This window comes from Clupea harengus, chromosome 26, assembly GCF_900700415.2.
Source record: "Clupea harengus chromosome 26, Ch_v2.0.2, whole genome shotgun sequence".
NCBI lineage: Eukaryota > Metazoa > Chordata > Actinopteri > Clupeiformes > Clupeidae > Clupea > Clupea harengus.
Genome location: NC_045177.1, coordinates 1,992,906 through 2,279,583, shown reverse-complemented (window position 1 = coordinate 2,279,583; position 286,678 = coordinate 1,992,906). Strand labels below are relative to the sequence as shown.

Here is a 286,678-nt window from a genome sequence, read left to right as displayed (position 1 = left end):
ACAGACAGACAGACAGACAGACAGACAGACACTGTAGGTCAACCAGAGGCGGGACACAAAGGCCAGGGAAAACCTCTCCACCTCATCTAGACACAGACAGAGACAGACTGACGGACAGACAGAGACAGACAACGACAGACAGAGTACACTTACCAAGAGAATTAAACATTAATTACTCTCACACACAAACCCAAGTTCCAAATGTTTACCCAAACTCAATGATTAAACACACAGATTCTGGTGACGCATACATTCACACACTCTCTCACACACACATTAAGAGAAGTTGAGACACAGACATAGACACACTCACAGTCTCTCACTCTCTCTCTCTCACACACACACACACACACACACACACACACACACACACACACACACACACACACACACACACACACACACACACACACACACACTGTACCTTCATGGTTGAACAGATAGGAATGCCCCAGCAGATATAGGGGAGAGGTCCTGTTGAAGGAGGTTTTGGACTTCACTGACCAGCCTGAGGAGAGGGGGGGGGGGGAGAGAGAGGGAGAGAGAGAGAGAGAGAGGGGGGAGAGAGAGAGAGGGGGAGAGAGGGAGAGACAGAGAGGAGCGGGAACAGAGAGAGAGGGGGGGGGAATTAAATTCTGAGAAAGTGAAAAATCCAAGGCATCAAATTACCACATACGCCCCTTATTTAGGTTCAGGACACGCTTCCAAACACACACACACACACACACGCACGCGCACGCACACGCACACGCACACGCACACGCACACACACCGTATTTCACGCTGTTCCAGGCCGACATCAGTTTTGTCTTCAGTCGGTCCACCTCGTCTGGTTCCCCCTCGTTCCGGTTGCCATCGGTAACGTGCCCAAAGTGGCCCCCCTTCATCTCCGAGCTCTCGCCTCCCCCGACATACTGGGCCGAGCTGGGGGACACAGAGTTCATGGCCCCTGACCCCTCCACTTTCACCCTTGACCCCCTAAAGACTACTGCAGACAGTCATCCCTTTCAGCACCTATGTGATTAGAGATTGAGAGAGAAGGGGGGGGGGGAATAAATGGAGAGAGAGAGAGGGAGAGAGATGCTTAAAACTACTTTATTACAGACCTTTTTTTACCTATAAACTTACAACATTAAAACACATAGAACAACAATAGAGTTTTAAAACTCAAGGGTTTTCTCCTCACATTAAATATGCCTCATACTTTAAAAAACATCACCTCCGGTGTCACGCAACAGTGAAATATTCTCTCATATCATTAACCAACTGCAGAGAGAGACAGAGAGGGAGAGAGAGACAGAGAGGGAGAGAGAGACAGAGAGATAGAGAGAGAGAGAGATAGAGACAGAGAGGGAGAGACAGAGAGAGAGAGACAGAGAGAGAGAGACAGAGAGAGAGAGACAGAGACAGAGAGAGACAGAGAGAGAGAGACAGAGAGACAGAGACAGAGAGACAGAGAGAGAGAGAGACAGAGAGAGACAGAGAGATAGAGAGTAGGGCTGAACGATTAATTGCATTTGCGATATGATAGAACGCGATTTTGTAACCGCAACGTTCGCGATTAAAAAACGTGGTATAAAAAACAAATTTTTTTTTTTTTTTTTTTTAAGATGGTACATTTTGCACACAGTGTTTAAAAAGTGCATGCCTAGTGTTTATACTTAAAATTACTTTTTTTTTAATTACTTAAATGCACAGTGGCAAAGTCACCGATTTGTTGTTCTTGTTTCTGTAATGAGCAGTTAAATAAAAATGTAAAATGTGGGAAAGAATATTTGACACTAAATGTATCTAATATTGTGTTGGTCATATTTAAATCATTCATTACGTTTTGTTGGGGAAAAAAAGAGGATACAAAAAAAAAATCACATATTAAATCGCAATCGCAATATTTTGATAAAAAATCGCAATTAGATTATTTTCCCAAATCGTTCAGCCCTAATAGAGAGACAGAGAGAGAGAGACAGAGAGAGAGAGTAGGTGCCGGTGTCAGTGGTAGATGTGGTGTCAGTGGTGTCAGTGGTAGATGTGGTGCCCGTGTCAGTTGTAGCTGTTGTGTTGTATTGATCCACTGTACTGTTACTGGAAATGTACTGCCTGCATAAGCAACATGTCACAAGACACAGTAGTACAGTCACTTCCTACCCACAGCAGAGATTTCTCAACTATTTCTCATTCAGGCTGACTTCACCACACACACACACACACCTATACACAAACACACACACACACACCTATACACAAACACACATACGAACACACACACACACACACACACCTATACACAAACACACACACGAACACACACACACACACACCTATACACAAACACACACACGAACACACACACACCTATACACAAACACACACACGAACACACACACACACACACACACACGCACACGCACACACACACAGTAACTTCACCAGGGCACACTCACCAAACAGCCCAAACCAGGTGCAGGACTGTCACGAGGAAACCGAAACGAGGTAAGCGACAGAAACACTATTCTTAGCGGGGGAAAACACACACACACACACACACACACAGCTTCCTCCTTATGGAGACACATTTACAGAACAAGGGACGTTCCCCGTCACTTCAGGGGAAGAAAAAAAAATCATGCTTTCTGAAATAACGAAAAGACAGACTTTTCTGTGTTACGCCAATGATGGCAGGCAAAAAGTGAAGTGGTACACACACACACACACACACACACACACACACACACACACACACACACACACACACACACACACACACACACACAAGTGGTCTACCAAACAGACGCAGCAAACCCATTCATTCCTGCACAAGCCTTAAGGTAGATTTACACCTCTGTAACTACGGGTGCGGCTGACCGCGCAGTTGCATCGGCGGACTCGTTTTGCTTTATGGTTCCTTAAGGGTTCCTTAAGGGTTGTGCTTGTTGCAAAGCGATTCAACGCCAGAACAGTAGGTGGAGCAACGACCGTTTCGAAGACGACCTTAGAGAAGTCGACTATCCATCTGTGGGCGTGGATGTCGTTGGTTTGTTTATATACCTGGTCTTGCTGTCAACACACTCACTGAACGATGGCAACCTGGAGTGAAAGTGATTTGGTGGAGCTGGAGCTGATTAACATTGAAGAGCAATTGATCATTTTGCGAAGGAGAAAGAGGAGACGAGAAGAACAAGCACAAAGAAGGAGACGGAGGTGGAATGTGCGTCCACTGAATCAATCGAGATTGAGGACGGGCGAGTATGCATCTCTTGTTCTACCCCTGAGGGATATGGACGAAGAAATGCACTTCCAGTATTTTCGAATGTCGGCATACAGATTTGATGACCTTCTTTGTCGTGTGCGACCACACATACTGCATCATCGCACCCACAGCATGCCGATTGATGTCGACCAGAGACTGGCTGTGACGTTACGAGTTTTAGCCTCTGGTGGCAGCCAACAGGCTGTGGCAGCAAGCTACAAACTGGCTTCCTGCACTGTGTCGAACATTGTGTCCGAGGTATGCAAGGCGTTGTGGAAAGCTCTCCAGCCAGAATACCTGCCCTGTCCTTCAACCAGCAAGTGGGCAGCGATTGCAGAGGATTTTTGGCAAATATGGAACTTTCCAAACTGTGTTGGAAGCGTCGACGGTAAGCACGTTACCATCAAGGCACCACCTCATGCCGGGAGTGACTACTTCAATTATAAAGGTAGTCATTCTATCGTCCTGATGGCAACGTGCGATGCCAGATATCGGTTCACTATGGTGGACGTCGGGGGTTATGGACGGGAGAGCGACGGCGGCATTTTTAAGGAGAGCTCATTTGGGTCGCAGCTGCTCGACAACACGATGAACCTGCCGCCATCCGCACTTCTGCCCGGGACCAGGATCGAAGTCCCCCACGTAATTGTTGCTGATGCTGCCTTTCCACTGCACAACAACATTATGCGTCCATTTCCAGGTATGTCAAACCATAAGATTGAATTGCATAGCAAACCGTTTTGGCACTCTGAGATTCTTTTGAATGAAGAGTGCGTTACAAATCAAATGCATTATTATTATTATAGATATTTGACAGAACGTAGTATCTTATCTATGATTGTGGTGCAACCAGTAAAACTCTGCATGTTTTTTTTTTGGTTGTATTATCAGGGGCAAATCTGAGCAGGCCGAAGCAAATTTTCAATTACAGACTCTCCAGAGCCAGGAGGGTAATTGAAAATGCCTTTGGCATCATGGCGGCACGGTGGAGGATTCTTGGCAGGGCAATTGAGTTCCTGCCAGACAAAGCTGTGGATGTCGTCAAGGCCTGTGTAGTTCTACACAATTACCTGGCCTGTACGGATGCGGTGAACACACCTGGGGGCCGCTACATACCAGACGGTTACGGTGATGCAGAGTCAGGAGGATCGGTACAGCCTGGTGAGTGGCGCAGAGTGGTGGCTGGTGACCCCAATCTATCCCAGACACCACAGATCTCAAGGAGCCGTGCCACCAGAGCTGCTATGGGTGTCAGGAATGACTTGATGGAGTTCTTTCTGACGCCTGAGGGAGCGGTTCCTTGGCAGAATGAAATAGTGTCCCGTGGCACACTTGGCCCCTGATAAGCTTACCTTGTACGCTGACTTGTAAATAAAAAACAACTGTTTCTATACCTATTTGTTGTGTTATTTTGTCTTTACTGTGCATACAAACAAGGTGCCAAACACATCAAATAACACTAGAAAACTATTTACAAACTATTTACATTTATTAGTGCCAATAAGCAGCATAGTGTCTTTTGATAGGCATATGATCAGTCCTGCTGTTTATAAAGCAGGCTGTATGAACACCTTTAGACCTGCTATAGGCGTGAGAAATGAATTGATGCAATTCTTTTGTGCCAGAGGGAGCAGTCCTGTGGCACTTGACCACAGATGACATGATAACGACCTGATGATCTTACCTGTTACATTTAGGTGAATTGCATACATCAGAACATAATCTCACATATCAGCTTGGTTCCTGGCCTTTTGTCTATGTAGAGAGTCATCAGACATGGTTTGTGGCTTCTGTGTATTTGGAGCTAGAGCTATTAGAACCTGATAGTCGTCTTGTCTTTTGTCTTGACCCTGGATGACCTGATGATCTTACCGGTTACATTTAGGTGAATTGCATACATCAGAACATAATCTCACATATCAGCTTGGTTCCTGGCCTTTTGTCTATGTAGAGAGTCATCAGACATGGTTTGTGGCTTCCGTGTATTTGGAGCTAGAGCTATTAGAACCTGATAGTCGTCTTGTCTTTTGTCTTGACCCTGGATGACCTGATGATCTTACCTGTTGTGCTGACTTTTAGCGATGTAAATAGAATTTGAAAGAAAGAAATCCCAACTTTTCACAACCAACCAATTTTTTATTATAGCAAACAAGAATAAAAGGTGCAAAATATAAAAGTGTAAACAGTGCAAAAAGTACAATAAAAGGTGCAAAATATAAAAGTGGAAACCGTGCAAAAAGTACAATAAAAGGTGCAAAATATAAAAGTAAAAACTGTGCAAACAATACAAAGTGCTAGATCTGCCAGCAGTTAACTATTTACAAGTGCATTCAAAGAATGTTCATTCCTGTGCTATGTCGACCGCCATGTTAAACAGCCTGCGCCTGGCTTCAAGACTTTTCTCTTCCCCCATGCCCCTCAACACGTCCTCCAAAGCAGCGGCAAATCGAGTGTTCAAATCCTCTTTCTTCCTTTCACCCAAAGCAGTCTTTCTTTGTTGAAGAACCTCTATCTGCTCCAGCTCCTGCTGCTCCTGCTGCTGCTCCCTCTGCCTTTTATTCCGGCCCGTGCGGGACAGAGGAGACGGCGGCATCATGGAGGCTGGAGGGGTGGACAGAGCCGCTAGACTGGGGCGCGGAGAATATGAAGGGGGTGGCTGGACGGAGGCCTCAGGTATTGAGGTTGATGGCTGGACGGAGGCCTCAGGTATTGAGGTTGAGGTCGGACGGAGGCCTCAGGTATTGAGGTTGATGGCTGGACGGAGGCCTCAGGTGTTGAGGTTGATGGCCGGACGGAGGCCTCAGGTAGTGAGGTTGATGGCTGAACGGAGGCCTCAGGTGTTGTGGAGGATGGCGAAGGTCCTTTGCTGGCAGTTGAGAGCTGTTCATGATAACAAAAGAACATATAGTTGGTCTGTTATCAATATGGAAATCGCATATGGCTACAATGGTGAAAGTAACAAAACTGCATTCCTTACATCAACAGTGTGGGCACTTGAAGAACAGACAGTTGCTCTTTGTCCATGCATTTAGAGTCTTTTATGGAATGGATTACTAACGACAATGACGAGCTAGAAAACGTGTGTAGGCAATACTCGCTATTTACAGTGTGCAAACTGGTCTGTTATCAATATGGAAATCGCATATGGCTACAATCGTGAAAGTAACAAAACTGCATTCCTTACATCAACAGTGTGGGCACTTGAAGAACAGACAGTTGCTCTTTGTCCATGCATTTAGAGTATTTTATGGAATGGATTACTAACGACAACGACAATGACGAGCTAGAAAACGTGTGTAGGCAATACTCGCTATTTACAGTGTGCCAACTGGTTTGTTATCAATATGGAAATTGCATATGGCTACAATCGTGAAAGTAACAAAACTGCATTCCTTACATCAACAGTGTGGGCACTTGAAGAACAGACAGTTGCTCTTTGTACATGCAGGAGTATTTTATGGAATGGATTACTAACGACAATGACGAGCTAGAAAACGTGTGTAGGCAATACTCGCCCACAGTTCTTTAGCGATATGAAAACAGCCTGTAGCTACAATGGCAAAGGTTACAGGCAATTGCATTACATCTACAATAAGGCTCTTTACCACCATTTATCCCATTTGCAATATGTTGAAGCATACTCCAACCAACTATGTGAACTCTGCCACTCTGATTACACTGCTAGCGTACTAGCTCGAAAAACCAAGAACTTCATATTTACCTTGTCGTAGTTCGACGATGTCACCCTGTGCTTTATATGTGGTCCCAACCACGATAGAAAAAGATAAATGGCAGGGACTTTCTTTCCGCCTCCATCGCCACTGCTGCTCCTCAAATACTTTCTAGCTCGGACATATTTGTCCCGGAGCTTCCTCCACATTTTCGTGCATTCGTCGACCCCCAGACCGACGTTCACAGAGATCTCCCTCCATGAATTTACCGCCATCTGGGTATCTTTGTAGTCATTTAGAGAAGGATTGTACAAGTGTTGATACTTGCGCACCTCCTCGGCCAAAAGCTCTTCAATCCTTTCCATTTTCAACTATATTTCTTCTTGTTCTTCTTTCGATAAAATCTTTCTTCTCTTCTGCCATGGACTTTTAAAAATGGCGGTGTTATGCTATGAAACCGGAAATGTGAGACTCCTGAACGGATGTGGTTAGCAGCCAATCACAGTCTTGCGGGGTACGTGAGCCCTAGGAGGATTTTGTTGGATAGTTACAAATTTTGGCGGACGCACTTACGTCTTATGTAACTGCGCAAGGGGCTTAAAACAGCGCTTATGTAGCTTACGTGCGTACGTTTCTACGTTAAAACCGAGTATAAAAGCCCCTTTAGAGATATGACTATCCTCGTGTGAGGGACCGGAGCATGTGACCTTTCTGTGTGTGTGTGTGTGTGTGTGTGTGTGTGTGTGTGTGTGTGTGTGTGTGTGTGTCTCTGAAAGGGGTGGAAGGGCGAAGCAGGAACAGAGGCTCATTGAATCAAGGAGAATATAGACCAATATAAATGTACCCGGGCTTGCGTTGCTTGTCTTAACAAAGAAAGTGCTTCCGAAATCAATTTGCGTGATCATCATTACATTTGTCATAGGCTACAACAATAGCTGGCTGTGGTTGGTAGGTTGTTCGAAGTAGCACATATCATCTTCTACAGACCACGACTTAACAGTCGTACCTTCTCAATCCAGACAGTAATTCGCTGACCAGTCGGTTAGTCAGTAAACTGATAGCAACATCAGTGTATTTATATCGTGATTCGGTTTGGCATGCCACCATCTGAAGTTGCAAGTTGACAGTTTAGACGCTCGTTTAAAAATCGACATGATGGTCAAACACTGCATTAAAAGACAAATAGACACTAGTATGTGTTTATTAAGGTCTATGCATGATGTGGGTCATTGCACTGTACGTAAAATATGCCAAGTTACATATCTGTATATAACAATCTAGCGACCTAAGTTAGCTACCCACCAAAACACATATTACTTGCTAGCTGCCAAGCTAACTTTACAATCGTATTGTACAAGCAATGTCATTTTCAGTCATGTCGTTTATGCTTTGCAGCGAATCCGTCAAAGTGTTTTTGACTGGGAGATTACGATGGTAAGAAGGTAAGAAGCTGCACAGCCTGTAAATAGGTTTCGTTGCAAGCTAGTGCCCTACGATAGCCATTTAGACTGACTCTATCGACCGCTAACCAGCTAGCTAATGGATGGTTCTTCCACAGAAAGCCTGGCAATCATTCCAATTTGTCAAACCAATGAATCACCTTACCTTGACATCTGTAATGCCGGTTCCGTGCTGCCCCACGAATAATTTCCACTTAATTAAAAACGGCTAGCGTTGGAAGATCAAACTCAAGCCAGTTAGTCTGGTCCCTGTGCTGGGTGCTTGGCAGACTGAGGTAACTCAATCACTTACTAACTCCCTGTGCTTGTGCCTTCGTTTAACTACCTGGATCCATTAGCTACGCGCTAGTTCTCAGTTAATCACCAGACTCCGTGACAATGCTGTCAGTTTATGAAGCTATGATAGAAAGCGCACATTTTAGTCAGTCACATATAGGTTTACTCCGCGATCGTTTGTACTCACTGTACACTACCGCCACTTCCTGAGTGAGTTTATTCCTGTCACGTCTGACCAGCCCATGCCGAACAGTGATTGGAGGATGTCTTCTTTCAGCGTCATCCAATTGGGCGATCTGTCAATCAGTTACAAAAACTTCATAATTTATTGGTGCACAAGCTTTCTAGGCAAAGCCACTGTTATGTAAAGTGTGACGTGAGGCGTGACACGCCTGTAAATAAATAAACAAACAAATTGACTCACTCTTGCGGGTCTCTCTTAGCACAGTGCAAACCGGCTTTTCTCTCTTTTAGAAAACCCTTCACTTCATCCACTGCAATACCAAAACGGGGCTTTCTGGCGAATACATTAGGTAGACCTATAATACATGATGGCAGCAGCCAACTTAAGATAGAACCAAACGGAGCATTGGACTAATTAGACCTCCATAAAATACAGGCCTACAGCATCAGAGGGGTGTTCTACCAAGCGAGATTAGTGAGTTAGCGAGATGTCCAGTCAGGCACCCCCACCTTCCCTTCTCCTCTCTCTCTCCTCTTTCTGTCTCCCCCTCTCCCTCCTCTCTCCCTCCTGTCTCACTCCTGTCTCTCACTCCACTCTCTCTTCCTCCTCTCTCTCTCTCTCCCTTTCTATCCTCTTTCTCCCCTCTCTCTTCTTTTTCTCTCTCTCTCCTCCTTCTCCTCCCTCTCTCTCTCGTCTTTCTCTCAAATTCAAATTCAAAAGAAGCTTTATTGGCATGACCATAACGTTGTAGAGTATTGCCAAAACATTTGGGTTTGATATATAAAAGTGATTACATAAAAAATACATATATAATTGATTACATAAACAATACATATATCTTTACACAGGGTACATCAGAAGGGGAAAGTGGGAACAATAATACAAATACATAATAATTATCAGGGCATTAACAACAACAACAACAGACATGAACATACGTACATACATTTAATTAATTTATGGGCTCTCCCTCCGTTTATGGCAGGAAGTTACATATTGTGCAGCGAGGACAATGCATTCCTCATTTTCTCCGGTGAGGTATAAAAGCCTCTCCTCACTGCTCGCAACTTTCTCCCCCTCTCTCTCCTCTTTCTCACTCTATCCTCTCTCCCTCTCTATCCTCTCTGCCCCTCTCTCTTTCTCTCTCTCTCCTCTTTCTCTCTCCTCTTTCTGTCTCTATCCTCTCTCCCTCTCTATCCTCTCTGTCCCTCTCCTCTCCTCCCCTCTCTCCCTCTCTCTCTCCCCCCCCTCTCTCGTCTCCCCCCTCTCTCTCTCTCTCCCCTCTCTCCCTCTCTCCTCTCTCTCTCTCTCTCTCTCCCCCCCTCTCTCTCTCCCCCTCTCTCTCCTCTCCTCTCTCTCCCTCCCCCCCCCCCCCCCCCCCCACCCCACCCCCCCTCTCTTCTCTTCTTCTCCCCCTCTCTCTCTCTCTCCTCTCCCCCCCCCCTCTCTCTTCTCTCTCTCTCTCTCCACGCTCTCTCCTCTCTCTCTCTCTCTCTCCCCCCCCTCTCTCTCTCCCCCCCCTCTCTCTCTCTCTCCCCCTTCTCCTCCCCCCCCCTCTCTCTCTCTCTCTCTCTCCCCAGTCGGGTCCCTCTCTCTCTCTCTTCCCTCTCCCCCACCTCTCTTCTTCTCTTCTCTCCCCTCTCTTCTCCCTTCTCTCTCTCTTCTTCTCGCCCCCTTCTCTCTCTTCTCCCCCCTCTCCCTCTTCTTCTCTCTCTCTCTCTCTCTCTCTCTCCCTCCCTCTGCCTCTCCTCTCCTGTTTCTGTCTTCAGCCTCTCATTTTCTCTCCCCATGTCTCTCTCTCTCTCTCTTTCCAATTCAATACAGTTTTACTGGTATGGCTGTGAACATAATAATGATAGCAACAGCAATACAATAGATTGATATATGATTGGGGCGACAGTGGCACAGGAGGTAGAGAAGTCGGTTAGTAATCAGAAGGTTGCTAGTTCGATTCCCTGTCGAAGCGTCCTTGAGCAAGACACTGAACCCCTAATTGCTCCTGATGTGCAGTGTGCCATCAGTGTAAATGTAAAATGTGTATACATCCTTGTAAGTCGCTTTGGATAAAAGCGTCTGCTAAATGACTAAATGTAAATGATATAACAAAGAATAATATCAAGGAAAAACTATACAATTATATTCAGTAAAAACAAGGATCACAGGAAAAAATAGAAAATCATAATAATAAAATACAAAAAATGACAAACCCTTCAGTAAACAAAACGTATGTAATGAACAGAATAAGAAAAAAACAAATGTTAGTTTTATTAATCATTGACAGTCATGTGGTATTCACCCTCAATATGTGGCAGGAGTGTAAATACTGGGAGGTTAGATGTATGCATCGTTTCACTCAGGAGCAGACATTTGTCTTCTTTATTTACTTTTGTAAACCCAGGACAAATTTGTTCCTGAGAAGTAGGTTTCTCTGATGTCGTTGTATTTATTATATTCTGTCAGGAAAAGAAACTCATCCTCGTCAACTACCCCATTAGTGAGTGCAGAGTCTGTTTTCTCGAGTAGCCATGACTACCCTTTTCAATGACAATGCTATGAGCTGGAGAAAAAAAGATGACACCACGTTCTCTCTTTAGAATGTGACAGACTGCAGATAGTATCCCATGACTAAGATATACCCACAGTGTCTCTGTTCTCTGAATAGTTCACAAATTGTGTAGCACAAGTTAATAGACTATATAATTATAGTATTTATTGTTACACTAGGTCTGTATTGCTCATAGCCTGACTGTTCTCTCCCTTGTACGTTGCTTTAAGCAAAAGCGTTTGCTAAATGACTAAATGTAAATATACATATCACATTCAAATAAACAAGCAACTTACTTGTAGAAGAACAGGGGTAGTGACCATATTCACTTAAATAAAATTATTCTTCATCTTTAATTTCCATTAGTGAATATTTTCTTCTTTCAGGGTCATGGTGGGTGACGTGTACAACTACACAGTATACTTAAAGATGTGAGCTCATTAATCAACTACACATACAGTATACTTAAAGATGTGAGCTCATTAATCACCTACACACACAGTATACTTCCAGAGCATCCCAGTGCCAGCCTTAAAGATGTGAGCTCATTAATCAACTACACATACAGTATACTTAAAGATGTGAGCTCATTAATCACCTACACACACAGTATTCTTCCAGAACATCCCAGTGCCAACCTTAAAGATGTGAGCTCATTAATCACCTACACACACAGTATACTTAAAGATCTGAGCTCATGAATCACCTACACATACAGCATACTTCCAGAGCATCCCAGTGCCAGCTTTAAAGATGTGAGCTCATGAATCACCTACACACACAGTATACTTCCAGAGCATCCCATGTGAGCTCATTAAACACCTACACACACAGTATACTTCCAGAGCATCCCAGTGCCAGCCTTAAAGATGTGAGCTCATTAATCAACTACACATACAGTATACTTAAAGATGTGAGCTCATTAATCACCTACACACACAGTATTCTTCCAGAACATCCCAGTGCCAACCTTAAAGATGTGAGCTCATTAATCACCTACACACACAGTATACTTAAAGATCTGAGCTCATGAATCACCTACACATACAGCATACTTCCAGAGCATCCCAGTGCCAGCTTTAAAGATGTGAGCTCATGAATCACCTACACACACAGTATACTTCCAGAGCATCCCATGTGAGCTCATTAAACACCTACACACACAGTATACTTCCAGAGCATCCCAGTGCCAACCTTAAAGATGTGAGCTCATTAATCACCCACACACACAGTATTCTTCCAGAGCATCCTTAAAGATGTGAGCTCATTAATCACCTACACACACAGTATACTTCCAGAGCATCCCAGTGCCAGCCTTAAAGATGTGAGCTCATGAATCACCTACACACACAGTATACTTCCAGAGCATCCCAGTGCCAACCTTAAAGATGTGAGCTCAGTAATCTGACTTTGTGGTGTTAATATAATACTTCTTCTGTCTGACCTAGTATCTTCCTGGATTCAAACCTAGCCAATAGGAGCTTTTGGAATGCAAACTAGCATGACAAATGATCATGGGCAGGAACTACATGTCTATGAGCACCGTTTACATGTATGATGGTCCTCAGAGGGCCATGGCCATAGTTCAACCTACAGAAACTCCACAGAGGAGTGTAGTAGGGGGTGGGGGTGTGAACTGAGAAGTGATGGTTGATGATGAGGGAAGATGAAGTGGGTGGGGGCTGGTGAACTGAGAAGTGATGGGGAATGGTGTTGTGGTATTGGTTGGCTGGTAAACTGAAGAAAGCATCTATTCTGCCTCAAAGCTTGTTTATACTGTATGCCTATGTGAGTATTTATGTAAGTGTGTGTGTGTCTATCATACTGATATAAGGACAGAGAGCAAGTACAATATCAGACCTACATACCAGTGTGAAGCTCCACTTAAAAAAAACAATGGAATTAAATAGAAATCACGGGACCTATCAAACTTTTTTTGGAAGTACACAGAGGTCATTATCATTTGCACCATTTGTCTGTGTCCATTGATCCCCGCAGTACATTTTCAGCCACAGAGTTTCACCAGCATACAGTATAATATAAACATATAGGTAAAACAGTTATATGAATGATGCCTGCACTTCAAATGCCCGTGGCAGTAACCTGATCAACAGTGTCTGTGTCCAGTGATCCCCTGCAGTGCATTTTCAGCCACAATGGCATCAAACTGCATCCTTATTGCACACAGTGTCTGATGGAGCTAATTTCCAAACACTGTTAATGACTTAAGAATATAATAATCAAGTGCCTTGTATTATTACTTACCTTATATGAATCATGTACTTATGTAAGTGGGAACATGGCTTTTCTGTGTTTCTGCGTGTGTGTAACATAGAATATTAGGTGCCACTTAGTCTGCATATGTACAAGAGCATGTTTAGACCAGAAGTGATAAGAAGGGACGAACTGTGCTTCTTCCGACCTTGCAAAACTTCCATCCTGGCCTCGGACGTCAGAAATCCACCACGTGGTTATCCCTGCTGAACGCTCAACTTCTATCTATATAAACCTTGTGCGATGTGTTTAATGTTGCTTCACTTTCAGCCTTGTGCTGGGAGTGAGCCCGATTGCAATTGTTATTCGTCTAATAAATATACTTATATGCAGCTCCGGAGTCCTGAGGTAACTAGGGTGAATTTTCACCTAACAGTGTCTGTGTCCAGTGATCCCCGCAGAGCATTTTCAGCCATGATGGCATCAAACTTCATCCTTATTGCACACAAATGTCTCACACACTTTCGTCAAATCAGATTTGTTTGTAAATGTAGTGCTTCCTGAGCCAGCGGTATGTGACACATGAGCACCCAGATCATTTGTTTATTTGGTTGTATTTTATATTTCATTTGTGTAATTCATCAATCAATGGTTCTTGAGCAGGATGCCATTTATTTCCCCTGTAAAAATGTGTTTGTCATATTTACAATTTGTGTATCCGCTATAAGGTTCAGCCTCATATTGAGAGAGACCAAAATTGAGTTTGGAGAGGATAGAGTTTGTTTACCTGTTTCAGAGGATGTTTCAGGGTGGTTGTTCTTTTTTAGACTTAATGTGACGTGGCTGTGATCTGAGAATGGAATTTGAGGCCTTACCGTAGAGTAGTTGATATGACTTGGATCTGTGACTGCATGAGCTACTACACTACTGCTGAGAGGGGAGCAGTAGGTGAATCTACGCAGTCACCTGTCCTTCCACCATAAGGAATGAACAGACCCAGGATTTTACAGGGCTGCAATAACTGTTTGATATTTCTGTTTATAATACTGTCATTGCTCTGGATCTGCCCAATGAGTCACCTTTCCTTCAACCATAAGGAATGAACAGACCCAGGCTTTTACACAGCTGCAGTAAGTGTTTGGCATTTCTGTTTACAATACTGTCATTGCCCTCGAATGGTCTTTCAAGATGTTTGCTTTGATTTATCTGTGTGTCATTAATGTATGTATTCCAGTTTGAATTAATATAATCTGATTCTCTGTCAGTTCCCTGCCATTCATGCCTCCCATCACCAAGACTGAGCCTTCAGATTAGAACTGTGTGATTTCAGACTCAAAAGTGTATAGTTATTATTTTTATTATGGATCATTATTTCTGATTGTAGTATTTGAAAGGGGAGTCATATAGAGGTCACACCGGTAAATGTGAAGATCTGAGGAAGTGAGTTCCTTTTTTAACTGAATCCATACATGTGAAGTCCCTTTCTGTTCAGGATAAATATAACTGGCATGTTTTTCTGTCAACAATACAACAGTTCCCTCGGAATCTCTTCCACATTTTACATGAGAATATTTAACAGAAGAAATACAGAGTTTCCTATAATGAGGAACGGAGAGACATTTTAGTCTCCCCCTCCCCCATCTCAGACGCTTACACATCTTTGAGCTGTTGATAAGCCTACAGCCTTCATACGAGGTGCTGTTTAGGCCATATATCTAGAAAGCTACATGTGGTAATACACTACATGTGGTAATAGCCTGCTTGTAGATTATCTATTATACAACCACACACACACCAAACGTAGGTTTCAATCTTTATCCCAACACACATTTCAAAACAGGAAGAAAATTACATTTAATCATAAACATTAACTGTTGTTAAAAACTCAACAATTAAAAAAATAGTTCAGTAAGTAAAACTCTATCATGTTAGGGTAGCACATCATTTGAATGGATCCTTTGGTGTTTCTTGAGATGAGATATTTGGCTAAAGGCCTTTCCACACTGAGAGCACTGATGGGGTTTTTCCCCACTGTGGATGAGCCGATGAGTGGTGAGGTCAGAGCTGTACCTGAAGTACTTTTCACATATAGTACACTGATACGGCTTTTCCCCAGTATGGATCCTGTTGTGTCTCTTGAGATGAGACATTTGGGTAAAGGCCTTTCCACACTGGGTGCACTGATGTGGCTTTTCCCCTGTATGCGTGACCTGATGGACGACGAGGTCACAGCTGTACCTGAAGTACTTTTCACATATAGTACACTGATACGGCTTTTCCCCGGTATGGATCCTCTGGTGCCTCTTGAGATTACTTATTAGACTAAAGGCCTTGCTGCACTGCGAACACTGGTGTGGCTTTTCCCCAACATGGACCTTCAGGTGTTTCTTGAGACTGGCCGTGTGACTGAAAGTCTTTCCGCACTGAGAACACTGGTGCGGCTTTTCCCCGCTGTGGAGCTTCTGGTGTGTCCTGAGATTGGACATTTGAGAAAAGGCATTTCCGCAATGAGAACACTTGTAAGGCTTTTCCGCGGCGTGTGTGGCCCGATGGATGGTGAGATTTGAGCTAGAGATGAATCTCTTCCCGCATGTCGTGCACTGATACGGCTTTTCCCCAGTGTGGATCCTCTGATGTATCCTGAGGGTGGACGAGTGCCTAAAGGCCTTTCCACACTCCGAACAGGGATGTGGCCTTTCTCCAGGATGTGTGAGCTGATGGTTGATGAGACGTGATCTAGTCCTAAAAGCCTTCCCACAAGTAGTGCACTGATGTGGCTTCTCCACATTATGGGTCATCTGGTGTCTCTGGAGATGACCCACTTGTTTAAAAGCCTTGTCGCATGTGGTGCATTGATGTGGCTTTTCCACATTATGGATCAGCTGGTGTGTCTTGAGAGTAGACTTTTGTTTAAAGGCCTTCCCACATGTACTGCACGGATACGGCCTTTCTTCCGTGTGTGTTCGTTGATGACTTACAAGATTAAAACGTTTAGTAAATGTTTTGAAACACTGGGAGCATTCGTGTTGTTTCTTCCTGGTGTCCAGTCGCTTATGTACTTCCTGGTGTGAAGCCTTTCTGCGCGGGGGGCGTTTGTGACCTCTCTCTCTCTCTTTGATTCTTTTTTCCTCAGCAGTCCCGGTCTTGTTGGATTGGATCCTTTGATTGTCTGCTATAATATTATAAGAAAACAAAAAAATCAACTCTCTTCTCCTCTGTCTGGTAAAATACTGGTACATATATCTATTTGCTAGAATTGAATGTCACTTGTAAGTGACTTAGGATAAAAGTGTCTAATTAGAGACTAAATGTGAACAGAGGCTGATTAAAACAGCAGGCAGGATCATCGGAGCAGCGCTGCCCGACATCTATTCCATCTCCTCCTCCCGATGCCTGCAGCGTTCAAATCGCATCCTCACGGACCCTTCCCACCCTGCCCATTATTTGTTCCCGCTACTCCCGTTAGGGAAAAGGTTCAGATCAACAAAAGCGCGCACCTCCAGAATGGCAAAGAGCTTTTACCCTCGTGCAATAAGGCTTCTCAACAGCTCACCCAAAACCACCCCACCTCCCCCCCGGCCCGGCCCGGCCCGCCCTGATAGACTGCACTCTTAACACTCCACCCTGCAACTATTGATGCACCTCAATGTATATATTTCTTTTTTAATTTACTCAGGGATATTTATTTATCTATTCATTGATTGTTATTTATTATTATTTAGCTGTGGCAGTTAATGTCCACAGCAACCTACATTTTTAGCTGTCTGTTGCTGCCTCTACTGTCTCGTTGTTTTTGTGACAATGACAAATAAAGTACTTTGAACTTTTGAACTTTGAACTTTGAGTCACATACACATGAATTGCAGAGTTTCAGGAAAAATGATGGCAGACCCTTTCTCTCTATTGAGAGTAACAATATGCTGCTGTACAGGTATCTGCATGTGTATAACTATATGTATATGTATATGTATATCTATATGTCTTGTCTTATCTGTTGTTGTGCGTGTGCACTTATATGTTTCACCGTGGGAGAGTGGGAAACGTTTTTTTCGATTCCTTTGTATGTCTTAACATGCAAAGTAATTGACAATAAAGCTACTTTGACTTTTGACTTTGACTTTGAACAGACTGCAGATATTATCCCATGACTAAGATATACTCACAGCATCTCTCTTTGTTTCTTTTTGGCTCCGTTATGCTTCTTTTGTTAGACTGGATCCTTTGAACATCTCCTATAATATGAGCAAATAATCTGTCAGCAATATACGCTCTCTTCTCCTCTACCTGTGATGTAATTTCTACAATTAAGGCAAACACATCTCTTTTATATATATATATATATATATATATATATATATATATTGGTTATTTTCTAAAATTGCTAGAAAGTCACTTGTATGTGACTTAGGATAAGTGTCTACCTAGAGATTAAATGTAAATGTAAACTGAGATAAACGCACATGAATTACAGAGCTGGAGTAGAAAATCTCTTTTGAATGTACCAGACTGCAGATATTATCCCATGACTAAAATAAACCCACAGTATTTCTGTTCATTCAGTTTCTGCTCAATGAATAGGTCTCACATTGAGAAGCAGGAGTTAACCATTCTCTAAAATTCAAGTGTTTTAAATATATATAACGCATTGCGATGAACAAGCAACTTACGTGTAGGAGAGGACACGTAGTGACCATATTCACTTAAATCGAATTCTTCTTCATCTTTAATTTCCTTTGGTGAATACTTTTCTTCTTTCAAGATCATGGTTGATGATGTGTTAATTTCAGCCTTGCATTCATATTCCAGTCCAGGCTTTTCTTCCACTGCCTTAACTGTAGACAGATACTCTTGTAGGAAATCATCAAATTCCTCTTCTTCTTGTATCTCCTTCTTCACTGAAGTGGGCCGTTCTGAAGGTTCAGTAAATCCAGACATTTCCGACTTCAGTTCTGTTTTGGAAAAAGAAAATCAGTGAAACTATCCTTCGATTAGAGTACATAGTGAAAATCTTTAAAGAAAGAACTACAATATTGTTTTACAGTTGGTGAATTACACATACAGTATACCTGCAGAGCATCCCAGTGCCAGCCATAAAAAAAGGTGCGTTTAGTAATCTGACTCCACGCTGTGGTGTTAATATAGTGCTTCTTCTGTCTGACCAAATAACTTCCCGGATTCAAACCTAGCCAATCAGCTGCAGAGGCCTTTGGAATGCAAACTAGCATGACAAATGATTATGGGCAGGAACTACTTGTGTATTGAGCACCATTTACACGTCTGATGGTCCTCAGGTGGGCATGGTCATAGCTCAGCCTTCAGTTACTCCACAGAGGAGTGTAGTAGGGGGCTGGGGGTGTGAAGTGAGAAGTGAGTCGAAGGTGAGGGAAGGTGGGGGTTGGACTGGTAAACTGAATGAAGCTTCCATTCTGCCTCAAAGCTTGTTTATACTACTGTATGCATATATGAGTATTTATGTAAGTGTGTGTGTGTCTATCATACTGATATAAGGACAGAGAGTAAGTATAATATCAGACCTACATACCAGTGTGAAGCTCCACTTAAAAAAAACCCCCAATGGAATTAAATAGAAATCACGGGACCTAACAACCTTTTTTTTTTTTTGTAAGTACACATTAGGACATTATCATTTGCACCAGAATCCCAGACATTTACCCCAGTTCATTCTGAATACTTTACTTTTCATCTGTTTTTGCCTTGCTATGGATGGCAGTGGAGCGTCCAGCTCAACTACAAGTCAAGGGTTTTGAACACATATGATTATGTCCATTACTTTAAGAATACCAACATAACACATGCGACTCGTATCAATGGTAGCTGTAGTGCTTCTGAACCCAATTTGCGTGTTCATTACATTTGTCGTAGGATTCAACAATAGCTGGTTGTGGTTGGTAGGTTGGTCGAAGTTGCACACATCCTGTTTTACACAACAGACCAGATAGTAATTCGCTGACAAGTTAGTTAAAGAATAACACCCTCATCTGAAGTTGCAAAGACACTTTGACGCTCGCTTAAAAAGCGACATGATGGGCAAACACTGCATTAAAAGACAAATGGACACTAGTATGTGTTTATTAAGGTCTCTGCACGATGTGGGTCATTGTAAAAGTACGTAAAATATGCCAAGTTACATATCTGTATTTCAAACTAGCTACCTAAGTTAGCTACCCACCAAACCACATAGTACTTGCTAGCTGCCAAGCTAACTTTATAATCGTATTGTACAAGCAATGCCATTTACAGTTATGTCGTTTATCCTTTGCAGCGAATCCGTAAAAGTGTTTTTGACTGGGAGATTACGATGGTAAGAAACCACACAGCCTGTAAATAGTTTTTTTTGCAAACTAGTGCTCTACGATAGCCATTTAGAAGTGACTCTATCGACCGCTAACCCCTATTTACCAGCTAGCTGAAGGGTCGTTTGTCCCCAGAAAGACTGGCAACCATTCCACTTTGTCAAACAAATGAATCACCTTACCTCGACATCTGTTGTACCAGTTTCGTGCTGCCCCAGGAATAATTTCTACTGAACTAAAAACGGCTAGCGTTGGAAGATCAAACTCAAGCCAGTTAGCCTGCTCTCCGTGTCTGGCGCTTGGCAGACTGAGGTAACTCAATCACTTACTAACTTCCGTTGCTTGTCGCTTCGTTAAACTAACTGGATCCATTAGCTACGCGCTAGCTCTCAGTTAATCCCCAGACTCCGTGACAACGCTGTCAATGTATTCAGCGATGATGGAAAGCGCCGATTTTAGTCAGTGTCAGGGTTTACTCAGAGTCTGCAGTCGTTTGTACTGTATTCACTGAACACTACCGCCACATCGTGTTGAGTTTAATGCCGGCACGTCTGACCAGCCCATGCCAAACAGTGATTGGAGGATGTCTTCTCTCAGCGTCATCCAATTGGGCGATCTGTCAATCAGTTACAAAAACTTCATATTTGATTGGCGCACAAGCTTGCTAGGCAAAGCCACTGTTGTGTAACGTGTGACGCCGGTAAATAAGTAAACAGACAAATTGACTCACTCTCGCGGGTCTCTCTTTGCACAGTGCAAACCAGCTTTTCACTACGATACAAAACGCACTTCATCCACTGCCATACCAAAACGGGGCTTTCTGGCTAATACATTAGGTAGGCCTATACTACAGGCTTAATCAAATGTATTGTAGCGATCTCAGGCACTACTCAGAGAGGGGTTTCCGTAAATTATTACTTTATTGTTTAATCCATGGGAACTTAAATCACTGTGAATGCTTATCACTAAACCGCGAGCACGAAGAGGCTCAACAACAAGAAACACGTTATCTTATCCAGGTGTCCCCGCCCCCCGGCTACTCTGCCAGCCCCCCGCAGCGCATAGCAACCCACACATGAGCTGCCGCGGCTGACAGAGAGCAAGGACACAGGCACACAGGCACACAGACATCACACATCAACACATACAGGTCGCTACAGTATGATGGCAGCAGCCAATTTATGGCTTCTTTACCTGCAGGTTTATAATTTAATGTATGCTGGTGTATGGGTATGTTGATAAGCGTCTTTTACTGGCTGTTTAGTGGAAGTTCTGCAAAAAAAAAAAAAGATGAAACCAAACGGATCATTGGACTAATTAGACCTCCATAAAATACAGGCCTACAGCATCAGAGGGGTGTTCTACCAAGAGAGATTAGTGAGTTAGCGAGATGTCCAGTCAGGCACCCCCCACCTTCCCTTCTCCACTCTCTCTCTCGTCTTTCTGTCTCCCCCTCTCCCTCCTCTCTCCCTCCTGTCCCCCTCTCTCTCTCTTTCCCTTTCTATCCTCTTTCTCCCCTCTCTCTTCTTTTTCTCTCTCTCTCCTCCTTCTCCTCCCTCTCTCTCTTCCTCCTCTCTCAAATTCAAATTGAAATTAAAATGCCTTCATTGCATGACTGCATACAATAAAACATTGCCAAAGCATATTTACAAAAAAAAACATTCAATTGAAATTAACATAAATAAATAAAACAAACGATTTTTAACAAAGCATTAACAGTACAAAGGGCATGCGGAACAAGAGGAACTATAGATGGTATCATAGTATATAAACATATAACATGTTAATTATTAATTATTAAACATTAAATATTAGCCATGTGGGACAGGGGGTTCACAGAACTGTGGAGCTCATGGCAGGCTGCTACGTATCTTGCTGCCAGTCTAAAGAAGTCCTCCCTCTCTCCTAGTAGAGTGTGTGTGTGTGTGTGTGTGTGAGTGTGTGTGTGTGTGTCTCTCCAGTCTACAGAAGTCCTCCCTCTCTCCTAGTGGAGAGTGTGTGTGTGTGTGTGTCTCCAGAAGTCCTCCCTCTCTCCTAGTAGAGTGTGTGTGTGTGTGTGTGTGTGTGTGTGTGTGTGTGTGTGTGTGTCTCTCCAGTCTACAGAAGTCCTCCCTCTCTCCTAGTGGAGAGTGTGTGTGTGTGTGTGTCTCCAGAAGTCCTCCCTCTCTCCTAGTAGAGTGTGTGTGTGTGTGTGTGTGTGTGTGTGTGTGTGTGTGTGTCTCTCCAGTCTACAGAAGTCCTCCCTCTCTCCTAGTGGAGAGTGTGTGTGTGTGTGTGTCTCCAGAAGTCCTCCCTCTCTCCTAGTAGAGCCGGGAGTCTCTTATAAAAATAGAAGAAGGAAATAATTGAACAATATATTCTCTCTTCTCCTTTATCTGGGATGAAATTTCTACAATACCAGTACATATATTTGATATGTTTTCTTATATATTGGTTATTTGCTATCACTTGGAAGTGACTTAGGATAAAAGTGTCGACCCAGAGACTACATGTACATGCAAACAGAGAGAAACACACTTGTCACAACCTCTGCTACACACTCCTCTGTTCCTGTTCCTGCTCTTGCTCCATATGCTACTCCAGTCCGTTCATCCTCTCCTGTGTTTTGGCATTTCCCTCACACCTTAGTTTTCCCTCCATGTTTGGTTCTCACCTGTAGCCAATGTGTTAATTGAGTTTAGTTCTCACCTGTAGCCATTGTGTTAATTAAGTTTAGTTATCACCTGTAGCCAATGTATTCATTGAGCTCCTATGTAAGCCTTGGGCTTTTTCTTTGTCTTTGTGTGTAATTGTTTGTGATCAGCAAGACGTACTGTTCTCCAGTCCTGTGAACTTTGCCTTGTTTGCCCATCGTGGCACTTTGATTTATCTCAGTAAAACACGCCTTGAGTGTTTGCATCCAAGTCTCCAGTTTGTGGGAACACTCATGAATTACAGAGAAACAATAATGGAACTGACTACAGACCGTGTCCCATATGCACGGCATTCCCTCGCGCAGTATCTCTTTTCTAAAATCAGAATGAGAATCAGAATCACGTTTATTGGCCAAGTAAGTTTACACCCATAAGGAATTTGACTCCGGATAAAGTGGCTCTCAGTGTACTTACACAAAATATACATCACAACACAATACAACTGTCAGGGAAAAGACCCTAAACTGTTAGTTAGTAGATTAAAGACACCACGACCATAGAAGTGAACTGGACTTGTTTACGCCAGGCCCTCGGCGGAGGGAGCCGCTTAACCAAGCCCCCCCCCTATCGTCTTTGCCGACACACGAGCCTTTTATTGAACACAATGTTTACACAGTATGACAGTCAGGATTCTGGGATACACTTAGGATAAGTGCAGTTTAGCTGAATTTTACTTCTGCCCAGCAACAAGACATTTCACAACCCCCAATTCCTTCTTATCTTATGCAAACATATACGTGAGGTATCTGGGTTAACATTCTTGGTCTTGCTAAGTGTCTTCCAAAGTCCAACCTACACACACAGCATTTTGGAACAAGCCTTATAACAAAAGACATTCATGATAAAATATACTAATACTTTCTTTAACAACAACACAACAGTCTAAGAAATATGTTCCATAAGGTGGAATGGCTATATACAGGAGCTGTGAACTGTAAGCACAAACAATAGTGCAAAGAAGTGCAGAGATAAATATAAAATGGTAAGAGAATGACGTAAGAAGTACAGTATACAGCCTGTATAGTTATACAATAAGGGTGGTATGTATTGCACTTTGTATTTGAGAATCAAATAAATAAAGAGATAAGATTGTGGGAGTAATTGTACAGTGGTAATTATAGTGATCCAGGATTATTGCACAGTGCCACAGTGGGTTAGCTGTTTTGGCGAACAGTGATCTGTAGTGTCTACCAGAGGGGAGGAGTTTGAATAGGTTATGTCCAGGGTCACCATCATGCCAGAAGTCCTCCTCCCCAAACTCACCCAGCTCACTGTGCCCACCTCCACCTGTCAGTGGATTACAAACTTCCTGACAGACAGGAAGCAGCAGGTGAGGCTGGGAGAAATTACATCCAGCACCCGGACAGTCAGCACTGGTGCACCCCAGGGATGATCCTCAGGTGGGCGTGGTCGGGGTTCAACCTGCAGAGACAACACAAAGGAGGGTAGATGGGCCATTCCTGGATGTGTGAACTGAAAGGTGATTGGGTAGGGAATGTGGGGGTGGGTTGAAGGTGTGCACTTAAAGGTCATGGGGTAGGTGGGGTGGGCTGGTAAACTGAAGAAACCCTCCATTGTTCCTCAAAGCTTTTCAACGGTATGTTTGTGTGTGTACTTTGGAAGACATATGTGTATGTGTGTGTGAATACGTGTATGTTTTATATTAGTTTATATATTGATATGAGGACAGAGGATAAATATAATATAAGACCTTTATATAAGCCTTCAATCTTCCTTAAAGCTTTGTGTGTTTGTGTGTGTGTCAATTCAGAAGAATTTTCATTAGTTTTTTGTTATGACTGTGAATGGCAGTGGAATATCTTGCTCAACTACAATGTCTGCACTCCTATGATTACGTACTCTACATTAAGAATACAACAGAAATAAATACGATTCATTATTATTATTTTTTTTTTTTTTGCAGAACTTCCACTTAACAGCCAGTAAGAGACGCTTATCAACATACCCATACACCAGCATACATTAAATTATAAACCTGCAGGTAAAGAAGCCATATAGACACCATAGACCCAATTAATGGGTGCCTATGTCTCATACAGACCCCTCAGTAGCCTGATCACCAGTGATTCAGTACTGGTGAAGAAAACATCACAATTAAACAGACCTAAAACAGACACGCAGGGTCATATCGTGGCACCAGTACCCCAGACATTTAGCCCTGTTAACACTGGACAATTTTAATTTGTTAGTTTTCTTTGAATGTTGGAGGCAGTGGAATATCTTGGCCTGCTAAACTGTTTGCACTCCTATACTTAAGCACCCTACAATAGGGAGTCACGTGGGACCGCAGAGGGTGATGGCTGCCTAAAACTCTCCTCCAGCAAAATCCCCTAATTTTCATGCCAATTCGAAAGTTAAAGCCCAGAATTGATGTTGAAATGTTTTGTAAAGTATAGAAAGTACCAAATACGAGTGATTAGGCGTGACTACATTTTACATTTACATTTAGTCATTTAGCAGATGCTTTTATCCAAAGCGACTTACATATGTGCGATAATGTATACACATTTTACATTTTTTTTTTTATTTACACTGATGGCACACTGCACATCAGGAGCAATTAGGGGTTCAGTGACGCTTCGACAGGGAATCGAACTAGCAACCTTCTGATTACTAAACGACTTCTCTACCACTGTACCACTGTCGCCCCATACTATTCAGAGTTGTTCCTCCCCTCATGGCATTTACGTCGAAGAGTAGAACAGCTAAGCAAGGAGTACACTACGCTAGCATGGCTAGTGGAACTACACCCAAGGCAGGATCCAACTCAGCCGGTGTTCCCAGCCCTACAATAGATGCCCTAGCCGGACTTCAGGCAACACTGGAGAAAACAATGCATGCGATGGCTCAGGTTAGTGGGATACTTAAAGAGTTACAAGAGGATGTTTCCCAAGTTAAGAGAACGCAAGCTAAAACTAGCGTGGACGTTACAACCATATTTGAAAGACTGGAGAAGGCAGACGGTCGAATTATGGACTTGGAAACTGAAAATACCAGGCTGGCCACTGAATTGCAGAAAAGAGCAAAGCATTGTGAAGAGTTGGACAGAGCCATGCAAAATGCAGAAAACAGGGAAAGACAACTGAATTTGCGGCTGGTTGGATTAAAGGAAAGTGAGGGTGAAAATTTGAGGGAGCTAGCTTGTCAGCTGATAGGTGACGTTCTTGGAGTGAAGCTAGCTGACAATGAGCTACAGCGGGTTTATCGACCAGGGCCAGCTTCCAGAGATGTTTAGCCCTTCCGTCCACATTAAAAGTTGTGATCACTTGAGCTGATTTGGGGAAATTAAACTTTTCAGCAAACATTGAGTTTCTGGGTTGCTATGGTTACCCCTCAGGGTGCCTGTAAAGCTTCATATTAACGAGTTTATGTTCACAAGTTCATATTCACACATATTAACATGAGTTAATCACACACAGGCAACTGCAAACTGTTAAGATGGTTCCCTAAGCTAGAGATAGCTAGGATAGTTAATAGCCAGGTTAGCTGCTCCATATCATCCTGTTAAATAGTCTGGTAGGAATACATGACACTCCTTACTTTAAAACGACGTATTCCTGAACACTGAAAACCATGCTTTTAAAAACCGCTGCCCTAGGCAGATACATTGGAAAACTGGAGTTGTAGGTTGCCATGGCACTGGACAGGGCAGGGGCAGCTGAAATTTTCAGACGTTCGGTTTGCTTGAACAATGGGTGAAAATACGATTTAAAGTAACCCAAACAATGAGCGTCGATTCTGGGTAAAGCGTGGCCGAACAGCTAGCAGGTGGGACAATTTTGTATATGGCTATATTAAATTATAATTTATAAATTATATTTAATTATATATATATTAAATGATATATCAAATATAAACATAAAAAAAAAATAACATTTCCGATGTTCATATTTTTCAAATTTCTCGCAGGCACATAGTTTTCATTTAGCAGCTGATATGTCATGCTGAAACACCTCGTTTCGTTACTAATACATAATTAGGCGCACTTTACGCATCTCCTCCCATCTATTTGCGACGAACACCCACTTTCCCTTATACCCTCCCAGCAGCGGTAATCTAAAGTGCGCCACCTTTGTAAATACGGTTTTAGGTTTTTACCCGCTATTTTACGCCTGAAACGGGCGCAATCCTGTTAGTAAATGAGGCCCTGAGTCTCATCTTCTCATTAATATAGCAGCATAAATGTTAGCATATTCGCTAATTATGCTGAAAGCTGTAACAGTTGACAGAGTTGATGTTTTTGATATGTTCTCTGATGTAGGTTGGATTAATAACCTGGTGCAGACTGAAGAGGGTTTCTTTAGCTGGGTAACGTCAGTAGTCACTGGGCAGGAACACATGTCTGAATATAGATGCATCCATGAACCACTGATGATCAAGCTACTGATGGGGACGTATGAAATGTAAACACCCATTGATGCATGTGATGTCTGTGTTAAGCTTCGTTTCCATTTGGGCGTTAATCATCCCGCTCTCATTGGGAATGAATGGAGACGATAGCCCGTCTCGAGCAACGAAACGCCTCCGCCTCCCTTTCAAAGTTGACGATTCTTTAACTTTATGCAAATGCAGACCACGCGGTAACCAATCAGTTTGGCGTGTGTGAGAATTGGCGGCTGACGTTGTGCAGAAGGGCGGGAGGAATCAAAAAAATCAAAGCAAGATGGCGGAGCCTCTGGATTCTGTTACTGGGAAATATTTTAAGTGAATAAAGGTGAATACAGGTGTTTATGTCGCCACCGCGACCTTAATGTTTTCCCTTGGTTCAGACCCCTCTGAGACACACAACACCAGACATGAACGAAGTTTAACAGTTTTATTGTAGAGGGCCGGCAGCCACACACACACTTAGAAGCACACAGTCCCTGGGCAAAATATAGTACATAGTTTAGGCCCAGCCTATCCTATGTAACCCACCCCAATCACACAGGATAAAGAGGCTAACTAATAGCCACAGTCAGGCACCACAAAGGGGGGAGGAGGAGTACAACTTAATTGCAGAGAGGCCACTTAGAAATAAGACATGCAATACATTAGAAACAAACTCCCCACAGCAAAGCCCCCAATATCATTCCCAGCTAGGCAAACACTGGTGTTACAATTCACACGTGAAATACACACCTAAGCAATGTCCGTGCACAGATGGCTCACACACACCCACAGCAAGCTACACCACTGTTACAGTTCGCTCCCACGCTACACTAAACAGCCCCTCGTCACGTTAGGCTGCACTTACCTCCCCAGCAAGTGGAAACCAATAAGAGGGGCTCACCCAGTTCATGCCTGCCCCGCTAAGCGGGTGCGCTGCCGGTGATGAAGGAAAACACTTTTGGTCGGCGGCATCCCCCACGCCGACCAAAACACAGCAAAACACCCAAACCCCACGAGCTCAATTAGTCCAGGAGCAAGCGAAACAGCGGTTCATCGTTGCAGGATGAAGGAGGGAAGATCACGCCACCGTCGCACTTCCACACACCCTGGCTGGTGACAGTCTGCGCCTCTCTCACACTCTTCCTCCCGATGCCGCTTCTGCTTCTCCTCTGACGGTAGCTCTGGACAGAAAGCACACTTACAAACCGGCAGGCTAGAAGCTGACCCATTCACACAGAGTATCCACTCGAATCAGTACAAGCACTTCCCTTTAGCTGGCATGCTAACATGCTTCTCTCCCCACACGCCGGCTGGCTGGCGATTGTTGTTGTCTGGCGTGTCGCTGCTGGATCGCGTCATCACTCCAGCGTCACCTGGGAAATCGCTCTCGTTCCTTTCAGTTACCCTGTATAAAAGGGATTCCTCCGTCCAGTGTCCAATCATATAATCAACACTTCGTGGCCATTAGTCCATCAGTTCATTAGTCCACAATTATTGCCACAACGTTCTCCCCCTGCACACTGGTTACAGCACAACACACAATTATACAACCACATGATTACACACATCAATAACAATGATAATTTCCCAGACTGAAATGTGACATTTACACGACTTTTATATGTCTACATCGACTCAGTTTGTTGTTTATATACTACACGAACGCTGTTAGGGCAAACAGAATATTGTAGGTCTTAACTGAAGCTCTCGACCATTATTGTTAGCTTGCTGCTAACACTTTAATTGAAGATCAATGTAGAAGCTAGCTGGTTTGTAACCTGTAGCCTCATCGGTGCGTTTTGCCTCTGATATGTGTGATATCGTGATTTAACTGGCTGATATAAATGAATCAGAGAAAACAAATGAATAAAGGAATACATTTAATGGATAAGTAAATTACTACTTTTTTTACTAATTAATCTCACATTTTGAAATAGTACAGTTTGCACTAGAGTAATCGTGATAAAAATGTGTTAGTCTTTTTTTTTTTTTTTACTTCCAATGAAAAATATCTCAATTTCCATACATTGTCAATAAAATGAGCTGTGACACTCAGGTAATTGTCATTGCTGACTGACGTCCATGGTCGTGGACTCGTGGTCACCAGTAAGGGCGACGGTGGCAGCTTGCTCGAGGAGCTGAATTTTTCGTGCTCTCTCGCCGTCATACAAGGAATGTATGCGAGACACAATGGTGCCCCTCGACGGTAAATCGTAAGCAATTCGAATCACCTCAGTCAGCCCAACGTCCTTAACTATGTTGATGGTCCGACAGTCACCGGCAACCCAAACTGCTAAAGCGTTGGTAACCTTTTCACGGACTGGTCTAGTTATTTTCCTAGGGAAATCGTTGAGTGTGGGTTGGCGACCATCTAACCTGGGACTGCTTTCTGTCGGGTGCTTTGCATTAAGGTGATAATAACTTAAAGACGAGCTGCTTCTGTGATAGCTAAATTCACATTGACAAATGCTACATACAACTTTAGTTTTCTCGATTGTTCCGTCATTTTGCCTATTAAACAGAAACTTTCCACCCAACAATCTCTCAGCTCTCTCCTTCTTCAACTACCGTCTCGGTCTCTCCTATTTAACTGACGCAGCGGTTTTGTCTCGGGGTCAACGCACACCGGAAGTAAACAAAGTTGCGTTAACTGCGTTAAAATATTTTATCGCCTTAATCTCGGCCACAATAATCTCATATATTAACGCGTTAACTTTGACAGCCCTAGTTTATATGTTTGTGTTCGTTGACATACAAAGTCAGTCTTCTCTTATTAGCCTAGTTAGTACATCTGATTAGAGCTAGCAAAAATGAATTGCAGATTAAGGGGTCCCCTATCCTCCTCCTATTTACCAAACTCCTTTCTTGTCTTAAATTGAGCAGTTTCTAGCTCTGCTTCACAATATTTGCTGCCTAGTGTTATAAGTAAATGTAATACATAAATGTTAATAAAGTATCAGACATATACACGATACAACACACCAGTAACCAATTCATATTATGTGTTAATATACCGAAAATGTTAGTAAATCGAGATGGTGCTGCTGTCTGTCCCGTCGAAAATCATTCAAACAGGTTACCAGCAGTAGGTTTTTGCGAGCTACTTGAACCAATTGATCACGTGTCGGCGAGATCAGAGAGTGGCATAACTCTCTTTTTATATGGCTCTGGCTCATCGTCGCTCTCATTTGCATAAAGTTAATCGTGTCATCATGCTATGTTCATGTAGCGCCCCTGTACTCAACTGGGAGCGGAACAATCTATGCCTATGACCTCTATCGCTAGGATAGAGGTGCTTCGGGTTCTCGTAGTTATTAGTGTGTTTAGGCTAGTTCTAGGCTCGGCATTGGAGGGGGAAAAAAACTGACAATAATAAAAGCATATACAATTCATGGTAAATACAATAGTTTTAATAAATATAATGATATAATAATAACAATAATGATAATAACAATACGACAATAATACAAAAGAAAAGAGAGCTCTATTAATTATCAAATAAAATACAATTAGACAGTCCAAACAAAACAAATAGTCTGTGTAATGAGTGAAATCAGTGTATGTGTTTCTTAGCTGGTTCCAGTCCGGATCCTCAGTTCAATCTGGTCAATCTGGGTTAGCTCGCCATCCAACATTCCAAGTGTTCAAAAAACCAATCTGCGTATAGCAGTTCAACAGAACAATCAACAATCAACAATCAATAATCTAAAATTCAAATGGTTCCGATCTCTCACACACGCACAGACTACTGTGCACGAGCCTCGGAACATTCCACTCCAACGTCTCCTCCCCAACGTCTCCCGTTTCCGAGAGTCCGTTATATATTCATTAGCCTACTATCAAGTAAGTTAATTCCCAATTCAATAATAACACCTTTATACATTCCCCAATTCCCCTATACAAAGACATATAACTCCCGATTTGATATTAACACTTATATTTTCTTTAACATACACATATCATTCTTGATTCAACTATAACAACTATAATTTCCCCGATTCAGCTATCCCAAACTATTTAACTCCCAATTCGATAATAACACTTATATTTTCTTTAACATACACAAATATCATTCTACATATAACAATAGTACATACACAAACATTAAAAGAAATTCTCCGATTGGTTTTAATTATTTAAATTGGCTAAATCAAACGGTCAGTTTAATTACTCACCGGAGATCCGAATGAAAGATCAAAACGGTTTACGCTAGTCAAGGAAAACGATTACTTTACTAAGTTAATAAGTAAAGTAAAGTACCTTAAAAGAAGAAATATTAATTAAAGGGAAAATCGATTTAAAAGTAAAAAGAGGGTTTCATTGAGGAGCATAAATCAAACGGGGTGCATCAAAGGTGTCAAGAAAAGTAGTAATAAAAGAAAAACAAAAGATCTCCTTGGAGACGGTCTTATTGACCCACTTATTTAGGTGGGTTACATTCACATCGTGCAGTCGCCACCCCGTCACTTGCTTTCCATTTGAAATCAATGCTTCACTTCATCGCGCTGTTGTTCCGTGTATTGATAACAGCCCGTCACTCGCGCACTGTGCTCGTAAATAATTTTTCAAGTTCGCACATACCTATTTTTATGCGCAAATGTGAGTGAAATACTCGCACTGTAGAGCCCTGGCTGTGGGATGTATTTTCTGATTTACCTTGAGACTAAATATTCTATTAAAGGCCTTTCCAAACTGAGGACACTGATAAGGCTTTCCCCTTCATCCGTGATCTGATGGGTGGTTAGATGTGAGCTACTGTAGTATGCATTTTCTGATGTTTCATGAGATAGCCTTTGGTATTAAAGCACTTCTCACACTGAGAACACTGATGTAGCTTTTCCCCAGTGTGGATCTGCTGGTGTCTCTTTAGATCACCCATTTGACTAAAGGCCTTTCCACACTGAGAAGAACTCTGGTGTTTCTTGAGATGACCCATTTTAATAAATCTCTTTCTACACTGAGAACACTGATGTTGCTCTTCCCCACTATGGATTGACTGGTGATTCTTGAGAGTAGACATGTGATTGAAAGTCTTTCCACACTGAGAACAATGATATGGCTTTTCCCCAGTGTGGATCCTCTGGTGTGTCTTGAGATCACACTTTTGACTAAAGGCCTTTTCACACTGAGAACATTGATGGGGCTTTTCTCCAGTATGGATCCTCTGGTGTGTCCTGAGAGAAGACATCTCACTAAAAGTCTTTCCACACTGAGAACAATGATATGGCTTTTCCCCTGTATGGCTCTTCTGGTGTCTCTTGAGAGAAAACATCTTACTAAAAGTCTTTCCACACTGAGAACAATGATATGGCTTTTCCCCAGTGTGGATCCTCTGGTGTGTCTTGAGATCACACTTTTGACTAAAGGCCTTTTCACACTGAGTACATTGATGGGGCTTTTCTCCAGTATGGATCCTCTGGTGTATCTTGAGATGAGGCATGCGACTAAAAGTCTTTCCACACTGAGAACACTGATGGGGCTTTTCTCCAGTATGGATCCTCTGGTGTGTCCTGAGAGAAGACATCTCACTAAAAGTCTTTCCACACTGAGAACAATGATATGGCTTTTCCCCAGTGTGAATCCTCAGGTGTATCTTGAGAGAAGACATATTACTAAAAGTGTTTCCACACTGAGAACAATGATATGGCTTTTCCCCAGTGTGGATCCTCTGGTGTGTCTTGAGATCACACTTTTGATTAAAGGCCTTTCCACACTGAGAACACTGATGGGGCTTTTCCCCAGTATGGATCCTCTGGTGTATCTTGAGAAGAGACATGCGACTAAAAGTCTTTCCACACTGAGAACACTGATGGGGCTTTTCCCCTGTGTGTGTTCGTTGATGAGTTGCAAGAGCGGAAGGATAAGCAAAGGTTTTCAAACACTGGGAGCATTCATGTTTTTTCTTTTTCTGACGTCTGATGACTTTCTTTCTTTTTTCCTCTGTAATCCTTTTGCCTGGATGGATCCTTTGAACGTCTCCTACAATATTAGAGAATATTTTTTAAATAATATCCTCTCTCTCCTCTTTTTGTTACATTAGCACTACAACACTGAAAACAATGTATGTTTGATTGCCTGGCTATTTGCTAGAATAGTATATCACTTGGAAGTCCCTTAGGCTAAAAGTGAACACCTAGAGACTCCACTGTAAATGCAAATGTTTTTAAATCAACTTTTATAACCTTAAACAGCATAATGTCTGAGTTCCACTGGCATGATTTATTTTTAAATCTATTATTAATATTTTAAATATCACATCAGTTATCTAGCTGATGTTGCAGTCTCCTCAATTTAACTCTTAAAATTATCAAAGAAAAAAGGTAGAAGCCCTCAGCATATATTATATATAATATGCAGCACCTTATTGCACAAGTTAGCATTCACAGATAGTAACATGAGTTAATATTAACACACACTAGCAGGTGCCAACTGTGAAGATGGTTCCCTAAGCTAGAGAGAGATAGGAGTTAAAAAGCTACAGTAGGCAGAAACCCCTATGGGTGCCCTTGCAGCTCCATATTAATATGATTTCATATTCATTTCATGATGTCATATTCACTTTTTACTAAGGTTCTATGATACAAAATAATCTGCACTTACTTGTAGGAGAAGAGTTATCATGGCCATATTCTCTGAAATCAGATTCATTTTCCTCTTTAATTCCCATCAGTGTAGACTCATCTTCTTTGCAGGCCAAGGTTGGGGAATTTTCTGATTCAGTCTTACAGTCATACTCCAGTTCAGGCTTTTCTTCCACTTTCTGACTTGCAGACAGATACTCTTGCAGGAAATCATCAAATTCTTCTTCTTTGAACTCCTCCTTCACTGACATGAGCAGTTGTGATGGTTCAGTAGATCCTGACATTTTAGACTTCAGTTCTGTTTTTCAAAGAAAATCTAGTCAAACCTTCATTCAATGCAAGACTAATACAGTGAAAATGTGCAAACAAAGAACTACAGTGTAGTTGAACTGTTGGCGATTTACACTTCTACAGTATGCTTCCAAAGAATGACACACATAATCATTCAGAGTCATCCCAGTGCCAGTCAGTTCAGTTCTGTTTTGTAAAGGAAATCCACTCTAACATTCCTTCAATGCAAGGAAAATATAGTTAAATTAAGAACTACAGTATAATTGTATTTTTGTTTAATTACACCCATAGAGTATCTATCCAAGCATCCCAGTGTTAAACCTAACAAAACTGAATTACAAACATACAGTATCTATCAAGATTATCCCAGTGTCTACCTTACGAAGGTGTGTTCAGTATCCATCCAGAGCATCCCAGTGTCTACCTTACAATGGTGAGTTCAGACTCCCCTATGTGGTGTTAATATAGTGCATCCTCTGTCTGATCCATCCAGCTTCTTGTATTCAAGCCTAACCAATCAGCTGCTGGAGCTTTTGGAATGCAAATTAGAATGACAAAGGAGTTTGGGAAGGAATTTGCAGTGTTCACGTGTGATGGTCCTCAGGTGGGCGTGGTCAGGGTTCAACCTGCAGAGACAACACAAAGGAGGGTAGATCAATCAATCAATCAATCAATTTGTTTATTTGATCAAGAGGGACAGTGTACATTCATGAACATTAAAATGTAAATGCACCCCATTATAGCCAAAAGGCTCATTTCCATTGGCAGTCCGCCTGCCAGAGTGAAAAAGGCTATACAACCTAAAAAAAGGCATTCATGTATATCAAACATAACAGTGACAATAAATCAAAAAAATAGTGATCACATTTTTGGTTATTTATCAACCATGTTTTGAGATTACTTTTAAAACAGTTGAATGAGGTTGATTCTCTAATGTTCTGAGGGAGATGGTTCCATTCCCGGGCTGACCTAACTGAGAAAACCGACTGTCCAAATACACTTTTTTTTAAAGGAATATCACAGTCTCCTCTTGCTGCCCCTCGAGTAGCACTGGTTGCTGCTGTTCTAAACTTGACTAGGCTGCATAGTGGTGGGGGGGCCAGGTTAAACCGGATTTTGAACATTAAACAGCAGTTCTTAAATGTGATCAGGTTTTCCCAACTTAAAAGTCTGTACTTATGGAGGACTGAACAGTGATGGTGTGATTTAGGTTTTTTGTCAAGTATTTTGAGAGCCTGTTTGTAAAGAGACATGACTGGTTTAGGGTAGTGGAGTTGGCCGTAGACCAGGTGGGTAAGCAGTAGTTAATGTGAGATAAAATCAGCGAGAACATGTACATTTTAGCAGCCTCGGTGGACATGTGATTTCTAAGATGCCTAAAGTTGGCCAAGGTGAATTTTACATTTTTGCATATTTTTTTAACATGTTTGTTAAAAGTAAGTTGATTATCAATGCAGATACCAAGATATTTGTATTCCTTCACAATCTTGATTCTTTGATCAGAAATAAACACATCGGGTTCAGTGTGAGACTTGCTGGTTTTAGAAAAAAAACATAGCAACGGTTTTGGAATTGTTGAGCTGAAGACAACATTTGTTTAACCAGTCAGACACATCAACCATGACCTTTGTAAGCCTAGCAGCGACCTCTACATTATTCTTACCCCACCCAAAGATCACAGTGTCGTCTGCGTACATCAGAACCTCACAGTCTTGGCATACGGATGGTAAATCGTTAACATAAAGACTGAAAAGAAGTGGACCCAGGATTGAACCTTGGGGAACACCTGTAGACAGATTTTCGAAGTTGGATAATACATTGTTTATTTTAACACACTGAGTTTGAGTTGATAAGTATGATTTGAACCAGCTGGATGCAGAAGAAGAGAAGTTAAACTGATCAAACTTAGACTGAAGTATGTTGTGGTTGACCGTGTCATACGCTTTCCGAAGATCTAGAAATACTGCCCCCACAACTCCTCCTCTAACCATAAGGGACTTGACCCTTTCGAATAAAATAGACCGTTGCAGTCTCGGTGGAGTGATTTGATCTAAAACCATGCTGCATGGGGTGTAAAAGCTGATTAGAGTTAAGATGATAAATTAGTTGCTCCACTGCTAATTTTTCCAAAACTTTGGACATTATGGGAAGTATACTAATATGTCTGTAATTGGCTGCTGAGTCAGGATCACCATTTTTAAAGATAGGAACTACAACTGCAGGTTTCCAGTGATCCGGAAAACACCCATGTTCTTGAGAGAATGACAGGTTAGCAATATGGGTAGTAGGCTTTTTTAACAACAAGCAAAGGTCTTTAACCATGGCAGAGTCCATTTCAAAGATGTGCTTTGACTCTTTGGGTTTAAATGATTTGATGATGTTCTCTACTTGTTCTTCAGATACCCTTTCAAGGTTAAATATGGGCACAGTTGGATTATGAGAAATGCCACCATGCTGCTGGTGTGAAGGGAAACTGTTGGCAACAGCAGCCACAGAATCCACAAAATACTCATTTAGCATTTCAGCCACCATGGGCGGATCATGTGAAAGACTGTTATTGATCCTGAGTTCTATCTGTTTTCTAACATTGTTTTGTCCAATTAATTTCTTTATTTGTTGCCATATTTGTTTAGAGTCTCCTTTAGAATTTACGATTATTTCAAGGAAATAATTTGCCTTGGCTTTTCTAAGTTCTCTTGTCACCTTGTTTCTTAATGCTGTAAAAATGTGCCTATCAGTTATCCGTTTGGACTTCAGGGATTCAGATGGGCCATTGCTGGATGTTTGAACTGAAAGGTGATTGGGTAGGGAAGGCTATGTGGGGGTGGGTTCGAGGTGTGAACTAAAAGGTCAAGGGGTAGGTGGGGCGGGCTGGTAAACTGAAGACGTGCGTCATTGTGAAGCACAAGGTTAGAATAAGGTCACCACACACACACACACACACACACACACACACACACACACACACACAAGTTACTGGCGTCATTGTGAAGCACATGGTTAGAATAAGGTCATCACACACACACACACACACACACACACACACAAGCAAGTTACTGGCATCATTGTGAAGCAAATGGTCAGCTCTTTCATTTGATACCTGTGTGATGTCACACAATAACGAGTCATTTGTGTGTGTATGTGAGTGTGTATGTGAGCGAGCGAGCAAGAGTGTGTGTGCTTTGTGAGTAATTCAAACAAGAGTAATGAGTGTGTGTGAGTGTATGAGAGAGAGAGAGGGTGAGTGTATGAGAGAGAGGGTGTGAGTGTATGAGAGAGAGAGTGTTAGTGTGTGAGGGAGTGAGTGAGAGTGTGAGTGAGTGACTGATTGTGTGAGTGTGTGTGTGTGTGCGCGTGCTTTGTGAGTAATTCAAACAAGAGTAATGAGTGTCTGTGAGAGTGTGTGTGTGTGTGTGTGTGCGCTTTGTGAGTAATTCAAACAAGAGTAATGAGTGTCTGTGTCTGTGTGTGTGTGTGTGTGTGTGTGCGCTTGCTTTGTGAGTAATTCAAACAAGAGTGATGAGTGTCTGTGTGTGTGTGTGTGTGTGCGCTTTGTGAGTAATTCAAACAAGAGTAATGAGTGTCTGTGTGTGTGTGTGTGTGTGTGTGCGCTTGCTTTGTGAGTAATTCAAACAAGAGTAATGAGTGTCTGTGAGTGTGTTTTTTGTCTGAGTGTAAGTGTGTGTGTGTGTGTGTGTGTGTGTGAGAGAGTGTGTGTGAGTGTGAGTGCGCTTTGTGAGTAATTCAAACAAGAGTAATGAGTGTTTGTGTGTGTGTGTGTGTGTGTGTGTGTGTGTGTGTGTGTGTGAGTGCGCTTGCTTTGTGAGTAATTCAAACAAGAGTAATGGGTGTCTGTGAGTGTGTGTGTGGGTCTGAGTGTAAGTGTGTGTGTGTGTGTGTGTGTGTGTGTGTGTGTGTGTGTGTGTGTGTGTGTGTGTGTGTGTGTGTGAGTGTGTGTGTGTGTGTGCGCTTGCTTTGTGAGTAATTCAAACAAGAGTAATGAGTGTCTGTGAGTGTGTGTGTGGGTCTGAGTGTAAGTGTGTGTGTGTGTGCGTGTGCGCGCGCGCGCGTGTGTGTGTGAGTGAGTGCTTTGTGAGTAATTCAAACAAGAGTAATGAGTGTTTGTGAGTGAGTGAGTAAGTGTGTGTGTGTGTGTGTGTGTGTGTGTGTGTGTGTGTGTGTGTGTGTGTGTGTGTGTGTGTGTGTGTGTGTGTGTGAGTGTGAGTGTGTGTGTGTGTGTGCGCTTGCTTTGTGAGTAATTCAAACAAGAGTAATGAGTGTCTGTGAGTGTGTGTGTGGGTCTGAGTGTAAGTGTGTGTGTGTGTGTGTGTGTGTGTGTGTGTGTGTGTGTGTGTGTGTGTGTGTGTGTGTGTGTGTGTGTGTGTGTGTGTGTGTGTGTGTGTGTGTGTGTGTGTGTGTGTGTGTGTGTGTGTGTGTGTGTGTGTGTGTGTGCGCGCGTGTGAGTGCTTTGTGAGTAATTCAAACAAGAGTAATGAGTGTTTGTGAGTGAGTGAGTAAGTGTGTGTGTGTGTGTGTGTGTGTGTGTGTGTGTGTGTGTGTGTGTGTGTGTGTGTGCGCGCGCGCGCGCGTGTGTGTGTGTGAGTGCTTTGTGAGTAATTCAAACAAGAGTAATGAGTGTTTGTGAGTGAGTGAGTAAGTGTGTGTGAAGTGTGAAGTGTGAGAGTGTGTGCGCTTTGTGAGTATCTCAAACAAGAGTTGTGAGTGTGTGTGTGTGTGTGTGTGCGTGTGTGAGTGCTTTGTGAGTAATTCAAACAAAAGTAATGAGTGTGTGTGAGTGTGAGTGAGTGTGTGTGAGTGTGTGTGAGTCTGCGTGTGTGTTTTGTGAGTGATTCAAACAAGAGTAATGAGTGTGTGTGAGTGTGTGTGTGTGTTTTGTGAGTGATTCAAACCAGAGTAATGAGTGTGTGTGAGTGTGTGTGTGTGTTTTGTGAGTGATTCAAACAAGAGTAATGAGCACGTGGAGATGGATGCAGAGATGGAAGCAGTTTATGACAGCTGAAATTTCATGTCATTTCAAAACCAGATTACTAGCAAGTAGCATCATTGGAAGGGGCTTGTCCTCTAGTTTATTCTGCAAATCACCACAAGGCCATGAGTACTTCAAGAGAGAACCAATAGTAAGGGTGTGAATGTCAGGGATAAGACCCTCAACAGTTAGTTAGCAGGTTAAAAACACTACCCAGCATGTAAGTGAACTGGACGGTTTTCGAACGGGCCCCGACGGAGACAGACACCTTAAGTCTGTCTGACGTGCCATGCTGAAAACAAGTCCTTTTATTCAAACAATGTGTACACAGTATGACAGTCAAGACGCTGGGATGCACTTAGGATACCTTCAGCTCAGCTGAATTCTACTTCTGCTTAGCAACGAGACATTTCACAACCCGCTCTCTCCTTCTTATCTTATGTAAACATATACGTGAGGTTTCTGGGTTAACATTCTTGACTCTGCTAATTGTCTTCCAAAGTCCAATCTACATGGAGAAGCAGGGCACACAGCATTTTGGAACAAACCTTAAAACAAAAAGACATTCATGATAAAATATACTAATACTTTCTTTAACAGTGAATTTCCATTGAATTTGGATGCACATTGCGTCCGACATGTTGTTAAAGTTTAGCATCGAAAAACATTTCCTAATTTTACCCTCGGATCCATGATGATGAACTCTTAACCACACATGCCATTTCTTAACATTTAGCATTTCAGCTAACAACAAACATTTCTACTTTAAGCTACTTAGAAGAGTCCAAAAAGATTACACATGTTATTAACCCCTAGAAGAAAGAGGTCTGGTTGTGACTGGGGACTATACTCAGTATTGGTCCGATACTAGCAGGATAGGATATCAGAAAAGAAAATTTACTTTTTAGGAAGTTAAGGAATACTAAGAAACTTGTCGGATTGGGATATACCCATGCCAGATTCCATATACACAGAACAGAAAAATTCATGACATGTGCAATAGGCTGTTATGAAACATGTAAATCTTATGATGGGGGTTTCAGGTAAGGTGTTACTGGATCCATCATGAAATACAAGATACTCCACTGCCACCCACAGTCAAGATACTCCACTGCCACCACAGTCAAGATACTCCACAGTCAAGATACTCCACTGACACCCACAGTCAAGATACTCCACTGCCACCACAGTCAAGATACTCCACAGTCAAGATACTCCACTGCCACCCACAGTCAAGATACTCCACAGTCAAGATAGGAGCAGTTGTTTGTAGAAGAGAAGAGAGCACAAAATAGGGGATATCTATCTATCATCTATCTATCTTTAACTCCTTATCACCCTGCCAGTCTCACACTCTATACTGTATCTTTCTATCTCTCTATCTTCCAATCTATCAGTCATTACCCAACTCTCACTCCGTTCAGACAAACACACACACACACACACACACACACACACACACACACACACACACACACACACACACACACACACACACACACACACACCTCCCCTTATCCTTCTCCTTTGTCTGCATGCATTGAATTGCACTAAATGTGTTCATCTTTTACTACTTATTTTGAATTCTGAAATGTGTTTGCCTTGCATGCACTGGTATACCCTATTCTACATTAGTCCATCCATCTTAAAATGTGTAGATGCAATATATCTTATACGCTGTATTAAGCTAGACTAGTTAGCAGCACAACAGGCATGTGTCGTGGAAAACTTTTCCAAGACCGAACTTTTCAACGGAACTTTTACCCACGGAGCTGTTAGGCTAAGGTGACCAGATTTCCCGGACCTAAAACCGGGACACTTTGCGCGTGACCGTAATGCTCGTGCACGCACACACTTTTTATCCTGAACATATGCCAGCCCAGGTCAGACATAGACATAGATTTTGCCAACAGCACACGTAGGCCTACTGTTCACAACACAATGGGGTATCTCAGTCATTATTCATGCATTTTTACTATGTAGCCTACATATCTAAGAAAAAATATTAAAAGACATTGAGTGAGTTTTGTGTAGGAGCAACTTTATTTTTCAGAATTTAAGCATTCTTTTGGAAAATGCACCCACTGAACTTGTGAACTTTTTTGTGAAAAGGTATTTTTCATTGCATGGCAATAAACGAACTATTTTGAACTGCTGCCACAGGCTTGAACTAAAGTTATGGTGACACTTTACAGTAAGGGTACATGAATTATGAATTATTATTGTGCTTTAACTCATTCCTTTATATCTTATGAATCATCAGGAATTGACATGAGTTCATAGCCATTCATGACCTCATGCATGAACAACACATCAACTAAAGCATTAGGTGGGTACATTATTAGGCACAAGTTGTGTTTAAATCAGAATTTGCGCAGTGATGACCACATTGTTTTGCATAAAAATAAATAATTATGATCATACTTATTAAATCACAATTCATAATGATGTGCCGTACCTAAGGCTTTAGTTGTGTTGTTCATTTATGAGATCACGAATGACATATGAACACGTCAATTCCTGATGATTCATGGGATATTAAGGAATGCAGTAATATATAAATCATTAATGACATAATGCATAATAATACATATACTACATCAATGAATTCATGCGTGAATTCATGATAATTGTATCCTGTACCCTTAGCGTAAAGTGTTACCAGTGTTATTCCAACAACACACACACACCCTATTGGAAACATTCATTCCGTATATTTGTTTGAGAAGTGAATTTGCTGAAGTATCATTGTATTGGCTAACGTCCCTTCCACAGAAGCCCGCTTGAGCTTACCACTTCCAGCGCTAACATTGCTATAATAGGTGGCTACGCTGCTAGCCCCTGCCTCTACCCAACTTTTATGTTTGGCTATTTTCACATGATCTTTCACATCTGCGCTACCACCATGGCTTACAGAAAATTAGGTTTTGCAGTGTGTTCAGAATGCTGCATAATCATCGCCCTGGACTAGCTATTGATATAGCCTGACCGTTAAAACGAGACAGATAAGAAGAGGCTTTTGCAACAATGTTTACAAATATACATTGTAACGCTGACTGCACAGATAATGCAGACGCAGACCGCTACGATTGACTGACACACACACAAATTGTTCAAATCATACGCTGGACGCTTTATTAGTCTTTCTACATGGGTTTAGTTAATGATCGGACTGTAATAAGACCACATCGGTTATGTAATCGCTGACAACCAGGACAATTTCATAGTGGTTGGTGTAAACCGGGACATTTTAGCGTCCCGACAGGTTTTTGTCGGGACTCGGGACACGCAACTCAAAATCGGGACTGTCCCGGACAAACCGGGACGTCTGGTCACCCTATGTTAGGCAGCTAGGAGCTTATGAGCTCCCCTCGTAAACTTTACACACACCAGATATTTATATTGCATAGCCCAAGTTATCATGGCATATAAGTAGCCTATTCTTGACTTACCTAATAAAAAGTGAGCTCCACACAAAGTTGTTAGGCGTTGGTCAGTCGCGGTAAGTCCCATACGCTCGCTTTTAAACTTCTCCTACAGTCGTCTTCGGTTCCTTTTAAACGTCTCGGGATTTTAAAGTATTACAAAAAAACGTTCGCCTGCAGGGAATGCAGGCTATTACACAATAATACCAACAATTTCTACTGATCAAACCAAGGCGCTATCCGTAAGATTCGTTTTACCCTTGTCACTACCAGATGGTAACTAACAAGATGGTAGTCTCGCACATCGCGCATGCGCCACTTTGCGACACTATGGACAGCGGAATACAATCGCTTGCTAAAGCTGATGGAAGTGAGCTTAATTTTACACTCGAGTTCTTCTTCTTTTCAGTTTATTAGCAGGTTGCATTTTAAGCACATTACCGCCATCTATTGGACTGGGGTGTGAATACCATTGGGAACTTTGGAAAACAGAAAACTAAAGCCCAGGTGCTAACCTCAGTGGGCTGTTTAATGCCAACCCACCTTTTGCCACTTCAGCTTTTCTGCATATGCCCTGCATTATAAAAGTACGTGTTTAATATTTAAAAATGTCCCCATGGTAAAAACATGGCCCAGACTGATGTTTACCTAAAACCACTATTTTTAACAAGGTTTCCTCTTGCCGACTCCAACTGCATATCCTATTTTGAATTGACCTACTTTTTAATGATGCATAAATGTCTACCTTTATCTTCCTTTTGCCATACTTCCTGCCCTATCTTGTTCAGGCGACACAGGACACACACACACGCAGGTAGGCCTAAGGTCGCGGTGAAAAGCAACTGAGCCACCGTGCCCCCTATATACTATATACAGCCCAACCCACTCTGACCACTGTACAGCTATTACAATAGCCAGCATGTATATACAGATATATGCACAGTGGATGCTATAACTCACTTTAGTATCTGTGCCATCCAACAAGTTTCTGAGAACAGTGTAACTCTTAGCTACTGATCCTCTGTATTTGAATTAGCGGTTTGCTCCTTGTTTGTCTGGCATGTGACAATGTAGGTTCATTTTTGTGTTATTACACCATGACATTTTGGTGGAGATACGTTTTCTTTTTCCTGTGTGTAAGAGTGAATGATAGGCTCTTCCTCTCTGCTCCTGAGGTCTTATGACTGCAATATGCACTTAGGTGCAATGAGGAACAGGAGAAACATATTAGCAGGACCCTGGGGATCTCCTTTAGGTAGTCATGAGCCACAAAGTAACACACATGGCTGAAACAGTAGTAGGAAAGGATGCTGAGATGGCAATAATCTGAAGACAGAATGATGTATATTGTGTATTGTGAAACCCCCCTCGAGTCATAACTTGTCATTCTTCATAGAAACCAGCCAAAACTAGTTTGGTCATGTCTGTTACCCACATGTCTTATGCTGAAATAATGGGACTGTGTGTGTGACATGAGTTGAGTTTGTGATAAGAAGGGGTTTTGCCCCTGTTGCCTGGATATTTTTACAACAATGTCTTTGATCTTGGATAAATGCATGAACTAAACAGAGACAAAGAGAACTTCTGATGTCAGCCGAATTAAATAAATAAATGACTAAATGTAAACAGAGCACACACATGAGTTACAGAGCTTGAGAAAATATGTTGGCAGACACTTTCTCTCTTTCAAATGTAACAATAATAGTATCCCATGATTAAGGTAGTGTGCATACTATGTCTACTCTCTGTACAGATGTCATTGTATCGAGTAAAGCACAAGTTAAAAAGTTAAAGCCATTCACTAAAATCCAGGTGTTGTTAATATATAAAACACATTGCAATTACTGTATGATCACCATAACTAGGAATCGTTGTGTTTCTGTTGCCTTAGAATAAGCCCTTTGTATCTACATAGGGAGAGTTGTGTTTCCGTTGCCTTAGAATAAGCCCTTTGTATCTACATAGGGAGAGTTGTGTTTCCGTTGCCTTAGAATAAGCCCTTTGTATCTACATAGGAAGAGGTGCCTCTACCACGGAGTCCGCCATGTTTCTACAGTAGCCCAGAAGGGACAAACCAAAACCGTGGCTCTAGATAGTTTTTTTTACCTAGAGCTTTTTTATGGCATTCGACTGCAACCGTACTCACACTTGCAAAATATTTGAGTATTCAGCTGGTTGCAATTCAGTAACCTCAGCACAGATGCTAGTAAAAATACACTGTACCTTTAAATTGATAAGGTCAACCCTCCTGTGGTCTTCACATTCTGTATACACACGTGTCCTCCAGGGTCAAAATGACACGCCTTCACTGAACCCCCAAAATCAAATCAAATCAAATCAAATGCATTTTTAACACTTAATCTATTTTGTCATTCAACTTGTCATTCACCACAAATTGTGTGAATACCTGAGTTATCCCTCTTCACCATCTTTGTGGTGTGGACCTGAATCTGATTATGATTATTTTATCATGATTTTGACTGACAATATTAGCACCTTTTTTGTACAACTGACATGGAAATACGAATAAAGGCAACATTTCACTTTTTGTAATGTTGGGGTCAATCTAGGAAAAGTCATACAATTTCAAGTTGAAAAAATATAATTTAGGGGATTTTTTCTGATGTTAACCACAGTGGCCAGTCATTTTGACCCAAAAATAACAGGAGGGTTAAGAATGGCATGTCTCAATATTGGACTGCTGTGTTTCAGCATTTCATTAGGTTTCCTTTTTCATTGTTTTTGAGTGATTGGATTGGAGATACAGGACGGTTCAGATTATTCAGTTTGTACTTTATATTAGATTCTAGTTTGTGTAATTCATCAGTCAATGGTTCTTACGCAGGATCTAATTTTATTTTCCCTGTAGAGGTTTTTAAAAACAAGATCATATTTTCAATTTGTATACTTGCTATGAGGTTCACCCTCATATTGAGAGAGATTTTTCCACAGAAATTTGAGAGTTCGGAGAGAATGAGGAGAGGTGTTTGTTTACCCGTTTCAGATGATGTTTCAGGATTGTTGTTCTGTTTTAGACTTGATATGACTTGGATCTTGGATCTGCCCAGAGAGTCACCTTTCCTTCAACCATAAGGAATGAACAGACCCAGGCTGAAATCCCACCCCCCTCCCTAAAAAAAAATCACTCAGGACTGCAACAAAACTGTCTCTTGCACTTTTATCACTTACGTTTACCATAACCACTTACTGTTATACTTGCACTGCTAATGTAACAAATGCATCTCACAGGATGTCTTTTTTGCTGCCTTTTTTTTGCACTACCATAACCTCACTTTAAGAAAACTTATGCTGCTGTACGTGTATCTGTATGTTTATATCTATATGTATATCTATATGTAGGACATGTCTTGTCTTATCTGTGTGCACTTTATATGTTTCACCGTGGGAGAGTGGGAAACGTTTTTTCGATTCCTTTGTATGTCTTAACATGCAAAGTAATTGACAATAAAGCTACTTTGACCTTGACTTTGGTCGCGGCGAAATTCCAGCTGTCACTCGCAAATCGTCTTTTAGGCTACATTGAGTCTATGGCATCGAAAACAATAAATAAATTGGGTAATCGTGTTTTTTCAAACCAATTGCATATTCAGTTGTAACTATATTAAACTAGGACATTCGGTGAATTTCGCTAGTTTTGACATGATACTTGCAAGATACATGCTCTCTTTCTCTCTCTCTCTCCTAACTTAAACAAAACGCTCCACTGTCTGTTTTGTTGAATGATTTGCTGGTATCAACTGTGTGTTTTGCATTTAGGTGATGTTTTAGACTGGAGAGTTTATATTTCTTTTCAGTATTTCAAAGTGAATGAGCTGTGGGCGCACCAGAAAAGTGAGCGTCTATCATCATTATCACATGTATGTATATATGTCTATGGCGATTTTAGCCTAACTATCGAGTATCTAAGTAACATGGAGACAAAACTTTGCTTGGTACTCCACGTAGATCATAAACCCTTGAATATAAAAACGACTCAATACACAGCTGCAGTAACTGTTTGACATTTCTGTTAACAATACTGTCATTGCTCTCAAGTGGTTTTTCAGGATGTTTGCTTTGATTTATCTTTAATTCTTACTTTAAGATTACAACAGGAGTAAACCCTATTAATGTGAACAAAAATGATGAAGGAATGATCATTCTTCTCTTTTTATTTTTGTAAACCCAGAGCAAATGTCCTGTTCTTGAGAAGAAATCTCCCTGATGTTGTTGTAGTTATTACATTCGGTCAGGAAAAGAAACTCATCATCCACTACCCGATTACTACAGTGAGTGCAGAGCCTGTTTTCTCGAGGTAGCCATGTTTGTTTGTGTCTACCCCTTTCAATGACAATACTATCTTCCCTCCTCTCTCCCCATGTCCTCTTTCTTTCTTCCCCATCTCTGACACTCAACACATCTATGAGCTGTAGACACTCTCCATATGAGGTGCTGTTTAGGCCATAAATCTAGGGTGCTCGCAAAAACACTACTTCTTTTTTTTTTTTTTTTTTTTTTACAAGCGCTAACTGCTGCTTGTCGATTATGTTACTAGCCTCAAGCCTAGGGGAACTTGGGCTAGTACAAACAGGTTCTTTACACTTAAGAAGTGAAGAACAAAAGCAGGTGTCAAAAGCATGGAGTTCACTTTATTAAATATCCATTAAAACAGGCTACAATAAAAGACAGGCTATCATCATCAGTTGCCCAAAACCTTTGCAAATCACACTCTACAAACATCACTAAACACACACACACACACACACACACACACACACACACACACACACACACACACACACAAACACCCTTCAACAAAGTAACTCTTCAATAACCAGTCTGCTTGTTGTTAGAACATATACACTTATTTGCAGCAGTTCAACCGAAAAGGAAAGGTTGGATTACCTTAAGAAGTGAAGAACAAAAGCAGGTTTCAAACACAAGCTCCCACATTCCTTCTCTTATCCCTGCCTTGCCGAGTGCCTTCAATGACCCCTCGCTGCTCCCTAGTGGACTGGAATTAACCAGACATGATTGAGTGCATGCGTGTCTGTGTGTGTATGGGCGTGCGGCACTACTGATAGCCTGTTACAATTACATATAGTAAACAGACACACACACACACACAAACACCCTCACCCCGCATATACACACTTGAAAAAACACTCAAATCATATATATTTTACTCAATTTTTATATCAATCTCTACCACATCACACTTTTCAAATATGAAGAAATAATACTTCATCAGGTACTTCACATTTGGTTTAAAACTCAAAATATTTATTTTCTCCAGTGTGAATCAACTGGTGTGTCTTGAGATGTGACATTAGACTTAAAGTCTTTCCACACTAAGAACAATGATATGGCTTTTCTCCAGTGTGGATCCTCTGGTGTGTCTTGAGATGAGCCATTAGACGAAACGTCTTTTCACACTGGGAACACTGATGTGGCTTTTCTACAGTATGTGTAATCTGGTGTTTTTTAAGTTCACTGCTACTTTTGAAACCCTTCCCACATGTAGTACACGGATATGGCTTTTCCCCAGTGTGGATCCTCTGGTGTGTCTTGAGATGAGACATTACACTATAGGCCTTTCCACACTCCGAACAAGTATATGGCTTTTCACCAGTGTGGATTCGTTGGTGTGTCTTGAGATCACCCATTTGACTAAAGGCCTTTCCACACTGAGAACACTGATGTGGCTTTTCACCAGTATGGATCCTCTGGTGTCTTTTGAGTTTATCCAATTCACTAAAGGCCTTTCCACACTGAGAACACTGATGGGGCTTTTCCCCAGTATGGATCTTCTGATGTTTCTTGAGACTACCCAATTCACTAAAGGCCTTTCCACACTGAGAACAGTGATAGTGCTTTTCCCCAGTGTGGATTCTCTGGTGTGTCTTGAGATTAGACATGCGACTAAAAGTCTTTCCACACTGAGAACACTGATGGGGCTTTTCCCCAGTGTGTGTCAGCTGGTGGATTGGAAGTTCACCGCTACTCCTGAAACCCTTCCCACATGTAGTACACTGATATGGCTTTTCCCCTGTGTGGATCATCTGGTGTTTCTTGAGTACACCTATTCGACTAAAGGCCTTTCCACACTGAGAACAATGATATGGCTTTTCGCCAGTGTGGATCATCTGGTGTGTCTTAAGATGAAACATATGAATAAAAGTCTTTCCACACTGAGAACACTGATGTGGCTTTTCTCCAGTATGTGTCAGCTGGTGGTTTCTAAGTTCTTTGCTAATTTTGAAACCATTTCCACATGTACTACACTGATATGGCTTTTCTCCAGTATGGATCATCTGGTGTTTCTTGAGACTACTCAAATCACTAAAGGCCTTTCCACACTGAGAACAATGATGGGGCTTTTCTCCTGTGTGGATCCTCTGGTGTGTTTTGAGATTACTTATTTGAATAAAGGTCTTTCCACACTGAGAACACTGATGGGGCTTTTCCCCAGTATGGATCTTCTGATGTTTCTTGAGACTACCCAAATCACTAAAGGCCTTTCCACACTGAGAACACTGATGGGGCTTTTCTCCTATGTGGATCGTCTGGTGTCTTTTGAGATGACCTATTTGAATAAAGGTCTTTCCACACTGAGAACACTGATGGGGCTTTTCCCCAGTATGGATCTTCTGATGTTTCTTGAGATTACCCAAATCACTAAAGGCCTTTCCACACTGAGAACACTGATGGGGCTTTTCTCCTGTGTGGATCCTCTGGTGTCTTTTGAGATTACTTATTTGAATAAAGGTCTTTCCACACTGAGAACACTGATGGGGCTTTTCCCCAGTATGGATCTTCTGATGTTTCTTGAGACTACCCAAATCACTAAAGGCCTTTCCACACTGAGAACACTGATGGGGCTTTTCTCCTGTGTGGATCCTCTGGTGTCTTTTGAGATTACTTATTTGAATAAAGGTCTTTCCACACTGAGAACACTGATGGGGCTTTTCTCCTGTGTGTGTTCGTTGATGAATCGCAAGAGCGGAACGTGCAGCAAAGGTTTTGAAACACTGAGAGCATTCATGTATTTTCTTCATTGTGTTCGTTTGGTGATGTCTGATGACTTTCTTTCTTTGTTCCTCTGTCATCCTTTTGCTAGTATGGATCCTTTGAACTTCTCCTGTAACATTAGAAAATATTTGTTAAATAATATCCCTCTCCTCTATTTGTTACATTAGCACCACAACACTGGAAACAATGTGGTTTTGATTGACTGGCTATTTGCTAGAATAGTTTATCACTTCGAAGTCCCTTAGGCTAAAAGTGAACCCCTAGAGACTGTACAGAGAAAGCTAGAGGGCTTTAAGGACTGTGTGTGTGTAGTTATGTACTGCTTTGCTAGTTAAATTGTACTTAGATTACTTGGATTACTCTGAATTTGCAATCTTGGCAATTACCCTGTTTGCCAAGTTAGTTTCACTCACTGGCTGGTTTGTCAAGCCACACCTCCAACAATCAGCCACTTTTGTGTAATCAAGATCTGGGAGGGCCTTCAGCCAGGTGCAATCAGTGAGCATGCTACTTCCATAGGGCTGCTGCTGAAGCGTCAGCGGAAGTGTCAGCCCTTTTCGTGTGAAGACCTTTTTGGGTAAAGACGTACAAGTCTACCTGTACAAGTCCACCGAAACAAGGTTCACAAACAAGGTAAACTTTTTTCATTTTGACTCTGCCATAGCCATGTGTCACAGTAGCATCTCTGTTGTCACTGGTTGTCAAAAAAGATCACAGCGCAGCAGACGGCAGCGCAACCTGGGTAACCTCCGCTCACTTCAACAAACCTCATCTACTGTAACCTCTTTCCCTGTTGGCCTGTGGAACTGTCAGTCTGCAGTCAAGAAAGCTGATTTCATCTCAGGTTATGCCAACCACCTCTCCCTAGGGCTCTTAGCTCTCACGGAGACATGGATCACACCTGAAGACAATGCTACCCCGGCAGCACTCTCCACCAACTATGCCTTCTCCCATACTCCCCAGCCATCTGGTCGTGGAGGTGGGACGGGGCTGCTGATTTCAGACAACTGGAAATTCACTCCACTGCTGCCTTCAAACAGGTATGCCTCCTTTGAATATCATGCAATTATGGTAACTGCTCCTGTTAAAACTTATGTGATTGTTATCTACCGTCCACCAGGACAACAGGGTGATTTCGTCCATGAGCTGGACACCCTGCTGTCATCCATCCCTGAGCAGGAGTGTCCAACACTCATCCTTGGCGACATGAACATCCACCTAGACAATCCCAACTCAGCTGACTTTCGAACCCTGGTTCACTCGTTCGACCTACAACAGGTCCCCACTCCTCCAACTCACAAAGCAGGAAAAGAGCTTGACCTCATCCTTGCTCGGAACTGCACCACGGACAACCTAACGGTAACCCCTCTGCATTGCTCAGACCACTTCTTCATTCGCTTCGATGTTCGGCTCATTAAGCAACCCTCTGTCCCCACTCCGATGGTCTCGTTCCGGCGCAACCTCCGCAACCTCTCTCCCACCCACTTTTCCTCTCTGGTTTCTTCTGCTCTTCCACCTTTATCCACTTTCTCCTCACTAGGTGTCAATGATGCCACAGAAGCTCTCTGCTCCACTCTGAGCTCATGCTTGGACAGCCTGTGTCCACTTTCCACCAGACCTGCTCGATCTACCCAGTCTCATTCGTGGCTGAGTGATACCCTCCGAACGCAGCGCTCCAATCTCAGAGCGGCTGAGAGAAAGTGGCACAAATCTGCCGCGCTGGACGATCTTGCAAGCTACCAGACACTGCTGGCCTCCTTCTCATCCAGCATCACTGCTGCTAAGAAGACTTTTTTCAATGACAAAATCAACGGTGCAACTGACGCTCGGAAACTATTCTCCACCTTCAAAACTCTGCTCTACCCTCCTCCTCCCCCCCCCAGCTACTAACCTCACTGCTGATAACTTTGCTTCCGTTTTCACAGAGAAAGTGGCAGCCATCGGGCAACAGTTCGACCAACTGTCCCCCTCCCCTAAGGGCGCAACCGTCAATAGCTCATCTTTTCCTTCTTTCATCCCTCTCAGCGAGAGTGAGGTCTCCAAAATCCTAACAGGTAGCCGTCCAACTACATGCCCGCTGGACCCCATCCCATCCAACATCCTTCAAGCCATATCGCCTGCCGTCTTACCGGCAATAACACAGGTGATTAATGCTTCATTTAATTCTGGAACATTTCCTTCTCTTTTCAAAGTGGCTCGGGTAACGCCGCTGCTCAAGAAGCCGTCTCTCGATCCCACTCAGGTGGAAAACTATCGACCGGTCTCACTTCTCACGCTCCTATCTAAAACCATTGAGAAGGCAGCTTCCAAACAGGTCACCGAGTTCCTGTCAAAGAACAATCTCCTCGATCCGAACCAGTCTGGATTCAAAAGCGGTCACTCCACCGAAACAGCCCTGTTGTCTGTAATGGAGGCCTTAAAAACAGCTAGAGCAGCAGCTCAATCCTCGGCTCTCGTCCTGCTTGACTTATCAGCTGCGTTTGATACAGTCAACCACCGCATCCTTCTGTCCATACTGTCAAGTATGGGCATTTCTGGCAATGCGCACTCCTGGTTTGAATCCTACCTCACTGGGCGCTCGTTCAACGTGTCATGGCAAGGTCAGCTGTCTGTACCTCACCGCCTCACCACTGGGGTGCCCCAAGGCTCGGTGATGGGACCACTTCTCTTTGCCATTTACACCACCTCGTTGGGCCCTATCATCCGCTCGCATGTTTTTTCCTAACACCGTTATGCCGATGATACTCAACTGTTTCTGTCTTTCCCTCCTGAGGACACCACGGTCTCGGCGCGGATTTCGGACTGTCTCGCTGATATATCCACATGGATGAAAAATCACCACCTTCAGCTGAACCTGGCCAAAACGGAACTGATGGTCTTCCCAGCCAAACAGGTCATCCACCACAACATCAAGATCAATACTGACTCTTTATATCTTGCTCCATCCAAAACAGCAAGAAACCTCGGGGTCATTATTGATGACCAACTGACCTTTACGGCCCACATCGCCTCTGTCTCCAGGTCGTGCCGCTTTGCGCTATACAACATCCGCAAAATCAGGCCGTACCTAACCCAGTATGCCACCCAGCTGCTGGTGCAAACCTTGGTGAGCTCCCGCCTTGACTACTGCAACGCCCTCCTAACGGGCCTGCCGGCTTGCGTGGTGAAACCACTACAGATGATCCAGAACGCGGCGGCGCGTCTGGTGTTCAACCAACCGAAAAGGGCACACGTCACCCCGCTACTCATCGAGCTCCACTGGCTGCCAGTAGCTGCTCGCATTAAGTTCAAGTCACTTATGCTTGCCTACAGAGTGCTTACTGGTTCTGCTCCCACCTACCTAAATGCTCTTGTAAGGGCAAATGTTACACCCAGGACGCTGCGCTAGTGAGCGTCGTTTGGCACTGCCGTCCGTGCAAGCATGGCAATCAAGACTATTTTCATTTGTAGTTCCACGTTGGTGGAACGAACTGCCTAGTACTACCAGAGCAGGGGCGTCCCTCTCTACCTTCAAGAAGCTTTTGAAGACCCAACTCTTCAGAGAGCACCTCCCCTCCTAACTGGCACCTGACTAGCGCTTAACTTGCACTTCAACAGTTACATTCCTGCACTTCTTTTTCCTCTTTTCTAGGTTGTTGTTTTTCTAATTCTCATGTAAAGTAGTATTTATTGTTACACCATGCTTTTTTTATTGCTCTTAGCTTGACTGTTCTCTCCCTTGTACGTCGCTTTGGACAAAAGCGTCTGCTAAATGACTAAATGTAAATGTAAATGTAAATGTAAATGTAAGCAGAGATACAGGCACATGAGTTACAGATCTGGAGACAAAATGATGACAGGCATTTTAAATGTAACAGACTGCAAATTGCATCCCATCATTAAGGTATTCCGATGGTATCTCTATTCTCTCAATAGGTCTCACATTTATTTGGTAAAGCAGAAGATAAAGCCAGGGGGTTTTACATTTTGTTTTTAAATCAACTTTTAAATAACCATGAATGTGTGAGTTCCAATGGAATGAAATATTACTTAATCTATTATTAAAATCATTATATTAAACATTATACCAGTTTTATAGCTGATGTTACAGTCTCCTCAATTTAACTCGTAATATTATGATAGGTTTAAAAGGTAGAAACCCTTGGGGTGACTGTGCATCTTCATATTCACATGAGTTAATATTAACTGACACTAGAAACAATCTCGGTGCCCTTGCAGCTTCATATTAACATGATTTCATTTTCACTTCATATTAACTATCATAAGATTTTCATGATACAAACATATTCAACTTACTTGTAGGAGTAGAGTCATCGTGACCATATTCTCTCAAATCAGATGTTTCCTCCTGTCTAAATTCCAATGGTGAATACTCTTCTTCTTTGTGGGTCAAGGTTGGTGATGTGTATATTTCAGTCTTACAGTCAAGTTCCAGTCCAGGCTTTTCTTCCACTTTCGGAATTGCAGACAGATACTCTTGCAGGAAATCATCAAATTCTTCTTCTTTGATCTCCTCCTTCACTGACATGATCAGTTGTGATGGTTCAGTAGATCCTGACATTTCAGACTTCAGTTCTGTTTTTTAAAGAAAATCAAGTCAAACCTTCATTCACGGCAAGATTAATATAGTGCAAATGTGCAAACAAAGAACTACAATGTAGTTGAACTGTGGGAGACTTACACTTCTACAGTATGCTTCCAAAGAATGACACACATAATCCTTTAGAGAATCCCAGTACCAGTCAGTTCAGTTCTGTTTTGCAAAGGAAATCCACTCTAACATTCCTTCAATGCAAGGATAATACAGTTAAATAAAGAACTACAGTATAGTGGTATTGTTGTTGAATTACTCATACAGTATCTATCCAAGCATCCCAGTGTCTAACTTACAAAAGTGTGTTCAGTATCCATCCAGAGCATCCCAGTGTCTACCTTACAATGGTGAGTTCAGACTCCCCTATGTGTTGTTAATATAGTGCATCCTCTTTCTGATCAATCAGCTTCTTGGATTCAAGCCTAACCAATCAGTTGCAGGAGCTTTTGGAAAGCAAATTAGAATGACAAAGGACTATGGGAAGGAATTCCATGTGTTCACGTCTGATGATCCTCAGGTGGGCGTGGTCGGGGTTCAACCTACTTACTCTATGTTTCCACTTGGGCGGTAATCGTCCCGCTCTCATTGGGAATGAATGGAGACGATATCCCGCCTGTAGAGCAAGGAAACGCCTCCGCCGCCCTTTCAAAGTTGGCGATTCTTTAACTTTATGCAAATGCGAACCACACGGTAACCAATCAGTTCAGCGTGTGTGAGAATTGGAAGCCGACGTTGTGCAGAAGGGCGGGAGTAATAAAAAAAAAAATCAAAACAACATGGCGGAGTCTCTGGAGTCTGTTACTGGGAAATATTTTATGTGAATAAAGGTGAATACAGGTGTACACGACAGGTGTACACAACTTTTATATGTCTACATCGACTCGGTTTGTTGTTTATATACTAAACGAACACAGAATATTGTATGTCTTAACTGAAGCTCTCGACCATTATTGTTAGCTTGCTGCTAACACTTTAACAGAACATCCGTTGAGAACACATAGTAGCTAGCTAGCTGGCTGCTAATGAATTAAAATAGAACTTGAAACAAGTGCCAAGTAGCCTATGATATTGTTGGGATCGTGATTTAACTGGCTGATATAAATTAATCTGATAAAATAAATGAATCAGAGCATGAGTGACAGCCGCAACATCTATCATTATTTTCATGAGTTCACAAGCTAAGCTGCTATATTATCGCTGCACTGCAACTGAACTTGCTACTTGACAGCCAAACTTGAATTGTCTTAAAAACAACCCGCCGGAATACTGCCTGGCGATAAAACGTCTATGTGGAAACATAGCTTAAGAGGTCAAGGGGTAGGTGGGGTGGGCTGGTAAACTGAAGGAACCCTCCATTGTTCCTCAAAGCTTTTCATACTGTATGTTTGTTTGTGCATTTAGGTAGGCATATGTGTATGTGTGTGGGAATGTATTTATGTTTTATAATAGTTTATAACTTGATATGAGGACAGAGGATAAATATAATATAAGACCTTTATATAAGCCTTCAATCTTCCTTAAAGCTTTGTGTGTTTGTGTGTGTGTCAATTCATCAGACTTTTTATTTGTTTTTTGTAATGACTGTGAATGGCAGTGGAATATCTTGCTCAACTACAATGTCTGGACTCCTGTGATTAGGCACTCTACTTTAAGAATACAACAGAAATAAATACAATTCACATGAGTCAAATCACAAAACTTTGTTTCCTTCTTTTCGTAGAACATAGAACAAGAAAGCGTAACGTCAAACCATTTGTAACACAGCAAAGACACTTAGATCTATTTGCCATTTCAAATCGATGGCGAACATCATATGAAGATCGCATGGTTAACATCGTTGGGCTAAAATTAATTAATTTAACGTCTTATCTCTGCATTACTCATTAGTTTACCTTTCAGTGATTTTTTTACTTTGTTTAATGTCCTCACTTGAAGAATTGGCCAGATGTGGACGAGAAGGGAGAGTTAGGTAAGTATGAATGAAAAATCGGTAACAGTGGTTGATTCTACTGACTGCAGTGTAACGTAGTACTCTCTGATTTCGAGGGTCAAACAGAGGATAGTAACGATAGTAACGACAGGGGGTCTGTGATTTGTCAAACTCGTCTTCTGCTTCTTGCTCTGCTAACCCTCGACAGACAGACTTTGAAGGTTGAACCCGTTGAAAACCGGCAATGCATTATTGAGCTTTATGCATACTTTTAGAGCAGAGGTCGCCAACCTGTCGATCGCGATCGACGTTTCGATCTCGAAGACCTTCCCTGTCGATCTCCAAATTATAATTTTTTTTAAATACAGAAAAAAATAAGAATTTTTTTTTTTACATTTTCTGAAGTGTCTTCTGAAATGTTTTCTAACGGACTTCGGAAGACCAACGTCAGAAAAGATCTCCGCCTGATTCATGAAAGCCAGCTATTTAAATCTGAGGATGTCCGTAGAGTTGATATGAACGTAATCACCAACGATTTCTCACAAATTCAGGCCTTCCCACTAAATGCCCCTTCTAAAGCAGCTTGCACACTGCCCCGACAAACGCCAACATTCTCCAACAAACGCCAACAAACACCAACAGTTGGGTCAGTGTGCGCCAGCAGTTGGTGTTTGTTGGTCATTGTCGGAAGAGTTCAACATGTTCAGTCGGACTGGGTAAAGTTGCAGAATATCTGACCAATGCAGAGAGATTTCCAACATTCTGAAAGCTCGTCTGACAGCTCGCAACTAGGCTCAACTCGCGTGCATAACATCCTCGAGCTCTCTTGGATGTCGTTGTTATCTTGGTTATCGGCCAGTTTGTTAAATAAACCGATATCCTAAATCTATTTATAGATTAACGTTATGTATTAGCTTACCCAAATGAACTGTTTTCGAGACAGATATTTGTCTATTTTAACTTCTACGACTCGTTTAACACTGCAAGAAAACGTGTTTCTAGATATTGTAACAAATCACGGAAGTGTGAAATATTTGTTATGGCTTTTTATTAAACACTAAACACAACACACTGTCAAAATGGCACGGGCTTTATGCCCTGGTACAAGTTATCACGAACAGACTGTGCTACCGTCACACACCTGTATAACCTCTGTCCCAACAGAGCGCTAGTGCATCACATAGAGAACAGTATGCGCCCGCCGCACGGCATTATGGGGCGACTATGCCGGCACGTTACAATATTAATATTAATGTTTACGGTGACACTTTCCAGGAGTACGTTTGCACTTATGTTAGCTATCGACCACTCCCACTTCGTTCCACTTACCGCGTTGGTTTTCGAAATATTAATATGCACGCTGCCTGCTTTTACATACTGTTGTATGAAAAAGTTTTGGCACCCCTCTGAGGCTGCATGATAATTTACTCTGTCTTCACCAAAAAAAGATCACAGTGGTATATTGTTCATTTTCTAGTTAACACTGAGTACTGGGGTGTTTTCCAGACAAAGATATTTAGTGTAGCAGTATTTGAAATGAAATCAAATGTGAAAAATAGGCTGTGCAAATATTTAGGCACCCTAATCATTTTCATGATTTGAATACCTGTAACTACTCAATACTGAATAATTGCAACACATAATTAGTCTGATTAGCTTGTTAAGCCTTCAATTCCATAGAAAGGTGCATTCAATCATTAGAAAAACTATCTAAGGTAGCCAATTGCAAGATGTGCTTCTCCTTGATTCTCCTTTGAAGAGTGGCAACATGGGGGCCTCAAAACAACTGTCAAATTATCTGAAAACAAAGATTGTCAGTGTTGTGTTGTAACTTCAGTTGATAAATAAAGCAGTTCATATCCAGCCTGCTCATTGCAAATGTGTTTTTTCTTGTTCATATTGTGTGCGGTTAACAAATATTTTCCTTTTTATGTTGCACTGAAATTAAGTGATTTAGTGTGTTCTTGGTCACATCAATTTGAAAGCTGGACCAAAGTGTTTAATTTCACTCAATTACAATTAGGCTAAATAAAAAGTTAAGTTGTAAGTACAGTCTGGACAGTCTTTTTCTCTCACACCTCAATAGGTAGATCTTGCCTGTCACCAAGGCAGAGTTTGTGATCTTTGGCCAAAAAAGTTTGGTGACCACTGTTTTAGAGCATCAACTCGTACCTGCGTACTTTGATGTCAAAATGTGTGCCAGGTACGCAAAATGCGTACATGTTGGCAGGTCTGCTGATCACACATGGTACATTTGCCGAACTCAAAAGTGGTATCTACAGTATTGTGATAGGCAAGCCAACAGATCAAAACAATCTGGGGCCCCACTGACCAGACTGGACGCTCATTGGGCCCACATGTAAGTTTGAGACCCCTGGTCAAGATACTCCACAGTCAAGATACTCCACAGTCACCCACAGTCAAGATACTCCACAGTCAATATACTCCACTGCCACCCACAGTCAAGATACTACACTGCCACCCACAGTCAAGATACTCCACTGCCACCCACAGTCAAGACACCATATTTCCATAACTGCAAGATCCACGCTTGATGATGGGGGCATGCACAAAAGTATAAAATAGAATACAATATAGAAATATGATATGTTGTAAAGTATTGGGAACACACAATAGCATTTAATAGTTATCGAGTTCCATTGTGTTGTGGTCAGAAATACATTGATGTGAATTAACATCTGAATCACGCACCTGACATATAAAATTTCAAAAGAAAGAGGGTCTCATCACTTCCATATGGACAGAAAAGAAGGAGCAGTTGTTTGTAGAAGAGAAGAGAGCACAAAATAGTGGATATCTATCTATCTTTAACTCCTTATCACCCTGCCAGTCTCACACTCCATACTGTATATCTTTCTATCTCTCTATCTTCCAATCTATCTGACTTTACCCAACTCTCTCCGTTCAGAAACACACAGACACACGCACACGCACACACGCACTTACGCACGCACGCACAGACAGACACACAGGCACTTCCCCTTTTTCCTTCTCCTTTGTCTGCATGCATTGAATTGCACTAAATGTTTTCGTCTTTTACTACTTATTTTGAATTCTGAAATGTGTTTGCCTTGCCATGCATGCACATACCCTATTCTACAGTTCATCCATCTTAAAATGTGTAGATGCAATATAGCTTATACGCGGTATTCAGCTAGACAGGTTAGCAGCATAACAGGCATGTGTCGTGAAAAACTTTTCCAAAACCGAACTTTTAAACGGAACTTTTACCCATGGAGCTGTTCGGCAACTAGGAGCTTATGAGCTCCCCTCGTAAACTTTACACACACCAGATATTTATATTGCATAGCCCAAGTTATCATGGCATATAAGTATTCTATCACTACTTGACTTACCTTATAAAAAGTGATCTCCACACAAAATTGCTAGGCGTCGGTGAGTCGCGGTAATAGTCCCATACGCTCGCTTTTAAACTTCTCCTACAGTCGTCTTCGGTTCCTTTTAAACGCCTCGGGATTTAGAAGTATTGCGTTTACCGTTCGCTTGCAGGGAATGCAGACTATTACACAATAATAGCAACAATTTCTACTGATCAAACCAAGGCGCCATCCGTGAGATTCGTTTTATGCTTGTCACTACCGGATGGTAGTCGCGCATGCGCACTACCCGATCAGTCACTACCCTATGGTAGTCGCGCACATCGCGCATGCGCCACTTTGCGACACTATAGACAGCGGAATACAATCGCTGGCTAAAGCTGATGGAAGTTCGCAAAAGACGGTATACTTTAAGAAGTTTGGTCATTGTATACAGCTGTAAGTTCTTAACGTTTGTATAACAAAGAAGTTAAAGATATACTGGATATCCTCTTTTGTTCTCTCTGTCAAGTTCTATTGGCTAGCACAACAATGCTTTATTTGTTTTACGTACTGCTATATTTTCTCACTTCTTCATAATACAAACTATTTGCCTTTTACCCAGACATCCCAAGTCTCCCGGAAGTTCCGGGAGTCTCCCGCATATTGATAACGACTCCCTGATGCCCCCAAATTACTTAAAATCTCCCGGAATCTAGAGCGAGCGAGCAAGACCGCGCACGCGAGACAGACGTGCTCTAAACCGCGTAAGCATCTGTGTAGCGCGCGCACGACAGAGAGGGAGAGGGACCTAGAGACTGTGCGTGTGTGGCAGTGTGAGTGTGTGCCTCATGAAGCATCCTGATTGGCCTGTTTCGGTAAGTCAACCAATCAATTTTCAGTGTGGGCGGGCTTTTATGTCTTCTCCTGAACCGAATTAATCAGTTCAGTGTATCTAGGAACAGGAGCACCAAGGCAGAGGGAGAGTACCCTAAAAAACGAAAATATAAGACACATTTTACAACAGACTATACAAAGGTGTACCCCTGTCTTAGAAAAGTAAATCACCAAGACAGTCTTGCTCGCTGTACAATCTGTAACAGTGATTTCAGCATTGCCCATGGCAGGTTAAATAACTGTAAAAGACATGTTGAGGTGAGTTCAACAAGTTTCATTTCATGTGGATATTATTCAGGCCAGCTAGTTGCCAGGGCTACATGAAAACAACAAACTCCTTAGACCTGTTTAAAGTTGCAATGGAATAAAAATAAAAACAGTTAACATAAATAGTATAAGCAGCATATAAATAGTAAAAGTAATAATTAATAATTAAATATTACATTAAATATCCCCACATTATGCGTTAAGACAGCCCCATATGTTGACGATGAGCCTTCTGCCGTAAACCCTTTGTGTCTGAGCATGCGCGATGTGTGCGACTACCATCCGGTAGATGACTGTCGCTAGAACAACCCAGGTTGTTCTTTCTTACTAAGCAACCGTACAGTGTTCTTCCCTCCCCCTCTATGTCCCACTCGGATACCTGATTTTCGTGGATTTATGCCATACTTTCTGCCATATCTTGATCATGGCGTCTTTAATAATTATTTGTATTTCTTATTTACTGAGCTTTGCAAGTGCATCTACTGCTTTGTTTCCCTCAGTGCCAACATGTGCTGGGATCCATGTCAATTCTATCTAAATATTCTGCTGTTTTAAGACAAAACATTAAAAGATGTATTTAAAGGTCCTGCCTACATGAAGATTTCCCTCTCTGAATACTTGATTAAGCCGGCAATTAGTCCGACTAACCCATTCTGACCACTGTACAGCTATTACAATAACCAGTATGTATATACAGACCAACCCACTCTGACCACTGTACAGCTATTACAATAACCAACATGTATATACAGACCAACCCACTCTGACCACTGTACAGCTATAACAATAACCAACATGTATATACAGACCAACCCACTCTGACCACTGTACAGCTATTACAATATAAATACATGTATATAAAGACAAACCCATTCTGACCACTGTACAGCTATTTCAATAGCCAGCATGTATATACAGAGCAACAAGGGCGTAACCATGGTATAGACATACCCTTCCGCCTAATTATTTTTAAAAAGGGCATTGCCTACAATTCCATATTTATATATGAAAATATGCACATTTAGAACATAGTTTCGAGGACTACATTGACCATTTTAATTCACATCTAAAAGAATAGTGTAATATCTTTGAGTCAGTGACTGCCCCTCCACTTTCTTTTGGTGAGTTGCTTACTGTTTACTGACCTTAAACACACCTACAAATTACAATTATGCCTTTTCCAGTAGTACTTTCAGCACGCCTGTCTCTCTCCCTGTCTCTCTGTGCTGCCTGCATTGTGACCACATGTCATTTTATCAGAAGAACAGCGACTGACCTTCATGATCTATCATTTAATATCCTGCTTTTATGAAGCTGCTTGTTTTATTTGCTTACACATTTAGCTCGGTATCAAGTTACTTACTGTCTGAAAAAAAGGCCTCCATTACTCTACCTCCTCTCCACCAATTTAACTAACGTTACTTTCTTTGCTCTTCACTGACTGACGAAAAAGTGTTAAGTAACCATGACAACGCAGAACGACGCGAGGTGGATTCAAACAAAATCAATCAAGTGTACAATTAGGAGGGGGGAGTCACAGACTTCTGTTTTTCTTAACAAACGGAATTAAATTGAAAATAAATATCTAGGACATAACAAGAGGGTTCATAAAAGGAGAACATATATTTAACATATTTTCTGCTGTATATTGAAGGGACATATTGGTATTTTCTCAGTATTGGGGGGGACACGACCCCCCCAAAGAATGCGTGGTTACGGACCAACCGCCTCTGACCACTGTACAGCTATTACATTAGCCAGCATGGAATCATCGGCCTCATCCGAGATGGAGATCAGTCTGCATACAGGAGGGAAGTTGAACAGCTCGCCCAGTGATGCAGTCGCTACAACCTGGAGTTGAACTCGCTCTAAACTGTAGAGATGATAGTGGACTTTAGGAGGAGCCCCCCATCACGGCCCCCCTCACCATACTGAACAGCACTGTGTCTGCTGTGGAATCCTTCAGGTTTCTGGGTTCCACAATCTCCCAGAACCTGAAGTGGGAGCCAAACATCAAAACAGTCATCAAAAAGGCCGGGCAGAGGATGTACTTCCTGCGCCAGCTCAGGAAGTACAGCCTGCCTCAGGAGCTGCTGATCCAGTTTTACACTGCAGTCATTGAGTCTGTTCTCTACTCATCCATCACTGTCTGGTTTGGATCGGCCACTAAACTGGACAGGAATAGACTATAACGGACAGTCAGGACTGCAGAAATGATTATTGGTGCTGACCTGCCCACCATCCAGGACCTGTACACCTCCAGAGCCAGGAAACAGGCAGGGAAAGTCATTGCCGATCCCTCACACCCTGGACATAATCTGTTCCAGCTCCTCCCCTCTGGCAGGCGCTACAGATCTCTGTACACCAAAACCACCAGACACAGGAACAGTTTCTTCCCCCTTGTCGTCACTCTAATGAACAGTTGGCAAATTATTATATTTTATTATTATATTATATAGTATATCAATTTATGTTATCCTAAACTGTTGTGTTATACTGCATATTTTCAGTTTAAGTACATTGAGAGCAACTAAACCCAGAACAAATTCCTTGTATGTAAAAATGTACTTGGCCAATAAAGATGATTCTGATTCTGATTCTGATGTATATACAGACCAACCCACTCTGCCCACAACTGGGTTGGAAGTGTGAACTAAAAGGTCATGGGGTAGGTTGGGTGGGCTGGTATGTATGTTTTCTAATAGTGTATAACTTGATATGAGGGATAAATATAATATTAGACCTGCATTTAAGCCTCCAATCTTCTTTATAGCTTTGTGTGTTTGTGTTTGTGTCAATTCAGAATACTTTTTATTAGTTTTGACTGTGAATGGCAGTGTAATATCTTGCTCAACTGCAATGTCTGCACGCCTATGATGAGGTACCCTACATTAAGAATACAACAGAAATAAATACAATTTACATGAGTCAATTCATAGAACTTTGTTGTATTTTATAGACGTCTACTAAACAAACAGGAAGAGACTCTTAGCCACATACCCATACAACAGCATACAAGGAATTATAAACATGCAGGTAAAGAAGCCATATAGACAGCATATACCCAATGAATGGGTGTCTACTTTTCATACAGACCCCTCAGTGTAATGTTAATAAAAAGGTGATGCATTTCTTCTTCTTTAATTTCCTTCAATAAACGACTTTTCTTCTTTGCAGGTCAAGGTTGGTGATATTTGGTTAGTGTATATTTCAGTCTTTGCATATATGAAGTATTTTGGTGAGGTTCTTATCTGATACGCCTGTTCTCCTGTGTTTCATCTGCTTTAATGGCGTCGGCCTTTGGACAGAACGAGTATTTTCATTTTTTTTTCACAAAGAACTACAGCATACTTGTACTGTATGTGTGGGGTGGAGGTGTGAACTGAAAGGTGATTGGGTAGGAGACGGTAGGCCAGTATATTGTAGAAAGCCTGTGTGTTTGTATTTTAATACTGATATAAGGGTAATATCAGACCTACGTACCAGTGTGAAGCCTCACTTAAAAAACCCACACAACTGAGTTAAATAGAAAGCAGGTGACCTAATAAACTTCATTATTGTTTTAAGTGGACTGAGGGCATCAGAATCCCAGACATTTACCCCAGCTCACTTTGAATACTTTTTATTTGCTCATGTTACACTGTGGGTGGCAATTTAATGCTCAGCTGAAGTTGTATTTAATCGTGTACCTACCTTAAAAAATACAACAGAAATAAACAAAGATAATGTAAATGATAAAAAAGGAAAGGATAAGAGGGGTTGGGCTGATCAACAGTAGAGTATTTTGCTCAGCTTTGATTAGGTTCCCTATATTTAGAGTACAACAGAAATATAAAGTTTCACAGATCCTCTGGTGTGTCTTGAGATGAGACATGTGTCTAAGACCTTTTCACAATGATGTGGCATTTCTCCTGTAAGTGTGGTTTGATGGTTGGTGAGGTCAGAACTTTATTTGAAATCCTACCCACATGCATCGCTTCACACAGGAGGAACGATTATTTTTCTTCTCTTTTTGTTTGTAAACCCAGAGTGTGGTGTAGTGAAGCTTCAGAGTAACGACAAGCAGGATGATATTAACACTCTTTACTGAGAACGGTCAGCAGCATGAAAGTACGTGACTAGTAGCATGGATGTTCACTCTTCTTCTGCCCCATGTACGTAAACTATCTACCATTCATTGTGGAACAGTGCCTCCTTGTGGTAGCACAATATAGGACAGTATTACAGAACACAACATCTCCTCTTTCTGTAAAAGAATACTCTTACTTCGGCAATAAAATAAAAGAGCTAAATATGATCCAGCATAGGATGAAAATTCAAAAAGTGGTAACGGGTAATTCCTGCCAATTATCAAGCGCACAAAGCATAGTTTAGTGTTAACTACATTGGCATGCCCCAAAAATGCATTCACCTGTAATATAAAATAAAGCAAACCTAGAATAGCAATAATATCATTGGAAAATGGAATCATATCTCTCCAAGAACATACAGTTACGTTAGCCAGGTAGAGTACAAGGAAAGGCTCTAATGTAAGTACATCAGGTCCTGTGAGTGTGGTAGAGTGTTGCTGTTTGCATGTGTATAAGTTCCAAGTGGAAGGCAGGCCAGGTGAGTTGCATTCCACTTTTTCCCGTCACTTAGTAGGAAGGTGTTTGGACCCACTCGCTTTTCCACTTGTACCGGTGAAGAGAATCTGGGGTGAGCTTTGGGTGTTTTACGGGGAATCCTTATCCTCACTCTCTCTCCCTCCTGAAATGGAGGATCACGTGCACCACGCCTTAAACCAGCGTAGCGTTTCATCTTGTCCTGATTCTTTTGAACTGTATTTCGCAGTGCAGTAGGTGAAGGCATCACCGAGGCAGACAGAGGGAAAATGTCCAGCCTAGTGCGCATTTTATGACCGTAGAGCAGTTAATGGGGTGACGTGGAGGTGGTAGCGTGCGGTGTTGCACGGTACACCTGAAGCCAGGTTAGCACAGCCTCTTTCCATGGCTGTGTTTGCAGGATGGCTGTTTGTAGGCAGCTTCTCAGGAAGTGATGGAATCTTTCCACAGCGCCATTGGCTGCAGGGTAGTACACTGATGTGTGAATGTGACGAATGCCCTGTGTCTCCATGAACTTTGCAAACTCAGCTGACGTAAACTGAGGCCCATTGTCAGTAACAATGTTCTCTGGATTGCCATGGCGGCTGAATGTGGACATCAGGAACTTTATGACATCTGCTGTTGTGGCACTGTGAGAGAAAGCAAGCTCAGGCCACTTGGAATAGTAGCCCACTAGTGTTATAGCATAGCGGCAGGCAGGGGAAGCCGTTTCAAAGGGCCCGACAATATCGAGTCCAAGTTTCTGTCAAGGACCCTCTGGGAGCTGGACAGGTTGCAGAGGAGCAGGGTGAGTAAATGCAGTTTTATAATTTGACCGGCAGGCAACGCAGGAGGCTATGCAGGTCTGGACCTCCGAATCCATTCTTGGCCACCAGTATAGATCTCGCAAGCGTTGTTTTGTGCGTACAACTCCTTGGTGACTCTCGTGGGCCAAGGCTATCAAGGTCTGGCGTACAGAGGTTGGCACTAGGAGTCTTGAACCTCTGAAAATGAAATTGTCTTTAACTGAGAGCTCATCGCTCACCTTATAGTAGGGAGTCATGTCCTGGTTTACTGCTCTGATGGAGGGTGGCCAGCTACGATGAATCTGTTCCCGCAGAGTAGTCATTTCAGGACATGTAGAGCAGGCAGCTTCAAAGTCAGCCACTGGAAGAGCATGTAGAGTAGACGAAATCTGAGCCACTAATTCAGGCTCCACATCAGCAGAGGGGGTCAGCAGGCAGAGGCAAGGGAAGACTCTGTTAACTGTGGAACAGTGCCTCCTTGTGGTAGCACAATATAGAACAGTTTAACAGAACACAACACAGAGCAAATGTCCTCTGTTCTTGAGAAGTAGGTAGGTCACCCTTATGTTGTTTTACTTAATACATTCTGTCAGGAAAAGAAACTCATCATCCACTACCCCATTGATACAGTGAGCGCAGAGACTGTTTTGTCGAGGTAGCCATGTTTTTCTCTGTCAGATATTTGACTATATGCCTTTTCACACTGAGAACAATGATATGGATTTTCACCTGTATGGATTCCATGGTGTCTATTGAGATCACCCGCTAAACTGAAGGTCTTTCCACACCGAGAACACTGATGTGGCTCTTCCCCGGTATGTGTCATTTGGTGGATGGTAAGTTCTCTGCCACTCCTTAAACCCTTCCCACATGTAGTACACTGATATGAATTCTCCCCAGTGTGGATCCTCTGGGGCCGGTTTTTCAAAACTTGTAATCCAGATCAGAATGATCCGGAAAACCAAATCCCCCTGTCCTCAGCCACGGATCAACCTGATCTATCCCGGTATTTCAAAACTTGGCCGGATTGGATCAAAGTGATCCTGATGTCCAAATCCGTCCCGCCCCTGGATCACAGGCAGGAAACAGGAAATGGAGCGAACATTTTACAGAAAAAAGGAGAAGCTGGCACAACTATTGTCTCTAAATGTAAGTATAATCTTGGTCAGTGTTGATGCGTCCTAAGACTAGATGAAAGACAATCATTATATTGAGTTAACCAGCTACGTAAATCAGCACAAAGTTGAAAGAAGAGCTCGGCGATCTCAAATAAAGCTGAGTTTGCGCTAATGCGAGCTAATGCTGCTCTATTGACTTCTGTGTTAAGAAGCTAACAAGTTGGTAAATAGGCTAGCGGTCCACAGTCCACATTTTAATGCATTTACTCGCAAGGCATTGTGTGTAGATTTATAAATGTGATGTACATATCTTTTTAGGAAACAGTTGTCAACAAAAGGGACAGCCCTGCAACCTTAATATTTGTTTTTCTTTACAGATTTCTGTGGAAAGAGAAGACAGCCAGTTAACACAGACCTGCTCCAAATGGCATAACCTTTTGAGCTTTGGCTATGATAATTAAGTGTGTGTGCTGAATGCATGTTAATAAATACATTTGACTGATTTTTTTGTATGTTTTTTTTACTTCAGTTTTTCACTGTGTTTGCTGAAAAAGAAAGGAACGTGCAAAGAAAATAAACATTGATCAAACAGCAGTGAAGCGTAGCTACTGTATCAAACAAAGAACTTTGGGAGCAGTTACACTTAGGCTGTTAAAACCTTTACATGTAATCTCCCTCAAATCCACCTCTGAGGTGGGATCAGGGTAATCCTGATTTTTAGAATCAAACTGATCCAGATTTCCCACTAAAGTTTTGAAATACTCAACAGCAGCTTTTTATCCGGATCAAAGGCAGGATTGGATTCCCAAATCTGAATCTGAATCTTCAGGATCAGATTTGCTTTGAAATACCCGTTTTTAGGATCTGATCAGGATTTAATCCAATCCAGGAGGATTAATCCTGTGGGATCATTTTGAAATACCGGCCCCTGGTGTCTCTGGAGAGAAGACATCTGACTAAAAGTCTTTCCACACTGAGAACACTGATGTGGCTGTTCTCCAGTATGTGTCAGCTGGTGGCTTTTAAGTTCAATGCTTTTCCCCTGTATGCGTTATCTGGTGGGTGGTTAGATGTGAAATACTCTAGTATGTATTGTCTGGTGTGTCATGAGATTGCCTTTGATATTAAAGCAATTTAAACAATAAGAACACTGATTTTTTTTTTTTACCCACTGTGGATCCGCTGGTGTCTCTTGAGAGCATATATTACAGTAAAGGCCTTTCCACACTGAGAACACTGATGGGGCTTTTCCCCTGTGTGTGTCATCTGGTGGATTGTAAGTGCATTGCTACTCCTGAAACTCTTCCAACATGTAAGACACTGATATGGCTTTTCCCCAGTATGGATCGTCTGGTGTCTATTGAGATGACCCATGTGACTAAAAGTCTTTTCACACTGAGAACACTGATGTGGCTTTTCTCCAGTATGTGTCATCTGGTGGATTTTAAGTGCTTCGCTATTCCTGAAATCCTTCCCACATGTAGTACACTGATATGGCTTTTCTCCATTGTGGATCCTCTGGTGTGATTTGAGATGACCCATTCGACTAAAAGTCTTTCCACACTGAGAACAATTATATGGCTTTTCTCTAGTGTGGACCCTCTGGTGTGTCTTGAGACTGTCCATTCGACTAAAAGTCTTTCCACACTGAGAACAATTATATGGCTTTTCTCCAGTGTGGATACTCTGGTGTCTCTTGAGATGAGACATTAGAGGAAAAGTCTTTTCACACTGAGAACACTGAAATGGTTTTTCTCCAGTGTGGATCCTCTGGTGTGATTTGAGATGACTCATTTCAGTAAAAGCCTTTCCACACTGAGAACACTGATGTGGCTTTTCTCCAGTGTGGATCCTCTGGTGTGATTTGAGATGAGATGTTTGACTATAGGCCTTGCCACACTGAGAACAATGATATGGCTTTTCCCCGGTATGTATCCTCTGGTGTGTCTTGAGATGAATCATTTGAATAAAAGTTTTTCCACACTGAGAACACTGATGTGGCTTTTCTCCAGTATGTATCATCTGGTGGATTGTAAGTTCACTGCTACTTTTGAAACCCTTCCCACATGTAGTACACTGATATGGCTTTTCCCCAGTGTGCCTCATCTGGTGTTTCTTGAGAGTACTCATTAAAGTAAAGCCCTTTCCACACTGAGAACACTGATGTGGCTTTTCTCCAGTATGTGTCATCTGGTGGATCCTAAGTTCACTGCTACTTTTGAAACCCTTCCCACATATAGTACACTGATATGGCTTTTCTCTAGTGTGGATCATCAGGTGCATCTTGAGACTAGAAATATGGCTAAAAGTCTTCCCACACTGAGAACAGTCATGTGGCTTTTCCCCAGTATGCATCCTCTGGTGTATCTTGAGATGAATCATTTGAATAAAAGTCTTGCCACACTGAGAACAATGATGGGGTTTTTCTCCTGTGTGTGTTCGTTGATGAATTACAAGAGCAGAAGGCGAAGCAAAGGTTTTGAAACACTGGGAGCATTCATGTTTTTTCTTCCTTGTGTTCGATTGCTGATGTCTGATGACTTTCTTTCTTCTTTCCCCTGTAATCTTTTTGCCTGAATGGATCCTTTGAAGGCGTCCTATAACATTACAAAATATTTTTTTAAATAATATCCTCTCTCTCCTCTATTTGTTACATTAGCAATATTTAACATTAACACTGAAAATGTATTTTTGATTGACTGGCTATTGCTAGAATAGTATATCACTTGGAAGTCCCTAATGCTGAAAGTGAACACCTAGAGACTGCACTGTAAATGTAAACATGTAAATGTAACCAGAGATTCAGGCACATGAGTTAGAGATCTGGAAATAAAATGATGGCAGACATTTCATTTTAAATGTTTCAACTGTAACAGACTCCAAATTATATCCCAACATTAAGGTATTCCCATGGTATCTCTATTCTCTCAATAGGTCTCACATTTCATTGAGTTAAGCAGAAGATAAAGCCAGGGAGTGATTTTAAATCAACTCACCTTAAACCATATAAATGGCTGAGTTCCAATCGGATGAAATTTAAATAAATCTATTATTAATATCATTATTATATTAAATATAATGCCAGTTATCTAGCTGATGTTACAGCCTCTTCAGTTTAACTCGTAAAATTACAATTGATGGAAAAGTTAGAAACCCTTGGGGTGCCTGTGCAGCTTCATATCGACAAGAGTTCACATTTACAGATATTAACACACGCCAGCAGTAACCAAGATGTTTCCTTATGCTAGAGACAAATAGTTAAAAAGCTACGATGAAACCCGCAAAGTTCCCTTGCAGCTTCATATTAAACTTGAACAATATGGTAGTTTTCATGATACAAACTCATGTGCAACTTACCTGTAGGAGTAGAGTCATCGTGACCATATTCTCTCAAATCAGAGAATGTTTCCTCCTGTTTAATTTCCACTGGTGAATACTCTTCTTCTTTGTGGGTCAAGCTTGGTGATGTGTATATTTCAGTCTTACAGTCAAGTTCCAGTCCAGGCTTTTCTTCCACTTTCGGAATTGCAGACAGATACTCTTGCAGGAAATCATCAAATTCTTCTTCTTTGAACTCCTCCTTCACTGACATGAGCAGTTGTGGTATTTCAGTAGATCCTGACATTTCAGACTTCAATTCTGTTTGAAAAAAGTTAGAAAATTGAACCTTCATTTAATGCAAGACTTATATTGTGAAAATGTGCAAACAACTACAGTGTAGTTTTACTGTTGGCGACTTACACTTCTATAGTATGCTTCCAAAGAATGACTAACATAATCCTTCAGAGAATCCCAGTGGCAGTGAGTTCAGTTCTGTTTTGCAAAGGAAATCCAGTCTAACATTCCTTCAATGCAAGGATAATATAGTTAAATAAAGAACTACAGTATAGTTGTATTGTGTTGAATTACACTCATACAGTATCTATCCTAGCATCCCAGTGTCTACCTTACGAAGGTGTGTTCAGTATTCATCCAGAGCATCCCAGTGTCTACCTTCCAATGGTGAGTTCAGTCTCCCCTATGTGGTGTTAATATAGTGCATCCTCTGTCTGATCCATCAGCTTCTTGGATTCAAGCCTAACCAATCAGCTGCTGGAGCTTTTGGAATGCAAATTAGAATGACAAAGGAGTTTGGGAAGGAATTTGCAGTGTTCACGTCTGATGGTCCTCAGGTGGAAGTGGTCGGGGTTCAACCTGCAGATACAACACAAAGGAGGGTATATGGGCCATTCCTGGATGTGTGAACTGAAAGGTGATTGGGTAGGGAGGGGTAGGTGGGGGTGGGTTGGAGGTGTGAACTGAAAGGTGATTGGGTAGGGAGGGGTAGGTGGGGGTGGGTTGGAGGTGTGAACTGAAGGTCATGGGGGTAGGTGGGATGGGCTAGTAAACTGAAGAAGCCCTCCATTGTTCCTCAAAGCTTTTCATACTGCATGTTTGTGTGAGCATTTAGGTAGGCATGTGTGTATGTGTGTGGGAATGTATGTTTTCTAATAGTTTATAACTTGATATGAGGACAGAGGATAAATATGATATGAGACCTTTATATAAGCCTACAATCTTCCTTAAAGCTTTGTGTGTTTTTGTGTGTGTCAATTCAGAACCGCTACAATGTCTGCACTCCTATTATTAGGCACCCCTACATTAAGAATACAACAGAAATGAATACGATTCACACGAGTAAATTCACAGAACTTTGCTTATTATTTTCGTAGAACGTCCATTAAACAAACAGGAAGAGACTCTTATCCACATACCCATACACCAGCATACATTCAATTATAAACCTGCAGGTAAAGAAGCCATATAGACACAAAATTATGACTTCGATACTATACCTGCCAAAATATCACGATACCCGATACTTACGATACGATCCACAAATACGATACAGTACTGGTATATTTATCTATGATAAATAACACATCTGTAAGGTTCCCTTTTTTACCTGCTTCTTCCTGCCCAGCTTTTTGAACACTTAACAAATGGCATTCATATTAGTAGCCCACAGCAAGATATTAATGAAAACTACATGGTGACATCATAGCATTGATTATACACGGCTATTAGGGCTGGGCGGTATGACGGTACATACCGTGCAACGGTAGAAATGTGTCTACCGGGAGAGATTTGGCCATACCGTTTCAACCGCGGTATACTCTTATTTTGAAATCCAATCGATTTATTTTTAGATAATGACCTCCGAACTATACATCATCCCTCTTATTATACAGTAACTCGCCAAAACGATAGACATTCCTCCAAAAATACCTCTTTGTTGCCGTTTTGTGATTTCTGCTGAGAAAAAATAGTTCAGGCAAATAGAACTCTAAAGTTTCAGGTGTTGCGTAGCAACCCATTACTTCCCGTTACGTTAAATGACCGGATTACTTGCGGAATGATATGAAAGATGGTCAGCGGTCATTACATTTTCGCAGCAGTGAAAATAAAGAAATTACAGACCTGCGAACGTTGGGGTGGCCCATTCAAATCAACGGAACTTTTTTGAACATTCTGAAGAGCCGTATAACCTGCAATGACTGTCATGCCTACCCGTTGAGTAATCCTCGACTGTTGGGAAAGATTTAATATACTGAAAAATATGGACTGAAAAGTGTCTAGTGTAGGCATTTATTTGCAGATTCTGTTCCATTTTTCTCAGATGGTCAAATATTAGTAGTTAAAGATGCACTATTTCGATAGTTTAGATTTATTTTCAGTATTTCAAAGTGAATGAGCTGTGAGAGCACAAGAACAGTGAGCGTCTAGCAGCGATTATCATAGACATACATGTATGTATGTCAACGGCACTTACGGCCAAACCAACGAGATTCTAAGTAACATGGAGACAAAACTTTTTTTGGTACTCCACGTAGATCATAAACCCTTGAATATAAAAACGACTCAATGAAATCGGTTGAGAAATCTAAACGCTTTGTATCCAGAAAAACCGCAGCTCCATCATTTACTTGCGTCTGTTTACAGGCCTGTCATCACCTCGTCATCACGTTAGCACGTCGCAGCAACGGGCTGAGACGGTCAATGGAGCGTCTATGTATATGTCTATGTGTAATGGCCAACTTCTTAATATTGTTATTTTATTATGTGGCCATATAAAGAAAATATCTCGTCATTATTGCGTTAACATATGGACACACATTGAAAAGAAAGTTTTAACACTTGAGGTATCTTCTGAAAGTACATTAAAGAACCACTGAAACATAAGCACTGGACTAAATGCCACAGAAAGATTTTTCCTTTTTTTTTTCCTTTGCTTTAATTTTACTATTGAAAGATTCAATGGATACTGGCCACTATTGCTTAGGCCAATAGCCTATTGAGGCAGTATTGTTTCTGCACCTTAGTGTTCTTAAGGGTCAATAAATAAATGTCTGTGGACACATTTCGCCACCGCTGAAGTGTCCTCTTTTTCAAAAACCCAAATCTGGTCACCCTACGTATAATAAACCGTGATATATACTGTAACCGTGATATAAAATTACAAATACCATGATAGAAGATTTTGGTCATATCGCCCACCCCTAACGGCTATGTAGACCTATTGTCCGTATCTGACTATATGACTACATAGTTAGTTCCATACGTATGAATTACATAATTTTACAGATGTGTGTTAGAGGTGGAAAAAAACCTAAAGCTATGTGGGTTGGGTATATTAAAGATGGACACATAATTAAAGGGCAATTTCTCCCCTTTATTGAATGAAAAACATGCCACCACATACCTTTGCACCAATACACACACATGCCATTACACTATGGCGAACAATGAGACATCCTGTCTGTCTGGTAGAATTTTCAATTCTGAATATTCACACTTGTTGCAACTTGCAACTATTGCACTTGTTTATAAGAGATAAGATAAGATAAACTTGTATTAATCCCGTGAGGGAAATTCAGTTGTCATAGCAGCAAGGTAGTAGGAATAGGAATCAAGTATCTATATAAATAAACATAAAAAATAAATTAATACAAATTTGAATGAGAATAAAATAAATAGACAACATAGCACAACTCCGCTGGCGTACATTACATAAAGCCTATGTTTGGTTGTGTTGGTTGTGGAGTCTGATGGCTACTGGCACAAAGGACTGGCGAAGGCGCTTTGTGGTGTGCCGAGGAGGGATCAGTCTGTGGTTGAACGTGCTCCCCATCTGCTGTAGCTTATGCACTTATTACAACTGAATACAATTTAACTATTTACACACTAACAGAAACACTAACTCAATAAATTAACTGAAATGTATTTTGTGATGGTCTTGTTAGCAACTGAACATGTTCTCACAAAAAAGTTATAATAGTCATGACGATAATGTGTATTGTCTCATTTTCTGGACCGTTCTTTTGCCAGTTGAAGCCACTTGCTTGATGTTTGACTGTGTAGGACAGTTGTTGGCAACCTAGCCAACATAGCCATCACAATAACATTACAAAGCCGACGCGAGAGCACTTAATACACAAAACGTAATACTAGCGTCAATGTCCAAGCGTGTTATAACAAGTTGCTAACATGGCTAACGAGATGTCTTCCTAGAGGCTAAACTTAACGAAACCTGTTGAAATTGGCTTACTTTGTTTTATGACAAACTAGCAAGTCAACAACTTCCCTAACACAGTCAAACATCAAGCAAGTGCAACACAAGACAAAGCAGATGTCCTCTTTTACCCGGACATGTCCTCTTTTCGAGACCTAAATGCGTCCGGGTAAAAGAGGACGTCTGGTCACCCTACCTAGGCTAAGGCTACTCGTGTTAGGCTGTATATGGGTGAGCTTGGGGGTGTTCATGTTTATAATCACATTTGCTAACCTGTCGTTCTTTGAACTTTCTGAAAAGTTCGGGGTCTCTGTCTGATAGGTGCTTAGCAATATTCGACATGATCCCTCCCTTTGCCTGAGTGGATTTGAAGCAGGTTTTACAGACAGGTCTGTGTGTGTCGATGGGTTTTCCTTCTGTGTCTGCTTCGTACCCAAAGTATTTCCAGATCTCACTTCTGGAATCTTTTCTTTCTACAAGCCGAGGACGGTCGGCAATAGCTCCTGTACATGAGGCCATGTCTCCCCTGAGATCACTCGCTGAGAGTGAGGGCTGCCTGTTGGATGTGTGAGAGCTGGGCAGCCCCGCCCGCCCTTGGAGTCAATGCGTGCAGGCAGCCTGACAGGGAGCGGAACAGTGAGTGCGCTCTGATTGCGTGCTTTTTTAAAGAAGTACCGGTACTAAAAATATGCAAAATCGTATCGTTTTTAACGTAAGGGTACCGCGGTACCTTTCTAGTACCGGTACACCGTGCAACATTAGTATCTACAGTATTGTGATAGGCAAGCCAACAGATCAAAACAATCTGGCCCCCACTGACTAGACTGGACGCTCATTGGCCCCCATGTAATTTGAGTTTGAGACCCCTGGTCAAGATACTCCACAGTCAATATACTCCACTGTCACCCACAGTCAAGATACTCCACAGTCACCCACAGTCAAGATACTCCACAGTCAAGATACTCCACTGACACCCACAGTCAAGATACTCCACTGCAACCACAGTCAAGATACTCCACAGTCAAGATACTCCACTGCAACCACAGTCAAGATACTCCATAGTCAATATACTCCACTGCCACCCACAGTCAAGATTCTCCACTGTCACCCACAGTCAAGATACTCCATTGACACCAAGAGTCAAGATACTCCATTGACACCAAGAGTCAAGATACTCCACTGCCACCCACAGTCAAGATACTCCACTGCCACCCACAGTCAAGATACTCCAGTGTCACCCACAGTCAAGATACCATAACTGCAAAATCCACGCTTGATGATGGGGGCATGCACAAAAGTATGACATAGAATACAATATAGAAATGTATATAATAACCCATTCGTAAAGAAACAATCAATCATACAATAGCATTTAATAGTCATCAAGTTCCATTGTGTTGTGGTCAGAAATACATTGATGTGAATTAATATCTGAATCATGCACTTAAATAAAATAAAATAAGAGGGTCTCATCACTTCCATATGGTTGTCTGACAGAAAAGAAGGAGCAGTTGTTTGTAGAACAGAAGAGTGCACAGAATAGTGGATATCTATCTATCTATCTTTAACTCCTTATCACCCTGCCAGTCTCACACTCCATACTGTATATATTTCTATCTCTCTATCTTCCAATCTATCAGTCTTTACCCAACTCTCTCTCTGTTCGTTCGTTCGTTCAGACACACACACACACACCTCCCCTTTTCCTTCTCCTTTGTCTGCAAGCATTGAATTGCACTAAATGTGTTCATCTTTTACTACTTATTTTGAATTCTGAAATGTGTTTGCCTTGCATGCACTGGTATAGCCTATTCTACAGAAGTCCATCCATCTTAAAATGTGTAGATGAAATATAGCTTATACGCTGTATTCAGCTAGACTAGTTAGGAGCACAACAGGCATATTGTGTTCCACATGTGACCCAACATTCCAACATTCCACATGCGTCGTGGAAAACTTTTCCAAAACCGAACTTTTACCCACGGAGCTGTTAGGCATCTAGGAGCTCGTAAACTTTACACACACCATATATTTACATTGCATAGGCCAAGTTATCATGGCATATAAGTATTCTATCACTACTTGACTTACGTAATAAAAAGTGAGCTCCACACAAAGTTGTTTGGCGTTGGTCAGTCGCGGTAACAGTCCCATACGCTCGCTTCTAAACTTCTCTTACAGTCGTCTTCGGTTCCTTTTAAACGCCTCGGGATTTAGAAGTATTATGTTTACGTTCGCCTGCAGGGAATGCAGGCTATTACACAATAATAGCAACAATTTCTACTGATCAAACCAAGGCGCTATCCGTAAGATTTGTTTTACGCTCGCCACTACCGCATGGTCACCGATCAGTCACTACCCTATGGTAGCCGCGCACATCGCGCATGCGCCACTTTTACGTTTTCGCCTTTTATTACTTATTTTGAATTCTGAAATGTGTTTGCCTTGCATGTACTGGTATACCATATTCTACAGAAATCCATCCATCTTAAAATGTGTAGGTGCAATATAGCTTACACGCAGTATTCAGCTAGACTAGTTAGCAGCACAACAGGCATGTGTCGTGGAAAACTTTTCCAAAACCGAACTTTTAGACGGAACTTTTACCCATGGAACTGTTCGGCAACTAGGAGCTTATGAGCTCCCCTCGTAAACTTTACACACACCAGATATGTATTTGGCATAGGCCAAGTTATCATGGCATATAAGTATTCTATCACTACTTGACTTACCTAAGAAAAAATGAGCTCCACACAAAGTTGTTAGACGTCGGTCAGTCACGGTAACAGTCCCATACGCTCGCTTTTAAACTTCTCCTACAGTCATCTTCGGTTCCTTTTAAACGCCTCTGAGAAGTATAACGATTAACGTTCGCCTGCAGGGAATGCAGGCTATTACACAATAATACCAACAATTTCTACTGATCAAACCAATGCGCTATCCGTGAGATTTGTTTTACGCTTGTCAATACCGGATGGTAGTCGCGCATGCGCACTACCCGATCAGTCACTATCCTATGGTAGTTGCGCACATCGCGCATGCGCCACTTTGCTACACTATAGACAGCGGAATACAATCACTGGGTAAAGCTGATGGAAGTTCGCGAAAGACGGTATACTTTAAGTTTAAGAAGTTTGGTCATTGTATACAGCTGTAAGTTCTTAACCTGTTAATTCAGAAGGGTATTTTTGACAATTTCCGCCTATATTGCACTGTCCCATTTAAAACTTGAATATCTATGGTTCTAAACATTGCATAATAACCATTAATGGCTTAAATTAAAGAAGACACTTGGCCCATCAAATGCAATCAGTTAAAGTGTTTTATTATGTCATTTTAGTTTACATTTCAAACCAACATTTTTGTCAGAAAAAAACATAAAACGCCTAGTGTTTTTTTTATGTTTCAGTGTAGAACTGGGTTTTGAATGTCATAGGAAACTAACATTTACATTTCCTGATGCAACAACATCTTGACAGTGTGTGTAAACATTTTTGAAGCAGATAGACAAAAGTTTACAAGTGTTACACATCAGTTTCCATATGGTGCTGCATGGCAAAAAGTGACCGGGTGCCAAAAAGAGCCCGGGTGATGTAATATTGGCTTTCGAACGACTCTTGAGTGACAGTTGCTATACCAACCTTAGCATTACGTCACCCGGGCTCTTTTTGGAAGTCAGACTACCTCAATAACGCGATTTACCCCAGAGCATCTCGCATTATACTTCGCTACCTGAGACGAGCTTGCCTGTATTTTACCTGCAATAAACCAAGCAAAACAACCATGTGCTTGATGTTTCACTCTGTTAGGAAAGTTGTTGACTCACAAGTTTGTTATAGTGTCAAAGTAAGTACATTTCAACCGGTTTCGCCGCTAGCATCTCGTTAGCGATTAGCAATTCTTCCGTTAGCTGGGGCACATTATTTTGCTTAGTGTATAGCTAGCAAGCTAGTATAAAGTCTCCCAAGTCTTTCTAAATAGGACTATATCAACAAATAATGGTAGATCTTAAATTATTTAAGATGTTAGCAAATGAACTGGCTGGCTTGCTAAAAAGGTAGATGAACAAGCACCGTATATTATTTAAGATGTTAGCAAATGAACTGGCTGGCTTGCTAAAAAGGTAGATGAACAAGCACCGTGTAGTATTTAAGATGTTAGAAAATGAACTTGCTGGCTTGCTTAAAAGGTAAATGAACAAGCACCATATATTATTTAAGATGTTATTAAATTAACTGGCTAGCTTGCTTAAAAGGTATATGAACAAGCACCGTACCGTATAGTATTGTAACAAATCACGGAAACGTGGAATCTTTGTTATGGCTTATTTATTAAACACTAAACACAACACACTGACAAAATGGCACGGGCTTTATGCCCTGGTGCAAGTAACCACGATCAGACTGTGCTACAGTCACACACCTGCACAATCTCTGTCCCAACACATAACAACAACGGGTACTTAGAACCATAAGGCCATCGTTTAGGGAACATGCGCTATGTGCATCACATAGGGTATAACACATACAGTACAACAGTGTGCGCCCGCCGCACGGCATTATGGGGCGACTATGCCGGCACGTTACAGTATTTAAGATGTGAGCAAATTAACTGGCTGGCCTGCTAAAAAGGTAGATGAACAAGCAACGTATATTATTTAAGAAGTTAGCAAATTAACTGGCTGGCTTGCTAAAAAGGTAGATAAACAAGCACCGTATATCAGTATATTTTCTCCTTTTAATGTTATGGAACAATCATGGGGATATGTCTACAGAACACATTCGTCTAAATGGGCATTAACATCATTAACAATAAGGGCATCTAAATGAGTTGTTGGTGTTGAAAGGCTGCATGAAGGCACATGGTTACCTCGCATCCAAGGTGATATGGATGACATGACGACACTGACAACAACAGCTCCAATCACCCGTTAGCTGTTAGCCAAGTTGAAGGACAATCTGAAATGGGAAGAGGGTCAAAGTGAATGTGCACATGTGGTTTGTCTTGGTATTTGGAACATAGTAGCATGATTTGGCATCAGACTCAGGCAGTAAGGACAGAAGGCAGAGACCTCCGGGTGGTATTTTTGGATATAGAAACCTAGCTAATGTGGAAGTGTTTCTATCAGTAAAGGAAAACTGGTGGAAAAGAAGCTTTATATTGATGGTGAGGTGATAACCTTTCGATCATAAAAAAAGCAGGTTTTAGAACCTTGCGAATTCATTTTTAATGTTGTTAAAACCTTCTTGCCTGGTTTCAGAGCTTAGAGAGTTTAGAGTTCGGGTGCTGACATCAGCTGAAATGTAGACTTTTATTAATGCCATGTTTTCAACCAAACATTTTATAGCGCTCTTTTTTTTTAATGAAAATCTTTCATAACCAGCCAGATGTAATTCAACAAAAATACAATTATACTGCAGTTCTTTATTTAACTATATTATCCTTGCATTGAAGGAATGTTAGAGTGGATTTCCTTACTGGGATGCTCTGAAGGATTATGTGTGTCATTCTTTGGAGGCATACTCTAGTAGTGTAAATCTCCAACAGTTCAACTACACTGTAGTTCTTTGTTTGCTCATTTCACTATATGAGTCTTGCATTGAAGGAAGGTTTGACTTGATTATCTTTGAGAAACAGAACTGAAGTCTGAAATGTCAGGATCTACTGAAACACCACAACCGCTCATATCAGTGAAGGAGGAGATCAAAGAAGAAGAATTTGATGATTTCCTGCAACAGTATCTGTTTGAAATTCAGAAAGTGGAAGAAAAGCCTGGACTGGAACATGACTGTAAGACTGAATCAGAAAATTCCCCAACCTTGGCCTGCAAAGAGGAAGAGTCTTCACTGATGGGAATTAAAGAGGAAAATGAATCTGATTTCAGAGAATATGATCGTGATGACTCTTCGCCTACAAGTAAGTTGCAGATTATTTTGTATTAAGAGAAGCCAACAAACTCTTGTGTCTGTATCTCTGTTTACATTTAGTCTGTTTACACAGTTATCCTATTGAACACTTTTGTCCTAAATGACTTCCACATGATGTACAATCCTAGCCAATAGCCAATAATTAAAAAGATATACATTTTTTTTGAAGAAGCTCTTTGTGTAATGAAAATCTCGATCGTGATGACTCTTCTCATACAAGTAAGTGCAGATTATTTTGGATCATAGAACCTTAGTAAAAAGTGAATATGACATCATGAAATGAATATGAAATCATATTAATATGAAGCTGCAAGGGCACCCAGAGGGTTTCTGCCTACTGTAGCTTTTGAACTCCTATCTTTCTCTAGCTTAGGGAACCATCTTCAAAGTTGGCACCTGCTAGTGTGTGTTAATATTAACTCATGTTACTATCTGTGAATATGAACTTGTGCAAAAAGATGCTGCATATTATATATAATATATGCTGAGGGCTTCTACCTTTTTTCTATTATAATTTTAAGAGTTAAATTGAGGAGACTGCAACATCAGCTAAATAACTGATGTGATATTTAAATATTAATAATAGTTTTGAAAATATATCATGCCTTTGGAACTCAGACACTTATGTTGTTTAAGGTTATATAAAAGTTGATTTAAAAATATTTACATTTACAGTGCAGTCTCTGGGTGTTCACTTTTAGCCTAAGGGACTTCCAAGTGATATACTATTCTAGCAAATAGCCAGGCAATCAAAAATGAAGTGTTTTCAGTGTTGTAGTACTTATGTAAATAGAGGAGAGAGAGGATATTTTTTAAAAAATATTCTCTAATATTGTAGGAGACGTTCAAAGGATCCATCCAGGCAAAAGGACTCCAGAGGAAAAAAGAAAGAAAGTCATCAGAAGAAGAAAAAACATAAATGCCCCCAATGTTTGAAATCCTTTGCTGCACTTCCGCTCTTGCAACTCATCAACGAACACACACAGGAGAAAAGCCCCATCTGTCACATCAGAGCCCGGACCTGCACCAGCCACGCCCCCGTTGGTTTCCACTCGCTCACTCTCACCGGAGTACTGATCACTTACACCTGTCCTCACTCACCTGCACCGCGTTTACACTCACCGGGTTCCTAATCACCCACACCTGTCACAGCCCCAACATATACCTCACTCTCCCTTCACGCGGTGTCTGGTATCGCACTTCAAACGGAAGCACTCCCACTGGATTTCCCGCGACCTGGCTTTTCGAAGTATTACGTTCGCTTCAATCATTGTTCGTTTCGGTTTAGTTCCTCTCCTTAGTTCCTGTTTTGAGTACTACCTGAGTTATAGTTTAGTTAAGTGTCTTGCCGAGTGTGACTCGTGTTTTGTTTGCCGCAACGGCGTTTTCTGTTATAGTTTGTTCATCAAGAGGTTGCCTCTGCTTTATTTAGTTTGGCGATTAGATCGCGAGTGCCACCAGTGCCCAGCAGTGCTACGCGCCTGTGCCCCTCCGAGGGTAGAGACTGTGTTGTTGAGGATTCTCCCGCAGCCTCTCTGTGTTTGTATCAGCATCTCTGTGTCTGCAACCTGTTGTCTGTCCTGTGTGTGTTCCTGGCTGTCTCCGTGTGCAATAAACTCTGTTCCAAGTATCCCACAACTTGAAGTCTGTTCGTTCCGTGACACCATCAGTGTTCTCAGTGTGGGAGGGCTTTTAGTCACATGTGTCATCTCGAGACACACCAGATGATCCACACTGGGGAAAAGCCGTATCAGTGTACTACCTGTGGGAAGGGCTTCAGGAGTGGCAATGGACAAAAAAACACCAGATTACACATACTGGAGAAAAGCCCCATCAATGCTCTCAGTGTGGAAAAGCTTTTAGTCAAAGGATTCATCTCAAGATACACCAGAGGACCCATACCGGAGAAAAGCCATACAGGTGTCCTCGGTGTGAGAAAGCCTTTAGTAATATGTCTGATCTCAAGAGACATCAGAAGATCCATAATGGGGAAAAGCCACTAAAGTGTTCTCAGTGTGGAAAGACTTTTAGTCAAATGTCTTCTCTCCAGAGACACCGGCGGATCCATACTGGAGAAAAGCCATATCAGTGTTCTCAGTGTAGTAAGACCTTTAGTCAAATGAGTCATCTCAAGACACACCAGAGACTCCTTCACGGGGAATAGCCGCATCAATTTACTATACATGGGAAGGGATTAAGATGTAGTTTGACATAACTGTCAATATCAGTGACACATGTTCAGTATCGTACACAGTGGCGGTGCGTCAATACAGGGCGCAAGGGCGCCGCCCCTCCTAAAATTTTGAGATGGAAAAAAAAAAAAAAAAAGTAAAAAAAAACATTATATACCAAACAATTAAAATAGGAACTGTACTGTGTTAACGCGTTACATGTGTGTGGGAGACCGTAAGCCCCTGCCAACAACCACTTAAATGTGACCAAATATAATATATTGCCATTCGTTATCACTGAGATAAGCCCCTCCTCCCTGGAGGGGCGCCGGCCAAATGGAAGTCAATGGGAGCTCTCATACTTTTCTGCAACATTTGAGCAAGGACAGCTTCTTATTGGCGGATGAAAGTTCGATCCTGGGGCGCAAAATTTTGCGCCCTGACCAATGACATCGTTTCTTATTTCAACGCGACTGGACTATTTGTCGAATCAGAGACCTTTATCATTCCTTCACATCCCATATACATCTCACGTATCTACGAGAGCAACATAGCTAGCAGAGACTTTGATTCTGTGAGTATGCCGACTGAAAACTTTCGAATCGACGATCAGATGGCGATAAGAAGAGACTGAAAGACATGGGACCCGAACGTCCGGATTTAAAAATGCAGCAGCAGAGCATCGACCGCGGGAGGACGTACACCCGTAGCTTCTCCTCAAGCCTGTATGCTAACCGGAGCTGGTTAGCTGGTTGTTCAGTGAGTGATGCGTTTTTTTGTTTTCCCTGCCTGAAACAATCTGGACTGCAACTGGGATGAGGGATCTAAAGCACTTCAACGATAAATGTAAGAAGCACGAATCTTACCGCAGCCATCTAACTAACAGCCTGAAGCTAAGCCTCTTTGGAAGACTGAGTATTGCAGAGCAGTTGGACGAAGGGTACCGAATTGGCATTCGAAAACATGTAGTATCATCCAGTGTTTCTGAATCTATTCTGCTCTAAACCTCTAGTATAATCCAGTATTTCTGAATCTATTCTGCTCTAAACTACTGGTATCATTCAGTCTTTCTCACTCTATTCTGCTCTAAACCTCTACACCCTGTGTTTTTTTTAATTTATTTTTTTTATCTACTCTGTTTTAAACTTGTGCACAATGTTTCTGAATCTAGTCTACTCTAAACCTCTACTACCCAATATTTAAACCTCTGGAACCCAACCCAATGTTTCTTAAACCATTCTGCTCTAAACCTCTCATGCCCAATTTTAAAGTTTGTTGAGAGTTGTTAGTGGACAGTGTTGAGCACTGTGTTTTCATGAAATAAATATTTAGTTTTTTAATATATTCTACTCAAAACCTCTCTTGTGTTTTTGTTTTCTCATTGTGGAGTGCTATTTAAACCGCACTGCCCAACTGCGCCTATAGTCTATATATGTCTATGATTGCGCCCCCCCCCAAAAAAAATCACCAGCCGCCACTGATCGTACAACTCTGTAAAATCAGCAATTTACTGCATTTCCCCCTGATATTGCAACTTAAATTAAACAGTTTACTGTGTTTTTAATTGCACTGAAGTAACACCTTGATGTTAAACAGCAATTTTGTTCTGCTTCTTTTGGCTTCCTAATGGTGGTATAAGGGCATGCTTGGTGTGTCCCAACCACTGCCACTGCTTCTTGTCCCATTCGTTTGATATCAGGTGTCTGATGGACTGACGATCATGCTGAAGTTAGTGTGATGATAGAAAATTGTTTTACGTTAACAAAATCCCTTGATCTATATCTATTATACTTTTATTAAACCCTATGAAAATATTCATGCATTTCAATCACAATTTAGCATGGCTGAAATGAGCATAAAAGCAATAATAATAACATTATTATTATTATTATTGTTGTTATTGTTTTGTGTTCTTGGGTAAGTTGTATAGATTGTCTGACAAACATCTCCAAAATTACACAAATGCTTTTGTTTGAAATGAATTAAATATATTAAACACAAATTAGACGCATATACACCCAGCTCCTGACTCGGGTCACGACAGCATTCTTAAGAAGGACTCAAGAAGGACACTGGTGATCAGGCTACCGAGGGGTCTGTATGAAACATAGGCACCCATTTATCAGGTCAATGGTGTCTCTATGGCTTTTTTACCTTCAGGTTTATAATTGAATGTATGCTGTTGTATGGGTATGTGGATAAGAGTCTTTGCCTGTTTGTTTAGAAAAAAAGAAACAAAGTTCTGTGAATTGTATTCTTTTCTGTTGTGTTCTTAATGTAGGGTACCTAATAATAGGAGTGCAGACATTGTAGTTGAGCAAGATATTCCACTGCCGTTCACAGTCATAACAAAAACAAATAAAAAGTATTCAGAATTGACACACACACAAACACACAAAGCTTTAACAGATTGGATGCTTATATAAAGGTCTTATAATATCCATCCTCTGTCCTCATATCAAGTTATAAACTATTAGAAAACATAAATACATTCCCACACACATACATATAGGCCTACCTAAATGCACACACAAACATGCAGTATGAAAAGCTTTGAAGAGCAATGGAGGGTTTCTTCAGTTTACCAGCCCACCCCACCTACCCCCATGACCTTTTTGTTCACACCTCCAACCCACCCCCACATGACCTGCCCTACCCAATCACCTTTCAGTTCACACATCCAGGAATGACCCATCTACACTCCTTTGTGTTGTCAGGTTGAACCCTGACCAAGCCTCTCCTTTGTCATTCTAATTTGCATTCCAAAAGATCCTGATTGGTTAAGCTTGAATCCAGGAAGCTAATAGGTCAGACAGAAGAAGCACTATATTAACACAACCTAGGGGAGTCTGACCCCACCATCGTATGGTAGAGACTGGGATGCTCTGGGTGGATACTGAACTCACCAAGGTAAGGTAGACACTGGGATGCTTTGTATGGATACTGATCTCACCTTTGTAAGATAGGAACTGGGATGCTCTGGATGGATACTGAACTCACCGTTGTAAGGTAGACACTGGGATGTTCTGGATGGATACTGCATGTGTGTAATTTAGTTTTGTTAGGTAGACACTGGGATGCTCTGGATAGATACTGTATGTGTGTAATTCAACAACAATACAACTATACTGTAGTTCTTAATTTAACTATATTATCCTTGAATTAAAGAAATATCAGAGTGGATTTCCTTTGCAAAACAGAACTGAACTGATTGTTACTGGGATGCTCTGTTTGTAATTCTACAGAAGCGTACTTTAGGAGTGTAAATCTCCAACAGTACAACTACACTGTAGTTCTTTGTTTGCACATTTCACTATATTAGTTTTACATTGAATGAAGGTTTGACTTGATTATCTTTGAGAAAGAGAACTGAAGTCTGAAATGTCAGGATCTACTGAAACACCACAACTGCTCATGCCAGTGAAGGAGGAGATCAAGGAAGAAGAATTTGATGATTTGTCTGCAATTCCAAAAGTGGAAGAAAAGCCTGGACTGGAACTTGACTGTAAGACTGAAATATACACATCACCAGCCTTGACCCACAAAGAAGAAGAGTATTCACTATTGGAAATTAAACAGGAGGAAACATTCTCTGATTTGAGAGAATATGGTCACCATGACTCTACTCCTACAGGTAAGTTCCTCATTAGTTTGTATCATGCAACATTTGAACAATATGACAGTTAAAATAGATTGAATATGACATCATGTTAATATGAAGCTGCAAGGGAACTTATAGGGGTTCTGCCTATAGTAGCTTTTTAACTATTTGTCTCTAGCATAAGGAAACATCTGGTTGCTGCTAGCGTGTGTTATTATCTGTGAATGTGAACTCTTGTCGATATGAAGCTGCACAGCAGTGTTAATTTTGGCAGCTATTTTAGATTTAGTCTTAGTCTTAGTCTTTAGACGAAAATGCATATTAGTTTTAGTCACTTTTAGTCATTTTTATCCTGCTTAGTTTTAGTCTAGTTTTCGTCGACGAAAACTCAGAACATTTTAGTCTAGTTTTAGTCGACGAAGTCTCATTACATTTTAGTCTAGTTTTAGTCACATTAAACTAAAAATTAAGTCCATCTTATAGTCACATTAAACTCCTTTCCATCCCTTGTCAGGCCCGGGGACCCCTTGTGTTGTGTCTACAACTGCATAATAGTCAAGCTTGCAGTACGTAAACTGTGGATGCAATTAGTCTCTAAGATACAGGTCTCCTATGCCTACAGCTGAATTCCAATGAATTCAATGTAAATAATAATTTTAAGGCAATACTTAATTAACAGTATTATCATTAAAATATAAGAGAATATCAAGTCTAGATTTTGAAGATTCAAATGATCTGATAACACAATACAACTACTATGCCTACCTGGCCTTAGTTAAATCAACCACATATCCTCCATATGAATTGCTGTGCAATCTGATAACCAACATACAGTATTTAGCTAGACGGATAGTTTGAGAGTTGAAAGTAGTGCTAATAACAATTGCATAAATAGACAAGGATATGTAAACCAATCACATATTCATTTATTTTTTCTTGATTAATGTCATGCGTGGCCTGTCCTATAGTCCATTCTGCAATGTGTTTACTAGCTAGTTATCGATAGCTAGTATAACTTAGCTATGCTACCTCATAGTTAGCCAACGTTAGCTAGCTAAAAGTTTTGGAACTCATTTGCCAAGCCAAACGGGAGGTTTCAATCGAAAATGACTAGCTAGGTATCCAAGCTGACACAACCTATACACTCGACTGCCCCTTTGAAGTTAACTTAACGTTGGCTAATATATTCGAATAACTAGTTAACATTAGCTAATTATCATTGACAGTTACTAGCTAATTTACCTTGGCATAAATGGCAGGGTTGTCTTGTGCGCTTTCAGGTGCCTCTTGTTGTGTTCTTCCCATCTATTTTGAAGCCACAAGGTTTCTCTCTGGTTATTGCGGTGTATTGTGTTTTATTTTCTGTCAAGGTATAATTTAAGACTGTCCAGATATCTATTCTTATTTGTCTTCCAGTACCGAGTGCTTGAACTTCAGCCATCATAACGTTAAGCCATAGGGCGTCACTTGCATGTCTGGCCATCTCAGGGAGTGGAGGAGGGATAGATACAGGACCGGGCAACATTCAACCAATGATGTGCATACAAGTTTAGAAAAAAAAAACAATTGTGACTTAGTCAACCACCAACATTTTCGTCTCGTCTCGTCTCGTCAACGAAAGTTAAAATAGATTTAGTCATAGTTTTTATTTATAAAGATCCGTTTTCGTCACGTCTTAGTCTCGTCTTAGTCACGGGAAAAAGGTCGTTAACGAATATTTTTCGTCATAGTTTTCGTCATAGTTTTCGTCAACGAAATTAACACTGCTGCACAGGCACCCCAAGGGTTTCTACCTTTTCCATCAATTATAATTTTATGAGTCAAACTGAAGAGACTATAGCTTCAGCTTGATAACTGAAATAATATTTAATATAATAATGATAATAATAATAATCGATTTGATAAAATGACATTCCATTGGAAATCAGCCATTTATATGGTTTAAGGTTAGTTAAACGTTGATTTAAAAACAAAAGTTAAACCCCCCGGGCTTTATCCTGTGCTTTACTCAACGAAACATGAGACCTATTAAGAGAATAGATACCATGGGAAGACCTTAATGTAGGGATATAACTTGCAATCCGTTACATTTCAAACATTTAAAATGTGGGCCTTCATTTTGTGTCCAGATCTCTAACTCATGTGCCTGAATCTCTGCTTACATTTACAGTGCAGTCTTTGGGTGTTCACTTTAAGCCTAAGGGTCTTCCAAGTGATATACTATTCTAGCAAATAGCCAGTCAATCAAAAATACATTGTTTTCAGTGTTTTAGTGCTAATCTAACAAATAGAGAGAGAAGATATTATTAAAAATATATTTTTTTATGTTATAGGTGACCTTCAAAGGATCCATTCAGGCAAAGGGAGTACAGAGGAAAGAAGAAAGAAAATCATCAGACATCAGCAATTGAACCCAAAGAAGAAAAAACATGAATGCTCCCAGTGTTGCAAAACCTTTGCTGCACCTTCCACTCTTGCAATTCATCAAAGAACACACACAGGAGAAAAGCCCCATCAATGTTCTCAGTGTGGAAAAGCCTTTATTCGAACGAGTGATCTCAAGATACACCAGAGGATCCACACAGGAGAAAAGCCCCATCAGTGTTCTCAGTGTGGAAAGGCCTTTACTATAATGGGTCAACTCAAGAGACACCAGAGGATCCACACTGGGGAAAAGCCACATCAATGTTCTCAGTGTGGAAAGACTTTTAGTCAGATGTCTTCTCTCCAGAGACACCAGAGGATCCATACTGGGGAAAAGCCATATCTGTGTACTACATGTGGGAAGGGTTCCAAAAGTAGTAGTGAACTCACCATCCACCAGATGACACATACTGGGGAAAAACCACATCAGTGTTCTCAGTGTGGAAAGACTTTTAGTCAAATGTGTAATCTCAAGACACACCAGAGAACCCATCACAGGGAATAGCCAAATGAATGTAATATAGGTGGGAAGGGATTCAGATGGAGCTCAGATATCACGGTCCATTAGGTCACACATCAGTTCCAGTTCCGTACGATTCCGTAAAATCAGCAATTTACTGCATTAATCCCTGATATTGCAACTTTAATTGTTTACTGTGTTTTTAATTGCAGAGAAGTAACACCTTGATATTAAACTGCAATTTATTGCTGCTTCTTTTGGCATCCTAATGGTCAATAGACACCAGGGAATCCATACTGGGGAAAAGCTACATCATTGTTCTCAGTGTGGAAAGACTTTTAGTCAGATGTCTTCTCTCAAGACACACCAGATGATCCATACTGGAGAAAAGCCATATCAGTGTACTACATGTGGGAAGGGGTTCAGGAGTAGCAGTGCACTTACAATCCACCAGATGACACATACTGGAGAAAAAAAAAAAAAACATTAATTGCAATGTGTTTTATATATTTACAATACTTGATTTTTTGTGAATGGCTTTAACTTACACATAGTATGCACACTACTTTAATCATGGGATACTATTATTGTTAAATTTGGGTCTGCCATCATATTTTCTGCCACTTCTTCGTGTACCATTCGTTTAGTGTAAAAGGTGTGAAGGATTGACAACTGCATTGAAGTTAACTTGATTTTAGAAATTTGATTGATATCCACAAGATCGGTTGATATATGCCTATCTCATTTAAATTTAATTATCTTCTGACATATTATGTAATTAACGTGATATTAAACGTATTGTTATGTCCATGTAAAATATGTCTGTGTCCATCTGCATTCAGCCATTCATCTTGCTTGGAGATAGTATGTCAAAATAAATATCTGTTCCAAACTTCAGTCTTATTGGAGTGTTATTTGAGTGAGTAGGAAGTAAGGCCAGGAATAGTGAACACATAGTGAATAATCCTGTTTTCCATTCTGTGTTTTTTTTTTTAATGTAAAATAATTCAAAGTTTACACACATCTTTTATCCTTGGGGTCAATTTGACCCCTGCAATTTAAACCTTCCAAAAAATGTTTACAGGACATTGAAAACATATCATCGTGTTCATTTTGTGTTTACCCAGTGGTCCCCGTTAAATTAGGAAAAGTCAATAAATATGAAGCAAAACAAAATATGTCAATTTAGAGACGTTAAACATTGAATCGGGTCAAATTGAATATACATACACATCAAACATAATGGGAGGGATGAGATACATGTCAATACATCACAATGTCATGAGATGCAATTTTTTTCCCCTTCATATATGGGCTTAAATAAAAAAAAAGGATTATAATACAAAACAGAATTTAAATCTAAGGATTTTACTGAACCATCATAACTGCTGATGTCAGCAAAAGAAGGTGATCAAAGAAGAAGAATTTGATGATTTCCTGCAAGAGTATCTGTTTGCTATTCAGAGAATGAACGAAAAGCCTGGACTGAAACATGACTGTAAGACTGAAACATTATTTTGTATCATGAAAACCCTTAAAAAACTTCTGTTTTGTTCATGCATTAATCCAAGATCAAAGACATTGTTGTAAAAACTCTCAGGCAATATGGGTATGAGACTGCAGCTTTATTCACGGAACTGGGGAACATTCCAAGCACCACAAGGTTCAAGGGTCAAGGGTCAAGGTTCAAGGTTCAAGGGTCAAGGGTCAAGGGTCAAGCAACAAATCCAAAGCTCTGTGGGGCAAAACCCCTTCTTATCACAAACTCAACTCATGTCACACACACAGTCCCAAAACCCCTTCTTATCACAAACTCAACTCATGTCACACACACAGTCTCAAAACCCCTTCTTATCACAAACTCAACTCATGTCACACACACAGTCCCAAAACCCCTTCTTATCACAAACTCAACTCATGTCACACACACAGTCCCATTATTTCAACATAAGACATGTGACTAACAGACATGACCAAACTAGTTTTGGCTGGTTTCTATCAAGAATGGGAAAAAGTTATGACTCCAGGGGGGGGGGGGGTTCACAATACACTATATACATCATTCAGTGTTCCAATCACATGCTCCATCCCATAGTGTGTTTCATGAGACCTGCATGTGTATTGTCTCTAGATAAACATCTGTTCCTGTGTGTTTTTTGGTGGTATATTGAAAGGTAAAGCAGAATGAAGATTTTCTAATTCATATGAATAGCATGCATTTCAGCTGTATTCTTACAGTCAGGTACATATTCATATACTTCTGAAACGCTGTCCTTCTAGCTGAGATGGAAACTCCATTGACACCCACAGTCAAAACAACAACACATGAAAGCTCAGATAATAGGATTGTTCTCTGTCCTTACCCAACCCCTACCCTCTCCTACTCCATCACCTTTCAGTTCACACCTCCACCCACCCCCACCAACCCTCCTGTGTGGAGTTTATTCAGGCTGAGCTATGGCCACGCCCACCGGAGGACCGTCAGATGTGGAAGTTTAATCATTTGGCCTGCTAGTTTGCATTTCCAACAAGCTCCTCCAGCTCATTTGGTTAGATTTGGAATCCAGGAAGTTTATGGCATTATATTACAGTTTTTCTCGATTGCTTTGGCACATTTTTCCAATCAATGTTTACTTTTTCAAAACAGCTCACACACAGCCCATAACAGAAGATGAAATAACCAAAACACTATTTGATGTTTGCAGAATGACACCACCTTCTCAAAACTTATCACACACCCATGAAAACCAAACATTTCCATCAAAACCTACAATTTGTGCTCAATTGAAAATGTATGTTTTCTCATTTATTTAACAATGGACAACAAAATTCAAACTACAGCTATCAATATCAACCTCTCAATCCATCACTTCAACTTTTGTGCAACACCCTCACAGCATTGACTATTTTACCACTGACAACATACTACAATTTGGGTTTTGTACTGAGCACTCTTGACAATATACTGTCAGAAAGTATTTGAAATCTGATAATTTGTATACATAAAATATTGTAGTTTTGTTTTTGTATTGCTAAATACTGTAAAATATATTCTAAACAAGGACCTGACAACATCATTGATTTTACATTTGTTCAACTGTGTACAAAATGGCAATGGCAAAATAGCAAAATTCTGACACAAAAATATTTATTGCAGTCATTTTTTCACATTAGATTGGATACTGTAAGAAGTCAAAATGACAGGTTTCAATATACAGTAAAAAGGTCAAATCTGTTCTGCAGTGAACAGTCTCCCCCTGCCACCAGTGTGGGCCAGTGTGTACCTCAGCAAGGACGAGGACAAGGAAGAGGCCATAGTAGAAATAGAGGGGCCCCTGTGTGGCATTCATGTAAGATGCTCTAATGAAATTAGGGCAACAGTCATTGATCACGTAGTCAATCATGACCTCTCCATGAGAGAGGCTAGCCAAAGGGTTCAGCCAAACCTGAGCCGTCATACTGTGGCATCAATTGTTTGTACGTTCGGCAATGACAATGACACTTTGCTGGCCTTTACAGTCAATTTACTTTACTGTGTTTCATTATATTTGCACTCTTGGCAACAACAGCCATTTTTACACTTTTGTAAAGTGTGTTGCCACAATACATTGTAGCACTGTAGTTTCACTAAAGTAATTTACAACATATACGGTAGAATTCTGATTACTGTATATTTACAGTATTTACAGCCTATTGCACTATTTTTGGTGGCGGCCTCCTCGATCCATGCTTGGTATCAAAATCAACCTATTGACCTATTTTAGAGTTCACACAGGGTCTGACAATATTTAGAATATAGAGAGCAGTTTCAGTAGGCTGCTACTAAGTGTCTGCAATGTGTTATTCAATAAGGTTTTGTGTCTTTCTCTGAAAAGTGTGTTAACTGTTTTGAAAAGTGTGTTAAAACTCAAAGAAATTTGTGTGAAAGCAATGAGAAATATTTAACCCATTCGCCAGAGAAGACTCTTGCTGTGCAAAGAAGATGTGAGCATTAGATTAAGTTGACCCATGATTCGCTAAATGTGTGTAAGCAATCGAGAAAAACTGTAACAGCACAGAGTGGAGTCAGATTACTGATCTCACATTTGTAAGGTGGCACTAGCTGGGTATCTTCAGTTGAGTGAGACATCGTTCGATCGTTAGCCGTTTTCATTTATGGTGTATTCTTAATGTAGGGTGCCTAATCACAGGAGTCCAGACATTGTAGTTGAGCAAGATATCCCACTGCCATTCACAGTCAAAACAAATAAAATGTCTTCTGAATTGAGACACAAAAACACACAACGCTTTAAAGAAGATTGGAGGCTTATATGCAGGTCTAATACTCTTTTTTATCCTCTGTCCTCATATCAAGTTATAAAATATTATAAAATATACATGAATGTACACAAATGTCTTCATAAATACACACACAAACATACAGTTTGAAAAGCTTTGAGGAACAATGGAGGGTTTCTTCAGTTTACCAGCGCACCCCACCTACCACATGACCTTTTAGTTCACACATCCAACCCACCCCCACATAACCTGCCCTACCCAATCACCTTTCAGTTCATCCAGGAGTGGCCCATCTACCCTCCTTTGTGTTGTCTCTGCAGGTTGAACCCTGACCACTTCCACCTGAGGATCATCAGACGTGAATAATGCACATGGAATTCCTTCCCATACTCCTTCCCTAAAACCCCCTGGCTTTATCGTGTGCTTTCCTCCATTAAATGTGAGACCTATTGAGAGAATAGAGATACCATGGGAAAACCTTAATGATGGGATTTAATTTGCAGTCTGTTACATTGAAGACCTTTAAAATGTCTGCTGTCATTTTGTTTCCAGATCTCTAACTCATGTGCCTGAATCTCTGCTTATATTTACAGTGCACAGTCTCTAGGTGTTCATTTTTAGCCTCAGGGACCTCCCAGTCATATACTATTCTAGCAAATAGCCAGTCAATCAATGATACATTGTTTTTAGTGTTGTAGTTCTAATGTAACAAATAGAGGAGAGAGAGGATATTACAGTTTTTTACGACTGGATAAACACTAAAATCAAAAGTATTACACAATTATCAAAACCTTCACTCAAGGAGCAAAACAACGGCTCAGATTTGCACCACTATAAGCACATGTCAACATCACACTTTTTGCGAAACAATACACACAAGTGATTTGCAAAACACTAAACACACTTTTATGCTTCAGACACAGACGTATATCAAGATGTCACTTCCTTGCAATTCCAAAGCACTGCAAGTCAAATTACCACACTTTGTGGCAATTAGTTGAACACAGCCATCAAGTGTTATGCAGTTATGAAAACTGAGACAAGTTTAGTTGTTTTTGTTGTGATTCTCCATGTTTGACTGATTTGTGTATATGGAGAGAATTAAATAATATTTTGATCAGTCTGCAGCATTGGTATTGTGTAGTGTTTGGTGAATTTATTGAATATTTGCACTTTCTCTGTGTACTTCACTTACACTACTCTAATCACTGAGAAGTAGAATTGCTAAAAGTGTTTTAGGTTTATAACAGCAGTGTGCAACGTGTGTGTTTCATATGGTAACAAAATATGGTTTTGTTAAATTAGTGTATAGTTTTTACAAGAGTGTTTCATTTTGCAATGGATCTGAGGTGTTTTGCTCATTGGGTGTGTGGTTGTGCTAATTGTGTGAGTGAAATGAAAAACAAAACAAAGCAGTCAAAATTGTGTTTAAGCAATCGAGAAAAACTGTATTTAAAAAATATTCTCAAATGTTTACATTTAGTTTGTTTGCTTTAAGTTGTGCTTTACTCAAACAAATTGACAGATTTTGGGGAATTACCCAAAATAAAACAAGAACCATCATGAAATACATCTTTTTATTTCACATTAATAGTGTTTATTTTTGTTGTATTCTTAAAGTTAGGTACACAATGAAAAGGCCCTTAATACATAGAAAATAATATATTTTTATATCACATTAATAGTGTTTATTTCTGTTGTATTCTTAAAGTAAGGTACATAATGAAAAGGCTCTTAAATTGTACTTCAGCTGAGCACTCCACTGCCACCCTCAGTCAGAACATGAACAAATAAAAAGCATTCAGAGTGAACTGGGGTAAATGTCTGGCATTCTGGTGCACATAATAATGCCCTCTCTGTACTTCAAACAATAATAAAGTTTCTTATGTCACCTGGTTCCTATTTAACTCAGTTGTGTGGGTTTTTAAAGTGAGGCTTCACACTGGTATGTAGGTCTGATATTACCCTTATATCATCATTATAACAATCACGGCACATCAAATCAACCCTTCCCCCCACATTTGACTCGCATCAGTTTGCTTACAGAGCAAACAGGTCCACGGAAGATGCCATCGACGTAGCCCTCCACACCGCACTGAGCCACCTGGAACTCCGTGGAACCTATATAAGAATGCTCTTCATTGACTACAGCTCAGCTTTTAACACTATCATCCCTGACATACTAGTCAGCAAACTAACTGCACTAGGCCTCTCCCCCTCCATCTGCACCTGGATAAAGGACTTCCTCTCAAACCGCTCACAAACTGTAAAACTCGGTCCCCACCTTTCCTCCACCATCACTCTAAGCACTGGCTCTCCACAAGGCTGTGTGCTGAGCCCACAACTGTACTCCTTGTACACCCATGACTGTACTCCAAACCATCCCACCAACACCATCATTAAATTTGCTGACGACACCACCGTGATCGGGCTCATATCAGAAGATGACGAATCAGCGTACAGGGATGAAGTACAGAAACTGACAGTGTGGTGCTCAGACAACAATCTGTCACTGAACACCACAAAAACGAAATAATTAATTCTGGACTACAGAAGGCAAAGTGCAGTTCCGGCCCCACTCTACATCAACGAGGACTGTGTGGAGAAGGTCCACACCTTCAAATTCCTAGGAGCCAATTTATCAGATGACCTCTCATGGTCTGTCAACACCTCAGAGACAGTAAAAAAGGCACAGCAGCGACTACACTTCCTGAGAGTACTCAGGAAAAACAACCTGGAGTGTAAACTGATGGTGGCCTTCTACTGCACCACTATCGAAAGTGTACTAACATACTGCATCTCGGCGTGGTACTCCGGTTGTACTGCAGCAGACAAGAGAGCCCTCCAAAGGGTCATCAACACAGCACAAAAAATCACTGGCTGCTCACTGCCCTCCCTGGAATCCATTGCCCGCTCCCGCTACCTTAGCAGGGCCAATAACATCTTAAAAGACTCCTCTCACCCAGGCCACCACCTGTTTACTCTCCTGCCCTCAGGCAGACGGTACAGATCCTTTAGAGCAAGGACCACGCGTCTTAAGAACAGTTTTTTCCCGACAGCCATCAGAACTCTAAATACCGACATGCACTAAACACTAAGCACTTTATTGACTACAAGTCACATACCATCTCAGTCACCTTACACATGTGCATAAACAAAGCTGTATTAATTGATGTATTTATTGATGTACTTTAGTCTATGCCACCGCACTTTGTTCTAGTCTTAATGTATATATATATTTTTTGGGGGGCTGTACCTACTGTTTTTGGATAGTTGTAGTATTGTTATGTTATATGTTGTTGTTGTGTTATATGTTGTCCCTCGTCACACCAACAGGAGAAGCACTCAAAATTTCGTTGTATAAATACAATGACAATAAAGGCTTTTCTATTCTATTCTATAATACAAATACAGAGGCTTTCTACAGTTTACCAACCTACCCTGTTCTAAATAATCACCTTTCAGTTCACACCTCCACCCCACCCCCACCTACCCTCCTGTGTGGAGATTCTGCAGGCTGAGCTATAGCCACGCCCACCGTAGGGCCATCAGATGTGTAAACGGTGCTCATACACATGTGATTCCTTCCCATAATCCCTTGGCAGTCTAGTTTGCATTCCAGAAGGTTCCTGCAGCTGATTGGATGAGCCACCCTTTTAAGGCAGGCACTGGGGTGGTCTGGAAGTGTGTATGTGTAACTCACAGGCAGTACAACTATACTGCAGTTCTTGTTTGCACATCTTCACTATATTAGTCTTGTATTGAAGGAAAGTTCAAGGATTTTCTTTTGCAAAACAGAACAAAAATGCAAGGATCTACTAAACCATCAAAACCGCTGATGTCAGTGAAGGAGGAGATCAAAGAAGAAGAATTTGATGATTTCCTGCAAGAGTATCTCTCTGCAATTCAGAAAGTGGAAGAAAAGACTGGACTGGAACATGACTGTAAGACTGAATCAGAAAATTCCCCAACCTTGGCCTTCATAGAAGAAAAGTCATCACTGATGGAAATTAAAGAGGAAGATGAATCTGATTTAAGAGAATATGATCGTGATGACTCTTCGCCTACAAGTAAGTTGCAGATTATTTTGTATCAAGAGAAACAAACTAACTCTTGTGTCTGTATCTCTGTTTACATTTAGTCTCTAAGTAGACAGTTATCCTATTGAACACGTTTGTCCTAAATTACTTCCACATGAGGTACAATCCTAGCCAATAGCCAATAAAAAAAAAGATATTAAAAACATTTCAACAAATTCTTTGTATAATGAAAATCTTGACAAATATGATAGTTAAAATGAACTGAAAATGACATGTTAATATGAAGCTGCAAGGGCACCCAGAGGGTTTCTGCCTACCGTAGATTTTTTACTATCTGTCTCTAGCTTAGGGAACCATCTTCACATTTGGCCAGCTAGTGTGTGTTGACATTAACTCATATTAATATCTGTGAATATGAACTTGTGTCAATATGAGGCTGCACAGGCACCCAAGGGTTTCTACCTTTTCTACCAATTATAATTAACGAGCTAAATTGGAGAGCCTGCTAGATCAGCTAGATAACTGGTATAATATTTGATATAATAATAATAGATTTTAAAGTATTTCATGCCATTGGAACTCAGACATTTATACTGTTATGAATAGGTTATTTAGAAGTTGATTTAAACCCCCCTGGCTTTCTCTCCGGCTTTACTCAATGAAATGTTAGGTCTGTTGAGAGAATATTGATACCATGGGAAAACCATAATAATGGGATATTATTTGCAGTCTGTTGCATTTAAAACATTTAAAATGCTTACTATCATTTTGTCTTCCAAGTGATATACTAAATTGGCAAATAGCCAGTCAATTCAGAATAGATTGTTTTTAGGGTTAAACTGTGTAGTGTTAATGTAACAAATTGAGAATATCAATGATTGAGAATCGAGGATATGATATTAAAAATATTTTCTAATGTTATAGGAGACGTTCAAAGGATCCATTCTAGAAAAAGGAGTCCAGAGGAAAGAAGAAAGAAAATCATCAGACATCAGCAAGCGAACACAAGGAAGAAACAACATGAGTGTCCCCAATGTTTCAAAACCTTTCCTGCACCTTCCACTCTTGCAATTCATCAACGAACACACACAGGAGAAAAGCCCCATCAGTGTTCTCAGTGTGGGAAAGCCTTTAATCAAAAGGGTGATCTCAAGAAACACCAGAGGACACATACAGGAGAAAAGCCCCATCAGTGTTCTCAGTGTGGAAAGACTTTTTGCCATATTACTAGTCTCAAGAAGCACCAGATGATCCATAGTGGGGAAAAACCATATCAGTGTCCTACATGTGGGAAGAGTTTCAGGAGTAGCGGAGAACTTACCATCCACCAGAGGATCCATAGTGGGGAAAAGCCATATCATTGTTCTCAGTGTGGAAAGGCCTTTACTGACAAGGGTAATCTCAAGAAACACCAGAGAATTCACACTGGGGAAAAGCCATATCATTGCTCTCAGTGTGGAAAGGCCTATAGTCAATTGCCTCATCTCAAGAGACACCAGATGACCCATACTGGAGAAAGGCCATATCAGTGTACTACATGTGGGAAGGATTTTAAGAGTAGGAATGTGCTTACAATCCACCAGCTGACACATACTGGGGAAAGGCCATATCATTGTTCTCTGTGTGGAAAGACTTTTAGTCGAATGGCTCATCTGAAGACACACCTGATGATCCACACTGGAGAAAAGCCATATCAGTGTGCTACATGTGGGAAGGGTTTCAAAAGTAGCAATGAAATTAGGAGTCACCAGATGACACATACCAGGGAAAAGCCACATCAGTGTTCTCAGTGTGGAAAGACTTTTAGTCAAATGGGTCATCTCAAGACACACCTGATGATCCATACTGGAGAAAAGCCATATCATTGTACTACATGTGGGAAGGGTTTCAAAAGTAGCAGTGAACTTAAAATCCACCAGATGACACATACTGGAGAAAAGCCATATCATTGTTCTCAGTGTGAAAAGACGTTTCGTCTAATGGCTCATCTCAAGACACACCAGAGGATCCACACTGGGGAAAAACCACATTAGTGTTCTCAGTGTGGAAAGGCCTTTACTGCAATATCTGATCTCAAGAGACACCAGCAGATCCACACTGGGGAAAAACCACATTAGTGTTCTCAGTGTGGGAAGTGCTTTAATGCCAATGGCAGCCTCAAGACACATCAGAAACTACATACTAGATTAGCTCACATATAACAACCCATCAGCTCATGCATACAGGGGAAAAGCCTTATCAGTGTCTTCACTGTGGAAAGGCCTTAAATAGAATATCTAGTCTCAAGGTAAATCAGAATATACATCCTAAAGGCCTCATCCATGCAGTACACAAAAAAAGTGCAATGTTCATCAGAGGACGCAAGCAGGAGAACAGGCTTATCGGACAAAAACCTTACAAAAATACTCGATATATGCAAAGACTGAAAAAACACATCAGTGTTCTTAGTGGGGAAAGGCCTTTCGCCGAATGTCTACACTCAAGAAGTACCAGAGGATCCATTCATATGATGTGCTGCCATATATATAGATGTATCCATGAATCACTGATGATCAAGCTACTGATGGGGACGTGTGAAATGCTGCCCTGCTAATACATGATGGAGTATCACTTACTGTAATATTTTGGATTTTATGAGTTTTAAACTAAATGTGAAGTACATGATGAAGTATTATTTCTTCATATTTGAAACGTGTGATGTGGTAGAGATTGAAATAAAAATTGAGTACAAAAACGATTTGAGTGTTTTGAGTATATGTGGGGTGGGGGGAGTATATGTCCTCTGGTGTGTTTGTGTGTTTACTATATGTAATCGACAAGCAGCAGTTAGCGCTTGTAAAAAAAAGCAGTGTTTTTGCGAGCACCCGAGATATATGGCCAAAACAGCACCTCATATGAAGATTATCAACCGCTCATAGATGTGTTGAGTGTCAGAGATGGGGAAGAAAGAAAGAGGACATGGGGAGAGAGGAGGGAAGATAGTATTGTCATTGAAAAGGGTAGACACAAAAAAACATGGCTACCTCGAGAAAACATGCCCTCACTGTAGTAATGGGGTGGATGATGAGTTTCTTTTCCTGACCGAATGTAATAACTACATCAGGGAGACCTACTTTTGAAGAACAGAGGTCATTTGCTCTGGGTTTAGAAAAATGTAAAGAGAAGAAAGATGATCATTCCTTGATCACTTTGTTCACATGAATAGGGTTTACTCCTGTTGTAATCTTAAAGTAAGAATTCAAGAAAAATCCAAGCAAACATCTTGAAAGACCACTTGGGAGCAATGACAGTATTGTAAATAGAAATTTCAAACAGTTACTGCAGCTCTGTAAAAGGATACAGTCTCTATGTAGGTACGAGTCTGTTCCTGTGTTTTCAGTGGGAGGTCTGCCAAAATACCCTTTTTAATGATGTTTACTGTATTTATTTCTGTTCTATTATTAATAGTGCAGACATTCTAGCAGGGCAAGATACTCCACTGCCTCCCACAATCAGAGGAAAATAACAAATTAAAAGTGTTCATTGTTAACAGGGCTAAATACCTGGGATAGTGGTGCCAGGATATGACCCTGCGTGTACTTTATCATAACCTATTATTTTAGTTCTGTTTAATTGTGATGTTTTCTTCACCAGTACTGAATCTCTGATGATCAGGTTACTGAGGGGTCTGTATGAAACATAGGCACCCATTTATTGGGTCTTTGGAGTCTATATGGCTTATTTACCTGCAAGTTTATAATTTAATGTATGCTGGTGTATGGGTTTGTGGATAAGAGTCTTCCTGTTTGTTTAGTGGACGTCTATAAAATAAAACAAAGTTCTGTGAATTGACTCATATAAATTGTATTTATTTCTGTTGTATTCTTAATGTAGGGGTGCATAATCACAGGAGTGCAGACATTGTAGTTGAGCAAGATATTCCACTGCCATTCACAGTCATAACAAAAAACAAATAAAAAGTATTCAGAATTGACACACACACAAACACACAAAGCTTTAAAGAAGATTGGATGCTTATATAAAGGTATTATATTGTCATCTGTCCTCATATCAAGTTATAAACTATTAGAAAAAACATAAATACATTCCCACACACATACACATAGGCCTACCTAAATACACACACAAACATACAGTATGAAAAGCTTTGAGGAACAATGAAGGGTTTCTTCAGTTTACCAGCCCACCCCACCTACCACATGACCTTTTAGTTCACACCTCCAACCCACCCCCAACCACCCTGCCTTACCCAATCACCTTTCAGTTCACACATCCAGGAATGGCCCATATACCCTCCTTTGTGTTGTCTCTGCAGGTTGAACCCTGACCAAGCCTCTCCTCTGTCATTCTAATTTGCATTCCAAAAGCTCCTGCAGCTGATTGGTTAGCTTGAATCCAGGAAGCTAATGGGTCAGACAGAAGAAGCACTATATTAACACCACATAGGGGAGTCTGACCCCACCATCGTATGGTAGAGACTGGGATGCTCTGGGTGGATACTGAACTCACCAAGGTAAGGTAGACACTGGGATGCTTTGTATGGATACTGATCTCACCTTTGTAAGATAGGAACTGGGATGCTCTGGATGGATACTGAACTCACCGTTGTAAGGTAGACACTGGGATGTTCTGGATGGATACTGCATGTGTGTAATTTAGTTTTGTTAGGTAGACACTGGGATGCTCTGGATAGATACTGTATGTGTGTAATTCAACAACAATACAACTATACTGTAGTTCTTAATTTAACTATATTATCCTTGAATTAAAGAAATATCAGAGTGGATTTCCTTTGCAAAACAGAACTGAACTGATTGTTACTGGGATGCTCTGTTTGTAATTCTACAGAAGCGTACTTTAGGAGTGTAAATCTCCAACAGTACAACTACACTGTAGTTCTTTGCTTGCACATTTCACTATATTAGTTTTACATTGAATGAAGGTTTGACTTGATTATCTTTGAGAAACAGAACTGAAGTCTGAAATGTCAGGATCTACTGAAACACCACAACTGCTCATGTCAGTGAAGGAGGAGATCAAGGAAGAAGAATTTGATGATTTGTCTGCAATTCCGAAAGTGGAAGAAAAGCCTGGACTGAAACCTGACTGTAAGACTGAAATATACACATCACCAGCCTTGACCCACAAAGAAGAAGAGTATTCACTATTGGAAATTAAACAGGAGGAAACATTCTCTGATTTGAGAGAATATGGTCACCATGACTCTACTCCTACAGGTAAGTTCCTCATTAGTTTGTATCATGCAACATTTAAACAATATGACAGTTAAAATGAATTGAATATGACATCATGTTAATATGAAGCTGCAAGGGAACTTATAGGGGTTCTGCCTATAGTAGCTTTTTAACTATTTGTCTCTAGCATAAGGAAACATCTGGTTGCTGCTAGCGTGTGTTATTAACTGTGAATGTGAACTCTTGTCGATATGAAGCTGCACAGGCACCCCAAGGGTTTCTACCTTTTCCATCAATTATAATTTTATGAGTTAAACTGAAGAGACTATAGCTTCAGCTTAATAACTGAAATAATATTTAATATAATAATGATAATAATAATAATCGATTTGATAAAATGACATTCCATTGGAAATCAGCCATTTATATGGTTTAAGGTTAGTTAAACGTTGAACCCCCCGGGCTTTATCCTGTGCTTTACTCAACGAAACATGAGACCTATTAAGAGAATAGATACCATGGGAATACCTTAATGTAGGGATATAACTTGCAATCCGTTACATTTCAAACATTTAAAATGTGGGCCTTCATTTTGTGTCCAGATCTCTAACTCATGTGCCTGAATCTCTGCTTACATTTACAGTGCAGTCTTTGGGTGTTCACTTTAAGCCTAAGGGTCTTCCAAGTGATATACTATTCTAGCAAATAGCCAGTCAATCAAAAATACATTGTTTTCAGTGTTTTAGTGCTAATCTAACAAATAGAGAGAGAAGATATTATTAAAAATATATTTTTTTATGTTATAGGTGACCTTCAAAGGATCCATTCAGGCAAAGGGAGTACAGAGGAAAGAAGAAAGAAAATCATCAGACATCAGCAATTGAACCCAAAGAAGAAAAAACATGAATGCTCCCAGTGTTGCAAAACCTTTGCTGCACCTTCCACTCTTGCAATTCATCAAAGAACACACACAGGAGAAAAGCCCCATCAATGTTCTCAGTGTGGAAAAGCCTTTATTCGAACGAGTGATCTCAAGATACACCAGAGGATCCACACAGGAGAAAAGCCCCATCAGTGTTCTCAGTGTGGAAAGGCCTTTACTATAATGGGTCAACTCAAGAGACACCAGAGGATCCACACTGGGGAAAAGCCACATCAATGTTCTCAGTGTGGAAAGACTTTTAGTCAGATGTCTTCTCTCCAGAGACACCAGAGGATCCATACTGGGGAAAAGCCATATCTGTGTACTACATGTGGGAAGGGTTCCAAAAGTAGCAGTGAACTCACCATCCACCAGATGACACATACTGGGGAAAAACCACATCAGTGTTCTCAGTGTGGAAAGACTTTTAGTCAAATGTGTAATCTCAAGACACACCAGAGAACCCATCACAGGGAATAGCCAAATGAATGTAATATAGGTGGGAAGGGATTCAGATGGAGCTCAGATATCACGGTCCATTAGGTCACACATCAGTTCCAGTTCCGTACGATTCCGTAAAATCAGCAATTTACTGCATTAATCCCTGATATTGCAACTTTAATTGTTTACTGTGTTTTTAATTGCAGAGAAGTAACACCTTGATATTAAACTGCAATTTATTGCTGCTTCTTTTGGCATCCTAATGGTCAATAGACACCAGGGAATCCATACTGGGGAAAAGCTACATCATTGTTCTCAGTGTGGAAAGACTTTTAGTCAGATGTCTTCTCTCAAGACACACCAGATGATCCATACTGGAGAAAAGCCATATCAGTGTACTACATGTGGGAAGGGGTTCAGGAGTAGCAGTGCACTTACAATCCACCAGATGACACATACTGGAGAAAAGCCACATCAGTGTTCTCATTGTGAAAAGGCCTTTACTGCAATGGGTAGTCTCATCAGACACCAGAGGATCCATACTGGGGACAAAAAAAAAGTTAAAAAAAAAAAACCATTAATTGCAATGTGTTTTATATATTTACAATACTTGATTTTTTGTGAATGGCTTTAACTTACACATAGTATGCACACTACTTTAATCATGGGATACTATTATTGTTAAATTTGAAAGAGAGAAAGGGTCTGCCATCATATTTTCTGCCACTTCTTCGTGTACCATTCGTTTAGTGTAAAAGGTGTGAAGGATTGACAACTGCATTGAAGTTAACTTGATTTTAGAAATTTGATTGATATCCACAAGATCGGTTGATATATGCCTATCTCATTTAAATTTAATTATCTTCTGACATATTATGTAATTAACGTGATATTAAACGTATTGTTATGTCCATGTAAAATATGTCTGTGTCCATCTGCATTCAGCCATTCATCTTGCTTGGAGATAGTATGTCAAAATAAATATCTGTTCCAAACTTCAGTCTTATTGGAGTGTTATTTGAGTGAGTAGGAAGTAAGGCCAGGAATAGTGAACACATAGTGAATAATCCTGTTTTCCATTCTGTGTTTTTTTTTTAATGTAAAATAATTCAAAGTTTACTCACATCTTTTATCCTTGGGGTCAATTTGACCCCTGCAATTTAAACCTTCCAAAAAATGTTTACAGGACATTGAAAACATATCATCGTGTTCATTTTGTGTTTACCCAGTGGTCCCCGTTAAATGAGGAAAAGTCAATAAATATGAAGCAAAACAAAATATGTCAATTTAGAGACGTTAAACATTGAATCGGGTCAAATTGAATATACATACACATCAAACATAATGGGAGGGATGAGATACATGTCAATGCATCAGAATGTCATGAGATGCAATTTTTTTCCCCTTCATATATGGGCTTAAATAAAAAAAAAAGGATTATAATACAAAACAGAATTCAAATCTAAGGATTTTACTGAACCATCATAACTGCTGATGTCAGCAAAAGAAGGTGATCAAAGAAGAAGAATTTGATGATTTCCTGCAAGAGTATCTGTTTGCTATTCAGAGAATGAACGAAAAGCCTGGACTGAAACATGACTGTAAGACTGAAACATTATTTTGTATCATGAAAACCCTTAAAAAACTTCTGTTTTGTTCATGCATTAATCCAAGATCAAAGACATTGTTGTAAAAACTCTCAGGCAATATGGGTATGAGACTGCAGCTTTATTCACGGAACTGGGGAACATTCCAAGCACCACAAGGTTCAAGGGTCAAGGTTCAAGGTTCAAGGGTCAAGGGTCAAGGGTCAAGCAACAAATCCAAAGCTCTGTGGGGCAAAACCCCTTCTTATCACAAACTCAACTCATGTCACACACACAGTCTCAAAACCCCTTCTTATCACAAACTCAACTCATGTCACACACACAGTCCCAAAACCCCTTCTTATCACAAACTCAACTCATGTCACACACACAGTCCCATTATTTCAACATAAGACATGTGACTAACAGACATGACCAAACTAGTTTTGGCTGGTTTCTATCAAGAATGGGAAAAAGTTATGACTTCAGGGGGGGGGTCACAATACACTATATACATCATTCAGTCTTCCAATCACATGCTCCATCCCATAGTGTGTTTCATGAGACCTGCATGTGTATTGTCTCTGTAGATAAACATCTGTTCCTGTGTGTTTTTTGGTGGTATATTGAAAGGTAAAGCAGAATGAAGATTTTCTAATTCATATGAATAGCATGCATTTCAGCTGTATTCTTACAGTCAGGTACATATTCATATACTTGTGAAACGCTGTCCTTCTAGCTGAGATGGAAACTCCATTGACACCCACAGTCAAAACAACAACACATGAAAGCTCAGATAATAGGATTGTTCTCTGTCCTTACCCAACCCCTACCCTCTCCTACTCCATCACCTTTCAGTTCACATCTCCACCCCACCCCCACCTACCCTCCTGTGTGGAGTTTATTCAGGCTGAGCTATGGCCACGCCCACCTGAGGACCGTCAGACGTGGAAGTTTAATCATTTGGCTTGCTAGTTTGCATTTCCAACAAGCTCCTCCAGCTCATTTGGTTAGATTTGGAATCCAGGAAGTTTATGGCATTATATTACAGTTTTTCTCGATTGCTTTGGCACATTTTTCCAATCAATGTTTACTTTTTCAAAACAGCTCACACACAGCCCATAACAGAAGATGAAATAACCAAAACACTATTTGATGTTTGCAGAATGACACCACCTTCTCAAAACTTATCACACACCCATGAAAACCAAACATTTCCATCAAAACCTACAATTTGTGCTCAATTGAAAATGTATGTTTTCTCATTTATTTAACAATGGATAACAAAATTCAAACTACAGCTATCAATATCAACCTCTCAATCCATCACTTCAACTTTTGTGCAACACCCTCACAGCATTGACTATTTTACCACTGACAACATACTACAATTTGGGTTTTGTACTGAGCACTCTTGACAATATACTGTCAGAAAGTATTTGAAATCTGATAATTTGTATACATAAAATATTGTAGTTTTGTTTTTGTATTGCTAAATACTGTAAAAGATATTCTAAACAAGGACCTGACAACATCATTGATTTTACATTTGTTCAACTGTGTACAAAATGGCAATGGCAAAATAGCAAAATTCTGACACAAAAATATTTATTGCAGTCATTTTTTCACATTAGATTGGATACTGTAAGAAGTCAAATGACAGGTTTCAATATACAGTAAAAAGGTCAAATCTGTTCTGCAGTGAACAGTCTCCCCCTGCCACCAGTGTGGGCCAGTGTGTACCTCAGCAAGGACGAGGACAAGGAAGAGGCCATAGTAGAAATAGAGGGGCCCCTGTGTGGCATTCATGTAAGATGCTCTAATGAAATTAGGGCAACAGTCATTGATCACGTAGTCAATCATGACCTCTCCATGAGAGAGGCTAGCCAAAGGGTTCAGCCAAACCTGAGCCGTCATACTGTGGCATCAATTGTTTGTACGTTCGGCAATGACAATGACACTTTGCTGGCCTTTACAGTCAATTTACTGTACTGTGTTTCATTATATTTGCACTCTTGGCAACAACAGCCATTTTTACACTTTTGTAAAGTGTGTTGCCACAATACATTGTAGCACTGTAGTTTCACTAAAGTAATTTACAACATATACGGTAGAATTCTGATTACTGTATATTTACAGTATTTACAGCCTATTGCACTATTTTTGGTGGCGGCCTCCTCGATCCATGCTTGGTATCAAAATCAACCTATTGACCTCTTTTAGAGTTCACACAGGGTCTGACAATATTTAGAATATAGAGAGCAGTTTCAGTAGGCTGCTACTAAGTGTCTGCAATGTGTTATTCAATAAGGTTTTGTGTCTTTCTCTGAAAAGTGTGTTAACTGTTTTGAAAAGTGTGTTAAAACTCAAAGAAATTTGTGTGAAAGCAATGAGAAATATTTAACCCATTCGCCAGAGAAGACTCTTGCTGTGCAAAGAAGATGTGAGCATTAGATTAAGTTGACCCATGATTCGCTAAATGTGTGTAAGCAATCGAGAAAAACTGTAACAGCACAGAGTGGAGTCAGATTACTGATCTCACATTTGTAAGGTGGCACTAGCTGGGTATCTTCAGTTGAGTGAGACATCGTTCGATCGTTAGCCGTTTTCATTTATGTTGTATTCTTAATGTAGGGTGCCTAATCACAGGAGTCCAGACATTGTAGTTGAGCAAGATATCCCACTGCCATTCACAGTCAAAACAAATAAAATGTCTTCTGAATTGAGACACAAAAACACACAACGCTTTAAAGAAGATTGGAGGCTTATATGCAGGTCTAATTCTCTTTTTTATCCTCTGTCCTCATATCAAGTTATAAAATATTATAAAATATACATGAATGTACACAAATGTCTTCATAAATACACACACAAACATACAGTTTGAAAAGCTTTGAGGAACAATGGAGGGTTTCTTCAGTTTACCAGCGCACCCCACCTACCACATGACCTTTTAGTTCACACATCCAACCCACCCCCACATAACCTGCCCTACCCAATCACCTTTCAGTTCATCCAGGAGTGGCCCATCTACCCTCCTTTGTGTTGTCTCTGCAGGTTGAACCCTGACCACTTCCACCTGAGGATCATCAGACGTGAATAATGCACATGGAATTCCTTCCCATACTCCTTCCCTAAAACCCCCTGGCTTTATCGTGTGCTTTCCTCCATTAAATGTGAGACCTATTGAGAGAATAGAGATACCATGGGAATACCTTAATGATGGGATTTAATTTGCAGTCTGTTACATTGAAGACCTTTAAAATGTCTGCTGTCATTTTGTTTCCAGATCTCTAACTCATGTGCCTGAATCTCTGCTTATATTTACAGTGCACAGTCTCTAGGTGTTCATTTTTAGCCTCAGGGACCTCCCAGTCATATACTATTCTAGCAAATAGCCAGTCAATCAATGATACATTGTTTTTAGTGTTGTAGTTCTAATGTAACAAATAGAGGAGAGAGAGGATATTACAGTTTTTTTACGACTGGATAAACACTAAAATCAAAAGTATTACACAATTATCAAAACCTTCACTCAAGGAGCAAAACAACGGCTCAGATTTGCACCACTATAAGCACATGTCAACATCACACTTTTTGCGAAACAATACACACAAGTGATTTGCAAAACACTAAACACACTTTTATGCTTCAGACACAGACGTATATCAAGATGTCACTTCCTTGCAATTCCAAAGCACTGCAAGTCAAATTACCACACTTTGTGGCAATTAGTTGAACACAGCCATCAAGTGTTATGCAGTTATGAAAACTGAGACAAGTTTAGTTGTTTTTGTTTTTGATCAGTCTGCAGCATTGGTATTGTGTAGTGTTTGGTGAATTTATTGAATATTTGCACTTTCTCTGTGTACTTCACTTACACTACTCTAATCACTGAGAAGTAGAATTGCTAAAAGTGTTTTAGGTTTATAACAGCAGTGTGCAACGTGTGTGTTTCATATGGTAACAAAATATGGTTTTGTTAAATTAGTGTATAGTTTTTACAAGAGTGTTTCATTTTGCAATGGATCTGAGGTGTTTTGCTCATTGGGTGTGTGGTTGTGCTAATTCTGTGAGTGAAATGAAAAACAAAACAAAGCAGTCAAAATTGTGTTTAAGCAATCGAGAAAAACTGTATTTAAAAAATATTCTCAAATGTTTACATTTAGTTTGTTTGCTTTAAGTTGTGCTTTACTCAAACAAATTGACAGATTTTGGGGAATTACCCAAAATAAAACAAGAACCATCATGAAATACATCTTTTTATTTCACATTAATAGTGTTTATTTTTGTTGTATTCTTAAAGTTAGGTACACAATGAAAAGGCCCTTAATACATAGAAAATAATATATTTTTAAATCACATTAATAGTGTTTATTTCTGTTGTATTCTTAAAGTAAGGTACACAATGAAAAGGCTCTTAAATTGTACTTCAGCTGAGCACTCCACTGCCACCCTCAGTCAGAACATGAACAAATAAAAAGCATTCAGAGTGAACTGGGGTAAATGTCTGGCATTCTGGTGCACATAATAATGCCCTCTCTGTACTTCAAACAATAATAAAGTTTCTTATGTCACCTGGTTCCTATTTAACTCAGTTGTGTGGGTTTTTAAAGTGAGGCTTCACACTGGTATGTAGGTCTGATATTACCCTTATATCATCATTATAACAATCACAGCACATCAAATCAACCCTTCCCCCCACATTTGACTCGCATCAGTTTGCTTACAGAGCAAACAGGTCCACGGAAGATGCCATCGACGTAGCCCTCCACACCGCACTGAGCCACCTGGAACTCCGTGGAACCTATATAAGAATGCTCTTCATTGACTACAGCTCAGCTTTTAACACTATCATCCCTGACATACTAGTCAGCAAACTAACTGCACTAGGCCTCTCCCCCTCCATCTGCACCTGGATAAAGGACTTCCTCTCAAACCGCCCACAAACTGTAAAACTTGGTCCCCACCTTTCCTCCACCATCACTCTAAGCACTGGCTCTCCACAAGGCTGTGTGCTGAGCCCACAACTGTACTCCTTGTACACCCATGACTGTACTCCAACCCATCCCACCAACACCATCATTAAATTTGCTGACGACACCACCGTGATCGGGCTCATATCAGAAGATGACGAATCAGCGTACAGGGATGAAGTACAGAAACTGACAGTGTGGTGCTCAGACAACAATCTGTCACTGAACACCACAAAAACGAAAGAATTAATTCTGGACTACAGAAGGCAAAGTGCAGTTCCGGCCCCACTCTACATCAACGAGGACTGTGTGGAGAAGGTCCACACCTTCAAATTCCTAGGAGCCAATTTATCAGATGACCTCTCATGGTCTGTCAACACCTCAGAGACAGTAAAAAAGGCACAGCAGCGACTACACTTCCTGAGAGTACTCAGGAAAAACAACCTGGAGTGTAAACTGATGGTGGCCTTCTACCGCACCACTATCGAAAGTGTACTAACCTACTGCATCTCGGCGTGGTACTCCGGTTGTACTGCAGCAGACAAGAGAGCCCTCCAAAGGGTCATCAACACAGCACAAAAAATCACTGGCTGCTCACTGCCCTCCCTGGAATCCATTGCCCGCTCCCGCTACCTTAGCAGGGCCAATAACATCTTAAAAGACTCCTCTCACCCAGGCCACCACCTGTTTACTCTCCTGCCCTCAGGCAGACGGTACAGATCCTTTAGAGCAAGGACCACGCGTCTTAAGAACAGTTTTTTTCCCGACAGCCATCAGAACTCTAAATACCGACATGCACTAAACACTAAGCACTTTATTGACTACAAGTCACATACCATCTCAGTCACCTTACACATGTGCATAAACAAAGCTGTATTAATTGATGTATTTATTGATGTACTTTAGTCTATGCCACCGCACTTTGTTCTACTCTTAATGTATATATATATTTTTGGGGGGCTGTTCCTACTGTTTTTGGATAGTTGTAGTATTGTTATGTTATATGTTGTTGTTGTGTTATATGTTGTCCCTCGTCACACCAACAGGAGAAGCACTCAAAATTTCGTTGTATAAATACAATGACAATAAAGGCTTTTCTATTCTATTCTATAATACAAATACAGAGGCTTTCTACAGTTTACCAACCTACCCTGTTCTAAATAATCACCTTTCAGTTCACACCTCCACCCCACCCCCAACTACCCTCCTGTGTGGAGATTCTGCAGGCTGAGCTATAGTCACGCCCACCTTAGGGCCATCAGATGTGTAAACGGTGCTCATACACATGTGATTCCTTCCCATAATCCCTTGGCAGTCTAGTTTGCATTCCAGAAGGTTCCTGCAGCTGATTGGATGAGCCACCCTTTTAAGGCAGGCACTGGGGTGGTCTGGAAGTGTGTATGTGTAACTCACAGGCAGTACAACTATACTGCAGTTCTTGTTTGCACATCTTCACTATATTAGTCTTGTATTGAAGGAAAGTTCAAGGATTTTCTTTTGCAAAACAGAACAAAAATGCAAGGATCTACTAAACCATCAAAACCGCTGATGTCAGTGAAGGAGGAGATCAAAGAAGAAGAATTTGATGATTTCCTGCAAGAGTATCTGTCTGCAATTCAGAAAGTGGAAGAAAAGACTGGACTGGAACATGACTGTAAGACTGAATCAGAAAATTCCCCAACCTTGGCCTTCATAGAAGAAAAGTCATCACTGATGGAAATTAAAGAGGAAGATGAATCTGATTCAAGAGAATATGATCGTGATGACTCTTCGCCTACAAGTAAGTTGCAGATTATTTTGTATCAAGAGAAACAAACTAACTCTTGTGTCTGTATCTCTGTTTACATTTAGTCTCTAAGTAGACAGTTATCCTATTGAACACGTTTGTCCTAAATTACTTCCACATGAGGTACAATTCTAGCCAATAGCCAATAAAAAAAAGATATTAAAAACATTTCAACAAATTCTTTGTATAATGAAAATCTTGACAAATATGATAGTTAAAATGAACTGAAAATGACATGTTAATATGAAGCTGCAAGGGCACCCAGAGGGTTTCTGCCTACTGTAGCTTCTTAAATATCCTATCTGTCTCTAGCTTAGGGAACCATCTTCACTTTTGGCCGCTGCTAGTGTGTGTTGACATTAACTCATATTAATATCTGTGAATATGAACTTGTGTCAATATGAGGCTGCACAGGCACCCAAGGGTTTCTACCTTTTCTACCAATTATAATTTTACGAGCTAAATTGGAGAAACTGCTAGATCAGCTAGATAACTGGTATACTATTTGATATAATATTAATAGATTTTGAAGTATTTCATGCCATTGGAACTCAGACATTTATACTGTTATGAATATGTTATTTAGAAGGTGATTTAAATCCCCCTGGCTTTCTCTCCGGCTTTACTCAATGAAATGTTAGGTCTGTTGAGAGAATATTGATACCATGGGAAAACCATAATAATGGGATATTATTTGCAGTCTGTTGCATTTAAAACATTTAAAATGCTTACTATCATTTTGTCTTCCAAGTGATATACTAAATTGGCAAATAGCCAGTCAATCCAAAATACATTGTTTTTAGGGTTAAACTGTGTAGTGTTAATGTAACAAATTGAGAATATCAATGATTGAGAATCGAGGATATGATATTAAAAATATTTTCTAATGTTATAGGAGACGTTCAAAGGATCCATTCTAGAAAAAGGAGTCCAGAGGAAAGAAGAAAGAAAATCATCAGACATCAGCAGTCGAACACAAGGAAGAAACAACATGAATGCTCCCACTGTTTCAAAACCTTTGCTGCACCTTCCACTCTTGCAATTCATCAACGAACACACACAAGAGAAAAGCCATATCATTGTCCTACATGTGGGAAGAATTTCAGGAGTAGCGGAGAACTTACCATCCACCAGAGGATCCATAGTGGGGAAAAGCCATATCATTGTTCTCAGTGTGGAAAGGCCTATAGTCAATTGCCTCATCTCAAGAGACACCAGATGATCCATACTGGAGAAAGGCCATATCAGTGTACTACATGTGGGAAAGATTTTAGGAGTAGCAATGAGCTTACAATCCACCAGCTGACACATACTGGGGAAAGGCCACATCATTGTTCTCAGTGTGGAAAGACTTTTAGTCAAATGGCTCATCTCAAGACACACCAGAGGATCCACACTGGAGAAAAGCCATACCCGTGTACTACATGTGGGAAGGGTTTCAAAAGTAGCAAAGAACTTAAAATCCACCAGCTGGCACACACTGGAGAAAAGCCATATCAGTGTTCTCAGTGTGGAAATACTTTTAGTCAAATGGGAAATCTCAAGACACACCAGAGGGTCCATAGTGGAGAAAAGCCATATCATTGTTCTCAGTGTGGAAAGACTTTTAGTCTAATATCTAATTTGAAGATACACCAGAGGATCCACACTGGAGAAAAGCCTTATCCGTGTACTTCGTGTGGGAAGGGTTTCAAAAGCAGCAATGAACTTATAAAGCACCAGTTGACACACACTGGGGAAAAACCACATCATTGTTCTCAGTGTGGAAAGACTTTTAGTCAAATTGCTCATCTCAAGAGACACCAGAAGGTCCACAGTGGGGAAAAGCCATATCATTGTTCTCAATGTGGAAAGACTTTTAGTCAAATGGGTCATCTCAAGACACACCAAAGACTCCATCACCCGGAATAGCCGTATCAATTTACTATACATGGGAAGGGATTTAGATGTAGCTCAGATATCACTGTCAGTGACACATGTCATGTATCGTACAATTCCGTAAAATCAGCAATTTACTGCATTTCCCCCTGATATTCCAACTTTATTTTTTTACTGTGTTTTGAATTGCACAGAAGTTACACCTTGATGTTAAACTGCAATTTATTTCTACTTCTTTTGTCTTCCTAATGGTGGTATAAGGGTATACATGGTGTGTCCCAATCACTGCCACTGCTTCATGTCCCATTAGTTTGATGGCATGTGTGTGATGGACTATTTTATGTAGTTGGTATGATAACTCGTGAATACCAATTCAGATAAACCCTCTATTTAAAACGGATGTAATTATGTGAATTATGTCTTTATTAAAAATAAATCATGACACAGTGTCTTATCATCTCATTAAGTTAGCAGCATAAATGTTAGCATACTCGCTATGCTGATAGCTGTAACAGTTGACAGTGTTGATGTTTGTGATATGTTCTCTGATGTAGGTTGGATTAATAACCTGGTGCAGACTGAAGAAGAGGGTTTCTTTAGCTGGGTTACGTCAGTAGTCACTGGGCAGGAACACTTGGCTGAATACAGATGTATCCATGAATCACTGATGATCAAGCTACTGATGGGGACGTATGAAATGTAGACACCCATTCATGCATGTGATGTCTGTGTTACTCTGCTACCTGCATGGTTATATTGTAATGTCTTCTGGTAAGTCTGTGTTTGTTCTTTGAGTGTGATTACTGCAAAAATAAAGCTTTTCATTTAGTCAATCGCTGGATCCATCATGACATTTATGCAGACTGAAGAAGAGGGTTCCTATAGCTGGGTAACTTCAGTACAGTGAGACGTGTAGTTTGGATCGTTAGCGTTCTGCACACTGAAGAAGAAAGTTTTTGTAGCTGGGTAACTTCAGTAGTCTCTGAGGAAGAACACATGGCTGAATGTAGGTGTTTACATGAGTCACTGATGATTAGGCTACAGATGGGTGTGTATGAAATGTAGAATCTCATTCATATTATTATGGTGTCTATATGGCTTTTTTACCTGAATGTTTAGATTATTTCTTATTGTTTGCTGATAAATCTCTATATAGGTACGAGTCTGTTCCTATGTTTTCAGTGGGAGTACTGCCAAAATACCCTTTTCAATGATGTTTACTGCATTTATTTCTGTTTTATTATTAATGGAGGGTACTTACAGTAAGCAAAGGATTGCAGACATTGTAGCAGGGCAAGATACGCCACTGCCTCCCACAATCAAAGGCAAATAACAAATTAAAAGTGTTCAGTGTTAACAGGGCTAAATGTCTGGGGTACTGGTGCCAGGATATGACCCTGTGTGTACTTTATCATAACCTATTATTTTATTTCTGTTTAATTGTGATGTTTTCTTTACCAGTGCTGAATCACTGGTGATCAGGCTACTGAGGGGTCTGTATGAAACATAGGCACCCATTTATCAGGTCTATGGTGTCTCTATGGCTTATTTACCTGCAGGTTTATAATTTAATGTATGCTGTTGTATGGGTATGTGGATAAGAGTCTTTTCCTGTTTGTTTATGGGACGTTCTACGAAAAAAAGAAACAAAGTTCTGTAAATTGACTCATGTGAATTGTATTCATTTCTGTTGTGTCCTTAATGTAGGGTACCTAATAATAGGAGTGCAGATTGTAGTTGAGCAAGATATTCCACTGCCATTCACAGTCATAACAAAAAACAAATAAAAAGTATTCAGAATTGACACACACACAAACACACAAAGCTTTAACGAAGATTGGATGCTTATATAAAGGTCTTATAATATCCTCTTTCCTCATATCAAGTTATAAACTATTAGAAAACATGAATACATTCCCACACACATACATATAGGCCTACCTAAATGCACACACAAACATACAGTACAGTATGAAAAGCTTTGAAGAGCAATGGAGGGTTTCTTCAGTTTACCAGCCCACACCACCTACCACATGACCTTTTAGTTCACACCTCCAACCCACCCCCACATAACCTGCCCTACCCAATCACCTTTCAGTTCACACATCCAGGAATGGCCCATCTACACTCCTTTGTGTTGTCTCTGCAGGTTGAACCATGACCAAGCCTCTCCTCTGTCATTCTAATTTGCATTCCAAAAGCTCCTGCAGCTGATTGGTTAGGCTTGAATCCAGGAAGCTAATGGGTCAGACAGATGAAGCACTATATTAACACCACATAGGGGAGTCTGAACCCACCATCGTATGGTAGAGACTGGGATGCTCTGGGTGGATACTGAACTCACCAAGGTAAGGTAGGCAATGGGATTCTTTATTAGACTGGATTTCCTTTGCAAAACAGAACTGAACTGACTGGTACTGGGATGCTCTGAAGGAGTATGTGTGTCATTATTTGGAAGCGTTCTATAGAAGTCTCCAACAGTAGTTCTTTGTTTGCACATTTTCACTATATAAGTCTTGCATTGAATGACTGGATTTTCTTTGAGAAACAGAACTGAAGTCTGAAATGTCAGGATCTACTGAACCATCACAACTGCTCATGTCAGTGAAGGAGGAGATCAAAGAAGAAGAATTTGATGATTTCTTGCAAGAGTATCTGTCTGCAATTCGGAAAGTGGAAGAAAAGCCTGGACTGGAAGCTGACTCTAAGACTGAAATATACACATCACCAACCTTGACCCACAAAGAAGAAGAGTATTCACCATTGGAAATTAAACAGGAGGAAACATCTGATTTGAGAGAATATGGTCACAATGACTCTAACCCTACAGGTAAGTTGCACATTAGTTTGTATCATGAAACACTTGAACAATATGATAGTTAATATGAATTGAATATGACATCATGCTAATATGAAGCTGCAAGAGAACTTAGAGGGGTTCTTCCTATCGTAGCTTTTTAACTATTTGTCTCTAGCATAAGGAAACATCTTGTTTGCTGCTAGCGTGTGTTAATATCTGTAAATGTGAACTTATGTCAATATGAAGCTGCACAGGCACCCCAAGGGTTTCTACCAATTATAATTTAAGGAGTAAAATTGAAGAGACTGTAACATCAGCTATATAACTGGCATAATATTTAATATGATAATGACAACAATAATAATAGAGGTATTAATATTTCATCCCATTGGAACTAAGGTTAGTTAAAAACCCCTGGCTTTATCTTGTGCTTTACTTAATGAAATGTGAGACCTATTGAGAGAATAGAGATACCATGGGAATACCTTAATTATGGGAAATCATTTGGAGTATGTTACATTTATAACATTTAAAATGTCTGCCATCATTTTGTCTCCAGATCTCTACATGTCTCTGAATCTCTGCCTACATTTACAGTGCAGTCTCTAGGTGGATCCTTTTATCCTAAAGGACTTTCAAGTACTATTCTAGCAAATAGCCAGTCATTGAAAAATACATTGTTTTCAGTGTTGTAGTGCTAATGTAACAAATAAAGTAGAGTGAGGATATGATATTAAAAATGTGCTCTAATGTTATAGGAGACGTTCAAAGGATCCATTCTAGCAAAGGGAGTACAGAGGAAAGAAGAAAGAATGTGTTCAGACACCAGCAATCGAACACAAGGAAGAAAGAACATGAATGCTCCCAGTGTTTCCAAACCTTTGCTGCACCTTCCACTCTTGCAATGCATCAACTAACACACTCAGGAGAAAAGCCCCATCAGTGTTCTCAGTGTGGGAAAACCTATAGCCGAAAGTCTTATCTCAAGACACACCAGAGGATCCATACTGGAGAAAAGACGTATCAGTGTTCTCAGTGTGGAAAGGCCTTTAGTCAAAAGTGTCATCTCAACGAACACCAGAGGATCCATACTGGAGAAAAGCGATATCAGTGTTCTCAGTGTGGAAACACTTTTACTCGGATATCTTCTCTCAAGAAACACCAGACGATCCATACTGGGGAAAAGCCATATCAGTGTCCTCAGTGTGGAAAGACCTTTAGTGGAAAGGGTGATCTCAGGACACACCAGAGGATCCACACTGGGGAAAAGCCCCATCATTGTTCTCAGTGTGGAAAGGCCTTTACTATAATGGGTGATCTCAGGAAACACCAGAGGATCCACACTGGGGAAAAGCCCCATCATTGTTCTCAGTGTGGAAAGACTTTTAGTCGGATGTCTTCTCTCAGGACACACCTGATGATCCATACTGGGGAAAAGCCATATCAGTGTTCTCAGTGTGAGAAGGCCTTTACTGAAATGAAAAAACTCATCAGACACCAGAGGATCCATACTGGAGAAAAGCCATATCCGTGTACTACATGTGGGAAGAGTTTCAAAAGCAGCAGTGAACTTACCACCCACCAAATAACACATACCAGGGAAAACCCACATCAGTGTTCTCAGTGTGGAAAGACTTTTAGTCAGATGTATTCTCTCAGGACACACCTGATGATCCATACTGGGGAAAAGCCATATCTGTGTACTACATGTGGGAAGTGCTTTAATACTAAAGGCAATCTCAAGACACATCAGAAAGTACATACTAGAGTAGCTCCCATCTAACAACCTATCAGATCACGGATGAAGGGGGAAAGCCTTATCAGTGTCTTCAGTGTGGAAAGGCCTTAAATAGAATATCTAGTCTCAATGTAAATCAGAATATACATCCTAAAGGCCCCATCCATGCAGTACACACAAGAGTGCAATGTTCATCAGAGGACGCAAGCAGGAGAAAAGGCTTATGGGACAAAAACCTTACAAAAATACTTGATATATGCAAAGACTGAAAAAAACACATCAGTGTTCTTAGTGTGGAAAGACCTTTAGCCGAATGTCTCATCTCAAGAAGTACCAGAGGATCCATTCATATGATATGCTGCCCTGCAAATACATGATGGAGTATCACTTACTGAAATATTTTGAGTTTTAAACCAAATGTGAAGTACCTAAAGAAGTATTATTTCTTCATATTTGAAACGTGTGATGTGGTAGAGATTGATTTAAAAATTGAGTAAAAAATTATGATTTGAGTGTTTTTATGCAGGGTGAGGGTGTGTTTGTGTATGATGTGCTGCCCTGCTAATACATGATGGAGTATCACTTACTGTAATATTTTGAGTTTTATGAGTTTTAAACAAAATGTGAAGTACATGATGAAGTATTATTTCTTCATATTTGAAACGTGTGATGTAGTAGAGATTGAAATAAAAATTTAGTACAAAAATGATTTGAGTGTTTTTTCAAGTATGTACAGTATATGTGGGGTGGGGGGATATGTGTTTGGGTGTGTACAATATGTAATTGACAAGCAGCAGTTAGTGCTTGTACAAAAAAAAGTAGTGTTTGTGCGAGCACCCGAGATTGATGGCCTAAACAGCACCTCATATGGAGATTATCTACCGCTCAAAGATATGTTGAGTGTCAGAGATGGGGAAGAAAGAAAGAGGACATGGGGAGGGCGGGAGGGACATAGTATTGTCATTGAAAGGGGTAGACACAAAAAAACATGGCTACCTCGAGAAAACAGGCTCTGCACTCACTGTAGTAAAGGGGTAGTGGATGATGACATCAGAGACCTACTTTTTAAGAACAGGACATTTGATGAGTTTCTTTTCCTGACCGAATGTAATAACTACATCAGGGAGACCTACTTTTGAAGAACAGAGGACATTTGCTCTGGGTTTAGAAAAGTATAAAGAGAAGAAAGATGATCATTCCTTGATCATTTTTGTTTACATGTCATGTCATGTCTAAAAAAAAACAATAACCCTGAAATATCATCTGAAACAGGTAAACAAACACCTCTCCTCATTCTCTCCAAACTCTCATATTTCTGTGGAAAAATCTCTCTCAATATGAGGGTGAACCTCATAGCAAGTATACACATTGAAAATATGATATTGTTTTTAAAAACCTCTACAGGGAAAATAAATTAGATCCTGCTCAAGAACCATTGACTGGTGAATTACACAAACTCGAATAATCTGGACTCTCCTGTATCTCCAATTTAACTAAATAAAAATATTAAACAACTCAAAAACATGGACAGTGATATCTGAGCTACATCTGAATCTCTTCCCACATGTAGTACACCGATACGGCTACTCCCCGTTGTGGATTCTCTGGTGTCTCTTGATATTACATATTTGATTATATGCTCACATCAGCCATAGTAGAATGTTATTGAAATGAAAATGAGTTATCATGAGAAATCCTGTTCTATTGTTTCAAGAAAACTGAGCAGAAAACATGATGAAAATAAATGAGCTAACTTGGCGATATTCTACTCACTCAAATTACTTTCAAGACAGATATAGTCAACATGTGAAAACAAAGAAATGCAGTATAGTTGTACTGTCTACTGTCATTGCACATCCAGAGAGAGAGAGAGAGATGGAGGTTTTCGAACAGCCACATGCTTTTTTTTTGTTTTTGAGTTGTTTAATATTTTTATTTAGTTAAATTGGAGATACAGGAGAGTCCAGATTATTCGAGTTTTTGTAATTCACCAGTCAATGGTTCTTGGTCACATATCGGCCCCAGTTTCATACCATTCCACAAAATCAGCAATTTATGCCATTTTCCCCTGATATTGCAAATTGTATTATTCACCATATAAATTGTGCAAAAGTTAAACCTTCCATATAATCCATGAATACACTAATTCTTGCATTTTATATATATGTCAACACATTGTCCTATATAATATTATTATTATTGCGGTTTTTGTTGTTGTTTTGTGTTTTTGGGTATGCTGTATAGATTGTCAGACAAACAAATAACATTTACATTTACATTTGGTCCAAAGCGATGTACAAGGGAGAGAACAGTCAAGCTACGAGCAAATAGATCTAGTGTAACAATAAACACTATTGTCCATACGAAATTGAAAAGTGGTACCGGAGGTAGAGGAGTCGTTTAGTAATTAAAAGGTTGGAATGTTGCTAGTTCGATTCCCCACTCTTCCTTACCAAGTGTGTAAGTGTCCTTGAGCAAGTCACTGAACCCCTAACTGCTCCTGATGGATAAATGCAAAATTCCTTGTAAGTCGCTTTGGATAAAAGCTTCTGCTAAATTACTAAATGTAAAAAAAAGTGCAGGAATGTAACTACTGTAAGTGCAAGTTAAAGGTAGAGAGGGACACCACTGCTCTGGTAGAGTTGGGTCTTAAAGAGCTTCTTAAGGGTAGAGAGGGACGCCCCTGCTCTGGTAGAGTTGGGTCTTCAAGAGCTTCTTAAAGGTAGAGAGGGACGCCCCTGCTCTGGTAGAGTTGGGTCTTCAAGAGCTTTTTAAAGGTAGACAGGGACGCCCCTGCTCTGGTAGAGCTAGAGCTTCTTAAGGATAGAGAGGGACGCCCCTGCTCTGGTAGAGTTGGGTCTTCAAGAGCTTCTTAAAGGTAGAGAAGGACGCCCCTGCTCTGGTAGAGTTGGGTCTTCAAGAGCTTCTTAAAGGTAGAGAAGGACGCCCCTGCTCTGGTAGAGCTGGGCAACTTGTTCCACCAATGTGGAACTACGAATAGGAATAGTCTACATTTGCCCTTCCAAGAGCATTTAAGTAGGTGGGAGCAGAACCAGCAATCACTCTGTAAGTAAGCATAAGTAACTTGAACTTAATGAACTAAATAAATTACACAAATGCTTTTGCTAGAAATCAATAATATATAGTAAAACACAAATTAGACACAGAAATTGACAATATACTGTACAATAACACATATGATGTAACACAAGGTAAAAGTAAGGGCCTGAAATTTAGCAGACACTTTTATCCAAAGAGACTTGCATCCTGCAGTGGCCTGGAATATAAAGGCTTTAAGTGAGCATCAAGGAAACACTGATCACTTGTGATTATTGTTAGGCCCTTCTGCACCCCCACTGGTTTTGCAGTGGCAGTGCAACAGCCTCTGGGTGATGAATGGGCATAATTAGCTTGATTGTCCTCACCTGATAACAGCTTTCAGAAGGGGCCTTGTATTCTCACCATGCATGTACTTTTAGTTTTATTGAAATAAAGAGGCTTTATATTGATGGTGAGGTGATAGCCTTCTGTTATAAAAAAAAACTGTGAAGAGTTTAGGCAGGTGGTGCAATTCCACATAGAGTGACCAAGGACATTGTCTAAGTACTGTAGCTTTTCATGAAAAAGGGATTTTGGAGTTACCAATGACCAGCTGTGTGGAGGAGTTCAGATGTCTTAAGAACAGTCTGGAGACAACTTTTACTTGTCAGGGACAGTGTGTGTGTGTACATGTGTATGTCTGTGTCTGTGTAAGTGTGTGTGTGTCTGTGTGTGTGTGTCTGCTCCAATGGTAATAATAGAGAAAAGGTGGAATCCACACAAAGTTGTTCAACATGCTAGTAGCTTGGCAACGCTGTCATTTGCTACATAACTGTTTATGGGCTATCTGTTGATAAACATGTATGTCACTTTAGTTTTGAATGGTAAAGTTCATCACTGACCTGTGCTGTAGTGTGTAAAAGGCACTCAGCTGGGACTGATTAAGCCAGCTGGGTGGAGGAGTTCAGCTAAATAGAGAGATAAGTGTTGTTAGATTCCAGTGATATTTCCTATGTCCCTAAAAACTTGTATATGGCCCTCGTCTTTTGTTTAGGCCCGGAGGCCCACATTCCTGTAAGGTTAGAATGGAGGGAGGCCATATGCTGTGGCACACGGAGACATCTCCGCTGTGGAATGTGTATATGTTGTGAACCATCCTGGGCCTGGCTGAAGGACATGGATGGACTGTCATGGTCATGTATGTGTACGTGTGTACGTGTCAGAGAATTGTTATACATTTCGATCTGTTTACGTAATAGCCCCAGTTAAATTAGGCTGTGCCCGAAGCTCGTGGTTCAGATCAGCTCGCAGAGAGAGAAAGGACGTCCATCTCCTGAAGACCCCGACACGCGGCGACTCTCAGAGCTCTGTTCCACTTAGAATACTTAGAAAAGACTTAGACTCAGAAAAGTACTTAGTGATATTTCTTGTCTGACAAAAAATATCTTGGCTCTGATCCGAACCGCTCCAGCTTCCTTGATTGCAACAACCAACTAGACCACCCTTTAGAATTAAGTGTAATAGCCTAAATATAGAAAAGAATATAACAGTGTCCAAAGCATGGGTTGAAATGTTTAAAATGTGAGCAAATAGTTTGTGAAACACATTCATTACGATATGTAAACATATGTAAACATAATGCTGACATCAGCTGAAATAATATGGATTTGTATTAATGCCATGGTTTTAACCATATATTTTGAAGCGCTCCGTTCGGTTTGAGACAATCTTTCATAACCACCTAGATATGTACATTTAGGCTGACATTGGGTGAAACATAGACGGTTTATTAAGATTTGTGGTTCAAAAAAAGGTCACCTCTGGTCACATCAACTCAGCCTTGAAGAAAGTTTAACATTTTTTATACATGGATTCAGCGAGGAGACTTCAGTGAATAAAACAATTAAGAGTGAATCAAAAATGTATTTATGTTAGGCACTGAGCACACATTTTTTCTAATCACTAACTCATTTAGTATTCTACCATCATGGTTCTATCCTACACAATGATGAAAAGATATCTTTCTATAGTTTGGTAACTTGAGAAGTCCATGAATCATTGATGAACACACTATGGATACCTATGTTTGAAAAGTAGAGCCCCATTCATTGTTATGATGCCTCTGTGACCTGTATTACATTCATAAGGTTTGCTGGTAAATATCAATATAGGTTTGAATCTGTTTCTCTGCTTTCAGAGGGATTGCTTTCAGAGGGATTGCCTTTTAAAACAATGTATTTATTCCTGTTGTATTATTAATACACATATTACACATATTCTAGTTGGGCAAGATACTCCACTGCCACCCATAGTCATAAAAAATAAAAACAAATGAAAAGTCCTCAAACATGAAAAATTCTGATTAAGAATGGAGGCTTTCTTCAGATTATCCCCCTACTCCCCCTACCCTTCCCTACCCATCACCTCTCAGTTCACACATCCACCCCACCCCCACTACACTCCTTTGTGTAGTTTCAGCAGGTTGAGCAATGGGCGTGCCCACCTAAAGGACCATCAGAGGTGTAAACGGTGCTCAGAGACATGTAGTTCCTGCCCATAATCCCTTGTCTTTCTAGATTGCATTCCAAAAGCTCCTGCAGCTGATTGGTTAGGCTTGAACCCAGGAAGCTAATGGGTCAGACAGAAAAAGCACTATAATAACACCACAGAGGGGAGTCTGAACCCACAATTGTAAGGTACACACTGGGATGCTCTGGATGGATACTGAACTCACCATATAATCTATGCATTGAAGGAATGTTAGAGTGGATTTCCTTACTGGGATGCTCTGAAGGATTATGTGTGTCATTCTTTGGAGGCATACTCTAGTAGTGTAAATCTCCAACAGTTCAACTACACTGTAGTTCTTTGTTTGCTCATTTCACTATATGAGTCTTGCATTGAATGAAGGTTTGACTTGATTTTCTTTGAGAAACAGAACTGAAGTCTGAAATGTCAGGATCTACTGAAACACCACAACTGCTCATGTCAGTGAAGGAGGAGTTCAAAGAAGAAGAATTTGATGATTTCCTGCAAGAATATCTGTCTGCAATTCAGAAAGTGGAAGAAAAGCCTGGACTGGAACCTGATTGTAAGACTGAAATATACACATCACCAACCTTGACCCACAAAGAAGAAGAGAATTCACCAGTGGAAATGAAACAGGAGGAAACATCTGATATGAGAGAATATGGTCACAATGACTCTAACCCTACAGGTAAGTTGCACATTAGTTTGTATCATGAACCACTTGAACAATATGATAGTTAATATGAATTGAATATGACATCATGTTAATATGAAGCTGCAAGGGAACTTAGATGATTTCTGCCTATCGTAGCTTTTTAACTAGTTGTCTTTAGCTTAAGGAAACATCTTGGTTGCTGCTTTCGCGTGTTAATATCTGTAAATATGAACTTGTGTCAATATGAAGCTGAACAGGCACTCTGGAAGGGTTTCTACCTATTATGATTTAAGAAGTAAAATTGAAGAGACTGTAACATCAGCTAGATAACTGGCATAATATTTAATATGATAATGACAATAATAATAGATTTATTAATATTTCATCCCATTGGAACTAAGGTTAGTTAAAAACAAAAATAAAACCCCCTGGCTTCATCTTGTGCTTTACTCGATGAAATGTGAGACCTATTGAGAGAATAGAGATACCATGGGAATACCTTAATTATGGGAAATAATTTGGAGTATGTTAAATTTATAACATTTTAAAATGTCTGCCATCATTTTGTCTCCAGATCTCTACATGTCTCTGAATCCCTGCTTACATTTACAGTCCAGTCTCTAGGTGGATATTTTTATCCTAAAGGACTTTCAAGTACTATTCTAGCAAATAGCCAGTCATTGAAAAATACACTGTTTTCAGTGTTGTAGTGCTAATGTAACAAATACAGTAGAGTGAGAATATGATATAAAAAAAAATTTCTAATGTTATAGGAGACGTTCAAAGGATCCATTCTAGCAAAAACAGTACAGACAAAAGAAGAAATAATGTCATCAGACATCAGCAATCGAACACAAGGAAGAAAGAACATGAATGCTCCCAGTGTTTCAAAACTTTTCCTGCACTTTCTGCTCTTGCAATTCATCAACAAACCCACACTGGAGAAAAGCCCCATCAGTGTTCTCAGTGTGGAAAGACTTTTAGTCAGATGTCTAATCTCAGGAAACACCAGAGGATCCATACTGGAGAAAAGCCATATCAATGTCCTCAGTGTGGAAATACTTTTAGTCAGATGTGTTCTCTCAGGACACACCAGAGGATCCATAATGGAGAAAAGCCCCATCAATGCTCTCAGTGTGGAAAGGTCTTTAGTCATAAGGGTGCTCTCAAGGCACACCAGAGGATCCATACTGGAGAAAAGCCATATCAATGTTCTACATGTGGGAAGGGTTTCAAAAGTAGCAGTGAACTTACAATCCACCAGAGGACACATACAGGTGAAAAGCCATATCATTGTCCTCAGTGTGGAAAGACTTTTAGTCAGATGTCTTCTCTCAAGACACACCAGAGGATCCATACAGGGGAAAAGCCATATCAGTGTTCTCAGTGTGGAAAGGTCTTTAGTCATAAGGGTGATCTCAACAAACACCAGAGGATCCACACTGGAGAAAAGACGTATCAGTGTTCTCAGTGTGGAAAGGCCTTTAGTGAAAATTGTGATCTCAAGAAACACCAGAGGATCCATACTGGGGAAAAGCCATATCAGTGTTCTCAGTGTGGAAACACTTTTAGTTGGATGTCTTCTCTCAAGAAACACCAGAGGATCCATGAAAGAAATATCAGTGTTCTGAGTGTGGAAAGACTTTAAGTATAATGGTTTATCTCAAAACACACCAGAGGATCCATACTGGAGAAAAGCCGTATTACTGTTCTCAGTGTTGAAAGTCCTTTACTGAAATGAGTAGTCTCATTAGACACCAGAGGATCCATACTGGATACAAGAACCTCACCAAAATACGTGATATATGCAAAGGCTGAAATATACACCAATCAAATAAATTCTGGTGCAAATAATAATGCCCTCTTTGTACTTCAAACAATAATAAAGTTTCTTTTGTCACCTGGTTCCTATTTAACTCAGTTTAGTGGGTTTTTAAAGTGAGACTTCACACTGGTATGTAGGTCTGATATTACCCTTAAAGTATATCATCATTATAATACAAATACAGAGGCTTTCTACAGTTTACCAACCTACCCTGTTCTAAATAATCATCTTTCAGTTCACACCTCCACCCCACCCCCACCTACCCTCCTGTGTGGAGATTCTGCAGGCTGAGCTATAGTCACGCCCACCTTAGGGCCATCAGATGTGTAAACGGTGCTCATACACATGTGATTCCTTCCCATAATCCCTTGGCATTCTAGCTTGCATTCCAGAAGGTTCCTGCAGCTGATTGGATGAGCCACCCTTTTAAGGCAGACACTGGGGTGGTCTGGAAGTGTGTATGTGTAACTCACAGGCAGTACAACTATACTGCAGTTCTTGTTGGCACATCTTCACTATATTAGTCCTGTATTGAAGGAAAGTTCAAGGATTTTTTTTTGCAAAACAGAACTAAAATGTCAGGATCTACTAAAACATCACAACCGCTGATGTCAGTGAAGGAGGAGATAAAATAAGAAGAATTTGATGATTTCCTGCAACAGTATCTGTCTGCAATTCAGAAAGTGGAAGAAAAGCATGGACTGGAACATGATTGTAAGACTGAATCAGAAAGATCCCCAACCTTGGCCTGCAAAGAAGAAAAGTTCTCACTGATGGAAATTAAAGAGGAAGATGAATCGGATTTAAGAGACTATGATCGCGATGACTCTTCGCCTACAAGTAAGTTGCAGATTTTTTGTATCAAGAGAAGCCAACTAACTCTTGTGTCTGTATCTCTGTTTACATTTAGTCTCCAGGTAGACACTTATCCTACTGAACACTTTTGTCCTAAATGACTTCCACATGAGGTACAATTCTAGCCAATAACCAATAAAAAAAAAAAAAAACATTTGAAGAAGCGCTTTGTATAATGAAAATCTTGACAAATATGATAGTTAATATGAAGTGAAAATTACATCATGTTAATATGAAGCTGCAAGGGCACCCAGAGGGTTTCTGCCTACTGTAGCTTTTTTACTATCTGTCTCTAGCTTAGGGAACCATCTTCACATTTGGCCGCTGCTAGTGTGTGTTGACATTAACTCATATTAATATCTGTGAATATGAACTTGTGTCAATATGAGGCTGCACAGGCACCCAAGGGTTTCTACCTTTTCTACCAATTATAATTAACGAGCTAAATTGGAGAGCCTGCTAGATCAGCTAGATAACTGGTATAATATTTGATATAATAATAATTAGATTTTAAAGTATTTCATGCCATTGGAACTCAGACATTTATACTGTTATGAATAGGTTATTTAGAAGTTGATTTAAACCCCCCTGGCTTTCTATCCGGCTTTACTCAATGAAATGTTAGGTCTGTTGAGAGAATATTGATACCATGGGAAAACCATAATAATGGGATATTATTTGCAGTCTGTTGCATTTAAAACATTTAAAATGCTTACTATCATTTTGTCTTCCAAGTGATATACTAAATTGGCAAATAGCCAGTCAATTCAGAATAGATTGTTTTTAGGGTTAAACTGTGTAGTGTTAATGTAACAAATTGAGAATATCAATGATTGAGAATCGAGGATATGATATTAAAAATATTTTCTAATGTTATAGGAGACGTTCAAAGGATCCATTCTAGAAAAAGGAGTCCAGAGGAAAGAAGAAAGAAAATCATCAGTCATCAGCAAGCGAACACAAGGAAGAAACAACATGAGTGTCCCCAATGTTTCAAAACCTTTCCTGCACCTTTCGCTCTTGCAATTCATCAACGAACACACACAGGAGAAAAGCCCCATCAGTGTTCTCAGTGTGGAAAGACTTTTTGCCATATTACTAGTCTCAAGAAGCACCAGATGATCCATAGTGGGGAAAAACCATATCAGTGTCCTACATGTGGGAAGAGTTTCAGGAGTAGCGGAGAACTTACCATCCACCATCCATCGAATGTGCTTACAATCCACTAGCTGACACATACTGGGGAAAAGCCATATCATTGTTCTCTGTGTGGAAAGACTTTTAGTCGAATGGCTCATCTGAAGACACACCTGATGATCCACACTGGAGAAAAGCCATATCAGTGTGCTACATGTGGGAAGGGTTTCAAAAGTAGCAATGAAATTAGGAGTCACCAGATGACACATACCAGGGAAAAGCCACATCAGTGTTCTCAGTGTGGAAAGACTTTTAGTCAAATGGGTCATCTCAAGACACACCTGATGATCCATACTGGAGAAAAGCCATATCATTGTACTACATGTGGGAAGGGTTTCAAAAGTAGCAGTGAACTTAAAATCCACCAGAGGACACATACTGGAGAAAAACCACATCAGTGTACTCAGTGTGGAAAGACGTTTCGTCTAATGGCTCATCTCAAGACACACCAGAGGACACATACTGGGGAAAAACCACATCAGTGTTCTCAGTGTGGAAAGGCCTTTACTGCAATATCTGATCTCAAGAGACACCAGCAGATCCACAGTGGGTAAAAACCACATTAGTGTTCTCAGTGTGGGAAGTGCTTTAATGCCAATGGCAGCCTCAAGACACATCAGAAACTACATACTAGATTAGCTCACATATAACAACCCATCAGCTCATGCATACAGGGGAAAAGCCTTATCAGTGTCTTCAGTGTGGAAAGGCCTTAAATAGAATATCTAGTATCAAGGTAAATCAGAATATACATCCTAAAGGCCTCATCCATGCAGTACACAAAAAAAGTGCAATGTTCATCAGAGGACGCAAGCAGGAGAACAGGCTTATCGGACAAAAACCTTACAAAAATACTCGATATATGCAAAGACTGAAAAAACACATCAGTGTTCTTAGTGGGGAAAGGCCTTTCGCCGAATGTCTACACTCAAGAAGTACCAGAGGATCCATTCATATGATGTGCTGCCATATATATAGATGTATCCATGAATCACTGATGATCAAGCTACTGATGGGGACGTATGAAATGCTGCCCTGCTAATACATGATGGAGTATCACTTACTGTAATATTTTGGATTTTATGAGTTTTAAACTAAATGTGAAGTACATGATGAAGTATTATTTCTTCATATTTGAAACGTGTGATGTGGTAGAGATTGAAATAAAAATTGAGTACAAAAACGATTTGAGTGTTTTTTCAAGTATGTAGAGTATATGTGGGGTGGGGGGAGTATATGTCCTCTGGTGTGTTTGTGTGTTTACTATATGTAATCGACAAGCAGCAGTTAGCGCTTGTAAAAAAAAAGCAGTGTTTTTGCGAGCACCCAAGATATATGGCCAAAACAGCACCTCATATGAAGATTATCAACCGCTCATAGATGTGTTGAGTGTCAGAGATGGGGAAGAAAGAAAGAGGACATGGGGAGAGAGGAGGGAAGATAGTATTGTCATTGAAAAGGGTAGACACAAAAAAAACATGGCTACCTCGAGAAAACATGCCCTCACTGTAGTAATGGGGTGGATGATGAGTTTCTTTTCCTGACCGAATGTAATAACTACATCAGGGAGACCTACTTTTGAAGAACAGAGGTCATTTGCTCTGGGTTTAGAAAAATATAAAGAGAAGAAAGATGATCATTCCTTGATCACTTTGTTCACATGAATAGGGTTTACTCCTGTTGTAATCTTAAAGTAAGAATTCAAGAAAAATCCAAGCAAACATCTTGAAAGACCACTTGGGAGCAATGACAGTATTGTAAATAGAAATTTCAAACAGTTACTGCAGCTCTGTAAAAGGATACAGTCTCTATGTAGGTACGAGTCTGTTCCTGTGTTTTCAGTGGGAGGTCTGCCAAAATACCCTTTTTAATGATGTTTACTGTATTTATTTCTGTTCTAATATTAATAGTGCAGACATTCTAGCAGGGCAAGATACTCCACTGCCTCCCACAATCAGAGGAAAATAACAAATTAAAAGTGTTCATTGTTAACAGGGCTCAATACCTGGGATAGTGGTGCCAGGATATGACCCTGCGTGTACTTTATCATAATAATAATCATTTATCATAATAATGTAATTATCATAATAATTATTTTAGTTCTGTTTAATTGTGATGTTTTCTTCACCAGTACTGAATCTCTGATGATCAGGTTACTGAGGGGTCTGTATGAAACATAGGCACCCATTTATTGGGTCTTTGGAGTCTATATGGCTTATTTACCTGCAAGTTTATAATTAAATGTATGCTGGTGTATGGGTTTGTGGATAAGAGTCTTCCTGTTTGTTTAGTGGACGTCTATAAAATAAAACAAAGTTCTGTGAATTGACTCATATAAATTGTATTCTTTTCTGTTGTATTCATAATGTAGGGGTGCATAATCACAGGAGTGCAGACATTGTAGTTGAGCAAGATATTCCACTGCCATTCACAGTCATAACAAAAAACAAATAAAAAGTATTCAGAATTGACACACACACAAACACACAAAGCTTTAAAGAAGATTGGATGCTTATATAAAGGTATTATATTGTCATCTGTCCTCATATCAAGTTATAAACTATTAGAAAAAACATAAATACATTCCCACACACATACACATAGGCCTACCTAAATACACACACAAACATACAGTATGAAAAGCTTTGAGGAACAATGAAGGGTTTCTTCAGTTTACCAGCCCACCCCACCTACCACATGACCTTTTTGTTCACACCTCCGACCCACCCCCACATAACCTGGCCTACCCAATCACCTTTCAGTTCACACATCCAGGAATGGCCCATCTACACTCCTTTGTGTTGTCTCTGCAGGTTGAACCCTGACCAAGCCTCTCCTCTGTCATTCGAATTTGCTTGAATCCAGGAAGCTAATGGGTCAGACAGAAGAAGCACTATATTAACACCACATAGGGGAGTCTGAACCCACCATCGTATGGTAGAGACTGGGATGCTCTGGGTGGATACTGAACTCACCAAGGTAAGGTAGAAAATGGGATGCAATGTATGGATACTGAACTCACCGTTGTAAGGTAGGAAGAGGGATGCTCTGGATGGAGACTGAACTCACTGTTGTAAGGTAGGAAGAGGGATGCTCTGGATGGACACTGAACTCACCGTTGTAAGGTAGACACTGGGATGCTCTGGGTGGATACTGAACTCACCAAGGTAAGGTAGAAAATGGGATGCAATGTATGGATACTGAACTCACCGTTGTAAGGTAGGAAGAGGGATGCTCTGGATGGACACTGAACTCACCATTGTAAGGTAGACACTGGGATGCTCTGGATGGATACTGAACTCACCGTTGTAAGGTAGACACTGGGATGCTCTGGTTGGATACTGAACTCACCGTTGTAAGGTAGACACTGGGATAATCTTGATAGATACTGTATGTTTGTAATTCAGTTTTGTTAGGTTTAACACTGGGATGGTTGGATAGACACTATATGTATGTAATTCAACAAAAATACAACTATACTGTAGTTCTTTATTTAACTATATTATCCTTGAATTGAATGTATGTTAGACTGGATTTCCTTTGCCAAACAGAACTGAACTGACTGGTACTGGGATGCTCTGAAGGAGTATGTGTGTAATTCTTTGGAAGCGTACTGTAGAAGTCTCCAACAGTAGTTCTTTGTTTGCACATTTTCAGGAGGATATTATTTAAAAAAGATTCTCAAATGTTATAGGAGACGTTCAAAGGATCCATTCAGGCAAAAGGAGTACAGAGGAAAAAAAGAAAGAAAGTCATCCGACATCAGTAATCGAACACAAGGAAGAAAACACATGACAAAACCTTTGCTGCACCTTCTGCTCTTGCAATTCATCAACGAACACACACTGGAGAAAAGCCATATCAATGTTCTCAGTGTGGAAAGGCCTTTACTTTAAAGGGTCATCTCGAGACATCAGATAATCCATAGTGGGAAAAAGCCATGTCAGCGTACTATATGTTGGAAGAATTTCAAGAGTAGCTCAAATCTCACCACCTATCAGATCACACATACTGGATAAAAGCCACATCATTGTTCTGATTGTGGAAGACTTTTAGTAACATCTCTCATTTCAAGAGACACCAGAGGATTCATACTGGGGAAAAGCCCCATTATTGTGGAAAGGCCTTAAAGAGACTATTTACTCTCAAGGTACACCAGAAACTACATTCAAGAGAAAGTCCCTTCTGTAAAGTACAGGTGAAAAGAGGCTCCCTGCATTCTATGATGTCATCCACCCTGTACTGGTGGAAATTAGTGTTCTCAGTGTGGAGAACCTTTTAGTCAATGTTCTAATACCAACACTCAACTGACAATACACTAAAGAAGCCTCATCAGTGTTGGCAGTGTAAAAAGGCTTTCAATCAACCGGCCTGTCTGAAAAGAAGAGTGAAATACAATATCAGTGTGTACGCGTGTACACGTGTAGGCTCCCAATCATTCTTATGGTGGCTATATGGCCTTTTTACCTGCATGTTAATATTATGTTTGCTGGTGAAATATATATTCACGTGATTCGTATTCATTCCTGTGGTATTTTTAAAGTAAGGTACACAATAAAAAGGCCCTTAATAAATACATATATATTTTATATATATTCACATTAATCAGAGCTGCCAACTTTTCAAAAAACCTTGGAGTGAGATTCTGTCGGGGGTGACCAAAATTTTGCTGCGCACGCAGCCACACTCGTTGGTGGCTCAAATATCAGGGAATTGGAATTCATTTGCTAAATATCACATTAGTTTGAAAAGGAACGAACGCGTCTCGACCCAAAATCAGAATTTTTTGGGGGGCGTGAGAAATTGGATGTGTGGCATGAGTGCGTGTGAAAACATGCAAAAGCGTGTGTCACACGGCGAAAGCGTGTGTCACACGGCGAAAGCGTGTGAGTTGGCAGCTCTGCATTAATAGCGTTTATTTCTGTTGTATTCTTAAAGTTAGGTACACAATGAAAAGGCCCTTAATATATAGATAATAAAAACAGAGAGTAGATATACTATGCATACTACCTTAATTATGGGATACTATTATTGTTACATTTGAAAGAGAGAAAGTGTCTGCCATCAGTTTTTCTCCAGTTCTGTAACTAGTTTGTCTGTATCTCTTTTTGCATTTAGTCTCTAGGTAGACACTTATCCTATTGAACACTTTTGTCCTAAATTAATTCCACACGAGGTACAATTCTAGCCAATAAATCAAAAGAAATATGAAGAAATGATTTGTATAATGAAAATCTTGACAAATATGATAGTTTAACTTAAGTTAATATGACATCACGTTGATATGAAGCTGCAAGGGCAACCAGAGGTTCTCTGCCTATCGTTGATTTTTAACTATCTGTCTCTGGCTTAGGGAACCAATAATTTTTTGCCGCTGCTATGGTGTGTTAGTATTAGCTCATGTTAATGTCTGTGAATATGAACTTGTGTCAATATGAAGCTGCACAGGCACCCGAGGGTTTCTACCCTTTCCTATTATAGTTTAACAAGTTAAATTGAAGTTACTGTAACATCAGCTAGATAACTGATTTGATATTTTAAATACTAATAATAGATTTAAAAATATGTTATTCCATTGGAACTCAGACATTTATACTGCTAATAATATTTCACTCCATTGGGACTTTAAAACAAAAACTTAAAACCCCCTGGCTTTATCGTTTGATTTACTCAATGAAATGTGATACCTGTTGAGAGAATAGAGATACCATGGGAATACCATAATAATGAGATATTATTTGCAGTCTGTTTCATTTTGTTTTCCAAGTGATATACTAATTTTGCAAATAGCCAGTCAATCCAAAATACATTGTTTTCAGTGTTATACTGTGTAGTGTTAATGTAACAAATCAAGAATATCAGTAATCGAGAATTGAGGATATTATTTAAAAGATATTTTGTAATCTTATAGGAGACGTTCAAAGGATCTATTCTAGAAAAAGGAGTCCAGAGGAAAGAAGAAAGAAAATCATCAGACATCAGCATCTTTCTAAGCAAAATCCTGGAAAAAATTGTCTTTAAACAGTTAAATAATTTCCTAGATGCTAACTGTGCATTTGACACCTTCCAATCTGGTTTTCGCTCCAATCATAGCACAGAAACGGCATTACTGTATGAATTGAGCAGAAGTTAAACCTTGATGTTAAACTGCAATTCATTTCTGGTTATTCTGGCCCCCTAATGGTGGTATAAGGTAATGCACAGTCTTGTCCCAGACACTGCAACTTCCTCATCTTCCATTTGTTTAGTGTAAAGTGTGTGAAGGATTGACAACTGCATTGAAGTTAACTTAAGTTACATTTGATTGATATCCACAAGATCTATGCCTGTTATCTCATTAAAAGTTATATCATGTTCTGACATATTATGTAATTAAACTGTGAAATTTCAATTACTGTAAGAAACTTGATATTAAACGTATTGTTGTGTCCATGTAAAATATTGCTGTGTACATCTGCATTCAGCCATTCGTCGATAGCATGTCAAAATAAATATCTGTTCCCAACTTCAGTCATATTTGAGTGTTATTTGAGTGAGTAGGAAGTAAGGCCAGGAATAGTGAACACATTTTGAATAATCGTGTTTTCCATTCTGTGTTCTTTAAAATGTTAGGCGCCATTGGAGCAAATGGTTTGGAAAAATCATAACCAGCTAGGTGTGTAAACATAATGCTGACATCAGCTGAAATAATATAGATTTGTATTAATGCCATGTTTTCAACCAAACATTTTGCAGTCCCCCGTTTGGTTTGAGAAAATCTTTTATAGCCAGCCAGATATGTAAACAGAATTGGGTGAAACATGAGCCGGTTTATTAACGGCTTGTTTAAAAAGTTGTGGTCAACTGTACACACAGGTCACCTCTGGTCACTTCAGCTCAGTTTCAAATAAAGCTTTACATTGTTTCATCCATTGATTCAGTGACAAGACTTGTAAAGACAGTGAATAAAACTATTAAGAATGAATAAAACATGTATTTATTTTAGGCACTAAGCACACATATTTTATCAAATCACTGAGAGTATTCGCCCATCATGGTTCTCTCCTACACAATGATGAAAAAATATTTTTCCTGCAAGAATTTTAAGATGAGATACATGTCAACACATAACAATGTCATGAGAGGCAATCTCTTTTTGCTCCTTCATACATGGACTTTAATTAAAAGAAGTATTATAATACAAAACATAACGTAACTCTCAGGATCTACTGAACAAACACAACTGCTGATGTCAGTAAAGGAAGAGGCTTGCTAGTTTGCATTCCAGAAAGCTCCTGCAGCTGATTGGTTAGGTTTGATTCCAAGAAGCCAATGGGTCAGATAGAAGATATATTATATTAACTGCACAGAGTGGAGTCAGATTACTGATCTCACATTTGTAAGGTGGCACTGATGATAAGGTTACTGATGGGTGTGTATGAAATGTAGGCTCCCAAACATTCTTATGGTGGATATGGCCCTTTCACTGCATGTTTATATTATGTTTGCTGGTGAAACTCTATGAAGATAAAAGACTGTTCCTGATTGGTTAGTAAGAGTACCACACCACATACATGCAAACTGAAGAAGACTATTTCTATAGCTGGGTATCTTCAGTTGAGTGAGACATGTAGTTTGGATCGTTAGACGTATTCATTTCTGTTGTATTTTTAATGTAGGGTGCCTAATCACAGGAGTCCAGACATTGTAGTTGAGCAAGAGCACTGCCATTCACAGTCAAAACAAATAAAATGTCTTCTGAATTAAGAGACACAAAAACACACAAAGCTTTAAAGAAGATTGGAGACTTATATGCAGGTCTAATACTCTTTTTAATCATCTGTCCTCATATGAAGTTATAAAATATTATAAAATATACATGCATTTACACAAAAGTACACATGTCTTCATAAATACACACACAAACATACAGTTTCAAAAGCTTTGAGGAACAATGGAGGGTTTCTTCAGTTTAGCAGCCCACCCCACCTACCACATGACCTTTTAGTTCACACCTTCAACCCACCCCCACATGACCTGCCCTACCCAATCACCTTTCAGTTCACACATCCAGGAATGGCACATATACCCTCCTTTGTGTTCTCTCTGCAGGTTGAACCCTGACCACTTCCACCTGAGGATCATCACACGTGAACAATGCACATGGAATTCCTTCCCAAACTCCTTTGTCATTCTAATTTGCATTCCAAAAGCTCCTGCATTTAAAAACAAAAGTTAAAACCCCCTGGCTTTATCGTGTGCTTTAGTCAATTAAATGTGAGACCTATTGAGAGAATAGAGATACCATGGGAATACCTTAATGATGGGATTTCATTTGCAGTCTGTTACATTTAAGACCTTTAAAATGTCTGCCGTCATTTTGTCTCCAGATCTCTAACTCATGTGCCTGAATCTCTGCTTATATTTACAGTGCAGTCTCTAGGTGTTCACCTCTAGCCTCAGGGACCTCCAAGTCATATACTATTCTAGCAAATAGCCAGTCAATCAATGATACATTGTTTTTAGTGTTGTAGTTCTAATGTAACAAATAGAGGAGAGAGAGGATGTTATTTAAAAAAGATTCTCAAATGTTATAGGAGACGTTCAAAGGATCCATTCAGGCAAAAGGAGTACAGAGGAAAAAGAAAGAAAGTCATCAGACATCAGCAATCGAACACAAGGAAGAAAACACATGACAAAACCTTTGCTGCACCTTCTGCTCTTGCAATTCATCAACGAACACACACTGGAGAAAAGCCATATCAATGTTCTCAGTGTGGAAAGGCCTTTGCTTTAAAGTGTCATCTCGAGACATCAGATAATCCATACTGGGAAAAAGCCATGACAGGGTACCATATGAATAATCAGATAATCCATACTGGATAAAAGCCACATCATTGTTCTGATTGTGGAAAGACTTTTAGTAACATTTCTCACTTTTAGGAACATTTCTCTTATTGTGGAAAGGCCCTATTTACCCTCAAGGTACACCAAAAACTACATTCAAGAGAAAGTCCCTTCTATAAAGTACTGATTCTATAAAGTTCTATAAAGTACTGAAATGAAAAGAGGCTCCCTGCATTCTATGATGTCACCCCCCCTGTACTGGTGGAAATTAGTGTTCTCAGTGTGGAGAACCCTTTGGACAATGTTCTAATACCAACACTCAACTGACAATACACTAAAGAAGCCTCATCAGTGTCGGCAGTGTAAAAAGGCTTTCAATCAACCGGCCAGTCTGAAAAGAAGAGTGAAATACAATATCAGTGTGTACACGTGTAGGCTCCCAATCATTCTTATGGTGGCTATATGGCCTTTTTACTTGCATGTTTATATTATGTTTGCTGGTGAAATATATATTCATGTGATTTGTATTTATTCCTGTGGTATTTTTAAAGTAAGGTACACAATAAAAAGGCCCTTAATAAATACATATATATATATTATATATATTCACCTGAATAATGTCAATTCCTGTTGCATCCTAAAAGTAAGGTACACAATGAAAGGCCTTTAATATATAAACAATAATATATTGTTATTTCACATGAATAGTGTTTATTTCTGTTGTATTCTTAAAGTAAGGTACACAATGAAAAGGTCCTTAATATATAGATAATAATATATTCTTATTTCAAATGAATAGTTTATTTCTGTAGTATTCTTAAAGTAAGGTACACAATGAAAAGGCTCTTAAATTGTAACAAGTGTAAAAAAAATAATATTTAATATTTATATGTTATGAAACATATATTATGTTAATCTGATGAAAGGGGTTTCAGGTAAAGTGTTACTGTAGGAGTCAGAGTGGATAGTTTCAAGAACCATCATGACATTGTAAGATATGAAGAAAGTTTCTTTGTTTTTGATGCAGCAATCTTTATTCCAGTGAATTGCAGTCAAATCGACTTGCATTGATACCTGCTAAAAACACTTAAACATCAAATGGGGAAATAGTGGGGAAGAATCAGTGGGGAAAACATGAGCTGTTTATTACTAAATGCAACGTGCAGTATGCAATAAAACAGTAAATTAAACAGGTTAATTGTTTATGTTCCGTGACAAAGGACCTATTCATCAACAAGGATAGGCCTAACTATGTGGACATTGGAGCTCACTTTTTATAACTTAATTTCCAAAAGATATGGACACCCTGTTCAATAGATAATGTAGTTACTGACTTGTTGTGTTTGGAAGGGAGGCCTTGGCTGGGGAGGAGAAAGGAAGCTTTATTAAAGGTAAATGTAGATGTTAATGTTATGGAACAATCATGGGGATATGTCTACAGAACACATTCGTCTAAATGGGCATTAACATCATTAACAATAAGGGCATCTAAATGAGTTGTTGGTGTTGAAAGGCTGCATGAAGGCACATGGTTACCTCGCATCCAAGGTGATATGGATGACATGACGACACTGACAACAACAGCTCCAATCACCCGTTAGTTGTTAGCCAAGTTGAAGGACAATCTGAAATGGGAAGAGGGTAAAAGTGAATGTTCACATGTGGTTTGTCTAGGTATTTGGAACATAGTAGGATGATTTGGCATCAGACTCAGGCAGTAAGGGCAGACGGCAGAGACCTCCGTGTGGTATTTTTGGATATAGAAACCTAGCAAATGTGGAAGTGTTTCTATCAGTAAAATTAAACTGGTGGAAATTTTTTTTTTATTAATGGTGAGGTGAATTTCTGTTATTAAGAAAAGCGGATTTTAGAACCTTGAGAATTCATTGTTAAAGCGATCAACACTAAGACCTTCTTGCCTGGTTTCAGAGCTTAGAGAGTTTAGAGTTCGGGTGCTGACATCAGCTAAAATTTCGATTTTTATTAATGCATGTTTCCTTCCACACATTTTACAGTGCTCAGCTCTGTTATGAAGATATTTCCTAACCAGCCAGAAACGTATTAATGGCTTGTTTAAAAAAGTGTGGTCAACTGTGCACATAGGTGACTTGTGATCACTTCCACTCTGCCTCAAATAAAGCTTTACATTTTTCATCCATTGATTTTGTGACAAGACTTCAGTGAATAAAACAGTTAAGAATGAATAAACATGTATTTATGTTAGGCACTGAGCACACATACTTTTTTTCTAATCACTAACTCATAGGGTATTCCCCCATCATGGTTCTCTCCTACACAATGATGACAAGATATATATTTCCTGCCAGCATTTTAGGATGATATACGTGTCAACACACAACAATGTCATAAGGTGCATTTTTTTCCACCCTTCATACATGGACTTAAATAAAAAAAAGTATGATATGTATTATCATATCAAATGATTGAAGATCTGGATAGTCTGAAGAGAAGGAAGACACCACATGTATGACTGTTCCTTATGTAAAGGTCTATAAACTGATGGTGCGTTCTTATCCAATACAGATTTAGTAAAAATCAGTGGATTGCCCATGTGTGTGTCAGTTGGTGTGTGTTTGAAGTGTAGACATGCATTCATTTGATGTCTGTTTTCTATAGTTTGGTATTTTCAGAAATCCACAAATCTTTGATGAGCAGACTATGGATGTCGATGTTTAAAAAGTAGACACCCATTCATTTGTATGATGCCTCTGTGACCTGCATATTTGATTTAGAATGTTTGCTGGTAAATCTCTATGTAGGTTTTAGTCTGTTCCACTGTTTTTAGTGTGATTGCTGCCAAAAATAAAGGTTTTTAAAAGAATGTATTTATTTCTGTTTTGTCATTAATACGAATATTACACATATTCTAGTTGGGCAAGATACTTCACTGCCACCCATATTCAAAACAAAAGAACAAATGACAAGTCCTCAAACATGAAGTTTGAAAACTTTCTTCAGATTACCACTACCCTCACCCTTTCATACCCATCACCTCTCAGTTCACACATCCACCCCACCCCCTTCCTACACTCTTTGTGTAGTTTCAGCAGGTTGAGCTATGATCATGCCCACCTGAGGACCACCAGAGGTGTAAATGGTGCTCATAGACATGGAGATCCTGCCCATAATTGGCACCTTGACACTCTAGTTTGCATTCCAAACGCTCCTGCAGCTGATTGCTTTGGCTTGAACCCAGAGAGAAGATGCACTATAGTAACACCACATAGGGGAGTCTGAACTTACCTTTGAACCCAGAGAGAAGATGCACCATATTAACACCATATAGGGGAGTCTGAACTCATCTTTGTAAGGTAGACACTGGGATGCTCTGGATGGATACTGAACTCACCACTTGAGAGCAATGACATTATTATATAAATTATTATATTATTATTATTATAAACAGAAATGTCAAACAGTTACTGTAGTTCTGTAAAAGCCCGGGTCTGTTTATTCCTTCTGATGGAAGGACATATGACTCTCTGGGTAGATTCACCTCGTGCTCCCCTCTCAGCAGTAGTGTAGTAGCTCCTGTAGTCACGGGATCCAAGTCATATCAACTACTCTACAGTAAGGCCTCAAATTTCATTCTCAGATCACAGCCACGTCACATTAAGTCTAAAAAAGAACAACCACCCTGAAACATCCTCTGAAACAGGTAAACAAACTCTATCCTCTCCAAACTCAATTTCGGTCTCTCTCAATATGAGGCTGAAAGATACAAATTGAAAATATGATCTACACATTTTGGTTTTAAACAGCATTTACAGGGATCCTGCTCAAGAACCATTGATTGATAGATTACACAAACTAGAATCAAATATAAACTACAAACTAATAAACAAATAATCTGGATACTCATGTATCATACCACTAGCTGAAAATGAAGCAATCCTTCTACAAAAAATCTTATTGGGCAAAAGTGTGTGAGACATTGGTGTGCAATGAAAACGTAGTATGATGCCATCGTGGCTGAAAATGCACTGCAGGGGAGCACTAGAGGCAGGCACTGCTAAAGCCCTGATGGCCAATGACCAGATCAAACATGGCACTGCTTATACAGTAGCTTAATGTTGAAGATTAGTTGTATTGTAAAACTTTTTTATTTGGTCTATGTTTTTTAGTTGGAGTCCTGCCAAGAATAAGGCTGCTACCACTTGGCGGGAGGGAACATAGCATTGTCATTGAAAAGGTTAGATACAGAAAAACATGGCTACCTCGACAAAACAGTCTCTGCGCTCACTGTATCAATGGGGTAGTGGATGATGAGTTTCTTTTCCTGACAGAATGTAAGAAGTAGAAATACATCAGGAAGACCCGCGCTCAAGAACAGAGGACATTTGCTCTGGGTTTACAAAAATGAGAGAAGAAAAATGATCATTCCTCCTGTGTGAAGCGATGCATGTGGGAAGGATTACAATAATAGATCTCATCTCACCACCCATCAGATCACACAAACCGAAGAAAAGTGTGGAAAGAACTTTAGCCAATGTCTGCTTTCAAGAGACACCAGAGGATCAATGAAACTTCATATTTCTGTTGTACTCTAAATATAGGGAACCTAATCAAAGCTGAGCAAAATACTCTACTGTTGATCAGCCCACCCCCTCTTATTCTTTCCTTTTTTATCATTTACATGATTTGTGTTTATTCCTGTTGTATTCTTCAAGGAAGGTAAACAATGAAAAGGCCCTTAAATTCTACTTCAGCTGAGCATTACATTGCCACCGACAGTCAAAACATGACCAAATAAATAGTATTCAGAGTGAACTGGGGTAAATGTCTGGCATTCTGGTGCATATGATAATGCCCTCTCTGTACTTAAAACAATAATAAAGTTTCTAAGGTCACCTGGTTCCTATTTAACTCCGTTGTGTTGGTTTTTAAGTGAGGCTTCACACTGGTTTGTCGGTCTCATATTACCCTTATATCATTATTAAATTATTGAAATACAAACACACAGGCTTTTTACAGTTTACCAACCTATCCTATTCTAAATAATCACATTTCAGTTCACACCTCCACCCCACCCCCACCTACCCTCCTGTGTGGAGATTCTGCAGGCTGAGCTATAGCCACGCCCACCTTAGGGCCATCAGATGTGTAAACGATGCTCATACACATGGAATTCCTTCCCATAATCCTTTTTGCATTCTAGTTTGTATTCCAAAAGTTCCTGCAGCTGATTGGATGAGCCACCTTTTTAAGGCAGACACTAAGATGGTCTGGAAGTATAGTGTGTATGTGTAACTCACAGGCAGTACAACTGTACTGCAGTTCTTGTTTGCACATCTTCACTATATTAGTCTTGTATTGAAGGAAAGTTCAAGGATTTCTTTTGCAAAACAGAACTAAAATGTCAGGATCTACTAAACCATCACAACTGATCATGTCAGTGAAGGAGGAGATCAAAGAAGAAGAATTTGATGATTTCCTGCAAGAGTATCTGTCTGCAATACAGAAAGTGGAAGGAAAGCTTGGACTGGAACATGACTGTAAGACTGAATCAGAAAGATCCTCAACGTTGGCCTGCAAAGAAAAAAAGTCTTCACTGTTGGAAATTAAAGAGGAAGATGAATTGGATTTAAGAGACTATGATCGCGATGATTCTCCTACAAGTAAGTTGCAGATTATTTTGTATCATGAGAAAATTCTTTGCCATGTGCTATTTATATTTACTTTTTTATTAACACCTGTATTTTAGTAAATGGCTTTAACTTGTGCTTTACTCAATAAAATGTGAGATTTGTACAGAGAGTAGACATAATATGCATACTACCTTAATCATGGGATACTATTATTGTTACATTTAAAAGAGAGAAAGTGTCTGCCATCGTTTTTTTTCTCCAGTTCTGTAACTAGTTTGTCTGTATCTCTTTTTGCATTTAGTCTCTAGGTAGACACTTATCCTATTGAACACTTTCATCCTAAATTACTTCCACATGAGGTACAATTCTAGCCAATAAATCAAAAGAAATATGAAGAAATTATTTGTATAATGAAAATCTTGAGAAATATGATAGTTTAAATTAAGTTAATATGACATCACGTTAATATGAAGCTGCAAGGGCAACCAGAGGGTTTCTGCCTATCGTTGATTTTTAACTAGCTGTCTCTGGCTTAGGGAACCACCTTCACATTTGGCTGCTGCTATTGTGTGTTAATAATAATAATAATCGATAATCGAGGATATTATTTAAAAAAATATTTTGTAATGTTTTAGGAGACTTTCAAAGGATCCATTCTAGAAAAAGGAGTCCAGAGGAAAGAAGAAAGAAATTCATCAGACATCAGCAGTCGAACACAAGGAAGAAACAACATGAATGCTCCCACTGTTTCAAAACCTTTGCCTCACCTTCCGCTCTTGCAATTCATCAACGAACACACACTGGAGAAAAGCCCCATCAATGTTCTCAGTGTGGAAAGACTTTTAGTCATATGGGTAATCTCAAGACACACCTGATGATCCATACTAGAGAAAAGCCATATCATTGTACTACATGTGGGAAGGGTTTCAAAAGTAGCAGTGAAATTAGAAGTCACCAGACGACACATACTGGGGAAAAGCCCTTTCAGTGTTCTCAGTGTGGAAAGTCTTTTAGTAGAATGGGTAGTCTCAAGACACACCAGATAATTCACACTGGGGAAAAGCCACATCATTGCTCTCAGTGTGGAAAGGCCTTTACTCGAATTGGTGATCTCAAGACACACCAGAGGATCCACAGTGGGGAAAAGCCACATCATTGTACTCAGTGTGGAAAGACTTTTAGTCAAATGGGTAGTCTCAAGACACACCAGAGAATTCACACTGGGGAAAATCCATATCAGTGTACTACATGTGGAAAAGGTTTCAAAAGTAGCAGTCCACTTACAATCCACCAGATGATACATACTGGAGAAAAGCCACATCAGTGTTCTCAGTGTGGAAAGGCCTTTACTCAAATTGGTGATCTCAAGACACACCAGAGGATCCACACTGGGGAAAAGCCACATCATTGTACTCAGTGTGGAAAGACTTTTAGTCAAATGGGTAGTCTCAAGACACACCAGAGAATTCACACCGGAGAAAAGCCACATCAGTGTTCTCAGTGTGGAAAGACTTTTAGTCAAATGGGTAATCTCAAGACACACCAGAGAACCCATAACAGGGAATAGCCAAATTAATGTAATATAGGTGGGAAGGGATTCAGATGGAGCTCAGATATCACGGTCCATTAGGGCACACATCAGTTCCAGTTCCGTACGATTCCGTAAAATCAGCAATTTACTGCATTAATCCCTGATATTGCAACTTTAATTGTTTACTGTGTTTTTAATTGCAGAGAAGTAACACCTTGATATTAAACTGCAATTTATTGCTGCTTCTTTTGGCATCCTAATGGTGGTATAAGTTTATGCACAGTCTGTCCCAACCACTGCCACTGCTTCATGTCCAATTTGTTTGATGTCAGGTGTGTGATGGACTGACGACCATGCTGAAGATAGTGTGATGTTAGAAATTAGTTGTACGTTACAAACATCCTTGGATCTATATCTGTTATACTTTTATTAAACTCAATAAAAAATGCTCCAAATTCATGCATATTGATTTACAATGCATCATGCATTTCAATAACATTCTTAGTATGGCTTAAATGAGCATATAAGCAATAATAATAATAACATTATTTTTATTATTGTTGATATTGTTGTTGTTTTGTGTTCTTGGGTAGGTTGTATAGATTGTGTGACAAACATCTATACAATTACACAAATGATTTAGTTATAGAAATGAATTAAATATAGTTAAACACAAATTAGACATATACATTAGCAATATATTGTACAGTAACACATGTGATGTCATGAAAAGTAAAAGTAAGCTGTTGGCCTTCAGAAGGTGGCTTTGCATTCTCACGTTCATGCGTCTGATGAGTTTGATGTTGGTGCGCACTCTTGCTTTTTTTTTCGGTGCTTTGCATTTACTATTATCCACTATTTTTGTTTTATTAAAATCAAACTGTTTTTGTAAACTCTGTGGTCTGGCTCAAATTTATGTTGCGGCTCATGAGTTGGGTCATGACAGCATTCTCAAGAAGGACCCAGCTCCTCACTCGGGTCATGACAGCATTCTCAAGAAGGACCCAGCTCCTGACTCGGGGAATGACCGCATTCTCAAGAAGAACCCAGCTCCTGACTCGGGTCATGACAGCATTCTCAAGAGGGACCCAGCTCCTGACTCGGGTCATGACAGCATTCTCAAGAAGGACCCAGCTCCTGACTCGGGTCATGACAGCATTCTCAAGAGGGACCCAGCTCCTGACTCGGGTCATGACAGCATTCTCAAGAGGGAACCAGCTCCTGACTCGGGTCATGACAGCATTCTCAAGAAGGACCCAGCTCCTGACTCGGGTCATGACAGCATTCTCAAGAAGGACCCAGCTCCTGACTCGGGTCATGACAGCATTCTCAAGAAGGACCCAGCTCCTGACTCGGGTCATGACAGCATTCTCAAGAGGGACCCAGCTCCTGACAGCATTCTCAAGAAGGACCCAGCTCCTGACTCGGGTCATGACAGCATTCTCAAGAGGGACCCAGCTCCTGACTCGGGTCATGACAGCATTCTCAAGAAGGACCCAGCTCCTGACTCGGGTCATGACAGCATTCTCAAGAAGGACCCAGCTCCTGACTCGGGTCATGACAGCATTCTCAAGAGGGACCCAGCTCCTGACTGCAAATCGACTTGCATTGACACCTGCTAAAAACATCAAATGGGGAAATAGTGGGGAAGAATCAGTGGGGAAAACATGAGCTGTTTATTACTAAATGCAATGTGCAGTATGCAATAAAACAGTAAATTAAACAGGTTAATTGTTTATGTTCCATGATATAAGACCTATTCATCAACAAGGATAGGCCTAACTATGTGAACATTGGAGCTCACTTTTTATAACTTAATTTCCAAAAGATATGGACACCCTGTTCAATAGATAATGTAGTTACTAATGTAGGCTTGAACCCAGAGAGAAGATGCACTATAGTAACACCACATAGGGGAGTCTGAACTTACCTTTGAACCCAGAGAGAAGATGCACTATAGTAACACCACATATGGGAGTCTGAACTTACCTTTGAACCCAGAGAAAAGATGCACTATATTAACACCACATAGGGGAGTCTGAACTCACCTTTGAACCCAGAGAGAAGATGCACTATATTAACACCACATAGGGGAGTCTGAACTCACCTTTGAACCCAGAGAGAAGATGCACTATATTAACACCACATAGGGGAGTCTGAACTCACCTTTGTAAAGTAGACACTAGGATGCTCTGGATGGATACTGAACTCACCACTTGAGAGCAATGACAGCATTGTAAACATAAATGTCAAACAGTTACTGCAGCTGTGTAAAAGCCTGGGTCTGTTCATTCCTTATGGTGGAAGGACAGGTGACTCTCTGGGTAGATTCACCTCCTGCTCCCCTCTCAGCAGTAGTGTAGTAGCTCATGCAGTCACAGATCCAAATCATATCAGGTACTCTACAGTAAGGCCTCAGATTCCACTCTCAGATCACAACCATGTCACATTAAGTCTAAAAAAGAACAACCACCCTGAAACATCCTCTGAAACAGGTAAACAAACTCTATTCTCTCCAAACACAATTTCGGTCTCTCTCAAAATGAGGCTGAAAGATACAAATTGAAAGGGATCCTGCTCAAGAACCATTGATTGATAAATTACACAAACTAGTATCAAATATAAAGTACAAACAAATAAACAAATAATGTGGATACTCATGTATGCATGTGGGAAGGATTACAATAATAGATCTCATCTCACCACCCTGCAGATCACACAAACAGAAGAAAAGTCACATCAGTTAAGAGTGTGGAAAGAACTTTAGCCAATGTCTGCTTTCAAGAGACACCAGAGGATCAATGAAACTTCATATTTCTGTTGTACTCTAAATATAGGGAACCTAATCAAAGCTGAGCAAAATACACTACTGTTGATCAGCCCACCCCCTCTCATCCTTTCCTTTTTTATCATTTACATGATTTGTGTTTATTCCTGTTGTATTCTTCAAGGAAGGTACTCAATGAAAAGGCCCTTAAATTCTACTTCAGCTGAGCATTACATTGCCACCGACAGTCAAAACATGACCAAATAAATAGTATTCAGAGTGAACTGGGGTAAATGTCTGGCATTCTGGTGCATATGATAATGCCCTCTCTGTACTTAAAACAATAATAAAGTTTCTTAGGTCACCTGGTTCCTATTTAACAAAGTTCCAGATCTGTTCCAGTTTGTATAGTAGGAGTATCACCAAAAATAAAGTTTTTTTATCATTGATATGAATCGTGTGTATTCCTGTTGTATTATTAAAGTAAGGTACACAATGCAAAGGCTCTTTAATTGTAGTCCAGCTGAGCACTCCACTGCCATCCTCAGTCAAAGGATTCAAAATGACTCTGGTGCAAATGATAATGCCCTCTGTGTATTTAAAACAGTAACAAAGTGGCTTAGGTCACCTGGTTACTAATTAACTCAGTTGTGTTGGTTTTTAAGTGAGGCTTCACACTGGTTTGTCGGTCTGATATTACCCATAAATCATTATTAAATTGTTGAAATACAAACACACAGGCTTTCTACAGTTTACCAACCTATCCTCTTCTAAATAATCACATTTCAGTTCACACCTCCACCCCACCCCCACCTACCCTCCTGTGTGGAGATTCTGCAGGCTGAGCTATAGCCACGTCCACTTTAGGGCCATCAGATGTGTAAACGGTGCTCATACACATGGAATTCCTTCCCATAATTCCTTGGCATTCTAGTTTGCATCACAAAGGTTCCTGCAGCTGATTGGATGAGCCACCTTTTTAAGGCAGACACTGGGATAGCCTGGAAGTATAGTGTGTATATGTAACTCACAGACAGTACAGCTCTACTGCAGTTCTTGTTGGCACATCTTCACTATATTAGTCTTGAATTGAAGGAAAGTTCAAGGATTTCTTTTGCAAAACAGAACTAAAATGTCAGGATTTATTGAACCATCACAACTTCTCATGTCAGTAAAGGAGGAGATCAAAGAAGAAGAATTTGATGATTTCCTGCAACAGTATCTGTTTGAAATACAGAAAGTGAAAGAAGAGCCTGGATTGGAACATGACTGTAAGACTGAAATACACACAGCATCAACTTTGACCTGCAAAGAAGAAAATGGTTCACTAATGGACTTCAAAGAGGAAGGGGAATCTGATTCAAGAGAATATGGTCAAGATGACTCTTCTCCTGCAAGTAAGTAGCTGAATAGTTTGTATAGTGAAAATATTGAGAAAACTAACTGTGTTAATAATATTTACAACACCTGATATTGAGTTAGTGGTTTTAAGTGGCTTTACTCGATGAAAAATGAGACCAATGAAGAGAATAGAGATACTATGAAAATACCTTAATCATGGGACACTATCTGCAGTCTGACGTTGAAAGAGAGACAGTGTCTGCCAATATTTTGTCTCCAGTTCTCTAACTCGTGTCTGAAACTGTTCACATATCCGTTAATTCTCTTAAGTAACTTCAATATTTATACTCTGGGTATACACTTATCCTAAGTGACTTCCATATTTAGTCTCTAGGTATACACTTTTATCCCAAGTTACTTCTGAGTGAGATGCAAATCTAGCAAATAGCTAAAAATCTAAAACACATGAAAGTATTTTTTGGGACTTATGTACCAGATAGATAAGAAAGAATGTTGTTTAAAAACCTTTTCTAATATTTTAGGACACATTCAAAGGATTCAGCCTACCAAAAGAGGGAACATTGAGGGAAAATCAAACGAAGAGAAACATCACAAACGCTCCCAGTGCACGAAGACTTCATACCAGAAATTACAGCAGCGATTGGACACCAAAGAGAACCAACATGAAAAAGAAAAGCATGATCAGTGTACCACAGGGGCAGAATGTTTCAGCAGTAGCGCAGTTCTCTCTGGCCCTCAGATCCCATGTACAGGGGAAAAGACACATCCGTGTACTCAGTGTGGAAAGACCTTTAATCTCAAGCATCATCTCAAGAGACACCAGAGAATCCATACAGGTGAAAAGCCGTATCAGTGCACTATATGTGGGATGAGTTTCAGGAGGAGCACTCATCTTACCAGCCATCAGACCACACATACAGAAGAGAAGCCACATCCGTGTCTTCAGTGTGGAAAAGCCTTTAATCTCAAGCATCATCTCAAGAGACACCAGAGTATCCATACTGGGGAAAAGCCACATCAGTGTTCTCAGTGTGGAAAGACCTTTACTCAAATGGGTACTCTCAAGTTACACCTGAGAATCCATACAGGTGAAAAGCCACATCAGTGTTCTCAGTGTGGAAAGACATTTACTCAAATGGGTACTCTCAAGTTACACCTGAGAATCCATACAGGTGAAAAGCCACATCAATGCACTATATATGGGAAGAATTTCAGGAATAGCTCAAATCTCACCAGCCATCAGATCACGCATACTGGGGGAAAGCCCCTTCACTGCAGTACAGGTGGGAAGAGTTTCAGGGGTAGCTCACATCTCACCGCTTATCAGGTCACACTTCAGTCCCAGTTTTGTGTGATTCAGCCAAATCAGGCATTTACGGGATTTCCCCCGATGCTTCAACTTTTATTATTTACCGTATGAATTGAGCAGAAGTTAAACCTTGATGTTAAACTGCAATTCATTTCTGGTTATTCTGGCCTCCTAATGGTGGTATAAGGTAATGCACAGTCTGTCCCAGACACACCAAATTCCTCATGTTCCACTTGTTTAGTGTAAAGTGTGTGAAGGATTGACAACTGCATTGAAGTTAACTTAAGTTACATTTGTTTTTCATTAAAAGTTATATCATGTTCTGACATATTATGTAATTAAATTGTGCAGTTTCAAATACTGTAAGAAACTTGATATTAAACGTATTGTTGTGTCCATGTAAAATATTGCTGTGTCCATCTGCATTCAGCCATTCGTCGATAGCATGTCAAAATAAATATCTGTTTTCAACTTCAGTCATATTTGAGTGTTATTTGAGTGAGTAGGAACTAAGGCTAGGAATAGTGAACACGTTTTGAATAATCGTGTTTTCCATTCTGTGTTCTTTAAAATGTTAGGCGCCATTGGAGCAAATGGTTTGGGAAAAACCTTTCATAACCAGCTAGGTGTGTAAACATAATGCTGACATCAGCTGAAATAATATAGATTTGTATTAATGCCATGTTTTCAACCAAACATTTTGCAGTCCCCCGTTTGGTTTGAGAAAATCTTTTATAGCCAGCCAGATATGTAAATGTAAACAGAATTGGGTGAAACATGAGCCGGTTTATTAACGGCTTGTTTAAAAAGTTGTGGTCAACTGTACACACAGGTCACCTCTGGTCACTTCAGCTCAGTTTCAAATAAAGCTTTACATTGTTTCATCCATTGATTCAGTGACAAGACTTGTAAAGACAGTGAATACAACTATTAAGAATGAATAAAACATGTATTTATGTTAGGCACTAAGCACACATTTTTTTATCAAATCGCTGAGAGTATTTGCCCATCATGGTTCTCTCCTACACAATGATGAAAAGATATTTTTCCTGCAAGGATTTTAAGATGAGATACATGTCAACACATAACAATGTCATGAGAGGCAATCTCTTTTTGCCCCTTCATACATGGACTTAAATTAAAAGAAGTATTATAATACAAAACATAACGTAACTGTCAGGATCTACTGATCAATCACAACTGCTGATGTCAGTAAAGGAAGAGGCTTTCTAGTTTGCATTCCAGAAAGCTCCTGCAGCTGATTGGTTAGGTTTGATTTCAAGAAGCCAATGGGTCAGATAGAAGATATATTATATTAACAGCACAGAGTGGAGTCAGATTACTGATCTCACATTTGTAAGGTGGCACTGATGATAAGGTTACTGATGGGTGTGTATGAAACGTATGCTCCCAATCATTCTTATGGTGGGCAATATGGCTCTTTTATCTGCATGTTTATATTATGTCTGCTGGTGAAACTCTATGAAGATAAAAGACTGTTCCTGATTGTTTAGTAAGAGTACCACACAACATACATGCAAACTGATAAAGGCGATTTCTATAGCTGGGTATCTTCAGTTGAGTGAGACGTGTAGTTTGGATCGTTAGCCAAATTCATTTCTATTTTATTCTTAATGGGTAGGTAGGGTGCCTTATCACAGGAGTGAAACATGTAGTTGAGCAAGATATTCCACTGCCATTCACAGTCAAAACAAATAAAATATCTTCTGAATTAAGAGACACAAAAACACACAAAGCTTTAAAGAAGATTGGAGGCTTATATGCAGGTCTAATACTCTTTTATTATCCTCTGTCCTCATATGAAGTTATAAAATATTATAAAACATACATGCATTCACACAAACGTACACTTATGTCTTCATAAATACACACACAAACATACAGTTTCAAAAGCTTTGAGGAACAATGGACGGTTTCTTCAGTTTACCAGCCCACCCCATCCCCCATGACCTGTTAGTTCACACCTCCAACCCACTCCCACATACCCTGCCCTACCCAATCACCTTTCAGTTCACACATCCAGGAATGGCCCATCTACACTCCTTTGTGTTGTCTCTGCAGGTTGAACCCTGACCAAGCCTCTCCTCTGTCATTCTAATTTGCATTCCAAAAGCTCCTGCAGCTGATTGGTTAGGCTTGAATCCAGGAAGCTAATGGGTCAGACAGAAGAAGCACTATATTAACACCACATAGGGGAGTCCCACCATCGTATGGTAGAGACTGGGATGCTCTGGGTGGATACTGAACTCACCAAGGTAAGGTAGGCAATGGGATTCTTTATTAGACTGGATTTCCTTTGCAAAACAGAAGTGAACTGACTGGTACTGGGATGCTCTGAAGGAGTATGTGTGTCATTATTTGGAAGCGTTCTGTAGAAGTCTCCAACAGTAGTTCTTTGTTTGCATATTTTCACTATATAAGTCTTGCATTGAATGACTGGATTTTCTTTGAGAAACAGATCTGAAGTCTGAAATGTCAGGATCTACTGAACCATCACAACTGCTCATGTCAGTGAAGGAGGAGGTCAAAGAAGAAGAATTTGATGATTTCCTGCAAGAGTATCTGTCTGCAATTCGGAAAGTGGAAGAAAAGCCTGGACTGGAAGCTGACTGTAAGACTGAAATATACACATCACCAACCTTGACCCACAAAGAAGAAGAGTATTCACCATTGGAAATTAAACAGGAGGAAACATCTGATTTGAGAGAATATGGTCACAATGACTCTAACCCTACAGGTAAGTTGCACATAAGTTTGTATCATGAAACACTTGAACAATATGATAGTTAATATGAATTGAATATGACATCATGCTAATATGAAGCTGCAAGAGAACTTAGAGGGGTTCTTCCTATCATAGCTTTTTAACTATTTGTCTCTAGCATAAGGAAACATCTTGGTTGCTGCTAGCGTGTGTTAATATCTGTAAATGTGAACTTATGTCAATATGAAGCTGCACAGGCACCCCAAGGGTTTCTACCAATTATAATTTAAGGAGTAAAATCGAAGAGACTGTAACATCAGCTATATAACTGGCATAATATTTAATATGATAATGACAACAATAATAATAGATGTATTAATATTTCATCCCATTGGAACTAAGGTTAGTTAAAAACCCCTGGCTTTATCTTGTGCTTTACTTAATGAAATGTGAGACCTATTGAGAGAATAGAGATACCATGGGAATACCTTAATTATGGGAAATAATTTGGAGTATGTTCAATTTAAAACATTTAAAATGTCTGCCATAATTTTGTCTCCAGATCTCTAACTCATGTCCCTGAATCTCTGCTTACATTTACATGCTTACATTTACAGTGCAGTCTTTAGGTGGATACTTTTATCTTAAAGGACTTCCAAGTACTATTCTAGCAAATAGCCATTGAAAAATACATTACAAAACATACAATACATGTTTTCAGTGTTGTAGTGCTAATGTAACAAATAAAGTAGAGTGAGGATGTTATTTAAAAAATGTCTTATTATGTTATAGGAGACGTTCAAAGGATCCATTCTAGCAAAAGGAGTACAGAGGAAAGAAGAAAGAATGTCTTCAGACATCAGCAATCGAACGCAAGGAAGAAAGAACATGAATGCTCCCAGTGTTTCAAAACTTTTCCTGCACTTTCTGCTCTTGCAAATCATCAACAAACCCACACTGGAGAAAAGCCCCATCAGTGTTCTCAGTGTGGAAAGACTTTTAGCCAGATGTCTAATCTCAAGACACACCAGAGGATCCATACGGGAGAAAAACCCCATCAATGTTCTCAGTGCGAAAAGGCTTTTAGTCGAAAGGGTCATCTCAAGAAACATCAGAGGATCCACACTGGGGAAAAGCCATATCAATGTTCTACATGTGGGAAGGGTTTCAAAAGTAGCAATGAACTTAGAAACCACCAGAAGACACATACTGGGGAAAAGCCATATCATTGTTCTCAGTGTGGAAAGACCTTTACTGAAATGTCTAATCTCAAGAGACACCAGCGGATCCACACTGGGGAAAAGCCATATCAATGTTCTACATGTGGGAAGGGTTTCAAAAGTAGTAATGAACTTAGAAACCACCAGAGGACACATACTGGGGAAAAGCCATATCAGTGTTCTCAGTGTGGAAAGACCTTTACTGAAATGTCTAATCTCAAGAGACACCAGCGGATCCACACAGGAGAAAAGCCACATCAGTGTTCTCAGTGTGGAAAGACCTTTAGTCAAAAGAGTGAACTCAAGAATCACCAGCCAATCCATACTGGAGAAAAGTCATATTAGTGTTCTCAGTGTGGAAAGACCTTTACTGTAATATCTGCTCTCAAGAGACACCAGCAGATCCACACTGGGGAAAAGCCACATCAGTGTTCTTATTGTTTGAAATGCTTTAATATCAAAGGCAATCTCATGACACATCAGAAAATACATACTAGAGTAGCTCACATCTAACCACCCATCAGATCACGGATGAAGGGGAAAGCCTTATCAGTGTCCTCAGTTTGGAAAGGCCTTTAATAGAATATCTAGTCTCAAGGTAAATCAGAATATACATCCTAAAGGCCTCATCCATGCAGTACACAAAAAAGTGCAATGTTCATCAGAGGACGCAAGCAGGAGAACAGGCTTACCAGTCAAAAACCTTACAAAAATACTCGATATATGCAAAGACTGAAAAAAACCACATCAGTGTTCTTAGTGTGGAAAGACCTTTAGCCGAATGTCTCATCTCAAGAAGTACCAGAGGATCCATTCATATGATGTGCTGCCCTGCTAACACATGATGGAGTATCACTTACTGAAATATTTTGGATTTTATGAGTTTTAAACTAAATGTGAAGTACATGATGAAGTATTATTTCTTCATATTTGAAACGTGTGATGTGGTAGAGATTGAAATAAAAATTGAGTACAAAAACGATTTGAAAACATTTTTCAAGTATGTAGAGTATATGTGGGGTGGGGGGATGTGTGTTTGTGTGTGTACAATATGTAATTGACAAGCAGCGCTTGTACAACAAAAAAAGTAGTGTTTGTGTGATCACCCGAGATTGATGGCCTAAACAGCACCTCATATGGAGAGTGTCTACAGCTCATAGATGTGTTGAGTGTCAGAGATGGGGAAGAAAGAAAGAGGACATGGGGAGGGCGGGAGGGACATAGTATTGTCATTGAAAGGGGTAGACACAAAAAAACATGGCTACCTTGAGAAAACAGGCTCTGCACTCACTGTAGTAAAGGGGTAGTGGATGATGACATCAGAGACCTACTTTTTAAGAACAGGACATTTGATGAGTTGGATGATGAGTTTCTTTTCCTGACCGAATGTAATAACTACATCAGGGAGACCTACTTTTGAAGAACAGAGGACATTTGCTCTGGGTTTAGAAAAGTATAAAGAGAAGAAAGATGATCATTCCTTGATCATTTTTGTTCACATGTCATGTCATGTCTAAAAAAAAACAATAACCCTGAAATATCATCTGAAACAGGTAAACAAACACCTCTCCTCATTCTCTCCAAACTCTCATATTTCTGTGGAAAAATCTCTCTCAATATGAGGGTGAACCTCATAGCAAGTATACACATTGAAAATATGATATTGTTTTTAAAAACCTCTACAGGGAAAATAAATTAGATCCTGCTCAAGAACCATTGACTGGTGAATTACACAACCTCGAATAATCTGGACTCTCCTGTATCTCCAATTTAACTCAATAAAAATATTAAACAACTCAAAAACATGGACAGTGATATCTGAGCTACAGCTGAATCTCTTCCCACATGTAGTACACCGATACGGCTACTCCCCGTTGTGGATTCTCTAGTGTCTTGATATTACATATTTGATTATATGCTCACATCAGCCATAGTAGAATGTTATGAAATGAAAATGAGTTATCATGAGAAATCCTGTTCTATTGTTTCAAGAAAACTGAGCAGAAAACATGATAAAAATAAATTAGCTAACTTGGCGATATTCTACTCACTCAAATTACTTTCAAGACAGATATAGTCAACATGTGAAAACAAAGAAATGCAGTATAGTTGTACTGTCTACTGTCATTGCACATCCAGAGAGAGAGAGAGAGAGATGGAGGTTTTCGAACAGCCACATGCTTTTTTTTTGTTTTTGAGTTGTTTAATATTTTTATTGAGTTAAATTGGAGATACAGGAGAGTCCAGATTATTCGAGTTTGTGTAATTCACCAATTAATGGTTCTTGGTCACATATCAGCCCCAGTTTCATACCATTCCACAAAATCAGCAATTTATGCCATTTTCCCCTGATATTGCAAATTTTATTATTCACCATATACATTTTGCAAAAGTTAAACCTTCCATATTAATCCATGAATTCACTAATTCTTGCATTATATATAGGTCAACATATTGTCCTATATAATATTATTATTATTGCGGTTTTTGTTGTTGTTTTGTGTTTTTGGGTATGCTGTATAGATTGTCACACAAACAAATAACATTTACATTTACATTTGGTCCAAAGCGATGTACAAGGGAGAGAACAGTCAAGCTACGAGCAAATAGATCTAGTGTAACAATAAACACTATTATCCATACGAAATCGAAAAGTGGTACCGGAGGTAGAGGAGTCGTTTAGTAATTAAAAGGTTGGAATGTTGCTAGTTTGATTCCCAACTCTTCCTTACCAAGTGTGTAAGTGTCCTTGAGCAAGTCACTGAACCCCTAACTGCTCCTGATGGATACATGCAAAATTCCTTGTAAGTCGCTTTGGATAAAAGCTTCTGCTAAATTACTAAATGTAAAAAAAAGTGCAGGAATGTAACTACTGTAAGTGCAAGTTAAAGGTAGAGAGGGACACCACTGCTCTGGTAGAGTTGGGTCTTCAAGAGCTTTTTAAAGGTAGACAGGGACGCCCCTGCTCTGGTAGAGCTAGAGCTTCTTAAAGGTAGAGAGGGACGCCCCTGCTCTGGTAGAGTTGGGTCTTCAAGAGCTTCTTAAAGGTAGAGAAGGACGCCCCTGCTCTGGTAGAGCTGGGCAACTTGTTCCACCAATGTGGAACTACGAATAGGAATAGTCTACATTTGCCCTTCCAAGAGCATTTAAGTAGGTGGGAGCAGAACCAGCAATCACTCTGTAAGTAAGCATAAGTAACTTGAACTTAATGAACTAAATAAATTACACAAATGCTTTTGCTAGAAATCAATAATATATAGTAAAGCACAAATTAGACACAGAAATTGACAATATACTGTACAATAACACATATGATGTAACACAAGGTAAAAGTAAGGGCCTGAAATTTAGCAGACACTTTCATCCAAAGAGACTTGCATCCTGCAGTGGCCTGGAATATAAAGGCTTTAAGTGAGCAGCAAGGAAACACTGATCACTTGTGAGTATTGTTAGGCCCTTCTGCACCCCCACTGGTTTTGCAGTGGCAGTGCAACAGTCTCTGGGTGATGAATGGGCAAAATTAGCTTGATTGTCCTCACCTGATAACAGCCAAGCTGTTGGCTTTCAGAAGGGGCCTTGTATTCTCACCATGCATGTACTTTTAGTTTTATTGAAATAAAGAGGCTTTATATTGATGGTGAGGGGATAGCCTTCTATTATAAAAAAAAACTGTGAAGAGTTTAGGCAGGTGGTGCAATTCCACATAGAGTGACCAAGGACATTGTCTGAGTACTGTAAGAACAGTCTGGAGACAACTTTTACTTGTCAGGGACAGTGTGTGTGTGTACATGTGTATGTGTGTCTGTGTAAGTGTGTGTGTGTGTCTGTGTGTGTTTGTCTGTGTGTCTGTGTGTGTGTGTGTCTGCTCCAATGGTAATAATAGAGAAAAGGTGGAATCCACACAAAGTTGTTCAACATGCTAGTAGCTTGGCAACGCTGTCATTTGCTACATAACTGTTTATGGGCTATCTGTTGATAAACATGTATGTCACTTTAGTTTTGAATGGTAAAGTTCATCACTGACCTGTGCTGTAGTGTGTAAAAGGCACTCAGCTGGGACTGATTAAGCCAGCTGGGTGGAGGAGTTCAGCTAAATAGAGAGATAAGTGTCCAAAGCATGGACTGAAATGTTTAAAATGTGAGCAAATGGTTTGTGAAACACATTTATTACGATATGTAAACATATGTAAACATAATGCTGACATCAGCTGAAATAATAAGAATTTGAATTAATGCCATGGTTTCAACCATATATTTTACAGCGCTCCGTTCGGTTTGAGAAAATCTTTTATAACCACCTAGATTTGTACATTTAGGCTGACATTGGGTGAAACATAGATGGTTTATTAAGATTTGTGGTTAAAAAAAAGGTCACCTCTGGTCACATCAACTCAACCTCGAAGAAAGTTTAACATTTTTTATACATGGATTCAGCGAGGAGACTTCAGTGAATAAAACAATTAAGAATGAATCAAAAATGTATTTATGTTAGGCACTGAGCACACATTTTTTCTAATCACTAACTCATTTAGTATTCTACCATCATGGTTCTATCCTACACAATGATGAAAAGATATCTTTCTATAGTTTGGTAACTTGAGAAGTCCATGAATCATTGATGAACACACTATGGATGCCTATGTTTGAAAAGTAGAGCCCCATTCATTCTTATGATGCCTCTGTGACCTGTATTACATTCATAAGGTTTGCTGGTAAATATCAGTATAGGTTTGAATCTGTTTCTCTGCTTTCAGAGGGATTGCTGCCAAAAATAAAGCCTTTTAAAACGATGTATTTATTCCTGTTGTATTATTAATACAAATAGTACACATATTCTAGTTGGGAAAGATACTCCACTGCCACCCATAGTCATAAAAAAACAAAAACAAATGAAAAGTCCTCAAACATGAAAAATTCTGATTAAGAATGGAGGCTTTCTTCAGATTATCACCCTACTCCCCCTACCCTTCCCTACCCATCACCTCTCAGTTCACACATCCACCCCACCCCCACTACACTCCTTTGTGTAGTTTCAGCAGGTTGAGCAATGGGCATGCCCACCTAAAGGACCATCAGAGGTGTAAACGGTGCTCAGAGACATGGCATTCCTGCCCATAATCCTTTTTGCATTCTAGTTTGCATTCTAAAAGTTCCTGCAGCTGATTGGATGAGCCACCTTTTTAAGGCAGACACTGGGATGGCCTGAAAGTATAGTGTGTATGTGTAACTCACAGGCAGTACAACTATACTGCAGTTCTTGTTTGCACATCTTCACTATATTAGTCTTGTATTGAAGGAAAGTTCAAGGATTTCTTTTGCAAAACAGAACTAAAATGTCAGGATCTACTAAACCATCACAACTGATCATGTCAGTGAAGGAGGAGATAAAAGAAGAAGAATTTGATGATTTCCTGCAAGAGTATCTGTCTGCAATTCAGAAAGTGGAAGGAAAGCCTGGACTGGAACATGACTGTAAGACTGAATCAGAAAGATCCTCAACGTTGGCCTGCAAAGAAGAAAAGTCTTCACTGTTCGAAATTAAAGAGGAAGATGAATTGGATTTAGGAGACTATGATCACGATGATTCTCCTACAAGTAAGTTGCAGATTATTTTGTATCATGAGAAAAAAAAAACACATTCTTTGCCATGTGCTATTTATATTTACTTTTTTATTAACACCTGTATTTTAGTGAATGGCTTTAAGTTGTGCTTTACTCAATAAAATGTGAGATCTGTACAGAGAGTAGACATAATATGCATACTACCTTAATCATGGGATACTATTATTGTTACATTTAAATGAGATAAAGTGGCTGCCATCATTTTTTTTAGCCAGTTCTGTAACTAGTTTGTCTGTATCTCTTTTTGCATTTAGTCTCTAGGTAGACACTTATCCTATTGAACACTTTCGTCCTAAATTACTTCCACATGAGGTACAATTCTAGAAGAAATATGAAGAAATTATTTGTATAATGAAAATCTTGACAAATATGATAGTTTAAATTAAGTTAATATGACATCACGTTAATATGAAGCTGCAAGGGCAACCAGAGGGTTTCTGCCTATCGTTGATTTTCAACTATCTGTCTCTGGCTTAGGGAACCATCACATTTGGCTGCTGCTATTGTGTGTTAATAATAATAATAATCGATAATCGAGGATATTATTTAAAAAATATTGTGTAATGTTTTAGGAGACTTTCAAAGGATCCATTCTAGAAAAAGGAGTCCAGAGGAAAGAAGAAAGAAATTCATCAGACATCAGCAGTCGAACACAAGGAAGAAACAACATGAATGCTCCCACTGTTTCAAAACCTTTGCTGCACCTTCCGCTCTTGCAATTCATCAACGAACACACACTGGAGAAAAGCCCCATCAATGTTCTCAGTGTGGGAAGACTTTTAGTCAAATTGGGAATCTCAAGACACACCTGATGATCCACACTGGAGAAAAGCCATATAGTTGTTCTCAGTGTGGAAAGGCCTTTACTGACAAGGGTAATCTCAAGAGTCACCTTATAATCCATACTAGAGAAAAGCCATATCAGTGTACTACATGTGGGAAGGGTTTCAAACGTAGCAAAGAATTTAAAATCCACCAGATGACACATACCGGAGAAAAGCCACATCAGTGTTCTCAGTGTGGAAAGACTTTTAGTCAAATGTGGAGTCTCAAGACTCACCTGATGATCCACACTGGAGAAAAGCCATATCAGTGTACTACATGTGGGAAGGGTTTCAGAAGTAGCAGTAAACTTAAAATCCACCAGATGACACATACTGGAGAAAAGCCACATCAGTGTTCTCAGTGTGGAAAGACTTTTAGTAAAATGCATCATCTCAATAGACACCAGAGAATCCACACTGGGGAAAAGCCACATCACTGTTCTCAGTGTGGAAAGACTTTTAGTCAAATGGGTAATCTCAAGACACACCAGAGAACCCATCACGGGGAATAGCCATATCAATGTAATATATTTTGGAAGGGATTCAGATAGAGCTCAGATATCAATGTCCATTAGGTCACACATCAGTTCCAGTTCTGTACGATTCCGTAGAATCAGCAATTTACTGCATTAATTGCACAGAAGTAACACCTTGATATTGAACTGCAATTTATTGCTGCTTCTTTTGGCTTCTTAATGGTGGTATAAGGTTATGCACAGTCTGTCCCAACCACTGCCACTGCTTCATGTCCCATGACCATTCTGAAGTTAGTGTGATGTTAGAAATTTGTTTTACGTTAACAACATCCTTGGATCTGTATCTGTTATACTTTTATTAAACTCAACAAAAAAATGCTCCAAATTCATGCATATTGATTTACAATGCATCATACATTTCAATAACATTCTTAGTATGGCTTAAATGAGCATATAAGCAATAATAATAATAACATTATTTTTATTATTGTTGATATTGTTGTTGTTTTGTGTTCTTGGGTAGGTTGTATAGATTGTGTGACAAACATCTATACAATTACACAAATTATTTTGTTAGAAATGAATTAAATATATTTAAACACAAATTAGACATATACATTAGCAATATATTGTACAGTAACACATGTGATGTCATGAAAAGTAAAAGTAAGCTGTTGGCCTTCAGAAGGTGGCTTTGCATTCTCACAATGCGTTTGATGTGTTTGATGTTGGTGCACACTCTTGCTTTTTTTTCAGTGCTTTGCATTTACTATTATCCACTATTGTTTTTGTTTTATTGAAATCAACCTGTTTTTGTAAACTCTGTGGTCTGGCTCAAATTTATGTTTTGCGGCTCATGAGCCGGGTCATGACAGCATTCTCAAGAAGGACCAAGCTCCTGACTCAGGTCATGACAGCATTCTCAAGAAGGACCCAGCTCCTGACTCGGGTCATGACAGCATTCTCAAGAAGGACCCAGCTCCTGACTCGGGTCATGACAGCATTCTCAAGAAGGACCCAGCTCCTGACTCCGGTCATGACAGCATTCTCAAGAGGGACCCAGCGCCTGACTCGGGTCATGACAGCATTCTCAAGAAGGACCCAGCTCCTGACTGCATATTGAACCTGCATTGACACCTGCTAAAAACACTAAAAACATCAAATGGGGAAATAGCGGGGAAGAATCAGTGGGGAAAACATGAGCTGTTTATTACTAAATGCAACGTGCAGTATGCAATAAAACAGTAATTTAAACTGATTAATTGTTTACGCTCCATGACATAGGACCTATTCATCAACAAGGATAGGCCTAACTATCTGGACATTGGAACTCACTTTTTATAATTTAATTTCCAAAAGATATCGACACCCTGTTTAATAGATAATGTAGTTACTGACTTGTTGTGTTTGGAAGGGAGGCCTTGGCTGGGGAGGAGAAAGGAAGCTTTAATAAAATAAATGTAGATGTTAATGTTATGGAACAATCATGGGGATATGTCTACAGAACACATTTGTCTAAATGGGCATTAACATCATTAACAATAAGGGCATCTAAATGAGTTGTTGGTGTTGAAAGGCTGCATGAAGGCACATGGTTACCTCCCATCCAAGGTGATATGGATGACATGACGACACTGACAACAACTGCTCCATTCACCCGTTAGCTGTTAGCCAAGTTGAAGGACAATCTGAAATGGGAAGAGGGCAAAAGTGAATATGCACATGTGGTTTGTCTAGGTATTTGGAACATAGTAGCATGATTTGGCATCAGACTCAGGCAGTAAGGGCAGACGGCAGAGACCTCTGTGTGGTATTTTTGGATAAAGAAACCTAGCTAATGTGGAAGTGTTTCTATCAGTAAAGGAAAACTGGTGGAAAAGAAGCTTTATATTGATGGTGAGGTGATAACCTTTCGATCATAAAAAAAGCAGGTTTTAGAACCTTGAGAATTTATTTTTAATGCGATCAACACTATTGTTAAAACCTTCTTGCCTGGTTTCAGAGCTTAGAGAGTTTTTATTAATGCCATGTTTTTAACCAAACATTTTATAGCGCTCTTTTTTTATAATGAAAATCTTTCATAACCAGCCAGATGTTTCGCTGACATTGGGTGAAACATAGACGGTTTATTAATGGCTTGTTTAAAAAGTTGTGGTCAACTCTGCACATAGGTGACCTCTGGTCAATTCAGTCCAGCCTCAAATAAAACTTTACATTTTTCATCCATTGATTTTTGAAAAGACTTAAGTGAATAAAACAGTTAAGAATGAATAAAATATATTTATGTTAGGCACTAAGCACACATTTTTCTAATCATAGAGTATTCCCCCATCGTGATTCTCTCCTACACAATGATGAAAAGATATATATTTCCTGCCAGCATTTTAAGATGAGATACATAACAACACACAACAATGTCACAATGTCAATGGCATTTCCCCCCGCGCCCTTTATATATGGACTTCAATAAATGAAGTATGATATGTATTATTATCATATAAAATGATTGAAGATCTGGATAGTCTTGACTGCTCTGAAGAAAGGAAGACACCACATGTATGACTCTCCCTTATGTAAAGGTCTATAAACTGATGGTGCGTTCTTATCCCATACAGATTTTAAAAAAATCAGTGGATTGCCCCTGTGTGTGTCAGTTGGTGTGTGTTTGAAGTGTAGACATCGATTAATGTGTGTTTGTGTCTGAAGTGTAGACATGCATCCATTTGATGTCTGTTTTCTATAGTTTAGTATCTTCAGAATTCCATGAATCATCGATGAGCAGACTATGGATGCTGATGTTTGAAAATATTCTTATGATGCCTCTGTGACCTGCATATTTGATTTAGAATGTTTGCTGCTGCATCTCTATGAAGGTTTGAGTCTGTTCCACTGTTTTTAGTGTGATTGCTGCCAAAAATAAAGTTTTTAAAATAATGTATTTATCTCTGTTGTATTATTAATAAGAATAGTACACATATTCTAGTTGGGCAAGATATTCCACTGCCAACCATAGTCAAAACAAAAAAAAACAATGAAAAGTCCTCGAACATGAAGTTTGAAAACTTTCTTCAGATTACCACTACCCTCACCCTTTCATACCCATCACCTCTCAGTTCACACATCCACCCCACCCCCTTACTACACTCTTTGTGTAGTTTCAGCAGGTTGAGCTATGATCATGCCCACCTGAGGACCACCAGAGGTGTGAATGGTGCTCATAGACATGGAGATCCTGCTCATAATCCCTTGGCACTCTAGTTTGCAATCCAAACGCTCCTGCAGCTGATTGCTTTGGCTTGAACCCAGAGAGAAGATGCACTATATTAACACCACATAGAGGAGTCTGAACTTACCTTTGAACCCAGAGAGAAGATGCACTATATTAACACCACATAGGGGAGTCTGAACTCACCTTTGAACCCAGAGAGAAGATGCACTATATTAACACCACATAGGGGAGTCTGAACTTACCTTTGTAAGGTAGACACTGGGAAGCTCTGGATGGATACTGAACACACCACTTGAGAGCAATGACAGCATTGTAAACAGAAATGTCAAACAGTTACTGCAGCTCTGTAAAAGCCTGGGTCTGTTTATTCCTTCTGATGGAAGGACAGATGACTCTCTGGGTAGATTCACCTACCGCTCCCCTCTCAGCAGTAGTGTAGTAGCTTATGCAGTCACAGATCCAAGTCATATCAACTACTCTACTGTAAGGCCTCAAATTTTATTCTCAGATCACAGCCACGTCACATTAAGTCTAAAAAAGAACAACCACCCTGAAACATCCTCTGAAACAGGTAAACAAACTCTATCCTCTCCAAACTCAATTTCGGTCTCTCTCAATATGAGGCTGAAAGATACAAATTGAAAATACGATCTACACATTTTTGTTTTAAACAGCATTTACAGGGATCCTGCTCAAGAACCATTGATTGATAAATTACACAAACTAGAATCAAATATAAACTACAAACTAATAAACAAATAATCTGGATACTCATGTATCATACCATTAGCTGAAAATGAAGCAATCCATCTACAAAAAATCTTATTGGGCAAAAGTGTGTGAGACATTGGTGTGCAATGAAGACGTAGTATGATGCCATCGTGGCTGAAAATGCACTGCAGGGGAGCACTAGAGGCAGGCACTGCTAAAGCCCTGATGGCCAATGACCAGATCAAACATGGCACTGCTTATACAGAAGCTTAATGTTGAAGATTAGTTGTATTGTAAAACTTTTTTATTTGGTCTATGTTTTTTAGTTGGAGTCCTGCCAAGAATAAGGCTGCTACCACTCGGCGGGAGGGAACACAGCATTGTCATTGAAAAGGTTAGACACAGAAAAACATGGCTACATCGACAAAACAGTCTCTGCACTCACTGTATCAATGGGGTAGTGGATGATGAGTTTCTTTTCCTGACAGAATATAATAAGTACAAAAACATCAGGAAGACCTGCGCTCAAGAACAGAGGACATTTGCTCTGGGTTTACAAAAATGAGAGAAGAAAAATTATCATTCCTCCTGTGTGAAGCGATGCATGTGGGAAGGATTACAAGACTAGATCACATCTCACCACCCATCAGATCACACAAACCGAAGAAAAGTCACATCAGTTCAGAGTGTGGAAAGAACTTTAGCCAATGTCTGCTTTCAAGAGACACCAGAGGATCTGTGAAACTTCATATTTCTGTTGTACTCTAAATATAGGGAACCTAATCAAAGCTGAGCAAAATACTCTACTGTTTATCAGCCCACCCCCTCTTATCCTTTCCTTTTTTATCATTTACTTGATTTGTGTTTATTCCTGTTGTATTCTTCAAGTAAGGTACTCAATGAAAAGGCCCTTAAATTCTACTTCAGCTGAGCATTACATTGCCACCGGCAGTCAAAACATGACCAAATAAATAGTATTCAGAGTGAACTCTCTGTACTTAAAATAATAATAAAGTTTATTAGGTCACCTGGCTTCTATTTAACTCAGTTGTGTGGGTTTTTAAGTGAGGCTTCACACTGGTATGTAGGTGTGATTACCCTTATATCATTATTAATACAAACAGGCTTAGTTTACCAACCTATCCTCTTCTCCCTAATCACCTTTCAGTTCACACCTCCACCCCACCCCCACCTACCCTCCTGTGTGGAGATTCTGCAGGCTGAGTTATAGTCACGCCCACCTTAGGGCCATCATATGTGTAAACGATGCTCATTGACATGGCATTCCTTCCCACAATCCTTTTTGCATTCTAGTTTGCATTCCAAACGTTCCTGCAGCTGATTGGATGAGCCACCTTTTAAAGGCAGACACTGGGGTGGTCTGGAAGTGTGTATGTGTAACTCACAGGCAGTACAGCTCTACTGCAGTTCTTGTTGGCACATCTTCACTATATTAGTCTTGTATTGAAGGAAAGTTCAAGGATTTCTTTTGCAAAACAGAACTAAAATGTCAGGATTTATTGAACCATCACAACTTCTCATGTCAGTAAAGGAGGAGATCAAAGAAGAAGAATTTGATGATTTCCTGCAACAGTATCTGTTTGAAATACAGAAAGTGAAAGAAGAGCCTGGATTGGAACATGACTGTAAGACTGAAATATACACAGCATCAACTTTGACCTGCAAAGAAGAAAATGGTTCACTAATGGACTTCAAAGAGGAAGGGGAATCTGATTCAAGAGAATATGGTCAAGATGACTCTTCTCCTGCAAGTAAGTAGCTGAATAGTTTGTATAGTGAAAATATTGAGAAAACTAACTGTGTTAATAATATTTACAACACCTGATATTGAGTTAATGGTTTTAAGTTGCTTTACTCGATGAAAAATGAGACCAATGAAGAGAATAGAGATACTATGAAAATACCTTAATCATGGGACACTATCTGCAGTCTGACGTTGAAAGAGAGACAGTGTCTGCCAATATTTTGTCTCCAGTTCTCTAACTCGTGTCTGAAACTGTTCACATATCCGTTAATTCTCTTAAGTAACTTCAATATTTATACTCTGGGTATACACTTATCCTAAGTGACTTCCATATTTAGTCTCTAGGTATACACTTTTATCCCAAGTTACTTCTGAGTGAGATGCAAATCTAGCAAATAGCTAAAAATCTAAAACACATGAAAGTATTTTTTGGGACTTATGTACCAGATAGATAAGAAAGAATGTTGTTTAAAAACCTTTTCTAATATTTTAGGACACATTCAAAGGATTCAGCCTACCAAAAGAGGGAACATTGAGGGAAAATCAAACGAAGAGAAACATCACAAACGCTCCCAGTGCACGAAGACTTCATACCAGAAATTACAGCAGCGATTGGACACCAAAGAGAACCAACATGAAAAAGAAAAGCATGATCAGTGTACAAGGGGTCGATGTTTCAGCAGTAGCTCAGTTCTCTCTGGCCCTCAAATCCCATGTACAGGGGAAAAGACACATCCGTGTACTCAGTGTGGAAAGACCTTTAATCTCAAGCATCATCTCAAGAGACACCAGAGAATCCATACAGGTGAAAAGCCGTATCAGTGCACTATATGTGGGATGAGTTTCAGGAGGAGCACTCATCTTACCAGCCATAAGACCACACGTACAGAAGAGAAGCCACATCCGTGTCTTCAGTGTGGAAAAGCCTTTAATCTCAAGCATCATCTCAAGAGACACCAGAGTATCCATACTGGGGAAAAGCCACATCAGTGTTCTCAGTGTGGAAAGACCTTTACTCAAATGGGTACTCTCAAGTTACACCTGAGAATCCATACAGGTGAAAAGCCACATCAATGCACTATATGTGGGAAGAATTTCAGGAGTAGCTCAAATCTCACCAGCCATCAGATCACGCATACTGGGGGAAAGCCATATCATTGTTCTCATTGTGAAAAGACTTTTAGTCAAATGTGTAATCTCAAGAGACACCAATGGATTCACACTGGGGAAAAGCCCCTTCACTGCAGTACAGGTGGGAAGAGTTTCAGGGCTAGCTCACATCTCACCGCTCATCAGGTCACACTTCAGTCCCAGTTTTGTGTGATTCAGCCAAATCAGGTATTTACTGGATTTCCCTCGATGCTTCAACTTTTATTATTTACCGTATGAATTGAGCAGAAGTTAAACCTTGATGTTAAACTGCAATTCATTTCTGGTTATTCTGGCCTCCTAATGGTGGTATAAGGTAATGCACAGTCTGTCCCAGACACGGCAAATTCCTCATGTTCCATTTGTTTAGTGTAAAGAGTGTGAAGGATTGACAACTGCATTGAAGTTAACTTAGGTTACATTTGTTTCTCCTTAAAAGTTATATCATGTTCTGACATATTATGTAATTAAATTGTGCAGTTTCAAATACTGTAAGAAACTTGATGTTAAACGTATTGTTGTGTCCATGTAAAATATTGCTGTGTCCATCTGCATTCAGCCATTCGTCGATAGCATGTCAAAATAAATATCTGTTTTCAACTTCAGTCATATTTGAGTGTTATTTGAGTGAGTAGGAAGTAAGGCTAGGAATAGTGAACACGTTTTGAATAATCGTGTTTTCCATTCTGTGTTCTTTAAAATGTTAGGCGCCATTGGAGCAAATGGTTTGGAAAAAACCTTTCATAACCAGCTAGGTGTGTAAACATAATGCTGACATCAGCTGAAATAATATAGATTTGTATTAATGCCATGTTTTCAACCAAACATTTTGCAGTCCCCCGTTTGGTTTGAGAAAATCTTTTATAGCCAGCCAGATATGTAAATGTCACCTCTGGTCACAGCTCAGTTTCAAATAAAGCTTTACATTGTTTCATCCATTGATTCAGTGACAAGACTTGTAAAGACAGTGAATAAAACTATTAGGAATGAATAAAACATGTGTTTATGTTAGGCACTAAGCACACATTTTTTTTATCAAATCGGTGAGAGTATTCGCCCATCATGGTTCTCTCCTACACAATGATGAAAAGATATTTTTCCTGCAAGGATTTTAAGATGAGATACATGTCTCTTTTTGCCCCTTCATACATGGACTTAAATTAAAAGAAGTATTATAATACAAAACATAACTTAAATGTCAGGATCTACTGAACAATCACAACTGCTGATGTCAGTAAAGGAAGAGGCTTGCTAGTTTGCATTCCAGAAAGCTCCTGCAGCTGATTGGTTAGGTTTGATTCCAAGAAGCCAATGGGTCAGATAGAAGATATATTATATTAACTGCACAGAGTGGAGTCAGATTACTGATCTCACATTTGTAAGGTGGCACTGATGATAAGGTTACTGATGGGTGTGTATGAAATGTAGGCTCCCAAACATTCTTATGGTGGATATGGCCCTTTCACGGCATGTTTATATTATGTTTGCTGGTGAAACTCTATGAAGATCAAAGACTGTTCCTGATTGGTTAGTAAGAGTACCACACCACATACATGCAAACTGAAGAAGACTATTTCTATAGCTGGGTATCTTCAGTTGAGTGAGACATGTAGTTTGGATCGTTAGACGTATTCATATCTGTTGTATTTTTAATGTAGGGTGCCTAATCACAGGAGTCCAGACATTGTAGTTGAGCAAGAGCACTGCCATTCACAGTCAAAACAAATAAAATGTCTTCTGAATTAAGAGACACAAAAACACACAAAGCTTTAAAGAAGATTGGAGACTTATATGCAGGTCTAATACTATTTTTAATCATCTGTCCTCATATGAAGTTATAAAATATTATAAAATATACATGCATTTACACAAACGTACACATGTCTTCATAAATACACACACAAACATACAGTTTCAAAAGCTTTGAGGAACAATGGAGGGTTTCTTCAGTTTACCAGCCCACCCCACCTACCACATGACCTTTTAGTTCACACCTCCAACCCACCCCCACATGACCTGCCCTACCCAATCACCTTTCAGTTCACACATCCAGGAATGGCCCATCTACACTCCTTTGTGTTGTCTCTGCAGGTTGAACCCTGACCACTTCCACCTGAGGATCATCAGACGTGAACTATGCACATGGAATTCCTTCCCAAACTCCTTTGTCATTCTAATTTGCATTCCAAAAGCTCCTGCATTTAAAAACAAAAGTTAAAACCCCCTGGCTTTATCGTGTGCTTTAGTCAATTAAATGTGAGACCTATTGAGAGAATAGAGATACCATGGGAATACCTCAATGATGGGATTTCATTTGCAGTCTGTTACATTTAAGACCTTTAAAATGTCTGTCGTCATTTTGTCTCCAGATCTCTAACTCATGTGCCTGAATCTCTGCTTATATTTACAGTGCAGTCTCTAGGTGTTCACTTCTAGCCTCAGGGACCTACAAGTCATATACTATTCTAGCAAATAGCCAGTCAATCAATGATACATTGTTTTTAGTGTTGTAGTTCTAATGTAACAAATAGAGGAGAGAGAGGATATTATTTAAAAAAGATTCTCAAATGTCATAGGAGACGCTCAAAGGATCCATTCAGGCAAAAGGAGTACAGAGGAAAAAGAAAGAAAGTCATCAGACATCAGCAATCGAACACAAGGCAAAACACATGACAAAACCTTTGCTGCACCTTCTGCTCTTGCAATTCATCAACGAACACACACTGGAGAAAAGCCATATCAATGTTCTCAGTGTGGAAAGGCCTTTGCTTTAAAGGGTCATCTCGAGACATCAGATAATCCATACTGGGAAAAAGCCATGACAGGGTACCATATGTTGGAAGAATAATCAGATAATCCATACTGGATAAAAGCCACATCATTGTTCTGATTGTGGAAAGACTTTTAGTAACATTTCTCACTTTTAGTAACATTTCTCTTATTGTGGAAAGGCCCTATTTACCCTCAAGGTACACCAAAAACTACATTCAAGAGAAAGTCCCTTCTATAAAGTACAGGTGAAAAGAGGCTCCCTGCATTCTATGATGTCATCCCCCCTGTACTGGTGGAAATTAGTGTTCTCAGTGTGGAGAACCCTTTAGACAATGTTCTAATACCAACACTCAACTGACAATACACTAAAGAAGCCTCATCAGTGTTGGCAGTGTAAAAAGGCTTTCAATCAACCGGCCAGTCTGAAAAGAAGAGTGAAATACAATATCAGTGTGTACACGTGTAGGCTCCCAATCATTCTTATGGTGGCTTTATGGCCTTTTTACCTGCATGTTTATATTATGTTTGCTGGTGAAATATATATTCATGTGATTTGTATTTATTCCTGTGGTATTTTTAAAGTAAGGTACACAATAAAAAGGCCCTTAATAAATACATATATATATATATATTATATATATTCACCTGAATAATGTCAATTCCTGTTGCATCCTAAAAGTAAGGTACACAATGAAAGGCCTTTAATATATAAACAATAATATATTGTTATTTCACATGAATAGTGTTTATTTCTGTTGTATTCTTAAAGTAAGGTACACAATGAAAAGGTCCTTAATACATAGATAATAATATATTCTTATTTCAAATGAATAGTGTTTATTTCTGTAGTATTCTTAAAGTAAGGTACACAATGAAAAGGCTCTTAAATTGTAACAAGTGTAAAAAAAAATAATATTTAATATTTATATGTTATGAAACATATATTATGTTAATCTGATGAAAGGGGTTTCAGGTAAAGTGTTACTGTAGGAGTCAGAGTGGATAGTTTCAAGAACCATCATGACATTGTAAGATATGAAGAAAGTTTCTTTGTTTTTGATGCAGCAATCTTTATTCCAGTGAATTGCAGTAATGAAGCGCGTGGAACATACTCTAGATTCAGTGGTGTAGGTCTGAACCACAAGCATCTCCAACTCCAGCCATATACAGTGTTTAAGAAGCGCGTGAAACATACTCTGGATTCAGTGGTGTAGGTCTGAACCACAAGCATCTCCAACTCCAGCCATATATAATGTTTAGACACCTCCTAGGCTTCTAATGTAAATTAGCTGGACTTGTAATGCAAACTGGTCTGGCAACCTTTTGTTGTTCTGTATGATAATCAGGTGTCTCTGGCCTGCCTGAGATGGTTCTCAATGGCCTACCCCATTCCCATACTATGATTAATTGCAGTCACTCACACCTAAGTTTGCTTCCCGACCCCAGGTGTCTGAGCAAATCCAGTGTGGGGACCTTTCCTTTGTTACCATGATAAGATTGCCATTATGGATATTATGCAGATCCAAGTCATATCATGTCTAAAAAAGAACAACAACCCTGAAACATCATCTGAAACAATAAACAAACACCTCTCCTCATTCTCTCCTAACTCTCATATTTCTGTGGAAAAAGCTCTCTCAATATGAGGGTGAACCTCATAGCAAGTATACAAATTGAAAATATGATATTGTTTTTAAAAACCTCTACAGGGAAAATAAATTAGATCCTGCTCACGAACCATTGACTGGTGAATTACACAAACTCGAATAATCTGGACTCTCCTGTATCTCCAATTTAACTAAATAAAAATATTAAACAACTCAAAAACAAAGAAAAAGCATGTGGCTGATGGAAAACCTCAATCTCTCTCTCTCTCTCTCTCTTTCACAGGTGTAGAAACTCTCTCTCTGTGAATTGACTCTGTATTTATTTCTGTTGTATTCTTTATGTAGGTTACTTAATCATAGGAGTGCATACATTGTAGTTAAGCAAGATATTCCAAGATAGGCTTATATGCAGGCCTTATATTATTTTTATACTATGTCCTCATATCAAGTTGTACATTATAAGAAAACATACATGCACTCACACACACATACACATATGTCTACATAAATACACACACAAACATACAGTTTGAAAAGCTTTGAGGAACAATGGAGGGTTTCTTCAGTTTACCAGCCCACCCCATCCCCCATGACCTGTTAGTTCACACCTCCAACCCACTCCCACATACCCTGCCCTACCCAATCACCTTTCAGTTCACACATCCAGGAATGACCCATCTACACTCCTTTGTGTTGTCAGGTTGAACCCTGACCAAGCCTCTCCTCTGTCATTCTAATTTGCATTCCAAAAGCTCCTGCAGCTGATTGGTTAGACAGAAGAAGCACTATATTAACACCACACAGGGGAGTCTGAACTCACATTTGTAAGGTAGAGACTGAAATGCTTTGGATTGATACTGAACCCACCTTTGTAAGGTAGACACTGGGATGCTCTGGATAAATACGGTATGTGTGTAATTCAACAACAGTGTAGCTATACTGTAGTTCTTTGTTTAACTATATCATCCTTAGATTGAGGAATGTTAGACTGGATTTTCTTTGAAAAACTGAACTCAACTGACTGGCACTGGGATGCTCTTTGGAAGCATACTGTAGAAACTTGGGTCTCCAACAGTACAACTACGCTGTAGTTCTTTGTTTGCGCATGTTCACTTTATTAGTCTTGCATTGAATGAAAGTTTGACTGGATTTTCTTTGAAAAACAGAACTGAAGTCTGAAATGTCAGGATCTACTGAACCATCACAACTGATCATGTCAGTGAAGGAGGAGCTCAAAGAAGAAGAATTTGATGATTTCCTGCAAGAGTATCTGTCTGCATTTCAGAAAGTGGAAGAAAAGCCTGGACTGATACATGACTGTAAGACTGAATCAGAAAGATCCCCAACCTTGGCCTGCAAAGAAGAAAAGTCTTCACTGATGGAAATTAAAGAGGAAGATGAATCGGATTTAAGAGACTGTGATCGTGATGACTCTTCACCTACAAGTAAGTTGCAGATTATTTTGTATCAAGAGAAGCAAACTAACTCTTGTGCCTGTATCTCTGTTTACATTTAGTCTCTAGGTAGACAGTTATCCCATTGAACAGGTTTGTCCTAAATTACTTCCACATGAGGTACAATTCTAGCCAATAAAGAAAGAGATATTAACCCTCATATTATGTTCAAATTGTACTCACGTCTGATATCCTTGGGGTCAATTTGACCCCAGCAATATAAACCTCCAAAAAATGATTATAATTACCCAAGTGTATGTGTCAGGTACCTTAGGTTAGTTTGTTGACGACCTAAATAGCCCTTAAAAATAAAACAATAAATAAAACAATACCCCCTCCCATTCCTTTCATACATCCTGAATACATGTTACGCGATTATTGAGAAAAATCCAGATCACCATAAAATTTCACTGATTGACCTAAAATTGGAAAGAGATATCTTTCTGGTGTTTTTATGGCTGAATATGATTTCTAAATACATATTGTTGTTATCTATAACATTTGGAATACAAAATATTTCTTTTATCAAGAATAGTAACAATGCAATGAAAACAGTTGATATTTTTTAAATATTTTATACAATTAACAAATTGACCCCAAACAACACCTAAATGAAAGCATGTGTACAGGACATTGAAAACATATCATCATGTTAATTTTTTCCCAATTAAATTATGAAAAGTCATTTAGTATGAAGCAAAACAAATTATGTCAATCATTTATTTGGAGATGTTAAACATTGAATGATAAATAATATGAAGAAAAGAGTGTTATCATGTTAATATGAAGCTGCAAGGGCACCAAGAGGGTTTCTGCCTATCGTAGATTTTTAACTATCTGTCTCTACCTGAGGGAACCATCTTCACATTTGGCCACTGCTGGTGTGTGTTAATAATAACTTATGCTAATATCTGTGAATATGAACTTGTGTCAATATGAAGCTGCACAGGCACCCGAGGGTTTACCTGTTCTATCAAGTATAATTGTACGGGTTAAATTAGTAGACTGTAACATCAGCCAGATAACTGGTATAATATAATATAATAATAGATTTAAAAATATGTCATGCCATTGGAACTCTTGGACATTATAACTGTTATTAATAGGTTATTTAAAAGTTGATAAAAGAATACCTGGCTTTATCTTCTGCTTTACTCTATGAAATGGGAGACCTGTTGAGAGAATAGAGATACCATGGGAATACTATAATAATGAGATATTATTTGCAGTCTGTTGCATTTAAAACATTTAAAATGCCTACTATCATTTTGTGTTCCAAGTGATATAATAAATTGGCAAATAGCCAGTCAATCTGAAATACATTTCTTTTCAGTGTTATTCTGTGTAGTTTTAATGGAACAAATCGAGAATATCAATGAATGAGAATCGAGGATATTATTTAAAAAATGTTTTCTTATTTTATAGGAGACGTTCAAAGGATCCATTCTAGCAAAAGGAGTAGAGAGGAAAAAAGAAAGAATGTCATCAGACATCAGCAATCGAACGCAAGGAAGAAACAACATGAATGCTCCCAGTGTTCCAAAACTTTTCTTGCACCTTCTGCTCTTGCAATTCATCAACGAACACACACAGGAGAAACGCCCCATCAATGTCCTCAGTGTGGGAAAGCCTTTAGTCAAAAGGGTAATCTCAAGAAACACCTGAGGATCCACACTGGAGAAAAGCCTAATCAGTGTACTACATGTGGGAAGGGTTTCAAAAGTAGCAGTGAACTTACAATCCACCAGATGATACATACTGGAGAAAAGCCACATCTGTGTTCTCAGTGTGGAAAGGCCTTTAGTCAAAAGGGTTATCTCAAGACACACCAGAGGATCCACACTGGAGAAAAGCCATATCAGTGTACTACATGTGGGAAGGATTTTAGGAATAGCAATAGTCTTACAATCCACCAGCTGACACATACTGGGGAAAGGCCATATCATTGTTCTCAGTGTGGAAAGACTTTTAGTCAAATGGCTCATCTCAAGACACACCAGAGGATCCACACTGGAGAAAAGCCATATCAGTGTACTACATGTGGGAAGGGTTTCAAAAGTGGCAATGAAATTAGGAGTCACCAGATGACACATACTGGAGAAAAGCCACATCACTGTTCTCAGTGTGGAAAGACCTTTACTAAAATGAGTCATCTCAAGACACACCTGATGATCCACACTGGAGAAAAGCCATATCATTGTACTACATGTGGGAAGGGTTTCAAAAGTAGCAGTGAATTTAAAATCCACCAGATGACACATACTGGAGAAAAGCCATATCATTGTTTTCAGTGTGGAAAGGCCTTTACTAACGAGGGTAATCTCAAAAAACACCAGAGAATTCACACTGGGGAAAAGCCACATCACTGTTCTCAGTGTGGAAAGACTTTTAGTCAAATGGGTAATCTCAAGACACACCAGAGAATCCATACTGGAGAAAAGCCCCATCAATGCTCTCAGTGTGGAAAGGCCTTTAGTCAAAAGGGCGATCTCATCAGACACCAGAGGGTCCATACTGGGGACAAGAACCTAGCCATATCAATGTAATATAGGTGGGAGGGGATTCAGATGGAGCTCAGATATCACTGTCCATTAGGTCACACATCAGTTCCAGTTTCGTACGATTCCGTAGAATCAGCAATTTACTGCATTAATCCCTGATATTGCAACTTTAATAGTTTACTGTGTTTTTAATTGCACAGAAGTAACACCTTGATATCAAACTGCAATGTATTGCTGCTTCTTTTGGCATCCTAATGGTGGTATAAGGTTATGCACAGTCTGTCCCAACCACTGCCACTGCTTCATGTCACATGACCATTCTGAAGTTAGTGTGATGTTAGAAATTTGTTTTACATTAACAACATCCTTGGATCTATATCTGTTATACTTTTATTAAACTCAATAAAAAAATGCTCCAAATTCATGCATATTGATTTACAATGCATCATACATTTCAATAACATTCTTAGTATGGCTTAAATGAGCATATAAGCAATAATAATAATAACATTATTTTTATTATTGTTGATATTGTTGTTGTTTTGTGTTCTTGGGTAGGTTGTATAGATTGTGTGACAAACATCTATACAATTACACAAATTATTTTGTTATAGAAATGATTTAAATATAGTTAAACACAAATTAAACATTTACTATTTTCCACTATTTTTGTTTTATTAAAATCAAACTGTTTTTGTAAACTCTGTGGTCTGGCTCAAATTTATGTTGCGGCTCATGAGTTGGGTCATGACAGCATTCTCAAGAAGGACCAAGCTCCTGACTCAGGTCATGACAGCATTCTCAAGAGGGACCCAGCTCCTGACTCGGGTCATGACAGCATTCTCAAGAAGGACCCAGCTCCTGACTCGGGTCATGACAGCATTCTCAAGAGGGACCCAGCTCCTGACTTCAAATCGACTTGCATTGACACCTGCTAAAAACACTAAAACATCAAATGGGGAAATAGTGGGGAAGAATCAGTGGGGAAAACATGAGCTGTTTATTACTAAATGCAATGTGCAGTATGCAATAAAACAGTAAATTAAACAGGTTAATTGTTTATGTTCCGTGACAAAGGACCTATTCATCAACAAGGATAGGCCTAACTATGTGGACATTGGAGCTCACTTTTTATAACTTAATTTCCAAAAGATATGGACACCCTGTTCAATAGATAATGTAGTTACTGACTTGTTGTGTTTGGAAGGGAGGCCTTGGCTGGGGAGGAGAAAGGAAGCTTTATTAAAGGTAAATGTAGATGTTAATGTTATGGAACAATCATGGGGATATGTCTACAGAACACATTCGTCTAAATGGGCATTAACATCATTAACAATAAGGGCATCTAAATTAGTTGTTGGTGTTGAAAGGCTGCATGAAGGCACATGGTTACCTCGCATCCAAGGTGATATGGATGACATGACGACACTGACAACAACAGCTCCAATCACCCGTTAGTTGTTAGCCAAGTTGAAGGACAATCTGAAATGGGAAGAGGGTAAAAGTGAATGTTCACATGTGGTTTGTCTAGGTATTTGGAACATAGTAGGATGATTTGGCATCAGACTCAGGCAGTAAGGGCAGACGGCAGAGACCTCCGTGTGGTATTTTTGGATATAGAAACCTAGCAAATGTGGAAGTGTTTCTATCAGTAAAATTAAACTGGTGGAAATTTTTTTTTTATTAATGGTGAGGTGAATTTCTGTTATTAAGAAAAGCGGATTTTAGAACCTTGAGAATTCATTGTTAAAGCGATCAACACTAAGACCTTCTTGCCTGGTTTCAGAGCTTAGAGAGTTTAGAGTTTGGGTGCTGACATCAGCAAAATTTTTTATTAATGCATGTTTCCTTCCACACATTTTACAGTGCTCAGCTCTGTTATGAAGATATTTCCTAACCAGCCAGAAACGTATTAATGGCTTGTTTAAAAAAGTGTGGTCAACTGTGCACATAGGTGACTTGTGATCACTTCCACTCTGCCTCAAATAAAGCTTTACATTTTTCATCCATTGATTTTGTGACAAGACTTCAGTGAATAAAACAGTTAAGAATGAATAAACATGTATTTATGTTAGGCACTGAGCACACATACTTTTTTTCTAATCACTAACTCATAGGGTATTCCCCCATCATGGTTCTCTCCTACACAATGATGACAAGATACATATTTCCTGCCAGCATTTTAGGATGATATACGTGTCAACACACAACAATGTCATAAGGTGCATTTTTTTCCACCCTTCATACATGGACTTAAATAAAAAAAAGTATGATATGTATTATCATATCAAATGATTGAAGATCTGGATAGTCTGAAGAGAAGGAAGACACCACATGTATGACTGTTCCTTATGTAAAGGTCTATAAACTGATGGTGCGTTCTTATCCAATACAGATTTAGTAAAAATCAGTGGATTGCCCATGTGTGTGTCAGTTGGTGTGTGTTTGAAGTGTAGACATGCATTCATTTGATGTCTGTTTTCTATAGTTTGGTATTTTCAGAAATCCACAAATCTTTGATGAGCAGACTATGGATGTCGATGTTTAAAAAGTAGACACCCATTCATTTGTATGATGCCTCTGTGACCTGCATATTTGATTTAGAATGTTTGCTGGTAAATCTCTATGTAGGTTTTAGTCTGTTCCACTGTTTTTAGTGTGATTGCTGCCAAAAATAAAGGTTTTTAAAAGAATGTATTTATTTCTGTTTTGTCATTAATACGAATATTACACATATTCTAGTTGGGCAAGATACTTCACTGCCACCCATATTCAAAACAAAAGAACAAATGACAAGTCCTCAAACATGAAGTTTGAAAACTTTCTTCAGATTACCACTACCCTCACCCTTTCATACCCATCACCTCTCAGTTCACACATCCACCCCACCCCCTTCCTACACTCTTTGTGTAGTTTCAGCAGGTTGAGCTATGATCATGCCCACCTGAGGACCACCAGAGGTGTAAATGGTGCTCATAGACATGGAGATCCTGCCCATAATTGGCACCTTGACACTCTAGTTTGCATTCCAAACGCTCCTGCAGCTGATTGCTTTGGCTTGAACCCAGAGAGAAGATGCACTATAGTAACACCACATAGGGGAGTCTGAACTTACCTTTGAACCCAGAGAGAAGATGCACCATATTAACACCATATAGGGGAGTCTGAACTCATCTTTGTAAGGTAGACACTGGGATGCTCTGGATGGATACTGAACTCACCACTTGAGAGCAATGACATTATTATATAAATTATTATATTATTATTATTATAAACAGAAATGTCAAACAGTTACTGTAGTTCTGTAAAAGCCCGGGTCTGTTTATTCCTTCTGATGGAAGGACAGATGACTCTCTGGGTAGATTCACCTCCTGCTCCCCTCTCAGCAGTAGTGTAGTAGCTCCTGTAGTCACGGGATCCAAGTCATATCAACTACTCTACAGTAAGGCCTCAAATTTCATTCTCAGATCACAGCCACGTCACATTAAGTCTAAAAAAGAACAACCACCCTGAAACATCCTCTGAAACAGGTAAACAAACTCTATCCTCTCCAAACTCAATTTCGGTCTCTCTCAATATGAGGCTGAAAGATACAAATTGAAAATATGATCTACACATTTTGGTTTTAAACAGCATTTACAGGGATCCTGCTCAAGAACCATTGATTGATAGATTACACAAACTAGAATCAAATATAAACTACAAACTAATAAACAAATAATCTGGATACTCATGTATCATACCACTAGCTGAAAATGAAGCAATCCTTCTACAAAAAATCTTATTGGGCAAAAGTGTGTGAGACATTGGTGTGCAATGAAGACGTAGTATGATGCCATCGTGGCTGAAAATGCACTGCAGGGGAGCACTAGAGGCAGGCACTGCTAAAGCCCTGATGAACAATGACCAGATCAAACATGGCACTGCTTATACAGTAGCTTAATGTTGAAGATTAGTTGTATTGTAAAACTTTTTTATTTGGTCTATGTTTTTTAGTTGGAGTCCTGCCAAGAATAAGGCTGCTACCACTTGGCGGGAGGGAACATAGCATTGTCATTGAAAAGGTTAGATACAGAAAAACATGGCTACCTCGACAAAACAGTCTCTGCACTCACTGTATCAATGGGGTAGTGGATGGTGAGTTTCTTTTCCTGACAGAATGTAAGAAGTAGAAATACATCAGGAAGACCCGCGCTCAAGAACAGAGGACATTTGCTCTGGGTTTACAAAAATGAGAGAAGAAAAATGATCATTCCTCCTGTGTGAAGCGATGCATGTGGGAAGGATTACAATAATAGATCTCATCTCACCACCCATCAGATCACACAAACCGAAGAAAAGTGTGGAAAGAACTTTAGCCAATGTCTGCTTTCAAGAGACACCAGAGGATCAATGAAACTTCATATTTCTGTTGTACTCTAAATATAGGGAACCTAATCAAAGCTGAGCAAAATACTCTACTGTTGATCAGCCCACCCCCTCTTATTCTTTCCTTTTTTATCATTTACATGATTTGTGTTTATTCCTGTTGTATTCTTCAAGGAAGGTAAACAATGAAAAGGCCCTTAAATTCTACTTCAGCTGAGCATTACATTGCCACCGACAGTCAAAACATGACCAAATAAATAGTATTCAGAGTGAACTGGGGTAAATGTCTGGCATTCTGGTGCATATGATAATGCCCTCTCTGTACTTAAAACAATAATAAAGTTTCTAAGGTCACCTGGTTCCTATTTAACTCAGTTGTGTTGGTTTTTAAGTGAGGCTTCACACTGGTTTGTCGGTCTCATATTACCCTTATATCATTATTAAATTATTGAAATACAAACACACAGGCTTTTTACAGTTTACCAACCTATCCTATTCTAAATAATCACATTTCAGTTCACACCTCCACCCCACCCCCACCTACCCTCCTGTGTGGAGATTCTGCAGGCTGAGCCATAGCCACGCCCACCTTAGGGCCATCAGATGTGTAAACGGTGCTCATACACATGGAATTCCTTCCCATAATCCTTTTTGCATTCTAGTTTGCATTACAAAAGCACCTGCAGCTGATTGGATGAGCCACCTTTTTAAGGCAGACACTGGGATGGTCAGGAAGTATAGTGTGTATGTAACTCACAGGCAGTACAACTATACTGCAGTTCTTGTTTGCACATCTTCACTATATTAGTCTTGTATTGAAGGAAAGTTCAAGGATTTTCTTTTGCAAAACATCTACTAAACCATCACAAACGCTGATGTCAGTGAAGGAGGAGATAGAAGAAGAAGAATTTGATGATTTCCTGCAAGAGTATCTTTCTGCAATTCAGAAAGTGGAAGGAAAGCCTGGACTGGAACATGACTGTAAGACTGAATCAGAAAGATCCCCAACATTGGCCTGCAAAGAAGAAAAGTCTTCACTGATGGAAATTAAAGAGGAAGATGAATCGGATTTAAGAGTCTATGATTGCGATGATTCTCCTACAAGTAAGTTGCAGATTATTTTGTATCATGAGAAAAAGAAAAACACATTATTTGCCATGTGCTATTTATATTTACTTTTTGGACTTTTTGGATTTTAGTAAATGGCTTTAACTTATTAATCAATAAAATGTGAAATCTGTACAGAGAGTAGACATAATATGCATACTACCTTAATCATGGGATACTATTATTGGTACATTTGAAAGAGAGAAAGTGTCTGCCATCGTTTTTTCTCCAGTTCTGTAACTCGTGTGTTTGTATCTCTGTATTAAGTCTCTAGCAAGACACTTATCCTATTGAACACTTTCGTCCTAAACTACTTCCACATGAGGTACAATTCTAGCCATTGAATCAAAAGAAATGAAAAAATATGTAGAAATTATTTGTATAATGAAAATCTGGACAAATATGATAGTTTACAGTAAATGAAGTGAAAATGACATCATGTTAATATGAAGCTGCAAGGGCAACCAGAGGGTTTCTGCCTACTGTAGCTTTTTAAATATCCTATCTGTCTCTAGCTTAGGAAACCATCTTCGCATTTGGCCGCTGCTATTGTGTGTTAGTATTAGCTCATGTTAATGTCTGTGAATATGAACTTGTGTCAATATGAAGCTGCACAGGCACCCCAAGGGTTTCTACCAATTATAATTTAAGGAGTAAAATTGAAGACACTGTAACATCAGCTAGATAACTGGCATAATATTTAATATGATAATGACAATAATAATATATTTATTAATATTCCATCCCATTGGAACTAGGTTAGTTAAAAGTTGATTGAAAAACAAAAAATAAAAACCCCTGGCTTTATCTTGTGTTTTACCTAATGAAATGTGAGACCTATTGAGAGAATAGAGATACCATGGCAATACCTTAATTGTGGGAAATAATTTGGACTATGTTAAATTTAAAAAATGTCTGCCATCATTTGGTCTCCAGATCTCTACATGTCTCTAAATCTCTGCTTACATGTACAGTGCAGTCTCTAGGTGGATACTTTTATCCTAAAGGACTTCCAAGTCATTGAAAAACACATTACAAAAAATACAATACATGTTTTCAGTGTCGTAGTGCTAATGTAACAAATAAAGTAGAGTATGTTAGAGGATATTATTTAAAAAATGTCTTATTATGTTATAGGAGACGTTCAAAGGATCAATTCTAGCAGAAGGAGTACAGAGGAAAGAAGAAAGAATGTCATCAGACATCAGCAATCGAACGCAAGGAAGAAAGAACATCAATGTCCTCAGTGTGGAAAGACTTTTAGTCAAATGAGTAATCTCAAGAGACACCAGAGGATCCACACTGGGGAAAATCCCCATAAATGTCCTCAGTGTGGAAAGACTTTTAGTCAGATGTCTCATCTCAAGGCACACCGGAGGATCCATACTGGAGAAAAGCCCCATCAATGCTCTCAGTGTGGAAAGGCCTTTAGTCATAAGGGTGAGCTCAACACACACCAGATGATCCACACTGGGGAAAAGCCATATCAATGTTCTACATGTGGGAAGGGTTTCAAAAGTAGCAGTGAACTTACAATCCACCAGAGGACACATACAGGGGAAAAGCCATATCATTGTTCTCAGTGTGGAAACACTTTTAGTCAAATGGCTAATCTCAAGGCACACCAGAGGATCCATACTGGAGAAAAGCCCCATCAATGCTCTCAGTGTGGAAAGGCCTTTAGTAATATGTCTGATCTCAACAAACACCAGAGGATTCACACTGGGGAAAAGCCATATCAATGTTCTACATGTGGGAAGGGTTTCAAAAGTAGCAGTGAACTTACAATCCACCAGAGGACACATACAGGGGAAAAGCCATATCATTGTTCTCAGTGTGGAAACACTTTTAGTCAAATGGCTAATCTCAAGACACACCAGAGGATCCATACTGGAGAAAAGACGTATCAGTGTTCTCAGTGTGGAAAGGCCTTTAGTCAAAAGGCTCATCTCAAGGGACACCAGAGGATCCATACTGGAGAAAAGCCACATCAGTGTTCTCAGTGTGGAAAGACCTTTACTCAAATGGGTACTCTCAAGTTACACCTGAGAATCCATACAGGTGAAAAGCCACATCAATGCACTATATGTCGGAAGAATTTCAGGAGTAGCTCGAATCTCACCGCTCATCAGGTCACACATACTGGGGAAAAGCCCCTTCACTACAGTACAGGTGGGAAGAGTTTCAGAGGTAGCTCACATCTCACCGCTCATAAGGTCACACTTCAGTCCCAGTTTTGTGTGATTCAGCCAAATCAGGTATTTACGGGATTTCCCCCGATGCTTCAACTTTTATTATTTACCGTATGAATTGAGCAGAAGTTAAACTTTGATGTTAAACTGCAATTCATTTCTGGTTATTCTGGCCTCCTAATGGTGGTATAAGGTAATGCACAGTCTGTCCCAGACACGCCAAATTCCTCATGTTCCATTTGTTTAGTGTAAAGTGTGTGAAGGATTGACAACTGCATTGAAGTTAACTTAAGTTACATTTGTTTCTCATTAAAAGTTATATCATGTTCTGACATATTATGTAATTAAATTGTGCAGTTTCAAATACTGTAAGAAACTTGATATTAAACGTATTGTTGTGTCCGTGTAAAATATTGCTGTGTCCATCTGCATTCAGCCATTCGTCGCTAATAAATATCTGTTTTCAACTTCAGTCATATTTGAGTGTTATTTGAGTGAATAGGAAGTAAGGCTAGGAATAGTGAACACGTTTTGAATAATCGTGTTTTCCATTCTGTGTTCTTTAAAATGTTAGGCGCCATTGGAGCAAATGGTTTGGAAAAAACCTTTCATAACCAGCTAGGTGTGTAAACATAATGCTGACATCAGCTGAAATAATATAGATTTGTATTAATGCCATGTTTTCAACCAAACATTTTGCAGTCCTCCGTTTGGTTTGAGAAAATCTTTTATAGCCAGCCAGATATGTAAATTTAAACAGAATTGGGTGAAACATGAGCCGGTTTATTAACGGCTTGTTTAAAAAGTTGTGGTCAACTGTACACACAGGTCACCTCTGGTCACTTCAGCTCAGTTTCAAATAAAGCTTTACATTGTTTCATCCATTGATTCAGTGACAAGACTTGTAAAGACAGTGAATAAAACTATTAAGAATGAATAAAACATGTATTTATGTTAGGCACTAAGCACACATATTTTATCAAATCGCTGAGAGTATTCGCCCATCATGGTTCTCTCCTACACAATGATGAAAAAATATTTTTCCTGCAAGGATTTTAAGATGAGATACATGTCAACACATAACAATGTCATGAGAGGCAATCTCTTTTTGCCCCTTCATACATGGACTTAAATTAAAAGAAGTTTTATAATACAAAACATAACGTAACTGTCAGGATCTACTGATCAATCACAACTGCTGATGTCAGTAAAGGAAGAGGCTTTCTAGTTTGCATTCCAGAAAGCTCCTGCAGCTGATTGGTTAGGTTTGATTTCAAGAGCTAATGGGTCAGATAGAAGATATATTATATTAACAGCACAGAGTGGAGTCAGATTACTGATCTCACATTTGTAAGGTGGCACTGATGATAAGGTTGCTGATGGGTGTGTATGAAATGTAGGCTCCCAATCATTATTATGGTGGATATGGCCCTTTTATCTGCATGTTTATATAATGTTTGCTGGTGAAACTCTATGAAGATAAAAGACTGTTTACATGCAAACAGATAAAGGCGATTTCTATAGCTGGGTATCTTCAGTTGAGTGAGACGTGTAGTTTGGATCGTTAGCCAAATTAATTTCTGTTGTATTCTTAATGGGTAGGTAGGGTGCATTATCACAGGAGTCCAGACATTTTAGTTGAGCAAGATATTCTACTGCCATTCACAGTCAAAACTAATAAAATATCTTCTGAATTAAGAGACACAAAAACACACAAAGCTTTAAAGAAGATTGGAGGCTTATGTGCAGGTCTAATACTCTTTTTTATCCTCTGTCCTAATATGAAGTTATAAAATATACATGCATTTACACAAACGTACACATATGTCTTCATAAATACACATAAAAACATACAGTTTGAAAAGCTTTGAGGAACAATGGAGGGTTTCTTCAGTTTACCAGCCCACCCCACCTACCCCTTGACCTTTTAGTGCACACCTCCAACCCACCCCCACATGACCTGCCCTACCCAATCACCTTTCAGTTCACACATCCAGGAATGACCCATCTACACTCCTTTGTGTTCTCTCTGCAGGTTGAACCCTGACCACTTCCACCTGAGGATCATCACACGTGAACAATGCACATGGAATTCCTTCCCAAACTCCTTTGTCATTCTAATTTGCATTCCAAAAGCTCCTGCATTTAAAAACAAAAGTTAAAACCCCCTGGCTTTATCGTGTGCTTTAGTCAATTAAATGTGAGACCTATTGAGAGAATAGAGATACCATGGGAATACCTCAATGATGGGATTTCATTTGCAGTCTGTTACATTTAAGACCTTTAAAATGTCTGCCGTCATTTTGTCTCCAGATCTCTAACTCATGTGCCTGAATCTCTGCTTATATTTACAGTGCAGTCTCTAGGTGTTCACCTCTAGCCTCAGGGACCTCCAAGTCATATACTATTCTAGCAAATAGCCAGTCAATCAATGATACATTGTTTTTAGTGTTGTAGTTCTAATGTAACAAATAGAGGAGAGAGAGGATATTATTTAAAAACGATTCTCAAATGTTATAGGAGACGTTCAAAGGATCCATTCAGGAAAAAGGAGTACAGAGGAAAAAGAAAGAAAGTCATCAGACATCAGCAATCGAACACAAGGAAGAAAACACATGACAAAACCTTTGCTGCACCTTCTGCTCTTGCAATTCATCAACGAACACACACTGGAGAAAAGCCATATCAATGTTCTCAGTGTGGAAAGGCCTTTGCTTTAAAGTGTCATCTCGAGACATCAGATAATCCATACTGGGAAAAAGCCATGACAGGGTACCATATGTTGGAAGAATAATCAGATAATCCATACTGGATAAAAGCCACATCATTGTTCTGATTGTGGAAAGACTTTTAGTAACATTTCTCACTTTTAGTAACATTTCTCTTATTGTGGAAAGGCCCTATTTACCCTCAAGGTACACCAAAAACTACATTCAAGAGAAAGTCCCTTCTATAAAGTACAGGTGAAAAGAGGCTCCCTGCATTCTATGATGTCACCCCCCCTGTACTGGTGGAAATTAGTGTTCTCAGTGTGGAGAACCCTTTAGACAATGTTCTAATACCAACACTCAACTGACAATACACTAAAGAAGCCTCATCAGTGTCGGCAGTGTAAAAAGGCTTTCAATCAACCGGCCTGTCTGAAAAGAAGAGTGAAATACAATATATGTGTGTACACGTGTAGGCTCCCAATCATTCTTATGGTGGCTATATGGCCTTTTTACCTGCATGTTTATATTATGTTTGCTGGTGAAATATATATTCATGTGATTTGTATTTATTCCTGTGGTATTTTTAAAGTAAGGTACACAATAAAAAGGCCCTTAATAAATACATATATATATATTATATATATTCACCTGAATAATGTCAATTCCTGTTGCATCCTAAAAGTAAGGTACACAATGAAAGGCCTTTAATATATAAACAATAATATATTGTTATTTCACATGAATAGTGTTTATTTCTGTTGTATTCTTAAAGTAAGGTACACAATGAAAAGGTCCTTAATATATAGATAATAATATATTCTTATTTCAAATGAATAGTGTTTATTTCTGTAGTATTCTTAAAGTAAGGTACACAATGAAAAGGCTCTTAAATTGTAACAAGTGTAAAAAAAATAATATTTAATATTTATATGTTATGAAACATATATTATGTTAATCTGATGAAAGGGGTTTCAGGTAAAGTGTTACTGTAGGAGTCAGAGTGGATAGTTTCAAGAACCATCATGACATTGTAAGATATGAAGAAAGTTTCTTTGTTTTTGATGCAGCAATCTTTATTCCAGTGAATTGCAGTAATGAAGCGCGTGGAACATACTCTAGATTCAGTGGTGTAGGTCTGAACCACAAGCATCTCCAACTCCAGCCATATATAATGTTTAAGACACCTCCTAGGCTTCTAATGTAAATTAGCTGGACTTGTAATGCAAACAGGTCTGGCAACCTTTTGTTGTTCTGTATGATAATCAGGTGTCTCTGGCCTGCCTGAGATGGTTCTCAATGGCCTACCCCATTCCCATACTATGATTAATTGCAGTCACTCACACCTAAGTTTGCTTCCCGACCCCAGGTGTCTGAGCAAATCCAGTGTGGGGACCTTTCCTTTGTTACCATGATAAGATTGCCATTATGGATATTATGCAGATCCAAGTCATATCATGTCTAAAAAAGAACAACAACCCTGAAATATCATCTGAAACAATAAACAAACACCTCTCCTCATTCTCTCCTAACTCTCATATTTCTGTGGAAAAAGCTCTCTCAATATGAGGGTGAACCTCATAGCAAGTATACAAATTGAAAATATGATATTGTTTTTAAAAACCTCTACAGGGAAAATAAATTAGATCCTGCTCACGAACCATTGACTGGTGAATTACACAAACTCGAATAATCTGGACTCTCCTGTATCTCCAATTTAACTAAATACAAATATTAAACAACTCAAAAACAAAGAAAAAGCATGTGGCTGATGGAAAACCTCAATCTCTCTCTCTCTCTCTCTCTCTCTCTCTCTTTCACAGGTGTAGAAACTCTCTCTCTGTGAATTGACTCTGTATTTATTAATGTTGTATTCTTTATGTAGGTTACTTAATCATAGGAGTGCATACATTGTAGTTAAGCAAGATATTCCACTGCCATTCACAGTCATAACTAAAAACAAATAAAAAGTATTCTGGATTGACACAAACACACAAAGCTATAAAGAAGATTGGAGGCTTATATGCAGATCTTATATTATTTTTATACTATGTCCTCATATCAAGTTGTACATTATAAGAAAACATACATGCACTCACACACACATACACATATGTCTACATAAATACACACACAAACATACAGTTTGAAAAGCTTTGAGGAACAATGGACGGTTTCTTCAGTTTACCAGCCCACCCCATCCCCCATGACCTGTTAGTTCACACCTCCAACCCACTCCCACATACCCTGCCCTACCCAATCACCTTTCAGTTCACACATCCAGGAATGACCCATCTACACTCCTTTGTGTTGTCTCTGCAGGTTGAACCCTGACCAAGCCTCTCCTCTGTCATTCTAATTTGCATTCCAAAAGCTCCTGCAGCTGATTGGTTAGACAGAAGAAGCACTATATTAACACCACACAGGGGAGTCTGAACTCACATTTGTAAGGTAGAGACTGAAATGCTTTGGATTGATACCTAACCCACCTTTGTAAGGTAGACACTGGGATGCTCTGGATAAATACGGTATGTGTGTAATTCAACAACAGTGTAGCTATACTGTAGTTCTTTGTTCATCATCCTTAGATTGAGGAATGTTAGACTGGATTTTCTTTGAAAAACTGAACTCAACTGACTGGCACTGGGATGCTCTGAAGGAGTATGTGTGTCATTCTTTGGAAGCGTACTGTAGAAACTTGGGTCTCCAACAGTACAACTACGCTGTAGTTCTTTGTTTGCGCATGTTCACTTTATTAGTCTTGCATTGAATGAAAGTTTGACTGGATTTTCTTTGAAAAACAGAACTGAAGTCTGAAATGTCAGGATCTACTGAACCATCACAACTGATCATGTCAGTGAAGGAGGAGCTCAAAGAAGAAGAATTTGATGATTTCCTGCAAGAGTATCTGTCTGCAAGTCAGAAAGTGGAAGAAAAGCCTGGACTGATACATGACTGTAAGACTGAATCAGAAAGATCCCCAACCTTGGCCTGCAAAGAAGAAAAGTCTTCACTGATGGAAATTAAAGAGGAAGATGAATCGGATTTAAGAGACTGTGATCGTGATGACTCTTCACCTACAAGTAAGTTGCAGATTATTTTGTATCAAGAGAAGCAAACTAACTCTTGTGTCTGTATCTCTGTTTACATTTAGTCTCTAGGTAGACAGTTATCCCATTGAACAGGTTTGTCCTAAATTACTTCCACATGAGGTACAAAATAAATAAAGAGATATTAACCCTCATATTATGTTTAAATTGTACTCACGTCTGATATCCTTGGGGTCAATTTGACCCCAGCAATATAAACCTCCAAAAAATGATTATAATTACCCAAGTGTATGTGTCAGGTACCTTAGGTTAGTTTGTTGACGACCTAAATAGCCCTTAAAAATAAAACAATAAATAAAACAATACCCCCTCCCATTCCTTTCATACATCCTGAATACATGTTACGCGATTATTGAGAAAAATCCAGATCACCATACAATTTCACTGATTGACCTAAAATTGGAAAGAGATATCTTTCTGGTGTTTTTATGGCTGAATGTGATTTCTAAATACATATTGTTGTTATCTATAACATTTGGAATACAAAATATTTCTTTTATCAAGAATAGTAACAATGCAATGAAAACAGTTGATATTTTTTAAATATTTTATACAATTAACAAATTGACCCCAAACAACACCTAAATGAAAGCATGTGTACAGGACATTGAAAACATATCATCATGTTAATTTTTTCCCAATTAAATTATGAAAAGTCATTTAGTATGAAGCAAAACAAATTATGTCAATCATTTATTTGGAGATGTTAAACATTGAATGATAAATAATATGAAGAAAAGAGTGTTATCATGTTAATATGAAGCTGCAAGGGCACCAAGAGGGTTTCTGCCTATCGTAGATTTTTAACTATCTGTCTCTACCTGAGGGAACCATCTTCACATTTGGCCACTGCTGGTGTGTGTTAATAATAACTTATGCTAATATCTGTGAATATGAACTTGTGTCAATATGAAGCTGCACAGGCACCCGAGGGTTTACCTGTTCTATCAAGTATAATTGTACGGGTTAAATTAGTAGACTGTAACATCAGCCAGATAACTGGTATAATATAATATAATAATAGATTTAAAAATATGTCATGCCATTGGAACTCTTGGACATTATAACTGTTATTAATAGGTTATTTAAAAGTTGATAAAAGAATACCTGGCTTTATCTTCTGCTTTACTCTATGAAATGGGAGACCTGTTGAGAGAATAGAGATACCATGGGAATACTATAATAATGAGATATTATTTGCAGTCTGTTGCATTTAAAACATTTAAAATGCCTACTATCATTTTGTGTTCCAAGTGATATAATAAATTGGCAAATAGCCAGTCAATCTGAAATACATTTGTTTTCAGTGTTATTCTGTGTAGTGTTAATGGAACAAATCGAGAATATCAATGAATGAGAATCGAGGATATTATTTAAAAAATGTTTTCTTATTTTATAGGAGACGTTCAAAGGATCCATTCTAGCAAAAGGAGTAGAGAGGAAAAAAGAAAGAATGTCATCAGACATCAGCAATCGAACGCAAGGAAGAAACAACATGAATGCTCCCAGTGTTCCAAAACTTTTCTTGCACCTTCTACTCTTGCAATTCATCAACGAACACACACAGGAGAAACGCCCCATCAATGTCCTCAGTGTGGGAAAGCCTTTAGTCAAAAGGGTAATCTCAAGAAACACCTGAGGATCCACACTGGAGAAAAGCCTAATCAGTGTACTACATGTGGGAAGGGTTTCAAAAGTAGCAGTGAACTTACAATCCACCAGATGATACATACTGGAGAAAAGCCACATTTGTGTTCTCAGTGTGGAAAGGCCTTTAGTCAAAAGGGTTATCTCAAGATACACCAGAGGATCCACACTGGAGAAAAGCCATATCAGTGTACTACATGTGGGAAGGATTTTAGGAATAGCAATAGTCTTACAATCCACCAGCTGACACATACTGGGGAAAGGCCATATCATTGTTCTCAGTGTGGAAAGACTTTTAGTCAAATGGCTCATCTCAAGACACACCAGAGGATCCACACTGGAGAAAAGCCATATCAGTGTACTATATGTGGGAAGGGTTTCAAAAGTGGCAATGAAATTAGGAGTCACCAGATGACACATACTGGAGAAAAGCCACATCACTGTTCTCAGTGTGGAAAGACCTTTACTAAAATGAGTCATCTCAAGACACACCTGATGATCCACACTGGAGAAAAGCCATATCATTGTACTACATGTGGGAAGGGTTTCAAAAGTAGCAGTGAATTTAAAATCCACCAGATGACACATACTGGAGAAAAGCCATATCATTGTTTTCAGTGTGGAAAGGCCTTTACTAACGAGGGTAATCTCAAAAAACACCAGAGAATTCACACTGGGGAAAAGCCACATCACTGTTCTCAGTGTGGAAAGACTTTTAGTCAAATGGGTAATCTCAAGACACACCAGAGAATCCATACTGGAGAAAAGCCCCATCAATGCTCTCAGTGTGGAAAGGCCTTTAGTCAAAAGGGCGATCTCATCAGACACCAGAGGGTCCATACTGGGGACAAGAACCTAGCCATATCAATGTAATATAGGTGGGAGGGGATTCAGATGGAGCTCAGATATCACTGTCCATTAGGTCACACATCAGTTCCAGTTTCGTACGATTCCGTAGAATCAGCAATTTACTGCATTAATCCCTGATATTGCAACTTTAATAGTTTACTGTGTTTTTAATTGCACAGAAGTAACACCTTGATATCAAACTGCAATGTATTGCTGCTTCTTTTGGCATCCTAATGGTGGTATAAGGTTATGCACAGTCTGTCCCAACCACTGCCACTGCTTCATGTCCCATGACCATTCTGAAGTTAGTGTGATGTTAGAAATTTGTTTTACATTAACAACATCCTTGGATCTATATCTGTTATACTTTTATTAAACTCAATAAAAAAATGCTCCAAATTCATGCATATTGATTTACAATGCATCATACATTTCAATAACATTCTTAGTATGGCTTAAATGAGCATATAAGCAATAATAATAATAACATTATTTTTATTATTGTTGATATTGTTGTTGTTTTGTGTTCTTGGGTAGGTTGTATAGATTGTGTGACAAACATCTATACAATTACACAAATTATTTTGTTATAGAAATGATTTAAATATAGTTAAACACAAATTAAACATTTACTATTTTCCACTATTTTTGTTTTATTAAAATCAAACTGTTTTTGTAAACTCTGTGGTCTGGCTCAAATTTATGTTGCGGCTCATGAGTTGGGTCATGACAGCATTCTCAAGAAGGACCAAGCTCCTGACTCAGGTCATGACAGCATTCTCAAGAGGGACCCAGCTCCTGACTCGGGTCATGACAGCATTCTCAAGAAGGACCCAGCTCCTGACTCGGGTCATGACAGCATTCTCAAGAAGGACCCAGCTCCTGACTCGGGTCATGACAGCATTCTCAAGAGGGACCCAGCTCCTGACTTCAAATCGACTTGCATTGACACCTGCTAAAAACACTAAAACATCAAATGGGGAAATAGTGGGGAAGAATCAGTGGGGAAAACATGAGCTGTTTATTACTAAATGCAACGTGCAGTATGCAATAAAACAGTAAATTAAACAGGTTAATTGTTTATGTTCCGTGACAAAGGACCTATTCATCAACAAGGATAGGCCTAACTATGTGGACATTGGAGCTCACTTTTTATAACTTAATTTCCAAAAGATATGGACACCCTGTTCAATAGATAATGTAGTTACTGACTTGTTGTGTTTGGAAGGGAGGCCTTGGCTGGGGAGGAGAAAGGAAGCTTTATTAAAGGTAAATGTAGATGTTAATGTTATGGAACAACCATGGGGATATGTCTACAGAACACATTCGTCTAAATGGGCATTAACATCATTAACAATAAGGGCATCTAAATTAGTTGTTGGTGTTGAAAGGCTGCATGAAGGCACATGGTTACCTCCCATCCAAGGTGATATGGATGACATGACGACACTGACAACAACTGCTCCAATCACCCGTTAGCTGTTAGCCAAGTTGAAGGACAATCTGAAATGGGAAGAGGGTCAAAGTGAATGTGCACATGTGGTTTGTCTAGGTATTTGGAACATAGTAGCATGATTTGGCATCAGGCTCAGGCAGTAAGGACAGAAGGCAGAGACATCCGTGTGGTATTTTTGGATATAGAAACCTAGCTAATGTGGAATTGTTTCTATTAGTAAAGGAAAACTGGTGGAAATTGATTGTGAGGTGATAACCTTTCGATCATAAAAAAAAGCAGGTTTTAGAACCTTGCGAATTCATTTTTAATGTTGTTAAAACCTTCTTGCCTGGTTTCAGAGCTTAGAGAGTTTAGAGTTCGGGTGCTGACATCAGCTGAAATGTAGACTTTTATTAATGCCATGTTTTCAACCAAACATTTTATAGCGCTCTTTTTTTATAATGAAAATCTTTCATAACCAGCCAGATGTTTCGCTGACATTGGGTGAAACATAGACGGTTTATTATTGGCTTGTTTAAAAAGTTGTGGTCAACTCTGCACATAGGTGACCTCTGGTCACTTCAGTCCAGCCTCAAATAAAACTTTACATTTTTCATCGTTTGATTTTTGAAAAGAAGTGAATAAAACAGTTAAGAATGAATAAACATGTATTTATGTTAGGCACTAAGCACACATTTTTTTCTAATCACTGACTCAGAGTATTCCCCCATCATGGTTCTCTCCTACACAATGACGAAAATATATCTTTCCTGCCAGCATTTTAAGATGAGATACATAACAACACACAACAATGTCACAATGTCAACTGTTCTGAAGAAAAGGAAGACACCCCATGTATGACTGTCCCTTATGTAAAGGTCTATAAACTGATGGTGTGTTCTAATCCCATAAACATTTTGTAAAATTCAGTGGATTGCCCCAGTGTGTACTTGTGTGTGTGTGTTTGAAGTGTAGACATGCATTCATTTGATGTCTGTTTTCTAGTTTGCTATTTTCAGAAATCTACAAATCTTTGATGAGCAGACTATGGATGCCGATGTTTGAAAAGTAGACACCCATTCATTTGTATGATGCCTCTGTGACCTGCCTATTTGATTTAGAATGTTTGCTGGTAAATCTCCATGTAGGTTTGAGTCTGTTCCACTGTTTTTAGTGTGATTGCTGCCAAAAATAAAGGTTTTTAAAAGAATGTATTTATTTCTGTTTTGTCATTAATACGAATATTACACATATTCTAGTTGGGCAAGATACTTCACTGCCACCCATATTCAAAACAAAAGAACAAATGAAAAGTTCTCGAACATGAAGTTTGAAAACTTTCTTCAGATTACCACTACCCTCACCCTTTCATACCCATCACCTCTCAGTTCACACATCCACCCCACCCCCTTCCTACACTCTTTGTGTAGTTTCAGCAGGTTGAGCTATGGTCATGCCCACCTGAGGACCACCAGAGGTGTAAATGGTGCTCATAGACATGGAGATCCTGCCCATAATTGGCACCTTGACACTCTAGTTTGCATTCCAAACGCTCCTGCAGCTGATTGCTTTGGCTTGAACCCAGAGAGAAGATGCACTATAGTAACAAAACATAGGGGAGTCTGAACTTACCTTTGAACCCAGAGAGAAGATGCACCATATTAACACCATATAGGGGAGTCTGAACTCATCTTTGTAAGGTAGACACTGGGATGCTCTGGATGGATACTGAACTCACCACTTGAGAGCAATGACATTATTATATAAATTATTATATTATTATTATTATAAACAGAAATGTCAAACAGTTACTGTAGTTCTGTAAAAGCCCGGGTCTGTTTATTCCTTCTGATGGAAGGACATATGACTCTCTGGGTAGATTCACCTCGTGCTCCCCTCTCAGCAGTAGTGTAGTAGCTCCTGTAGTCACGGGATCCAAGTCATATCAACTACTCTACAGTAAGGCCTCAAATTTCATTCTCAGATCACAGCCACGTCACATTAAGTCTAAAAAAGAACAACCACCCTGAAACATCCTCTGAAACAGGTAAACAAACTCTATCCTCTCCAAACTCAATTTCGGTCTCTCTCAATATGAGGCTGAAAGATACCAATTGAAAATATGATCTACACATTTTTGTTTTAAACAGCATTTACAGGGATCCTGCTCAAGAACCATTGATTGATAAATTACACAAACTAGAATCAAATATAAACTACAAACTAATAAACAAATAATCTGGATACTCATGTATCATACCACTAGCTGAAAATGAAGCAATCCTTCTACAAAAAATCTTATTGGGCAAAAGTGTGTGAGACATTGGTGTGCAATGAAAACGTAGTATGATGCCATCGTGGCTGAAAATGCACTGCAGGGGAACACTAGAGGCAGGCACTGCTAAAACCATGATGGCCAATGACCACATCAAACATGGCACTGCTTATACAGTAGCTTAATGTTGAAGATTAGTTGTATTGTAAAACTTTTTTATTTGGCCTAGGCTTTTTATTTGGAGTCTATATAAGAATAAGGCTGCTACCACTTGGCGGGAGGGAACATAGCATTGTCATTGAAAAGGTTAGATACAGAAAAACATGGCTACCTCGACAAAACAGTCTCTGCGCTCACTGTATCAATGGGGTAGTGGATGATGAGTTTCTTTTCCTGACAGAATGTAAGAAGTAGAAATACATCAGGAAGACCCGCGATCAAGAACAGAGGACATTTGCTCTGGATTTACAAAAATGAGAGAAGAAAAATTATCATTCCTCCTGTGTGAAGCGATGCATGTAGGAAGGATTACAATAATAGATCTCATCTCACCACCCATCAGATCACACAAACCGAAGAAAAGTCACATTAGTTAAGAGTGTGGAAAGAACTTTAGCCAATGTCTGCTTTCAAGAGACACCAGAGGATCAATGGAATTTCATATTTCTTTTGTACTCTAAATATAGGGAACCTAATCAAAGCTGAGTAAAATACACTACTGTTGATCAGCCCACCCCCTCTTATCCTTTCCTTTTTTTATCATTTACTTCATTTGTGTTTATACCTGTTGTATTCTTCAAGGAAGGTAAACAATGAAAAGGCCCTTAAATTCTACTTCAGCTGAGCATTACATTGCCACCGACAGTCAAAACATGACCAAATAAATAGTATTCAGAGTGAACTGTGGTAAATGTCTGGCATTCTGGTGCATATGATAATGCCCTCTCTGTACTTAAAACAATAATAAAGTGTCTTAGGTCACCTGGTTCCTATTTAACAAAGTTCCAGATCTGTTCCAGTTTGTTTAGTTGGAGTATCACCAAAAATAAAGTTTTTTTATCATTCATATGAATCGTGTGTATTCCTGTTGTATTTTTAAAGTAAGGTACACAATGCAAAGGCCCTTTATTGTAGTCCAGCTGAGCACTCCACTGCCATCCTCAGTCAAAGGATTCAAAATGACTCTGGTGCAAATGATAATGCCCTCTGTGTATTTAAAACAGTAACAAAGTGTCTTAGGTCACCTGGTTACTATTTTACTCAGTTGTGTTGGTTTTTAAGTGAGGCTTCACACTGGTTTGTCGGTCTGATATTACCCTTATATCATTATAAAATTATTGAAATACAAACACACAGGCTTTCTACAGTTTACCAACCTATCCTATTCTAAATAATCACATTTCAGTTCACACCCCCACCCCACCCCACCTACCCTCCTGTGTGGAGATTCTGCAGGCTGAGCTATGGCCACGCCCACCTTAGGGCCATCAGATGTGTAAACGATGCTCATACACATGGAATTCCTTCCCATAATCCTTTTTGCATTCTAGTTTGCATTCCAAAAGTTCCTGCAGCTGATTGGATGAGCCAACTTTTTAAGGCAGACACTGGGATGGTCAGGAAGTATAGTGTGTATGTGTAACTCACAGGCAGTACAACTATACCTGAGTTCTTGTTTGCACATCTTCACTATATTAGTCTTGTATTGAAGGAAAGTTAAAGGATTTTCTTTTGCAAAACAGAACTAAAATGTCAGGATCTACAGAACCATCACAACTGCTGATGTCAGTGAAGGAGGAGATAAAAGAAGAAGAATTTGATGATTTCCTGCAAGAGTATCTGTTTGCAAGTCAAAAAGTGGAAGAAAAGCCTGGACTGGAACATGACTGTAAGACTGAATCAGAAAGATCCCCAACCGTGGCCTGCAAAGAAGAAAAGTCTTCGCTGATGGAAATTAAAGAGGAAGATGAATTGGATTTAGGAGACTATGATCGCGATGATTCTCCTACAAGTAAGTTGCAGATTATTTTGTATCATGAGAAACTAAAAGAAAAAAAACACATTCATTGCAATGTGTTATTTATATTTACAACACTTGAAATTTAGTAAATGGCTTTAACTTGTTAATCAATAAAATGTGAGATCTGTACAGAGAGTAGACATAAACTGCATATTACCTTAATCATGGGATACTATTATTGTTACATTTAAAAGAGAGAAAGTGTCTGCCATCGTTTTTTTTCTTCAGTTCTGTAACTAGTTTGTCTGCCTCTCCTTTTGCATTTAGTCTCTAGGTAGACACTTATCCTATTGAACACTTTCGTCCTAAATCACTTCCACATGAGGTACAATTCTAGCCAATAAATCAAAAGAAATATGAAGAAATTATTTTTATAATGAAAATCTTGACAAATATATAGTTTAAATTAAGTTAATATGACATCACGCTAATATGAAGCTGCAAGGGCAACCAGAGGGTTTCTGCCTATCGTTGATTTTTAGCTATCTGTCTCTGGCTTAGGGAACCATCTTCACATTTGGCTGCTGCTATTGTGTGTTAATAATAATAACAATAATAATCGATAATCGAGGATTTTATTAAAAAAATATTTTGTAATGTTTTAGGAGACTTTCAAAGGATCCATTCTAGAAAAAGGAGTCCAGAGGAAAGAAGAAAGAAATTAATCAGACATCAGCAGTCGAACACAAGGAAGAAACAACATGAATGCTCCCATTGTTTCAATACCTTTGCCTCACCTTCCGCTCTTGCGATTCATCAACGAACACACACAGGAGAAAAGCCCCATCAATGTTCTCAGTGTGGAAAGACTTTTAGCCGTATTTCTAGTCTCAAGATGCACCAGATGATCCATACTGGGGAAAAGTTATATCATTGTTCTCAGTGTGGAAAGACTTTTAGTCAAATGGGTCATCTCAAGACACACCAGAGAATTCACACTGGGGAAAAGCCATACCATTGTTCTCAGTGTGGAAAGACCTTTACTGAAATGGGTAATCTCAAGACACACCAGAGGATCCATACTGGAGAAAAGCCCCATCAATGCTCTCAGTGTGGAAAGGCCTTTAGTCATAAGGGTGCTCTCAACAAACACCAGATGATCCACACAGGAGAAAAGCCATATCAATGTACTACATGTGGAAAAGGTTTCAGAAGTAGCAAAGAACTTAGAATCCACCGGATGACACATACTGGAGAAAAGCCACATCAGTGTTCCCAGTGTGGAAAGACCTTTAATCATATCAGTAATCTCAAAAAACACCAGATGATCCATACTGGAGAAAAGCCATATCATTGTTCTCAGTGTGAAAAGACGTTTCGTCTAATGGCTCATCTCAAGACACACCAGAGGATCCACACTGGAGAAAAGCCATATCAGTGTTCTCAGTGTGGAAAGGCCTTTACTGAAATGGGTAATCTCAAGACACACCAGAGGATCCATACTGGAGAAAAGCCCCATCAATGTTCTACATGTGGGAAGGGTTTCAAAAGTAGCAGTGAACTTACAATCCACCAGAGGACACATACAGGGGAAAAGCCATATCATTGTTCTCAGTGTGGAGACACTTTTAGTCAAATGGCTAATCTCAAGGCACACCAGAGGATCCATACTGGAGAAAAGCCCCATCAATGCTCTCAGTGTGGAAAGGCCTTTAGTCAAAAGGGCGATCTCATCAGACACCAGAGGGTCCATATTGGTGAAAATTAAAGAAGAAATCCATCACCATTTTCATTTACATTTAAAGGCATGAATTTTAGTTTGTTGGCTTTAAGTTGTGCTTTACTCAAACAAATTGACAGATTTTTTGAGAGATACTATGGGAATGTCTTTACCATGGGCTACTATGAGCTTGGTATTTCTGCTTCTTCTGGCCTCCTAATGGTGGTATACGGTAATGCACAGTCTGTCCCAGCCACTGCCACTTCCTCATGTCCCATTCGTTTAGTGCAGGGGTGTCCAAAGTCCGGCTCGCGAGCCAATCGCGGCACGCGGTCAGATTTCATATGGCCCGCAGCTTCGGTCTTATAATGTATTATCTATGGCCCGCCAGCACTGTTAAATAAATAATAAAACTTTCAAATGCAATTCCTCCTTCAACCGCTAGAGTATTGGACTTTTACTTTGGCATCGTTCAAATGTTCGTCTCGCGAGAACAAGGCAACAGCGTGATAGTTAGTACAGCTTTACTGTTGCACACTTGTCCAACCTACTTTCAAACACACCTTGCCGCGAACCCTTCTCCGATCATTTCTACCATGGCAAGTAAAAAGAGGAAAGTTGACAGTGAGGGCCGCCACTTTCAGGAGAAATGGGAATTGCAATATTTCTTCACTGAAAATCGAGGCAATTGTGTTTGCCTAATTTGTCAAGAGGCGGTTGCCTTGTTTAAGGAATTCAATGTAAAGAGACACTACCAGACAAAACATGCTAACGCATATTTGTGTGAGCAGACATTTTCTGTCATGAACTTAAACAAGAACCGATTGAGGTCAAAACTAAGTGACTCCCACTTACATGACATTTTACGCATCTCAACCAGTGCCGTCAAACCCGACCTGGCCTATTTACTGAAATCCAGATCTCAGTATCACCCTTCTCATTAGTGTCAGCAAGTTATCTGTTTCTTGGTCAATCTGAAATTATGTGTGTTTTGAACAGTAACATTTGTCACTATTAACAATGAAAATCCAAAAGCACAGTTAATATATGCACTTGGACTTATGGCACTTATTTTATTAAACTCTTGAATAAGATTTGGCTGTTGATGTTATGTACCTGTAGATGTGACACAAACTATTACTTTCTGAATGATCTTGTAAAAGACAGCAAAATTCACATGTTTTAACAGACAACAGACAGCATTACTTATAACTCCTGTTTAAAATGAAGTTCATGAAAGTTTAAGGTATTCCATGTAGTTTGTTAGTTATCTGACTCCAGATATGAATGAAAGGCAGAATTGTGTTTTTACAGTTGTTCACGCCTGCCTGAGTGGCGTATATTTGGTTACATTGCCATTTGAAAAATAAAGATAATTGTGACAATGAAAATTGTGTATTGTTTATATGTAACTTTTACATGTCCGAAGGGACGATTGGCCCCAGAGTATCTTTACATTATCAAATCTGGCCCTCTTTGAAAAAAGTTTGGACACCCCTGGTTTAGTGTGTGAAGGATTGACAACTGCATTTTAGTTAACTTGATGTTAGAAATTTTATTGACATATAATGTAATTAAATTGTGAAATTGCAAATACTGTTAGAAACGTGATATTAAACGTATTGTTGTGTCCATGTGAAATACTGCTGTGTCCATCTGCATTCAGCCATTCATCTTGCTGGGATAAAGCATGTCAAAATAAATATCTTTTCCAAACTTCAGTCATATTGGAGTGTTATTTGAGTGAGTAGGAAGTAAGGCCAGGAATAGTGAACACATTGTGAATAATCGTGTTTTACATTCGGTGTTCATTAAAATGTAAGGCGCAATGTCAGTAAATGGTTTGGAAAAAACTTCCATAACCAGATAGATATGTAAACATAATGCTGACATCAGCTGAAATCATATAGATTTTTATTAATGCCATGTTAATCAAACATTTTACAGTGCTCCGTTTGGTATGAGAAAATCTTTCATAGCCAGCCAGATATGTAAATTTACAACTGGCATTGGGTGAAACATAGCTGGTTTATTAATGGCCTGTTTTAAAAGTTGTGGTCAACTGTACACACAGGTCACCTCTGGTCACTTCAGCTCAGCCTCAAATTAAGCTTTACATTTTTCATCCATTGATTAAAAGTATGATATGTATTATTATCATATAAAATGATTGAAGATCTGGATAGTCTTGACTATTATGAAGAAAAGGAAGACACCACATCTATGACTGTCCCTTATGTAAAGGTCTAAAAACTGATGGTGCGTTCTCATCCCATACAGATTTAGTAAAAATGAGTGGATTGCCCCTCTGTGTGTCAGTTGGTGTGTGTTTGAAGTGTAGACATCGATTAATGTGTGTTTGTGTCTGAAGTGTAGACAAGCATCCATTTCATGTCTGTTTTCTATAGTTTAGTATCTTCAGAATTCCATGAATCATCGATGAGCAGACTATGGATGCCGATGTTTGAAAATAAGACACCCATTCATTCTTATGATGCCTCTGTGACCTGCATATTTGATTTGGAATGTTTGCTGCTGCATCTCTATGAAGGTTTGAGTCTGTTCCACTGTTTTTAGTGTGATTGCTGCCAAAAATAAAGTTTTTTTAAATAATGTGTTTATTTCTGTTGTATTATTAATAAGAATAGTACACATTTTGTAGTGGTGCAAGATACTACACTGCCCCCCATAGTCAAAAAAAAAAAAAAAATGAAAAGTCCTCGAACATGAAGTTTGAAAACTTTCTTCAGATTACCACTCCCCTCACCCTTTCATACCCACCACCTCTCAGTTCACACATCCACCCCACCCCGTTCCTACTCTCTTTGTGTAGTTTCAGCAGGTTGAGCTTTGATCATGTCCACCTGAGGACCACCAGAGGTGTAAATGGTGCTCATAGACATGGAGATCCTGCCCATAATCCCTTGGCATTCTAGTTTGCATTCCAAACGCTCCTGCAGCTGATTGCTTTGGCTTGAACCCAGAGAGAAGATGCACCATATTAACACCACATATGGGAGTCTGAACTTAACTTTGAACCCAGAGAGAAGGTGCACTATATTAACACCACATAGGGGAGTCTGAACTCACCTTTGTAAAGTAGACACTAGGATGCTCTGGATGGATACTGAACTCACCACTTGAGAGCAATGACAGCATTGTAAACAGAAATGTCAAACAGTTACTGCAGCTCTGTAAAAGCCTGGGTCTGTTTATTCCTTCTGATGGAAGGACAGATGACTCTCTGGGTAGATTCACCTACTGCTCCCCTCTCAGCAGTAGTGTAGTAGCTCATGCAGTCACAGATCCAAGTCATATCAACTACTCTACAGTAAGGCCTCAGATTCCACTCTCAGATCACAACCATGTCACATTAAGTCTAAAAAAGAACAACCACCCTGAAACATCCTCTGAAACAGGTAAACAAACTCTATCCTCTCCAAACTCAATTTCGGTCTCTCTCAATATGAGGCTGAAAGATACAAATTGAAAATACGATCTACACATTTTTGTTTTAAACAGCATTTACAGGGATCCTGCTCAAGAACCATTGATTGATAAATTACACAAACTGAAATCAAATATAAACTACAAACTAATAAACAAATAATCTGGATACTCATGTATCATACCACTAGCTGAAAATGAAGCAATCCTTCTACAAAAAATCTTATTGGGCAAAAGTGTGTGAGACATTGGTGTGCAATGAAGACGTAGTATGATGCCATCGTGGCTGAAAATGCACTGCAGGGGAGCACTAGAGGCAGGCACTGCTAAAGCCATGATGGCCAATGACCAGATCAAACATGGCACTGCTTATACAGTAGCTTAATGTTGAAGATTAGTTGTATTGTAAAACTTTTACTTATTTGGTCTATGTTTTTTAGTTGGAGTCCTGCCAAGAATAAGGCTGCTACCACTCGGCGGGAGGGAACACAGCATTGTCATTGAAAAGGTTACACAGAAAAACATGGCTACATCGACAAAACAGTCTCTGCACTCACTGTATCAATGGGGTAGTGGATGATGAGTTTCTTTTCCTGACAGAATATAATAAGTACAAAAACATCAGGAAGACCCCCGCTCAAGAACAGAGGACATTTGCTCTGGGTTTACAAAAATGAGAGAAGAAAAATGATCATTCCTCCTGTGTGAAGCAATGCATGTGGGAAGGATTACAATAATAGATCTCATCTCACCACCCATCAGATCACACAAACCGAAGAAAAGTCACATCAGTTAAGAGTGTGGAAATAACTTTAGCCAATGTCTGCTTTCAAGAGACACCAGAGGATCAATGAAACTTCATATTTCTTTTGCACTCTAAATATAGGGAACCTAATCAAAGCTGAGCAAAATACACTACTGTTGATCAGCCCACCCCCTCTTATCCTTTCCTTTTTTTATCATTTACTTCATTTGTGTTTATTCCTGTTGTATTCTTCAAGGAAGGTAAACAATGAAAAGGCCCTTAAATTCTACTTCAGCTGAGCATTACATTGCCACCGACAGTCAAAACATGACCAAATAAATAGTATTCAGAGTGAACTGTGGTAAATGTCTGGCATTCTGGTGCATATGATAATGCCCTCTCTGTACTTAAAACAATAATAAAGTTTCTTAGGTCACCTGGTTCCTATTTAACTCAGTTGTGTTGGTTTTTAAGTGAGGCTTCACACTGGTTTGTCGGTCTGATATTACCCATAAATCATTATTAAATTGTTGAAATACAAACACACAGGCTTTCTACAGTTTACCAACCTATCCTCTTCTAAATAATCACATTTCAGTTCACACCTCCACCCCACCCCCACCTACCCTCCTGTGTGGAGATTCTGCAGACTGAGCTATAGCCACGTCTACTTTAGGGCCATCAGATGTGTAAACGGTGCTCATACACATGGAATTCCTTCCCATAATTCCTTGGCATTCTAGTTTGCATCACAAAGGTTCCTGCAGCTGATTGGATGAGCCACCTTTTTAAGGCAGACACTGGGATAGCCTGGAAGTATAGTGTGTATGTGTAACTCACAGACAGTACAGCTCTACTGCAGTTCTTGTTGGCACATCTTGAAGGAAAGTTCAAGGATTTCTTTTGCAAAACAGAACTAAAATGTCAGGATTTATTGAACCATCACAACTTCTCATGTCAGTAAAGGAGGAGATCAAAGAAGAAGAATTTGATGATTTCCTGCAACAGTATCTGTTTGAAATACAGAAAGTGAAAGAAGAGCCTGGATTGGAACATGACTGTAAGACTGAAATATACACAGCATCAACTTTGACCTGCAAAGAAGAAAATGGTTCACTAATGGACTTCAAAGAGGAAGGGGAATCTGATTCAAGAGAATATGGTCAAGATGACTCTTCTCCTGCAAGTAAGTAGTTGAATAGTTTGTATAGTGAAAATATTGAGAAAACTAACTGTGTTAATAATATTTACAACACCTGATATTGAGTTAGTGGTTTTAAGTGGCTTTACTCGATGAAAAATGAGACCAATGAAGAGAATAGAGATACTATGAAAATACCTTAATCATGGGACACTATCTGCAGTCTGACGTTGAAAGAGAGACAGTGTCTGCCAATATTTTGTCTCCAGTTCTCTAACTCGTGTCTGAAACTGTTCACATATCCGTTAATTCTCTTAAGTAACTTCAATATTTATACTCTGGGTATACACTTATCCTAAGTGACTTCCATATTTAGTCTCTAGGTATACACTTTTATCCCAAGTTACTTCTGAGTGAGATGCAAATCTAGCAAATAGCTAAAAATCTAAAACACATGAAAGTATTTTTTGGGACTTATGTACCAGATAGATAAGAAAGAATGTTGTTTAAAAACCTTTTCTAATATTTTAGGACACGTTCAAAGGATTCAGCCTACCAAAAGAGGGAACATTGAGGGAAAATCAAACGAAGAGAAACATCACAAACGCTCCCAGTGCACGAAGACTTCATACCAGAAATTACAGCAGCGATTGGACACCAAAGAGAACCAACATGAAAAAGAAAAGCATGATCAGTGTACCACAGGGGTCGAATGTTTCAGCAGTAGCGCAGTTCTCTCTGGCCCTCAGATCCCATGTACAGGGGAAAAGACACATCCGTGTACTCAGTGTGGAAAGACCTTTAATCTCAAGCATCATCTCAAGAGACACCAGAGAATCCATACAGGTGAAAAGCCGTATCAGTGCACTATATGTGGGATGAGTTTCAGGAGGAGCACTCATCTTACCAGCCATCAGACCACACATACAGAAGAGAAGCCACATCCGTGTCTTCAGTGTGGAAAAGGCTTTAATCTCAAGCATCATCTCAAGAGACACCAGAGTATCCATACTGGGGAAAAGCCACATCGGTGTTCTCAGTGTGGAAAGACTTTTAGTCAAATTACTTATCTCAAGGAACACCAGAAGGTCCATACTGGAGAAAAGCCATATCATTGTTCTCAGTGTGGAAAGACTTTTAGTCAAATGGGTAGTCTCAAGACACACCAGAGAATTCACACTGGGGAAAAGCCATACCATTGTTCTCATTGTGGAAAGACCTTTACTCAAATGGGTGAACTGAAGAGACACCTTATGATCCACACTGGAGAAAAGCCATATCAGTGTACTACATGTGGCAAGGGTTTCAAAAGTAGCAATGAATTTATAATTCACCAGCGGATCCATACTGGAGAAAAGCCATATCAGTGTTCTCAGTGTAGTAAGACCTTTAGTCAAATGAGTCATCTCAAGACACACCAGAGACTCCTTCACAGGGAATAGCCGCATCAATTTACTATACGTGAGAAGGGATTCAGATGTAGTTTGACATAACTGTCAATATCAGTGACACATGTTCAGTATCGTACAATTCTGTAAAATCAGCAATTTACTGCATTTCCCCCTGATATTGCAACTTTAATTGTTTACTGTGTTTTTAATTGCACTGAAGTAACACCTTGATGTTAAACTGCAATTTAGTCCTGCTTCTTTTGGCTTCCTAATGATGGTATAAGGTTATGCAGAGTCTGTCCCAACCACTGCCACTGCTTCAGGTCCCATTCGTTTGATGTCATATGTGTGATGGACTGACGACCATGCTGAAGTTAGTGTGATGTTAGAAATTTGTTTTACGTTATCAACATCCCTGGAAATATATCTGTTATACTTTTATTAAACTCAATAAAAAAATTCATGCATTTCAATCACATTTTAGCATGGCTGAAATGAGCATAAAAGCAATAATAATAACATTATTATTATTATTATTATTATTATTGTTTTTGTTTTGTGTTCTTGGGTAGGTTGTATAGATTGTCTGACAAACATCTCCAAAATTAGACAAATGCTTTTGTTAGAAATGAATTAAATATATTAAACACAAATTAGATGCATATACACCCAGCTCCTGACTCGGGTCATGACTAGGGATGGGTATCGTTTGGTTTTTATCCGATACGGTACATAACCGATACTTTTAAAACGATTCCGGTGCCTAAACGGTGCCGGAACCGATACTTTTATAAAAAATAAAAAAAATAAATAAAAAAAATTACGATTGACGACATTTAAGAAAGGCTTTTTTTAGTGCCAAATATATGCACTGTTTAAAGTAGATTATATATATAAATAAATACAAAACACTTTTTAACTTCAAACTTAAATAATATATGAACTGTTAACAAAAGTTTAGACTATACTTAAATACAAATAAATACAAAACACACACACACACTCTGTACACACACTACAGCTTCAATACTTCAGCAATTCTTTTGTCGAAATATCAGCATATTTGACTTCTCCGGCAAAATGCAACACCTTTCCTGACTAATCGCATGACCTGCACAGGAGAAAACCCTCTCCGATGCTGTCGATGAGGCCTGTACACACAGATATGTATCTGAAAGTACACAATTAGGGATGGGTATCGTTTGGGTTTTTTCCGATACTGGTGCTAAACCGATACTTTTAAAAAGATACCGGTGCCTAAACGGTGCCTGAACCGCTACTTTTTTTTTTTAAAGCACAAAGCGACGATTGACGACATTAAAGAAAGGCTTTTTTTATTGCCAAGGCAATTTTTTTCTTCAAATTGAACAATATATGAACTGTTTAAAGTATATTATAAATATAAATACATAGAAAACACTTGGCTTCCAACTACAGCTTCAAACTTTTTAACTTCAAACTATGAACATTATATTAACTGTAAACAACAGTTTAGAGTATACTTAAATAAATATAAATAAATACAAAAAACAGCTTCAAACTTTTGCAAAAATATGAGCATATTGGCCTTTGGAGTCAAAAATGTATTATTTTGTTTGCATTTATTTCATGAAATTTCACCATTTTATGATTTGTTTATACCTATCTTTTCTATCTTGTTTATAGTTACTCTTATTACTTGAACACACTGAGTACTAGACAATGTGTACTGCCCCTTTAAGAGACTACCGTTGGTAGTTTAGCTGTCATCTCCGTATATTTTTCAGTCTTCGGTTGCTGATCTGCCGTTGACTCTCCCCTCTTTTCACGCAATTATTTTGTTGCATTTGCTGCACGTCGCGATGTTTGAATCTTTTTGTGCGAAATACAGCCACACTTTTGACCGTTTACCTTTCGGTATTTTCTCTGTTAAAAGGTTGATGGCTAGTTTTGTTTGTGCTTGCCTGCTCTTCCCTGTCATATCAGAACCGGTTCCAATACAACCGGTACCTACCCAGACCGAAATGCAACGCAGATTTCGGTGCTTCATTTCGGCATTTATCAGATAAGACTGTTGCTATGAAAACACCAATGAGCGTGAGCGACACAGGACAAAGTTTACATTGGGAACTGGGGCAGTTTTACATGTGCCCCACAGAATCTGCCTAGCGACCGTGTTCAATTGGCTGAGGCATCGAAATGAAGCACCGAAATCTGCGTTGCATTTCGGTCCGGGTAGGTACCGGTTGTATTGGAACCGGTTCCATATTGGTACCGGTTCTCGGTACCCAACCCTAGTCATGACAGCATTCTCAAGATGGACCCAGCTCCTGACTCGGGTCATGACAGCATTCTCAAGAGGGACCCAGCTTCTGACTCGGGTCATGACAGCATACTCAAGAAGGACCCAGCTCCTGACTCGGGTCATGACAGCATTCTCAAGAGGGACCCAGCTTCTGACTCGGGTCATGACAGCATTCTCAAGAGGGACCAAGCTCCTGACTCGGGTCATGAATGTTAGCATACTCGCTATGCTGATAGCTGTCACAGTTGACAGTGTTGATGTTTGTGATATGTTCTCTGATTTAGGTTGGATTAATAACCTGGTGCAGATTGAAAAGAGGGTTTCTTATGCTGGGTAACGTCAGTAGTCACTGGGCAGGAACACATGGCTGAATACAGATGTATCCATGAACCACTGATGATCAAGCTACCGATGGGGACGTATGAAATGTAAACAACCATTCATGCATGTGATGTCTGTGTTACTCTGCTACCTGCATGCTGATATTGTAATGCCTAATTAATGATTAATTAATTGTAATTTGGTATTGATTACTGCAAAAATAAAGCTTTTAATTTGGTAAATCGCTGGATCCATCATGACATTTATGTAGACTGAAGAATAGGATTCCTATAGCTGGGTAACTTCAGTAGAGTGAGACGTGTAGTTTGGATCGTTAGCCTTCTGCAGACTGAAAAGAAGGTTTTTGTAGCTGGGTAACTTCAGTACTCTCTGAGGAAGAACATATGGCTGAATGCAGGTGTTTACATGAGTCACTGATGATTAGGCTACAGATGGGTGTGTATGAAATGTAGGCTCCCATTCATATTATTATGATGTCTATATGGCTTCTCTGAGGAAGAACACATGGCTGAACACATTTTTGCTTCTTTACCTGAATGTTTAATTATTTCGTATTGTTTGCTGATAAATCTCTATATAGGTACGAGTCTGTTCCTATGTTTTCAGTGGGAGTACTGCCTGTCTAAAAAAGAACAACAACCCTGAAATATCATCTGAAACAATAAACAAACACCTCTCCTCATTCTCTCCTAACTCTCATATTTCTGTGGAAAAAGCTCTCTCAATATGAGGGTGAACCTCATAGCAAGTATACAAATTGAAAATATGATATTGTTTTTAAAAACCTCTACAGGGAAAATAAATTAGATCCTGCTCACGAACCATTGACTGGTGAATTACACAAACTAGAATAATCTGGACTCTCCTGTATCTCCAATGTAACTAAATAAAAATATTAAACAACTCAAAAACAAAGAAAAAGCATGTGGCTGATGGAAAACCTCAATCTCTCTCTCTCTCTCTCTCTCTCTCTCTCTTTCACAGGTGTAGAAACTCTCTCTCTGTGAATTGACTCTGTATTTATTTCTGTTGTATTCTTTATGTAGGTTACTTAATCATAGGAGTGCATACATTGTAGTTAAGCAAGATATTCCACTGCCATTCACAGTCATAACTAAAAACAAATAAAAAGTATTCTGGATTGACACAAACACACAAAGCTATAAAGAAGATTGGAGGCTTATATGCAGGTCTTATATTATTTTTATACTATGTCCTCATATCAAGTTGTACATTATAAGAAAACATACATGCACTCACACACACATACACATATGTCTACATAAATACACACACAAACATACAGTTTGAAAAGCTTTGAGGAACAATGGAGGGTTTCTTCAGTTAACCACCCCATCCCCCATGACCTGTTAGTTCACACCTCCAACCCACTCCCACATACCCTGCCCTACCCAATCACCTTTCAGTTCACACATCCAGGAATGACCCATCTACACTCCTTTGTGTTGTCAGGTTGAACCCTGACCAAGCCTCTCCTCTGTCATTCTAATTTGCATTCCAAAAGCTCCTGCAGCTGATTGGTTAGACAGAAGAAGCACTATATTAACACCACACAGGGGAGTCTGAACTCACATTTGTAAGGTAGAGACTGAAATGCTTTGGATTGATACCTGACCCACCTTTGTAAGGTAGACACTGGGATGCTCTGGATAAATACGGTATGTGTGTAATTCAACAACAGTGTAGCTATACTGTAGTTCTTTGTTTAACTATATCATCCTTAGATTGAGGAATGTTAGACTGGATTTTCTTTGAAAAACTGAACTCAACTGACTGGCACTGGGATGCTCTGAAGGAGTATGTGTGTCATTCTTTGGAAGCGTACTGTAGAAACTTGGGTCTCCAACAGTACAACTACGCTGTAGTTCTTTGTTTGCGCATGTTCACTTTATTAGTCTTGCATTGAATGAAAGTTTGACTGGATTTTCTTTGAAAAACAGAACTGAAGTCTGAAATGTCAGGATCTACTGAACCATCACAACTGATCATGTCAGTGAAGGAGGAGCTCAAAGAAGAAGAATTTGATGATTTCCTGCAAGAGTATCTGTCTGCAAGTCAGAAAGTGGAAGAAAAGCCTGGACTGATACATGACTGTAAGACTGAATCAGAAAGATCCCCAACCTTGGCCTGCAAAGAAGAAAAGTCTTCACTGATGGAAATTAAAGAGGAAGATGAATCGGATTTAAGAGACTGTGATCGTGATGACTCTTCACCTACAAGTAAGTTGCAGATTATTTTGTATCAAGAGAAGCAAACTAACTCTTGTGTCTGTATCTCTGTTTACATTTAGTCTCTAGGTAGACAGTTATCCCATTGAACAGGTTTGTCCTAAATTACTTCCACATGAGGTACAATTCTAGCCAATAAATAAAGAGATATTAACCCTCATATTATGTTTAAATTGTACTCACGTCTGATATCCTTGGGGTCAATTTGACCCCAGCAATATAAACCTCCAAAAAATGATTATAATTACCCAAGTGTATGTGTCAGGTACCTTAGGTTAGTTTGTTGACGACCTAAATAGCCCTTAAAAATAAAACAATAAATAAAACAATACCCCCTTCCATTCCTTTCATACATCCTGAATACATGTTACGCGATTATTGAGAAAAATCCAGATCACCATAAAATTTCACTGATTGACCTAAAATTGGAAAGAGATATCTTTCTGGTGTTTTTATGGCTGAATGTGATTTCTAAATACATATTGTTGTTATCTATAACATTTGGAATACAAAATATTTCTTTTATCAAGAATAGTAACAATGCAACGAAAACAGTTGATATTTTTTAAATATTTTATACAATTAACAAATTGACCCCAAACAACACCTAAATGAAAGCATGTGTACAGGACATTGAAAACATATCATCATGTTAATTTTTTCCCAATTAAATTATGAAAAGTCATTTAGTATGAAGCAAAACAAATTATGTCAATCATTTATTTGGAGATGTTAAACATTGAATGATAAATAATATGAAGAAAAGAGTGTTATCATGTTAATATGAAGCTGCAAGGGCACCAAGAGGGTTTCTGCCTATCGTAGATTTTTAACTATCTGTCTCTACCTGAGGGAACCATCTTCACATTTGGCCACTGCTGGTGTGTGTTAATAATAACTTATGCTAATATCTGTGAATATGAACTTGTGTCAATATGAAGCTGCACAGGCACCCGAGGGTTTACCTGTTCTATCAAGTATAATTGTACGGGTTAAATTAGTAGACTGTAAAATCAGCCAGATAACTGGTATAATATAATATAATAATAGATTTAAAAATATGTCATGCCATTGGAACTCTTGGACATTATAACTGTTATTAATAGGTTATTTAAAAGTTGATAAAAGAATACCTGGCTTTATCTTCTGCTTTACTCTATGAAATGGGAGACCTGTTGAGAGAATAGAGATACCATGGGAATACTATAATAATGAGATATTATTTGCAGTCTGTTGCATTTAAAACATTTAAAATGCCTACTATCATTTTGTGTTCCAAGTGATATAATAAATTGGCAAATAGCCAGTCAATCTGAAATACATTTGTTTTCAGTGTTATTCTGTGTAGTGTTAATGGAACAAATCGAGAATATCAATGAATGAGAATCGAGGATATTATTTAAAAAATGTTTTCTTATTTTATAGGAGACGTTCAAAGGATCCATTCTAGCAAAAGGAGTAGAGAGGAAAAAAGAAAGAATGTCATCAGACATCAGCAATCGAACGCAAGGAAGAAACAACATGAATGCTCCCAGTGTTCCAAAACTTTTCCTGCACCTGCTCTTGCAATTCATCAACGAACACACACAGGAGAAACGCCCCATCAATGTCCTCAGTGTGGGAAAGCCTTTAGTCACAAGGGTAATCTCAAGAAACACCTGAGGATCCACACTGGAGAAAAGCCCCATCAATGCTCTCAGTGTGGGAAAGCCTTTAGTCACAAGGGTAATCTCAAGAAACACCTGAGGATCCACACTGGAGAAAAGCCTTATCAGTGTCCTACATGTGGGAAGGGTTTCAAAAGTAGCAGTGAACTTACAATCCACCAGATGATACATACTGGAGAAAAGCCACATCTGTGTTCTCAGTGTGGAAAGGCCTTTAGTCAAAAGGGTTATCTCAAGAGACACCAGAGGATACATTCTGGAGAAAAGCCACATCATTGTTCTCAGTGTGGAAAAACGTTTATTAAAATGAGTCATCTCAAAACACACCAGAGGATCCACACTGGAGAAAAGCCATATCATTGTTCTCAGTGTGGAAAGACTTTTAGTCAAATGGCTCATCTCAAGACACACCAGAGGATCCACACTGGAGAAAAGCCATATCAGTGTACTACATGTGGGAAGGATTTTAGGAATAGCAATAGTCTTACAATCCACCAGCTGACACATACTGGGGAAAGGCCATATCATTGTTCTCAGTGTGGAAAGACTTTTAGTCAAATGGCTCATCTCAAGACACACCAGAGGATCCACACTGGAGAAAAGCCCTATCAGTGTGCTACATGTGGGAAGGGTTTCAAAAGTGGCAATGAAATTAGGAGTCACCAGATGACACATACTGGAGAAAAGCCACATCACTGTTCTCAGTGTGGAAAGACCTTTACTAAAATGAGTCATCTCAAGACACACCTGATGATCCACACTGGAGAAAAGCCATATCATTGTACTACATGTGGGAAGGGTTTCAAAAGTAGCAGTGAATTTAAAATCCACCAGATGACACATACTGGAGAAAAGCCATATCATTGTTTTCAGTGTGGAAAGGCCTTTACTAACAAGGATAATCTCAAAAAACACCAGAGAATTCACACTGGGGAAAAGCCACATCACTGTTCTCAGTGTGGAAAGACTTTTAGTCAAATGGGTAATCTCAAGACACACCAGAGAATCCATACTGGAGAAAAGCCCCATCAATGCTCTCAGTGTGGAAAGGCCTTTAGTCAAAAGGGCGATCTCATCAGACACCAGAGGGTCCATACTGGGGACAAGAACCTAGCCATATCAATGTAATATAGGTGGGAGGGGATTCAGATGGAGCTCAGATATCACTGTCCATTAGGTCACACATCAGTTCCAGTTTGGTACGATTCCGTAGAATCAGCAATTTACTGCATTAATCCCTGATATTGCAACTTTAATAGTTTACTGTGTTTTTAATTGCACAGAAGTAACACCTTGATATCAAACTGCAATGTATTGCTGCTTCTTTTGGCATCCTAATGGTGGTATAAGGTTATGCACAGTCTGTCCCAACCACTGCCACTGCTTCATGTCCCATGACCATTCTGAAGTTAGTGTGATGTTAGAAATTTGTTTTACATTAACAACATCCTTGGATCTATATCTGATATACTTTTATTAAACTCAATAAAAAAATGCTCCAAATTCATGCATATTGATTTACAATGCATCATACATTTCAATAACATTCTTAGTATGGCTTAAATGAGCATATAAGCAATAATAATAATAACATTATTTTTATTATTGTTGATATTGTTGTTGTTTTGTGTTCTTGGGTAGGTTGTATAGATTGTGTGACAAACATCTATACAATTACACAAATTATTTTGTTATAGAAATGATTTAAATATAGTTAAACACAAATTAAACATTTACTATTTTCCACTATTTTTGTTTTATTAAAATCAAACTGTTTTTGTAAACTCTGTGGTCTGGCTCAAATTTATGTTGCGGCTCATGAGTTGGGTCATGACAGCATTCTCAAGAAGGACCCAGCTCCTGACTCGGATCATGACAGCATTCTCAAGAAGGACCCAGCTCCTGACTCGGGTCATGACAGCATTCTCAAGAGGGACCCAGCTTCTGACTCGGGTCATGACAGCATACTCAAGAAGGACCCAGCTCCTGACTCGGGTCATGACAGCATTCTCAAGAAGGACCCAGCTCCTGACTTGGGTCATGACAGCATTCTCAAGAAGGACCAAGCTCCTGACTCGGGTCATGAATGTTAGCATACTCGCTATGCTGATAGCTGTAACAGTTGACAGTGTTGATGTTTGTGATATGTTCTCTGATGTAGGTTGGATTAATAACCTGGTGCAGATTGAAGAAGAGGGTTTCTTATGCTGGGTAACGTCAGTAGTCACTGGGCAGGAACACATGGCTGAATACAGATGTATCCATGAACCACTGATGATCAAGCTACCGATGGGGACGTATGAAATGTAGACAACCATTCATGCATGTGATGTCTGTGTTACTCTGCTACCTGCATGCTGATATTGTAATGCCTAATTAATTGTAAATTGGTTTTGATTACTGCAAAAATAAAGCTTTTAATTTGGTAAATCGCTGGATCCATCATGACATTTATGTAGACTGAAGAAGAGGATTCCTATAGCTGGGTAACTTCAGTAGAGTGAGACGTGTAGTTTGGATCGTTAGCCTTCTGCAGACTGAAGAAGAAGGTTTTTGTAGCTGGGTAACTTCAGTACTCTCTGAGGAAGAACACATGGCTGAATGCAGGTGTTTACATGAGTCACTGATGATTAGGCTACAGATGGGTGTGTATGAAATATATATTATTATGGTGTATATATGGCTTCTCTGAGGAAGAACACATGGCTGAACACATTTTTGCTTCTTTACCTGAATGTTTAATTATTTCTTATTGTTTGCTGATAAATCTCTATATAGGTACGAGTCTGTTCCTATGTTTTCAGTGGGAGTACTGCCAAAATACTGCTGTCCCAGAAGCATTACAGAGTCTTTCTGAAAAATTTTCTTCTGTGTCTAGCTGCGAAACTGTCATATTAGGCGATTTTAACCTAGATTGGTTCTCACCTGTAGCCAATGAATTTCAAGACCTGTGCTTAGAGTCAAATCTTACCCAATTGGTTACTGAATCCACCCGCCCAAATATGAAAATCCCAAGTAACTCATCTCTGTTAGATCTCATTCTTACTAATAGGCCACAGCACTACCTGCACACCTGTGTGTTTCCCTTGGATTTTAGTGATCACTGTCCAGTGGGCTGCATCAGGGATGGACGGAGAAAGGGTGCTGCCCCTTTAATTGTTTATAAAAGGTCCCTCAAAAATCTTGACGATCAGGCATTTTTATTTGACTTGCTATCCAGCAATCCTACCTCTATAGAGCTTATTCCGGACGTAGGTGTTGCCTTGAGTCATTTCCTGTCGGTTTTTCATGCTGTCACTGACAAACATGCACCTTTTAAGAAATGTAGGATAAAAAATCGTTTTAATCCCTGGTTTACTCATGATATAAGTGAGGCCACTACTAATAGAAATAAGGCCTGGGCATTAGCAAGATCCACTGGCTCTGCTGCAGCTTGGCAATCTTTTAGACACCTTCGTAACAAATGCACACATCTGGTAAAAATGGCCAAATCCAAATACTTTGTGAATCATTTGTCTGCTTGTGGTAGTAATCCAACAAAATTCTGGAAAACAGTTAAGTCTCTTAAAGGGGTTTCCCCACCTACACTACCCCAGCAGATCATGCTGGAAGATAAAGCAATTAATGATCCTAAGGAAGTTTGTAATGCTTTCAATAATCATTTTATCCAATGCGGCACTTTGTTTGACCTTTCTAATTTCCCTGATGTACCGGATGGAGTGCTAGATAACTTCACTGTTGATGCCAGGTCACTGGGAACTGACCCAACCACATCCTTCTCTTTTAGACCAATACAACAGCATGAAGTCCTCTCTGCTCTTCGTAATTCTAAATGTATGAAGAGCTCAGTGGGTGCAGACCAGTTAGACCCACGTCTCTTGAAGCTTGCTGCCCCCATTATAGCCAGACCCCTGACCCACATTTTTAATCTATCACTTTTTTCTGGCTACATTCCTAGCATCTGGAAATCTGCATTAGTGGTGCCCCTTCATAAAGGGGGAGACCCAAATGATATGAACAATTATAGGCCGATCTCCAAGCTCCCATGCCTAGCCAAAATGTTGGAATCCTTTGTAAATGAGCAAATTAGCTCTTTTCTATCTTTAAACTCAATTTTATGCCCCTTTCAATCAGGTTTCAGAGCTGGCCACAGTACCATTACTGCAACAACCCTTGTGGTAAATGACATAGCCTCTGCTGTAGACAAGAAACAATGTTGTGCCGCTTTATTTATTGACCTGTCGAAAGCTTTTGATACAGTAAACCATGAGATACTTTTTGGCAAACTGAACTCCCTGGGATTTGATAATGTCTCCCTCAGATGGTTCAAAAACTACTTCACGGGTAGAACACAATGTATAGATGTTGCAGGCCTTACATCTGAGGCCCTAGTAATTAATTCTGGTGTCCCTCAGGGCTCTATTTTAGGCCCGGTATTGTTCTCACTTTACATTAATAATATCTGTGACCATCTAGAACATTGCAAAGTCCATTTTTATGCCGATGATACAATTTTGTATGCCTCAGCGCCCTCTATAGATCAAGCAGTTTCAAACCTTCAACATGCTTTTGATTGTGTACAGGATTCCCTAAAGTCCCTCAAATTGATGCTGAATGAGTCTAAGACTAAATTCATGATTTTCTCCAATGGTAGAAATAATGTCCCCTCCACCCATAGGATATGCACCCGTTCTGGGACTAATATTGAGCAAGTTCCTTGCTATAAATACCTAGGTATCTGGCTAGATGATAGGCTGTCATTTAAATCACATGTTCTTGACCTAGCTAAGAAGGTTAAAATTAAACTGGGTGCTCTTTATAGAATAAGATCTTGTTTTACTTTTGAAAACCGAATGGAAATAGTGCAATCAACAATTTTGTCAGTTCTTGACTATGGTGACATTGTTTACATGTATGCTGCACCCTCTACCTTAAAACTCCTGGACTCTGTTTACCATAGTGCTATTCGCTTTGTTACAGGAGACGCTTTCAGGACCCACCACTGTAACTTATACAAGAATGTTGGTTGGTCCCCTCTAGCAGACAGGAGGGAAAAACACTGTCTTTTATTTGTTTATGAAGCCTTAGTGGGAAAACTGCCTAATTATCTCATGTCACTTTTAAAATTAAAATCCATCTGTCATAATACACGGTCACAGAGCCTCATCTCCCTTGAAATCCCCCTTACAAAAACTAATATAGGTAAAATAGCTTTTAAGTTCTTTGCTTCCCATAAATGGAACACTATTCAAGTGGAGTTGAAATTAACCAAGTATTTGTCTGTCAACCAATTTAAGAGCCTTTTAGATAATAAGGATGTGCCTCAATGTTGTTGTTTTGAATGATTCTCTGATTTAATTTTTTTTACTTTATGTTATTTTATTTATTTATTTTTTATGCTTAATTTCTGAGTTGTTTGGTGTGTGTTTTTTTTTTAAATGTATTTTGTCTGTTTCGTTTTGTTGTGGTTTGTTTATGTATTGTTCTTCTGTACTATGTGGCCTCAATCAGGGCATTGCTGCAAAAGAGCCCTGTGCTCAGTCAATTTCTCCCTGAATAAACAATGATGATGAAAATACCCTTTTCAATGATGTTTACTGCATTTATTTCTGTTCTATTATTAATGGAGGGTACTTACAGTAAGCAAAGGATTGCAGACATTGTAGCAGAGCAAGATACGCCACTGCCTCCCACAATCAAAGGCAAATAACAAATTAAAAGTTTTCATTGTTAACAGGGCTAAATGTCTGGGGTACTGGTGCCAGGATATGACCCTGCGTGTACTTTATCATAACCTATTATTTTATTTCTGTTTAATTGTGATGTTTTCTTTACCAGTGCTGAATCACTGGTGATCAGGCTACTGAGGGGTCTGTATGAAACATAGGCACCCATTTATCAGGTCTATGGTGTCTCTATGGCTTATTTACCTGCAGGTTTATAATTTAATGTATGCTGTTGTATGGGTATGTGGATAAGAGTCTTTTCCTGTTTGTTTATGGGACGTTCTACGAAAAAAAGAAACAAAGTTCTGTAAATTGACTCATGTGAATTGTATTCATTTCTGTTGTGTCCTTAATGTAGGGTACCTAATAATAGGAGTGCAGATTGTAGTTGAGCAAGATATTCCACTGCCGTTCACAGTCATAACAAAAAACAAATAAAAAGTATTCAGAAATGACACACACACAAACACACAAAGCTTTAACGAAGATTGGATGCTTATATAAAGGTCTTATAATATCCTCTGTCCTCATATCAAGTTATAAACTATTAGAAAACATGAATACATTCCCACACACATACATATAGGCCTACCTAAATGCACACACAAACATACAGTACAGTATGAAAAGCTTTGAAGAGCAATGGAGGGTTTCTTCAGTTTACCAGCCCACACCACCTACCACATGACCTTTTAGTTCACACCTCCAACCCACCCCCACAGAACCTGCCCTACCCAATCACCTTTCAGTTCACACATCCAGGAATGGCCCATCTACACTCCTTTGTGTTGTATCTGCAGGTTGAACCCTGACCAAGCCTCTCCTCTGTCATTCTAATTTGCATTCCAAAAGCTCCTGCAGCTGATTGGTTAGGCTTGAATCCAGGAAGCTAATGGGTCAGACAGAAGAAGCACTATATTAACACCACATAGGGGAGTCTGAACCCACCATCGTATGGTAGAGACTGGGATGCTCTGGGTTGATACTGAACTCACCAAGGTAAGGTAGGCAATGGGATTCTTTATTAGACTGGATTTCCTTTGCAAAACACAACTGAACTGACTGGTACTGGGATGCTCTGAAGGAGTATGTGTGTCATTATTTGGAAGCGTTCTGTAGAAGTCTCCAACAGTAGTTCTTTGTTTGCACATTTTCACTATATAAGTCTTGCATTGAATGACTGGATTTTCTTTGAGAAACAGAACTGAAGTCTGAAATGTCAGGATCTACTCAACCATCACAACTGCTCATGTCAGTGAAGGAGGAGTTCAAAGAAGAAGAATTTGATGATTTCCTGCAAGAGTATCTGTCTGCAATTCGGAAAGTGGAAGAAAAGCCTGGACTGGAAGCTGACTGTAAGACTGAAATATACACATCACCAACCTTGACCCACAAAGAAGAAGAGTATTCACCATTGGAAATTAAACAGGAGGAAACATCTGATTTGAGAGAATATGGTCACAATGACTCTAACCCTACAGGTAAGTTGCACATTAGTTTGTATCATGAAACACTTGAACAATATGATAGTTAATATGAATTGAATATGACATCATGCTAATATGAAGCTGCAAGAGAACTTAGAGGGGTTCTTCCTATCGTAGCTTTTTAACTATTTGTCTCTAGCATAAGGAAACATCTTGGTTGCTGCTAGCGTGTGTTAATATCTGTAAATGTGAACTTATGTCAATATGAAGCTGCACAGGCACCCCAAGGGTTTCTACCAATTATAATGTAAGGAGTAAAATTGAAGAGACTGTAACATCAGCTATATAACTGGCATAATATTTAATATGATAATGACAACAATAATAATAGATGTATTAATATTTCATCCCATTGGAACTAAGGTTAGTTAAAAACCCCTGGCTTTATCTTGTGCTTTACTTAATGAAATGTAAGACCTATTGAGAGAATAGAGATACCATGGGAATACCTTAATTATGGGACATAATTTGGAGTATGTTCAATTTAAAACATTTAAAATGTCTGCCATAATTTTGTCTCCAGATCTCTAACTCATGTCCCTGAATCTCTGCTTACATTTACATGCTTACATTTACAGTGCAGTCTCTAGGTGGATACTTTTATCTTAAAGGACTTCCAAGTACTATTCTAGCAAATAGCCATTGAAAAATACATTACAAAACATACAATACATGTTTTCAGTGTTGTAGTGCTAATGTAACAAATAAAGTAGAGTGAGGATGCTATTTAAAAAATGTCTTATTATGTTATAGGAGACGTTCAAAGGATCCATTCTAGCAAAAGGAGTACAGAGGAAAGAAGAAAGAATGTCATCAGACATCAGCAATCGAACGCAAGGAAGAAAGAACATGAATGCTCCCAGTGTTTCAAAACTTTTCCTGCACTTTCTGCTCTTGCAAATCATCAACAAACCCACACTGGAGAAAAGCCCCATCAGTGTTCTCAGTGTGGAAAGACTTTTAGCCAGATGTCTAATCTCAAGACACACCAGAGGATCCATACGGGAGAAAAACCCTATCAATGTTCTCAGTGCGAAAAGGCTTTTAGTCGAAAGGGTCATCTCAAGAAACATCAGAGGATCCACACTGGGGAAAAGCCATATCAATGTTCTACGTGTGGGAAGGGTTTCAAAAGTAGCAATGAACTTAGAAACCACCAGAAGACACATACTGGGGAAAAGCCATATCATTGTTCTCAGTGTGGAAAGACCTTTACTGAAATGTCTAATCTCAAGAGACACCAGCGGATCCACACTGGGGAAAAGCCATATCAATGTTCTACATGTGGGAAGGGTTTCAAAAGTAGTAATGAACTTAGAAACCACCAGAGGACACATACTGGGGAAAAGCCATATCAGTGTTCTCAGTGTGGAAAGACCTTTACTGAAATGTCTAATCTCAAGAGACACCAGCGGATCCACACAGGAGAAAAGCCACATCAGTGTTCTCAGTGTGGAAAGACCTTTAGTCAAAAGAGTGAACTCAAGAATCACCAGCCAATCCATACTGGAGAAAAGTCATATTAGTGTTCTCAGTGTGGAAAGACCTTTAATGTAATATCTGCTCTCAAGAGACACCAGCAGATCCACACTGGGGAAAAGCCACATCAGTGTTCTTATTGTTTAAAATGCTTTAATATCAAAGGCAATCTCATGACACATCAGAAAATACATACTAGAGTAGCTCACATCTAACCACCCATCAGATCACGGATGAAGGGGAAAGCCTTATCAGGGTCCTCAGTTTGGAAAGGCCTTTAATAGAATATCTAGTCTCAAGGTAAATCAGGAAATACATCCTAAAGGCCTCATCCATGCAGTACACAAAAAAGTGCAATGTTCATCAGAGGATGCAAGCAGGAGAACAGGCTTACCAGTCAAAAACCATTCATATGATGTGCTGCCCTGCTAACACATGATGGAGTATCACTTACTGAAATATTTTGGATTTAATGAGTTTTAAGCAAAATGTGAAGTACATGATGAAGTATTATTTCTTCATATTTGAAACGTGTGATGTGGTAGAGATTGAAATAAAAATTGAGTACAAAAACGATTTGAAAACATTTTTCAAGTATGTAGAGTATATGTGGGGTGGGGGGATGTGTGTTTGTGTGTGTACAATATGTAATTGACAAGCAGCAGTTAGCGCTTGTACAACAAAAAAAGTAGTGTTTGTGCGAGCACCCGAGATTGATGGCCTAAACAGCACCTCATATGGAGAGTGTCTACAGCTCATAGATGTGTTGAGTGTCAGAGATGGGGAAGAAAGAAAGAGGACATGGGGAGGGCGGGAGGGACATAGTATTGTCATTGAAAGGGGTAGACACAAAAAAACATGGCTACCTTGAGAAAACAGGCTCTGCACTCACTGTAGTAAAGGGGTAGTGGATGATGACATCAGAGACCTACTTTTTAAGAACAGGACATTTGATGAGTTGGATGATGAGTTTCTTTTCCTGACCGAATGTAATAACTACATCAGGGAGACCTACTTTTGAAGAACAGAGGACATTTGCTCTGGGTTTAGAAAAATATAAAGAGAAGAAAGATGATCATTCCTTGATCATTTTTGTTCACATGTCATGTCTAAAAAAAAACAATAACCCTGAAATATCATCTGAAACAGGTAAACAAACACCTCTCCTCATTCTCTCCAAACTCTCATATTTCTGTGGAAAAATCTCTCTCAATATGAGGGTGAACCTCATAGCAAGTATACACATTGAAAATATGATATTGTTTTTAAAAACCTCTACAGGGAAAATAAATTAGATCCTGCTCAAGAACCATTGACTGGTGAATTACACAAACTCGAATAATCTGGACTCTCCTGTATCTCCAATTTAACTAAATAAAAATATTAAACAACTCAAAAACATGGACAGTGATATCTGAGATACAGCTGAATCTCTTCCCACATGTAGTACACCGATACGGCTACTCCCCGTTGTGGATTCTCTAGTGTCTCTTGATATTACATATTTGATTATATGCTCACATCAGCCATAGTAGAATGTTATGAAATGAAAATGAGTTATAATGAGAAATCCTGTTCTATTGTTTCAAGAAAACTGAGCAGAAAACATGATAAAAATAAATTAGCTAACTTGGCGATATTTTACTCACTCAAATTACTTTCAAGACAGATATAGTCAACATGTGAAAACAAAGAAATGCAGTATAGTTGTACTGTCTACTGTCATTGCACATCCAGAGAGAGAGAGAGAGAGAGAGATGGAGGTTTTCGAACAGCCACATGCTTTTTTTTGTTTTTCAGTTGTTTAATATTTTTATTTAGTTAAATTGGAGATACAGGAGAGTCCAGATTATTCGAGTTTGTGTAATTCACCAGTTAATGGTTCTTGGTCACATATCAGCCCCAGTTTCATACCATTCCACAAAATCAGCAATTTATGCCATTTTCCCCTGATATTGCAAATTTTATTATTCACCATATAAAGTGTGCAAAAGTTAAACCTTCCATATTAATCCATGAATTCACTAATTCTTGCATTTTATATAGGTCAACACATTGTTCTATATAATATTATTATTATTGCGGTTTTTGTTGTTGTTTTGTGTTTTTGGGTATGCTGTATAGATTGTCAGACAAACAAATAACATTTACATTTACATTTGGTCCAAAGCGATGTACAAGGGAGAGAACAGTCAAGCTACGAGCAATATAGACCTAGTGTAACAATAAACACTATTATCCATACGAAATAGAAAAGTGGTACTGGAGGTAGAGGAGTCGTTTAGTAATTAAAAGGTTGGAATGTTGCTAGTTCGATTCCCCACTCTTCCTTACCAAGTGTGTAAGTGTCCTTGAGCAAGTCACTGAACCCCTAACTGCTCCTGATGGATAAATGCAAAATTCCTTGTAAGTCGCTTTGGATAAAAGCTTCTGCTAAATTACTAAATGTAAAAAAAAGTGCAGGAATGTAACTACTTTAAGTGCAAGTTTAAGGAGAGAGGGACACCACTGCTCTGGTAGAGTTGGGTCTTCAAGAGCTTCTTAAGGGTAGAGAGGGACGCCCCTGCTCTGAAAGAGTTGGGTCTTCAAGAGCTTCTTAAAGGTAGAGAGGGACACCACTGCTCTGGTAGAGTTGGGTCTTAAAGAGCTTCTTAAAGGTAGAGAGGGACGCCCCTGCTCTGGTAGAGTTGGGTCTTCAAGAGCTTTTTAAAGGTAGACAGGGACGCCCCTGCTCTGGTAGAGCTAGAGCTTCTTAAAGGTAGAGAGGGATGCCCCTGCTCTGGTAGAGTTGGGTCTTCAAGAGCTTCTTAAAGGTAGAGAGGGACGCCCCTGCTCTGGTAGAGCTGGGCAGCTTGTTCCACCAATGTGGAACTACGAAAAGGAATAGTGTACATTTGCCCTTCCAAGAGTATTTAAGTAGGTAGGAGCAGAACCAGCAATCACTCTGTAAGTAATCATAAGTAACTTGAACTTAATGAACTAAATAAATTACACAAATGCTTTTGCTAGAAATCAATAATATATAGTAAAACACAAATTAGACACAGAAATTGACAATATACTGTACAATAACACATATGATGTAACACAAGATAAAAGTAAGGGCCTGAAATTGAGCAGACACTTTTATCCAAAGTGACTTGCATCCTGCAGTGGCCTGGAATATAAAGGCTTTAAGTGAGCAGCAAGGAAACACTGATCACTTGTGAGTATTGTTAGGCCCTTCTGCACCCCCACTGGTTTTGCAGTGGCAGTGCAACAGTCTCTGGGTGATGAATGGGCATAATTAGCTTGATTGTCCTCACCTGATAACAGCCAAGCTGTTGGCTTTCAGAAGGGGCCTTGTATTCTCACCATGCATGTACTTTTAGTTTTATTGTAATAAAGAGGCTTTATATTGATGGTGAGGGGATAGCCTTCTATTATAAAAAAAACCTGTGAAGAGTTTAGGCAGGTGGTGCAATTCCACATAGAGTGACCAAGGACATTGTCTGAGTACTGTAGCTTTGTATGAAAAGGGGATTTTGGAGTTACCAATGACCAGCTGTGTGATCAGATGTGCTAAGAACAGTCTGGAGACAACTTTTACTTGTCAGGGACAGTGTGTGTGTGTACATGTGTATGTGTGTCTGTGTAAGTGTGTGTGTGTCTGTGTGTGTTTGTCTGTGTCTGTGTGTGTGTGTGTCTGTGTCTGTGTGTGTGTGTCTGCTCCAATGGTAATAATAGAGAAAAGGTGGAATCCACACAAAGTTGTTCAACATGCTAGTAGCTTGGCAACGCTGTCATTTGCTACTTAACTGTTTATGGGCTATCTGTTGATAAACATGTATGTCACTTTAGTTTTGAATGGTAAAGTTCATCACTGACCTGTGCTGTAGTGTGTAAAAGGCACTCAGCTGGGACTGATTAAGCCATCTGGGTGGAGGAGTTCAGCTAAATAGAGAGATAAGTGTCCAAAGCGTGGACTGAAATGTTTAAAATGTGTGCAAATGGTTTGTGAAACACATTTATTACGATATGTAAACATAATGCTGACATCAGCTGAAATAATATGGATTTGAATTAATGCCATGGTTTCAACCATATATTTTACAGCGCTCCGTTCGGTTTGAGAAAATCTTTTATAACCACCTAGATTTGTACATTTAGGCTGACATTGGGTGAAACAAAGATGGTTTATTAAGATTTGTGGTTAAAAAAAAGGTCACCTCTGGTCACATCAACTCAGCCTCGAAGAAAGTTTAACATTTTTTATACATGGATTCAGCGAGGAGACTTCAGTGAATAAAACAATTAAGAATGAATCAAAAATGTATTTATGTTAGGCACTGAGCACACATTTTATCTAATCACTAACTCATTTAGTATTCTACCATCATGGTTCTATCCTACACAATGATGAAAAGATATCTTTCTATAGTTTGGTAACTTGAGAAGTCCATGAATCATTGATGAACACACTATGGATGCCTATGTTTGAAAAGTAGAGCCCCATTCATTCTTATGATGCCTCTGTGACCTGTATTACATTCATAAGGTTTGCTGGTAAATGTCAATATAGGTTTGAATCTGTTTCTCTGCTTTCAGAGGGATTGCTGCCAAAAATAAAGCCTTTTAAAACAATGTATTTATTCCTGTTGTATTATTAATACAAATAGTACACATATTCTAGTTGGGCAATAAACTCCACTGCCACCCATAGTCATAAAAAAAACAAAAACAAATGAAAAGTCCTCAAACATGAAAAATTCTGATTAAGAATGGAGGCTTTCTTCAGATTATCACCCTACTCCCCCTACCCTTCCCTACCCATCACCTCTCAGTTCACACATCCACCCCACCCCCACTACACTCCTTTGTGTAGTTTCAGCAGGTTGAGCAATGGGCATGCCCACCTAAAGGACCATCAGAGGTGTAAACGGTGCTCAGAGACATGTAGTTCCTGCCCATAATCCCTTGTCTTTCTAGATTGCATTCCAAAAGCTCCTGCAGCTGATTGGTTAGGCTTGAACCCAGGAAGCTAATGGGTCAGACAGAAGAAGCACTATAATAACACCACAGAGGGGAGTCTGAACCCACAATTGTAAGGTACACACTGGGATGCTCTGGATGGATACTGAACTCACCGTTGTAAGATAGGATCTGGGATACTCTGGATGGATACTGAACTCACCGTTGTAAGGTAGACACTGGGATGTTTTGATGAATACTGTATGTGTGTAATTCAGTTTTGTAGACACTGGGATGTTTGGATAGATAATGTATGAGTGTAATTCAACAAAAATACAATTATACTGCAGTTCTTTATTGAACTATTTTATCCTTGCATTGAAGGAATGTTAGTGGATATCCTTACTGGGATGCTCTGAAGGATTATGTGTGTCATTCTTTGGAGGCATACTCTAGTAGTGTAAATCTCCAACAGTTCAACTACACTGTAGTTCTTTGTTTGCTCATTTCACTATTTGAGTCTTGCATTGAATGAAGGTTTGACTGGATTATCTTTGAGAAACAGAACTGAAGTCTGAAATGTCAGGATCTACTGAAACACCACAACTGCTCATGTCAGTGAAGGAGGAGTTCAAAGAAGAAGAATTTGATGATTTCCTGCAAGAATATCTGTCTGCAATTCAGAAAGTGGAAGAAAAGCCTGGACTGGAACCTGATTGTAAGACTGAAATATACACATCACCAACCTTGACCCACAAAGAAGAAGAGTATTCACCAGTGGAAATTAAACAGGAGGAAACATCTGATTTGAGAGAATATGGTCACAATGACTCTAACCCTACAGGTAAGTTGCACATTAGTTTGTATCATGAACCACTTGAACAATATGATAGTTAATATGAATTGAGTATGACATCATGTTAATATGAAGCTGCAAGGGAACTTAGAGGATTTCTGCCTATCGTAGCTTTTTAACTATTTGTCTTTAGCGTAAGGAAACATTTTGGTTGCTGCTAGCGTGTGTTAATATCTGTAATTGTGAACTTGTGTCAATATGAAGCTGCACAGGCACTCTGGAAGGGTTTCTACCTATTATAATTGAAGGAGTAAAATTGAAGAGACTGTAACATCATCTAGATAACTGGCATAATATTTAATATGATAATGACAATAATAATAGATTCAATAATATTTCATCCCATTGGAACTACGGTTAGTGAAAAATTGATTGAAAAACAAAAATAAAACCCCCTGGCTTCATCTTGTGCTTTACTTAATGAAATGTGAGACCTATTGAGAGAATAGAGATACCATGGGAATACCTTAATTATGGGAAATAATTTGGAATAATTTGTTCAATTTATAACATTTAAAATGTCTGCCATCATTTTGTCTCCAGATCTCTACATGTCTCTGAATCTCTGCTTACATTTACAGTGCAGTCTCTAGGTGGATACTTTTATCCTAAAGGACTTTCAAGTACTATTCTAGCAAATAGCCAGTCATTGAAAAATACATTGTTTTCAGTGTTGTAGTGCTAATGTAACAAATAAAGTAGAGTGAGGATATGATATTAAAAATGTTTTCTAATGTTATAGGAGACGTTCAAAGGATCCATTCTAGCAAAAGGAGTACAGAGGAAAGAAGAGAGAATGTCATCAGACATCAGCAATCGAACACAAGGAAGAAAGAACATGAATGCTCCCAGTGTTTCAAAACTTTTCCTGCACTTTCTGGAGAAAAGCCCCATCAGTGTTCTCAGTGTGGAAAGACTTTTAGTCAGATGTCTAATCTCAGGAAACACCAGAGGATCCATACTGGAGAAAAGCCCCATCAATGCTCTCAGTGTGGAAAGGCCTTTAGTCATAAGGGTGAGCTCAACAAACACCAGATGATCCACACTGGGGAAAAGCCACATCAATGTCCTCAGTGTGGAAAGACTTTTAGTCAGATGTCTTCTCTCAGGAGACACCAGAGGATCCATACTGGAGAAAAGCCCCATCAATGCTCTCAGTGTGGAAAGGCCTTTAGTCATAAGGGTGCTCTCAAGGCACACCAGAGGATCCATACTGGAGAAAAGCCATATCAATGTTCTACATGTGGGAAGGGTTTCAAAAGTAGCAGTGAACTTACAATCCACCAGAGGACACATACAGGGGAAAAGCCATATCAGTGTTCTCAGTGTGGAGACACTTTTAGTCAGATGTCTTCTCTCAAGACACACCAGAGGATCCATACAGGGGAAAAGCCATATCATTGTTCTCAGTGTGGAGACACTTTTAGTCAGATGTCTTCTCTCAAGACACACCAGAGGATCCATACAGGGGAAAAGCCATATCATTGTTCTCAGTGTGGAAAGGCTTTTACTGTAATGGGTCATCTCAAAAGACACCAGAGGATCCATACTGGAGAAAAGCCACATCAGTGTTCTCAGTGTGGAAAGGCCTTTAATCAAAAGAGTTCTCTCAAGACACACCAGAGGATCCACACTGGAGTACTGTATTGGTGAAAATTAAAGAAGAAATCCATCACCATTTTTATTTACATTTAAAGGCATGAATTTTAGTTTGTTGGCTTTAAGTTGTGCTTCACTCAAACAAATTTTTTGAGAGATACTATATGATGTCTTTACCATGGGCTACTAAGAGCTTGGTATTTTTGCTTATTCTGGCCTCCTAATGGTGGTATACGGTCATGTCCAATTCGTTTAGTGTAAAGTATGTTCTAGCCAATAAATAAAGAGATATTAAAAAAGCATTGACAACTGCATTGAAGTTAACTTGATGTTAGAAATGTTATTGCTATCCACAAAATAGGTGGATCTATGCCTGTTATTTCATTCAAATGAAAATCTTCTGAGACATAATGTAATTCAATTGTGAAACTGCAAATACTGTTAGAAACATGATTTTAAACATATTGCTGTGTCCATGTAAAATATGGCTGTGTCCATCTGCATTCAGCCATTCATCTTGCTTGGATAAAGCATGTCAAAATAAATATCTGTTCCAAACTTCAGTCATATTGGAGTGTTATTTGAGTGAGTAGGAAGTAAGGCCAGGAATAGTGAACACATTTTGAATCATTGTGTTTTCCATTCTTTGTTCTTTAAAATGTTAGACGCAATATGAGCAAATGGTTTGGGAAAAACTTTCATAACCAGCTAGATTTGTAAACATAATGCTGACATCAGCTTGAATATAGATTTGTATCAATGTTTTCAACCAAATATTTTACAGCGCTCCATTTGGTTTGAGAAAATCTTTCATAAGCACCTAGATATGTAAATATAGTCTGACATTGGGTGAAACATGATGGTTTATTAATGGCTTGTTTTAAAAGTTGTGGTCAACTGTACACACAGGTCACCTCTGGTCACTTCAGCTTAGCATCAATTAAAGCTTTACAGTTTTCATTCATTGATTCAGTGAGGATACTTCAGTGAAGTAAACAATTAAGAATGAATAAAACATGTATTTGGGTTAGGCACTAAGCACACATTTTTTTCTAATTGCTAAGTTTAGAGTATTCCCCCATCATGGTTCTCTCCTACACAATGACGAAAAGATATTTCCTGCCAGCATTTTAAGATGGAATACATAACAATGTCATGATATGCCATTTCTTTTTCCCCCCTTCATATATGGGCTTACATTTTAAAAATAATTATAATACATAACCAAACTTAACTGTCAGGATTTACTGAACCATCACAACTGTTGATGTCAGCAAAGAAAAAGAATTTGATGATTTCCTGCAAGGGTATCTGTTTGCTATTCGAAAATGAAAGAATAGCCTGGACTGAAACATTACTGTGAGACTGAAACACACACACCATCACCAAACTTGACCCACAAAAAAAAGAAGATTATTTGCCAATGGAAATTAAACAGGAAGACGAAACTGATTTAAAAGAATATGGTCACGGTTGTCACGGTTGCACATTATTTTGTATCATGAAAACATCAACATTCTGCTGGAATTGCCCCGACAGCAGGCTCAAGAACTTCAGGGAACTTTCCTCTCGCTCCGCCATTCCCCTCATAACGAGGCAGATCGAGGTGAATTGCTTGTTCAGCATAACTGCACGTGCAGAAATCGCCAAGTCTGAGTCGGCTGAGCCCATCTTTGGCGTTCTCGTACTGTTACGAATTGTAGGTGATGTACAGAACTCAGCAGTTGAATAAAGAACAAACGTTTAGGCAGTCCAAAAGCAAGCAAACATAATCCAAATAGGGCATGAGCATAGGCAATAGAATAGTTGTTGTCCAGTCCGAGGTTGGAAACACGAGTAAACAATTAACATTCACGGCACACTAGTCATACGGCGACACAAACACGTGACATGAAATGACAAGAGGGCAACGAGAAACAAGAATACACAGACCATATACACAACAGATAACGAGAGACAGGTGAGAACAATCAAGGCGGGGCAGACAATGAGACACAGGTGGACTAAACAAGGGGAATTAACAGGACACAGGAGAAACCAATCAGACAAACAAACAGGGTGATGATTGGGAACAGGTGAGGGGTGGAGACATGGACAACAACAAGAGGGCACATGGCATAAACAAACAAACACAGGAAAGCACATGGCGGGAACAAGGACGCACAAAGACTAGACACAGGAAGGAAACAATGGCAGACAGGAAGTAACATAAAAGAACGAAAGGGAAACAAAGTAAAAGCACTGACAAAAACAGAGGACAGATCTGACAGTATCATGAAAACCCTAAAAAAACTTCAACATTCTGTTTTGTTCATGCATTAATCCAAGCCTACAGACATTGTTGTAAAAACTCTCAGGCGATATAAGTATGACACTGCAGCTTTATTCACGGAACTGGGGAACATTCCAAGCACCACAAGGTTCAAGGGTCAAGGGTCAAGGTTCGAGGTTCAAGGGTCAAGGGTCAAGGGTCAAGGGTCAAGGTTCAAGCAAGAAATCCAAAGCTCTCTGGGGAAAAACACCTTCTTATCACAAACTCAACTCATGTCACACACACAGTCCCAAAACCCCTTCTTATCACAAACTCAACTCATGTCACACAAACAGTCCCACTATTTCAGTAAAAGACACGTGACTTACAGACATGACCAAACTAGTTTTGGCTGGTTTCTATCAAGCATGGGAAAAAGTGATGACTCCAGGGGGGGTTCACAATACACTATATACATCATTCTGTCTTCCAATCATATGCTCCATCCTATGGTGTCAGTTATGTATGTCAGCATCCTTTCCTGCTACTGTTTCAGCCATGTGTGTTACATTGTGGCTCATGACTACCTAAAGGAGATCCCCATGGTCCTGTTAATATGTTTCTCATGTTCCTTGTTAGGACAAGGAATTTGTGTTTACACCAAAATGCATATTGCATAAGACCCCAGGAGCAAAAAGGATGAGCATATCATTCACTCTTACATACAGTAAAAAGAAAACTTATCTCCACCAATAATTTGATGGTGTAACAACAAGACAATGTCACATGCCAGAAGAACCAAGAAGAAAACCGCTGATTAAAATACAGAGAATCAGTAGCTAAGAGTAACACTGTTCTCAGAAACTTGACCTCTCAATCGCTATTGGACATTTAGCTTGTATTTTCCATGTCGGATGGCACGGATACTAAAGTGAGTTATAACATCACTTTATTATATCACTCTATAATATCACTTTGTGGTAAAATGCAGCTCAAATCGTTGTCAACTGATGTGTGTGCTTGAAATGTGTTCCTCTGATGTACATTATGTGTGTCTCGTTGACCAGCATGTGTGTTGTCTCTGTAGATAAACATCTGTTCCTGTGTGTTTTGTGGTGGTATATAGAAAGCTAAAGATGTTCTAATTCATGTGAATAGCATGCAATTTAGCTATATTCTTACAGTCAGGTACATATTCATATAAGTGTAAATCACTGTCCTTCTAGCTGAGCTGGAAACTCCATTGACACCCACAGTTAAAACAACAACACGTGAAAGGTCTGCTGTTAGGATTGTTCGGCATCCTTACCCAACCGCTACTCTCTCCTACCCCATCACATTTCAGTTCACACCGATTTGTATTTATTTCTGTTGAATTCTTCAAGGAAGGTGCTCAATGAAAAGGCCCTTACATTTTACCTCAGCTGAGCATTCCATTGCCACCCACAGTCAAAACATGACCAAATAAATAGTATTCAGAGTGGACTGGGGTAAATGTCTGGCATTCTGGTGCATATGATAATGCCCTCTCTGTACTTCAAACAATAATAAAGTTTCTTAGGTCACCTGGCTCCTATTTAACTCAGTTGTGTGGGTTTTTAAAGTGAGGCTTCACACTGGTATGTAGGTCTGATATTACCCTTATATCATTGTTAAAACACAAACACACAGGCTTTCCACAGTTTACCAACCTATCCTGTTCTCCCTAATCACCTTTCAGTTCATACCTCCACCCCACCCCCACCTACCCTCCTGTGTGGAGATTCTGCAGGCGGAGCTATAGCCACGCCCACCTTAGGGCCATCAGATGTGTAAACGATGCTCATACACATGCGATTCCTTCCCATAATCCTTTTTGCATTCTAGTTTGCATTCTAAAAGTTCCTGCAGCTGATTGGATGAGCCACTTTTTTAAGGCAGACACTGGGATGGCCTGGAAGTATAGTGTGTATGTGTAACTCACAGGCAGTACAACTATACTGCAGGTCTTGGTTGCACATCTTCACTACATTAGTCTTGTATTGAAGGAAAGTTCAAGGATTTTCTTTTGCAAAACAGAACTAAAATGTCAGGATCTACTAAAACATCACAACCGCTGATGTCCGTGAAGGAGGAGACAAAAGAAGAAGAATTTGATGATTTCCTGCAAGAGTATCTGTCTGCAATTCAGAAAGTGGAAGAAAAGCCTGGACTGGAACATGACTGTAAGACTGAATCAGAAAGATCCCCAACCTTGGCCTGCAAAGAAGAAAAGTCTTCACTGATGGAAATTAAAGAGGAAGATGAATCGGATTTAAGAGACTATGATCGCAATGATTCTCCTACAAGTAAGTTGCAGATTATTTTGTATCATGAGAAAAAGAAAAACACATTATTTGCCATGTGCTATTTATATTTACTTTTTGTATTAACACCTGGATTTTAGTAAATGGCTTTAACTTGTGCTTTACTCAATAAAATGTGAGATCTGTACAGAGAGTAGAAATACTATGCATACTACCTTAATCATGGGATACTATTATTGTTACATTTAAAAGAGAGAAAGTGTCTGCCATCGTTTTTTTTTCTCCAGTTCTGTAACTAGTTTGTCTGTATCTCTTTTTGCATTTAGTCTCTAGGTAGACACTTATCGTATTGAACACTTTCGTCCTAAATTACTTCCACATGAGGTACAATTCTAGCCAATACATCAAAAGAAATATGAAGAAATGATTTGTATAATGAAAATCTTGACAAATATGATAGTTTAAATTAAATTAATATGACATCACGTTAATATGAAGCTGCAAGGGCACCAAGAGGGTTTCTGCCTATCGTAGATTTTTAACTATCTGTCTCTACCTGAGGGAACCATCTTCACATTTGGCCACTGCTGGTGTGTGTTAATATTAACTTATGCTAATATCTGTGAATATGAACTTGTGTCAATATGAAGCTGCACAGGCACCCGAGGGTTTACCTGTTCTATCAAGTATAATTGTACGGGTTAAATTAGTAGACTGTAACATCAGCCAGATAACTGGTATAATATAATATAATATAATATAATAATAGATTTAAAAATATGTCATGCCATTGGAACTCTTGGACATTATAACTGTTATTAATAGGTTATTTAAAAGTTGATAAAAGAATACCTGGCTTTATCTTCTGCTTTACTCAATGAAATGGGAGACCTGTTGAGAGAATAGAGATACCATGGGAATACTATAATAATGAGATATTATTTGCAGTCTGTTGCATTTAAAACATTTAAAATGCCTACTATCATTTTGTGTTCCAAGTGATATACTAAATTGGCAAATAGCCAGTCAATCTGAAATACATTTGTTTTCAGTGTTATTCTGTGTAGTGTTAATGGAACAAATCGAGAATATCAATGATTGAGAATCGAGGATATTATTTAAATAATATTTTATAGGAGAAGTTCAAAGGATCCATTCTAGCAAAAGGAGTACAGAGGAAAAAAGAAAGAATGTCATCAGACATCAGCAATCGAACGCAAGGAAGAAACAACATGAATGCTCCCAGTGTTCCAAAACTTTTCCTGCACCTTCTGCTCTTGCAATTCATCAACGAACACACACAGGAGAAAAGCCCCATCAATGTCCTCAGTGTGGGAAAGCCTTTAGTCACAAGGGTAATCTCAAGAAACACCTGAGGATCCACACTGGAGAAAAGCCTTATCAGTGTAATACATGTGGAAAGGGTTTCAAAAGTAGCAGTGAACTTACAATCCACCAGATGATACATACTGGAGAAAAGCCACATCTGTGTTCTCAGTGTGGAAAGGCCTTAAGTCAAAAGGGTGATCTCAAGAGACACCAGAGGATACATTCTGGAGAAAGGCCACATCATTGTTCTCAGTGTGGAAAAACGTTTATTAAAATGAGTCATCTCAAAACACACCAGAGGATCCACACTGGAGAAAAGCCATATCATTGTTCTCAGTGTGGAAAGACTTATAGTCAAATGTATCATCTCAAGAGACACCAGCAGATCCACACTGGGGAAAAGCCACATCATTGTTCTCAGTGTGGAAAGACTTATAGTCAAATGTTTCATCTCAAGAGACACCAGAGGATCCACACTGGAGAAAAGCCTTATCAGTGTACTACATGTGGGAAGGGTTTAAAAAGTAGCAGTGAACTTAAAATCCACCAGATGATACATACTGGAGAAAAGCCACATCAGTGTTCTCAGTGTGGAAAGGCCTTTAGTCAAAAGGGTGACCTCAAGAAACACCAGAGGATCCATACTGGGGAAAAGTCATATCAGTGTTCTCAGTGTGGAAAGACCTTTAATGATATGGGTACTCTCAAAAGACACCAGAGGATCCACACTGGAGAAAAGCCATATCAGTGTTCTCAGTGTGGAAAGACCTTTAGTCAAAAGAGTTCTCTCAAGACACACCAGAGGATCCACACTGGAGAAAAGCCACATCAGTGTTCTCAGTGTGGAAAGACCTTTAGTCAAAAGAGTTCTCTTTTGAGACACACCAGAGGATCCACACTGGAGTCATGTATTGGTGAAAATTAAAGAAGAAATCCATCACCATTTTTATTTACATTTAAAGGCATGAATTTTAGTTTGTTGGCTTTAAGTTGTGCTTCACTCAAACAAATTGACAGAGTTTTTGAGAGATACTATATGATGTCTTTACCATGGGCTACTAAGAGCTCGGTATTTTTGCTTCTTCTGGCCTCCTAATGGTGGTATACGGTCATGTCCAATTCGTTTAGTGTAAAGTGTGTTCTAGCCAATAAATAAAGAGATATTAAAAAAGCATTGACAACTGCATTGAAGTTAACTTGATGTTAGAAATGTTATTGCTATCCACAAGATAGGTGGATCTATGCCTGTTATTTCATTCAAATGAAAATCTTCTGAGACATAATGTAATTCAATTGTGAAATTGCAATTACTGTTAGAAACGTTATATTTTAAACGTATTGTTGTGTCCATGTAAAATATGGCTGTGTCCATCTGCATTCAGCCATTCATCTTGCTTGGATAAAGCATGTCAAAATAAATATCTGTTCCAAACTTCAGTCATATTGGAGTGTTATTTGAGTGAGTAGGAAGTAAGGCCAGGAATAGTGAACACGTTTTGAATCATTGTGTTTTCCATTCTGTGTTCTTTAAAATGTTAGACGCAATATGAGCAAATGGTTTGGGAAAAACTTTCATAACCAGCTAGATTTGTAAACAATGCTGACATCAGCTTGAATATAGATTTGTATTAATGTTTTCAACCAAATATTTTACAGCGCTCCATTTGGTTTGAGAAAATCTTTCATAAGCACCTAGATATGTAAATATAGTCTGACATTGGGTGAAACATGATGGTTTATTAATGACTTGTTATAAAAGTTTTGGTCAACTGTACACACAGGTCACCTCTGGTCACTTCAGCTCAGCATCAATTAAAGCTTTACAGTTTTCATTAATTGATTTCGTGAGGATACTTTAGTGAATTAAACAATTAAGAATGAATAAAACACGTATTTAGGTTAGGCACTAAGCACATATTTTTTCTAATTGCTAAGTTTAGAGTATTCCCCCATCATGGTTCTCTCCTACACAATAACGAAAAGATACCTTTCCTGCCAGCATTTTAAGATGGGATACGTAACAATGTCATGAGATGCAATTTCTTTTTCCCCCTTCCTATATGGGCTTACATTTTAAAAAGGATTATAATACATAACCCAACTTAAATTTCAGGATTTACTGAACCATCACAACTGTTGATGTCAGCAAAGAAGGTGATCAAAGAAGAAGAATTTGATGATTTCCTGCAAGGGTATCTGTTTGCTATTCGAAAATGAAAGAATAGCCTGGACTGAAACATTACTGTAAGACTGAAACACACACACACACGATCACCAAACTTCACCCACAAAAAAGAAGATTATTTGCCAATGGAAATTAAACAGGAAGAAGAAACTGATTCATGAGAATATGGTCACGGTTGCACATTATTTTGTATCATGAAAACCCGAAGAAAAACATCAACATTCTCCTGGAATTGCCCCGACAGCAGGCTCAAGAACTTCAGGGAACTTTTCTCTCGCTCCGCCATTCCCCTCATAACGAGGCAGATCGAGGTGAATTGCTTGTTCAGCATAACTGCACGTGCAGAAATCGGCAAGTCTGAGTCGGCTGAGTCCATCTTTGGCGTTCTCGTACTGTTACGAATTGTACGTGATGTACAGAACTCAGCAGTTGAATAAAGAACAAACGTTTAGGCAGTCCAAAAGCAAGCAAACATAATCCAAATAGGGCATGAGCAATAGAATAGTCGTTGTCCAATGCCACATGGCATAAACAAACAAACACAGGAAAGCACATGGCGGGAACAAGGAAGCACAAAGACTAGACACAGGAAGGAAAAAATGGCAGACAGGAAGTAACATAAAAGAACGAAAGGGAAACAAAGTAAAAGCACGGACAAAAACAGAGCACAGACCTGACAGTATCATGAAAACCCTAAAAAACTTCAACATTCTGTTTTGTTCATGCATTAATCCAAGATCAAAGACATTGTTGTAAAAACTCTCAGGCAATATGGGTATGAGACTGCAGCTTTATTCACGGAACTGGGGAACATTCCAAGCACCACAAGGTTCTCCCATGTAAATCCTGACATTTAAGTTTGGTTATGTATTATAATCCTTTTAAAAATGTAAGCCCATATATGAAGGGGGAAAAAGAAATTGCATCTCATGACATTGTTATGGATCCCATCTTAAAATGCTGGCAGGAAATATCTTTTCGTCATTGTGTAGGAGAGAACCATGATGGGGGAATACTCCTAACCTAAATACATGTTTTCATTCTTAATTGTTTAATTCACTGAAGTATCCTCACTGAATCAATGAATGAACAATGTAAAGCTTTAGTTGATTCTAAGCTGAAGTGACCAGAGGTGACCTGTGTGTACAGTTGACCACAACTTTTTAAACAAGCCGTTAATAAACCAGCTCATGTTTCACCCAATTCTGTTTACATTTACATATCTGGCTGGCTATAAAAGATTTTCTCAAACCAAACGGGGGACTGCAAAATGTTTGGTTGAAAACATGGCATTAATACAAATCTATATTATTTCAGCTGATGTCAGCATTATGTTTACACACCTAGCTGGTTATGAAAGGTTTTTTCCAAACCATTTGCTCCAATGGCGCCTAACATTTTAAAGAACACAGAATGGAAAACACGATTATTCAAAACATGTTCACTATTCCTAGCCTTACTTCCTACTCACTCAAATAACACTCAAATATGACTGAAGTTGAAAACAGATATTTATTTTGACATGCTATCGACGAATGGAATGGCTGAATGCAGATGGACACAGCAATATTTTACATGGACACAACAGTACGTTTAATATCAAGTTTCTGACAGTATTTGAAACTGCACAATTTAATTACATAATATGTCAAAACATGATATAACTTTTAATGAGAAACAAATGTAACTTAAGTTAACTTCAATGCAGTTGTCAATCCTTCACACACTTTACACTAAACAAATGGAACATGAGGAATTTGCCGTGTCTGGGACAGACTGTGCATTACCTTATACCACCATTAGGAGGCCAAAATAACCAGAAATTAATTGCAGTTTAACATCAAGGTTTAACTTCTGCTCAATTCATACGGTAAATAATACAAGTTGAAGCATCGGGGGAAATCCAGTAAATACCTGATTTGGCTGAATCACACAAAACTGGGACTGAAGTGTGACCTGATGAGCGGTGAGATGTGAGCTACCCCTGAAACTCTTCCCACCTGTACTGCAGTGAAGGGGCTTTTCCCCAGTGTGAATCCATTGGTGTCTCTTGAGATTACACATTTGACTAAAAGTCTTTTCACAATGAGAACAATGGCCCTCATTCTCGAACATTTTCTGAAGTTTCTTCTGAAATGTTTCTTACGGGCTTCGGAAAAACAACGTAAGCAAAAGACATCCGCCAAATTCATGCACGCTTGAAAATGCGGTCCTACGCAGCAGAAGTTTTCTGGGCTGTGCTCCCCCGGAAGAGTTTTCTTAAATTGAAAGCGCGTTCTCGTGCTCCTGAATTTGCATACATACACGCCCTGCCAGCTCCTTATAAGGGCACGCAACCGTAGTGACGTGTGCAGTCGGAATCGACCGACTCTACACGAAAGCAACTCGTAAACGAGTCATGTCAAAGCGGTTTCGTGTACATTACATTTAGTCATTTAGCAGACACTTTTGTCCAAAGCGACGTACAAGGGATAGAACAGTCAAGCTACGAGCAATAGAGACCTAGTGTAACAATAAATACTACTTTACATAAGAAATAGAAAAACGAAATAGGAAATAAAAACGAAGTGCAGGAATGTAACTGCTATAAGTGCAAGTTAAGCACTAGTCGAAGTGCCAGTTAGGAAGGGAGGTGCTCTCTGAAGTGTTGGGTCTTCAAAAGCTTCTTAAAGGTAGAGAGGGACGCGCCTGCTCTGGTAGTGCTAGGCAGTTCGTTCCACCAACGTGGAACTACTTGAAAATTCTGGATTGCCGTACTTGCACAGACGGCAGTGCCAAACGACGCTCACTAGACGAGCGCAGCATTCCGGTGTAGTCCTTTTATTTATTTTATGACATCACGGTGCCTCGTAGAATCATGACTATAGGCCTACATGTGAAACGTAATTGTTAATGATACTTTAATCCGAGGATCTGTAGAGTTGATGTGAACGCAATCACCAACGATTTCTCACAAATTAATTAACACGGAGAGTTTTCTTAAATGCGATTCCTCAAAAAACCACAAGATGGCCCACGGGGCCATCTTGTGGTTTTTTAAGGAATCGCATTTGAGAAAACTCTGGCCGAGTTACGACTGCTATTTCGAGTTCGGAAAGTCTTCTGAAGTTCAGAGCAAATCCCAGATGAGAGAACTTTCATGAATGCCGAATGTTGTCCTAAATCCAATTCCTCTTAAATTCCTCTTAAATTCCTCTTAAATTCTTCTTAACTGCGTTCGAGAATGAGGCCCAATGATATGGCTTTCCCCCAGTATGCGTGACCTGATGAGCGGTGAGATTCGAGCTACTCCTGAAATTCTTCCCACATATAGTGCATTGATGTGGCTTTTCACCTGTATGGATTCTCAGGTGTAACTTGAGAGTACCCATTTGAGTAAAGGTCTTTCCACACTGAGAACACTGATGTGGCTTTCCCCCAGTATGGATACTCTGGTGTCTCTTGAGATGATGCTTGAGATTAAAGGCTTTTCCACACTGAAGACACGGATGTGGCTTCTCTTCTGTATGTGTGGTCTGATGGCTGGTAAGATGAGTGCTCCTCCTGAAACTCATCCCACATATAGTGCACTGATACGGCTTTTCACCTGTATGGATTCTCTGGTGTCTCTTGAGATGATGCTTGAGATTAAAGGTCTTTCCACACTGAGTACACGGATGTGTCTTTTCCCCTGTACATGGGATCTGTGGGCCAGAGAGAACTGCGCTACTGCTGAAACATTCGACCCCTGTGGTACACTGATCATGCTTTTCTTTTTCATGTTGGTTCTCTTTGGTGTCCAATCGCTGCTGTAATTTCTGGTATGAAGTCTTCGTGCACTGGGAGCGTTTGTGATGTTTCTCTTCGTTTGATTTTCCCTCAATGTTCCCTCTTTTGGTAGGCTGAATCCTTTGAATGTGTCCTAAAATATTAGAAAATGTTTTTAAACAACATTCTTTCTTATCTTTCTGGTACATAAGTCCCAAAAAATACTTTCATGTGTTTTTGATTTTTAGCTATTTGCTAGATTTGCATCTCACTCAGAAGTAACTTGGGATAAAAGTGTATACCTAGAGACTAAATATTGAAGTCACTTAGGATAAGTGTATACCCAGAGTATAAATATTGAGGTTACTTAAGAGAATTAACGGATTTGTGAACATTTTCAGACACGAGTTAGAGAACTGGAGACAAAATATTGGCAGACACTGTCTCTCTTTCAACGTAAGACTGCAGATAGTGTCCCATGATTAAGGTATTTTCATAGTATCTCTATTCTCTCCATTGGTCTCATGTTTCATCGAGTAAAGCAACTTAAAACCATTAACTCAATACCAGGTGTATTCATTATTAACACAGTTAGTTTTCTCAATATTTTCACTATACAAACTATTCAGCTACTTACTTGCAGGAGAAGAGTCATCTTGACCATATTCTCTTGAATCAGATTCCCCTTCCTGTTTGAAGTCCATTAGTGAACCATTTTCTTCTTTGCAGGTCAAAGTTGATGCTGTGTATATTTCAGTCTTACAGTCATGTTCCAATCCAGGCTCTTCTTTCACTTTCTGTATTTCAAACAGATACTGTTGCAGGAAATCATCAAATTCTTCTTCTTTGATCTCCTCTTTTACTGACATGAGAAGTTGTGATGGTTCAATAAATCCTGACATTTTAGTTCTGTTTTGCAAAAGTAATCCTTGAACTTTCCTTCAATACAAGACTAATATAGTGAAGATGTGCCAACAAGAACTGCAGTAGAGCTGTACTGTCTGTGAGTTACACATACACACTTCCAGACCACCCCAGTGCCTGCCTTAAAAGGGTGGCTCATCCAATCAGCTGCAGGAACCTTCTGGAATGCAAACTAGAATGCCAAGGGATTATGGGAAGGAATCGCATGTGTATGAGCACCGTTTACACATCTGATGGCCCTAAGGTGGGCGTGGCTATAGCTCAGCCTGCAGAATCTCCACACAGGAGGGTAGGTGGGGGTGGGGTGGAGGTGTGAACTGAAAGGTGATTAGGGAGAAGAGGATAGGTTGGTAAACTGTGGAAAGCCTGTGTGTTTGTATTTTAATAATGATGTAAGGGTAATATCCTACCTGCATACCATTGTGAAGCCTCACTTAAGAAACCCACACAACTGAGTTAAATAGGAACCAGGTGACCTAAGAAACTTTTTTATTGTTTTAAATACACAGAGGGAATTAACATTTGCACCAGAATCCCAGACATTTACCCCAGTTCACTCTGAATGCTTTTTATTTGTTCATATTCTGACTGAGGGTGGTAGTGGAGTGCTCAGCTGAAGTACAATTTAAGAGCCTTTTCATTGTGTACCTTACTTTAAGAATACAACAGAAATAAACACTATTAATGTGATATAAAAATATATTATTATCTATGTATTAAGGGCCTTTTCATTGTGTACCCAACTTTAAGAATACAACAAAAATAAGCACTATTAATGTGAAATAAAAAGATGTATTTCATGATGGTTCTTGTTTTATTTTGGTGAAAAGGCCTTTTTCCTAAAATTGTACCTTGCTTGGAAGTCCCTTAGGATAAAAGTGTAACAAACAGTAGCCCATTGTAAAGACATTCCCATAGTAATTCCCCAAAATCTGTCAATTTGTTTGAGTAAAGCACAACTTAAAGCAAACAAACTAAATGTAAACATTTGAGAATATTTTTTAAATAATATCCTCTCTCTCCTCTATTTGTTACATTAGAACTACAACACTAAAAACAATGTATCATTGATTGACTGGCTATTTGCTAGAATAGTATATGACTGGGAGGTCCCTGAGGCTAAAAATGAACACCTAGAGACTGTGCACTGTAAATATAAGCAGAGATTCAGGCACATGAGTTAGAGATCTGGAGACAAAATGACAGCAGACATTTTAAATGTCTTCAATGTAACAGACTGCAAATTAAATCCCATCATTAAGGTATTCCCATGGTATCTCTATTCTCTCAATAGGTCTCACATTTAATGGAGGAAAGCACACGATAAAGCCAGGGGGTTTTAGGGAAGGAGTATGGGAAGGAATTCCATGTGCATTATTCACGTCTGATGATCCTCAGGTGGAAGTGGTCAGGGTTCAACCTGCAGAGACAACACAAAGGAGGGTAGATGGGCCACTCCTGGATGAACTGAAAGGTGATTGGGTAGGGCAGGTTATGTGGGGGTGGGTTGGATGCGTGAACTAAAAGGTCATGTGGTAGGTGGGGTGCGCTGGTAAACTGAAGAAACCCTCCATTGTTCCTCAAAGCTTTTCAAACTGTATGTTTGTGTGTGTATTTATGAAGACATTTGTGTACATTCATGTATATTTTATAATATTTTATAACTTGATATGAGGACAGAGGAAAAAAAAGAGTATTAGACCTGCATATAAGCCTCCAATCTTCTTTAAAGCGTTTTGTGTCTCAATTCAGAAGACATTTTATTTGTTTTGACTGTGAATGGCAGTGGGATATCTTGCTCAACTACAATGTCTGGACTCCTGTGATTAGGCACCCTACATTAAGAATACAACATAAATGAAAACGGCTAACGATCCAAACTACATGTCTCACTCAACTGAAGATACCCAGCTATAGAAATTGTCTTCTTCAGTTTGCATGTATGTAGTGTGGTACTCTTACTAACCAATCAGGAACAGTCTTTTATCTTCATAGAGTTTCACCAGCAAACATAATATAAACATGCAGATAAAAGGGCCATATCATAAGAATGATTGGGAGCCTACATTTCATACACACCCATCAGTAACCTTATCATCAGTGCCACCTTACAAATGTGAGATCAGTAATCTGACTCCACTCTGTGCTGTTAATATAATATATCTTCTATCTGACCCATTAGCTTCTTGAAATCAAACCTAACCAATCAGCTGCAGGAGCTTTCTGGAATGCAAACTAGCAAGCCTCTTGCTTTACTGACATCAGTAGTTGTGATTGTTCAGTAGATCCTGACATTTAAGTTCTGTTTTGTATTATAATACTTATTTTAGTCCATGTATGAAGGGGCAAAAAGAGACTGCATCTCATGACATTGTTGTGTGTTGACATGTATCTCATCTTAAAATCTTTGCAGGAAAAATATCTTTTCATCATTGTGTAGGAGAGAACTATGATGGGCGAATACTCTCAACGATTTGATAAAAAAGGTGTGCTTAGTGCCTAACATAAACACATGTTTTATTCATTCCTAATAGTTTTATTCACTGTCTTTACAAGTCTTGTCACTGAATCAATGAATGAACAATGTAAAGCTTTATTTGAAACTGAGCTGAAGTGACCAGAGGTGACCTGTGTGTTCAGTTGACCAAAACTTTTAAAACAAGTCATTAATAAACCAGCTATGTTTCACCCAATTCTCTTTAAATTTACATATCTGGCTGGCTATAAAAGATTTTCTCAAACCAAACGGAGGACTGCAAAATGTTTGGTTGAAAACATGGCATTAATACAAATCTATATTATTTCAGCTGATGTCAGCATTATGTTTACACACCTAGCTGGTTATGAAAGGTTTTTTCCAAACCATTTGCTCCAATGGCGCCTAACATTTTAAAGAACACAGAATGGAAAACACGATTATTCAAAACATGTTCACTATTCCTAGCCTTACTTCCTACTCACTCAAATAACACTCAAATATGACTGAAGTTGAAAACAGATATTTATTTTGACATGCTATCGACGAATGGCTGAATGCAGATGGACACAGCAATATTTTACATGGACACAACAATACGTTTAACATCAAGTTTCTTACAGTATTTGAAATTGCACAATTTAATTACATAATATGTCAGAACATGATATAACTTTTAAGGAGAAACAAATGTAACTTAAGTTAACTTCAATGCAGTTGTCAATCCTTCACACACTTTACACTAAACAAATGGAACATGAGGAATTTGCCGTGTCTGGGACAGACTGTGCATTACCTTATACCACCATTAGGAGGCCAGAATAACCAGAAATGAATTGCAGTTTCACATCAAGGTTTAACTTCTGCTCAATTCATACGGTAAATAATAAAAGTTGAAGCATCGAGGGAAATCCAGTAAATACCTGATTTGGCTGAATCACACAAAACTGGGACTGAAGTGTGACCTGATGAGCGGTGAGATGTGAGCTACCCCTGAAACTCTGCCCACCTGTACTGCAGTGAAGGGGCTTTTCCCCAGTATGTGTGACCTGATGAGCGGTGAGATTCGAGCTACTCCTGAAATTCTTCCCACATATAGTGCATTGATGTGGCTTTTCACCTGTATGGATTCTCAGGTGTAACTTGAGAGTACCCATTTGAGTAAAGGTCTTTCCACACTGAGAACACTGATGTGGCTTTTCCCCAGTATGGATACTCTGGTGTGTCTTGAGATGATGCTTGAGATTAAAGGCTTTTCCACACTGAACACACGGATGTGGCTTCTCTTCTGTACATGGGATCTGAGGGCCAGAGAGAACTGCGCTACTGCTGAAACATTCAACCCCTGTGGTACACTGATCATGCTTTTCTTTTTCATGTTGGTTCTCTTTGGTGTCCAATTGCTGCTGTAATTTCTGGTATGAAGTCTTCGTGCACTGGGAGCGTTTGTGATGTTTCTCTTTGTTTGATTTTCCCTCAATGTTCCCTCTTTTGGTAGGCTGAATCCTTTGAATGTGTCCTAAAATATTAGAAAAGGTTTTTAAACAACATTCTTTCTTATCTATCTGGTACATAAGTCCCAAAAAATACTTTCATGTGTTTTAGATTTTTAGCTATTTGCTAGATTTGCATCTCACTCAGAAGTAACTTGGGATAAAAGTGTATACCTAGAGACTAAATATGGAAGTCACTTAGGATAAGTGTATACCCAGAGTATAAATATTGAAGTTACTTAAGAGAATTAACGGATATGTGAACAGTTTCAGACACGAGTTAGAGAACTGGAGACAAAATATTGGCAGACACTGTCTCTCTTTCAACGTCAGACTGCAGATAGTGTCCCATGATTAAGGTATTTTCATAGTATCTCTATTCTCTTCATTGGTCTCATTTTTCATCGAGTAAAGCAACTTAAAACCATTAACTCAATATCAGGTGTTGTAAATATTATTAACACAGTTAGTTTTCTCAATATTTTCACTATACAAACTATTCAGCTACTTACTTGCAGGAGAAGAGTCATCTTGACCATATTCTCTTGAATCAGATTCCCCTTCCTGTTTGAAGTCCATTAGTGAACCATTTTCTTCTTTGCAGGTCAAAGTTGATGCTGTGTATATTTCAGTCTTACAGTCATGTTCCAATCCAGGCTCTTCTTTCACTTTCTGTATTTCAAACAGATACTGTTGCAGGAAATCATCAAATTCTTCTTCTTTGATCTCCTCCTTTACTGACATGAGAAATTGTGATGGTTCAATAAATCCTGACATTTTAGTTCTGTTTTGCAAAAGAAATCCTTGAACTTTCCTTCAATTCAAGACTAATATAGTGAAGATGTGCCAACAAGAACTGCAGTAGAGCTGTACTGTCTGTGAGTTACACATACACACTATACTTCCAGGCTATCCCAGTGTCTGCCTTATAAAGGTGGCTCATCCAATCAGCTGCAGGAACCTTTGTGATGCAAACTAGAATGCCAAGGAATTATGGGAAGGAATTCCATGTGTATGAGCACCGTTTACACATCTGATGGCCCTAAAGTGGACGTGGCTATAGCTCAACCTGCAGAATCTCCACACAGGAGGGTAGGTGGGGGTGGGGTGGAGGTGTGAACTGAAATGTGATTATTTAGAATAGGATAGGTTGGTAAACTGTAGAAAGCCTGTGTGTTTGTATTTCAATAATTTAATAATGATATAAGGGTAATATCAGACCGACAAACCAGTGTGAAGCCTCACTTAAAAACCAACACAACGGAGTTAAATAGGAACCAGGTGACCTAAGACACTTTGTTACTGTTTTAAATACACAGAGGGCATTATCATTTGCACCAGAGTCATTTTGAATCCTTTGACTGAGGATGGCAGTGGAGTGCTCAGCTGGACTACAATTAAAGAGCCTTTGCATTGTGTACCTTACTTTAATAATACAACAGGAATACACACGATTCATATGAATGTTAAAAAAAAATTATTTATTTGGTGATACTCCTACTAAACAAACTGGACCTTTCAATATACCACCAAAAACACACAGGAACAGATGTTTATCTACAGAGACAATACACATGCAGGTCTCATGAAACACACTATGGGATGGAGCATGTGATTGGAAGACTGAATGATGTATATAGTGTATTGTGAACCCCCCCCTGGAGTAACTTTTTCCCATTCTTGATAGAAACCAGCCAAAACTAGTTTGGTCATGTCTGTTAGTCACATGTCTTATGCTGAAATAATGGGACTGTGTGTGTGACATGAGTTGAGTTTGTGATAAGAAGGGGTTTTGGGACTGTGTGTGTGACATGAGTTGAGTTTGTGATAAGAAGGGGTTTTGAGACTGTGTGTGTGACATGAGTTGAGTTTGTGATAAGAAGGGGTTTTGGGACTGTGTGTGTGACATGAGTTGAGTTTGTGATAAGAAGGGGTTTTGAGACTGTGTGTGTGACATGAGTTGAGTTTGTGATAAGAAGGTGTTTTGGGACTGTGTGTGTGACATGAGTTGAGTTTGTGATAAGAAGGGGTTTTGGGACTGTGTGTGTGACATGAGTTGAGTTTGTGATAAGAAGGGGTTTTGGGACTGTGTGTGTGACATGAGTTGAGTTTGTGATAAGAAGGGGTTTTGCCCCACAGAGCTTTGGATTTGTTGCTTGACCCTTGACCCTTGACTCTTGAACCTTGAACCTTGAACCTTGTGGTGCATGGAATGTTCCCCAGTTCCGTGAATAAAGCTGCAGTCTCATACCCATATTGCCTGAGAGTTTTTACAACAATGTCTGTATGCTTGGATTAATGCATGAACAAAACAGAATGTTGAAGTTTTTTTAGGGTTTTCATGATACAAAATAATGTGCAACCATGACAACCGTGACCATATTTTCTTAAATCAGTTTCTTCTTCCTGTTTAATTTCCATTCGCAAATAATCTTCTTTTTTTTGGGTGATTTTTCAAGTTTGGTGATGGTGTGTGTGTTAGATAGATAGATAGATAGATAGATGGATACTTTATTAATCCCGAAGGAAATTTAGGTCATCCAGTAGCTTATACACTTAACTTAACTCACAAACATACATACACAAATCACAGTAGAAAAACAATACACATAGGGAAAAACATGTTCACAGGGAGTGGGGTGTATACAGATATTATACAGATATTACAGTGTGCATTGATTGTGTCAGTGTTGATGTCCACAAGGAAAGTAGTGCAAAGAGTGCAGAGAGATAGTGTTCATGTGCTTGTGTGGATAGTGCAAAGATAGAGTACTTGTGCTTGTGTGTGTGAGGATAGTGCAAAGTGATATAAATAGTAAAGACTGTGCAATGGGCTAGTATAGCCAGTAAAAGAGTAAAAAGATAAAAAGATGGACAGTGGGATGGAAAAATTAAGAGCTGAGAAGAGGAGGGGAGACTGAGGAAGACTCATGCAGAGAAGTCCATCTCCCTCCCCCTCCCCTTCTGTGTGGCATTAAAAAGCTGGATGGCCCTGGGGACAAAGGACTTTCTCAGCCTGTCCGATGAGCATGACAGTGACAGGAGTCTGCCACTGAAAATGCTCCTCTGTCCGTTAATAGTACTGTGAAGTGGGTGGTGGTCATTGTCCAAGATGGTCAGCAGCCTACTCAATGTCCTTTTCTCCGCCACTGATGTTAGGCAGTCCAGTTCCATGCCAACAACAGCTCCTGCCCTTCTCACCAGCCTGTCTAGTCGCCCTGCATCCCTCTTCTTCATGCTGCCTCCCCAGCACACCACAGCATAAAAAAGGACACTGGCAACAACAGACTGGTAAAACATGCGCAGGAGTTTGTTGCAGACATTGAAAGACCTCAGCCTCCTCAGGAAGTAGAGCCGGCTCTGACCCTTCTTATAGATGGCATCTATGTTGGCTGACCAGTCCAGTTTACTGTCCAGATGAACTTCTAAGTACTTGTAGGTTTTGACCACCTCCACACTGACACCCCCGATGGAGACTGGTAGCAGAGGAGGCTGAGACCTCCTAAAATCCACCACCATCTCCTTGGTCTTGGTGGCGTTCAGCTGCAGGTGGTTATTCCTACACCACTGCACAAAGTTGTCCACCAGGCTCCTGTACTCACCCTCCTGTCCATCCCTGATACAACCCACAACAGCAGAGTCATCAGAGAACTTCTGGATGTGGCACGACTCCGTGTTGTAGGTGAAGTCTGATGTGTACAGGGTAAACAGGACAGGTGAGAGCACAGTCCCCTGTGGAGCGCCGGTGCTGCACAACACAGTCTCAGATACGCAATCTTTCAGCCTGACAAACTGTGGTCTCTCCGTCAGGTAGTCAGTGATCCAGGATACCAGGTGGGCGTTCACACCCATCTGCACGAGCTTGTCACTCAGTCGGAGGGGCTGGATGGTGTTGAAGGCACTGGAGAAATCAAAGAACATGATTCTCACAGCACCTTTCCCCTTGTCCAGATAAGAGTGTGCCCTGTGCATTAGGTAGACGATGGCATCTTCCACGCCCACCTTCTCCTGGTAGGCAAACTGCAGCGGGTCAAGTGCATGGCGTACCTGAGGTCTGAGGTTGTGAAGCAGCAGTCGTTCCATGGTCTTAGATATGTGTGATGTAAGAGCGACTGGCCTGAAGTCATTCAGCTCACTGGGGTGCGGCTTCTTCGGGATGGGGATGAGGCAGGAAGTTTTCCACAGAGTAGGCACCTTCCCTAGTTGGAGGCTCAGGTTGAAGAGATGCTGCAGAGGCTCACCCAGTTCCACAGCGCATGCCTTGAGGAGTCTTGGACAGACTCCATCGGGGCCGGCTGCTTTCCTGGGGCGCAGTCTCCTCAGCTCTCCTGTGACCTGATCCGCCGTGATGGTGGGGGGGAGGGGGGGGGGGCTCTGTGTGGTCGCCTGGGGGAGGGGTGCAGCTGTGTAGAGTGGCAGAGGGCTGGAAGCTGGAGGGAGTGGGGCCACACTGGCTGTGGTCAGAGCAGGGGGGAGGGGTGGGGTGGTTGTGGCATGCAGAGAGCAGTTAGCAGCTGATGGGGGGGATGCAGGAATAGGTGTTAGACAGTCATTAACACCTGGAGCTGTGTTGTCAAACCTGTTGTAGAAGTGGTTAAACTGGTTTGCCCTCACCACATCCCCCTCAACAGTGCTGCTGCTCTTCTTGCAGCCTGTGATGGTTTTCATTCCATCCCACACCTCTCTCATGTTGTTTTCCTGCAGCTTCTGCTCCACCTTCCTTCTGTATGAGTCCTTTGCCTCTCTCAGCATGGTCTTCAGCTCTCCCTGTACGCGCTTCCGCTCTGCCTGGTCCCCCTCTTTGAATGCCCTCTTTTTCATGTTGAGGAGATGTTTAACATTAGAGGTAATCCAGGGCTTGTTGTTAGGGAAGCAGCGCAGTTTCAGTCTTACAGTCATGTTTCAGTCCAGGCTTTTCGTTCATTCTCTGAATAGCAAACAGATACTCTTGCAGGAAATCATCAAATTCTTCTTCTTTGATCACCTTCTTTTGCTGACATCAGCAGTTATGATGGTTCAGTAAAATCCTTAGATTTAAATTCTGTTTTGTATTATAATCCTTTTTTTTTATTTAAGCCCATATATGAAGGGGAAAAAATTGCATCTCATGACATTGTGATGCATTGACATGTATCTCATCCCTCCCATTATGTTTGGTGTGTATGTATATTCAATTTGACCAATTTGACATACTATCTCCAAGCAAGATGAATGGCTGAATGCAGATAGACACAGACATATTTTACATGGACATAACAATACGTTTAATATCACGTTTCTAACAGTATTTGAAATTACATAATATGTCAGAAGATGATTACATTTAAATGAGATAGGCATATATCAACCGATCTTGTGGATATCAATCAAATTTCTAAAATCAAGGTAACTTCAATGCAGTTGTCAATCCTTCACACACTTTACACTAAACGAATGGTACACGAAGAAGTGGCAGAAAATATGATGGCAGACCCTTTCTCTCTTTCAAATTTAACAATAATAGTATCCCATGATTAAAGTAGTGTGCATACTATATGTAAGTTAAAGCCATTCACAAAAAATCAAGTATTGTAAATATATAAAACACATTGCAATTAATGTTTGTTTTTTTTAACTTTTTTTTTGTCCCCAGTATGGATCCTCTGGTGTCTGATGAGACTACCAATTGCAGTAAAGGCCTTTTCACAATGAGAACACTGATGTGGCTTTTCTCCAGTATGTGTCATCTGGTGGATTGTAAGTGCACTGCTACTCCTGAACTCCTTCCCACATGTAGTACACTGATATGGCTTTTCCCCAGTGTGGATCATCAGGTGTATCTTGAGAGAAGACATCTGACTGAAAGTCTTTCCACACTGAGAACACTGATGTGGCTTTTCTCCAGTATGTGTCATCTGGTGGATCCTAAGTTCACTGCTACTTTTGAAACCCTTCCCACATGTAGTACACTGATATGGCTTTTCTCCAGTGTGGAACATCTGGTGTCTCTCCAGTTCGACCATTTGACTAAAGGTCTTTCCACACTGAGAACAATGATATGGCTTTTCCCCAGTGTGGATTCTCTGGTGTTTCTTGACACTACCCATTTGACTAAAGGTCTTTCCACACTGAGAACAATGATATGGCTTTTCCCCAGTGTGGATTCTCTGGTGTTTCTTGACACTACTCATTTGACTAAAAGTCTTTCCACACTGAGAACACTGATGTGGCTTTTTTCCACTATGGACCCTCTGGTGCATCTTGAGACTATAAATACGGCTAAAAGTCTTTCCACACTGAGGACATTGATGGGGCTTTTCTCCTGTGTGTGTTCGTTGATGAATTGCAAGAGCGGAAGGTGAGGCAAAGGTTTTGAAACATTGGGGGCATTCATGTTGTTTCTTCCTTGTGTTCGACTGCTGATGTCTGATGATTTTCTTTCTTCTTTCCTCTGGACTCCTTTTTCTAGAATGGATCCTTTGAACGTCTCCTATAACATTAGAAAATATTTTTAATATCATATCCTCGATTCTCAGTCATTGATATTCTCGATTTGTTACATTTACACTACACAGTATAACACTGAAAACAATGTATTTTGGATTGACTGGCTATTTGCCAATTTAGTATATCCCTTGGAAGACAAAATGATAGTAGGCATTTTAAATGTTTTAAATGCAACAGACTGCAAATAATACCCCATTATTATGGTTTTCCCATGGTATCAATATTCTCTCAACAGACCTAACATTTCATTGAGTAAAGCCGGAGAGAAAGCCAGGGGGTTTTAAATCAACTTCTAAAAATCCTATTCATAACAGTATAAATGTCTGAGTTCCAATGGCATGAACTATTTTAAAATCTATTATTATTATATAAAATATTATACCAGTTATCTTAATTTAGATCGTAAAATTATAATTGGTAGAAAAGGTAGAAACCCTTGGGTGCCTGTGCAGCCTCATGTTCACACACAAGTTCATATTCACAGATATTAATATGAGTTAATGTCAACACACACTAGCAGCGGCCAAAAGTGAAGATGGTTCCCTAAGCTAGAGACAGATAGGATATTTAAAAAGCTACAGTAGGCAGAAACCCTTTGGGTGCCCTTGCAGCTTCATATTAACATGATGTAATTTTCACTTCATTTTAACTATCATATGTGTCAATATTTTCATTATACAAAGACTTTCTTCAAATGTTTTTAATATCTTTTTTTTTATTATTTGCTATTGGCTAGAATTGTACCTCATGTGGAAGTAATTTAGGACAAAAGTGTTCAGTAGGATAAGTGTCTACCTAGAGACTAAATGTAAACAGAGATACAGACACAAGAGTTAGTTGGCTTATCTTGATACAAAAAAATCTGCAACTTACTTGTAGGCGAAGAGTCATCACGATCACAGTCTCTTAAATCCGATTCATCTTCCTCTTTAATTTCCATCAGTGAAGACTTTTCTTCTTTGCAGGCCAAGGTTGGGGATCTTTCTGATTCAGTCTTACATTCATGTTCCAGTCCAGGCTTTCCTTCCACTTTCTGAATTGTAGACAGATACTCTTGCAGGAAATCATCAAATTCTTCTTCTTTTGTCTCCTCCTTCACTGACATCAGCGGTTGTGATGTTTTAGTAGATCCTGACATTTTAGTTCTGTTTTGCAAAAGAAAATCCTTGAACTTTCCTTCAATACAAGACTAATGTAGTGAAGATGTGCAACCAAGACCTGCAGTATAGTTGTACTGCCTGTGAGTTACACATACACACTATACTTCCAGGCCACCCCAGTGTCTGCCTTAAAAAGGTGGCTCATCCAATCAGCTGCAGGAACTTTTGGAATGCAAACTAGAATGCAAAAAGGATTGTGGGAAGGAATGCCATGTCTATGAGCATCGTTTACACATATGATGGCCCTAAGGTGGGCGTGACTATAACTCAGCCTGCAGAATCTCCACACTGGAGGGTAGGTGGGGGTGGGGTGGAGGTGTGAACTGAAAGGTGATTAGGGAGAAGAGGATAGGTGGATAAACTAAGCCTGTTTGTATTAATAATGATATAAGGGTAATATCAGACCTACATACCAGTGTGAAGCCTCACTTAAAAACCCACACAACTGAGTTAAATAGAAGCCAGGTGACCTAAGAAACTTTATTATTATTTTAAGTACAGAGAGTTCACTCTGAATACTATTTATTTGGTCATGGTTTGACTGTCGGTGGCAATGTAATGCTCAGCTGAAGTAGAATTTAAGGGCCTTTTCATTGTTTACCTTCCTTGAAGAATACAACAGGAATAAACACAAATCAAGTAAATGATAACAAAGGAAAGGATAAGAGGGGGTGGGCTGATAAACGTATATAAGTATTTTGCTCAGCTTTGATTAGGTTCCCTATATTTAGAGTACAACAGAAATATGAAGTTTCACAGATCCTCTAGTGTATCTTGAAAGCAGACATTGGCTAAAGTTCTTTCCACACTCTGAACTGATGTGACTTTTCTTCGGTTTGTGTGATCTGATGGGTGGTGAGATGTGATCTATTCTTGTAATCCTTCTCACATGCATCGCTTCACACAGGAGGAACGATCATTTTTCTTCTCTCATTTTTGTAAACCCAGAGCAAATGTCCTCTGTTCTTGAGCGGGGGTCTTCCTGATGTTTTTGTACTTATTACATTCTGTCAGGAAAAGAAACTCATCATTCACTACCCCATTAATACAGTGAGTGCAGAGACTGTTTTGTCGAGGTAGCCATGTTTTTCTGTGTCTAACCATTTCAATGACAATGCTGTGTTCCCTCCCGCCGAGTGGTAGCAGCCTTATTCTTGGCAGGACTCCAACTAAAAAACATAGACCAAATAAGTAAAAGTTTTACAATACAACTAATCTTCAACATTAAGCTACTGTATAAGCAGTGCCATGTTTGATCTGGTCATTGGCCATCAGGGTTTTAGCACTGTCTGCCTCTAGTGCTCCCCTGCAGTGCATTTTCAGCCACGATGGCATCATACTATGTCTTCATTGTACACCAATGTCTCACACACTTTTGCCCAATAAGATTTTTTGTAGAAGGAATGCTTCATTCTCAGCTAGTGGTATGATACATGAGTATCCAGATGATTTGTTTGTTAGTTTGTAGTTTATATTTGATTCTAGTTTGTGTAATTTATCAATCAATGGTTCTTGAGCAGGATCCCTGTAAATGCTGTTTAAAACAAAAATGTGTAGATCATATTTTCAATTTGTATCATTCAGCCTCATATTGAGAGAGACCGAAATTGAGGTTGGAGAGGAAAGTTGTTTACCTGTTTCAGAGGATGTTTCAGGATGGTTGTTCTTTTTTAGACTTAATGTGACATGGCTGTGATCTCAGAATATATTTTGAGGCCTTACAGTAGAGTATTTGATATGACTTGGGTCTGTCACTCCATGAGCTACTACATTACTGCAGAGAGGGGAGCAGTAGGTCAATCTACCAAGAGAGTCATCTGTCCTTCCACCATAAGGAATGAACAGACCGAGGCTTTTACAGAGCTACAGTAACTGTTTGACATTTCTGTTCATAATATTGTCATTGCTCTCAAGTGGTGAGTTCAGTATCCATCCAGAGCTTCCCAGTGTCTACCTTACAAAGGTAAGTTCAGACTCCCCTATGTGGTGTTAATATAGTGCATCTTCTCTCTGGGTTCAAAGGTAAGTTCAGACTCCCATATGTGGTGTTAATATGGTGCATCTTCTCTCTGGGTTCAAGCCAAAGCAATCAGCTGCAGGAGCGTTTGGAATGCAAACTAGAATGCCAAGGGATTATGGGCAGGATCTCCATGTCTATGAGCACCATTTACACCTCTGGTGGTCCTCAGGTGGGCATGATCATAGCTCAACCTGCTTAAACTACACAAAGAGTGTAGGAAGGGGGTGGGGTGGATGTGTGAACTGAGAGGTGATGGGTATGAAAGGGTGAGGGTAGTGGTAATCTGAAGAAAGTTTTCAAACTTCATGTTCGAGGACTTTTCATTGTTTTTTTTTGTTTTGACTATGGTTGGCCGTGGAATATCTTGCCCAACTAGAATATGTGTACTATTCTTATTAATAATACAACAGATATAAATACATTATTTTAAAAACCTTTATTTTTGGCAGCAATCACACTAAAAACAGTGGAACAGACTCAAACCTTCATAGAGATGCAGCAGCAAACATTCTAAATCAAATATGCAGGTCACAGAGGCATCATCAGAATATTTTCAAACATCAGCATCCATAGTCTGCTCATCGATGATTCATGGAATTCTGAAGATACTAAACTATAGAAAACAGACATCAAATGGATGCATGTCTACACTTCAGACACAAACACACATTAATCGATGTCTACACTTCAAACACACACCAACTGACACACACAGGGGCAATCCACTGATTTTTTTTAAATCTGTATGGGATAAGAACGCACCATCAGTTTATAGACCTTTACATAAGGGAGAGTCATACATGTGGTGTCTTCCTTTCTTCGGAGCAGTCAAGACTATCCAGATCTTCAATCATTTTATATGATAATAATACATATCATACTTCATTTATTGAAGTCCATATATAAAGGGGGCGGGGGGAAATGCCATTGACATTGTGACATTGTTGTGTGTTGTTATGTATCTCATCTTAAAATGCTGGCAGGAAATATATATCTTTTCATCATTGTGTAGGAGAGAATCACGATGGGGGAATACTCTATGATTAGAAAAATGTGTGCTTAGTGCCTAACATAAATACATGTTTTATTCATTCTTAACTGTTTTATTCACTTAAGTCTTTTCAAAAATCAATGGATGAAAAATGTAAAGTTTTATTTGAGGCTGGACTGAATTGACCAGAGGTCACCTATGTGCAGAGTTGACCACAACTTTTTAAACAAGCCATTAATAAACCGTCTATGTTTCACCCAATGTCAGCGAAACATCTGGCTGGTTATGAAAGATTTTCATTATAAAAAAAGAGCGCTATAAAATGTTTGGTTAAAAACATGGCATTAATAAAAGTCTACATTTCAGCTGATGTCAGCACCTGAACTCTAAACTCTCTAAGCTCTGAAACCAGGCAAGAAGGTTTTAACAATAGTGTTGATCGCATTAAAAATAAATTCTCAAGGTTTTAAAACCTGCTTTTTTTATGATCGAAAGGTTATCACCTCACCATCAATATAAAGCTTCTTTTCCACCAGTTTTCCTTTACTGATAGAAACACTTCCACATTAGCTAGGTTTCTATATCCAAAAATACCACACGGATGTCTCTGCCGTCTGCCCTTACTGCCTGAGTCTGATGCCAAATCATGCTACTATGTTCCAAATACCAAGACAAACCACATGTGCACATTCACTTTTGCCCTTTTCTAATTTCAGATTGTCCTTCAACTTGGCTAACAGCTAACGGGTGAATGGAGCAGTTGTTGTCAGTGTCATCATGTCATCCATATCACCTTGGATGGGAGGTAACCATGTGCCTTCATGCAGCCTTTCAACACCAACAACTCATTTAGATGCCCTTATTGTTAATGATGTTAATGCCCATTTAGATGAATGTGTTCTGTAGACATATCCCAATGATTGTTCCATAACATTAACATCTACATTTACTTTTAATAAAGCTTCCTTTCTCCTCCCCAGCCAAGCCTCCCTTCCAAACACAACCAGGCTGTAACTTCATTATCTATTGAACAGGGTGTCCATATCTTTTGGAAATTAAGTTATAAAAAGTGAGCTCCAATGTCCACATAGTTAAGCCTATCCTTGTTGATGAATAAGTCTTATGTCATGGAACGTAAACAATTAAGTAAGTGTAAGCAGGTGTCAATGCAGGTCGAATTGCAGTCAGGAGCTGGGTCCTTTTTGAGAATGCTGTCATGACCCGAGTCAGGAGCTGGGTCCTTCTTGAGAATGCTGTCATGACCCGAGTCAGGAGCTGGGTCCCTCTTGAGAATGCTGTCATGACCCGGCTCATGAGCCGCAACATAAATAGGAGCCAGACCACAGAGTTTACAAAAACAGGTTGATTTTAATGAAACAAATATAGTGGATAATAGTAAATGCAAAGCACCGGATAAAACATCAAACGGATTGTGAGAATGCAAAGCCACCTTCTAAAGCCCAACAGCTTACTTTTACTTTTCATGACATCACATGTGTTACTGTACAATATATTGCAAATGTATGTGTCTAATTTGTGTTTAACTATATTTAATTCATTTCTAAACAAATTATTTTGTGTAATTGTATATATGTCTGTCACACAATCTATACAACCTACCCAAGAACACAAAACAACAACAATATCAACAATAATAAAAATTATGTTATTATTATTATTGCTTACTGTATATGCTCATTTAAGCCATACTAAGAATGTTATTGAAATGCATGATGCATTGTAAATCAATATGCATGAATTTGGAGCATTTTTTTATTGAGTTTAATAAAAGTATAACAGATATATTTCCAAGGATGTTGTTAACGTAAAACAAATTTCCAACATCACACTAACTTCAGCATGGTCGTCAGTCCATCACACACCTGACATCAAACGAATGGGACATGAAGCAGTGGCATTGGTTGGGACAGACTGTGCATAACCTTATACCACCATTAAGAAGCCAAAAGAAGCAGCAATACATTGCAGTTTAATATCAAGGAGTTACTTCTCTGCAATTAAAAACACAGTAAACTATTAAAGTTCCCTATATCAGGGATTAATGCAGTAAATTGCTGATTTTACGGAATCGTACAGAACTGGAACTGATGTGTGACCTAATGGACAGTGATATATGAGCTCCATCTGAATCCCTTCCCACCTATATTACATTGATATGGCTATTCCCCCTGATGGATTCTCTGGTGTGTCTTGAGATTACCCATTTGACTAAAAGTCTTTCCACACTGAGAACAGTGATGTGGCTTTTCCCCAGTGTGAATTCTCTGGTGTTTCTTGAGATTACCCATTTGACTAAAAGTCTTTCCACACTGAGAACAGTGATGTGGCTTTTCCCCAGTGTGAATTCTCTGGTGTTTCTTGAGATTACCCTTGTTAGTAAAGGCCTTTCCACACTGAGAACAATGATATGTCTTTTCTCCAGTATGTGTCATCTGGTGGATTTTAAATTTACTGCTACTTCTGAAACCCTTCCCACATGTAGTACACTGATATGGCTTTTCTCCAGTGTGGATCATCAGGTGTGTCTTGAGAGTCCCAATTTGACTAAAAGTCTTTCCACACTGAGAACACTGATGTGGCTTTTCTCCGGTATGTGTCATCTGGTGGATTTTAAATTCTTTGATACTTTTGAAACCCTTCCCACATGTAGTACACTGATATGGCTTTTCTCCAGTGTGGATCCTCTGGTGTCTCTTGAGATTAGACATTTGATTAAAAGTCTTTCCACACTGAGAACACTGATGTGGCTTTTCTCTAGTATGGATCATAAGGTGTTTCTTGAGATTACCCTTGTCAGTAAAGGCCTGTCCACACTGAGAACAACTATATGGCTTTTCTCCAGTGTGGATCATCAGGTGTGTCTTGAGATTCCCAATTTGACTAAAAGTCTTTCCACACTGAGAACACTGATGGGGCTTTTCTCCTGTGTGTGTTCGTTGATGAGTTGCAAGAGCGGAAGGTGCAGCAAAGGTTTTGAAACATTGGGGGCATTCATGTTGTTTCTTCCTTGTGTTCGACTGCTGATGTCTGATGATTTTCTTTCTTCTTTCCTCTGGACTCCTTTTTCTAGAATAGATCCTTTGAACGTCTCCTATAAGATTACAAAATATCTTTTAAATAATATCCTCAATTCTCGATTACTGATATTCTTGATTTGTTACATTAACACTACACAGTATAACACTGAAAACAATGTATTTTGGATTGACTGGCTATTTGCAAAATTAGTATATCACTTGGAAAACAAAATGATACTAGGCATTTTAAATGTTTTAAATGAAACAGACTGCAAATAATATCTCATTATTATGGTATTCCCATGGTATCTCTATTCTCTCAACAGGTATCACATTTCATTGAGTAAATCAAACGATAAAGCCAGGGGGTTTTAAGTTTTTGTTTTAAAGTCCCAATGGAGTGAAATATTATTAGCAGTATAAATGTCTGAGTTCCAATGGAATAACATATTTTTAAATCTATTATTAGTATTTAAAATATCAAATCAGTTATCTAGCTGATGTTACAGTAACTTCAATTTAACTTGTTAAACTATAATAGGAAAGGGTAGAAACCCTCGGGTGCCTGTGCAGCTTCATATTTACACAAGTTCGTATTCACAGACATTAACATGAGCTACACACAATAGCAGCGGCAAAAAATGATTGGTTCCCTAAGCCAGAGACAGATAGTTAAAAATCAACGATAGGCAGAGACCCTCTGGTTGCCCTTGCAGCTTCATATTAACGTGATGTCATATTAACTTAAGTTAAACTATCATATTTGTCAAGATTTTCATTATACAAATCATTTCTTCATATTTCTTTTGATTTATTGGCTAGAATTGTACCTCGTGTGGAATTAATTTAGGACAAAAGTGCTCAATAGGATAAGTGTCTACCTAGAGACTAAATGCAAAAAGAGATACAGACAAACTAGTTACAGAACTGGAGAAAAACTGATGGCAGACACTTTCTCTCTTTCAAATGTAACAATAATAGTATCCCATGATAGTAGTATGCATAGTATATCTACTCTCTGTACAGATTTCACATTTTATTGATTAACAAGTTAAAGCCATTTACTAAAATTCAGTTGTTAATAAAAAAGTAAATATAAATAGCACATGGCAATGAATGTGTTTTTTGTTATTTTTTCCTCATGATACAAAATAATCGGCAACTTACTTGTAGGAGAATCATCGCAATCATAGTCTCTTATATCCGATTCATCTTCCTCTTTAATTTCCATCAGTGAAGACTTTTCTTCTTTGCAGGCCAAGGTTGGGGATCTTTCTGATTCAGTCTTACAGTCATGTTCCAGTCCAGGCTTTCCTTCCACTTTCTGAATTGCAGACAGATACTCTTGCAGGAAATCATCAAATTCTTCTTCTTTGATCTCCTCCTTCACTGACATCAGCAGTTGTGGTGGTTCTGTAGATCCTTGCATTTTTGTTCTGTTTTGCAAAAGAAATCCTTCAACTTTCCTTCAATACAGGACTAATATAGTGAAGATGTGCCAACAAGAACTGCAGTATAGTTGTACTGCCTGTGAGTTACACATACACTCTATACTTCCAGACCATCCCAGTGTCTGCCTTAAAAAGGTGGCTCATCCAATCAGCTGCAGGGACCTTCTGGAATAAAAACTAGAATGCCAAGGGATTATGGGAAGGAATACCATTTACACATCTGATGGCCCTAGATTGGGCGTGGCAAAAGCTCAGCCTCCAGAATCTCCACACAGGATGGTAGGTGGGGGTGGGGTGGAGGTGTGAACTGAAAGGTGATTAGGGAGAAGAGGATAGGTTGGTAAACTGTGGAAAGCCTGTGTGTTTGTATTTTAATAATGATATAAGGGTTATATCAGACCTACATACCAGTGTGAAGCCTCACTTAAGAAACCCCACACAAGTGAGTTAAATAGGAACAAGGTGACCTAAGAAACTTTATTATTGTTTGAAATACACAGAGGGAATTAACATTTGCACCAGAATCCCAGACATTTACCCCAGTTCACTCTGAATGCTTTTTATTTGTTCATGTTTTGACTGAGGGTGGCAGTGGAGTGCTCACCTGAAGTACAATTTAAGAGCCTTTTCATTGTGTACCTTACTTTAAGAATACTACAGAAATAAATACTATTCATTTGAAATAACAATATATTATTATTCATATATTAAAGGCCTTTCATTGTGTACCTTACTTTTAGGATGCAACAGGAATTGACATTATTCATGTGAATATATATAAAATATATATGTATTTATTAAGGGCCTTTTTATTGTGTACCTTACTTTAAAAATACCTCAGGAATAAATACAAATCACGTGAATATATATTTCACCAGCAAACATAATATAAACATGCAGGTAAAAAGGCCATATAGCCACCATAAGAATGATTGGGAGCCTACATGTGTACACGTATACACACTGATATTGTTGTTCACTCTTCTTTTCAGACAGGCCGGTTGATTGAAAGCCTTTTTACACTGCCGACACTGATGAGGCTTCTTTAGTGTATTGTCAGTTGAGTGTTGGTATTAGAACATTGACTAAAGGGTTCTCCACACTGAGAACACTAATTTCCACCAGTACAGGGGGGATGACATCATAGAATGCAGGGAGCCTCTTTTCACCTGTACTTCACAGAAGGGACTTTCTCTTGAATGTAGTTTCTGGTGTACCTTGAGGGTAAATAGTCTCTTAAAGGCCTTTCCACAATAAAAGGGATTTTCCCCAGTATGAATCCTCTGGTGTCTCTTGAAATGAGAAATGTTACTAAAAGTCTTTCCACAATCAGAACAATGATGTGGCTTTTATCCAGTATGTGATCTGATGGGTGGTGAGATTTGAGCTTACTCTTCCAATTCTTCCAACATATAGTACGCTGACATGGCTTTTTCCCAGTATGGATTATCTGATGTCTCGAGATGACCCTTTAAAGTAAAGGCCTTTCCACACCGAGAACATTGATATGGCTTTTCTCCAGTGTGTGTTCGTTGATGAATTGCAAGAGCAGAAGGGGCAGCAAAGGTTTTGTCATGTGTTTTCTTCTTTGTGTTCGATTGCTGATGTCTGATGACTTTCTTTCTTTTTTCCTCTGTACTCCTTTTGCCTGAATGGATCCTTTGAACGTCTCCTATAACATTTGAGAATATTTTTTAAATAATATCTTCTCTTTCCTCTATTTGTTGCATTAGAACTACAACACTAAAACTGGCTATTTGCTAGAATAGTATATGACTTGGAGGTCCCTGAGGCTAGAAGTGAACACCTAGAGACTGCACTGTAAATATAAGCAGAGATTCAGGCACATGAGTTAGAGATCTGGAGACAAAATGACAGCAGACATTTTAAAGGTCTTAAATGTAACAGACTGCAAATGAAATTCCATCATTAAGGTATTCCCATGGTATCTCTATTCTTTCAATAGATCTCACATTTAATGGAGGAAAGCACACGATAAAGCCAGGGGGTTTTACCTTTTGTTTTTAAATGCAGGAGCTTTTGGAATGCAAATTAGAATGACAAAGGAGTTTGGGAAGGAATTCCATGTGCATTGTTCACGTGTGATGATCCTCAGGTGGAAGTGGTCAGGGTTCAACCTGCAGAGAGAACACAAAGGAGGGTAGATGGGCCATTCCTGGATGTGTGAACTGAAAGGTGATTGGGTAGGGCAGGTCATGTGGGGGTGGGTTGGAGGTGTGAACTAAAAGGTCAAGGGGTAGGTGGGGTGGGCTGGTAAACTGAAGAAACCCTCCATTGTTCCCCAAAGCTTTTCAAACTGTATGTTTTTATGTGTATTTATGAAGACATATGTGTACGTTTGTGTAAATGCATGTATATTTTATAACTTCATATTAGGACAGAGGATAATAAGGGTATTAGACCTGCATATAAGCCTCCAATCTTCTTTAAAGCTTTGTGTGTTTTTGTGTCTCTCAATTCTCTCAAAACATTTTATTAGTTTTGACTGTGAATGGCAGTGGAATATCTTGCTCAACTAAAATGTCTGGACTCTTGTGATAAGGCACCCTACCTACCCATTAAGAATACAACAGAAATTAATTTGGCTAACGATCCAAACTACATGTCTCACTCAACTGAAGATACCCAGCTATAGAAATCGCCTTTATCAGTTTGCATGTATGTTGTGTGGTACTCTTACTAAACAATCAGGAACAGTCTTTTATCTTCATAGAGTTTCACCAGCAAACATTATATAAACATGCAGATAAAAGGGCCATATTCACCATAAGAATGATTGGGAGCCTACATTTCATACACACCCATCAGTAACCTTATCATCAGTGCCACCTTACAAATGTGAGATCAGTAATCTGACTCCACTCTGTGCTGTTAATATAATATATCTTCTATCTGACCCATTAGCTTCTTGAAATCAAACCTAACCAATCAGCTGCAGGAGCTTTCTGGAATGCAAACTAGCAAGCCTCTTCCTTTACTGACATCAGCAGTTGTGATTGTTCAGTAGATCCTGACAGTTACGTTATGTTTTGTATTATAATACTTCTTTTAATTTAAGTCCATGTATGAAGGGGCAAAAAGAGATTGCCTCTCATGACATTGTTATGTGTTGACATGTATCTCATCTTAAAATCCTTGCAGGAAAAATATTTTTTCATCATTGTGTAGGAGAGAACCATGATGGGCGAATACTCTCAGCGATTTGATAAAATATGTGTGCTTAGTGCCTAACATAAATACATGTTTTATTCATTCTTAATAGTTTTATTCACTGTCTTTACAAGTCTTGTCACTGAATCAATGGATGAAACAATGTAAAGCTTTATTTGAAACTGAGCTGAAGTGACCAGAGGTGACCTGTGTGTACAGTTGACCACAACTTTTTAAACAAGCCGTTAATAAACCGGCTCATGTTTCACCCAATTCTGTTTAAATTTACATATCTGGCTGGCTATAAAAGATTTTCTCAAACCAAACGGGGGACTGCAAAATGTTTGGTTGAAAACATGGCATTAATACAAATCTATATTATTTCAGCTGATGTCAGCATTATGTTTACACACCTAGCTGGTTATGAATGTTTTTTTCCAAACCATTTGCTCCAATGGCGCCTAACATTTTAAAGAACACAGAATGGAAAACACGATTATTCAAAACGTGTTCACTATTCCTAGCCTTACTTCCTACTCACTCAAATAACACTCAAATATGACTGAAGTTGAAAACAGATATTTATTTTGACATGCTATCGACGAATGGCTGAATGCAGATGGACACAGCAATATTTTACATGGACACAACAATACGTTTAATATCAAGTTTCTTACAGTATTTGAAACTGCACAATTTAATTTACATAATATGTCAGAACATGATATAACTTTTAATGAGAAACAAATGTAACTTAAGTTAACTTCAATGCAGTTGTCAACCCTTCACACACTTTACACTAAAGAAATGGAACATGAGGAATTTGCCGTGTCTGGGACAGACTGTGCATTACCTTATACCACCATTAGGAGGCCAGAATAACCAGAAATGAATTGCAGTTTAACATCAAGGTTTAACTTCTGCTCAATTCATACGGTAAATAATAAAAGTTGAAGCATCGAGGGAAATCCAGTAAATACCTGATTTGGCTGAATCACACAAAACTGGGACTGAAGTGTGACCTGATGAGCGGTGAGATGTGAGCTACCCCTGAAACTCTTCCCACCTGTACTGCAGTGAAGGGGCTTTTCCCCAGTGTGAATCCATTGGTGTCTCTTGAGATTACACATTTGACTAAAAGTCTTTTCACAATGAGAACAATGATATGGCTTTCCCCCAGTATGCGTGATCTGATGACTGGTGAGATTTGAGCTACTCCTGAAATTTTTCCCACATATAGTGCATTGATGTGGCTTTTCACCTGTATGGATTCTCAGGTGTAACTTGAGAGTACCCATTTGAGTAAAGGTATTTCCACACTGAGAACACTGATGTGGCTTTTCCCCAGTATGGATACTCTGGTGTCTCTTGAGATGATGCTTGAGATTAAAGGCTTTTCCACACTGAAGACACGGATGTGGCTTCTCTTCTGTATGTGTGGTCTTATGGCTGGTAAGATGAGTGCTCCTCCTGAAACTCATCCCACATATAGTGCACTCATACGGCTTTTCACCTGTATGGATTCTCTGGTGTCTCTTGAGATGATGCTTGAGATTAAAGGTCTTTCCACACTGAGTACACGGATGTGTCTTTTCCCCTGTACATGGGATTTGAGGGCCAGAGAGAACTGAGCTACTGCTGAAACACTGATCATGCTTTTCTTTTTCATGTTGGTTCTCTTTGGTGTCCAATCGCTGCTGTAATTTCTGGTATGAAGTCTTCGTGCACTGGGAGCGTTTGTGATGTTTCTCTTCGTTTGATTTTCCCTCAATGTTCCCTCTTTTGGTAGGCTGAATCCTTTGAATGTGTCCTAAAATATTAGAAAATGTTTTTAAACAACATTCTTTCTTATCTTTCTGGTACATAAGTCCCAAAAAATACTTTCATGTGTTTTTGATTTTTAGCTATTTGCTAGACTTGCATCTCACTCAGAAGTAACTTGGGATAAAAGTGTATACCTAGAGACTAAATATTGAAGTCACTTAGGATAAGTGTATACCCAGAGTATAAATATTGAGGTTACTTAAGAGAATTAACGGATTTGTGAACATTTTCAGACACGAGTTAGAGAACTGGAGACAAAATATTGGCAGACACTGTCTCTCTTTCAACGTAAGACTGCAGATAGTGTCCCATGATTAAGGTATTTTCATAGTATCTCTATTCTCTCCATTGGTCTCATGTTTCATCGAGTAAAGCAACTTAAAACCATTAACTCAATACCAGGTGTATTTATTATTAACACAGTTAGTTTTCTCAATATTTTCACTATACAAACTATTCAGCTACTTACTTGCAGGAGAAGAGTCATCTTGACCATATTCTCTTGAATCAGATTCCCCTTCCTGTTTGAAGTCCATTAGTGAACCATTTTCTTCTTTGCAGGTCAAAGTTGATGCTGTGTATATTTCAGTCTTACAGTCATGTTCCAATCCAGGCTCTTCTTTCACTTTCTGTATTTCAAACAGATACTGTTGCAGGAAATCATCAAATTCTTCTTCTTTGATCTCCTCCTTTACTGACATGAGAAGTTGTGATGGTTCAATAAATCCTGACATTTTAGTTCTGTTTTGCAAAAGTAATCCTTGAACTTTCCTTCAATACAAGACTAATATAGTGAAGATGTGCCAACAAGAACTGCAGTAGAGCTGTACTGCCTGTGAGTTACACATACACACTTCCAGACCACCCCAGTGTCTGCCTTAAAAAGGTGGCTCATCCAATCAGCTGCAGGAACGTTTGGAATGCAAACTAGAATGCAAAAAGGATTGTGGGAAGGAATGCCATGTCTATGAGCATCGTTTACACACCTGATGGCCCTAAGGTGGGCGTGACTATAGCTCAGCCTGCAGAATCTCCACACAGGAGGGTAGGTGGGGGTGGGGTGGATGTGTGAACTGAAAGGTGATTAGGGAGAAGAGGATAGGTTGGTAAACTAAGCCTGTTTGTATTAATAATGATATAAGGGTAATCAGACCTACATACCAGTGTGAAGCCTCACTTAAAAACCCACACAACTGAGTTAAATAGAAGCCAGGTGACCTAATAAACTTTATTATTATTTTAAGTACAGAGAGTTCACTCTGAATACTATTTATTTGGTCATGTTTTGACTGCCGGTGGCAATGTAATGCTTAGCTGAAGTAGAATTTAAGGGCCTTTTCATTGAGTACCTTACTTGAAGAATACAACAGGAATAAACACAAATGAAGTAAATGATAAAAAAGGAAAGGATAAGAGGGGGTGGGCTGATAAACAGTAGAGTATTTTGCTCAGCTTTGATTAGGTTCCCTATATTTGGAGTACAACAGAAATATGAAGTTTCACAGATCCTCTGGTGTCTCTTGAAAGCAGACATTGGCTAAAGTTCTTTCCACACTCTGAACTGATGTGACTTTTCTTCGGTTTGTGTGATCTGATGGGTGGTGAGATGTGATCTATTCTTGTAATCCTTCCCACATGCATCGCTTCACACAGGAGGAATGATAATTTTTCTTCTCTCATTTTTGTAAACCCAGAGCAAATGTCCTCTGTTCTTGAGCGCAGGTCTTCCTGATGTTTTTGTACTTATTATATTCTGTCAGGAAAAGAAACTCATCATCCACTACCCCATTGATACAGTGAGTGCAGAGACTGTTGTGTAGATCGTATTTTCGATCGTATTTTCAATTTGTATCTTTCAGCCTCATATTGAGAGAGACCGAAATTGAGTTTGGAGAGGATAGAGTTTGTTTACCTGTTTCAGAGGATGTTTCAGGGTGGTTGTTCTTTTTTAGACTTAATGTGACGTGGCTGTGATCTGAGAATAAAATTTGAGGCCTTACAGTAGAGTAGTTGATATGACTTGGATCTGTGACTGCATAAGCTACTACACTACTGCTGAGAGGGGAGCAGTAGGTGAATCTACCCAGAGAGTCATCTGTCCTTCCATCAGAAGGAATAAACAGACCCAGGCTTTTACAGAGCTGCAGTAACTGTTTGACATTTCTGTTTACAATGCTGTCATTGCTCTCAAGTGGTGTGTTCAGTATCCATCCAGAGCTTCCCAGTGTCTACCTTACAAAGGTAAGTTCAGACTCCCCTATGTGGTGTTAATATAGTGCATCTTCTCTCTGGGTTCAAAGGTGAGTTCAGACTCCCCTATGTGGTGTTAATATAGTGCATCTTCTCTCTGGGTTCAAAGGTAAGTTCAGACTCCTCTATGTGGTGTTAATATAGTGCATCTTCTCTCTGGGTTCAAGCCAAAGCAATCAGCTGCAGGAGCGTTTGGATTGCAAACTAGAGTGCCAAGGGATTATGAGCAGGATCTCCATGTCTATGAGCACCATTTACACCTCTGGTGGTCCTCAGGTGGACATGATCAAAGCTCAACCTGCTGAAACTACACAAAGAGAGTAGGAAGGGGGTGGGGTGGATGTGTGAACTGAGAGGTGATGGGTATGAAAGGGTGAGGGTAGTGGTAATCTGAAGAAAGTTTTCAAACTTCATGTTCGAGGACTTTTCATTGTTTTTTTTTGTTTTGACTATGGTTGCCAGTGGAATATCTTGCCCAACTAGAATATGTGTACTATTCTTATTAATAATACAACAGAAATAAATACATTATTTTAAAAACTTTATTTTTGGCAGCAATCACACTAAAAACAGTGGAACAGACTCAAACCTTCATAGAGATGCAGCAGCAAACATTCTAAATCAAATATGCAGGTCACAGAGGCATCATAAGAATATTTTCAAACATCAGCATCCATAGTCTGCTCATCGATGATTCATGGAATTCTCAAGATACTAAACTATAGAAAACAGACATCAAATGGATGCATGTCTACACTTCAGACACAAACACACATTAATCGATGTCTACACTTCAAACACACACCAACTGACACACACAGGGGCAATCCACTGATTTTTACTAAATCTGTATGGGATAAGAACGCACCATCAGTTTATAGACCTTTACATAAGGGAGAGTCATACATGTGGTGTCTTCCTTTCTTCAGAGCAGTCAAGACTATCCAGATCTTCAATCATTTTATATGATAATAATACATATCATACTTCATTTATTGAAGTCCATATATAAAGGGCGCGGGGGGAAATGCCATTGACATTGTGACATTGTTGTGTGTTGTTATGTATCTCATCTTAAAATGCTGGCAGGAAATATATATCTTTTCATCATTGTGTAGGAGAGAATCACGATGGGGGAATACTCTATGATTAGAAAAGTGTGTGCTTAGTGCCTAACATAAATACATGTTTTATTCATTCTTAACTGTTTTATTCACTTAAGTCTTTTCAAAAATCAATGGATGAAAAATGTAAAGTTTTATTTGAGGCTGGACTGAATTGACCAGAGGTCACCTATGTGCAGAGTTGACCACAACTTTTTAAACAAGCCATTAATAAACCGTCTATGTTTCACCCAATGTCAGCGAAACATCTGGCTGGTTATGAAAGATTTTCATCATAAAAAAAAAGAGCGCTATAAAATGTTTGGTTAAAAACATGGCATTAATAAAAGTCTACATTTCAGCTGATGTCAGCACCCGAACTCTAAACTCTCTAAGCTCTGAAACCAGGCAAGAAGGTTTTAACAATAGTGTTGATCGCATTAAAAATAAATTCTCAAGGTTCTAAAACCTGCTTTTTTTATGATCGAAAGGTTATCACCTCACCATCAATATAAAGCTTCTTTTCCACCAGTTTTCCTTTACTGATAGAAACACTTCCACATTAGCTAGGTTTCTATATCCAAAAATACCACACGGAGGTCTCTGCCTTATGTCCTTACTGCCTGAGTCTGATGCCAAATCATGCTACTATGTTCCAAATACCTAGACAAACCACATGTGCACATTCACTTTTACCCTCTTCCCATTTCAGATTGTCCTTCAACTTGGCTAACAGCTAACGGGTGATTGGAGCAGTTGTTGTCAGTGTCGTCATGTCATCCATATCACCTTGGATGGGAGGTAACCAACACCAACAACTCATTTAGATGCCCTTATTGTTAATGATGTTAATGCCCATTTAGACGAATGTGTTCTGTAGACATATCCCAATGATTGTTCCATAACATTAACATCTACATTTACTTTTAATAAAGCTTCCTTTCTCCTCCCCAGCCAAGCCTCCCTTCCAAACACAACCAGGCTGTAACTTCATTATCTATTGAACAGGGTGTCCATATCTTTTGGAAATTAAGTTATAAAAAGTGAGCTCCAATGTCCACATAGTTAAGCCTATCCTTGTTGATGAATAAGTCTTATGTCATGGAACGTAAACAATTAAGTAAGTGTAAGCAGGTGTCAATGCAGGTCGATTTGCAGTCAGGAGCTGGGTCCCTCTTGAGAATGCTGTCATGACCCGAGTCAGGAGCTGGGTCCTTCTTGAGAATGCTGTCATGACCCGGCTCATGAGCCGCAACATAAATAGGAGCCAGACCACAGAGTTTACAAAAACAGTTTTAATAAAACAAATATAGTGGATAATAGTAAATGTAAAGCACCGGAAAAAACATCAAACGCATTGTGAGAATGCAAAGCCACCTTCTAAAGCCCAACAGCTTACTTTTACTTTTCATGACATCACATGTGTTACTGTACAATATATTGCAAATGTATGTGTTTAATTTGTGTTTAACTATATTTAATTCATTTCTATAACAAAATAATTTGTGTAATTGTATAGATGTTTGTCACACAATCTATACAACCTACCCAAGAACACAAAACAACAACAATATCAACAATAATAAAAATAATGTTATTATTATTATTGCTTATATGCTCATTTAAGCCATACTAAGAATGTTATTGAAATGTATGATGCATTGTAAATCAATATGCATGAATTTGGAGCATTTTTTTTATTGAGTTGAATAAAAGTATAACAGATATAGATCCAAGGATGTTGTTAACGTAAAACAAATTTCTAACATCACACTAACTTCAGAATGGTCATGGGACATGAAGCAGTGGCAGTGGTTGGGACAGACTGTGCATAACCTTATACCACCATTAGGATGCCAAAAGAAGCAGCAATAAATTGCAGTTTGATATCAAGGTGTTACTTCTGTGCAATTAAAAACACAGTAAACTATTAAAGTTGCAATATCAGGGATTAATGCAGTAAATTGCTGATTCTACGGAATCGTACGAAACTGGAACTGATGTGTGACCTAATGGACAGTGATATCTGAGCATCTGAATCCCCTCCCACCTATATTACATTGATATGGCTATTCCCCTTGATGGGTTCTCTGGTGTGTCTTGAGATTACCCATTTGACTAAAAGTCTTTCCACACTGAGAACAGTGATGTGGCTTTTCCCCAGTGTGAATTCTCTGGTGTTTCTTGAGATTACCCTTGTTAGTAAAGGCATTTCCACACTGAGAACAATGATATGGCTTTTCTCCAGTATGTGTCATCTGGTGGATTTTAAATTCACTGCTACTTTTGAAACCCTTCCCACATGTAGTACAATGATATGGCTTTTCTCCAGTGTGGATCATAAGGTGTATCTTGAGATGACTCATTTGAGTAAAGGTCTTTCCACACTGAGAACAGTGATGTGGCTTTTCTCCAGTATGTGTCATCTGGTGACTCCTAATTTCATTGCTACTTTTGAAACCCTTCCCACATGTAGTACACTGATATGGCTTTTCTCCAGTGTGGATCCTCTGGTGTGTCTTGAGATGAGCCATTTGACTAAAAGTCTTTCCACACTGAGAACAATGATATGGCCTTTCCCCAGTATGTGTCAGCTGGTGGATTGTAAGAACATTGCTATTCCTAAAATCCTTCCCACATGTAGTACACTGATATGGCTTTTCTCCAGTGTGGATCCTCTGGTGTGTCTTGAGATGAGCCATTTGACTAAAAGTCTTTCCACACTGAGAGCAATGACATGGCTTTTCCCCAGTGTGAATTCTCTGGTGTTTCTTGAGATTACCCTTGTCAGTAAAGGCCTTTCCACACTGAGAACAATGATGTGGCTTTTCCCCACTATGGATCATCTGGTGTGTCTTGAGACTGTCAATACGGCTAAAAGTCTTTCCACACTGAGAACACTGATGTGGCTTTTCTCCAGTATGTGTCATCTGGTGGATTTTAAATTCACTGCTACTTTTGAAACCCTTCCCACATGTAGTACAATGATATGGCTTTTCTCCAGTGTGGATCATCAGGTGTGTCTTGAGATGAGCCATTTGAGTAAAGGTCTTTCCACACTGAGAACATTGATGGGGCTTTTCTCCTGTGTGTGTTCGTTGATGAATTGCAAGAACGGAAGGTGTAGGAAAGGTTTTGAAACATTGGGGACACTCATGTTGTTTCTTCCTTGTGTTCCACTGCTGATGTGTGATGATTTTCTTTCTTCTTTCCTCTGGACTCCTTTTTCTAGAATGGATCCTTTGAACGTCTCCTATAACATTAGAAAATATTTTTAATATCATATCCTCGATTCTCAATCATTGATATTCTCGATTTGTTACATGAACACTACACAGTTTAACCCTAAACACAATGTATTTTGGATTGACTGGCTATTTGCTAATTTAGAACTTGGAATGTTTTAAATGCAACAGACTGCAAATAATATCCCATTATTATGGTTTTCCCATGGTATCACTATTCTCTCAACAGGTCTAACATTTCATTGAGTAAAGCCGGAGAGAAAGCCAGGGTTTTTTAAATCAACTTCTAAATAACCTATTCATAACAGTATAAATGTTATAAACAACACACACTAGCAGCGGCCAAATTTGAAGATGGTTCCCTAAGCTAGAGAAAGATAGTTAGAAATCTACGATAGGCAAAATCCCTCTGGTTGCCCTTGCAGCTTCATATTAACGTGATGTCATTTTCACTTCATATTAACATATTCACTTCATATTAACTTCATTTTTGTCAAGATTTTTTAGTATCTTTCTATTTATTGGCTATTTGTCAAGATTATCCTTTCACAAAGAATTTCTTCAAATGTTTTTAATATCTTTTTTTTTATTATTGGCTATTGGCTAGAATTGTACCTCATGTGGAAGTCATTTAGGACAAAAGTGTTCAGTAGGATAACTGTCTACTTAGAGACTAAATGTAAATAGAGATACAGACACAAAAGTTAGTTGGCTTCTCTTGATACAAAAAAATCTGCAACTTACTTGTAGGCGAAGAGTCATCACGATCATATTCTCTTAAATCATCTTCCTCTTTAATGCCCATCAGTGTAGACTTTTCTTCTTTGCAGGCGAATGTTGGGGATCTTTCTGATTCAGTCTTACAGTCATGTTTCAGTCCAGGCTTTTCTTCCACTTTCTGATTTCCAGACAGATACTCTTGCAGAAAATCATCAAATTCTTCTTCTTTGATCTCCTCCTTCACTGACATCAGCGGTTGTGATGGTTTAGTAGATCCTGACATTTTAGTTCTGTTTTGCAAAAGAAAATCCTTGAACTTTCCTTCAATACAAGACTAATATAGTGAAGATGTGCCAACAATAACTGCAGTAGAGCTGTACTGTCTGTGAGTTACACATACACACTTCCAGACCACCCCAGTGCCTGCCTTAAAAGGGTGGCTCATCCAATCAGCTGCAGGAACCTTCTGGAATGCAAACTAGAATGCCAAGGGATTATGGGAAGGAATCGCATGTGTATGAGCACCGTTTACACATCTGATGGCCCTAAGGTGGGCGTGACTATAACTCAGCCTGCAGAATCTCCACACAGGAGGGTAAGTGGGGGTGGGGTGGAGGTGTGAACTGAAAGGTGATTAGGGAGAAGAGGATAGGTTGGTAAACTGTGGAAAGCCTGTGTGTTTGTATTTTAATAATGATATAAGGGTAATATCCTACCTACATACCAGTGTGAAGCCTCACTTAAGAAACCCACACAACTGAGTTAAATAGGAACCAGGTGACCTAAGAAACTTTTTTATTGTTTTAAATACACAGAGGGAATTAACATTTGCACCAGAATCCCAGACATTTACCCCAGTTCACTCTGAATGCTTTTTATTTGTTCATGTTCTGACTGAGGGTGGCAGTGGAGTGCTCAGCTGAAGTACAATTTAAGAGCCTTTTCATTGTGTACCTTACTTTAAGAATACAACAGAAATAAACACTATTAATGTGATATAAAAATATATTATTATCTATGTATTAAGGGCCTTTTCATTGTGTACCCAACTTTAAGAATACAACAAAAATAAACACTATTAATGTGAAATAAAAAGATGTATTTCATGATGGTTCTTGTTTTATTTTGGTGAAAAGGCCTTTTTCCTAAAATTGTACCTTGCTTGGAAGTCCCTTAGGATAAAAGTGTAACAAACAGTAGCCCATTGTAAAGACATTCCCATAGTAATTCCCCAAAATCTGTCAATTTGTTTGAGTAAAGCACAACTTAAAGCAAACAAACTAAATGTAAACATTTGAGAATATTTTTTAAATAATATCCTCTCTCTCCTCTATTTGTTACATTAGAACTACAACACTAAAAACAATGTATCATTGATTGACTGGCTATTTGCTAGAATAGTATATGACTGGGAGGTCCCTGAGGCTAAAAATGAACACCTAGAGACTGTGCACTGTAAATATAAGCAGAGATTCAGGCACATGAGTTAGAGATCTGGAGACAAAATGACAGCAGACATTTTAAAGGTCTTCAATGTAACAGACTGCAAATTAAATCCCATCATTAAGGTATTCCCATGGTATCTCTATTCTCTCAATAGGTCTCACATTTAATGGAGGAAAGCACACGATAAAGCCAGGGGGTTTTAATTTTTTTTTTTTAAATGCAGGATATTTTGGAATGCATATTAGAATGACAGAGGAGTATGGGAAGGAATTCCATGTGCATTATTCACGTCTGATGATCCTCAGGTGGAAGTGGTCAGGGTTCAACCTGCAGAGACAACACAAAGGAGGGTAGATGGGCCACTCCTGGATGAACTGAAAGGTGATTGGGTAGGGCAGGTTATGTGGGGGTGGGTTGGATGTGTGAACTAAAAGGTCATGTGGTAGGTGGGGTGCGCTGGTAAACTGAAGAAACCCTCCATTGTTCCTCAAAGCTTTTCAAACTGTATGTTTGTGTGTGTATTTATGAAGACATTTGTGTACATTCATGTATATTTTATAATATTTTATAACTTGATATGAGGACAGAGGAAAAAAAAGAGTATTAGACCTGCATATAAGCCTCCAATCTTCTTTAAAGCGTTTTGTGTCTCAATTCAGAAGACATTTTATTTGTTTTGACTGTGAATGGCAGTGGGATATCTTGCTCAACTACAATGTCTGGACTCCTGTGATTAGGCACCCTACATTAAGAATACAACATAAATGAAAATGGCTAACGATCCAAACTACATGTCTCACTCAACTGAAGATACCCAGCTATAGAAATTGTCTTCTTCAGTTTTCATGTATGTGGTGTGGTACTCTTACTAACCAATCAGGAACAGTCTTTTATCTTCATAGAGTTTCACCAGCAAACATAATATAAACATGCAGATAAAAGGGCCATATCCACCATAAGAATGATTGGGAGCCTACATTTCATACACACCCATCAGTAACCTTATCATCAGTGCCACCTTACAAATGTGAGATCAGTAATCTGACTCCACTCTGTGCTGTTACAGTTTTTCTCGATTGCTTACACACATTTAGCGAATCATGGGTCAACTTAATCTAATGCTCACATCTTCTTTGCACAGCAAGAGTCTTCTCTGGCGAATGGGTTAAATATTTCTCATTGCTTTCACACAAATTTCTTTGAGTTTTAACACACTTTTCAAAACAGTTAACACACTTTTCAGAGAAAGACACAAAACCTTATTGAATAACCATGTCAACACATTGCAGACACTTAGTAGCAGCCTACTGAAACTGCTCTCTATATTCTAAATATTGTCAGACCCTGTGTGAACTCTAAAAGAGGTCAATAGGTTGATTTTGATACCAAGCATGGATCGAGGAGGCCGCCACCAAAAATAGTGCAATAGGCTGTAAATACTGTAACTATACAGTAATCAGAATTCTACCGTATATGTTGTAAATTACTTTAGTGAAACTACAGTGCTACATTGTATTGTGGCAACACACTTTACAAAAGTGTAGAAATGGCTGTTGTTGCCAAGAGTGCAAATATAATGAAACACCAGTACAGTAAATTGACTGTAAAGGCCAGCAAAGTGTGATTGTCATTGCCGAACGTACAAACAATTGATGCCACCAGTATGACGGCTCAGGTTTGGCTGAACCCTTTGGCTAGCCTCTCTCATGGAGAGGTCATGATTGACTACGTGATCAATGACTGTTGCCCTAATTTCATTAGAGCATCTAACATGAATGCCACACAGGGGCCCCTCTATTTCTACTATGGCCTCTTCCTTGTCCTCGTCCTTGCTGAGGTACACACTGGCCCACACTGGTGGCAGGGGGAGACTGTTCACTGCAGAACAGATTTGACCTTTTTACTGTATATTGAAACCTGTAATTTTGACTTCTTACAGTATCCAATCTAATGTGGAAAAATGACTGATGTACACAGTGATGTTGACAGGTCCTTGTTTAGAATATATTTTACAGTATTTAGCAATACAAAAACAAAACTACAATATTTTATGTATACAAATTATCAGATTTCAAATACTTTCTGACAGTATATTGTCAAGAGTGCTCAGTACAAAACCCAAATTGTAGTATGTTGTCAGTGGTAAAATAGTCATGCTGTGAGGGTGTTGCACAAAGTTGAAGGTGATGATTGAGAGGTTGATATTGATAGCTGTAGTTTGAATTTTGTTATCCATTGTTAAATAAATGAGAAAACATACATTTTCAATTGAGCACAAATTGTAGGTTTTGATGGATTTCATGGGTGTGTGATACGTTTTGAGAAGGTGGTGTCATTCTGCAAACATCAAATAGTGTTTTGGTTATTTCATCTTCTGTTATGGGCTGTGTGTGAGCTGTTTTGAAAAAGTAAACAGTGATTGGAAAAATGTGCCAAAGCAATCGAGAAAAACTGTAATATAATGCCATAAACTTCCTGGATTCCAAATCTAACCAAATGAGCTGGAGGAGCTTGTTGGAAATGCAAACTAGCAGGCCAAATGATTAAACTTCCACGTCTGACGGTCCTCAGGTGGGCGTGGCCATAGCTCAGCCTGAATAAACTCCACACAGGAGGGTTGGTGGGGGTGGGTGGAGGTGTGAACTGAAAGGTGATGGGGTAGAAGAGGGTAGGGGTTGGAAAAGGACAGAGAACAATCCTATTATCTGAGCTTTCATGTGTTGTTGTTTTGACTGTGGGTGTCAATGGAGTTTCCATCTCAGCTAGAAGGACAGCGTTTCACAAGTATATGAATATGTACCTGACTGTAAGAATACAGCTGAAATGCATGCTATTCATATGAATTAGAAAATCTTCATTCTGCTTTACCTTTCAATATACCACCAAAAAACACACAGGAACAGATGTTTATCTACAGAGACAATACACATGCAGGTCTCATGAAACACACTATGGGATGGAGCATGTGATTGGAAGACTGAATGATGTATATAGTGTATTGTGAACCCCCCCCTGGAGTCATAACTTTTTCCCATTCTTGATAGAAACCAGCCAAAACTAGTTTGGTCATGTCTGTTAGTCACATGTCTTATGTTGAAATAATGGGACTGTGTGTGTGACATGAGTTGAGTTTGTGATAAGAAGGGGTTTTGGGACTGTGTGTGTGACATGAGTTGAGTTTGTGATAAGAAGGGGTTTTGCCCCACAGAGCTTTGGATTTGTTGCTTGACTCTTGACCCTTGAACCTTGAACCTTGACCCTTGACCCTTGAACCTTGTGGTGCTTGGAATATTCCCCAGTTCCGTGAATAAAGCTGCAGTCTCATACCCATATTGCCTGAGAGTTTTTACAACAATGTCTTTGATCTTGGATTAATGCATGAACAAAACAGAATGTTGAAGTTTTTTTAGGGTTTTCATGATACTGTCAGGTCTGTGCTCTGTTTTTGTCCGTGCTTTTACTTTGTTTCCCTTTCGTTCTTTTATGTTACTTCCTGTCTGCCATTGTTTCCTTCCTGTGTCTAGTCTTTGTGCGTCCTTGTTCCCGCCATGTGCTTTCCTGTGTTTGTTTGTTTATGCCATGTGCCCTCTTTGTTGTTGTCCATGTCTCCACCCCTCACCTGTTCCCAATCATCACCCTGTTTGTTTGTCTGATTGGTTTCTCCTGTGTCCTGTTAATTCCCCTTGTTTAGTCCACCTGTGTCTCATTGTCTGCCCCGCCTTGATTGTTCTCACCTGTCCCTCGTTATCTGTTGTGTATATGGTCTGTGTATTCTTGTTTCTCGTTGCCTTCTTGTCATTTCATGTCTCGTGTTTGTTTCGCCGTATGCTTAGTGTTCCGTGAATGGTAATTGTTTACTCGTGTTTCTAACCTCGGACTGGACAACGACTATTCTATTGCCCATGCCCTATTTGGATTATGTTTGCTTGCTTTTGGACTGCCTAAACGTTTGTTCTTTATTCAACTGCTGAGTTCTGCACATCACGTACAATTCGTAACAGTACGAGAACGCCAAAGATGGACTCAGCTGACTCAGACTTGGCGATTGCTGAACAAGCAATTCACCTCGATCTGCCTCGTTATGAGGGGAATGGCGGAGCGAGAGGAAAGTTCCCTGAAGTTCTTGAGCCTGCTGTCGGGGCAATTCCAGCAGAATGTTGATGTTTTTCTTCGGGTTTTCATGATACAAAATAATGTGCAACCATGACAACCGTGACCATATTCTCTTAAATCAGTTTCTTCTTCCTGTTTAATTTCCATTGGCAAATAATCTTCTTTTTTTGTGGGTCAAGTTTGGTGATGGTGTGTGTGTTTCAGTCTTACAGTAATGTTTCAGTCCAGGCTATTCTTTCATTTTCGAATAGCAAACAGATACTCTTGCAGGAAATCATCAAATTCTTGTCCTTTGAACACCTTCTTTGCTGACATCAACAGTTGTGATGGTTCAGTAAATCCTGACAGTTAAGTTGAGTTATGTATTATAATTCTTTTAAAAATGTAAGCCCATATAGGAAGGGGGGAAAAAGAAATTGCATCTCATGACATTGTTACGTATCCCATCTTAAAATGCTGGCAGGAAAGGTATCTTTTCGTTATTGTGTAGGAGAGAACCATGATGGGGGAATACTCTAAACTTAGCAATTAGAAAAAAATGTGTGCTTAGTGCCTAACCTAAATACATGTTTTCATTCTTAATTGTTTAATTCACTGAAGTATCCTCACTGAATCAATGAATGAAAACTGTAAAGCTTTAATTGATGCTAAGCTGAAGTGACCAGAGGTGACCTGTGTGTACAGTTGACCACAACTTTTAAAACAAGCCATTAATAAACTAGCTACGTTTCACCCAATGTCAGACTATATTTACATATCTGGGTGCTTATGAAAGATTTTCTCAAACCAAATGAGCGCTGTAAAATATTTGATTGAAAACATGAATACAAATCTATATTTCAGCTGATGTCAGCATTATGTTTACAAATCTAGCTGGTTATGAAAGTTTTTTCCAAACCATTTGCTCCAATGGCGTCTAACATTTTAAAGAACAAAGAATGGAAAACACAATGATTCAAAATGTGTTCACTATTCCTGGCCTTACTTCCTACTCACTCAAATAACACTCCAATATGACTGAAGTTTGGAACAGATATTTATTTTGACATGCTTTATCCAAGCAAGATGAATGGCTGAATGCAGATGGACACAGCCATATTTTACATGGACACAACAATATGTTTAAAATCACGTTTCTAACAGTATTTGCAGTTTCACAATTGAATTACATTGTGTCTCAGAAGATTTTCATTTGAATGAAATAACAGGCATAGATCCACCTATTTTGTGGATAGCAATAACATTTCTAACATCAAGTTAACTTCAATGCAGTTGTCAATGCTTTTTTAATATCTCTTTATTTATTGGCTAGAACACACTTTACACTAAACGAATTGGACATGACCGTATACCACCATTAGGAGGCCAGAAGAAGCAAAAATACCAAGCTCTTAGTAGCCCATGGTAAAGACATCATATAGTATCTCTCAAAAAATTAGTTTGAGTGAAGCACAACTTAAAGCCAACAAACTAAAATTCATGCCTTTAAATGTAAATAAAAATGGTGATGGATTTCTTCTTTAATTTTCACCAATACAGTACTCCAGTGTGGATCCTCTGGTGTGACTTGAGAGAACTCTTTTGATTAAAGGCCTTTCCACACTGAGAACACTGATGTGGCTTTTCTCCAGTATGGATCATCTGGGGCCGGTATTTCAAAATGATCCCACAGGATTAATCCTCCTGGATTGGATTAAATCCTGATCAGATCCTAAAAACGGGTATTTCAAAGCAAATCTGATCCTGAAGATTCAGATTCAGATTTGGGAATCCAATCCTGCTTTTGATCCGGATAAAACACTGCTGTTGAGTATTTAAAAACTTTAGTGGGAAATCTGGATCAGTTTGATCCTAAAAATCAGGATTACCCTGATCCCACCTCAGAGGTGGATTTGAGGGAGATTACATGTAAAGGTTTGACCAGTTTAAGTGTAACTGCTCCCAAAGTTCTTTGTTTGATACAGTAGCTACGCTTCACTGCTGTTTGATCAATGTTTATTTTCTTTGCACATTCCTTTCTTTTTCAGCAAATACCGTGAAAAACTGAAGTAAAAAAACATACAAAAAAATCAGTCAAATGTATTTATTAACATGCATTCAGCACACACACTTAATTATCATAGCCAAAGCTCAAAAGGTTATGCCATTTGGAGCAGGTCTGTGTTAACTGGCTGTCTTCTCTTTCCACAGACATCTGTAAAGAAAAACAAATATTAAGGTTTTAGGGCTGTCCCTTTTGTTGACAACTGTTTCCTAAAAAGATATGTACAACACATTTGAAAATCTACACACAATGCCTTGTGACTTGGACTGTGGACCGCGATATGCAGACGCTAGCCTATTTACCAACTTGTTAGCTCCTTAACACAGAAGTCAATGGAGCAGCGTTAGCTCACATTAGCGCGAACTCTGCTTTATTTGAGATCGCCGAGCTCTTCTTTCAACTTTGTGCTGATTTACGTAGCTGGTTAACTCAATATAATGATTGCCTTTCATCTAGTCTTAGGACGCATCAACATTGACCAAGATTATACTTACATTTAGAGACAATAGTTGTGCCAGCTTCTCCTTTTTTCTGTAAAATGTTCGCTCCATTTCCTGTTTCCTGCCTGTGATCCAGGGGCGGGACGGATTTGGACATCAGGATCACTTTGATCCAATCCGGCAAAGTTTTGAAATACCGGGATAGATCAGGTTGATCCGTGGCTGAAGACAGGGGGATTTGGTTTTCCGGATCATTCTGATCTGGATTACAAGTTTTGAAAAACCGGCCCCAGAGGATCCACACTGGGGAGAATTCATATCAGTGTACTACATGTGGGAAGGGTTTAAGGAGTGGCAGAGAACTTACCATCCACCAAATGACACATACCGGGGAAGAGCCACATCAGTGTTCTCGGTGTGGAAAGACCTTCAGTTTAGCGGGTGATCTCAATAGACACCATGGAATCCATACAGGTGAAAATCCATATCATTGTTCTCAGTGTGAAAAGGCATATAGTCAAATATCTGACAGAGAAAAACATGGCTACCTCGACAAAACAGTCTCTGCGCTCACTGTATCAATGGGGTAGTGGATGATGAGATTCTTTTCCTGACAGAAAGTATTAAGTAAAACAACATAAGGCTGACCTACCTACTTCTCAAGAATAGAGGACATTTGCTCTGTGTTGTGTTCTGTTAAACTGTTCTATATTGTGCTACCACAAGGAGGCACTGTTCCACAATGAATGGTAGCTAGTTTACGTACATGGGGGCAGAAGAAGAGTGAACATCCATGCTACTAGTCACGTACTTTCATGCTGCTGACCGTTCTCAGTAAAGAGTGTTAATATCATCCTGCTTGTCGTTACTCTGAAGCTTCACTACACCACAAATTGGCGACGAGGATTCTGACAAGATGTCTGTACACGTTCCTGCAATGCAATGTTTTTGCCTTTCCCGGGAGAGCCTTCCATCCATACCGTTCGAGACTTTGAAACGGCTTCCCCTGCCTGCCGCTATGCTATAACACTAGTGGGCTACTATTCCAAGTGGCCTGAGCTTGCCTTCTCTCACAGTGCCACAACAGCAGATGTCATAAAGTTCCTGATGTCCACATTCAGCCGCCATGGCAATCCAGAGAACATTGTTACTGACAATGGGCCTCAGTTTACGTCAGCTGAGTTTGCAAAGTTCATGAGACACAGGGCATTCGTCACATTCACACATCAGTGTATTACCCTGCAGCCAATGGCGCTGTGGAAAGATTCCATCGCTTCCTGAGAAGCTGCCTACAAACAGCCATCCTGCAAACACAGCCATGGAAAGAGGCTGTGCTAAACCTGGCTTCAGGTGTAACCGTGCAACACCGCACGCTACCACCTCCACGTCACCCCATTAACTGCTCTACGGTCGTAAAATGCGCCCTAGGCTGGATATTTTCCCTCTGTCTGCCTCGGTGATGCCTTCACCTACTGCACTGCGAAATACAGTTCAAAGGAATCAGGACAAGATGAAACGCTACGCTGGTTTAAGGCGTGGTGGCACGTGATCCTCCATTTCAGGAGGGAGAGAGAGTGAGGATAAGGATTCCCCGTAAAACACCCAAAGCTCACCCCAGATTCTCTCACCGGTACAAGTGGAAAAGCGAGTGGGTCCCAACACCTTCCTACTAAGTGACAGGAAAAAGTGGAATGCAACTCACCCTGGCCTGCCTCCACTTGGACTTATACACATGCAAACAGCAACACTCTACCACACTCACAGGACCTGATGTACTTACATTAGAGCCTTTCCTTGTACTCTACCTGGCTAACGTAACTGTATGTTCTTGGAGAGATATGATTCCATTTTCCAATGATATTATTGCTATTCTAAGTTTGCTTTATTTTATATTACAGGTTAATGCATTTTTGGGGCATGCCAATGTAGTTAACACTAAACTATGCTTTGTGCGCTTGATAATTGGCAGGAATTACCCGTTACCACTTTTTGAATTTTCATCCTATGCTGGATCATATTTAGCTCTTTTATTTTATTGCTGAAGTAAGTAAGAGTATTCTTTTACAGAAAGAGGAGATGTTGTGTTCTGTAATACTGTTCTATATTGTGCTACCACAAGGAGGCACTGTTCCGTAATGAATGGTAGCTAGTTTACGTACATGGGGCAGAAGAAGAGTGAACATCCATGCTACTAGTCACGTACTTTCATGCTGCTGACCGTTCTCAGTAAAGAGTGTTAATATCATCCTGCTTGCCATTACTCTGAAGCTTCACTACACCACACTCTGGGTTTACAAACAAAAAGAGAAGAAAAATAATCGTTCCTCCTGTGTGAAGCGATGCATGTGGGTAGGATTTCAAATAAAGTTCTGACCTCACCAACCATCAAACCACACTTACAGGAGAAATGCCACATCATTGTGAAAAGGTCTTAGACACATGTCTCATCTCAAGACACACCAGACGATCTGTGAAACTTTATATTTCTGTTACACTCTAAATACAGGGAACTAAATCAAAGCTGAGCAAAATACTCTACTGTTGATCAGCCCAACCCCTCTTATCCTTTCCTTTTTTACCATTTACATTATTTTTGTTTATTTCGGTTGTATTTTTTAAGGTAGGTACACGAACTTCAGCTGAGCATTAAATTGCCACCCACAGTCAAAACATGGACAAATAAAAAGTATACAAAGTGAGCTGGGGTAAATGTCTGGGATTCTGATGCGCTCTGTGTACTTAAAACAATAATGAAGTTTATTAGGTCACCTACTTTCTATTTAACTCAGTTGTGTGGGTTTTTAAGTGAGGCTTCACACTGGTATGTAGGTCTGATATTATCCTTATATCAGTATTAAAATACAAACACACAGGCTTTCTACAGTATACTGGCCTACCGTCTCCTACCCAATCACCTTTCAGTTCACACCTCCACCCCACACATACAGTACAAGTAGTTCTTTGTCCCAGAAAAATGAAAATACTCGTTCTGTCCAAAGGCCGACGCCATTAAAGCTTATCAGATAAGAACCTCACCAAAATTCTTGATATGCCAAGACTGAAATATACACTAACCAAATATCACCAACCTTGACCTGCAAAGAAGAAAAGTCGTTTATTGATGGAAATTAAAGAAGAAGAAATGCATCACCTTTCTATTAACATTACACTGAGGGGTCCGTATGAAAAGTAGACACCCATTAATTGGGTATATGGTGTCTATATGGCTTCTTTACCTGCAGGTTTATAATTTAGTGTATGCTGGTATATGGGTATGTGGATAAGAGTCTCTTCCTGTTTGTTTATTGGGCGACTATAAAATACAACAAAGTTCTATGAATTGACTCATGTAAATTGTATGTATTTCTGTTGTATTCTTAATGTAGAGTACCTCATCATAGGCGTGCAGACATTGCAGTTGAGCAAGATATTACACTGCCATTCACAGTCAAAACTAATAAAAAGTATTCTGAATTGACACAAACACAAACACACAAAGCTATAAAGAAGATTGGAGGCTTAAATGCAGGTCTAATATTATATTTATCCCTCATATCAAGTTATACACTATTAGAAAACATACATACCAGCCCACCCAACCTACCCCATGACCTTTTAGTTCACACTTCCAACCCAGTTGCGGGCAGTGGGCAGAGTGGGTTGGTCTGTATATACATCAGAATCAGAATCATCTTTATTGGCCAAGTACATTTTCACATACAAGGAATTTGTTCTGGGTTTAGTTGCTCTCAATGTACTTAAACTGAAAATATGCAGTACAACACAACAGTTTAGGATAAAATAAATAAATATAATATATAATATAATAATATAATATAATAATTTGCCAACTGTTCATTAGAGTGACGACAAGGGGGAAGAAACTGTTCCTGTGTCTGGTGGTTTTGGTGTACAGAGATCTGTAGCGCCTGCCAGAGGGGAGGAGCTGGAACAGATTATGTCCAGGGTGTGAGGGGTCTGCAATGATTTTCCCTGCCCGTTTCCTGGCTCTGGAGGTGTACAGGTCCTGGATGGTGGGCAGGTCAGCACCAATAATCATTTCTGCAGTCCTGACTGTCCGTTATAGTCTATTCCTGTCCAGTTTAGTGGCCGATCCAAACCAGACAGTGATGGATGAGCGAACAGACTCAATGACTGCAGTGTAAAACTGGATCAGCAGCTCCTGAGGCAGGTTGTACTTCCTGAGCTGACGCAGGAAGTACATCCTCTGCTGGGCCTTTTTGATGACTGTATTGATGTTTGGCTCCCACTTCATGTTCTGGGAGATTGTGGAACCCAGAAACCTGAAGGATTCCACAGCAGACACAGTGCTGTTCAGTATGGTGAGGGGGGCCGTGATGGGAGGCTCCTCCTGAAGTCCACTATCATCTCCACAGTTTTGAGCGAGTTCAACTCCAGGTTGTAGCGACTGCACCACAGGGCGAGCTGTTCAACTTCCCTCCTGTATGCAGACTGATCTCCATCTCGGATGAGGCCGATGATTCCATGCTGGCTAATGTAATAGCTGTACAGTGGTCAGAGGCGGTTGGTCTGTTAGGGCGTAACCACGCATTCTTTGGGGGGGTCGTGTCCCCCCCAATACTGAGAAAATACCAATATGTCCCTTCAATATACAGCAGAAAATATGTTAAATATATGTTCTCCTTTTATGAACCCTCTTGTTATGTCCTAGATATTTATTTTCAATTTAATTCCGTTTGTTAAGAAAAACATAAGTCTGTGACTCCCCCCTCCTAATTGTACACTTGATTGATTTTGTTTGAATCCACCTCGCGTCGTTCTGCGTTGTCATGGTTACTTAACACTTTTTCGTCAGTCAGTGAAGAGCAAAGAAAGTAACGTTAGTTAAATTGGTGGAGAGGAGGTAGAGTAATGGAGGAATTAAGGTTACTTAAAAAGCAGAGAAAACTGGACCAGCAGCCGAGCATACGCCTTTTTTTTCAGACAGTAAGTAACTTGATACCGAGCTAATGTGTAAGCAAATAAAACGAGCAGCTTCATAAAAGCAGGATATTAAATGATAGATCATGAAGGTCAGTCGCTGTTCTTCTGATAAAATGACATGTGGTCACAATGCAGGCAGCACAGAGAGACAGGGAGAGAGACAGGCGTGCTGAAAGTACTACTGGAAAAGGCATAATTGTAATTTGTAGGTGTGTTTAAGGTCAGTAAACAGGAAGCAACTCACCAAAAGAAAGTGGAGGGGCAGTCACTGACTCAAAGATATTACACTATTCTTTTAGAAGTGAATTAAAATGGTCAATGTAGTCCTCGAAACTATGTTCTAAATGTGCACATTTTCATATATAAATATGGAATTGTAGGCAATGCACTTTTAAAAAAAAAATTAGGCGGAAGGGTATGTCTATACCATGGTTACGCCCTTGTTGCTCTGTATATACATGCTGGCTATTGAAATAGCTGTACAGTGGTCAGAGGGGGTTAGTCGGACTAATTGCCGGCTTAATCAAGTATTCAGAGAGGGAAAACTCCATGTAGGCAGGACCTTTAAATACATCTTTTAATGTTTTGTCTTAAAACAGCAGAATATT

At 39.4% G+C, this 286,678-nt stretch overlaps 13 protein-coding genes, 3 long non-coding RNA genes and 2 pseudogenes across 20 annotated transcripts in view; 9 read left to right on the top strand and 9 right to left on the bottom strand.

Annotated features, from left to right (window-relative positions):
• The window catches only part of atg4da (autophagy related 4D, cysteine peptidase a), a 22,122-nt gene extending 13,225 nt beyond the window's left edge, over positions 1-8,897 (bottom strand). For 2 of the 3 annotated variants that reach the window (XR_004163298.2, XM_031563715.2), the window contains exons 1-3: positions 8,524-8,897; positions 773-1,014; positions 425-508 (exon numbers count right to left, since the gene is read on the bottom strand). Coding sequence is in view for 2 of the 3 variants with exons in the window: in XM_031563715.2 (XP_031419575.1) it covers positions 425-508; positions 773-944 (256 nt within the window). In the remaining variant the exon portion in view is untranslated. Of the gene's footprint in view, positions 1-424; positions 509-772; positions 1,015-2,441; positions 2,495-8,523 lie in introns of those variants that run through there. The other variant, XM_031563716.2, reaches the window with a different exon arrangement.
• A 6,039-nt stretch (positions 8,898-14,936) lies between these two features.
• LOC105905950 (zinc finger protein OZF-like) lies at positions 14,937-18,505 on the bottom strand. Its single transcript, XM_042703904.1, has 3 exons — positions 18,265-18,505; positions 17,761-17,829; positions 14,937-16,769 (listed from the first exon to the last, which is right to left on the bottom strand). The coding sequence occupies exons 1-3, from the start codon at positions 18,359-18,361 to the stop codon at positions 15,526-15,528; spliced, it is 1,410 nt and encodes a 469-aa protein (XP_042559838.1). The 5' UTR covers positions 18,362-18,505; the 3' UTR covers positions 14,937-15,525.
• Positions 18,506-33,815: 15,310 nt separating this feature from the next.
• LOC116219823 lies at positions 33,816-42,600 on the bottom strand. 2 transcript variants are annotated; one of them, XR_004163308.2, is made up of 3 exons: positions 42,308-42,600; positions 34,246-34,494; positions 33,816-33,875 (listed from the first exon to the last, which is right to left on the bottom strand). It is a non-coding gene; the product is annotated as an uncharacterized LOC116219823 (long non-coding RNA). The 2 variants fall into 2 exon arrangements; XR_006151678.1 differs by having other exon boundaries at positions 33,819-34,086.
• A 4,312-nt stretch (positions 42,601-46,912) lies between these two features.
• LOC116219767 (zinc finger protein 347-like) lies at positions 46,913-53,773 on the bottom strand. The gene is made up of 2 exons (XM_031563625.2): positions 53,609-53,773; positions 46,913-49,421 (listed from the first exon to the last, which is right to left on the bottom strand). Exon 2 carries the CDS (start codon positions 49,387-49,389, stop codon positions 47,632-47,634), a length of 1,758 nt encoding a protein of 585 aa, XP_031419485.1. The 5' UTR covers positions 49,390-49,421; positions 53,609-53,773; the 3' UTR covers positions 46,913-47,631.
• Positions 53,774-53,847: 74 nt separating this feature from the next.
• LOC116219829 lies at positions 53,848-59,447 on the bottom strand. The gene is made up of 3 exons (XR_004163315.1): positions 59,214-59,447; positions 53,994-54,097; positions 53,848-53,887 (listed from the first exon to the last, which is right to left on the bottom strand). It is a non-coding gene; the product is annotated as an uncharacterized LOC116219829 (long non-coding RNA).
• A 7,001-nt stretch (positions 59,448-66,448) lies between these two features.
• LOC116219794 (zinc finger protein 135-like) lies at positions 66,449-69,345 on the bottom strand. 2 transcript variants are annotated; one of them, XM_042703907.1, is made up of 2 exons: positions 68,055-69,345; positions 66,449-67,887 (listed from the first exon to the last, which is right to left on the bottom strand). In XM_042703907.1, the coding sequence occupies exons 1-2, from the start codon at positions 69,225-69,227 to the stop codon at positions 67,714-67,716; spliced, it is 1,347 nt and encodes a 448-aa protein (XP_042559841.1). In that variant the 5' UTR covers positions 69,228-69,345; the 3' UTR covers positions 66,449-67,713. The 2 variants fall into 2 exon arrangements, with proteins under 2 accessions (XP_042559841.1, XP_031419589.2); XM_031563729.2 differs by having other exon boundaries at positions 67,758-68,104; positions 68,189-69,345.
• A 1,087-nt stretch (positions 69,346-70,432) lies between these two features.
• LOC116219828 lies at positions 70,433-71,001 on the bottom strand. The gene is made up of 3 exons (XR_004163313.2): positions 70,792-71,001; positions 70,587-70,690; positions 70,433-70,484 (listed from the first exon to the last, which is right to left on the bottom strand). It is a non-coding gene; the product is annotated as an uncharacterized LOC116219828 (long non-coding RNA).
• A 10,011-nt stretch (positions 71,002-81,012) lies between these two features.
• On the top strand, positions 81,013-89,449 carry LOC116219711 (annotated as a pseudogene).
• Positions 89,450-97,261: 7,812 nt separating this feature from the next.
• Positions 97,262-236,181, top strand: LOC105905944 (zinc finger protein OZF-like). Its single transcript, XM_042703827.1, is given in 6 exon segments — positions 97,262-97,328; positions 102,377-102,535; positions 234,586-235,269; positions 235,354-235,658; positions 235,660-235,692; positions 236,161-236,181. Coding segments are annotated over 6 exon segments (1,269 nt in total).
• On the top strand, positions 113,195-116,243 carry LOC105905957 (annotated as a pseudogene).
• On the top strand, positions 117,787-118,665 carry LOC116219692 (zinc finger protein 391-like). Its single transcript, XM_031563410.1, has 2 exons — positions 117,787-118,324; positions 118,493-118,665. The coding sequence occupies exons 1-2, from the start codon at positions 117,787-117,789 to the stop codon at positions 118,663-118,665; spliced, it is 711 nt and encodes a 236-aa protein (XP_031419270.1).
• LOC116219691 (zinc finger protein 3-like) lies at positions 124,859-126,491 on the top strand. Its single transcript, XM_042703806.1, has 3 exons — positions 124,859-124,876; positions 125,811-125,987; positions 126,072-126,491. Exons 1-3 carry the CDS (start codon positions 124,859-124,861, stop codon positions 126,489-126,491), a joined length of 615 nt encoding a protein of 204 aa, XP_042559740.1.
• LOC116219690 (zinc finger protein 883-like) lies at positions 127,442-146,308 on the top strand. Its single transcript, XM_042703805.1, has 4 exons — positions 127,442-127,508; positions 143,863-144,657; positions 144,742-144,776; positions 145,619-146,308. The coding sequence occupies exons 1-4, from the start codon at positions 127,442-127,444 to the stop codon at positions 146,306-146,308; spliced, it is 1,587 nt and encodes a 528-aa protein (XP_042559739.1).
• On the top strand, positions 148,784-161,027 carry LOC116219689 (zinc finger protein 658B-like). The gene is made up of 4 exons (XM_031563408.2): positions 148,784-148,850; positions 149,337-149,976; positions 153,799-154,377; positions 160,412-161,027. Exons 1-4 carry the CDS (start codon positions 148,784-148,786, stop codon positions 161,025-161,027), a joined length of 1,902 nt encoding a protein of 633 aa, XP_031419268.2.
• LOC116219688 (zinc finger protein 239-like) lies at positions 173,652-177,117 on the top strand. Its single transcript, XM_042703943.1, has 4 exons — positions 173,652-173,669; positions 175,214-175,703; positions 175,788-176,220; positions 176,934-177,117. The coding sequence occupies exons 1-4, from the start codon at positions 173,652-173,654 to the stop codon at positions 177,115-177,117; spliced, it is 1,125 nt and encodes a 374-aa protein (XP_042559877.1).
• On the top strand, positions 182,908-213,944 carry LOC116219764 (zinc finger protein 850-like). The gene is made up of 6 exons (XM_042703870.1): positions 182,908-183,870; positions 186,437-186,573; positions 191,203-192,158; positions 198,583-199,587; positions 205,646-206,293; positions 212,716-213,944. Exons 1-6 carry the CDS (start codon positions 182,923-182,925, stop codon positions 213,942-213,944), a joined length of 4,923 nt encoding a protein of 1,640 aa, XP_042559804.1. The 5' UTR covers positions 182,908-182,922.
• Positions 236,182-251,029: 14,848 nt separating the features above from the next.
• LOC116219710 (zinc finger protein 239-like) lies at positions 251,030-253,029 on the bottom strand. The gene is made up of 2 exons (XM_042703826.1): positions 252,963-253,029; positions 251,030-252,072 (listed from the first exon to the last, which is right to left on the bottom strand). Exons 1-2 carry the CDS (start codon positions 253,027-253,029, stop codon positions 251,198-251,200), a joined length of 942 nt encoding a protein of 313 aa, XP_042559760.1. The 3' UTR covers positions 251,030-251,197.
• An 18,137-nt stretch (positions 253,030-271,166) lies between these two features.
• Positions 271,167-272,409, bottom strand: LOC116219793 (zinc finger protein 2 homolog). The gene has a single exon (XM_031563728.1). It carries the CDS (start codon positions 272,379-272,381, stop codon positions 271,167-271,169), a length of 1,215 nt encoding a protein of 404 aa, XP_031419588.1. The 5' UTR covers positions 272,382-272,409.
• Positions 272,410-286,678: the final 14,269 nt, after the last annotated feature.

Bases quoted from the DNA above. Each gene is read 5' to 3' on its own strand.
- LOC105905950 (XM_042703904.1), bottom strand. From the start codon at position 18,361: ATGATCTTGAAAGAAGAAAAGTATTCACCAAAGGAAATTAAAGATGAA. The intron at 17,830-18,264 runs GTAAGTTGCTTG...CTCATATTATAG, and splicing joins CTACGTGTCCTCTCCTACAC to GAGATGTTCAAAGGATCCAG. The intron at 16,770-17,760 runs GTGAGTATATCT...ATAATATTATAG, and splicing joins AAGAAACAAAGAGAGATGCT to CAGACAATCAAAGGATCCAA.
- LOC116219793 (XM_031563728.1), bottom strand. From the start codon at position 272,381: ATGATATTAAAAATATTTTCTAATGTTATAGGAGACGTTCAAAGGATC.
- LOC116219692 (XM_031563410.1), top strand. From the start codon at position 117,787: ATGCATCAACTAACACACTCAGGAGAAAAGCCCCATCAGTGTTCTCAG. The intron at 118,325-118,492 runs ATCAGTGTTCTC...GGGAAAACCCAC, and splicing joins CCATACTGGGGAAAAGCCAT to ATCAGTGTTCTCAGTGTGGA.
- LOC116219767 (XM_031563625.2), bottom strand. From the start codon at position 49,389: ATGACAGAGGAACAAAGAAAGAAAGTCATCAGACATCACCAAACGAAC.
- LOC116219689 (XM_031563408.2), top strand. From the start codon at position 148,784: ATGGACTTCAAAGAGGAAGGGGAATCTGATTCAAGAGAATATGGTCAA. The intron at 148,851-149,336 runs GTAAGTAGCTGA...CTAATATTTTAG, and splicing joins AGATGACTCTTCTCCTGCAA to GACACATTCAAAGGATTCAG. The intron at 149,977-153,798 runs AATCCATACAGG...AAATCATCAACA, and splicing joins ACTCTCAAGTTACACCTGAG to AACCCACACTGGAGAAAAGC.
- LOC116219794 (XM_042703907.1), bottom strand. From the start codon at position 69,227: ATGATTCATCTCAAGATACACCAGAGGATGCATACTGGGGAAAAGCCA. The intron at 67,888-68,054 runs GTAATATATGCT...TAACGCATACAG, and splicing joins AGTGTGGAAAGGCCTTTACT to GGGAAAAGCATTGAACTTAA.
- LOC116219764 (XM_042703870.1), top strand. From the start codon at position 182,923: ATGAGTAATCTCAAGAGACACCAGAGGATCCACACTGGGGAAAATCCC. The intron at 183,871-186,436 runs GTCACACTTCAG...ATCAGACATCAG, and splicing joins CACATCTCACCGCTCATAAG to CAATCGAACACAAGGAAGAA. The intron at 206,294-212,715 runs AGACACACCAGA...CACCTGCTCTTG, and splicing joins TAGTCAAATGAGTCATCTCA to CAATTCATCAACGAACACAC.
- LOC116219710 (XM_042703826.1), bottom strand. From the start codon at position 253,029: ATGGAAATTAAAGAGGAAGATGAATCGGATTTAAGAGACTGTGATCGT. The intron at 252,073-252,962 runs GTAAGTTGCAGA...CTAATGTTATAG, and splicing joins TGATGACTCTTCGCCTACAA to GAGACGTTCAAAGGATCCAT.
- LOC116219690 (XM_042703805.1), top strand. From the start codon at position 127,442: ATGGAAATTAAAGAGGAAGATGAATCGGATTTAAGAGACTATGATCGC. The intron at 144,658-144,741 runs GTGGAAAGACTT...AATGTAATATAG, and splicing joins GCCACATCAGTGTTCTCAGT to GTGGGAAGGGATTCAGATGG. The intron at 144,777-145,618 runs GTCCATTAGGGC...GCGGCTCATGAG, and splicing joins GATGGAGCTCAGATATCACG to TTGGGTCATGACAGCATTCT.
- LOC116219688 (XM_042703943.1), top strand. The intron at 175,704-175,787 runs ATCAGTGTACTA...GAGAAAAGCCAC, and splicing joins CCACACTGGAGAAAAGCCAT to ATCACTGTTCTCAGTGTGGA. The intron at 176,221-176,933 runs GTAATATAGGTG...GGGTCATGACAG, and splicing joins AAGAACCTAGCCATATCAAT to CATTCTCAAGAAGGACCAAG.
- LOC116219691 (XM_042703806.1), top strand. The intron at 125,988-126,071 runs GTCTTTAGTCAT...ACATGTGGGAAG, and splicing joins AATGCTCTCAGTGTGGAAAG to GGTTTCAAAAGTAGCAGTGA.